The sequence below is a fragment of the Aotus nancymaae genome, unplaced genomic scaffold (genome assembly GCF_030222135.1).
Source record: "Aotus nancymaae isolate 86718 unplaced genomic scaffold, 86718_ANA_hifiasm-v0.15.2.pri h1tg000057l, whole genome shotgun sequence".
Taxonomy (NCBI): Eukaryota; Metazoa; Chordata; class Mammalia; order Primates; family Aotidae; genus Aotus; species Aotus nancymaae.
The window spans coordinates 54,765,681-55,008,213 of record NW_026988471.1 but is presented as its reverse complement, the minus strand read 5'-3'; the positions used below and the strand labels follow the sequence as shown (position 1 = coordinate 55,008,213).

Genomic DNA, 242,533 nt, shown 5'->3' with positions numbered 1-242,533 from the left:
AAAGAGCAGGAAAGAAATGGAGTATCTGAGAAGCGAACTTTACTCTGGGCCCTAACTATGTGGCCTGTGTTCCGCGGACTGGCAGCATCAGCTTCACTAAAGACCATGTTATAAATTTAGAATCTCCATCTCCACTGCCTGGAACTACTCAATGGAACCTGCCTTTGACAAGATCTCCAGATGATTTGCAATCACATCAGAGTTTAGCAAGCACTGACCTAAACCGGTGCCAAATAGAGACTTGGTGAACTAGAGAAAAATCTCTTAAAATTTAGGAAATTTCTTAGCTTGGGGGAAATTCTACTATGAACTTATCCAAACCTCAATCACATGCAAGGGTAATGGGACTGGGGACACAAACCCCTGTCTCATTCCTGAGCATCTCAGCTCCTCGAGGAGAGTACAAGCTCATCGGAGTGAGGAAGTGTTCATTACACTTCTCATTCTCACAGAGTGCAGCCTTGTGAACTGGAATTGGAAATTTGGTAAGCAGTGACAGGTCAAGTAAAGATACAACTGAAGAGTTGACTGAGATCTGCTTCTGCCGTTTTCTCCTAAACATTCTTTGCCCAGGACTTCAAAGATGATGTGTGAATACGAAGATCACAAAACTTTAGAAAATGGATCCGGTTTTCCCTTTGCTCCTGTTTAGGATGTTACTTTAATCTGCATTAAGTGCCCCACAGGGAAGGTTACATAACAGTGCAAGAAATTGTGAAACCAATTTGGATAGCAGCTGAAAGTAAAACAAAAACAAAACATTGGTTCTCTGGTTCATTGGTTTTCATCTTCTCCCTAGGGCGAGAAGAATTCTCTAGTGCCTCATAACATCACTGCTGCCCCTTCACCACCTGTTGTGGATGAACACCAATGACAGTTCTTATTGAGGGGCCATATGTCATGTACTGCAAACATGATCTCACAGTTAGCCTCTGTTGCCGGAATCTGTGTGATATCACAGTGCCCTGAGTTTGTGCAGTTTTCGTGTTTTTTTTTAAAGAAAATTGATGAACAAGATGGTCCATATGTGTTCACAGTTATTGGGGTGCCTCTGTTTATCCAGAGATGTGAGTGTGTATGTACATTTTTAATGTGTAGATTCTTGCCTTTATAGCAATTAGAAGAGAAAAGATCTTGGACAGGGAGAGTAAAACACATGGTGAAAATATATAATAACATGCCCATTTTCTCAGGAATCAAATAGATTCTGGTATACATTTTAATGTATCAATGAATCAAATGCTCCAGAGCATATGAATCTATTTTTTCCAAGAAGGGAGATGTTTAGAAAGAGGGCTCTCATGTTTTGATGACTCTGTCAGGCCTGTAGGTCAGGGTGGAAAGAACCCAGAAACCTGGGCAACCACTTAACTAGAGAAGAAATCCAACCTCTAAAGTCGCCACCTGGCCAGGGGGACATCCAAGTGTACCTCTGCAGCTCTGTTTTCACACCTTTAAAATGAGAATAACAAGTGTCAGTCATAACTCTTTGTATCAAAACAGTGAAAGGAACGTGTTTTGAAAAGTACCAGTTACCACACTGAAATGCAATGTGTGAGTATTTCTTTACAGAGGTCACTCATCCCTATCTTGCTATCTTTCTTCAACCAGCAAAGGTATTCCAAGGATTCATCACTAATTAACAGAGGAACAAAAGCCTTTAATTGCTTCCATCACTCTGAAGTTCCAAGAATCTCCCATATTTCATAAGTCATGCTAAGACCTAGAGCTTTAAACAACAGTCAAACCCTACGCTACATTGGAGTAAAGAGGGACATAATATTCTAAGGGTAGTAACTGGCCCCCTTCCCTATCCCTGTACCCCCAACTCCCCAATTACTGCTACAGGCTTAGGTAATCCATAGGGAACCTTTGGGTGAATTGGCAAAAGGTACCCCTTCCTCAGGTGGTGTCTCAAGTAGTGTATTAGTCTGAGTTCTCCTGAGAAACACAAGCAATAGGATACACATACACACACAAAGAGAGAAAGAGAGAGAAAGAGCAGGAGAGAGAGAGATTTATTATAAGTAATTGACTCATGCCGTTACAGAGGCTGAGAAGACCCAAAATTTGCGGTCAGCAAGCTGAAGACTCAGAAAGTCCAGGGTATGATTCTAGTCTGGATCTTAAGGTCTGAGAACCAGAAGAGTCAATGGTGGAAGTTCCAGTGCAAATACAAAAGCAGAAGGCCAATGTCCCAGCCTGAGGAAACCGAGACCACGAATTCTCCCTTCCTCTGCCTTTTTTGTTCTAGTCAGGTCTTCAATGGATTGGATGAGGCATACCCATTTTAAGAAGGACAATCTGCTTTATTCAACCTTCAGATGTTAATCTTATTGAGAAACACCCTCACAGGCACACCCAGAATAACTATCCAAGTATCTGGGCATACACTGTAGGATGTATGGAGAGCCACAGCTGTACTCCAGCCCCCACCTGCCTTGGCTAGATACCCTACACAAACACACACAGTGGCCCTGCCTACTATCTACTTGCAAACTGCTCTAAAATATGGCCTCCTGTCTTCTCTAGAATCAGGTACCCTAGACCCCTGTCTTTGTGGCTCATTCAACTCATTGTATCCTCCCTCAATCCCATCAGAGATTCTGGACTGATCATGGTTTTGGGCTCCATATACTACCTAAAGATACCACCACCAAGTGTTATTTCACTTTACAAATTGTTAGAATGCAGCTACCTTTTAATTTTTTACCTGTGGCTCCCCAGACAAACATCTGATTTAAGTGACTAACATAAGTAAGGGCTATAATACTGAACTTCTGTTCAGTGGAAGCAGTACAGATGTCCCTGGACCGGTGGGTCTGCGCAACACATTCAGTTTCCTCTGGGTGAGGAATGAGAGAACAAAATCAAAGAAGAAAAACATCAGGAAGAAGACAAAAGGAATCCATAATGCAAGGAATGATGTAAATGAACAGGGAGATAAACAGAAATAACAACTGAGAAAGCATTCAGTGAGCACTGCGTCCCAGAAATGACATTTGTGCAGAAGTATAACAAATAGAATGAATCACTGTTTCCCAGCCACAGACACAGTGCTCTCAAGTTCAACACATGTGCGACAATTAGGGGTGGAATGTGCAGTGCCTGGAGAAGAGTGGTGTAGGGCTGGCATCAGAAAACAAACAAAACCTACTCTTATTATTTCTCAACAAAAAGGAGAGGTAGAGGGGAGGCATATAAAACTTCCCATATAAGTTTCACATGTACGATGTACAAATGTTTCACAAAGTGAAGGGTTGGAATAAATGGCAGTTCCAAGTGGGTAAAAAAAGGTTCAGATGCTATTGGGTAAGAAATATAAACATTGCAACCAGGGAAATCTGAGGGAATAGAGTTCTTGCTATGGTAACAGGTTTAGAAACCAAACATGACTCTGATGTGGAAATGCAATTTTTCATGCTAGAAAAATAAGCATAAATTGCCTTGCCTTAAAATATACACTTTTAGTGCTCATCCTTGAGATCTGAAAACCTGAAAATGAATCACAGACCCAAGGAGGCAGAAGCTTTGAGACTGATGAGTGGTAGGTGATTTTTCACACACAGAGTATGGAATTCTGGCCTTTTTACTGCCAAATGGATAGGATAGCTGTCATAGGCAGATGTTTTTGCTGCTAAATCAACAGCTAGTCTTGCAGAAACTGAGCTTAACCATAGTAATTGGGAAACCCAATTTTAGACCAGCTTGTCCAGCAGAAATTGTGGATGAAGCTCCCAAATTCCCTTAGTATTTGAGGCTCCACTTAGAGAACCTGGACCTCAGTATCCAAATAAGGCATGTCATTACCCCTGTTATTCTCACCAGTCCAGTTTCCTTGGCATGGTAACATAAGCATAATCCCCCTTCATCAACATACTTGTATGTCCAATGTGCATCTGAAACTTAACCCATCCAAACCTGGGCTCCTAATAATATCCCAAATTTGTTCTCTCTGCTGTCTTGTCCATCTCAGCAAATAGCAACTACATTCTTCCAGTTGCACAGACCAAACACCATGAAGTCACCCTCTTTCTCTTATACCCCTCATCATGTCATCTGTAATTATATTGGCTCTACCTTCAAAATACTTCCAGAGTTTGATTGCTTCATACCCTTTCTACTGCTGTCACCCTGATGCAAGCCACCACAATCTTTTTCCTGGATGATATTGTAGCTTCCTAAATACACACCCTGCTTCTTTGCCACCCACCAGCCTATTCTCAGCATAGGTAAAATATAAATAAGATCATATCACTCCAATATGCAAAACTCGACAATGTCCTCCATCTCAAAATGAAAGCTAAAGTTTACATAATGACCTAAAAGGGTTTGCACTATTTCTTTTCCCACGCCTCTAGTACTTGCCTGACCTTATCTCTACTACTTTCTCCCTTGTTCGCTCTGCCTCAGACACATAGACTTTGTCCCTTTTCCTTTAATATCACAAGCTCAGTCCTTCCTCAGGTCTTACTGCTGGGACAGGACTTACTGCTTCCTCTGCTTAGAATACTTTTGCCCCAGGTATCTTACCTCATCACTTCCTTCAGCTTTTAAGGTCTCAACTTAAACATCTCCCTAAAGGCTTCTCCGGACATGTTACTTGAAATGTAATACCCTCGCTAGTACTTCCAAACCTTATCCCAATATAGATTGGCAGAGAGAGGGAGTGGGGTGGTTCCTCCCAATAGTCCCAGAGTGGAAGTCTATCTAAGGTTCTGCCAGATTATAGCTGCACAGTCTGGAACATGTGACCTCCTAGCCAGAGAAGGAGGGAAGAGATCTTGGAGGTGGCACACTAGCTCTTAAAAGCCTGGACATGAAAATGGCACATATCAGTTTCATGCTTATTTCATTGGCTTCAACTAGTCAGTTTCACTTAATTGCAAAAGAGCTACCAAGTATAGTATTCCAAGTGCTCAGGAAGGAAAAGGAGAAGCAAACATGGGTGAATTCTGTCCCATGAACAGCTGTTTCTTTTCAAATCCTTCACTTCTTGGGCAATTGGAATCTCTGTCATCCTATATTACTGCTCTAAAACATGATTGTCCAACCCATGGCCCATGGGCCACATGCAGCCCAAGATGGCTTTGAATGTGGCCCAAAACAATTTTATAAACTTCCTTAAAAGATTATGAGTTTTTTCACAATTTTTTTTAAAGATTATGAGTTTTTTCACAATTTTTTTTTTTTTTTTTTAGCTCAGCAGCTATCATTGGTGTATTTTATGTGTGGCCCAAGACAATTCTTCTCCCAGTGTGGCCCAGGGAAGACAAAAGATTGGACACCCTGCTCTAAGATTCTTAGAATGATTTCATTTATTCATTCAACAAGTATGATTTGAGTGCCTCTTTCTATGCACAGGATATTATACATGATGTTGAAGATACAAGATACAAAAGTTGGTGTTATATTTCTGGCTACAGAACCCCATGGCAGAGCGAGAGAGGTATGCTACAGTGTATGACACAAATACTGTCCCTTACCCAAAGTTAATGACCCAAAGTTAATGCACACTCCACACTGAAGGAATGTTCACAATAGATAGAATAGTCTTATTTCTCCCAGGAGTGTTGCTGTCCTCAGAGAGGTCTACCAATTAAGCTTCCCTAAAAGTACTTGCATCCCTCTCAAGCTTATAGATCCATTGTAGACATATGTAACCATATAACTAATCATTATATCCTTTATTCAAGAAATAACAACATACAAATGAGCATTAATCTTCCCAGAATGATGAATTGAGCACAAATATTTTCCTTCTTCTTTGGACTTCAGGCATACACCATGCAACTTTTTAATTAGAAGTAAAAATCTAAACATGCTCACAATGAGAATAGAGTTTAATTTTTTTAATATAGTGTTTAGTAGTAGAAAATTTAAGATAAAACAAGATTGGTGAATAATACAACATATGTAAGATAAAAACAAAAAAACACTATTCTTCAAGGAAGCATGCATATTCAAATATATGTGTTAAATATATTAGAATAGCTGCTTATGGGAAAAGAAGGGAAAAGGAGTGGGAATCGGAATGAAAGAAGGGAAAATAATAACATACAAGAGAATTCGTGTATAGACCATAGTGCTAATGTGGTATCTACAGAGGAATATTAATTTGCCAAATACACAATTTTACATTCTAAATTATTTTTGTTTTTTGAGGCAGCACTCCAAAAACATTTGTTGAATGGATTAATGAAAAGACATCTATTTAAAATTAGCCTTTAGGCCGGGTGTGGTGGCTTACGCCTGCAATTCCAACACTTTGGGAGGTCGAGGCAGGCAGATCATCTGAGGTCAGGAGTTCAAGACAAGACTGGCCAACATGGAGAAACCCCCATCTCTACTAAAAATATAAAAAAATTAGCCAGGCATGGTGGTGGGCACCTGTAATCCCAGGTACTTAGGAGACTGAGAAAGGAGAATCATTTGAACCTGGGAGGAGGTTGCAGTGAGCCAAGATCGCACCACTGCACTCCATCCTGGGTGACAGAGCAAGACTTCATCTCAAAAATAAAATAAAATAAAATTAGCCTTTAGACCAATAAGACCGGTTGACAAGACATCCTTCTATATACCATGTTCTGATCTAGGCCCAAAGTGAGGTCGATAAATAGTCAACAATAATATATAATTTTTTTAATCAAATTGACAAGCATAAAAAATTGTAACACTGTATTAACAAAGGTATGAAGAAAGAAGCACTTTCAAACGGATAGGAATATAAAATAGCACATCTTTCTGAACAGCAGTGTTTATTGATATTCACAAAAATATAGCCTTTAACCCAGGACTTCCACTTTTAGGAATTTACCATAAGAAAAATAATTTATGTACAATCACATATATCAAATGGTTTGGGCCAGTATTACTTGACATAACAGAAAATTGCAAGTAACATAAATGTTCAGCAATAAGGATTTGTTAAATAAATTATGGTGTATCTCTAGATAGAATTTTATTTCATTAATACATAATAATAAAATTAAATGTTTATGATATATTACTAAGCAAATATAGCATTCTAAAATATGCCATATAATCCTAGTTTTGATGACAGGAAAGATATACACTAAAATGTTAATAATAGTTATCTCTAAGTTAATATATTCAATGAATATAAGTGATTCTGGTCTATTGTTGGTATGTATTTAATTGGAAAAATACTATAATAAAAACCGTAATATTCCAGATTATAATTCCATCTATTATATTATGTTTCCAAGGCATGAAAAAATTATTTCCATGCTAAATTCTTTTTTTAATTTCTTTATTTTTTAGAGACAGGGTCTCACTCTGTCACCTAGGCTGGAGTGCAGCAGCACAATCATAGCTCACTGAACCTCAAACTCCTGGGCTCAAGCTATCTTCCCAGCTCAGCCTCCTGAGTAGCAAGCACTAAGGTGCATGCCACCATACCTGGCTAATTTATTTTTGTTTTTACTAGAAATGGAGTCTTGCTATGTTACCCAGGCTGGTCTTGAACTCCTGACCTCAAGTGATTCTCCCACATCAGCCTCCTAAAGCACTGGGATTACAGGCGTGAGCTGCCACACCAGCGCTCGTGCTAAATTCTTGAAATGATATGCTTCCTTATTTACAGAATTCCCAGGTGTTTTTCATGCGTGTATTTCAGCCATTACTCAGTCACACTTTACTGTGTCACTTTTAGCCACTGCATCACTCCTATGCTTAAAAAAAAGTAAACAGAAAGTCATTTTAAGATAGGAATATGATTTAAAAATATTCCCTATAATTGTCAAGACCTAAACCAAGAATTCACTGAACATCTACAAAGATTCTATTTGTTATTAAAATCAAGGAATTCCATTTTATCATCAGTATGGGTATTCCACAGTTCAGTCATATCAGAATAAAAGAGAAATGATGAGATATTATGAGCCATTTGGGCCAGGAATTATGTTAAAGCCCAGGCTGGCTTTTACTTTGATAATAAAAAAATAAATGTTATTTAATTTTTTCACTCTGAAATATAAAACCCTGGAGGTCTGATGAGATAAACAAGAGCTGGATAAGTTTGAAATGCAAGCACTGATATATATTCTATTTTTCTAGGGGTAATAGCTCTAGTACCTTGTCACTTTAATAAATAGATCTTCTTAGGGGGAAAATTTAAAAATCCAACAACAACAACAACAACAACAAAAAAAAAAAAACCTAGCCTGGCTCCAGGTTTAAATTTCACCAAGAGCAAATGTTATCTTAAGAAATCACATTTTTAAATTCCACTGTCATGGATGTAGCTATGAGAACAAATGTGAAATTTTCGTCTATTAAGCACATATCAATATAAAAATGAGGAATGTTGGTAGGTAAAAGAAAGATGGCATATTCTTCCATCAGTACGTATAAGACAAGAATTCCAAGGCCAAAAGTTTGCAGTTAACATCATTTAGAGGATAGTATTTTTTAATGTATCATTATTATTTTAAGGCGTCACTAAGATTTAGAAAAGTATACTTTTTTGTTGAATATACATCTAACACTCATTACTTTGAACCACTTGCTTCTTTGGTGTGTGTGTGTGTGTTTTTTTTTTTTTTTTTTGAGATAGGATCTGGCTCTGTCACCCAGGCGGGAGTGCAGTGGTGTGATCTGGACTTACTGTAACCTCTGCCTCCCAGACTCAAGCTATCCTCCCCACTCAGCCTCCCAAGCAGCTGAAATCACAGGCACACACCACCACACCCAGCTAATTTTTGTATCTTTTGTAGAGACAGGGTTTCACCATGTTGCCTAGGCTGGTCTCAAACTCCTGAGCTCAAGTGATCCACCCATCTCAGCCTCCCAAAGTGCTAGGATTATAGCCATGAGCCATAGCACCTGGCCTGATCTAATGGTTTGTTTGTTTGTTCATTTGTTTTAAGGAGCAGAGAGTTTAATAGGCAAGAAAAAAAATCTTTAAAGTTTCTTTTAAAATTAAAAGAGAGAAGGCAGAAGGAAGAGACTCCCCCATACAGATATGGGGTGGGGGCGAGGGGGGCTCCAAAGCCAAAAGAGGAGACCCCCAAGTGTGGTGGACACCAGCCAGGTATATATGCAGAGGCTGGAGGAGGTGATGTCTGATATGCATAGTGGTCAGGGGATTGGTTTGACTAGGTATGTCATTCACATAGCCTGCGAAAACACTTGCCCTCCCACCCTAGCCTTTTAATATGCAAATGCAGGGCACCATGATGTTCTACACATGTGGGGATATGTGGGGGCGGCCATAGTGCCAGGAACATGTGGGGAAAGGGCAAGAAGGCTGAGGGAATCACCATGTTTGGGTGGACCCAGTTTCTAATGGCTGACATTTCCATTTCAAAGGTTGCCAGCCTGGCTCTAAGAGCCTGGGCTTTATAAAAAACTTTTCTGGAGATGTTTTAAAAAATGGAAACTTCCCAAGGATCCCTTTTCTTCTCTATCTGCCTAAAACAATTTCTTAATTAAGTCCTACAACATTCCCTGCTGTGGAGATGCCACACTAACTGCTATTAGGGGGTTTGCGGTGAGGACTCTTTCTGGCTACTTCCTGCTGAAAAGGGGTGTCAAATGCAGAACAGCAGTTAGGGCTCTTCCTGGAGTCAGTCTAAGGGTCCTTGGAAGAATGGTATGTCCATGTGTGATTCAGTTTATAGCACCATTTGGAGTTTGGTTGCTCCTAGGCGAGAAGAAAGAATTTGAGTTATGGTATTGAGTAGACAGGGTCCAAATATCAGTACAAGACATATAAGCAAGAGAGGGCTTAAAAAGGGGGTTAACTAATTCCATAAAGAAGACTGGAATTCATTAAAGAGGGATTGTAGTCACCCAGGACTGAAGCCAGCATTTTCCCTGAGGCTGTTAACAATTTTGATTTGATTTTTCAGTACCAGTAGATTTTCCTCTACTTTATTGAGGTGTTAATCCAAAAGCAGCATATTTCATTTAAAACTGCATCACCAAACCCAATAAAAAGTCCTAGCAGACTCAGTGATAGCAAAACTTTCATGCTTCCTTTTTGTCAGTAACTATTATCCCTGCTAAAAGGTTATTAATTAAGCAAAATACGACAGCAATGGAAACTCTCTGTCCAACATTTCAGTTAGAAGGGGCTACCATGTGTAACCCTATTGCAAATGGTAGATTGAGGACAGTGGTTCCCACAAGTGTGGTATTGTAAGTAATTTCCATCTAAAATTTTACTTGCCAAGATATAGAATTCCCCTTTGGGGTCTATGAAGTTCCTTGGTTTTATTTTCCCAAACAAAGAAACCTCTGGGTTATAGGCACCTTACTCACTTTCATTAGCTGGCAGAATTTGCAAGATAATTGCCCAGAACTAGCATATTGATTCTCATTTTTATGTTACCCATCCTTTTTTGTTTTTCCCCAAGCTGCAGAAGATTACCACTTGATTCACAGGAATAAGCATGGTTAGTCTAAAGTGTAGGCAAAAAAGCTTAAAAACAATTAACGAGACTAGGATTTAATGACAAATGTATGATAAGCTTTGGAGCAAAATTTTTTTCTCCAGTCCTCATTTTTGGTAAAAACTAATTACGAATAAACTTTAATCTTATACTTGGCCTGAATATTTGCATGAGTGCAGCAAGAATGTTTATTTTTACATAGGCCTTTTGGATTGGCTTTGATGAAACTCTGTTCCACAAGGAATTTCAAATAAGACTTTTAAAGCCAATAAGATCTAATATTTAAAAATACATTATATAGATTACTTGATCTACCATGTACAACCTATAAGACCAGATGTCTTTAAATGCAGCTATTATTTTGAAAATTATCAATTTTGATGTCTTGCTTTTTTAAAGAATAACAATCCTATCTGGATCTATAATTTCTATGATATCCCCTTATTCAATCAGGAGACATGAAGCTATCCTTTATATCACATATTGCTATTAAATGAATGTTTAAGTCCCCCCAAATACATATATTGAAGCCCTAACCCCCAACATGGTTGTATTTGGAGATAGGGCCTCTAAGGAATTAAAGTTAAATGAGGCCATAGGGGCGGGATTTTGATCCAGTAGGATTAGTGACCTTATAAGAAAAGATACCAGAGAACTGACCAGCTCTCCACATGGACAAGTAAAAGAGGTCATGTAAACACACAGCAAGAAGGCAGCTGTCAACAAGCCAGGAAAAGAGCCCTCACCAAAAACCAAATCAACTAGAACCTTGATCTTGCACTTCTAGCCTCCAGACTTATGAAAAAACAAATTTTTGTTGTTTAAGCCATCTAGTTTATGGTATTTTGTTATTATGGTGGACTGGACTGCCAAACATAATTTATATATTTGTTTGGTACTTACTCTGTACCAAACAAAATTGATTAAGTTATTAATTGATTCAATTCTACTAAAAATAATCTTCTACTATCTAGACTTTGAATGTATTCTTCAAATCTGTGGCACTCATGCTATCATTCTACACTCCTAAGTAAATGGTAGACTTTACTAACTGATCATAGTGCTCTTTCCTACTGAGTCTAATAATTCTTATTGGCATTCCAATCAGCTACTAACAATTGATAGAGCTAGATATTTAAGTTAAAATCCATTTCCCATTCCTGTATTAGGCTAAAAAACTAATTGAGTGCTTGTATACTATCTTATTTCTTTTTTATACCCTGTAACACTTCACATGATAGAAACTCAGTAAATACTCACTGAATTTAACAAACTGAATTTCAAGTATAAACCTTGTTTAAAGAAAGTTCCCTACACAAGAACTTCGGGTATGAGTCAGCATAAACTTGTTTTGATTCTGCGCAGATACATAAGAGAGAAAGCATCGTATTTTTAACTTGGAATTTTCATCAAATATGAATAATAAGCAATAGTAATGATTTGAATAATAATTCATAGCAAAAATTCATAATTTATAATAAATGGTATATTATGCACCATTATGTATTAACTTCAAAGCTAGAAGATTCAAGGACATGAAGAAGTGGAAAGCCCAGCCTCTTGCCTTGAGGAACTCTCTTATCTAATTGAGATATTAGACTTTCACTCATAAAAATTCTACTCACAATACAAGCAGAGTGTGAAAAGTGTCACTGCCAAGTGAATGGTTTTGACAATAGGACCATAAGTGTTTGGAGGAAGGAGAAGATTTTTCCTTAAAATCAAAAGGAAATTCAATAGGTGAACCAATTCCTGCAGAGTTCAATTCTTTTTCCTCTGTTGTCTTTTCTTTCTTTCTTTTTTTTTTTTTTCTTTTTTTTTTTTTTTGAGACAGAGTCTTGCTCTGTCACCCAGACTGGAGTGCAGTCGTGCTATCTCGGCTCACTGCCACCTCCACTTCCTGAATTTAAGCAGTTCTCCTGCCTCAGCCTCCAGCGTAGCTGAGATTACAGGAGTGCACCACCATACCCAGCTACTTTTTGTATTTTTAGTAGAGATGGATGGGGTTTTGTCATGTTGGTCAGGCTGGTCTCAAACTCCTGGCCTCAAGTGATCCACCCACCTCAGCCTCCCAAAGTGCTAGGATTACAGGCATCAGCCACCTTTCCCGGCTACTTCCTCTATTTTCTAAACCAAGGTCCCCTATGGTTTCTGTTGATCTATAAAATTAGGTATGGGGACAACAATCATTGCATATGCACCAAAGAGCTGCATACTGTCTATGCTGACCTGCCCATTATATGCAAAGCAGTTGGAGGAGAATGATTTTCTAGATCCTTGAGAAGCCAGGGATGCAACTCCCCTTTGGTGACTCAGTATCTTGCAATCAAGGTCTTACCATTCTGATTTATAATGTTCTTGTCCACAATGACAACACTTAACAACAGAAAAAAACATGAGGCTCCAAAACTACCTTTGAGGCAAAAATTCTGAAAAGTAACAAATTGGTGGGTTTCCTACCCTGAGACAGGCACCTCTTAGGGCTACATCTGCCTTGCTCAGTTAAGTCAGGAGAGTAGAACTCAAACTTTTAACTAAGAAATAATTTGGCCTTGATGGACTAGTGGTAACGAATCATCATTACTATAAAAATTACCAAGAAAATAGCCTATAACCCATCACAGGGTAACCAATAAGCAAAGCAGCAGCACATCTCATTAATGGAGATATTTATTAGCATTTGATTACAGAGAGATTCTAAATCATTCTGGGTTTCTGTCAAAAAGTCTTTTCAAAGTGGAAACTAGATGAAGAAGTCAAAATCATCAGCTTTCCATGCATGAAGACTCAAACTACCCTTTAAGAACCTGGAACTCACACCAAGTGGCAGACGGGAGTTTTCAGGGTAGTTCACTAGAGTAGACACTAGGAATCATGTCTCTGATTACTTTTTCCTTAGCAGTCATCCAGTTTATTTATAGAATCAGATAAAAGAAAATAAATATTCTCAAACCATGCTGGATGCCATAAAGAGATAGCACCTATTTGCCTCTAAATTAAAACACATGCACACACATACACATACATGCAAAGTCTTGTTTTCAAGAAGCATGACCACATCCTCCCTCCCATCCCCTTTACCTTCAACCCCACTGCCCTAGGACATCTTGTTTCCAGGATAGAAGAAATCCAGAATCTGGCAGATGAAGCAATTTGTTTGTGTGAAAACCCATATATTTTTAAGAATGGGGATTAAAATGACTTCATTTTTGAGAAGAGCTGGGAATTTGTAGAGCTTTCCCTGCTTAAGAAAGAGTAACATTTGTATGACCAAGTTACTCACTGTATCCAAATATTAACAAACACCTGCAACAGCACTAAGGACAGAAATATTGCAAAAGGGGAGAAGAAGGGGCGAAGGCTAGCCCGCTTTTTCTTATTTTGGAGAAGGTAAATAGGCATGTGACTCTTTTTGGTCCCCTCTTTCCCCTGCCTCTGCCAGCCTACATGTGGGCACAGAGCCAGAGGCAAGACTGGTAAGAGCACATGTCCAGTCTCTCCATCGCCAGCTCTCCTTCCCATCACCTGCTCACTTGGAGAAATCATTGTGTGAGTGGTTTACCAGCACTTCTCAAAAGACAAATCCCTGGAGGAATCCCCAACAGGTGATGAGTTATTTGGCTGGAGTTCTAGAGATGAGAGAAAGAAAGAAAAGAGGAAAGAGGAAGAAAAATTAACATTGTTGAGCTCCTAGGAAATGCCAGATATGTTATATATTCTATTTAGTTCCAGCAATCAAATATGAGATATTGGATGCATCTGAGATCTATGTCTAAATTTTATACATGAAGTGTGTGATTCAGAAGGTGATAAAACCAGAACATGGCATATTTGGCATGTTTCCTCCTGGGATGATGATTCACTAATTCAAAACGTTATGCATGAATCATATGGTTTTTAAATGCATCTCTATGCATTTAAGCATTTGTTATTATTATATGCCCTTCATAATAATATGAAACAATGATCCTTGAAGGTGGCTTTCAGATTCTACATGTCAGTCCCTGCTTCAGGCCATTCTAGTGGTTGGGAATGAGAACTCAGCTAGCTGCAGGCTCCCTGGAGCTCCTCTGTGCCAGGCCCGGGATCTCCTGATTCCTTCCTCCACCTCCCTTTCGGATGGGTTCCCCTGGACTTGATTCCTCAAACTCCTGGCCCGTATGTCAGCATTCCTGCTGCTCTCCTTCGGATGGGATCCTTACCCACAGATCTTGTGGTAGGGGCAGTAATTCTCCCCAGATATTGTACTTCCTCTCCTACATTTAAACGCCTTAAAGTTAAAGGATCACCTTACTAGTTCTAGCCAGAAAAATGTGGCCATAAGTGGCTTGTATCACCTTTGCACTGAGGCAATGAAAAGCCTATACCAGATTCTCCAATCTTAGTTCTCCTATTGTGGAGTGTTAAGTGCACATGACCCAGCTGGTGCAAATACTAAAATGGTAGTGCCTTGGTTAGCATGGGTCCCTCAGGGACTGTGGAGCAGATTATCACCCATACCACACTGGATACTTTGTATAAGAAGTAAACTTACATTTTGTTATAACATTGATTTAGGGGCTGTGTTATTATAGCATAATCTAGCATATCCTAATTTATACAAAATTCAATCTCTGCATATAAATTACGACTGGGTTTTTGCCCTTGACCACCTCTCCAAGATCCTATACTGGCTCTCATTTTGCCTCTATGAGCCTAGCATGCTCTGCAGCAAGTACAGAACCTGAAGTTCTAGTCACCTCCCAGAGGTTAATCATCTGAATTTCTCTTTCCCTTTTCTCCCCTGAATGCTGTCTCAACCTCAAGGTTAATCTTGGAGATTAATGAAGTCAACAGAATAAAACTGGAAATTTTCAGCCTGACCAGGAGGAGTCACTGGAGCAAGGAAGGTGAAAGAAGAGAAAGAGTTGACATCCTGGAGATCAGGAGTAAGTGTGCTAGTTCTGAAGGGATTGGTCAGAAGTAGGGTCCAAGTCAGAGTCTTGGAGCCAAGGGCTTCAAGATGGAAAGATGAGGCAAAAGGAAAAGTAAGTCATGATCCTTGTCCTGACTGGAGATCCTGGCCAATTTCCTCTATCCCTGGTTGATATGCACCATTCACCTCTCTGGGGCCAGTAGGTAGGTATGCAGACATAACTCTGACTAGATTCAAGAGCCAGGTGTCTACCAACATGGAAGCACCAGCCAACTCTGCTGCTCTGAGAGGTCTGTTAAATCCTATCATGTTTATAAATATACGGAACAACTGGATTTAACCCATGTTCCCTAGCGTGGGGTTCTTCCTTTCTCCAAAAATCCAGCAACTCACACATCTCTCACCAATAGAAACCAACCCAACATGCTTGATAACTTGTTTTGTATTCTAAATGTTTACAATCTTATTCACTGTGTGGCAACTTCCCCAGGATAAGCACAGAGCTAATTGAGGAGCTTGTTGACTCTTTTCTCAAGCCAAACAAGATGTTCACCTTACCTTTAACATACAGCTTTGTGACCAGATTATCTGATTTGGCTATGAAAGCACTAATCACATCTTACACCCCAAATAACATACAAAATCAATCTGCAGTGGAAAAGTTAATTGAGATTATGAAATGTTAATGATCCTTTTTGATCTTTCCATTTAAAAATTCATTCTTCCTCATTTGCTCTATATTCAAAGCTGAACTATAGAAAATGTATCTCTGAATTTACAAGGCTATACCCAGTGATATTTACAAGATAAATCTTCACATCATGCACTGAATATTCAATGAGAAACAACACATTGCTGGGTAGCTCCTCTATTATTGATACCCTGCATAACTGGAGTGATTGCAAATCTTTGCATATAGATCAAATTAAGTCTGTGATTAAATGTAAGGTTGAAAATCCCTTCTATTTCAAGTCTCAAGAAGGAGAGGAGATATTGTCACCAAAGATCTTTCTAAAGTACAAACCAAGCCAAATGCTTTTATGATGAAAGAACACTAACTTCACCTATAGAGAGAGCTTCACATCACTAAAATCCACCTGACTATATTTAAGAACAGAGTCCATTGTTCACTTCCTTTACTCTGTGCACATATATTCTGTTCATCTCTAACAACATAATACAGCTTATTTCTGCTGATACTGGGGGAAGCAAGAGTTTATGAAAACGTATGCATTTAAAATCTAAAATTTTAAGACGTCTTTATATCCCAGGCCACCTTTTTTTATACAAAGAAGGTGCTACTGTTAGGACCTGTGGAGGAGGTGATTTCCATTTGATTTTATTGTGCTTTTCAGATGACATAAAAGTTGTAGTTGATGTCTTTGGTACATTGGATGGCCAATAGATGACTAAACAGACAAACCAAGCTGAAATGAATATGCTAACCAAAGAGGATGCCTCATCCCAGATTTAATAACTGTAGGTGATTCTACTCATAAGAAACTTCCTAGGATGCTGTTCCTAGAAGGAGAGGTATGAGAACCCCAGAACCAATGAAGGGAGCCGGTTTTATAAAGGATACATGAGTGCCCCATTGTCCAGGACCCTTGAACAGGCATTGCACTCCCTGGCTCACCTCTCTACTCCAGTGACTTCTGGCTGCCAATGCCTGTAACTCTGCCTACTGGCTTTCCTCTGCCAGTGAGGGCATACTTGACTGCCCCCAGTGCAAGCTGAAAGTGCTAGAGACTTAATGCTTTCAGGAGAAGCCCTCAGACAATGAGAGCTGGGGATCTGGTCACCAGATCATATCTTTTTTGCTTCTCAGATAGGGTAATACTGAGGCATGTTCTATACTCCCTACTAGAGTTCCCCAGGAGGGCTGAACTTCAGCTGCATAGTAGTAACTAATTTGACTCATTATTTTTTAATGGCTTCCTTCACTTTTCTATTTTACTTCTCAACTCCCATGCTGATGTTTCCTAGGATCAACTCCCAAATAAACTACTTACAGCTTAATCAGTTTAATTCTTGCCTAGGGGGTTATTTCTGGAGGAATTCAAACAAGGGCATATCTTTTGTGCTTTGGCGGGGTTCAGAAAGAAAACCCATCTGATTTCTATTGATGGATGCCTAGACAGAATAGAGGCAGTGATTCTGGGTCCATAAGATGGTGGAATCTGTTCTGACCCCCACTTTTAGTTGCTGCAGACATCTGGGGTGGTAACTGTGTGTGGAAAAAGATGAATAGTAAGACTTCTAGCCTCAGAGCCCAGGTATAAGCAGCATGGCCAAGATTAACCTAAGGGAGTCAGACCATACTCCCCAAGAGTTGCAGTAGGAAGAGCGGGATTCTATCACCTTCCCTTCACAGCAAGGGCCCAGCACTGCACTTCCATGAGCAACATCCTTTGGTGATGGGAAGCATCAGCTATTGTAGTCAGTTATCCCACTGATGCTTCAAGAGGTTCTAAAGGTTGGAGCAAATTCTTTTTTGGACTGTGGAAGCTCCTAGGGCTGTGCTATCCAATATAGTAGCCATGGCTAAACATGTACACGTGGCTATTTAAATCTAAATTAAATAAAATTAGAAGTCCATTTCCTAGGCATAACCACATTTTAAGTGCTCACTGGCCACATGTGCCTATGATCATGGCAGAAAGTCCTATTGGACAGGCCTCCCTGGAGTTATGGGGCAGTTCAGGAAGAGAGAGATTCTCAAGAAAGAAGGACATACTAAACTCCTGACAATAAAGGATAGGAGGTCCTAAGACAGTCATTTTAAAAATAAAAATATATGCCTGTATTTATACTGTAAGTTTGTAAACAGTTCATATTAAGGTTAGAATTACAAAATTAGTACAAGGGAGTGTAGAAATTATATAGGCCAATCTCCTGATCTGATGTTTTACAAGCTTACCTAAAAATAAAATGAACATCCTGTGATCATTGGGAGAAGTAGTGCATAAATTCTAAGGGAATTATAAAAACTCAGTTTTAGTGACAGATACAGAGGTTAATTTTAGCTGGAGCCAATAAAGGTGGGCTTCAGGAAGGAAGTAGCATCTTCAATAATCCTTGAAGTAGACGTAGTATTTCAAAAGGTAGAAAAGTGTAGGGAGGAGAGACACTGAGGGTGAAGACAGAGGTAAGAAAACAGAAGTCATGTTCAAGGAAAGTTTGTTAGTCCTGTCTCTGTAGTCAACAGTAAGGATGGGCCAATGGGCTGGGGCCATTTGAAGGAGAACCAAGAGAGTTAAATGGAGTCTCCTTCCCAGAACAAAGCCAGACCTAAAGACACTTTCTGGGGAGATCAGATCACTTTTCCCATTTATCCCCTGCCCCTTGGCTGTCTATTGGTAGGCCTACAAAAAGTGATTTCTCATCATGAGACTCCCCTCCTCAAGAATTCTGATTATCTATGCCCTCATGGACAGCTCCTGTCTAAAATTCTGTAGGTCTTGAGATTAACTCTGAGGAACTGCATGAAGGTGGTGCTTCTGTTCCTCCACTCATACAGAGCCAGCAGAACAGGCTGCTATTTCTACGGTGTGATTTCAGGAGAATACTCTGTTAGGATGCTCCATTGCCATTCCTACTTCACACCTTATAAAATGACAAATAAAAGAACCCCAACTCCAAACTGGCTTAAGAAAAAGGAAGATCGGTTGATGAGATTCTGGGGTAGATCCATAAAATCAATGAAATTGTTTGTCACCCAAGCCCTGAGCAGGACAGGGAGGGCAGCACTGAAGATTTTAGGGGAAATGGGACTTGCACATCCCCTGGGCACTCACTCTCAGCCCCACTTTCTTTTTTTTTAATATACATTTTTTATTGCATTTTAGGTTTTGGGGTACATGTGAAGAACATGCAAGATTGTTGCATAGGTACACACATGGCAGTATGATGTGCTGCCTTCCTCCCCTTCACCTATATCTGGCATTTCTCCCTATGTTATCTCTCCCCAACTCCCCACCCCCCATTGTCCCTCCCCTATTTCCCCCCGACAGACCCCAGTGTGTGATGCTCCCCTCCCTGTGTCCATGTGTTCTCATTGTTCAACACCCACCTATGAGTGAGAACATGCGGTGTTTGATTTTCTGTTCTTGTGTCAGTTTGCTGAGAATGATGGTTTCCAGGTTCATCCATGTCCCTACAAAGGACATGAACTTATTGTTTTTGATGGCTGCATAGTATTCCACAGCGTATATGTGCCACATTTTCCCTGTCCAGTCTATCATCGATGGGCATTTGGGTTGGTTCCAGGTCTTTGCTATTGTGAACAGTGCTGCAATGAACATTCGTGTGTATGTGTCCTTATAGTAGAATGATTTATAATCTTTTGGATATATACCCAGTAATGGGATTGCTGGGTCAAATGGAATTTCTATTTCTAGGTCCTTGAGGAATCACCACACTGTCTTCCACAATGGTTGAACTAATTTACACTCCCACCAACAGTGTAAAAGTGTTCCTATTTCTCCACATCCTCTTCAGCATCTGTTGTCTCCAAATTTTTTAATGATCACCATTCTAACTGGCATGAGATGGTATCTCAGTGTGGTTTTGATTTGCATTTCTCTAATGACCAGTGATGATGAGCATTTTTTCATATGCTTATTGGCCTCATGTATGTCTTCTTTTGTAAAGTGTCTGTTCACATCCTTCGCCCACTTTTGAATGCTCAGCCCCACTTTCATGCTGTTCTCCCTGGGGTATTCCTCATTCTATGTGGACATGGCACCACAACTGCAAACGGAGCTTAAAAACTCGCAGGGAATAGCTCATGGGCCATCTCTGGACCCCATCACTGTATCTAGGAAACTAGGAATGTGTAAAAGGATGACAGTCCTCATTTAGACCATATGACTAGGATTGGAGAGGGAACAGCAGTTTCCCCCAAAAGAAGGGGCAAGAAGGAAAAGACAGAACTTGGCTCAGAGACGACCAGTAGGGGAAATCACTGTGGTCGGCCGCCTGAATTGGAATACAGGGTACAGTGAACACCATGAACAGACTTTTGAGGAAAAGAGGGGCAAGAGATTTTCCAACAGATTCCCATGCTAGGTCTCACTGTGCCAGACTACCATTCCAACAGGCACAGGAAGCCTGATGATAGCCAAACCATGTCTTTCTCCTACTCAACTCCAGACACATAACCCCTAGGGTGCAGTGAAGACTACAGGACAATTGTCCCTAATTTATGAAACCTACCCATAAAATCCAAAGCACAGAACTCTTCTGCAAGAATCATGCTGCCATCCAAAGCAAAGCTAAGCTCCAATTCTCATCCTCTCCTATATTAGTTTCAGGATATTTTTCAGGCATTCTTTCCATCTTTCATTAAACTAGTAAATTTTTTAGAATATGAATAATTTTTAAAATGCAAAATGTTTCAGTGTGACGAATGGCATTATATTTTAAGACACACATGTGCTAAAACTAAGGGTGACCCAAAAATGAGAAACCCACCACAGGAGACAGTCTTCATCGCTGGAGACTGGCATTCAAATCACGTGTGGTATCTGGTGATGGTCGTTCACAGCAGAGAGCTGGAGGTGTTACTGACCTTTCTGTGGCATCTGCAAGGGTTTACCACATTTTCTCAAACACAAATGCATCTCTGCACAGAGAATGAAACTTTCAAAGTCTTTTGGAGAAAAGAGCCTTTCTCAGCTGAATCTGCAGCTTAAGAGGGTGCTCATTAAATGAGAAAGGAGCAGGTATCTTGGAGTCTTCTTTTGGGGAAGATCAAATAAATCACCCCTGGCCTTCAAATAGAGATAAGGGATCCCATGTGCAGATTTTTCACAGCCTGTATGGGCTTTGAATGTCATTGCCAACTGCCAGCCTTATGGATGTTTCTACACTGGCCAAATCCAATTGAAAATTTGGTATAAACTCTTCCCCAGATTTCAAATCTTGTCCTAATGTCTTCTTTCTCAGGCCTTGCATGTAGTCCCAATGCCTGGCAATTCTTCCCCCTAGATCTTTCTTGGCCTCACCTTTTATCACATGCACGTGCACTGGCATGTCTTTAATACCAAGATTGCGGACTAGCAAACTACAGCCTAAAAGCCAAATATGACCCACCACCTATTCTGGGTAAATAAAATTTTGCTGGAACACAACCATATTCATTCATTTCTGTATTGTCTATGGCTGCTTTCACACTACAACAGCAAAGTTGAGTGGTTGAGCCAGACTGCTGGACACTCAAAGCCAAAAATATGTGCTATCCGGCCTTTTACGGAAAATGTTTGCCAATACCTGTCTGAAACTGTGGCAACACATCTGCCCAGTCTGAAATTCTTTCTAGTTCTCCCTACTTTTTACAATATTCCCTACTCAAAACTCTATTCTGAATTACCAATGAAGTATTTCAGTCACACACAGCACACCCTGTTTAAAATGTGTAAAAAGCTCCTCACAGCACTTAGAATAAATTCCCAGTACTCTGGCTCTAGGTGATCAAATGGCTTCAACTTCTATCACTGCATCCCTCCTAAAGCACTATACTCCAGCCTCACTGGTCTTTCTCATTTCCTTCATGTATCAGACCCTTCCCCTTCCAGGGCCTTCCAACTACTGTTCTCTTTTCATGCAATGTTCTTCGCTACCCACCTTCATCTGGCCACCACCTCTCATCCTTCAGATCTCCATTTCAATGTCACCTTCTCAGAGATGAGTCTACCCTTTCTCAAGAAGATTGCTGTCACTCTATTCTTCCCTAGAATCCTGTTCTTTTTATTCATAGGAAGAAATTAAACCTTATTTGTTTGCTTCCTGGATTATTGTCTGTCTCATTGATCATAATCTTGATCAGAATCACTCCAGGAGGCCAAGGCTTGTGTGTCCCTTTTATCTGCCACTCCACATCCAGCCCTTATGAAACAGTAAGCACTCAAAAGATATTTTTGTGAATGAGTGATCTTCCATTCATTCCCAAATATTTATTCTTTGGCATGACAATCAGGCTGTCTCCTATTTTCCAGTCCTAATTGTATGCCTCATTGCAGGTAAACTGAGATAACAATCATTTTGCAAATATACACTGCACTTTTTTATTTCTGAACTTTCCTTGTCCCACCCCAATCCCACATCCTCTACCATTTTTGCTTAGGAAGATCTTTCCCTTCCAGGCTTAGTTCAAACAATTATACTAGGAAACTGTGTTTTAATGAAAATAGTTTGAATAGTGTAAAAAGATATATTTTATAAGGATGCTTCCTAAACAGTCTTCTTTATAATTTGATGCCCTCATGTCCAGTTATTCCAATAAGAGCAATTGTGTGTGAGCCAGGGTATGATGCATTTCAAGTCTGATTCTCCAATAGGATTAATTTAGGGATCCATTTTAAAGTATGGATGGATAGATTATCAGGGGTGTCCAATCTTTTGGATTCCCTGGGCCACACTGGAAGAATTGTCTTGGGCCACACATAAAATACAGTAACACTAACAATAACTGATGAGCTTTCAAAAAATCACAAAAAAAAACTCAAAATGTTTTAAGAAAGTTTATGAATTTGTGTTGGGCTGCATTCAAAGCCATCCTGGGCCACATGTGGCCCATGGACCACGGGTTGGATAAGCTTGGATTACATCATCTTCAGGTTGTCTTTTGCTAATATTGTTTTGCTCAACTCCAATTTTGAAAGTGGGTATGGGTATAAATGAGTATTAAAAGGTACTCATATTCTATGTTTCAGTTAAATGGAGCGAAACAGGATTGATAACTGTGTGTGAAATCTGAGGAGCCTGACTGATACTCATGCTTATAAGTAAGGCCACTCACTCACTTTCAGTGGTAAGAGAGTGTATCTTTATGTCAGTCATGATGAGATACTGTGCCCAGGATAAACCAACCTATCTACTGAGAGCATTTTTGGTTCATAATAATAAAACATTATTCACAGAAAAGAGAATGTTTCGGTGTCTACTGCCTTTTGCTTGAGGGTCTAGATCCAGTTTATAAAAAGTGAAAGCAACATATTCCAGAAAAAGCTAAAAAGAAGTGAAGCCACAACACATCTGTTGTGTGTGCCTGTCCCCTCCTTTGTTTTATACATAATGAATGTAGCTTCAGATTGTCCCCTCCTTTGTTTTATACATAATGAATGTAGCTTCAGATTTTAATTGCTTCTAAACTGCTTACTCAGAATGAATTTCCTGTTGGTTGGAACTCCTAGAATTTTTTTTATATTGCTGCTAATCCACATCTTTCTGTAACTTACTTATGCAGTTGTTATATTAGGACCCAAATATAGGAAGGAATATAAAGACACTAGTACGTACATACCCAAATTTTCTTCTCCCTCCTTGGCTTTATGTCAAGTGTAAGTTTTGTAGGTATAGGTTCCATGGCTTTATTCAAGCCATTTAGGACTCTGATTAAACCCAACAAGGGCCAAAGTAGCTTCAGTACACCTCTAACTGTTCCAGTTAACATTCATTATCACCCAGTACCCTGAACAAGCTGTTTGCCCTCACATCTTGTTTTTTGACATAAAAACATTAAACAAACAATTCTGGGCTCCTATTATGTACCAGGACACTTGTTAGGTACTAAGGATTCAACAGTTTAAAAGTGGAGAAAAGCCCATTTCTCACCTCATGAAGTCTATAGTAAGGCCACAAGGATACCTAATAAGAAGTAACATTTATTGAATTAGGCACTGTATGTATATTATGGTATTTAATCCTCAAAAACAGAAAGAAAAAGAAAAACCCTGAAGAAGTTACCATGGCTTATATAGATGGAAACTGAAGTGTAACTTAACCAAAGACACACCTCTAGGTAGTAGGGAGGTAGGATTCAAACCCAGATGGTCTGGCTCCAAAATCAATATACTTAATACTTCTATTTAAGACCACCATGCTTATCTGCATAGGTTGTGTATCTCTTAACTCAGAGAAGCACAGTTCAAATGGACTACAACTCGTACAGTCTCATATACCAGTCTGAAACCCGGAAACACCACTATATTTCCTTGACCTGTGATTTTTCTCTTCTTGTCCAAGTAAAAATAAAGCACAAAGATGGAAGGAGATGAAATGGAAAAATTCCTAGAACAACACAAACTTCTAAAATCGACTCAAAAAAAAAATAGAAAATCTGAGTAGACTTTTATAATAAACAAATAAGATAGACTTATTTTAAAACTGCCCACAAGGAAAAGTCCAAGCCCAGATGTCTTCACTGGTGAATTCTATGAAATATTTGAAGCATTAATACCAACTCTTCCAAAGAATAGAAGAGAACACTTTCCAAATTATTCTACAAGACCAAAAGCAGAAGCAATAAAAAAATAAACTAGACATCTTTTGTATTGCAGATGATACCATCAAGAAAGTAAATAGACAATACACAGAATGGGAGAAAATATTTACAGATTGTAATACAAAGATAAGTAACCCAATTCAAAAATGTACATAGAATTTGAATAGATATGATCCCAAAGAAGACATACAAATGGACAACAGGCTTACAAAAAGATGCTCAATATCATTATCAACCAGGAAAAAGCAAATGAAAACCACAAATAAAATATTACTTCATACCCACTAGGATGGTTATATCAAAAAGACAGACAATAACAAGTATTGGTGAAGATATGGGGTATTTGGAATCATCATACGCTGCTGTTTGGAGTATAAAATAGTATGATCACTTTGGAAAACAGTCTGGCAGTTTCTGAAAAGATTAAATATAAAATTACCCAGCAATCCTAGTCCTAGGTATATACTCATGAGAAATGAAAGCCTGTGTCCACACTCAAACATGTACACAAATGTTTATAGCAACATTATTCATAATAGCCTAAAAGTAAAAGCAACCCAAAGACCTATCAATGGATGAATAGATAGATAATAATATATCCAGATAGTGGAATATTATTTATTAATCAAAGAAATGGAGGACTGGGTGGATCAGCTCACACCTGTAATCTAAGCACTTTCAAAGGCCAAGGCAGGAGGCTTGCTTGAGGCCAGGAGTTTGAGACCAGCCTGGGCAATATTGCAAAACCCCATCTCTACCAGAAAAAAAGGGAAAAAAGCTAGATATGCTGTCCTAGATATTTGGAAAGATGAGATGGGAGGATCACTTGAGACCAGGAGTTCAAAGTTACAGTGAGCTATGATTGTGCCACTGCACTCAGCCTGGGTGACAGAGCTAGGCCCTGTCTCTTTAAAAGAAAAAAAGTTGGGAGGGGGGAAAAATAAATGGAATAGTAATCCTTAATACAACATTGATAAACCTTAAAAACTTCATGCTGAGTGAGAAAAGCCAGTCATAAAAGATCACATATTATACAACTGTATTATTCCATTTATATAAGATGCCCAGATTAGGCAAACCCACAGGGACAGAAAGTAGATTGGTGGTTGCCTAGGGCTGGAGAAAGTGGGGGAAAATGGGCAGTGATGGCAAATGAATCAGGTTTCTTTTGGGGTTGACAAAAATGTTCTAAAATTGTGATAATGATTGCACAACCACTTGAATATACTAAAAACAAACTGAGATTGTAAATGGGTGAGTGTATGATACATGAATTATACTTTAATAAAGTTCTTACCAAAAATGATGGAGGAAGGAGAGATCATTCTTTTCAAATATGGAATATTAATTAAACCACTCATTTATGTCTCTTGAAAATCTCAGTAAAATGGTGATAAAAAATTTTAAAAGGTACAATCCAACATGTACAAATAATAGAGAAGAAGAGACTACAGCAAAGGGAAGATGTCAACACAATTTTGGAAGCTGGAAAGAAGATGCGTAAGTAACACAGTGATCTAACAGACCTGGGGAAGCTGAAGTCTGTGGGGGATGACAAGAGGGAGGCCTAGTTGCACTGCAAAAAGCTCCAGAAAGTTTCCAAAATTAGGAGCATTAGTTACTTGTGAAGGCCAGAGTATGGGACAAAGCTGAAAATAGAAGTGTTGGTTGAAAGTTTACATGAGATGGAGTTAAATACCCCTTCTAGACCCATGGAGCTGGATTATATATTCCACCCTCACCCCACTGCCTCAACCAGGGACAGGTGGTTTTTTTGTTTTTTTCTGCAAAAACCGGGCCTCAGACTCTGGGCTGAGGACTTGGGCTCTGGACTCAGGGACCAAAGGCACAGATGAGGAAAAGGTAAGATGGTCAACTGAAAACAAGGAAATTGAATCAAATGTTATGTATTGAAAAGTAAAGTATTAGAAATCTCATCAAAAGTAAAACAAAATGACAAAAAGATAGGAAATAAGAGAGCAAAAAAATGAAGAAAATTGGAGGATAAAGACAAATGGTCAAACATCAGGATGGCAAGAGTTCCAGGGAAGGAGGGGGTGGTGTGGAAAATGAGATCAGAGAACATGCAGGGAAACTATTATAAAAGAAATCATGCAAGAAAATTTCTCAGAACTTAGAAGAATGTGTTTCTAAAATAGAAAGGACCTGCCAGATGTCCTGCAAAATGCCCATCATTGTGAAATTTCATAACACTCACTGGGCTTCTAGAAAACAGTTCCTTCAAGGTTCTGAGGGAAATTCTGTTGAACACAGAATTCTATACTTAGCAAAATCATTAGTCAAGTGTGAGGGTAGAATATAGACAAGAAACAGAAAGTCATGTAATCCAAGAAGCCAGGGATAAAACACAGAAGTGAACCACCAAATTTCGAGAATGATGGTGAGGGGAGCTTCTGGGTAACAGCCAGGCTTCAGGCCGAGAGAAAGGTCAGAACAGATTGGAAGCAAGGTAGGAGGATTCTGAAAGGTACATCTCAAAGTTGACAAGTGAGGGTGTGGCGTTGGGAAGTGCAAGAGATTACTTGACTTGAAGTGATGATCTTATAATGGGGTGTTTTCAGCCTTAAGGAGTTTATGGATGGGCTATTCAAATAAACAGAAACAGTTCATAGCTCTAGGAAAAGACAAAGAACACTATAGGAAAAGATGGGTAAATTCAAACGTATGTAATTATAATTGTTGGGTCCTTCCAAGGAAACTGGTAAATCATTTTCTTATTACTCACCCAAGTTTTAAACAAATTGGCAAATATATCAGAAAATATAGATGAAGGAAAAAATCTCACCCTTATTTCTCTCAGTGATAAAGGTTTCACTAGCTTCCACCATGTGAGGTTAGAGTAAGATGATGGCTATCTGTTAGGAAGTGGACCCTCACCAGAACTCCAAATCTGCCAGCATCTTGATCTTGGACTTCTCAACCTCTAGAACTGTGAGAAATAAATTTCTGTTGTCCATTAAACAGAAAAAGGCATACTTGACTGATGTAGTTTAGGCATGAGAGCCAAATGAGCCTTGAATCCCAGAATTAGGCAGATTCTTACTCCTCCCCCAATGCCCCCATCCCCCGCCCAAGCCAAGACAGGGCTGGACCTTCTCTGCCCAGATGGAGCAGCAAGGAACACTCTCCCATTGCTACTAAACAGCTTCCAGAGGGCAGAAGGAAAAAGGGCTGATAGAAATTCACTGAGCAGATTAAACCATTCTTCCTACTCTAGAGAGAAGCAAATGAATTAATGAGTAAAGGTGTAGAGAGATCATGGAAATGTTTAGCAGAAGAAATCCCACCCCATGGAAGAAAATATCAGGAGTTCCCTCCTGACATTAATGATGCAAATATGAAGTGTGATCTTACTATAAATTATAATACAATGTGAGATAGGGCAGAGAATGTAGGCATTTATGATAGTGGTAGCATAAGAGTTAAATCCTCATCTTCAGAGCAGAAATTAGATAGTTAAAATGGAAAATCAAGAAATGATAGTAACATATATTATTTGGCAATATATAACCAAGGAAATAGCTAAAAACAACTAGCTATAAGAGTTGAAAGTGGAAGCCATGAGAAGGAAGGAGTCTGAGGTGGGAAGATGCGAAGCAGGGACCTCCTGTCCATTTGATATTAAAACCTATTTGTAGTGCTGTTGGACTTTGAAAACTTTGGATTTGATCTCCAAACTAGATCTCATGTGAATTCAGTCATCTTATAAAATTGCCAATATTTGCCAGTTTGTGGCCTCAAAAATGGCAATTTCATATGGTTCATATAGTTCAGCCTAAAATTTTAACAAAGTTAATTTTTAAAAACCTTTGTAATGCAAGGAAAAGGAGCTCAGTCCTTGGGATACCTTCTCTGCTTCCTTTCTCACTAGTTTATGTGCCTCCCTGGGGCACCTTATCTTTACTAACAAGCCTGTACCTCTCTGATGTTTCCACAGCATTGCAATCATCAGTGACCTGTCTTCCCTCCACTGGTTGAGATTACGTTGAGGTGAAGCCCTGTTTATTGTCCCAGGGTGCCCACCACAGCAGCAGGCACAGAGTAGGCCGTCTGCATTTTTTGAATGAGTAAACAATGGCATAGTTACAAACCCTCATTGGGTGCTTGGCTTGATGGCTTCCTTTCCCAGGTGTTTATTATACAATAACATTTTAAGACTCAGAGTTATTACCCTATTATATTAGGATTTTTTTTAACATTCTCACTAAAATATGTCTTTAATGAGACTGCAAGATTTCTTAGCAGCACTATACTATTCTAACAAACCAAATATCTGAAGGGTTGGGTATCAAAACATACAGGATAGAATCATATCTTTAAAATGTTTACAACTAAAATTGAACAAGAGTATCCAAGACTAGCAGCATAAAAGATGGGCACCGTCAAAGAACCTCAGCTCACCAGTGGTAAGCACATGCTTCTGGCCCAAGTGGGATTTGTCTTTGTAGTCCAGGAGTTCCTTCTCAGCTACAAAAAAAAAAAAAAAAAAAGCCTGGCATGGTGGCTCATGCCTGTAATCTCAGCACTTTGGGAGGCCAAAGCTGACAGATCACAAGATCAAGAGATCAAGACTATCCTGGCCAACACGGTGAAACCCTGTTTCCACCAAAAATGCAAAAAATTAGCCAGGCATGCTGGCAGATACCTGTAGTCCCAGCTACTCAGGAGGCTGAGGCAGAAGAATTGCCTGAACCTGGGAGGTGGAGATTGCAGTGAGATTGCACCACTGCACTCCAGCCTTGGCATCAGAGTGAGACTCTGTCTCAAAAAACAATTGTTTTTTGAGTTATTGTGATTGTAGTTTTATTTGAAACTTTTTTTTTTTTTTGAGACAGAGTCCTGCTCTGTCATCCAGGCTGGGGTGCAGTGATGCAATCCTGGTTTACTGCAACCTTCACTTCCCGGGGTCAAGCGATTCTCCCACCTCAACCTCCTGAGCAGCTAGAACCACAGGCATGCACCACCACGCCCAGCCAATTTTTGAATTTTTAGTAAAGAGGGGGTTTCACCATGTTGCCCTGGCTGGTGTTGAACTGCTGGCCTCAAATGATCTGCCTGCCTCAGCCTCCCAAAGTGCTGGGATTACAGGCATGAACCACCGCACCTGGCCTTGTTTGAAAATTTTAAGTGACCGGGAAGTCTTCCTAAAATCATTTCTTTGGAGACTCCAAAATAAAAATATATCCTGTATTATTTTTCACAGTTAATGAGTTTGCTACCTTCCCCCTGCCCCACCCAATGTAATCAAGGGAAATAAGATGACAAACCTTTGTCTTTTGTGCCAGCAAACTTGATCACCTCACCTGGTAGGGCTACTGACTTCCTGAGGAGACTCGCAGACCCTTTCTAACTACAGGCAGAAAATAACTTTCAGAGGGCATGCTTCTAAAAGTCCTGTTGTCATGATTTTATCCAGCATCTACACCAAGCTCACTAACTTGCAGTGTGTAGAATCTGCTCTATTCTCTCACTCCCACTCTCTCACTCTCTCTTTTAAGAAAAGTTTCAAAAGAGAAACATATTTTCTCATTCCTGGATTTGCAGCCCCTTGCCATGGCTCACAGTGCAAGTTCTTTCACAAGCTGAGGTGTTCTGTATCTGCACCAGGAGGACTGAGCTCTCGTAGGAACTCTGGAGGCCCAGTAATTGAGCAGCTCGACTCTCAAGCTCCAGATCAGATTGGCCTGAGAATAAACTGTGTTCTGCCTTCCTTTCCCCTTATTACAGGGAATGTAATGTAAACAAATACTTTCACCTATCTATGTCTGAGGTTCCTGATATCTAAATAAGATAGTGCCTAAAACCGTAAAGTTACAGTATAAATTAAATGAGATAACATAGGTACAATATTGAATGCAGGAAGCATTCTAATGTGTAGCTGTTACTAACTGATATGGCTTTTTTTCAGTCTGAACTTCCATTTCCTTTTATCAACATTTGTTTTATGCTTTCAATTAGAAGATCATTCTTTGTTGCAAAAAATGAAGATGAACAGAAGTAGAGGAGTTCGTTTATGTTATTGGTCAGCATGCAAGAATCGCTCCAAGTAAGCAGGCCCGTTCCCCACCCCTCTTGTGGGGATTACTCCAAAAATAATTTTATGGGTTTTGTTGCCCTGAGTATTTCTTACAAGCTCATGGAAATGAGAGACTATATAATACTGTTCTCATAAGCCTTCCTCTTATCTCTGGCCAAGCACTCCTTCCTGTCTCTTTTCTAAGTATTCACTGGAACTCAGAGTTTATCAGAGAGAAACCTATGTAGCCACCCTGTTTACCTAAACACCCATTTAATTACTCCTTGTGTTAGGCTGTTCTTGCATTGCTATAAAGGAACACATGAGACTGGGTAATTTATAAAGAAAAGAGGTTGACTTTTTTGACTCACAATTCTGCAGACTGTACAGGAAGCATGGCAGATGCTTGGCTTCTGGGGAGGCCTCAGGGAGTTTACAATTATGGTAGAAGGCAAAGGAGGAGCTGACATACCACAGGGTGAGAGTAGAAGCAAGAGAGAGAGTGGAAGGTGTCACACACTTTTATTTATTTTATTATTTATTTATTGAGACCAAGTCTCACTCTGTCCCCCAGGCTCATGCTTTTAAACAGCTAGATCTCACGTGATTTCAGTCATCATCAAGGAGATGGCACTAAGCCATTCCTGAGGGATATACCCCCATGATTCAGACTCCTCCCACCAGGCCCCACCTCCAACATTGGGATTACATCTCAACCTGAGGTTTGGCAGGGACATAGATCCAAACCATATCACTGTTTATTGACTGTATTTGCAATTGTGGAGTCAGAGTACTGTGGTTTTGAGAGCTCCCCATCCTTCCTGCATGCTCTTCATTCTAAGTGCCTGCTTTGTTCTAAATGCTAGAACCCAGGTCTATGCCTCACCAGTCCCAGCTTTCCTCCCTGGATACTCCTGCTTTGGGATGCCATGGTCACTTCTCAAAATGTTCTTCCCACTCATCACCCTCTCTTGGTTAGAATTAGATCTAAAGCAGCAGTTCTGCTGGTTACTTTCTAAATAAGCAGGTAAATAGCAACTAATCAGAGAAAACCCTATTGGTATGAAGGTGTCTGTGGGGACTTATGGTACAAATGAATAAGCATCACTTCCCATGCAAAGAAGTAATGCTAATGATGAGGCTTTCTAACAGTCTGTCTAGCCAGCCAGTGTTGTGTTTGGCTCTGGATGACTTCTTGGTGACCCTTATAATATTTTGCCAAATGGTTACTTCATCTAAGTGAGGACCATCTTGGTGAGGAGAGAACATAAATGTTCGCATTACCTAACTGGAGAGAGTTGATGAATCCCTTCTCCTCTCTGAGCCCCTGTTTCTCATCTGTAACTTCAGGGTGTTGAACTGGGTGATCTCAAAGTTCTCAGCCATTTGAAAGTTTTAGGATTTTAAGTATGGACTGAGGGTTTCTTCTGATAGCTAGTGTCTGCCCTAGTGTGAAAACAAAGTAGGATATCAAAGAAGCATATTAGAGTTCAAATAAAAGTTTTCTAGTCTTAAGCAAAATGTCAACTTCCCATATTTTTTCATATTTTCTTTTATATCATATTCATCATGTTCTTTTTTGCAATGAGAATGTCAATCAATTCTGTTTTTTAATCTATTATCTATTTCCCCAGTAGATGGCACCCCATTACAACTTTCAATTACTTTCTGACTACAAACTCAGTGCAACCAGCCCAGAAAAATCAATGCAAACTAAAGAGAATGTGGGAGCATTTATTTATCGAAAACAGATAAATAAGCGGAAATTTATACTAGGCATGCACCTAAAAGATGCATAGATTTTTCTAAAATTTTTTCTAGTTTAAATTTTAGAAAAATCGATGCATCTTTTAGGTGCATGCCTAACATAAAGTTTGGAAAATTTAAATTTAAACTAGGTTCTAAAATAAGGTATAAGAAAGTAATTAGAATGTTTGTATACAAATACGTCAGATTACCATTTGTCACCCTGAGTGCTACCCTTCAAAATGACAAATGTTTGAGATTATGGATGATCAAGTTCATTCATTTACATTGCATTTTTAAAAACATTTAGGAAACCATTTTCTGGAAAAAAAACTCCCAGGATCAATTTTTGGCCTGTATGAGAAAACCTGTCTCAATGCCTCCTTTTTGACAATTCCTCCCCTATAGAATCCACTTCCTTGATAATCCTTACATTCAAGAAAGTTTTTCCCTTCTTGGAAAGGCTATTTCCAAATATTCTACACTCAGTGAAGTTTGGCCATCCATTTTTCAGTATTTTGGAAAGAACAGAACTCAGTGACTTATTACTATAGTTTCAGCCCACGTGCTCTATCTCTGCTGGCTTCCTTTGCCATGATGAGTAGAGCATGGCCCATGTTATAGGTTAATTCTGATACACTGGCAAGCAAAGAAGCCCATCACTGAGACGAGAAAGGACTCTAGCATTGGGAATTATGAGCCCTAACAAATTTGAATTTACCTTCTGAGAAAAGAAGGTGAGCAAGTATCTTGCCAATCTCTCATGAAGAACTAGCCCCTGCTTCAAGCCTGGTGGTGAGTTAGGAACGCCAGTCCTATCTATACAAGGTCCAGGATTGGTCTTTGCTGCCCTTAGCCCAGATGGAGAGTTCCTGGGACAGAAGTGCCTACTTGATATCCTTGGAGCAAGAAAGAATTGCCCTCTAATCATTACCTGAATGCATTCTTATTCCCCTACTGGAAGGAAAGTTCTGCCCTGAACTGTTCCTCAGGTGAATCCACCCTTGTTCTTTAAACATTACCAGCACTCCATCTTCAGTGCACTGAGGGAATGCACAAACATGCAACACCCAGCCCAAACAATAGTCCCCATCGCACATCTAGTTTACCTGTCCTTCACTGCTCTCATCTCCTCACAGGCTGAGTTCCATGACCTTTATACTCCCACCCCTGAAATCTACCTCAAGCCCTGCTTACTGTGGTGACCTTCCTTTCCCACTAATGCTAGATCCCATATGCTTCTGAGTTTGGGTACCCTGGCTTCTCCAAATAAGAGGTGGGCCTCCACAGTCCCTATCCCCACCTTTCTTAGCTCCCTGATCTCTGCTGGGAGAAAGCATCAACATCTGGCTCTGATCCTTTCACTTCTCACAGCTGAGAACTTGAAGGGTAGAGAATATCAGTGAGTTTGGGATTATACTCTAAAGCCACTGGGCTGAATTAACTCTGAAGATCAGTTGCATGATCTTGTAGATTTCTAGTTACATAAGCAATTTAATTTCCTAGTTGCCTAATCCAGTTTGAATTGGGAATTGGGTATTCAGTGACTTGCTTCTTCAACTCCCTCTGGTGGTAGAATCCTCACCCACGGGCCATCACACAAAGCTGGAGCTCTGAAGACCTGCTGGTTTATAGGCACAGCTTAGTGGCTTCCCAAGCATGAGAATGCATGTTTTAATTGTAGGGAAACTATGCCATCTGACTCCCAGATTGGGATTCCTTGGGGAAGTCGTCACTAAATCTGAATGACTTTGATTTTAACCTCTAATAGGTTTTCTCCACAGCCTGAAAATCCTCAATCATGAGAACTTGTGAAATATGATGACAGTGATAATTCAGTCAACAGCCTATACTTCCATAGCACTATTTTAAGTTTTTCTTTTTCCTAATATTTATTGAATATTTACTATGTGCTTGTCCCTGTTTTAAGTACCTTTCTTATATTACATTTTATAATACTTAAAACAACTCCACGAGTTGGTATCATTATTCCCATTCTTTAGAAGGAAAGATTGTCATATGGCATCTCATATTTTCCAAGCCAGAGAGAGAACAACAGATATTCATCTCTCAGATTCATCCACACAAGTTTGTGTATCAAATGAGCCTGTTGGGCCCAGAGAGAGGCATCAGGCTTACTTTAGTGGCCCAGGCAGGTTTTTTTGTTTTTTGTTTTTTTTCAGGAGATAAAGCACCCAAGAGGATTGTTAGACCTGTCAGAAAAATATAACCCAGATTCACTCAGAAATCTCAAATCTGAACATTTAGGAATTTAATTGGTAACATATGGGTAAAAGCCAGCCTCCAAACACACAAGATTACAGAAGAGAAAGGATCTAGAGATGCACGTGACATCTGAGATAGGCCAATTGTGATCTTGCAGTAAGGTGACCCACTGTCCGCATTTGCCTAGGATTGAGGGCTTTCCCAGGCTGTAGACTTTCGGTGCTAATGACAGGAAGGTATTCAGCCTTAGCCTTGACCCCACACCTAATCCACTCCCCAGTTATTTAGCTGGGCAATACTGGCCTCTCCTATGGGGAGTCGGGCCTGAGATTCAGGAGATCTAAAACTTGGTACTAACTGTTCAGCCTCATAAGCCTCAGTTTTTGCAGATTAAAATAGGAGTAATCCCTTCCCTTAACTGCCTCCTAGGATATTTGGACTCCTCAAAGCAATTTTGTAAGTCTCTGAGGAAGACTGTTGTGATCCTAAGAACCTCTTTCTACACAACATTGCCCTGGACTGTGTTTACCAATAGGCCCTACGGTTTCAAATTCAAAAACAAGGCCAGGCACAGTGGCTCACACCTGTAATCTTTGCACTTTGGGAGGCCAAGGCAGGTGGATCACTTGAGGTCAGGAGTTCGAGACCAGCCTGGCCAACATGATGAAACCCTACTCTACTAAAAATACAAAAAATTAGCTGGGAATGGTGGTAGGCATCTGTAATCCCAGCTACTCAGGAGGCTAAGGCAGGAGAATCGCTTGAACTCAAGAGGCAGAGGTTGCAGTAAGCTGAAACAGTGCCACTGCACTCCAACCTGGACAACAAGAGCAAAATTTCATCTAAAAAAAAAAGATAGGTGTGGTGGCTCACACCTGTAATCCCAGTACTTTGGGAGGCCAAGGTGGGCAGATCACCCGAGGTCAGAAATTCAAGACCAGCCTAGACAACACGTTGAAACTCTGTCTCTACTAAAAATACAAAAATTAGCTGGATGTGGTGGTGCACACCTGTAATCCCAGCTACTTGGGAGGCTGAGGTACGAGAATTGCTTGAACCTGGGAGATGGAGGTTGCAGTGAGCTGAAATCGCACCACTGCCCTCCAGCCTGGGTAACTGAGTGTAAGACTCCAGTGCAAAACAAAAACAAAAAAGCAGACAATGCTGACACAGACAAGCAAAGCAATTAGAAAGATTTAGGTAAATAGTTGGAGTTGTTTTAAAAAAGTACTGTTTAAAACTGCTTTCCAGACTTGAATTATATTCATAATTCTAGTCTAGACCCAACCAGTGGTACAGCATTAAGAAACCACCAAAAAAAAAAAAAAAAAAAACCATCATTGGGTATTTTTTTTAAATGATGATCACTGGTATTCCAAGAGACACAGGTAGTGGAGACATCACTGTGTAGGAAATTGCTAAAGAGGTCCGGGCAATTCCAGTTTTCTAGTTTCAGTAAAAACAATCCTTGTCTCTTGCTCAGCATTTTCCCCTGAAGCATCTGAGTCAGCCCTTTGGTTCCCTAGAGGTCTGGCTTTGTTCTGGTGCTCGCATTCTGAGGTTCAGAGATAGGCATCCCAATGGGAAGGGTCCATATTCAAGCGATAAGACAAGCTTTCTAATTAAACACTCTTTATATCCTCTGATGCCTCTTTCATTTCTTCTGCCTCCCAAATTTTATCTCTCTAGGATAAAATGCATTCAATCTTTTTAAATAAAGAATATCTGCTTAACCCTGCCAAAAAGAAACTTCTACTGCCCTATTTATTTTAATAGCCATGTGATCTACAATGAACACTGAACCGCAGAAATTAAACAGAGGAAATCTCTCCCCAGTCATGCTTTATCCATTAAACACGTGTGAATCTGTGATGATCTCGGCTTTCCTTGTGCACAGTGACTAATTGAGCTTCAGACAGTGGCTGTCAAAAGCTGAAAAAGGCATGATTTATGCTATGGATATTTTTAGTTTCTGACATCCCCAGCTTTAGAGGGAATAAAAGAAGTCGTTACTGTATTAGGATTGTGACAACAGGCAGTTTCTAACAATGGAATTACCCTCCTACAACTAGCCAGTCTATTAATTGAAAGCATCGAGTTTCTATCTTTGCTTTCACCTGCTGTTCCTGGGCAGATGATCCTGCAGATTTTCCATTTGCATTTATTTCAGCTGCAACATTTATTACATTCCCATTTATCCTTCCCTGAGATCTTATTGACGCTGCCACTGGGAACCATGGCAATAAGTGATAGCTTCAGTGAAGAACCAGCTGCCAGACCTGGCCCACTGTTCAGATGATGTATCCCCCAGTCTGGCCCCTCTCTGAGGCAGCAACTCAGATACATCCTGGTTACCCACAGAGGAATCGCATTTCCAGCCCATAACTTGATTACCATTGCTTTCACTTGAGACTGCAGAATGGCAGTAGGTGAATGAAAATTTCAGGCTGATGTGTGTGAATTGGGTTTATAATACTGCCCTCTTGAAAAACTAAACACAAAAGGAGAGAAGGGTGGAGTTGGGGAGGTAAGACAGACTTATAATTGTTTTAATAAATGCAGGGTGCACAAGTCAGAACTGAGTCTATGTCAACTTGTAAGCCTTAGAAATAGCAATAACATTTAAATGCTGAATTCTGGTGACTACACATGTGCTTGACTGCTTTATCACAGGAGTGATGTAATCAACTAACAAGGTCTGAGACCCTAGCATGGATCACAATGCAGAGACGTCTGCCTTTTTGTGACATTGGTTCCTCGAATCTTCTGCTTCCCCTGGAAATTGTCTCTGACGGATCCAGGAATATCATCACAGTGCTGGCATTTGCAGTTTCCTTTCAGCTCCACTGCTCTCCTGCAATCAGTCCTGCCTCAGGTAACACTGCCAGAGCAGCCTCTTGTCAGCTTACCCTCCTGCTCCTCTGATCCATCTCATGGGCCTGCCCTTTTCCACTCCCTGCCTGAGTTGGTGCTCACAGTCCAGAACACTGACTCGTGCAAGGTTTCCTGATAACACAGTTAGAAGGGCCTTCAGTGATGTGCATGGAAATGGAGGCAAAATGCTCCCAAAGATCTAGATGCCCAGGAGTGAGGAATTCAAAGGACAGGTATTCACATCTCAGGGCAACCATGGAAAATACAGTAGTTTTTATCTCACCTCCTCTCTCTTTCATGTTCTACCCTGCCTGTCTCTCACTGGGGGTCCAGTATCTTCCAACTGCCTACACAATTCTGCAGCCCCTCTCAATATTGCTTACTTCCCCATGAAGGGCCTCATTCTTTCCTCTTTCCCCAACAACCTGGCTCCAGACATCCACCAGCAAGAATCATGCATAGAGCAAACAGTGGCTGTCAGCTCTAAGAGATAGAAACTTAACTCAAATACAAAAGGAATTTAGATAGATGAGAAGTTGAAGGGGCAAACTAACTCCAGGAATAGCTGGAGTTAACAGTGGCTTAACAGTGTCTTCAGAAATCCCTCAATTTTTAAGTTGTGCCTTTCTGGTCTTGGCTTCATTTTAAGGTACAATCTCCCTATGTGATGGCAAAGAGAACCACCAGCAACTCTAGGTTTACCTAATCCTTACAGCTTGTGGTTCTAGTGAAACAAGAGCATCCATTTTCCCAATAATTCCAATAAAAATCTCAAGGCAAGCTCTGGTTGGCCTAACTTAATCATGTATCATCTCTGAAACATTTACTATAGGCAGGTGGACTGTGTATTCTAATTAGTTAGCCTTGGGTCATATATCTACCCTAAAACACATAGGATGTGATTCCTGCTGGAAATAGGGGTTCTATGACCAGAAGGAGGAAGATCGATGGGCATGCTGGACAAACACAACTACAGTTATGATAACAGTCCACTACATAGATTAAAATGCCTCTGCCCAGATTAATAGGTCTGAGAAATTTCTGGCATTAGTAACAAGAGAGTAGGAATCAAGAATCATTCTTATCACATTTCTTAAATGTGGCTATTGAACTTCCTCAAAATATAACTGTAAAAATCTCAGTGGACTGACACAGGAACAGAAAACCAAACATCACATGTTCTCACTCATAAGTGGGTGTTGAACAATGAGAATACATGGACACAGTGGGGGGAACATCACACACTGGTCTGTTGAGGGGTGGAGGTACTAGGGAAGGGATAGTAGGAGATGGGGGGATTTTGGAAGGATAACGTTAAGAGAAATACGTAATGTAGGTGACGGGATGGATGCAGCAAACCACCAAGGCACTTGTATACCTATGTAACAAACCTGCACGTTCTGCACGTGGACCCCAAAACCTAAAGTATAATTTAAAAAAGAAAAAAAAATGCTGCAACAATAAAAAAAGATTAAAAAAAATAATAATATGTGGAATATTCATATTAAAATTATCCCAGCTAAGGCATCATTCCATAGAGCAATGGTGTTCAAATTTGATTTTAAGCTCCAGGACTTTCTTCAAATAAATTATATGTAAAATTCCAATACACAGAATGGATAAAAGTGAGTGGTTCTATTGGCAGCGGAGGGCTGGAGGTTATGAAGAGCAGAGGGGCAGACACAAACATGGGAGCTCAGCCCTGTCTCACTTGATGGACCTTCGGGGACATCCCTGGAACTCCTGGGGCTCCTGAGAGAACAGTTTGGAAACAACAGATCTGACTTCTCTGCACACCAGGCTCTTGACTGTAAATGTTAGTTAAGTCTACCTAATTCAGTTTTCTTACCATAACCAAATGTGAGGGAGATCATCTAAAATAATAAGTCTATTAAGATACTATATTGAAATAACAGTAATCCCAGAAGAAAATTACTTACATCACAACCTGAAGTCAGATCAATATTTTGATTTATCCACATCGCCACTTCAAGCCATTGGCTATATGAATATTCAAATTTTAACTGTAATCGTAAATTTTCTATTCTAAACTTTACATTAGTTTTATGCTATGTATATCTTCCTCCCTTATGCTCTCTCTTCTCCTTCCACCACTAAGTAACCACTTGTAATATCCTGTTTTGTATCATTTCTACCATTCTATATCTTACTTTATGCTTGCATAAACATATATAGATATGTATACACATCTATAGGGGGCAGTGGTATGTTTCATTTATACATGTAAATTTATTATACAGTAGATAATCTTTCTACATATTACCTTTCTCACTGAAGAATTCTCTGTGGAAATCTCCTCTGCTGAACTACTAGAGAACTAATTTATTATTTAATATAGCTACATAATAGTCTATAGTATGGATATGCCAAAATGTATTCAGCCATCTCCTACCAATAGGTATTCAGATTAGTTCCATTTTTAAATTTTTTTGTTTTATTATTACAAACAATATAGCAACAAACATTTTTGTACATATATCTTTAGATACTGGTATCTTTATTCCCAGATATAAGATGGCTAGGTCAAAAGATATATGCATTTAAAATTTTGACATTACTGAATTTGTTTATTAAAAAGTCATAATTCACATTTTTCAAGCAATGATTAAAAGTGCCTTTTCTCCATATGCCTGTCGGCACTGGGTATTATCATTGTAAGTTTTTACATTTTACATAATTCTTTATGATGGGTACAGTTGGCTTTCCACTGTTGCTTTCATTGGCATTTCCTTCACTGCTAGTAAGGCTGAGCATTCTTTCACTGCCATGGCAATTTTTATTTCTGTTTTTTGGGGAACTGCCAATTCATAGCCTTTGCTCATTCTTCTACTGGGTTGTCTTTTTAAAGGCAATTTTGTTAGACCACTTCTATATTATAGATGCTTTTTTTTCTGTAGGGGTTCATTTGACTCAAAAACTTATTTAAACATTAAAAAGGATAGTTGAGAACAAACACAGTATACAATGAACTATATAGATTTTATATAGCTTATTAACTAAACTCTAATATAAGTACATTATTAATGTTATGGACTAAAGGTTTGTGTCCCTCCAAAATTCCTATGTGGAAACTTAATTCCCAATGTGATGGTGTTAGGGGGTGGGGCCTGGGTGGAGTCCTAATTAGGGAAAGGGAGTCAAGCTGGTGGGAGCAGGGGAAAGCAAAAAGAAAAAGCAGATAAGCTGTGAGTCTGCCTTTCTTCATGGTCCAGAACACATAGCCCTCCTGAGCAAATAACTCATAATCTTCCTGTGTCCAGCTATCATCAGAGCCTTCACTGATAGAAAAATGCAAGTTAGCTCACCACAACCTTGACTATATCAGTACTGCACAAAGCCCCCTTCAGCACAGAGCACAAGCACCATTCTATAAAATCCCAACAAGCCTTTGTCGCTTTGCCGTTAGCTCCTCTCTTGCTAACTTGCCTGTTGCTTCCTTGCAAAGTATTTTCATACTTTCTCTAATAAATTTGCCTTTCTTTATCTACAACTGTCTTGGTAAATTAATCTCACTGCCCTCATGATACCAGCCTAAGGTAGTCACTTCTCACCCATAATAGGGCCTTTGGAAAGTACTTACGTCATGAGGATGAGGCTCTCTTGAATGAGATTAGAGACCCCAGAGAACTCCCTCAAACTCCTGTGCCTTGTGAGGACACAGTGAGAAGATGGCTATCTGCAACCTGGAAGAGTCCTCACTACAACCTGACCATGTTGGCATCCTGATCCTGAACTCCCAGCCTTCAGAACTGTGAGAAATAAATTTCTGCTGTTTATAAGCCACCAGTCTCTAGTTATTTAACAGCCTTAACTGACTAAGGCGATCCATGAACTAAAAATAATATTTAGACAGCTCTGCCATGTGGTTTAGGAGTTAACTACCAACTCCTTGCAGGAAGGGTCCTGATAAATCCTTAGCAAGAAGCACCACTGGGTGGTGGGTAGGAGATTGTTCCAGCATCAGTCCCTGGAGAGCTGTGTTCATACAATTTCTCAGAGGTACTTTCATTTTGCTCTCAGGAATCACAGGAAATGTGTGAGAAAAAGCTCAGAGAAGGCCAGGCATGGTGGCTCACGCCTGTAATCCCAACACTTTGGGAGGATGAGGTGGGCAGATCACTTGAGGTCAGGAGTTAGAGACCAGCCTGGCCAACATAGTGAAACCCCATCTCTACTAAAAAATGCAAAAACTAGCTGGTTGTGGTGGTGGATGCCTGTAATCCCAGCTACTTAGGAGGCTGAGGCACGAGAATCGCTTGAACCTGGGAGGCAGGGGTTGCAGTGAGCCAAGAGAAAAAGAAGTCTTAAAGAAACTTCATGACCCAAGGTCCAGTGATCTGTAAGTTTATTCAGGTACAGGAAAAGAGAACATTTACCATACTTGTCTGTCACACATAAAATGGACACTCCAGCATGGCATTGATCTATCCATGGAAATGTTAAGATTTTTCAGTCAGTAGAGACATGCAACAGACTCTAACTCTGAAAGCTCAGAAACATTACTATACTTTTCCTATGATAAGGGAGCCAACAAATGTTCAGTACTTAAATTTGCCAGGTCTCAACCTAGATCTTTAACTTTCCTTCTTATTAATTCTCCTCACAGCCTTGTAAGTAGCAATTATCACGCCAACTCAGTTGAGAAACCGAGTCTCAGAAGGGTTACATAGCCTTCCCAAAGCCACACACCTGGGCATTTAAGTGATAAAGTTCAATTCTAACTGCTTATTCCTAAACCAGTGCTCTTACCTGTGCTCATTAGAAACTCCACAAATGGGATAGAGTATTAACTGAAAAGAAGCAGGACACAAAATTGCATATACCTAATATGATACTGCCTATTTTAAAATATAAATGCATGATTAAAAGATTAACAGGGAATATACAAAAGCATTAATAGATCATCTGGTTTGGTGAAATTATAATAGTTATGATAATAAAAGCTAAAATCTAAGTGCTTACTACATTCAAGCACTAAGGACATTACCTAAGTTCTCTCATTAAATCCTCAGAACAACCACTTAGGGTAGCTACAATTATTTGTCTCCATTTTACAGAAGAGGAAATAGTACATGACTTGTGCAAAGTCACACAGCTTATGAGTTCTGGGCTCAAAATCTCCAAAAATCTCCATGAACTAAAAATAATATTTAGACAGCCCTGCCATGAGGTTCAGTAGTTAACTACCAACATAACACTACACTCATAAAAATACACTATATAACAATACACTCTAATACTTTTCACAAATAAATGGACGTGTGTTTATTTTTTAATCAGACAAAAAATTAATGATTAAAATAAAATCAAACCTGGAACCAAATTTTCTTCTATGTGTGGTAATTCAGCAGGACATGGGAGCCTCTTGGGCTGGCACATTGTCTACTATAAAGGTTAATCTGGACTGTAAGGCTGTTGATCCTCTCCCTAGCCAAGTGCCTTCAAGGACACACTACCCTTGTATCCCCAGCAGTCATTGTCCCCAGCCAGCAGAAGCATCCTCTTTCATTTAATAGTAGTTCAGCTCATGCTTACCCTGGGTACACGTGCTGGGTGTTCTGCCTCTGAACCACGTCTGTAAGACAGGGACCCAACCACTGTGGATTTGACCTAACCTTCCTATTTTCCAAGACTCTGACTTTTTGTCTGCCTTTTTTCCATCCCCATCTTGCTACCAAGTCTCTGGTTTACCTAGAGGCAGAACCTACAATGCTCACTTTTAAGTAGCCTTCTAAGGATGGGCTGTCAAAGTGCACAAATCACAGCCACAGCTTAAAAATTAGCAGAAAACATTCCATCAATACCTAGTTTATTGAGAGTTTTTAGCATGAAGGGCTGTTGAATTTTATGGAAGGCCTTCTCTGCATCTATTGAGATAATCATGTGGTTTTTGTCTTTGGTTCCGTTTATGTGATGGATTACATTTATGGATTTGCATATGTTGAACCAGACTTGCATCCCCGGGATGAAGCCTACTTGGTCGTGATGGATAAGCTTCTTGATGTGCTGTTGCAATCTGTTTGCCAGTATTTTATTGAAGATTTTTGCGTTAATGTTCATCATGGATATTGGCCTGAAGTTTTCTTTTTTAGTTGAGTCTCTGCCTGGTTTTGGTATCAGGATTATGTTGGTCTCATAAAATGAGTTAGGGCAGAAACTGGACCCCTACCTGTCACCTTACACTAAAATTAACTCCAGATGGATCAAAGATTTAAACATAAAATGTAACACCATAAAAACACTAGACGAAAACGTAGGCAAAACCATCCAAGACATAGGCATAGGCAAGGACATCATGACTAAAACACCAAAAGCAATGTCAATAAAAGCCAGGATAGACAAATGGGATCTAATTAAACTCCAGAGCTTCTGTACAGCAAAAGAAACCATCATTAGAGTGAATCAGCAACCAACAGAATGGGAAAAAATTTTTGCAATCTACCCATCTGACAAAGAGCTAATATCCAGAATCTACAAAGAACTAAAACAGATATACAAGAAAAAAACAAACAACCCCATTCAAAAGTGGGCAAAGGATATGAACAGGCACTGTTCAAAAGAAGACATCTATGAGGCCAACAAACATGAAAAAATGCTCATCATCACTGGTCATTAGAGAAATGCAAATCAAAACCACACTGAGATATCATCTCACGCCAGTTAGAATGGCGATCATTAAAAAATCGGGAGACAACAGATGCTGGAGAGGATGTGGAGAAATAGGAATACTCTTACACAGTTGGTGGGTATGTAAATTAGTTCAACCATTGTGGAAGACAGTGTGGCGATTTCTCAAGGATCTAGAAATAGAAATTCCATTTGACCCAGCAATCCTACTGTTGGGTATATATCCAAAGAACTATAAATTGTTCTACTATAAAGATACATGCACACCTATGTTCATTGCAGCCCTGTGCACAATAGCAAAGACCTGGAACCAACCCAAATGTCCATGAATGATAGACTGGACAAAGAAAATGTGGTACATATACACCATGGAATACTACGCAGACATAAAAAATGATGAGTTCATGTTCTTTGTAGGCACTTGAATGAATCTGGAAACCATAATTCTCAGCAAACTGACCCAAGAACAGAAAGCCAAACACCATATGTTCTCACTCATAGGTGGATGTTGAACAACGAGAACACATGGACTCAGGGAGAGGAGCATCACTCACAGGGGACAGTTGGGGGGGTAGGGGAGAGACAGTGGGGGGTGGGGAGGGAGGGGAGGGTGGGGAGGGATAACATGGGGAGAAATGCCAGATATAGTATGCACCTAAAGTAAAATAAATAAATTTAAAAAAAATTAGCAGAAAACAAGGCAAAGTCGATCGGCTACTCAGGTCGTGCCTGCCTTCTGAACTCAGGACTATACCCTGACAAGAGGCCCCAGCACCTCCTGGCTCTGTCAAGCTCCCTGTAATGTGTCTGCTCCAATAGCAGGTGGAAGGTAAGTGATCCACAGTAACTGCCTCTTCCCTTGTTCCATCCTTGACAACAGCAATCCTCGGTGTCTTCAACTGAACACCAAGCTGATTGTGCTTCCCTGACACACTCAGTGCTGTCCCTTAAGCTAAGCAACCCTGAGAATAAAACCTCTGCATCCAAGGTGGAGTGGGGCTGACACCCACTCTGCCAGCCTGCTCAGTGGGCCCACAATTGTTCCCAGCCTGCAGCTTCCTTCTCATGGGAACTGGTCGGTCCCACTAGAGCCTGCATGCAGTCATCTGGGTGTCAGAGGTGGCCAGTTTGGAGAAGTCAACATAAATTCAAAACCTATTAATTCTCGTCTTTGGTGACTATGAACTCTCTCTGGCTTGTTTTGGAGAAGCAGAGTGTATAATCTTCAAACAGTTTTCCTTACAACAGTAGTGTCTGTTGAGATGCTAATATGTTACAAAGTAGGGAAAAGTGTCTGTTATTAAATGAGTTCGGAAAACTCTGCCTCCATGACTTTTATTGAAGATTCACTGTTCACATATGAATCTCCAAGGCCTATGAAATCCTGCAGTAAAGAAACCTGCTTACCTGGGCTTCATCTAGTGATACCCAAACTTCCTTGGTTATACAGCTCACCCCTTTCTCCCCTAGAACATCCACGGACCTCATGATAGACATGCTTGTTCCCAGAATCTAGCTGGGAAAATCTCAAAGAGCTGAGAGTGAGGAGGCCTGGGTGATGATCCAGGTATGCCTCTGGTCAGCTTCTCATCAGTCCCCCTTTTGAGTCTCAGTTTCTTCATCTGGAAAATGGGAGTTAGATTATGTTAATTTTCAAACTACTCCTGAAGGAACCCACAGTGTCCATAGATCTGCCTTAGGAGCTTTCTCAAGGGATAAAGGGGAAAAGAGGATCAGCTCGGAGCTCTCCAGACCCCTTCAGCCCCAACTGTCATTACAAAGTTCCTTGTAAGAGGTCCTTTAAAAATTTTCTTTTAGAAGGGAAGGAGGAGGGACAGGCATGGAAGAGGAAAAGAGGAATGTGTTCCCCTGAGACTTTTCCCAGCCCCTCACCTGACTCTTCCAGTTTGGACATCAATGTAACCACCCACCTACCCCTGCCTGTGACTCCTGCCAACCAAAGGCTGGATGTGACACTAAGACTCTAATACCACAACCAAATCACTAATTCTCAAAGTGAAGCATGTGGACCCCCCAGCTGCTTCTTAGAATGTTTAATCCTGGGCTCTATCTCAGACCTATGGAATCAGGACTGTGGGCCAGCAGGACCGGACAATCTGAATGTTAACAAAGACCCCAGGTGACTCTTAGGTACTCTGAAATTACTGCCCAGATTTTAGGAGCTGGGAAATTTCTATCACACCGGACAATCTGAATGTTAACAAAGACCCCAGGTGACTCTTAGGTACTCTGAAATTACTGCCCAGATTTTAGGAGCTGGGAAATTTCTATCACACCGGACAATCTGAATGTTAACAAAGACCCCAGGTGACTCTTAGGTACTCTGAAATTACTGCCCAGATTTTAGGAGCTGGGAAATTTCTATCACACTAGGCAATTGACTCCCTCCTATGGAAAGGTTTACTCCACTGTCAGAGTGTAGAATGCAGGGATATCCCCTACTACAGATGATATGTGGGTGCAAAGCAAATCTCACAAGCATGTCCAGGAAAACCATAGGTGAGGCCTGGAGACAAGGGGCCAAAACTGATTGTTAGAAAAGGGAAGTCTGCAGTGAACATAGGAAGCTAAAGTGCTGCAGCAAAGGGACCTGGAGCTCGAGAAGTGAAACGCAAACTATGGAGGGCCCCAATGCCAAAACTAGAGAAAGTCTGTGCAAACTTCGATGATACAGGTCAATGCTGAGCTGGGTGTTGTCTTGTCTTTTTATAACTTGCTCTGGCTGGGTATTTATGTGTCACTAGCTTATGTTTGCAGAAGCAGAACAAATCTATTAGATGTCAGGAAGGCAGCAGATGCAGGTAACCGGCAGTTTCTAGAATTAGAAAGAAAGAATTGTTTTCCTTCTTTACACCTATCCCAGAAAGGCAAATTACACCACTGGGCACTTGGAAAATACAAGTGGTTTTTTGGGATGACTACTCTGTCATCCCCAAGCCTCACCATAGAGTTTATGAGGTGGGCTGCCCCCAGATCACCCCACAGGGACACTGGGGCTTACAATCTGATTTTCAAGTCAGCACAGGGCTGCTAATTCCTCTCCTGTCTCTATGAGTGCTAAAACATCTCCTTCTTAGCACTCAAAACAGTGTAGCATCTTAAAAAGAAATCTTTTCTCTGTCCTTTTGAAAATTAAACAACGGCAGTCAGATGGAATCCAGTTAACAAAGAACAGTTTAAGAGCCTTTCTGGGTTCTTGATCTTCTGCCTGAGCTGAAGGAAAATCAAGATGAAATATCCAAGGAGAGTCTCTAAATCCTAGCTTCTAGTTTCTCTCCAAAAACCCTTAAGCAGCAGATTCTGTCTTCTCTACCTTAGTGATGTCAGTGGCCTGAGACTTCTGTCACTCCTTCTTCCTCTGTCACATAATGCACGTTACTAAGACAGTCGGGAGTGGCATCAGACATACCTGGTGTTGGATCCTGGCCCTGCAGCTCACTCAGCAGATTAGGTCACTTTCAAAATGAAGGGTTGGTAAGCATTGATAAGGCGTGATAAGCATCCTCATTTACATTGGAGTCAATCGTAAGTTACCCTGCATAAGATCGTTACCAGGATTCAATGAAGCAGTGACTACGCAGTACTTAGCCCTGGGCTTTGTGCACATCCATCTTTTTATTTCGTTTTTATTACATGCTGCAGTCCTCTAACAAGGCACTTCCAAATTCATTTAGCAGATAGAGTTCAAAACCCTCCTAGTTGGTCAGAATTTGCTGAACTGACTTGACAGACCAGGAGAAGACAAAGAACCTGTGCGAAGTGAAATGCAGGAACTCACATTTGCCCTATAAATTAAGGAGAGCGTGGATTTGAAAGGAGACTCAGTTTTTCCTTTTTTTTTTATTCTGCTGAAACGTGTAGCACAAAGTAAAAAAACAAAACAAAACAAAACAATTTTCCTCATTAACAGAAAAAAGTACATACAGAATTCCAGGACAGATACTAGAAGGAAATACAGAAAGGAAGCAGAAAGTTCTTAAAAAGGCACTCACCTGTACTTCCTTCCCAGGGATGGGCCGTTTTCTAACATCTTCAGGTCACAATCTCACTCCGTGTACTTCTCTTTGTCCTGACAATCTCCTTTGTCTGAAAACTTCTGGTTCTGAAAGTTTAATGTATCTCAGAATCACCTGGAGGGCCTGTTAAAACACAGGATTTCTGGGCCCCACCCGCAGTTTCTGATTCAGGAGTTCAGGAGAGGAGCCTGAAAATTTGCATTTTTCCTAAATTCCTGGTGCTCCTGGTGCTGCTGCTGCTGCTGGCCCAGGACCTCATTTTGAGAAGCAATGGTCTAACTCCACCCCTTATAAGTTACTTAACCTTTTTTTTGAGCTTCAGGCACCTCATATATAAACTGGAGTTAAGAACGCCTACCTCTTGGAATTCTTGTGAGGGTTAAATGGGTTACTCCTCATAAAGTGCTTAAAATGATCTCTTGCATTCATGAAGCCTTCAATAAATGTGGCCAATAAAAGCCATAATCCCAGAGAAGGGGCTGCAACAAGGATGCATGTTGCTGTGAAATCCTCCATGCTTGCTTATAGAACTCATAGGGCTCCTCATAGGACTCAGAAAGACAGAAACAATGCATGTAAATTGTTTAGGATACCTGACAATAAAAGGCTCCAAAAAAATTCTAGTTGTTTTTCTTAGTACAGCTTGGAAGGATGTGGTCACAAGCTCAAAGAGGTACTCTCGCTCTATATCCCATAACTCATAAGGGGCAAGACTGGGATTTGAACCTTCTAAGACATTTGACTGCAGAGCCCATCCTCTTTACCACCCCAAACATAGCAAATATATTTAATCTTCCAATCATCCCACCCAGTAACAGCTGCCTGAAGCACAGAATTCTGACACGTAAATATTCTGGCTCAAAGGGAAGGATTGTTGGAATTGATTGGAAATGTCTAGCTGCTACAGACAGGAGTGTCAAAACATAAAACAGATTTTGCTGCCCCTGCACTTTGCTATAGCACACAGATGGTGGTAAGGGTTTCCTAGTTTTACTGAAGATTATATGTAAATATACACAAATCAGGTGAATGCTCCCAGGAGTTGTTAATGATTTCAGATCTGTGGTCCAGCTTTCCTCCCCTGCTGTAATTTAATTTTGCATGGTATTTCAGTCTACACAAGTGAAGGCAAATAGTTATGTGACTAAGCCACCTCTGTAGGTGATCCAAAACCATTTCTCTTTGGTTTTAGAGTTCCAGCAGGACTATAACACTTTAAAACTGTCACTAGACTATCTGGCATGATTGATAGATATTCTAGCAAGTTTCTGGACAGTATAGATTTAAAAGGTAAGAGATATTCCATCTTCAAGTAAAATCTGAAAAAACAAAACTTCATCCATCTGGAGAGGACTCCCGATTGTGTGAAGGTATTTTCTAATTCCGTTAAGCCAATAGTTCTCAAACTTCAGTGCACAAGAAAATGGACATGAGGAAATGTATTATAAAAAGCAGATTACTAGGTCCCCACCTGATACATTCTAATCCAAAGAGTCATAGATGGAGCATGGTAATCTGCATTTTAAAAAGAAATCACCAGGGTTTAGGACTATATGTGGGAAGCCTTGCCTTAGGCAATGCTATGGAATAGCCATTCACCCTGCTTTTTCAATAGAAGGAAACCTCTTCTACCCAAAAGTTTGGCCCAACAATCCCATTACTGAGTATATGCCCAAAAGAATATAAATCATTCTGCCATCAAGACATATGCCCATGAATATTCATTGCAGCAATATTCACAATAGCAAAGACATGGACTCAACCTAAATGCCCATCAGTGACAGATTGGATAAAGAAAACGTGGCACATATATACCATGGAATACTATACAGCCATTAAAAAAAGAACAAAATCATGTTTTTTTGTGGGAACGTGAATGGAGCTGGAGACTATTATCCTAAGCAAACTAACACAGGAACAGAAAACTAAATGCCATATGTTCTCATTTAAAAGTGGGAGCTAAGTGATGAGAACTCACGGACACAGAGAGAACAACAGATGTGGGGGCCTACTTGAGGGTGGAGGGTAGGAGCGGGGAGAAGATTAAAAAAAATAACTCTATTGAGTACTAGTCTTGGTACTTGGGTGATGAAATAACCTGTAGAACAAACCCCCGCAACATGAGTTTACCTACGTAACAAACCTGCACATGTAACCCTGAACCTAAAACAAAAGATGAAAAATAAATTTCTCAGACAATGGTTGAGAAAACATAGGATGGCAAAAAACTACAATGAATGTTATAATGGTTATAGATAAATGTGTATTTTACTTTTCACAATAGTGTGTATACTGGTATTTGGGAAACCCATATTAGAAACTCCCTGTACAGAGATGGTGTTTAATCTGTCTATATATAAAGCTCAGTGCACAAATGGATTTGAAATCTTTTGCAGATGATTCTGAAACCTTTCCTCCACACCATCATTCACCTTAGAGGCAGAGGAAAAGGAAAGTCATATCCATCAAACACTTACTATGTGGGAGCAGTGGACCCATATTGACTGCTCTACATAGATATATTCACTTAAAACCAGGAATGCAATGCTTTTGAGCCAGGAGATGGAAATTCAACTCCAGAGGTAGGGCTGAGACATCAGACCAAATTGATGACTAGCTAAAACACAGATCAGGTGGAAGTAGCTTTCTGTAAGATAGGGCCAGCAGTGGGCCACGCCAGTTTACCATTGCCATGCCAACACCTGGGAGTTCCTGCCCCTTTCCATGGCATTGACCCAAGACCCTTTGCCTAGAAATTTATGCATAAACTGCCCTTTAATCAATATGTAATAAAAAGTAGGTACAAATATGACTGTCAAATGGCCCTGAGCTGCTACCCTTGGCCAACTAGGCAGGCCTGCTCTGCAGGAGCAGTCATGGAGCTATCACATCGCTACAGCTGTAACACTGCTGCTTCCATAAAGCTATTTTCTTCTACCTCTGGCTTGCCCTTGAATTTTTTTTCCTGGAAAAGGCCAAGAACTCTCATAGGCTAAGCCCATTTTGGGACTCACCTGCCCAGCATCATTTTCTTCCATCATCTATACCAACAGAGTACAAATTCAAATTTGATTAACAGATTCTCATTTTACTACAAATGGAATGTCTTATATTGTCATTCCAGTTTTTATGCTTTTGGTGGCTAAAATTCACATTTGTAAGTAACATTGAATCAGAAAACATGTTGAGTATCTCCTGTGAGCAAAGCATTTTGCTAAATACCACAAAGACCTCATCAGAATTAGTTTGGGTTTGAGTGCAGGGGATTCTTATCATTAAAAAGGTATTTGCTTGGACACTTTTTTTTGGTTTCTATTCTGTTTTCTAAATTTAAAACTTCTCAACTTTAGAAACAGAAACTGTTCTTCCTCAATAAAGAGTTACTGGGTTCTTTTGTTTTTTGTTTTATTTTGTTTTGTTTTTGAGACACAGTTTTACTCTGTTGCCCCGGCTGGAATACAGTGGCACAATCTCAGCTCACTGCAACCTCTACACCCCAGGTTCGAGTGATTCTCCTTCCTCAGCCTCCAAGTAGCTGGGATTAAAGGCACATGCCACCACATCTGGCTAATTTTTGTATTTTAGTAGAGACAGGGTTTTGCCATTTTGGCCAGGCTGCTCTTGAACTCCTGACCTCAAGTGATCCGCCTGCCTGGGCCTCCCAAATTGCTGAGATTACAGGTGTGAGCCACTTCGCCAAGCCAAGAGTTACTGAGTTCTAGGAGATATGAGTTAAATAAGATTAAAAACCCAATTGCTTTTTGTGTAAACTCACATCCAAATTACCTTGAGTTCCCTGAGAAACACCTGAGTAGATGATGGGAGATGCTGGTCTAGAATTCACCATTTTCATAGAAAATCTACAAAGCACATGTGGACAATAAAGAAAAAAATGTACGTACGGAAAAAACACCACAATTATCAATAAATGAAGAGTGTTTGTTCAGCAACATAGTCCTGCCTGGCATTGAAGAACTGGCTTGACTTTACCACGGATTTGATATTTTCATAAATAGCAACAATACGAACTTGGACTGACAAAAGCCCCAACTTACCAACACAAGGACCAAAGCATTCCGAAAGTGGCTTAACCGACTCAGTTCTGATAGTTTCTAGCTGGGTTATACTCAGCTTTAAAACCATCAGGCTCATAGATGATGTAGTTCATTAAGAAATGTTTGGAGGGGAATGAGAAAGGAGAAAATGGGAGCTGCTTCTTTGGGAGAATTTTTTTTCATGCTATTTAAGCACAAGGAGATTCAGCAGCTGCATTTAATTTGTAAGGACCTTTCACCTCGGTTGATCTCTGACCTGGCTGTTTTCAATCACACAGACACGGAAGCTCAAAGCTCCACCAGGAGATATTCCAAGAGGCAGTTTTCCTTTGTAGTGCGGTGAGAGGGAAAGAGGTTGAAAATAAAATCTCTTCAGCAAGACAAATTGCTCCTGTGCTTTAGCACAGTTAAAGGGTTAACAGAACTTCAGGTCCAGTTTCCTGCTCAGCTGTTCAATTGCTCCAGGCCAGGGAAATATTTGAAGGAGAGGGCTGTTACCAGGGGCCTCATTTTTCAAAGGCCTGTCAGAAAGCTAGTCCACTGAATGAGTTTATACAGGAACCAGGAATTGAGTGTGTTTCCCAAATTCGAATGACCTGGACCCTATTGACTTATCCCTCAGCAGGGATTATCTAGTTGTTGGCTACCATGGTCCTCCCATCTGTTAATAGATTGTTTCCCAAAATAAGCACACCATATACAAGGGATGTGTGGTGTGGAGAGTGTGTGTACATTATTTTAGAGCAGGGCTTCCCCAATTCGAGCATGAATCTGAATCACCCAGAGGGTTTGTTAAAACCATAGATTGCTAAATCCACTGTTAACATTCTGTTTTAGTAGATCTGAGTGGGGTCTGAGAATCTGCATTTCTAACAATTTCCAGGTGATGCTGAGCCTGCTAGTCTGAACACTACTTTGTGAGAACTACTGTCCTAAAATAAACTTTCTGCTGTCAGCTTTCTGCTTTAATAATTACACTCAAGCATGCACCAGCATAATAAATATTTTTATTTTATGTTCTAAAAATGCCAATATATTACTGTTATTAACATCTACTTTGAGTACCAATTGAACCCAGTGCTATCAACCCTCTGAGGCAGGCGTTATTGCCCAATTAAGGGCTAGTCCAGCCCAAATCTAACTCCTAAGCCCATGCCCTTAATTACTTTACTACATTCTTAACACATAATAAACAACCAATCAAAATTAACCAACCTACAAGTATTTTTTATCAATATCTCTATCCTAATAAAATATATACTTGTACTAACTCTCAGTGGAAGAGTATAACCTTTCTCCTTATGGTACTTAAAACCAAATATATATATATATATGGAATATGGCAAAATCAACTAACCAACAAATGTAGTCTGAGTCATCCCTGGATGCCTGAGGACCACGGGCCAGCTCCCTGACCCAGCGAACCTGAAACAATCAAAGAATAGTCTAAGGTCAGTGTGAGTGTCAAATATGAGTTCTGTAAGATATTTTGTATGGTATTGACAAAGAGGGATAGGTGGAAAAGATAACATGGCACCGAAACAATGATCTAGAGCATTGGTTCTCAAGCTTTAGTAACTCTCCAGAGTTACCTGGAGGCTTGTTGAAGCACACACAGCTGCCTCCCAGTTTCTGATTTAGCAGGTCTGGGGTGAAGCCCAGGAATGTGCATTTCTAACAATGTCTCTAGCAGTTTTAAAGCTGCTGGTCCAAGGACTAAGCTTTAAGAACCATTGTTTTGGCCAGGCATGGTGGCTCACGCTTGTAATCCCAGCACTTTGGGAGGCCAAGGCGGGCAGAGCACGAGGTCAGGAGTTTGAGACCATCCTGACCAACATGGTGAAACCCCATCTCTACTAAAAATACAAAAATTAGCTGGGCGTGCTGGTGCACACCTGTAATCGCAGCTACTCAGGAGGCTGAGGCAGGAGAATCGCTTGAACCTGGGAGGCAGAGTTTGCAGTGAGCCAAGATTGTGCCATTGCACTCCAGCCTGGCGACAGAGCAAGACTCCAATTAAAAAAAAAAAAATAGGAACCATTGTTTTAGAACAAGACTTCCTATATTAACTCAGCATCTCTGATCCATCTGTTATTCACTGATTCAACAAGCATTGCTTGAGTGCCTACAATATGGGAAGCATCTTTCTAGCTCTGAGAATAAAACAGTAACCCAACTAGACAAAATGTCTGCCCTCACAGAACTCACTATTTAGAAGGGGCAATAAGCCAAAAAATTTTAAATATATAATGTAACAACTGATCTAAAGAAAGGCAGAATAAAAGTGAGCAGATGTAAGCATGCTGTTTTAGATAGTGTGATTACCTCTCTGGGGAGCAGAGAAGTCCAAACAGGGTATGGAGCAAGCCAATGCAGATATCTAGGTGAAGAGAGTTATAAAGAGGAATTAGCAAATGCAATGGCCCTGGGGAGGAAAAGTGGTCATTGTGTTCCAGGAATAGCAAGAAGACTGGTAGAAGGAGAGTGTGCAAGAGGGAAAGTGCTGGGAGGTGAGATTGAGATTTAAGAGTAATCTGCATTTTTTTTTTTTTTGAGATGGAGTTTCGCTCTTGTTGCCCAGACTGTAGTGCAATGGTGCGATCTCGGCTCACTGCAACCTCTACCTCCTGGGTTCAAGTGATTCTCCTGTCTCATCCTCCCAAGTAGCTGGGATTACAGGCACCCACCACCATGTCGGGGCTAGTTTTCTGTATTTTTAGTAGACATGGGGTTTCACTATGTTGGCCAGGCTGGTCTCAAACTCCTGACATCAGGTCTCAAACTCCTGACATCAGGTCTCAAACTCCTGACATCCACTCACCTCAGCCTCCCAAAGTGCTGGGATTACAGGTATGAGCTACCACACATGACCATAATCTTCATTTTTAAAAAGCTCCCCAGGATATTCCAATTTAGAGTTCGGGCTGGGAATAACATCTCAATGCTCTTATTTCTGAAGCTCATTCAACTTTTCTCAATTCTTATCAACATTCTTTGAGTGTGTGATCTGCGAGTGGACACATCCCTAGAGCATACAACAAAGATTGCATCCTCATAGGGTAAGGTTTATTGGGCAAGCCCAAAGACTGGAGTTTTCATCGTTTTTATTCAAAGAAATTGTTTCTCTCTTAAACAAGAGACTGAGCCAAGCTTATATACTGAATGAAGTAATGAATGAGAAGGACTGAATCCTGTAAGGAAGGGGCAGCTCTTGGTGACAGATAAGATATGGAAGGCAGGCTGGGCACAGTGGCTCACCTCTGTAATCCCAGCACTTTGGGAGGCAGAGGTGGGCAGATCACCTGAGGTCAGGAGTTCAAGACCAGCCTGGCCAACCTGGCGAAACCTTGTCTCTACTAAAAATCAAAAAATTAGCTTGTCATGGTGGTGTGTTCCTATAGTCCCAGCTACTTGTAGGCTAAGGCAGGAGAATCACTTGAACCTGGGAGGTGGAAGTTGCAGTGAGCCAAGATCACACCACTTTACTCCAACCTGGGCAACAGGTGAGACTCCATCTAAAACAACAACAAGAAAAAGATATGGAAGGCAAAGAAGGAGGAATGGATATGCATGGCCATAAACAGGTTTTTAGAGAAGCAATGAAATATACATGGGCAACAATGAGTTGAGTTTCATATATGTCTATGTGAATCAAATTGAAGGGTGTGTGTGTGTGTGTGTGTGTGTGTGTGTGTGTTGGAGAGTGGGAGATGGCAACACATGGGAAAAAGGTCATGGTTGAAGGCAAACAGGAGGCAAATAAAGCCCCCAAATTAAATAAGTTCCCTGAAAAATTAGTGTGCAGAGTAGAGAATGGAAGATGAGGACTAAGCCCCAGTGGGGAGAAATGTTGAGGGGCCGAAAAAAGATATAGAATCAACAGCAAAGTACTAGAAAAATATAAGATCCTACCAGCCTATTACCCCTAATTACTGTTTCTAACAGAGTTTCAGCAAACACAAAATGGGCAAAGGTCAGTTCTCCTGTCTTTCAAACATATGGGTATGTAACAGCTGGCTTTATAAAAATAATCTCTTATTATGGGTAACACTTTATCCCATAAATAAGTCAGACTCAATTATTTTGTTTCAAAACAATATCTTAGCTTTTAACTAGCACAAGTGCCAATACTCAGAGTCACACAGTATGAATCACTATTTGCTCCTTCCTACACTTCTAATTTCCTGCTAAGGAGACAGTGCTGAATAGGATCATTAATCTGAAGTAGAAATACTGTGACCTGCTCTGCACTTTACTTACTAACACTGTGTGGCAGAGCTGCATCTGTGGGGGTTTTGCTTTCTATACTGCTCTGAGAAAGAGGTGGGGCCAGAGAAGATGCTGAACTCGTTTTAATATTTAAGCCCTTTTTAAGCCCAGATGCCATTTGGGCATCTTATACTGGGCTTTCAAATTCTTGCTATCATTTCACTGTTTGTACTGGAGCTGCTGTCAAGTGACAAGCTTTGCTCAGCCCCTGTCTGGAAGTCTAGAAGGCTCACCTTAGAAGGCTAAAATAATGTGCCCCCCTTGTTAGAAAAGGAAGATGTGTATTTTTCTAGCCTGATTGACATAACTTAATGGATGTTCACTGGTCATTCCATGGAGGGGAGAATCTGAATGGAGCAGGAGCACCTGCAAAGCGGTTAGTTCAATAAGTCTCCCTTTTACCATTGCGTGCTGACTTCAGAAGAAATACAATAAATGGCCATTGGAAAAACGTAACTGCAAAGCCATCACTTTATAGCTTTCAGGCATTTATTTCATGTACATTAATTACTTACTCTGTGGACTGGGAAAATAAACAGAAAACAGGTTTATTAATTTACCTCGTTTTGGACCTGATAAAAATTTTGATGGAATTGTTGGGGCTAAGGGAGTTCAGGATTATCTTCAGAGGTACACTAGCCTTGTTCTACCTTCCACCAATAGAGGGCCTCTCTTGGCCTTCCCTGCCCCACTCTCACCTCTGATTGATCACAGCCCTTACTGCTAATGGTGCTACTAGTAGAAACTGACTAGGAATAAAAGCGGGACCCACAAGGGTTGGATAAAATCCCCAGTTGGCAGGCCTGTTAGAGTCAGTCTGCAGGTGCAGCCCCAGGCTTCTGAGGATGTCATTCAAGGAAAACAGCTGCATTTCCTTAAGTTTATTCTGGAAGTCTCTCCCAGATTCAGAATGCAGAGCTGAAGGAACTGTAGGTCTGAGCTGAGGGTCATGTATTTGTCCTATCTGCTGGGCTCTGCTACATCATTCTGGAGCCCTCAGAAACCAGGAGGATTGGGCCCTCAGATTTTCTCTACAGCTTGTGCATGAAAATTCTTCTCTTTCTGACTGATCTCCTGTCTCTCCACACCCTCTTCTGTGGTACTGGGTGGTGTTGTCCTTAAAACAGCTCCACCTACAGATTTGCCCAGAACCTCCTGAGCTGGTCAGCATCCCACTGCCCCTTCCTCATGCCCCACATCCTCCTGAGTGACCTATAATTGACTATATGTAGCCAATCACTTTGGAGCATTGGGCTTTGGGGGTTTTGTTGCTGCTTTAGGGCTATGGAAAACTTGAGTAATTTTCAGCGGTCACAAACCCCAGGATCCCTAGTCAGTGTAATTGTAAGTCAATCACTTCTTTCTAACTCTGCTTCCACTTCCCTTTGGGCTGGCAAAATCATTATCATGGTTTCCTTCTCTCCTCAGTTGGCCATTTGTATAAGCCATTTACCTTGCTGCTCATGAATCTTCTCAACTGAATATTATTTGGGAGTGATTTTACTTATTTATTTAACTCAGAACTGCAGAATGCCTGTCATTGATTTTCCTGCCTTCAACAGCCTAGGGCTGCCTTCTGTTTTTCTAACTGTAAGCACATGGACAGATGATCCCCAGGAGAAACCTTTGTGTGGAACAGCCTGGAGGGTCCCCCAACATGCAGCCGTTAGCCCACCAGAAGCCTGGCTTAGAGACCCCCACGATCCAACAAGGCTAGAAAAAGCAGCACTCTCTCTTCTAAGGAAGCACCAGGGAAAGGCCAAGACACAGGGGAATTTGTGTTTATGGGGAAACATGAAGAACCCCGTCCAAAAAGGTCCAAGCCTGCCTCACTACACTAACAGGAAAAGAAAAGTGAAAATGCCCCTTGAGTCAGATACAGCAGTCCCATATATAGGATGGTTATTCATTCATTCATTCATTCATTTCACTTTTTGTAGAGATTAGGGTCTTGCTGTGTAGCCCAGGCTGGTCTTGAACTCCTGGCCGCAAGCAATCCTCCTGCTTCAGCCTCCCAAAATGCTGGGATTACAGGTATGAGCCACTGTACCCATCCAGCATGGTTATTTTTGATATTAAGTTTTGTTGAGCCAGAATCAAGGAGGCTACTAAATTGTCCGAGGACACTCCCTAATCTCTCACTTTCTACCTGTTCCATCAGTGATCCCAACACCCAGCCCAGCAGAGAGTGTTCGCATTTAGGCTTTTCATGTGGTGGAGTGGGGTTCCTGCCTCTGCTTAAATCCAGGCCACAGAGCTCAGAATCTTTATCCCTGGAATGCCCCTCTATCTCTGATACTTTAAAATTTCCCTAGTGACATGCATTTCCAATCTTCCAGGATTGCAGGCTTTCTTACCTGCAGACATGGATTAATTTGGAGCCAGGTTCACTGTCTATTCCTGAGCCTATGCACATACTTCTGAAGCCTCCTGCATTTTTAATTATGTAATTTAGCTGCTGTCAGCATGTCTGCAACCATTTCTTATCTTCCTTCCTTTAGCATTTTATAACATAGCAGCAATTCCCTAAAGAGGACATCAATATAATGGCATCATGTGGTGGAAGAATGTGGTCACAGAGTCGATGGGGCCTGGGTTCAAATCCCAAGGCAGCAACTTACTGGATGTATGGCCTTGGGCAAGATATTCAATCTCCCTAAATTCTAGTGTCTTCTACTTCAGGTCATAGTTGTGAGGATTAAATAAGATAATGAACAGAAATACTTATCCTGGATCTAGAAGAGCACTGTTCAATAGATATAGAATGTGAGCCACATATGTGATTTTAAATTTCTAATAGCTACACTTTTTTAAAAAAGAAAAGAAACCGATGACTTTAATTTTATTTATAGGTTTTATTTAGCCCAACCATACTGAAATATTATTTTAACATGTCACCAATATAAAAATATAAATGAGATATTTTAAATTCCTTTTGTTACACTAAATCTTTGAAATCATGTGTATTTGATACAGCACATCTCAATGCAGACTGGGCACATGCCAAGTGTCCAATAGCCTCATGTAGATAGTGGCTAAAATATGGGACAGTGAAGGCATAAAACATTCTAGTTATGAAGTAAAGGCAAGTTCCCTTCACTAAGATGCTGTCTTTCCATGCTTTGGAGTTTGGGCCTATTTGAAAATGAAACTCTGAAGTCAGATTTAGCCTCAGTGCTAAAAGGCTGCATTTGAAAGTTTCTACGATGTCCTCTTTCTGCAGGAAAGCAAACAATTTGGTGCCCAGCTATACTTCAATACAGAGTTCTAAGGATTTTCACCTATCCTGGTCTTAGACAAACAGACAGATGCTGCTACCATCCTGATTTCTAGGAATTCTATACCTCAGAGGTTCAGGGGCCCTTAGTAGTCTAACCTAATCTTTCATCAAATGCTTGAGCACTTTAATACTCAAGCTAATCCCTCAGCCTCTTCTTGAATGTTCCTAGGGATGGGCAGCTCATCATGCTCCTGGGAATGCCTGCTCCATTTCAGATGGCTTTGGTCATAGCAAAATTCTTCTTTAGATGAGATTCATCTTCTTCTCTCCATATTCTACCCATTGGTTCTAATACCAACCTCTGGGGAGATACAGAGCAAGTCAGAGCCATCGTCTGTGTGACAATCCCAGTGGTATTTGAAGTAGCCTCTCGAATACCCTCTAACTCCCTCTGTGTCTAGGATAAATAGCCCCAGTTACTTCCATGCTTGCTTATATGACAGTCATTGAGTAATTGCTCATGTCCTTTGCAAAGAGCAGCCCCAGAATTAAGCATGGGGTGTGCAGTATGGACCTTGAAGACAAACATTCCTAGTTAGAGATGGCTCTACCACCACTGCCACTTTCACCAGAGCCACACCACATCCTAAGCACTGGGTGGCAAGGAGGCTTTCAGCCCAGATGAGGCTCTGCACACAGCAGCCCAGCTCAGAAGACATCTTGGGGGCTCTGCTCCACCTGGATGCTGAGCCTCCTCCACCAACTAGCCGGGGCAGTCACCCTGGCATTTCTCCTTCCCTAGCTGATATGGTTTGGATCCGTATCCCTGTCCAAATCTCACATCAAATTGTAATCCCCAATGTTAGAGGTGGAGCCTGGTGAGAGGTGATTGGATCATGGGGGCAGATTTTCCCCTCATTACTGTGTCACAAGAGTGAGTTCTCATGATATCTGGTTATTTTTAAAGTGTGTAGCACCTCCCCTGCTTTCTCTCTCCTTCCTGCTCTGGCCATGTAAGACGTATGTGCTTCCCCTTCACTTTCTGCCATGATTGAAAGTTTCTTGAGGCCTCCCTGGAAGCCAAACAGATGCATCCATGCTTTCTGTATGGCCTGCAGAACCATGAGCCAATTAAACCTCTTTATTTTTTATAAATTACCCGCTATCAGATTTCTTTATAGCAAAGCAAGAATGGACTAATACACCAGCTTGGGGTCAAAAAGGACCCAGAGCTCCAGTACCACCTCTCCTCCCACATGCCACAGTCTGTGAGCCACTCCCAGCCTCTTCATGGCTTTGTACATAGAGGCAGGTACCTAGAGATGCTTTGGGTTGTCTTTCTCTGGGGAATTAGTGTTATTCCTTCTGTGCCCCTCTGACAGTGAGAAAGACATTGGCCAGCTTTCCCTGAATGTGATATGAAAACTCCTGGAGCCACAGATTTGTGTCCCTCTTTAGGGTCTCTAGATGTTTCTCTGCCACTGGTTAAATTCACATCAAACTCCCAGTAACACTTGGTTCAAAGGAGTAGGGTAGGCTATGCATGGTGATGTTGGGCAGGGCCAAACACAAGTCTCCAGAGATGTGCAAGGAAAGGAGCAGCTGCAAGGGAAGATTAAGCTCAGCTTTGCTCCCACAGATCAATAAATCAGTCAATCTTTATTGAACTCCTCTGCCCACACATGCTCATTAGCCAGCTAGGACCCAGGAGTGGCAGTCTGAGATGTGAGGGGGAGGGGAAGGCCTCTAGCCAAAATATTTCAACTCACAAAGGTCAGTTTTCCTGTAGGGTCATTAGATAATTCATGCTAAGGTGTTAATGACTTATCAGCTTTCATTCTTTCTAAAGGGACTCCAACCAGGGTTGAGCTCTGAGAACTGATTAGGGGGCCTGGGTAGAGACCACCTAACAGAATAAAGGATGGAGAAATAGATGCTAAATGCAATTTCCTCTATCTTGTCATTTTCTCTAGGGCTTGGGATGCTGAATATTAATTGGGGTGGGAACAGAAGGTAGGAGCTGGGGCTCTGGTGACAGCACTGCTTTCATTTCATTTCCTAGCTCTTCCCTCGCCAAATGGGATGTGCAGCTGGTCACTCAGCTTCTCAAGACTCTGTCCTCTCACTAGGAAAGCAGGAGTGTTCACCAGTTGACTTGGGAGGATAAAGCACTTCATACAGCTCTCAGTTTAAAGATAAAATGTGCTGGTTGCTGGTGCACAATGAATTCAGCACAGAGGCCAACAAGAGCTATGACCCTCCAAAAAGAAAATGGATGGTAGCTCTTCCTCAGGCCTTCACCCTTCCTGTCATCCAGGCCTCATTTTGTGTCCTTATATGACACCAGCATTTGTAAAGTTGTCCAAGCCCTTTTGATATTCATCCCTACTCGTTTCTATAACCTCTTAAATTACCTCCTAATTAATGAGTGTGACAAGTTTATTGTTCTGAAATCACTTCCCTGTCAAGGTGACTTTCCCAGCTATGAGATTTGGGATTTGGTCACCAAGCTGCATTTTTCTTTTGCTTTTGGTTTTTAATTATAGATTCACCACATGTCTTAGCTCCAGCTTTTCCCTCAGCAGAACATGAAGCGTGTCTTTATGCCACAGTCTTGCCTACTTCACATTACTCCTTCCCTCTCTTCTTTCCTTCTTCCCTTCTTTCCTTCCTTCCTTTCTTCCCTCCCTCTGTCCTTCCATCCCTCCCTCCCTCCTTCCTTTCTTCCTTCCTTCCTTTGGCAAATATTTACTGGGTTCCCTCTATGTACTGCTAATAAAGACAGAATTACAAAGACAGTCTCTGGACTCATAGTCATTACATACTAGTAGGCAAACATAGACAAGAAATAGGTAAGCAACCAAATGAATAAAATAATTCCAGTATAAAGTTAAATGTAAATAGATGTCATGAAGAAAACAAATAAGAGGCTGAGGTGAAGATTACTAGAGAGAAGGTCAGCCATATCAAGCAAGAGTCCTCTCAGGTGAGAAAGAGCTCAGAATGAGACACTGAGGCACTGAGAGACAACTGGGGTGACTACAGCCTAGTGAGCTGGTTAGGGAGGGGAAGCAAGGAGGCAGAGAGTGAAGAGGAGGCTGGGGCCACATCACACAGAGCTTTGTAGCCCATAATATGAAGTTTGAATCTTATTTTAAACTCTATTTTGCTGAGAAGCTGTTGAAAGGTTTTGATCGTGGCAGCAACATAATCTAATAGGTCTTTTGAGAGATGATCTTTGCATCAAGTGGATAATAGGTTGTGTGTCTGGGAAGGCAGATTGTAAATTCAGAGACTGTTGCTTTAATTTAAATGAGAGATGGTGGTGGCCTAAACCAGTGGAATGAAGTAGAGAGATTCCAGACACATTATTGACAGGACAGCTGATAAATGGGATATATGGAGTAGGATAAGGGAAAGAATTACCACCAATGACTCCTGGGCTTCTCTGTGGAGTAATTGGATCAACATGCAGAGGTGTCATTATTAAGATAGGAAAGACACAAAGCAGGCAGTAGCAGAGAACCAAGTGTCCTATTTTCAAACACATTAGTTTTGCGATGTCTGTGAGTTGTGAGGTGTCAAATAGATGTATGGATTTGTAGTTCTAGAACTCACAAACCTGATCAGAGATAAATTGGGAAGTCATAGCAAAAAAAAAATGATCTTTAATCCATGGGGATCAGTTTGATTACCTCCCTTCTGCCAAGCATTCCAGTTCCTCTCCTGTAGACATAATCCAGTGCCATGACATTTGTTGTATAGCCATGAAGTCTAGACTCATGGATTTCCAGGTCTGACCAGGCAGTCCCAGAAAGCAACTGCTTATCTAAGGACGACTGAGAGAAACAGTAGCCACTGCTATTTCCTGTGGAACCTCACCCTCTGATTCAGTTCTAAGAAACCTTGCTCATTGCCCTGTATTATTCTGGAAGTTGTTTTTCTCCCAAAACTCATTGCAAGTATTGTATGTACCATTTGACAAAATAGCCATCTCAGTATATATTCAAGCAAATATTTGTTCTGTTGTTTAAAGTGGAGGTAAATGCCCATTTTTATCTTAACTCTAGCACCATTTCCTTTTGTGTGGATGAATTCATTTTCTGTCACTCCTGGCTTTTTGAGACAAACATATTTTGGGTATTGCATGTGCCTGCAGCTAGGACATCAAGTGACAGTGTTGCAGGACAGGCGAGTCCCCAAAATGGGGCTTAGCCTGGGAGGGTTCTTGGCTTCACCCAGGAAGGAATTCAAGGATGAACTGATGGTGTTAGACTCTGTTATTGAACAGTACTGCTGCTAGTGGAACAGTGCTAACTCATAAGCAGTGCACACAGAGTCAGCAATGAAGGGGCTGTTGGCAACTGTATTTATACTCATGTAAACCCACTTTCAATTAGAAGCAAACTAAGGGGTGGGCCAATGCAAATTGAAGGGCAGTTTATTTAGAACTTTCTAAGAAAGGGGCAGTAACTTTCAGGTCCTTGCCATGGAAAGGAGTAATCACTTCTGGGTCTTTACCATGGCATTTGTAAATTGTCATAGCACTGGTGGGAGTGTCTTGTGCTAATGGGCAATGAGGGCAACTAGGGATCACTTTTGTCATCATCTGCTAGATTCCTGACAGTTTCTTCACTTTATTCTGTCTGGACCAAATCTTGTTTTGGTCAGCAGAGTTGTGACCAGAAAAAAACACTTGCGGGCCTCCTATCTCAAAAGGCAATATAAAGTGTGATAAACATAAGAAAAGACAAAAACAAAGAGATTAGGGCATTTTTTACCCTCAGAATACATCCCTAGAGGACCCAGATTTTCACAATGATTCTAGTGAGTGAAGGGCTCCAAAAATCATCAGCTACCAGAAAACAGAAAAGTTGCTTATGATATCCAGGTTTTTCAAACTTTTACATTTCTCCCATTTTAGAAACTAAACAAGAATTGGATTTTCCCCCTTCTTGTCTGTCGAGAATTGACTCTTAAACAAAATTTAATAAAATTTATATTTTATACTTTGTTAAATATTTCTAGAAAGTAGGAGACTTTGGCAAACGTACTTTGAACAAAAATCACTATACTATTAAACATTTGCATGGTGTTATAATGTTTTCCATATACAGTTACAAAAATTATTTGCTACCCTCAGTCTAAGGAGAATCAAATAAAACCAACAGCATATGCCATGCCAGCAACTTTTTCTGCTTTGAACTACTCTAGGGAACTTGAATTTGCATGCTAAAGTAAATGAAACAACTTGATTGTATTTGCTGAAACAGCCCATTACTGAGCATCATTTGAGAGGCCACAAAATTTAGCACATGTAATAGAAATGGATTACCTCCTTCTAACTGTGAGAGCATTGAGGAGAAACTATAAAAACATTGAGTATTAGGATAATTTGAGATCTCATAAATGAAACTGGTTAATTTTCTTACCAATTATCTTGCTATTACTTGAATATGGTTTAAATACCATATAAGTCTTAAGTCTTTGCATCTTCCTTATGAATATGTTGCTATTTGCCTTAGTCTGCATTTCTTTGCATTTTCTCAATCAGTTTCATTTTTTTATTTTTAGCTTCTGACATCGAAACTATTGTTAGATAGGCAAACTGCTTAATCTATGCAGAAAATTCCCAGTATGTGATGATTTAAATTTTAATTTAAAAGTTTCTCATATATTTGTATTCCAGTTAACATAGAAAGAAAATATGGGCTAAAGGGAGGTTTCTTAATCTTTATCTGTGCAGGTACATGGACTTAAACCTGCAAAAAGTAGAAACACGGACTTCACAGAAAGCACACAAAGCCTACAAGAAGCCCAGGAATTAAACTGAGTACGATCAGAAAACTTACAAGTCCTAGTAAAGAAACACTTGATGAAATGGTGTCAGCTTTCTGTGTAGATGCCAGTGTCCACCTCGATTATCTACAAATCCCTTTTGCTGTCCGTCTTGGCTTCTGTCAGAAATATCAGTTAGGAAATCATAATCAAAACATGCAGGTGTCTCAACATAATTCTGGCCTTTTTGTTTCAATTCAATTGGGAAGATTGTTTTTTCATAATTATTGAAGAAGGAAGCATACTGTATGGAGATTTTTTTTAGCTTTTTTTTAAAAACTTGAAGAAACTTTTCTTACAAGTCCTTCTTCACTTCTTGACACAAAACATCTTAACAAGAATGTGAATTCAATATTAAACCGAAGATAAAATGATGAAAAAGGAGTGTTATGAAAAGGAAAACCGAAGACTTTTGGAAACATATTAAAAATCAAAGCAGTATCATGGAAGAAACAGCAAATAAATTAGAAGAGCAAGGAACAGAATAAGCACCACTGATAATAAAATTACATAGAAAAAGAAGTTTCAGCTACTTAGGATACAGGCAGATTTAAGAAGATAAAGCAATGAAAAAAAGACAATTGATATGAAAGATACAAGAACACTTATATTCTTGAAATAGCCTAATAGATAATATATTCTAATATATTAATAGTTATATATTAATAGTTAATATATTCAAAAATATAATACAAAAAATGTAGCTGAATTAAAGGAAATGTTTTTAAATTATATATAGTGGAAAAGAACATGTACTATGAGAAAATTTAATACAGGATTCTCTGTACCAAGACAGATCCTAGTCAAGCTCCTGAATTTCAGGGATACAATTATTTCAGGCATTTGGACAGAAAAAGCAAATAACCCAAAAGGGGTTAAGATCAGGTTGCCCTAGACTTCTCCACAACATTAACCAATGCTATAAGACAATGGAACAATTGTTCTGAGGTGAAAATAGCATGACTCAATAATGTCATACCCAAGATGGCAATCAAGCATAAAAGCATTAGGCATTATGAACCAGGAAAGGACTGAAGGAACATACTAACATGAACTTGTCTGAAAAAAACAGATGATGAAAACTTGCCAAATCATTTTAATAAAAATTAGAACAGAGAAGGTATGTGACTTTTAAAAAACCAGCAATTCAATCCACTTAAATATTGCCTTCAGCATACAAAAATTATAATTACAGAACAAAATGCAATGTTATAAACCTAAACAATGTAAAAAGTAATAAAACTTGTAAAAGTTGGAGATGATGAGAGAGAAAATGTGAAGATGTGGAAAAAAGGCCATGACTTTTTTCTCTTTCATAGCAGGAAGTAAATTTAAAATGTTGAAAATTAAAATACAGTCCTTTAAAAGTCTTGATTGCAACACCAATATTTACCATGTTTTCTCAACTATAGAAAGCATTTTTACAAAATAATATTTCTTGATACTAGCAATATGAATTTGAAGTTTAATAATACCTTTAGCCTTGCTTCTGTAAGCTCAAGTAAAATCAAATTTAATACATTTTACTTTAAAATACATGAAATTATGATTTTATAAACATAATCATAAGCTATTTTTATTTTTAAAAAGACTGGAAGCAAATATACCAGTATATTAATAATGGTTCATTTTGAGTAATGGAAATAGAGATTATTGTAATTTCATCTTTATTCTTTTCTATAACTTTTTTAATTTATTAAAAAAAATCAAGAGTTAAAACTGGACCAGGTGTATCCGATAAGGAGTTTTTCTCAGACTTTCCTGATCTAGGTAGTTCTTTGTGAATTTTTGTATTGAGAAGCTAGGGAGTGGGAAGGCTCACATAGCTGTATATCTACTACATCATGCATATATTATAATAGTAGGTATGTTTGTATAAATGTTTTTACTGCTAGAAAAGGAAAGGTAGCCATTTCTACTTTTCGGGTTTTTGTCTATTCCTCCAACTCTCCCCTCTTCTGACCCTGGCTCTCTTCCATTTGTTGAGTGGAAGAATAGCACAGAGTCATGAAAAGGTCTATTTCCTACTCCCTCATGTAGGAGCCTCAGGTTAGTCACTTCTCTTTTCTAGGCTTTGCTGCCTCATCTATAACACATTGTCACCTGCCTGATGATAGGACTTCAGTAAATTACTCTGAGAGACCCTTGGATTTAGATTGGGGAACATGAAGGGAAATACACCTTGAACAACCACAGAGGTGTCCCCAGTGGGGCTACATTTCCAATCAGCCACAGCAGGAGGTTCCAAGAGAACTGTGGATAGAGAAGGGTGGTTGGCCCGTGGCTGGACCAAGATGCTCACCCTTGGTAGATAAAGGCCAACAGCACAAATACACTGATGATTTTTTTTCAATTCTTAAACATTCCTATTCTTTTTCACAGATTTAGGTGGGGAAGTTTGGAGGAAACAGTACATGGAGTAAGAGAGTACATTCTACAAGTTCATTCAAAGGCAAAAAAAAAAAAAGGATTTGGGCAGGGACAAGGGTGCAGAGCAGTGGTAGGACAGACAGTTCTTCAGGAAAGTATTTGCATAGCTTAGTACTTTACGCCTTTACTTTCTTGGCCCTCATAGCAATCCTTAAAGTTAAGGAAAAGAGATATAGATATGGATATGGTCTCCACTTTACAGATGGCAGTGGCTCAGCTCAGTCAGGGGTTCCTTCAGGGTCCTTAGGCTAATAAAGAGTGAGAGTGAGGATCCCAAGCCAGTCTGCTCACCCTAAAGGCAGCACTGTTTCTGATACCCCAGCCTTTCAAATTTAAAACCATCACAGCCCTAACTTTATTTGGCAAAAAAAAAAAATAAAAAAATAAAAAATAAAATAAAATGCAGAGAACCTGAAGAAACACAGTAAAACATTTTAAACAAATATTTGCAATTTCCCAGTCCTATGTCCCATACAGTGAAACCTCTGACTCCTGACTTGGGGCCTGCATGCTGTCCAAATGCCTCAGGGCTCTCCACAGGCAGCACAGAGGGCTCTACTAAAGCCCCTTACAGATGACACAAAATAGTGTGTGAGTTGGGGGAGTGTCTTACATCAACCTGCTCATGAGTCCTTCATTCCCAGTCTTTTCATGTTGATGTGTATACATCTTTATTGTCCTTGCAGCTTTGCGGGACTAACTGGACATTTCTTGAGCACTTACAGGTGCTGTGCCTAGTGTTTTGTCAGCATTATCTCATCTAACAGAATTATGATCCTAATATTTTAGATAATGGAGCTGAGGATAAGAAGGATTAAGGAACTTACTCCTAATCAGACACAACTTGTATGAGGGGAATCAGATTCAAGCCCTGCTCCAGTGGGTTCTTAACCCCTATACTAGCACCTACACATTTCTTCTGGTTATCATCACAACTAAAGAACAAACACCTGCTGAATGCCTGAATGGCGTCCTTGAGAATAGCTATGGAAAAGCTTTATGGCAAGGTGTCACTGTGGCTAAAAGTTTGAACTTAAGAAGCCTCAAGCTCAAATCACAGCTCTGATACCTAAAACCTATTAATATATTGGAGCCTCCACTTCCCTGGTGAAACAAGGGTAATAACACCGATATTATAGTTGTGATGACTAAATGAGAAAATATCCAAAACACACTTAGCTGGATGGCTGTGGTGCTGTAGAGACTTGGTAATGTTCATTATTGTTTATATTAAACCAAAATAAAAGCAACCACTCTTTTCTGTTCACCCCCATTAGCAACTTACCGAGACAAGAACTAATAAGAGTTTACACATTTTAAAACTATTGGCTGAAATAGTCATCACTTTTCAGAGCTCCCACCTTTCTCTAGCACATTTAAATGTCTACTCTAAAATGACACTGCAAAGGCTGCCCAGTAAGTCAAATGAGGAGGTGATATTTATGAAGCACCTAATATTTGTAAAGCACTTTGCAACACACAAACAAGTATAAATCTAAGATGTTTCCCTTATAGAGTTTTCAGGCCTTGTTATGTAATAATAGGATGTTCTGCAACAATAACAACAATACAAAAAGGCAATTCGATACAGGAGACCCTGCAAAGCAGTGTTTCATAGATCTCATTTAGTGGGGTACAAATGTCACTCTTAGCTTAAGGTAAGGTCTTGCAAGCCAGAAAATGTGCGAAGATTAAGAGAAAAAAAGGGATTTAAGCAAAGGACAAAGACTGTGAAGAATAAACCCAGGGTACCTGGTGGTGCAAAGGCAAGGAAGTGAGGGTGGGAGACGGAAAGGCAGATTATATGTAAGTGACTATAATGGAGCATGTATTGTGGTGGAACAGAATGAAAGTAGATAATGAGCTTCTTACACCCCTTCTGCTCTTTACTCACAGACCCAGCTAAAGAGCAGGAAAGAAAAACAGAGCTCTATCATAAAGGGAAATAATTAAAAATCACTTTCTTTGGGAAATCTCAGCAACACTGTGTCTTGAAAGAGACTTAGGGTGACAACTGCTCACCACCTTAAATCTGCTCTGAATTTAGAACTCGTTAAGGGAAGACAAGAGCCAAATAGTGAAAAGCACAGCATAAGCTCATAAGACTGGCTAGAAATCTATGACCAAATTTTGAAACTAATACCCCTTTCCCACAAATTAAAGTTATTGGCCAATTAGGGGCAAAACTGTACAACCACAGGCTCCCACCCTACTGCACCCCATTCCCCATCCAGGACAGGTCACTGCACGCTGCAGAGAAGGAGACCATTAACATAGCGTGCCCAGGTGGTTCTGAAAATAAGACAGAGGAAGGTCCTCAGCGCTCCTCTCCTCCTCCCAATCCCACCAGTCAGGTGTGGAGCCAGGAGAGAAGGACAGATGTTTCCCTCCCAGTATTGGCCCCTGCTGGGGAGTGAAAAGTATATTTTACAGGCCTGGTAGAAATCCAAGGAGGCAGAAAAATAAATCTCTGTCTCTCTGTGTGTGTCTCTCTCTGTCTCTATCTCAATAAAAGTTTTAGATTGCAATAAATAACAACTAAAAGAAATACTTTACCTTCAGTACTTTCCCTAGGTATTTATCATTGAGGTTTTGTTTGTATCAGTTAACTAGTATATTTTTTAAATGCCCTTCTGTGTTCTACGGGGTTGCATTTATTTCTGCTACTTTCCTTTGAGGCAAGGTCTCACTCTGTCACCCAGGCTGGAGTGCAGTGGTGCAATCACAGCTCACTGCAGCCTTGGCCTCCCAGGCTCAAGCAATCCTTGCACCTCAGCCTCCCAAGTAGCTGGGACCACAGGCACATGCTACTATGCCCAGCTTATTTATGCTATTTTGAATAAGCAACACAATTTCACTTTCTGGGAAAACCAAAGTAAGTACAATTGCAAGTGCCATTTTTTATGCCTTAGAGTTTGCAGGTTTTTTTTTTTTTTTTTTTTTGAGACGGAGTTTCGCTCTTGTTACCCAAGCTGGAGTGCAATGGCGCGATCTCGGCTCACCGCAACCTCTGCCTCCTGGGTTCAGGCAATTCTCCTGCCTCAGCCTCCTGAGTAGCTGGGATTACAGGCATGCACCACCGTGCCCAGCTAATTTTTTGTATTTTTAGTAGAGACGAGGTTTCACCATGTTGACCAGGATGGTCTCGATCTCTTGACTTCGTGATCTACCTGCCTCGGCCTCCCAAAGTGCTGGGATTACAGGCGTGAGCCACCGCGCCCGGCCCCTTTGCAGGTTTTAACATGTCGAAATTGGGGATAAAATATAATTTTTGGACTTTATAAAGATAGATTGGAAAAGAAATCATGATATATTTGAACACCAGTGGTACTTGAGGATTAGTGGTTAAATTTGAACCAAATTTAAATATCCCTCCCAAAGAGCAAAAGGAAATGAATTCTATCAGTGGGAACAAGCATATTGTTTTTTATTTGTTTACAAAATGTGACTAATGTCAAAAGCCTATACATTTATCTCTCTTCTTTTCCCTGTCTTCTCCTCCCTACCCAATGTGAAACTTCATTGTCTCAATTACCTCAGCTAAGCATTGATCTGATTCAAGCGAATATTATCAAGATGACTGGTAAACAGCCCCAAATAGCCCAATGTGCATTTACATTCCAACGATGCCCTTGTTCACTCAAGTGACACTGATGGATGGAATGTTGATCACTGGACCTAGCTAAGCTCTCTCCCGGTGTAGATCACAGTGATTCTCCCAGTCACAAATCTTCCAGAAGCAATAATTTCCTTTTAATATTCCAGTTGCTCAGGTCAGTGCCAGGTCAGCTAAAGGAAAGAGCATTGTGCCATTTCAGGCACAGGGACTTCAGTCTGAGACCCAGGTTGTCTACTCATTTGGGTTGGGGAACTTGGTCTGGCCCTCATGAGCTTCAAGCCTCTGAACACTGGGAAATTCAAACATTTCAGGTGCCTGAGGGACCAACCAATAAATGACATACCTTGGAAAGAGACCCTTACCTATTTGGCTTGGATTTATGAGTATCCTGAATTATCAATCTCAGTATTAATACTTCAACAACATGATAATATGACAGACCTGCCTGAGCTCAACACATACATACATACACACAGCAGATGACACTCAATTCCAGATTTGACAACTGTTCTTCAAATAGGACTTTTCTACTGCCCAGACCCAGTCTCTCTCTGATGTTATAGACTCTATCACCCTAAACTAAACCTCTCTAGTCACGATGCTCCACATCATCTCTCAAGCAGGGCATACATACATCATCTCCCCTAACTTCCACTAAAAGTTCTTTCATTCTCTCCTATATTTCCAGGTACCTTTTACACTGAAGTTTATCAAATTATTCCCCACATTATTTATTCCACAACCCACTCTCAGCTCCAAAGGAGAGGCCCACAGTTAGACAACTATTGTTTAAACAAAGTACAAGCTTTAACAAGATTACGGAGACATAATTGACCATCTAAGAAGATGGTCAATTTATCTTCCTGACCCCATCTTGAGCACAAGTGTCTGTCCAAGTTATTAGTGAACACCATTGGTGATATCTTGTAGACTTAAGGACATGGGAATCCTGAAAAAAAAAAAAAATAACTTTCCCTAGAAAGGGGACATCAGGGAGGCACATGTACTTGATCCTCAAAAGAAACCATCTGTATCTTAAAACAAAGCCCTAAGAAATAAAATAATGGAGAGAATGTCCTGGTACTAAAGTGCTGGCACACAAAACGAACTGACATTGCTTGTTATGTTGTTACAGACAGCCCCACTCCTCAATCTCTTTCTCCTTTTCAAATCTCTCTAGGCGTTTGTATTAAGCCATTCTTGTGTTGCTATAAAGAAATACCTGAGACTAACCAATTTATAAGGAAAAGATTTCATCGGTTCACGGTTCTGTGACTGTATAGGAAGCATGGTGCCAGCACCTGCTCAGCTTCTGCAGAGGCCTCAGGGAGTTTTTACTCATGGCAGGAGGTAAAGAGGAAGTAGGCATGTCACATGACAAAGGCATGAGCAAGAGAGAGACAGGGGAAGATGCCACACACTTAAACAGCCAGCTCTCACAAGAACAAACTCACTATTGCAAGGACAGCACCAAGGGGATAATGCTGAACCATTCATGAGAAATCTGGCCCCATGATCCAATCCCCTCCTACCAGATGTCACCTGCAATACCTGGGATCACAATTCAACATGAGATTTAGAGGGGACAACATCCAAACCATGTCAACTTTAAAACAATTGTTCTCAAGGATTCCCAGAACCATCAGCATCAGTGTCACCTGGGAACTTGTTAGAAATGCAGATTCCTGGATATCATCTCAGACCCATTGAATCAGAAACTTGAGGATAGGGCAGAGCAGTATGTATTTTAAGGAACCATCAGTGATTCTGATGCTCACTAAAGTTTGAGAACTTTAACTTAAATGCATCCCCCATTTTTTCCTTAAACGATACTTGACAACACTGGTTAACAGTGCTCTTTGTCCCAAACTAGGTACTGTCCACTCTTTAGGGAATCCTGGAATCCACAAGTGAGAAATACTACATAAAGGTTTATATTCAGGGCACAGCACTGAGTTTATGCTCTCAGCTTGGTGTTTTGATTTTTTTAAAATATAAAAGAATAGACTGCAATACCAAGACTCCCTTACATCATAGTTTTTAGAGGTAAAAACAAAAATGAAAACACCACAATTTAAATTAGGTAAGGCCTATTACAAATACATTATTTAAAAAATTAAATACCTGTTAATTTAATTTCTAGTTGGAGCCCAGGTGAATAAATGACCCTGGACCTTGATTTTTGCAACTCCATCACCATGACACAACTAATTTAAATTGCACACATTTTAAAAGCTCATTTATTCTTCCAAATATTATCCAAGAATGTAAGAATCTTATCAGTAAAGTATTTATTGTCATTTCCTTTCCTCTATTTTCCCTATCTTGTTTCTAACTGGCCTTATTTCTTAGTAAACTGTCTTATGCCCAAAACATACTTGTAAACATTGAAAGTTCTTTTTGGGGATGAGTTTATGTCCTTTGCAGGGACATGGATGACACCGAAAAACATCATTTTTGGCAAACTAATACAGAAACAGAAAACCAAACACCAAATGTTCTCACTTATAAGTGGGAGTTGAACAATAAGAACACAGGACCATAGGAAGGGGAACATCACACACCGGGGCCTGTCATGGGTGTGGGGAGCTCGGGGAGGGATGGCATTAGGAGAAATACCTAATGTAGATGACAGGTTGCTGGGTGCAGCAGACTACCATGGCACATGTATATCTATGTAACAAACCTGCACATTCTGCACATGTATCCCAGAACAAGAAGAAGAAGGAGAAGGAGGAGGAGGAGGAGGAGGAAGAAGAAGAAGAGGAAGAAGCACATGTATCCCAGAACAAGAAGAAGGAGAAGGAGGAGAAGAAGGAGGAGGAGGAGGAGGAGGAGGAAGAAGAAGAAGCAGAAGAAGAAGAGGAAAAAGGAAGAAGAAGAAGAAGAAGAAAAAGAAGAAGAAGAAGAAGAAGAAGAAGAAGAAGAAGAAGAAGAAGAAGAAGAAGAAGAAGAAGAAGAAGAAGAAGAAGAAGAAAGACGGAGAAGGAGAAGAAGGAGAAGGAGACGGAGAAAGTCCTTTTTTGTACTCAATTAGTGAGAAAAGGCCAGCTGGAAAAGATAATGAAAACAGAACTCAGAGAGAATGGAGGAAATTTATTTCAGGAAGGTGAGGAATGAAAGGACAAAATTCAAAGAAAGGAATTTTGGGTCCAGATGGAGCCCTTCAGCTTAGTGTACTGAATTAGTGTCATCAGTAAATTGAGTGGAACATGAACTTTGCTGCTTAAAAATCCACTCCAATGCAACTTTTTTCATCGTCCAGATAAGCACAAGCTGGTCGAGACTGCTGTGAGCTAAATATGTTTTCTTCCCTCCATTTCTCATTTTCTAGATGACTCCTATCATTTCCAATATATTTCTGAGAATTGCCTTGGTCATTTTCAGATAGAACATGCTGTTACACTGGGTCCCATCTATATCTTCTATGAATGCTTTGAAAGAAAAGAGAACCAAAAAGTAGAGTTTGGATTGATCTGGAGAAAGTGGACATGTAATTTTCACATTTTTGTCTGGGTGATGTCTGAGAAGACAACTTTTTTCTGACCCCTAAACAGGGACATTCTACCTTTACTGGATCTTATTTTCAAATAGCCAATTGTACATTAGGTAGCTAAAGATGGCAATCAATGAACTTTTATTCTCCTGGGAGAAAAAGTAGAATATTTGTAATAAAAACTGCCATTTTCAAACATCATTTACTACAAATAACATATCCTTAGAGTAAAAGATTCAGAAATGAACAATGCATCACAACTCTTCATTTCTTTTTTCTTCATTTCCCAATCTGCCAAATGAAAAGAACTTTATATTTTTGCCTCCTTATAGTCCTAAGATGACTTGATGTCTCCCTGGTTTATACCCCTCCTCCTTCCTCTCCTGCATAAATATTCAGAGGAGGTTCTGTTACCTTCAACTTACTTAGAAAGTTCATTTTTGGCCTCCAGGTCTGCAGTGATTCCAAGTATGTGTGTCTGATTAAGAGATAACCAGTTCAAAGCCACTAGAAGAGTACCCAGCGGAAATACAAAGACACACAAATGTCTTCATTTCCTCTGTTACTTAAAAGTAAACATTTTATAAAGACAAATGTTCTTTTGGATGACTTTGGCAAGCTACATGTTCAAGGAATGCATTTGTATACCGTGTGGTTACAGTTTAATCAATATTTCATTTCTATTTCATAGCAACCAAATGCTCACATTGGTGATTTGGTTGTTCTTTGGCATTTTATTAGCTAAACAAAATTAACTTGTTCCACAAATATTTATTAAGTGCCTACAACAGTACCTGTTACATAGTAAGTATTCTGAAACTATTTTTTGACATGCAAAATATTTCTGGAGAACTCACTATATGCAGACTCAGTACTATGTTCCCTGGATGAAATGATTCCTAAGTAGGGATGGGAGCCCTTACTCTGACTATGAAATCATTTGCATACCAAGAGCCTCCAGCCTCTTCCTTCCTCTAACCCTAACCATTTCCACCACTGCTAATGAGACAAGTGATCTGAAAGCTTGAACGATGTGCCCATAAATCTATCTCTAAGGCTCTACTCAACAGTATGTCCTCCCCTGGGCCCATTACAGGAAAATATACACCATCTGAAACCTGAACCATCCACTGTCATAGAGAAATAAATGAATCACAAGTAGCTGGCCCTCAGCAAAATCTGATGCTTGCTGGCTCAGCCTCTGCATAAGGCCAGTCACTTTTGCCATATTGGTTTGCTGAAGAGTAGAGTCATCAAAAGCTACTACCGAAATATCTCTTGTACTGCTAGGAAGCTTCAAAATTAAAATATTCCTAGTACTCCCCTCAAGAATCTTCTCACCTGGGAAGCTTCCTTGACACTCTCTTGCCCCTTTTCTTCACTAAGAACCCCTTTGTTCTTTGTACCTCCCCCGCATACTTTGAAAAACTGTCGGTAATACTACTTATTACATTCTGCTAAAATTACTAGTTTGCATGATTACCTAAGCTTCCTGACAGCAGTTACTCTGGCTTCTTCATCACTGAAGGCTTAGCATCTCACATAATAATAGCCTAGCACATGGAAAGTGGTGAAAAAATGGTTTTCAAGTAGAATTTCTTTGCCCTTAATGAGTCAATAAATAACATATCACTTAGCCAGAGCCAGTAAATTATCTAAGCATTGAAAAGTTTTATTCAACCTGCTGTCTACTCCCCAAACAGTCCCAAAATCCTTATCATAGTTCATCGTTACATGCAAAACCTAGAAAATTTTTTGCCCAATTTTTCTATAAAAATAAACCACATAATTTTAGAATAGGTATAATGTTGATGATCTTATACAAATCCCTTAATTTCACAGATAAGAAATCTGAAGTCCCAAGAAGGTAAGTCAAGATCATACAGCTAAAAAATGGCAGAAAAGATGATGAAATCCAAGCCTCCTTGCTCCTTTTCCCACACTTGGTTACTAGTCCATGATCCAGATTCAGTTTGTTGAAGTCCCATTTCTTCAGGGGCTGATGAAGGGACTTGGGGGAGGCAGTGGTCACTGAGCTAGATTCAGAAAGATCTACCAGCTGCTCTAGTTCTATTTCCTTTCCAGGGGCATTAACAGTGGACAAAAGCTGTCTTAGTACAAGGAGTAAGAAAGGGAAAATGTGATGGAAATTCAGCTAATGAGGTATAAGGAGGCCTTAGGACAGTTTCAGATTTGTAACCTGGATTCAAGATAGACTACTCTTGGGTCAGATCTTCTGTAGTGACTGAGCTTCAGAATGGAAATTTTGAATCTATCCTGGTCTGAATCTGTGTCCCTGAAAGGATCCAGTATACTCCCCTGCTACACACACAGACACACAGACATACATACACGCACACACACACACACACACACACACACACAGAGTGTATTAGAAACACAGAAGTATCTCTGGTGCTCTAGCACTCAGGATCTGGGACTCAGTGCTAGCGTAGTGCCACCCAGAACCCTAAGCTGTCAGTTGCATGACTGACACTGCTTAGGCATCTCCAGATCTCCTGCTCTGTGTCCCCAAAACAAAAAGCAATCATGTCCAAATGCTGTGAAGCTTTGTGGATTGTACCACTGCAAATGTCAAGGTAGACACTGCTTCAGAGCAGAGGAGAAATTGAGCAGCAAAAGCACTTAGGCAAGAGAAAAGAGAAATTAATTTCCTTACCAAACTTTCTCCCCTTAGATAGAATGAATATGATAGATTCTCACATAACTTAGAGTTACTGCTTCTCTGCAGGTACCAATCCGTGATTCTGGAGGTGCTCACAAATTAGTACTGTATTGACAACAGTTTCAGAAGTTGAATATTTCATAATGTTAAACAATTCATATTACTCTTAAATTTATCTTTCTGTACCTCTAGATGTAAAATATGTGGAGAATAAAAACGTTTTTTACATTAGTAACCAGATGAACTTCCAGTGTCAGAACTGTAAATAATTTTATATTTATAAAAATAGAATCTGAAAATAAATGGTGAATGTCAGTTTTATTTAGATATTTTTATGAGCATAACAATTACAATTTGTTTTTTGTCTCTTATTTTTAATAATGCTTTGATATTTTAAGAGAAATATAACTTTTAACACATATGGTATATAAGTAATTTTAATTTTTTCATATTTATATGTGCTCTATTTTTGACAAAATATAATCAAATTGTATAGTTTGCATACAAATACATTTTATTTTGAATCATTTAGCTCATCGATAAACAGCAATTAAATTATGAAAAATATAAAGTATAACAACATAATTAATGATTTTGCTAAAGAGAAAAAATATATCTTATGGAATAAATACATAATTGACTAATTATGCAGATTTTTTTATTACTCATCCAAACAATAATGGCTTATCAACAGAATGCCAAGGCATGCACAATAATAATTAAACTTATTCATCTTTAATGTTTTTCCAACTTTCCATTATATAAAAACCATAGTTTCACCCACATTATTTTTATTTCTTCATTAGGAATGTGTATCTGTCAAAGGGAGAAGTCAGAACATGTTTTATTGAACAGTTCGCTGGCTTGATTTAGAACCTGTATGTGTACAGACATATGGTTTGTAGGCCTCTGTTTGTCCTCTCATCCCAGCTGCTGAAATGCTAGGAGCGGCCAGTGTATGAGTCACCAAAAGTTAACATAAAGTGATTAAAGCCCAAAGTAAGCCAACAAGGAAAGTAGGAAAATAAGTCTCTTCGCTTCTTTTGAAGTCAAGACTCTGTTTAGTTTTGTTTGTTTGTTTGAATGCTCCCAGTCTCAGGTGGAAGCACACAAGCACATAGGCCATAGTGAGTCAGTGTCACCATCTACGACGTCAGGATCTGAGAAAGACCTGCTGAGCTTTGCCAAATGTTCCTAAAAGGACTCGTCTGTTTGGATGGATGTTGTTTGTATATGTGTTTAAGGGCTCCAGAAAGTACAAGGAATACAAAAACAACAATGATGCTTTTCATGTTTCAAGGCCCTGCCAGTGGCTTCCATGTCTCGATTGTTATGGGGACTTAAATGTGCTCTGCCCAGCAAATTCCCTGCCTGCATGTGACTGGATGGTCTAAAGAGTGTGACTCTGCAGTGTCTTGATAATGGTCACAGCAAGGTTGAGGTGAAACATGACTATTCCATTTTTGATTTTCATTCTAGAGACCCCAAAGAGAAATGCATTAATCTTTCATCTGTAGATTAATGCCTTATTTATTTATATTTTATGAATTTTTTACCATATCTTTTTGCTTCTTCAATCTCCTAAAACAACCTTAATTGTAGATTTTACCTTATTCCTCATAAATAAAAATTATTAAAACCTGATAAATGTTCTCTCCTTGATAAGTTTTACAATTATTTTAGACAGTTGGGGCTGCCTGTGTCTGTCTTCAAACCTTATCATCTTGTGTTATTAGAATAGAGTCTTGTATTATTAGAAATCCATTTACCTTAAGAAAACTTAGATAAACAACAACAAATGAAGAGAGTGACAGCATGAGCAAAAAGAGAACCCTATTTAAAGAGTGCAGGTGACTTCCTCAGATCCACCCCTAAACCACCCTCAACTCTGTCCCACTCAAAGAGCACATGCCTCAGTGAACTTGAGTTGGGACCCATGAATCTGCCATGTCCTGGGAACGAAATATGATTCCAGTATTTAAAGACATACCTTCTTCAGGCGTTACCCCTAAATATAAACCAGCCACATCTGAGACCCAAAGAGTCAGGATTCAGTCCCAAAGTTAGAGGAAAACAGCCAGTGCTGGGTGTTTGGAAGGCAGCATGTTGCTCTCCAAAATGCCATCTTCCTCTGCCATTTTCCAAACGTAATTTTGATTAGTTATGATTTTTACTGCCTACACCAACTTCAGAAGTAAACCTTTATATATGATATGAATTATAGTTTTACATTCAGCCCTATTCTCAGTGAGTATCAGGCTCATGTTTGAGTCATCTATTATATTCCTTGCAGCCCCCAATGCAGCACCTCATACAAGAGATGTTTGAGAAACTGTGAATACACAAATAAGTTTCCAAGGATTGAGAAACACCTCTCTCTGTTGGCTCCTGTAATTCATGTAACAAAGAAGTCACCAGATGGCTACTATCATATTGATACTAGCTGGTCTCTTCAAGTGTGATGCCCGGATCATCTGCTTCAGGATTAATCAGGATTAGTTAAAAGTATTAAAAGTAAATTCATGGGTCCCACCCTATGTCTCTTCATTCAGCACCTCTGGGAATGAGGCCTCAGAGCCAGGCCATCAGTGTATCTCTAAAGCTCCTGAGATGACCCTAACGTGCTTGCAGGGCTCAGAACCACTGGGTCAGACACTTCTTTCTCCCACTTTAGCCCATTTACAACCTGCAGTATCAGCTACATTCAGCAAACAATAGACACTAGGGAAGAAGGGGAGATGATCAAGGAAAGCAAAACAACACACAAATGTCAGGTCCGTGGGAAAGCTAAACCCTGGGCAAAGAGCGGCACAGCATGTGCTTTCAAAAGCAGTCAGCATCAACGTCAAAATAACTGGCTCTCACCAGGCCGGTAAGAGAATGACATTTGATGGAGGTGTCAGAAAGAGGCTCTTGGTTACCTCATGAGTATCACCTATTAGTAATTTAAATTGAATCCATCTTGCTATTCCTAAGACTGGCTTATGGTGCACCTCATTAAAATTAGAAGCAGAAATATTAATTCCTTGTTTTAGAAAAAAAAATGTTTGACTATTCCCTGGAAAAATATCTATTTTGAGTAAGTGACCGATATAAAACTATATATATATTATCTGTTATAGGCCTCCCAAAGCAGGAAACTACTACTGTCCTCATGTTAGACAGGGTAGAGCAGGATGGAAAAGGTTAAGCAGCCTCCTCAAGCCACATACCTAGTAAGTGCAAGATCCTAGGTCTTCCAAATCCATTTTTTTCCTCACTCAATTTAAGCTCATTAATACAATACTTCCCAGAAAAAAAGAAAAAAGAAAAGAAGATTAGATTATATGGAAAACTCTCATCCACCTGCATCTCTCTTATGATACTTACTACTTTCTGCATTGTATTTTACAATTACTTAGAGAGCCAGATCTCTCTAACTGTTCAACTTAAAGAGGGATGGTGTATGTCACCTTACTATTCCCCACAATGCCAAGCCCTGAAAAATGGCAGGCAGTGTATGAGTGTTTCTTGGGTAATTATAAGAAAGATATATCAAATTTTTCACATTGTAAAACTTTCATTTATTTATTTTCTTTATTTCTTCTTTTTAAAAAAAGGGATACATGTGCAGAACATGCAGGTTTGTTACATAGACATACGTGTGCCATGGTGGTTTGCTGCACCTATTGATCCATCCTCTAAGTTCCCTCCCTTCACCCCCCATCCCCTAACAGGCCCTGGTGTGTGTTGTTCCCCAGTCTGTGTCCATGTGTTGTCAATGTTCAACTCCCACTTATGAGTGAGATAATTCAATGTTTGGTTTTCTATTCTTGTGTTACTTTGCTGAGGATGATGGCTTCCAGCTTCATCCATGTCCCTGCAAAAGGCATGATCTCATTCTTTATGGCTGCATAGTATTCCATGGTGTATATGTACCACATTTTCTTCATCTATTCTGTCACTGACAGACATTTGGGTTGGTTCCATGTCTTCGCTATTGTAAATAGTGCTGCAGCAAGCATACATGTGCAGATGTCTTTAAAATAGAATTATTTGTAGTTCTTTAGGTATATGCCCAGTAATGGGATTGCTGGGTCAAATGGTATTTCTGGTTCTAGATCCTTGGGGAATTGCCACACTGTCTTCCACAATGGTTGAACTAATTTACATTCCCATCAACAGTGTAAAAGCATTCCTATTTCTCCACAGCCTTGCCACCATCCATTGTTCCCTGACTTTTTTTTTTTTGAGATGGAGTCTCACTCTGTCGCCCAGGCTAGAGTGCAGTGGCATGATCTGGGCTCACCACAACCTCCACATCCCAGGTTCAAGAAATTCTCTGCCTCAGCCTCCTGAGTAGCTGGGATTACAGGCACACACCACCACGCCCAGCTAATTTTTGTATTTTTAGCAGAGATGAGGTTTCACCATCTTGGCCAGGCTGGTCTTGAACTCCTGACCTCTTGATCCACCCACCTCAGTCTCCCAAAGTGCTGGGATTACAGGCATGAGTGTTTCCTGACTTTTTAATAATTGCTATTCTCACTGGTGTGAGATGGTAGCACATTGTGGTTTTGATTTGCATTTCTCTGATGATTGTGATGTTGAGCTTTTTTTCATATATTTGTTGGCCACATAAATGTCTTCTTTTGAGAAGTGTCTGTTCATATCCTTTGCCCAAATTTGATAAGGTTGTTTGCTTTTTTCTTGTACATGTGTTTAGGTAACTTGTACATTCTGGATATTAGACCTTTGACGGGTAGATTGCAAACATTTTCTCCCATTTTGTAGGTTGCCTGTTCACTCCGATGATAGTTTCTTTTGCTGTGCAGAGCTCTTTAGTTTAATTAGATCCCATTTGTCAATTTTGGCTTTTGTTGCAATTGTTTTGGGTATTTTTGTCATGAAGTCTTTTCCCTTGCCTATGTTCTGAATTGTATTGCCTAGGTTTTCTTCTAGGGTTTGGGATTCTACATTTAAGTCTTTAATCCATCTTGAGTTAACTTTTGTATAAGGTATAAGGAAGGGGTCCAGTTTCTGTTTTCTGCATATGGCTAGACAGTTTTCCCAGCACCATTTACTGAATAGGAGCTCCTTTCCCCCATTGCTTGCTTTTGTCAGGTTTGTCGAAGATCAGCTGGTTGTAGATGTGTGGTGTTATTTCTGAGGTCTCTATTCTGCTCCATTGAACTATATGTGCTGTTTTGGTTACTGTAACCTTGTAGTATAGTTTCAAGTCAAGTAGCGTGATGCCTCCAACTTTGTTCTTTTTGCTTAGGATTTTCTTGGCTGTACAGCGTCTTCTTTGATTCCATAGGAAATTTAAAATAGTTTTTTCTAATTCTTTGAAGAATGTCAATGGTAGTTTGATGGGAATAGTATTGAATCTATTAATTACTTTGGGCAGTATGGCCATTTTCATGATATTGATTCTTCCTATCCATAAGGGTAGAATGTTTTTCCATTTGTTTGTGTCCTCTCTTATTTCCTTGAGAATGGTTTGCAGTACTCCTTGAAGAGGTCCTTCACACCCCTTGTTAGCTGTATTCCTAGGTATTTTATTCACTTTGTAGCAATTGTGAATGGCAGTTTATTCATGATTGGGCTCTCTTCTTGCCAATTGTTGGTTTAAAGGAATGCCTGTGATTTTTGCACATTGATTTTGTATACTGAGACTTTGCTGAAGTTCCTTATCAGTTCAAGAAGTTTTAGAGCTGAGATCATGGGATTTTCTGTATATACAGTCATGTCATCTGCAAACAGAGACAACTTGACTTCACCTCTTCTTGTTTGAATATCCTTTATTTCTTTCTCTTACCTGATTGCCCTGGTCAGAACTTCCAATACTATATAGAACAAGAGTGGTGAGAGAGGGCATCCTTGTCTTGTGCCGGTTTTAAAAGGGAATGCTTCCAGTTTTTGCCCATTCCATATGATACTGGCTCTGAGTTTATCATAAATAACTCTTAGTATTTTGAGATATGTTCCATCAATACCTAGTTTATTGAGAGTTTTTAACATGAAGGGATGTTGAATTTTATCAAAGGCCTTTCTCCATCTATTGAGATAATCATGTGGTTTTTTGGTTCTGTTTATGTCATGGATTACATTTATAGATTTGCATATGCTGAACCAGCCTTGCATCCCAGGGATGAAACTGACTTGATTGTGGTGGATAAGTTTTTAACGTGCTGCTAGATTTGGTTCACCAGTATTTTATTGAGGATTTTTCATCAATTCATCAGGGATATTGGCCTGAAATTTTCTTTTTTTGTTGTGTCTCTTCCGGGTTTTGGTATCAGGATGATGCTGGCCTCATAAAACGAGTTAGGGAGGAGTCCCTCCTTTTCAGTTGTTTGGAATAGTTTCAGAAGGAATGGTACCAGCTCCTCTTTGCGTATTTCCAGTAGAATTCAGCTGTGAATCTGTCTAGTCCTAGGCTTTTTTTTGGTTCATAGGCTATTAATTACTGCCTCAATTTCAGAGCTTGTTATTGGTTTATTCAAGGATTCAGCTTCTCCTGAAGGGAGGAGGGTATATGTGTCCAGGAATTTATCCATTTCTTTTAGATTTTCTAGTTTATTTGCAAAGAGGTAATCCTGATAACAACTGGCATGCCTTTTTCTTTAAGAGCATCCCTCTCTGTTCCCCTTACAGTGCCTTTATAACCAAAATCATTACTAACCTTGTGGCCAGTCCTAATTTTAAACACAAATGGGAATTATATACCAGGAATCAACTATGGCTTAACAAATCAATGTTTCAATTCCAGACCAAAATGTTCTTTCTTTTAAAGTGAAGGGACAAATAGACCACAGATCTACCCTTAACAAAGAAAAAGGCTCTAAAAAGTTATTCTATTAAGAAACCTCCATACTAGAAAAAACAAACAACAACAACAAAATCCAGTCGGTATACACCTACCAAAATGATAAAAATGAAAAAGAATCAAGTGTTTGCAAAAATACAAAACACAGGGAACTCACGGAATGCTGATAGGAGTATAAATGTGTACAACTACTTTGGAAAAGTATCTATTAATACTAAAGTTGATCAAGCAATTTCAATCCTAGGTATATACCCAACAAAATGTGGACATATGTTCACCAAAAGACAAGTACAGAAATGCTTTTAGCAGTACTACTTGTAAGAGCCAAAGACTAAGAAAAAAGCCAAAAGTTCATCAATAGTGGAATGGATAAAGTGTGGCACACTTATAGAATGGAACCCTTATCCACAATGAGAATGAATAATTTGCAACTATACAGGCAAACATAGATGAATTTTACAAACATAATTTTGAGTAAAAGAAATTGGAAACAAAAAAGAATGTACTCTATTATTGCATGTATACAAAGTTCAAAACCATACAAAACTAATCTATGTTGTTAGAAATCAGGATTTTTGGCCGGGCATAGTAGCTCACACCTGCAGTCCCAACACTTTGAAAGGCCAAGGCAGGCGGATCACTTGAGGTCAGGAGTTTGAGACCAGTCTGACCAACATGGCTAAATCCCATCTCTACTAGCCAGGCATGGTGGTGGGCACCTGTAATCCCAGCTACTCAGGAAGCTGAGGTAGGAGGACTGCTTGAAGCCAGGAGACGGAGGTTGCAGTGAGCCAGGATCATGCCACTGCACTCTAGCCTGGGAAACAAAGTGAGGCTCCATCTCAAAAAAAAAAAAAATCAGGATCTTTTTTTTCATTGGGAAGACTGATGAGTATAGCTAGAAGGGGGAGTTGGAAATAATTAGTTTCCAGATTTGAATGCCAAGTACAGAATGTACTCTTTATAAAAATTCATTGAGCGCTTTATATTGAATTTAAATTAAAAGTTTACTCCAAAAAAAAGTGAGACTCTTGGCACCATTTAACAAGTAGTACACTGATTCAAACAAACTTCTAATGGGTGAAATGTGGGGGATTATTTCTCCACAAATGGGAGATTTTAAGAGCCATGTTTCACATCTGGTCAGAATTCAGGTGCTTGTGAGATGTTCCTTTGATTTGGAATGTTTATACATTCACATCTCACTTTCCTCTGGCTTTTTACCTATTAAAAAGAGTCTCTTGATGCTATCCACACTCAGTCCCCTTATTACTCTCACTCACCCATGCACCAAATGCTCCTCAGGGCAGGTACTATATCTCTTTGGTTTTTGTGATCTCTCCACCTACGTTGGGGTAAGCCCAAATTAAGTATTTCATAAATGTTAAGATTCTGAGATCTTTGAGGGCATGGACAACATCGCTATTCATAGAGAGACTTGGTCCTCTGTATCTGGCCAGCCACAAGAGAAGCCGATATCAGAAAGCCTCCTTTAGCCTCTGCTGCCATCATCCTCTAAAACCATCAGTGCCCACATTTCATAAGTAGTTCTTTCTGTTTCGTTCCAGAACCACGAAGCATTTTCAGAGTTCACAAATGGAAAAGTTCTTTTAAGAACAACATGAAGAACATTCCTAATCTAGTGGGTCTGGGAGTCCCCTTCCACCATTTTCATTTCCCTCCTGGCTGCTGCATGCAAACTTTGTTTTCTGACCACCCAAGCCATCATTTGGTCAACTATCTCTCCTTCTGGATTCTAACTTTAGAAAATGCTTCCCACATTGTCTCTTTTAGGAGATAATTTTGATATTTGATGTTAGAAGAAACAACTACCTCAACAAGTTTGAAACTCCTTCTAGAAATTACCCAGTAGCAACACACACTGCTTTTCCAGTAAAAACTCCTATTTGACAAAAGTGAAACTCCTTGGCCCCACCTGGTGGTTGCTGAATCCAGTAAATTTACCCGTTGCATTTAAGACCCTATTGGAAACTGTACTTTCTCCTTTGACATCTATGAGGTTATAGACATTGAATCTCCTTGGATGATGAAGTGGTGTCTCATTCCAAGTGCTTAAGATAATGAAACCTGTATGAAGACGGACGATGCAACATCAGCAATTTTTGCAGTGCTGTTTATTTCAGGTGGAGTTTTAATTCTAAGAAGGTTATGAGATCAAATACATGAAAAGGATATTCCAAATTTAAAACAGGACTTTCACACAATAAGCATAAATGTTTCCTCTCTAAGCTAAGATCTGGGACATAGTCTGTAAATTTTCCCCTTTTGATATCAATTTATGACTAGTAAACCAATAATTCTGGGGACTCTGATTGAACATATTGAACCTAACAAATATTTATACCTCCCTCTCTTAAACTCATTGAAATGGCAATAAAGATATGCAAAAGGATAGGACATGAATTGGTGAAATAATTAGGAAATTCAAATAGAACAGAGAAAAATAACTGTTCAGAGTACAAGAGAAGCCACACGAGAAGCTACAATAAAGATGGAATCTGTTACTCTATGAAGAGATCCCTGGCATTGGGGACCTGAAGGAGAGCAGACACCAATAATACATATGGCTAAAAGACCTATTGGCTGGCTTTTGGGTAGTGCATAATGAAGAAGGTTTATGTTTCTGACGTCAATGAGAAAAATTAAGAGAAACTGGAAATTCCAGGAAAAAGAAAGTGCTGTACAAAAATTCATGATGAAAATATGAAGCATTATTAAAGGAAATTTATAGAGTCTAAGAAAAGAAAAATCTTGACTTAGAACTTGAATATTTTACTTTAAGGAGATCTGATTTAAGAACATAAATTGTATCTTCTCTATAGTTGCACTCTGGTTCTGCAGTGAATAATATTGAACAGTTCATAATATTATAAATGATGCTTATTTATTTTTGCATCTCTGCATCAATATATAGACAAAACAATCAATACTTAATTAAAGTTTCCATTCAGAATCTAAATGTTTTAAACCTTGACAATATAAAAGCAGTGGTAGAAATGACAAATAGTAGGAGTTAGAGGTGGGAAGGAGAGATGGGAAAGTCTGTAGGAGTGATCAACTCCATATTATACACTGTGAAATGTCTGAACTTGACAAAACAAAAAATAAAGTCAAACATATTATTTAAAGTATAACCAATAGAAGAATGAAAAGAAAAAAATGGGAGCAGATACAGAGAAAAAGGAAGCAGAGTAGTCGCTATGAGCTGAAATAGTAATCTTTTATAGCAAAGAGTTAAAAGACAAACTTAAGTTGAAAAGACAATAGATATTAATGTGTATGAAATAGATACTTCTAGTTATAGTGATAACCCCTAGAAGAGCTAAAGACAGAAAACATCATGGGTGGTAGCCTCTTGAGAATAGGGCTATGGATAGTGGAACTAGACACACTTTTCATCTAGAACCCTTATTTTTTTTATTATACTTTAAGTTCTGGGGTACATGTACAGGTCACGCAGGATTGTTACATAGGTATACACACTATGTAATGTGCATCCATCCCCCCATCACCTATATTAAATATTTCTCCTAATGTTATCACTCCCCAATTTCCGACCCCCTGCTATCCCTCCCCTAGCTCCCCCCACCCCCCAACAGGCCCCAGTGTGTGATGTTCCCCTCCCTGTGTCCATGTGTTCTCATTGTTCAATACCCACTTATGAGTGAGAACATGTGGTGTTTGGTTTTCCGTTCTTGTGTCAGTTTGCTAAGAATAATGGTTTCCAGTTTCAACCATGTCTCTGGAAAGGACATGAACTCATCATTTTTTATGGCTGCATAGTATTCCATGGTGAATATGTGCCACATTTTATTTATCCAGTCTATCATGGATGGGCATTTGCGTTGGTTCCAAGTCTTTGCTATTGTGAACAGTGCTGCAGTAAACATATGTGTGCATGCATCTTTACAGTAGAATGATTTATAATCCTTTGGGTGTATATCCAGTAATGGGATTGCTGGGTCAAATGGTATTTCTAGTTCTAGAGCCTTGAGGAATTGCCACACTGTCTTCCACAATGGTTGAAATAATTTACACTCCCACCAACAGTGTAAAAGCATTCGTATTTCTCCACATCCTCTCCAGCATCTGTTGTCTCCTGATATTTTAATGACCATCATTCTAACCGGCATGAGATGGTATCTCAATGTGGTTTTGATTTGCATTTCTCTAATGACCAGTGATGATGACATTTTTTTATATGTTTGTTAGCCGCATAAATGTCTTCTTTTAAAAAGTGTCTGTTCATATCCTTCACCTACTTTTTAATGGGATTATTTGATTTTTTCTTGTAAATTTGTTTTAGTTCTTTGTAGATTCTGGATATTAGCCCTTTGTCAGATGCATAGATTGCAAAACTTTTTTTCCCATTCTGTTGGTTGCCAGTTCACTCTAATGATAGTTTCTTTTGCTGTGCAGAAGAGCTTAAGTTTAATCAGATCCCATTTGTCTATTTTGGCTTTTGTTGCCATTGCTTTTGGTATTTCAATCATGAAGTCCTTGCCATGCCTACATCCTGAATGGTATTGCCTAGGTTTTCTTCTAGGGTTTTTATGGTATTAGGTCTTACATTTAAATCTGTAATCCACCTGGAGTTAATTTTTGTATAAGGTGTAAGGAAGAGGCCCAGTTTCTGCTTTCTGCACATGGCTAGCCAGTTTTCCCAACACCATTTATTAAACAGGGAATTCTTTCTCCATTGCTTGCTTTTGTCAGGTTTGTCAAAGATCAGATGGTTGTAGATGTGTGGCATTACTTCCAAGGCCAGAACTTGCAATACTATGTTGAATAGGAATAGTGAGAGAGAGCAACCTTGTCTAATGCCAGATTTCAAAGGGAATGCTTCCAGTTTTTGCCCATTCAGTATGATATTGGCTGTGGGTTTGTCGTAAATAGCTTTTATTATTTTGAGATACGTTCCGTCAATACCTAGTTTATTGAGAATTTTTAGCATAAAGGGCTGTTGAATTTTGTTGAAGGCCTTCTCTGCATCTATTGAGATAATCATGGGATGTTTGTCTTTGGTTCTGTTTATGTGATGGATTACGTTTATAGATTTGCATATGTTGAACCAGTCTTGCATCCCCGGGATGAAGCCAACTTGATTATGATGGATAAGGTTTTTGATGTGCTGTTGGAATCAGTTTGCCAGTATTTTATTGAAGATTTTTGCATCAATGTTCATCATGAATATTGGCCTGAAATTTTCTTTTTTTGTTATGTCTCTGCCAGGTTTTGGTATCAGGATGATGTTGGTTTCATAAGATGAGTTAGGGAGGATTCCCTTTTTTTGTGTTGTTTGGAATGGTTTCAGAAGGAATGGGACCAGCTCCTCTTTGTATGTCTGGTAGAATTCGGCTGTGAACCCATCTGGTCCTGGACTTTTTTTGGTTGGTAAGTTATTAATTACTGCCTCAACTTTAGACTTGGTTATTGGTATATTCAGGGATTCAACTTCTTCCTGGTTTAGTCTTGGGAGGATGTAAGTGTCCAGGAATTTATCTATTTATTCTAGATTTACTAGTTTATGTGCATAGAGGTGTTTGTAGTAATCTCTGATGGTAGTTTGTATTTCTGTGGAATCGGTGGTGATATCCCCTTTATCATTTTTTATTTCATATATTCAATTATTTTCTCTTTTCTTTGTTATTAGTCTGGTGAGCAGTCTATCTATTTTGTTGATCTTTTCAAAAAACCATCTCTTGGATTTATTGATTTTTGAAGGGTTTTTTGTGTCTCTATCTCCTTCAGTTTTGCTCCGATCTTAGTTATTTCATGTCTTCTGCTAGCTTTTGAATGTGTTTGATCTTGCCCCTCTAGTCCTTCTAATTGTGATGATAGGGTGTTGATTTTAGATCTTTCCTCACTTCTCATCTGGGCATTTAGTGCTATAAATTTCCCTCTAGATACTGCTTTAAATGTGTCCCAGAGCCTCTGGTACATTGTGTCTTCGTTCTCATTGGTTCCGAAGAACATCTTTATTTCCGCCTTCATTTCATTGTTTATCCAGTTGACATTCAGGAGCCAGTTGTTCAGTTTCCATGTAGTTGTGTGATTTTGAGTTTCTTAATCCTGAGTTCTAATTTGATTGCACTGTGGTCTCAGAGATTGGTTGTTATTATTTCTGTTATTCTGCATTTGCTGAGGAGTGATTTACTTCCAATTATTTGGTCAATTTTAGAGTAAGTGCAATGTGGTGCTGAGAAGAATCTACCTCTGTCGATTTGGGGTGGAGGGCTCTGTAGATTTCTATTAAGTCCACTTGGTACAGATCTGAGTTTAAGTCCTGGATATCCTTGTTAATTTTCTGTCTTGTTGATCTGTCCAATATTGACAGTGGAGTGTTAAAGTCTCCCACTATTATTGTGTGGGAGTCTAAGTCTCTTTGTAGGTCATTAAGAACTTGCTTTATGTATCTGGGTGCTCCTGTATTGGGTGCATATATATTTAGGATCATTCACGCTTCTTGTTGCATTGATTCCCTTTACCGTTATGTAATGCCCTTCTTTGTTTCTTTTGATCTTTGTTTGTTGAAGTCTGTTTTATCAGAAACTAGGATTGCAACTCCTGCTTTTTTTTTTCTCTCCATTTGCTTGGTAAGTCTTCCTCCATTCCTTTATTTTTTCTTTGCACGTGAGATGGGTCTCCTGAATACAGCACACTGATGGGTCTTGACTCTTTATCCAATTTGCCAGTCTGTGTCTTCTGATTGGGGCATTTAGCCCACTTTCACTTAAAATTAATATTGTTATGTGTGAATTTGTTCCTGCCATTTTGATACTAACTGGTTGTTCTGCCCATTAGTTGATACAGTTTCTTCATTGTGTCATTGGTCTCTACCATTTGGTATGTTTTTGCAGTGGCTATTACTGGTTGTTCCTTTACATGTTTAGTGTTTCCTTCAGGAGCTCTTGTAAGGCAGGACTGGTGGTGATGAAATCTTTCAGCAATTGCTTATCCACACAGGATTTTGTTTCTGCTTCACTTATGAAGCTTAGTTTGGCTGGATATGAAATTCTGGGTTGAAAGTTGTTTTCTTTAAGGATGTTGAATATTGGCCCCAATCTCTTTTGGCTTGTAGGGTTTCTGCTGAGAGATCAGCTGTGAGTCTCATGGGCTTCCCTTTGTGGGTAACCCGACCTTTCTCTCTGGCTGCCCTTAGCATTTTTTTCTTCATTTCAACCCTGGTGAATCTGACAATTATGTGCCTTTGGGTTGCTCTTCTTGAGGAATATCTTTATGGTGTTCTCTGTATTTCCTGGATTTAAATGTTGGCCTTCCTTGCTAGGTTGGGAAAGTTCTCCTAGATAATATCCTGAAGAGTGTTTTCTAGCTTGGATTCATTCTCCCCATCACATTCAGGTACACCTATCAAATGTAGATTAGATCTTTTCACATAATCCCATATTTCTTGGAAGCTTTGTACATTTCTTTTCACTCTTTTTTCTCTTATCTTGTTTTATTTAATTGAGTTGATCTTCAATCTCTGATATCCTTTCTTCTGCTTGATTGATTTGGCTATTGAAACTTGTGTATGCTTCATGAAGTTCTCATGCTGTATTTTTCAGCTCCATCAATCATTTATGTTCTTCTCTAAGCTAGTTATTCTAGTTAGCATTTTGTCTATCCTTTTTTCAAGGTTCTTGGTTTCTTTGCACTGGGTTATAACATGTTCCTTTAGCTCAGAGAAATTTGTGATTACCCACCTTCTGAAGCCTGCTTCTGTTAATTCATCAAACTTATTCTCCATCCAGTTTTGTTCCCTTGCTAGTGAGGAGTTGTGATCTTGTGATCCCTTGGAGGAAGAGAGGCATTCTGGTTTTTGGTGATTTCAACTTTTTTGTGTTGGTTTCTTTTCATCTTCATGGATTTATCTACCTCTGGTCTTTGAAGTTGGTGACTTTCAGATGGGGTCTCTGAGTGGACATCCTTTCTATTGATGTTGAAGCTATTTTTTTTTTTTTTTAGTTTTCCTTCTAACAGTCAGGCACCTCTGCTGCAGGACTGCTGGATGTCCACTCCAGAGCCTGCTTGCCTGGGAATCACCTGCAGGGGCTAGAGAACAGCAAGGATTGCTGCCTATTCCTTCCTCTGGTAGCTTCATCCCAGAAGAGTACCCACCAGATGTCAGCCAGAGCTCTCCTTTATGAGGGTCTCTTTGGATATACAGGGGTCAAGGAGCCACTTGAGGAGGTAGTCTGTCTCTTATCAGGGCTCAAGTGCTGTGCTGGGAGCTTCATTTCTCCCTTCAGAGCTGCTGGGCAGGGACGTTTAAGTTTGTTGCAGTGAAACTCACAACTACCCCTTTTCCCAGGTGCTCTGTCCTGGGAAGGTGGAGCTTTATTTATAAAAGTCCCTGACCAGCTGTTGCCTTTTTTCAGAGATGCCCTGCCCAGCAAGGAGAGAGTCTAGTCACAGTCTGCCTGCAGAGGCATTGCTGAGCTGCCGCGGGCTCTGCCCAGCTGCTGTGTAAACTTCCTTGCGATTTTGTTTACCCAGGCAACGTTAGAATTGCCTTAGTAGTGGTGGACACCCCTCCCCATGTCAAGTTCAACCATCCCAGGTCGAGTTCAAACTGCTGTGCTGGCTGCCTAAATCTCAAGCCAGTGGGTTTCAGTTTGCTGCTGTTTGCAGGGGTGGGACCCATGGAGCCAGATAACTTGGCTCCCTGTCGTCAGCCCCCTTTTATTTCAGGGGAATGGGCAGTTCTGTCTCACAGGCATTCCAGCATGGACTAAAGTGGCCACCCAGTTTTGTGCTGGAAACCTGCAGCACTGGAGTTGTTGGCACCAGTGGGAATCTCCTGGTCTGTGAGCTGTAAAGACCATGAGAAAAGCGCCAAACCTGAGCCAGAGTGCCAGAGTGTCTGATAGAGTTCCCAATGGTTTCCCTTGGGTAGGAGGGGGTTCCGCCAGCCCCTTGCCCTTCTCAGGTGAGGCAGCAACCCACTCTGCCTTGGTTTGCCCTCCTTGGGCTATACCCACCGTCCAACCAATTCTATTGAGTTGAAGCTGGTACCTCGGTTGGGAATGCAGAGATCACTCACCTTCTGCATCACTCTCACTGGGAACTGCGCTCCGGAGCTATTCCCATTTGGTCATCTTGGTGGAAGTCTTTGGAACATTTATTTTTGATTGAAATTTTATTTCCATGAGCACACTCTACAGTGAGTAGCCCCCCATTAGAGCTCTTCATGTCTGACATAGATTGTCTTCTGAATTGGAGAAGCAAATATTTCTGAACTATTTCCAACTACCCGCTTATTTGTCCTGCAGGACTGACAGTTTTCTATGAATGCCATCTTCTCTTACAACCAAGCATCATAAATCTCTCAGTAGGTTTCTTTCATGAGGTGTGCTGGTCAAGTCCGAGAATGCCTCACTTTTAATTATCAGAAAAGAAAAAGCTGCCAGAACTGAAATCTTGACAATAGGAACTTCCAACTTTTAACTCCAGCAGAGGGTGTTAATTACACTTCTGGAGCACTCATAATCTAAGAAACTTCTAGATCCTAATGACAAGGATGGCAACAACATTATTAAATCCCATACACATCCCTTCTGCTTAATTTAAATAGCAAAGTCAAATGCTGAAGAACCAGGGGATAAAATATAATGCTATGCATTCCACTTCCAGAGATGTGAAGCTGCCATTTTTTCCTTCAATCTCTGTCTTGGTCCAGCCTCCAAGCATACCCCTAGCTTCCCTTGACCTTACTTGTTTGAACACACCCCCAGGATCACTTCACTTTGCTTGTTTTAACATGTTTTCACACCACGTCACTTTACTTCCTTTAGCACATGATATAATACTGAGAGAAGGATAAAATGAAAACTGCCACTGAAATGATCAAAACTGCTTAAAGGAAAAAATGTTGAAGTTTGCCTTAGTGAGAAAAAAAGAGCATAAATTTTGAAGTAATACATTCGCTAATGTATTTACTAGGGGTTTCAAACTAGGAAATTTAAGTACCTTGGTTAAGGTCGCACAGCTTGCAAATATTAGAGTTCAGCCCAGAGTTGTTTTCTTAACTAAATAATGATTAGGCATAAGGGAGATGATAATCCTCAAACCTACAAATCTACTACAAACTTAATGAATATTGCCTGGCCTGAAAATTGATGATGGCACAAACTTTTTTTACATATTGGCAAGTTTCTACTGAGGTTTATTCTAAGCCTTGATGGGGCACTTAAGTGCAGGAAAATAAAAATATGGATTTTTTTTCTTCATCTAAACCACAAAGAAGTTGGGACAAAAATCATTTCTTCTAATTACACCAGTCACTGAGAAGAGTAAATAGAAGAGAGTTTTATTTCTGAATAACTAGAATTATTTTAAAGGTAACCTATTTTGATTCCAATATTACAGAATTAGCATAAAGCATATATTCCCTAAAACACATCAAACTTTAATCCAATTGTCCTCTTTTTTATATAGTTAAATGTGAAATGTAAAATATATTCATAATGAATGAGTGCAGTGAAAAAAATTTAAAACAATGCCCTAAATCTACACTAGCCACTTCTATAACATAGTTACACTATTTTACCTCTAACGTTGGGATTTATATTGCTTGCTAGAATTAATCTGCAAATAGGTTACATCTTATCAGGCAATACCAGTTGGTATTAAGCTGATATTATAGCTCCACTAAGAGAGCTGGTTGTTTGGAGCACTATGTAAAGAAGGAATCTAATGTCCAAGTTTAGTGGTAAGGAAGACCCTAATCAATTCACAATATTTGCCATGGAAGCAAAAAGAGAAAATGACAGTATATGCTTATTATTCTTGTCAGGTGCTCAAGTCTAGCACATTTTAAAACTCTAAGTAGTTTTGTACTTTTTAAAATTAAAGCCATTTTATAAGTTGAAATTCTATAATATAAAAACTATCCTGAGACTCAAGAAATTACCAAAATTACCAAACTTGTCAGGATTATGCAAGCTGCCCCAGGAAGTAGATGAATGTATTCCAATATAAACACCAACGTGTCATTTGGAGTTGTGGAGGGACGAATCATAGGAATCAAATGACTGGATAACCTAAGTTCTCTAACTTAGCACCATCCTTCTCTAAATCCAGTCAATATCTCTAGGAATCATCATTACCCACAGACTAGAAATATTTTCTTAAACATTTTCTTTTTAAATAATTGAGTAAACAGGATAGACAGCTCAGTTACAAACCAATATGAAACGTAAGTATATAAAGTTAACATATAATCAAGGAGAAATCATGAATCAGTGGGAAAATAAAGGAGAATTCTGGGCCAACTAATTAGCTATTTACATTTTGTAAAAACGTGCAATTAGATTCTCATCTCACACGTATATCAAAATAATTTCTAAGTGGATTAGAATCCATGGATTCTGTTGTTAGAATATGTCTACTATACATTTAAATGTAAAAGATTATATCTTTTTTCAAACAAAAAAATAATATTTAATGCTCTCTGATGATAAATATTTAAGTTAAAATGCAATGAAAGTAATGACAAAGAAAAGGTCCGTGTTATGACTACCAAAAAATTTTAAACATATGTATATTTTTAAAACACCAAAGCAAAAATTGGAAGAAAAAAGCCAAAGGGGAAAAAAAACCATTTAAGTAAACTGCTCTAATAAGAAATGTTTTGATTACCAGGAGCAGGCATCTATTCAAATGACTTCCCTGTGAAAACCTTATGGAGAATCTGACTGAGACAAAATATAGGAAGTATAGCTAGATCTCATGAGAATAGGAAAATGATTAGGCTACTACTCTCTCCATCTCCATTCCTCTCTGGTCCATGTGGTCTCTTTTTTCTGGCCCTGCACACATCTCCTTTCTTTCTCCTGAGAAGAGAAAGAAAACCATGCCTGCTCCTCCTCTACAACTTTAGTTTGTATGTGGCTTTGACTGGCTTTAGTGCCAAACCTGGCTTCAGAACCCAGCACCATCTTATTGACCCAGTCCTTCAGAGCCTTAGTCCAAAGCTTCTGGAAAGACAATATAATAGGCCCAACTTGGGTTAGATATCTACATATGGTCTAGTTAGGTGTGACCACTGGGGCAGGAGGTATCCTGTGGACATAGAACTGGTAAGGCCTACCTGCTTCTCAGCAGGTCTGGGTACAAGGCATCTTCAGTGACATGGATGTAGAAGGAGCAGGCAGCAAAGACACTACACGTTTCATAGAATATAATGAAGTTCACATGGAGCTTCATAATAAGAAGTTAAGCAAGAAAAGCCTACTGTAAAGTCTTATGGTCAAAATTCTCTCTGATATGTGAAGGGAAAGAGACATGGATATGCCAGCTATACTAGACAAGAGTGACTTCTCGTTATTCTGATGTATTGCATTCATTTGCACTTTCCAAAGTTTTTACCACAAACGTGTATAACTCTGATAATCAGAAAAGAAATAAAGTAAGAGGCCAGAGGAAGACAAGCCAAAAGTATGAAAACTAAGGGCCAAATATACAATTCAGGTTGAGTTCGCAAGTCATTTTTTTGTGACATGTTACAACTTTCAATCCCATTACTCCCCTCTACACTTATGGCTACACTCCAGACTCAATTAATGATAGACACTTCCCTCGAGACCCCACCTACACTCACTCCACCATTCTTGTGGCCATGTTGACTGTATGTCCTTCCAGGCTTTGTTCAGTGGCTGCTCCTCATCCCTCATGGCACGAATAAAACAGTCAACTTTCCTCAATCACCGTTACCTCAACCCAACTCCTCCTCTGTGTCTCTCAACCCTGTCTTCCTTGGTTGTTTATGCCTCTGTCCTTCCAGACATAATTGAAGTTGATTTTAGGGAGATAGTCAGTCATATGAATGTTGCTTCGTAAAGCAGCTAGCACAGGACATCGGCAAAAGTAGGTTCTCAGTGAATGTTTTGCTGAATAAATGTTGAAAGTTCAAGGAATTATTTCTGTATTCCAGAGATTTCAAATTGTCCTCATAACAAAAAAGTGTTTAACCAAAAAAGAATAAGTTTGTGACTACTGAAAAACACATGGACTTCAGAGCCCAGCAAATCAGTTTTGAATCCCAGCTTCAACTCACTAGTTGGGTAAATTAAGCTTTTCTGAGCTCTGTTTCCTCATCTTTATTTTAATTTTATTTTTTGTCATTATTTTATTTTATTATTATTATACTTTAAGTTTTGCAATACGGGTGCAGAATGTGGAGGTTTGTTACATAGGTATATATATGACATGATGGTTTGCTGCACCCATCAACTCATCATCTACATTGGGTATCTCCTAATGCTATCCCTCCCCTATCTCCCTACCCCTCAACAGGTCCAGTGTGTGATGTTCCCCTCCCTGTGTTCATGTATTCTCATTTTTCACCCTTTACTTATGACTGAGAACATGCAGTGTTTGGTTTTCTGTTCTTGCATTAGTTTGCTGAAAATGATGCTTTCCAGTTTCATCCATGCCCCTGCAGAGGACATGAACTCATCCTTTTTTATGGTTGCATAGTATTCCATGGTAAATATGTACCATATTTTATTTATCCAGTTTATCATTGATGGGCATTTGGGTTGGTTCCAAGTCTTTGCTATTGTGAACAGTGCTACAGTAAATATATGTGTGCATGTGTCTTTATAGTAGAATGATTTATAATCCTTTGGGTGTATACCCAGTAATGGGATTGCTGGGTCAAATGGTATTTCTATTTCTAGATCCTTGAGGAATTGCCACCCTATCTTTTAAAATATGGAACTAATTTACACTCCCACCAACAGTGCAAAAGCATTCGTATTTCTCCACATCCTCTCCAGCATCTGTTGTTTCCCGACATTTTAATGATTGCTATTCTAACTGGCATGAGATGGTATCTCATTGTGGTTTTGATTTGCATTTTTCTAACGACCAGTGATGATGAGCTTCTTTACATATGTTTGTTAGCCACATATATGTCTTCCTTTCAGAACTGTCTGTTCATATCTTTCATCCACTTTTTGATGAGGTTGTTTTTTTCCTGTATATTTCTTTAAGTTCTTTGTAGATTCTGGATATTAGTCTTTTGTCAGATGGATAGATTGCAAAAATTTTCTCCCCATTCTATAGGTTGCCTGCTCACTCTGATGATAGTTTCTTTTGCTGGGCAGAAGCTCTTTAGTTTAATTATGCCCCATTTGTCAATTTTGGCTTTTGTTGGCATTGCTTTTGTTGTTTTAGTCACGAAGTCTTTGCCCATGCCTATGTCCTGAATGGTATTGCCTAGGTTTTCTTCTAGGGTTTTTGTGGTTTTAGGTCTTACATTTAAGTCTTTAATCCATCTGGAGTTAATTTTTTTATAAGGTGTGAGGAAGGTGTTCAGTTTTGGTTTTCTGCATATGGCAAGCCAGTTTTCCCAATACCATTTAAATAGGGAATCGTATTTAATAGGGATTCAAAATAATGGTTATAAAGATGCTCACAATGTAAAGACAGCAATAAAAGAGTAAGCTGAAAACTTCAAAAAGAAACAGAAAGTATAAATAATTACCAAGTGGAAATCATAGATCAGAAGAGTGCTATAACTGAACTGAAAATGTAAATAGAGGGGTTCAAGAGCAGACTAGATTAAGCAGAAGGATGAGTGAACTTGAAGACAGATCACTGAAAATGATCAAATCTGAGGAGCAAAAAGAAAAAAAAAAAAGAACAAACCAGAGCAAATATAGCTTAAGAAACTTATAAGACAGCATCAAGCAAAACAACTTATGCATTATTAGCATGCCAGAAGGAAAATAAATAGAGAAAAGGAAAGAAAACATATGCAAAAAAAAAAATAATGGCAGAAACTTTCCCAAGTTTGGGAAGGGAATTAGAAAGCCAGATGCAGAGAGCGCAAAGCACACCAAATCAGATAAACTAAAAAGAACCCACACCAGGACACAACACTGATATATTGCCAAAACTTAAAGACAAAGAGGGAGTGTTTAAAGCAGCAAAAGGAAAAGCAAATTGTCACATACAGGGGAGTCTCTATAAGACTACCAGCAGACTTCTCAGCAGAATTCGCAAGCCAGAAGGAAGTGGGGTGATATATTCAAAATCCTAAAAGAAAAAAACTGTCAACCAAAAATAGCTCAGCAATCCTGGGCATAGCAAAGAGGTGATAAGGACTTTCTCAAACAAAAGCTGAGAGAGCTTATCACTACTAGATCTGCATTACAAAAAAATGCTAAAGGAAGTTCTTCTAGCTGAAGGAAGGGGTGCTAATTTGTATCATAAAAACATATTAAATTATACAGCTCACTAATAGAAGTAAATACATTGTCAAATCCAAAACACCCTAATACTGTAATGGTAATGGGCAAATCAATTGTATGTCTAGTATAAGTGTCAAAAGGCAAAACTATTAAAAACAATGCAAGCTTCAATAATTTGCTGAGGGAAACATATTATAAAAAGATATGAAGTGTGACATCAAAAACATAAAACATGAGGAGAGGGAGTAAAAATGGAGAGTTTGTGTATATAATAAAAATTAGGCTGCTATCAGTCTAAATAAACAAGTTATACATATAAGATATATTATGTAAGCCTCAGGATAACTACAAAGCAAAATTCTGTGATAGATACACAAAAGAAAAAAAGAAAAATACCAAAGCATACCACTATAGAAAGTCATCAAATCACAAAGAAAGCAAGCAAAAGAGGAAGTGGGGAACAAATGATCTACCAAATAATTAGAAAAAATAATTAACAAAATTGCAGGAGCAAGTCTTTATTCATCAATAATAACCTTGAATGTAAATGTATTAAATTCCTCAGTTAAAAGAGCTAGAGTGACTAAATGAATTTTTAAGAAGACTCAACTATATGCTTCCTACAAGGATATTTGTCTCACTTTGTAAGAACACATAGACTGAAAGTAAAGGAATGGAAAAAGATATTCCATGCAAATGAAAACCAAAGGGAGCAGGAGTATCTATACTTATATCAGAGTAATAGACCTTAAGGCTAAAACTGTTAAATGAGACAAAGAAGGTCATTATATAATGATAAAGAGGTCAATTCAACAAAAGTATACAATAATTATAAATATATATGTGCCTAACACTGGAGTACCCAACTATATAAAGCAAATATAAATAGACCAAAGGGGAGAGAGAGACTGCAATATAACCATAATAGGGAACTCCAGCATTCCACTTTAAAAAACAGACAGATCATCTAGACAGAAAATCCACAAATAAATATCAGAGTTAAACTACACTCTAGAATAAATGGACTCAATGACATTTACAAAACATTTAATCCAACAGATGCAGAATACACATTCTTCTCATCAGCACATGGAACATTCTCCAGGATAGACCACATGATAGGCCACAGAGAAAGTTTCAATAAATTTTTAAAAATTAAATTCCTATCAAGTATTTTTTCTGACCACAATGGAATAAAACTAAAATTCAATAACAAGTTAATCTTTGGAAACTGTAAAAATATATGGAAATTAAACAACATGCTTTTGGAAAACAAATGAGTCAATGAAAAAATTAAGAAGGTACGAAATTCATTAAAACAAATTAAAAATGGAGACACAACATACCAAAACCTATGTAATACAGCAAAAGTAGTACCAAGAGAAAAGTTGATTACAATAAATACCTACATGTAAAAAGTAGAAAATTTTCAAATAACCTAATGATGCACCTTAAAGAACCAAAAAATCAAGACCAAATGAAACTCAAAATCAGAAGAAAAAATAATGAAGATCAGAACAGAAATAAATGAAATTAAGACTAAGAAAATATAAAAGATTAGCAAATAAAAATTTATTTTACTCAAATAAATAAAATTAGAGATGAAAAGGAGACATTACAACTGATACCACAGAAATAAAAAACATCATTAAAGACTACTATGAACAATTATATGCCAACAAATTGGAACACTTAGAAGAAATGAATAAATTCATGGACACATATAATCTACTAAGGTTGAACCATGAAGAAATAGAAAACCTAACAGGCCAATAATGAACGATGAGATTGAATCACTAATAAAAATTCTACCAAGAAAGAAAACCCCGGGACCAGATATCTTCACTGCCTGACTCTACAAACTTTTTACAGAAGAACTAAGGCCAATTTTTCTCAAACTATTCAAAAAAATTTAAGGGGGATGGAATTCTTCCAAACATGTTCTATGAAGCCAGTATTACCCTGATACCAAACTAGACAAGAACACAATGAAAAATAAAAACTGCAGGCCAATAACCCTGATAAACATAGATGCAAAAATACTTAACAAAATACCAGCAAACCAAATTCAATAGTGCATCAAAAAGATTATACACCAAGATCAAGTGGATTAATCCCAAGGATGCAAACATGGATCAACATATATGAAATCAATAAATATGATACATTACATCAACAAAAAGACAAAAGCCATATGATCATCTCAAAAGATGCAAAAAACCATTTGATAAAATTCAACATCCCTCCACAATAAAATCCCTCAAAAAGTTAGGTATAGAAGAAATATACCTTAAAACAATAAAGGCCATGTACGACAAAGCCACAGCTAACATCATAATGAACAGGGAAAAGTTAAAAGCCTTTCATCAAAGATCCAAAACAAGATAAAGATGTCTACTTTCACCATGTTTATTGAACATAGTATTGGAAGTCCTAGACAGAGCTATTAGGCAAGAGAAAGAAACAAAGGACATTCAAATTGAGAAGGAGGGAGTCAAACTGATCCCGTTCACAGATGACACGATCTTATATTTAGAAAACCTAAGGACTCCACCAAAAAAACCTACTAAAACTAAAAAATAGATTGCATGATACAAAATCAATATACAAAAGCCAGTCACATTTCTATGTGCCAATAGTGGACAATCTGAAAAATAAATTAGGAAAGAAATCTATTCCCAGGCAAGATGGCCAAATAGGAACAGCTCCGATCTGTAGCTCCCAGTGAGATAAACACAGAAGGCAGGTGATTTCTGCATTACCAACTGAGGTAACTGGTTCATCTCATTGGTACTGGTTAGACAGTGTGTGCAGCCCACAGAGGGCAAGCAGGAGCAGGGCAAAGGGGTTGGGGAGCTCCCTCCCCTAGCCAAGGGAGGCTGTTAGGGACCCTGCCATGAGGGACAGTGCTATCCTGTCCAGATACTATGCTTTTCCCACCATCTTCACAACCTGTAGACCATTCCCTCAAATGCCTACACCACCAAGGCCCTGGGTTTCAAGCATGAAACTAGGCAGCTATTTGGGCAGACACCAAGCTAGCTGCAGGAGTTTTTTTGTTCATACCAGGTGGTGCCTGGGATACCAGTGAGACAGAACAGTTCACTCCCCTGGAAAGGGGGCTGAAGCCAGGGAGCCAAGTGGTCTTGCTCAGTGGATCCCACCCCCTCAGAGCCCAGCAAGCTAAGATCCACTGGCTTGAAATTCTCCATGACAGCACAGCAGTCTGAAGTCGACCTGGGACACTTCAGCTTGGTTGGGGGAAGAGTGTCCGCCATTATTAAGGCTTGAATAGGTGCTTATTCCTTCACAGTGTAAAAAAGGCCTCCCAGAAGTTCAGACTGGGCATAGCCCACTGCAGTGCCTCCAAGCCGCTGTAGCCAGACTGCTGCTCTAAATTCCTCCTCTCTGGGCAGGGGATCTCTGAAAGAAAGGCAGCAGCCTCAGTCAGGTACTTATAAATAAAACTCCAATCTCCCTGGAAGGAACAGAGCAACTGGGGGCAGGGGTGGCTGTGGGCACAGCTTCAGAAGGCTTAAATGTTCCTGCCTGTTGGCTCTGAAGAAAGCAGCAGATCTCCCAGCACAGCACTCGAGCTCTGCTAAGGGACAGACTGCCATCTCAAGTGGGTCCCTGACCCCTGTGCCTCCTGACAGGATGACACCTCCCAACAGGACTTGACATTCACCTTGTACGAAAGAGCTCCATATGACATCTGGCAGTTGCCCCTCTGGGATGAAGCTTCCAGAGGTAGGAGCAGGCAGCAACCTTTGCTGTTCTGCAGCCTTTACTGGTGACACCCAGGCAAACAGGTTCTGGAGTGGACCCCCAGCAAACTCCAGGAGACGTGCAGAAGAGGGGCCTGACTGAAGGAAAACTAACAAACATAAAGCAATAGCATCAACATCAACAACAACAACAAAAGACCATGCAAAAACTCCATCCAAAGGTCACCAATAGCAAAAAACCAAAGACTGAAGATGAGGAAACATCAGCGCAAAAAAGCTGAAAACTAAAAACAACAAAAAAAAAAAAAAAAAAAAAAATCCCAGAATGCCTCTTCTCCTCCAAAGGATCACAACTTCTCACCAGCAAGGGTTAGAGAATGAGTCTGACGAATTGACAGAAGTAGGCTTCAGAAGGTGGGTAATAACAAACTCCTCCAAGCTAAAGGAGCATGTTCTACCCCAATGCAAGGAAGCTAAAAACCTTGATAAAAGGTTAGAGTAATTGCTAACTAGAATAACCAGTTTAGAGAAGAATATAAATGACCTGACGTGGCTGAAAAACACAACACAAGAACTTTATGAAGCAAACACAAGTATCAATAGCCAAATCAATCAAGCAGAAGAAAGGATATCAGAAACTGAAAAAAGTCAACTTAATGAAATAAAGCGTGAAGACAAGGTTAGAGAAAAAAGAATGAAAAGGAACAAACAAATCCTCCAAGAAAAGAAATATGGGACTATGTGAAAAGACCAAACCTACATTTGATTGGTATACCTGAAAGTGACAGGGAGAATGGAACCAAGTTGGAAAACACACTTCAGGATATTATTCAGCAGAACTTCCCCAACCTAGCAAAACAGGCCAATATTCAAACTCAGGAAATACAGAGAACACCACAAAGACACTCCTTGAGAAGAGCAACCCCAAGACACATAATCATCAGATTCACCAAGGTTGAAATGAAGGAAAAAATGTTAAGGGCAGCCAGAGAGAAAGGTTGGGTTACCTACAAAGGGAAACCCATCAGCCATATAGCAGATCTCTTGGCAGAAACTCTACAAGCCAGAAGAGAGTGGGGGCCAATATTCAGCATCCTTAAAGAAAAGAATTTTCAACCCAGAATTTCACATTCAGCAAAACTAAGACTCATAAGAGAAGGAGAAATAAAATCCTTTATGGACAAGCAAAATGCTGAATGATTTCATCACCACCAGTCCTGCCTTATAAGAACTCCTGAAGGAAGCACTAAACGTGGAAAATAACAACCAGAACCAGCCACTGCAAAAATATACAAAATTGTAAAGACCATCAAAGCTATGAAGAAACTGCATCAACTAACAGGCAAAATATCCAGCTAGCATCCTAATGACAGGATGAAGTTCACACATAACAATATTAACCTTAAAGGTAAATGGGCTAAATGCCCCAATTAAAAGGCACAGAGTGGCAAATTGGGTAAAGAGTCAAGACCCATCGGTGTGCCATATTCAGGAGATCCATCTCATGTGCAAAGACACACATAGGCTTAAAATAAAGGGATGAAGGAAGATTTACCAAGCAAATGGAAAGCAAAAAAAAAAAAAGCAGGGATTGCAATCCTAGTCTCTGACAAAACAGACTTTAAACAACTATCAAACAGCATTCCACACTACAGAGAAATCTTTCATGAAAGGAAGAGTCAACTGATGTGTCAAACTTATTGTGGTCTTATTTTAAGATATTGCTACAGCCACCCCAATCTTCAGCAGCTGCTACACTGATCAGTTAGCAGCCATCAATATCAAAGCCAGGCCCTCCACCGCAAAAAGATTATGACTCACTGAACGCACAGATGATCATTAGTATTTTTCAGTAATAAAGTATTTTTAAATTAAGGTGTGGTCATTGTTTTTTAAGATATAATGCTATTACACACTTAACAGACTACAGTATAGTCTAAACATAACTTTTATGTGCAATTGGAAACCAAAAATTTCATGTGGCTCAGTTTTTTCTAATGATCTGGATCCAACCCCACAATATTTATCAGGTATGCCTGTAAAGTGACTGGTGCACAGTAGGAGCTTAATAAATGGCAGCTATTATTCATATTGGGCCTATTAACTCAACTGATGAAATAGCTAGGGATGAATACGCTAATACAGAGTTATGTACTTATAGAAAATGTATGAACATTGAATGACTTCTAAATGACGATTTTTAAAAATTTCATCACCAAAAATAACCAGCATATTTATGGTTGTATGGAAAAACTGGCACCTCTACAACGTGCAGGGCTAAAAATTTATGTGGAATCCAAGAAACACTAAGATCTACAAGGGCTGTCTGACTACGTTTTAGCATTCAACACATCATTGCAGATTATCTTCTAAAGCTGAAAGGCCATTAATTCATTAAAACACATTATTTTAAACAAAACTCAGACCATCAAACTGCACTACTACTGTGCCATTCTGGTATGTGGGGTCAGATTTTTTTCCTTTTTTACCAGCCTTTTTTCTCTGTTGGTCCAAAATGACACATGACTATAAAGTAAGATAATAGGCTTCCTTATATGATGGCAAACTAGTTCCAGAGAGTTCCTAAGACATCTCACTCAATAGCAGCACAATGAAATGGAAGCAAAACTTCCAGGAATGATGACTCATGACTTAGTTGTGGGGGGTGGAGGTTCTGGTATGTTCATTTTTAAAGACCAATTTCAGCCCTTTATAGTCCCATTTACTAGAAATAGAGTCTCTCAGATGCCCCAGTGGATCTTTTGGAGGTAGGTGGGGCAGGGGATTGTAGTGAGCCCTCCTCTAAATTATTCTGGACAGTCCATCATGTAACAGATTGACCTTCATGTCTGCCTGCAAGTAGACATTTTGAGGGTTCACAGATACAGAGGAAAGTACTTTCAGATGTTAGGAATTAAAAATCCTAAAGACATGCATGTGAATAATACATACAGACAAATATATCTTGGTTTGAGGTTTTTTTCTCAGAGTCCCAGAAAAGAAATTACTTAGTAAGAAATCCTGGCTTATAATGTGGTCTTTTAGAATAATAATATCTGAATCTAATCCTCCTGGAGTCAAAATTGTGCTAAGCACTGTCTATATCTAACAATATCATAAGTTTCTAATCTGTTGTATATGACATTCTATTGCCAGGCCAACTCAGTATCTATCCATTAGAAACTGGGAAGAACCAGATTTTATTTTGCCCTTAAATGATTCTTTGCATCCAGTTCTTCCTCCTCAACAAAACTTTGCACTTTGTGGTTACAAGAAATATTTCCTCCCTAAAGCTCCACCAGGTAGCCTTCTGGTAGAAACTATTTTTTCATATGCCGCAGACCCTGGAGGGCAGGACATCCAAGTTACAACAGTTCAAGCCAAATGGCTTCTGGACCCATACAGATGTGACTTCTGTTGGCTCTTAAATAAAACATTAAATGTGTATCTATTGTTTGTGAGCTGTCCATGGTCCCTTTTCAGCTGACTGGGGTAAAAGGGTATGTCGATTAGTAGGCCAGCTGTTTGGTAATGTCACAGCCAGTTACTTGGTAACCTATAGGAGAGCATTCTCTGTAATGTCTTTGTTGCTAAGCAATTAATTCAGGTAAAATACCTTTCCCTGGTTCTTTTTGGTCCAGTTTTAGAACACAGAGTATTGGTTACATTGTCTTCTCCCACAGCCCATTCACACCTTTTTTTTTCTACCCAGGCCACGAAATGAGTTCTGATAAGTTGGACAATCCTGTTTACTGGGACTTATCAACTGCTAATGCAGGCCAGGAGTAAGCAAATGGCTGGGCTGCAGTATTTCTCGGGATGTGTTCTAAGGTAACCACTGTCATAATGTCCCTTCCAGATCTTAGTTTGGGAATTGGCCAATATATCTATCAGATGGGCACAAAGAAAAGCAAAAACAATGGTAGGAATGTGGTGAGAAGAAAGGTAAATGTATGCCTGGTGATGTGTGCCCACATCAGTTACCAACTTTACTACTCTTATTATTAGTTACATTTTGGAATACATACTTGCCCTCAATACTTAAGCATAAATGCTTTCTAAGTAAACCACTCTGTCACAGAGACCAAGAGCACTGGGTAAGAGGGGACTCTGGCAACAGAACCTCAGTTTAGTCCCCTCAGAATAGGTTTGAGCCGTCTTCCTTCTCTAAGGAGTTTGCAGCAGACAAGATAGACAACCAGCTTCTCAACTACGTTTCTTCCCACCTTAAAATTTTGAAGCCATTATGACCTGATGTTACAGGAGATCATATAAGGTAAGCCCTACTCACTATGTTGTTTCCCCTGGCTGTGTTTTAGTAGAAGAATTATAAGAAAGAGTGGTGTTTGGGTTCTCATAAAAACCTATTAATTCAACTGCGCATTCTTACCACTTTCTGTGGAAAAATCATGTTTCCTCAGAGCAGGGCACGGGTTCTATCTGGGACTCTCATGTGCTGGAGCCCTGCCACCATCACATCTTCCATGCATGAGCCTCACATTAGCTAAACCCACCAAATAGTTAGCAGGCAGACATTTTCTTCCCCAAAATAATATTCATCTTCAAAAGAGTTCACAAAGAAATTCCTTTCAATGGCAATCTCCACTAGAAAATTTTAAATATTTCTCTTTTTTAATAGTGAACCAAAGTATACTCACAGAATATGAAAATCATGGGATACAATGTACTTCAAGTCCAGCACAGAAGCTATGCTCTTGCTGAAGCTCTTGCTCAAGACTCTCAGCTGGCAAAAATGGCCTCGGCCAGGCAGCCACTGCCCCACCTCACTGGATGATTTAACAGCAACAGGGACTGAAAAAGAAATGCCTTTTGAGTGTCCACTGTGGGCAAGGCTCTGTTTATCAATTAACATCTTGTTACAGTGAATGAAAATAAAAAGTTAAAATGAAGAGCACTTTTGGTATTCATTACTTAAGGTTCTTATTTGATTTTTCTAGAGAAACAGACCTAGAGAACACTATTGTTACACAGCAGAAACCTGTACCATGTGTGTGACATGCACCTCTGCTTGCACAGAAGCTTGTATGCCTGTGTGTTTGCCCAGTGAGCCCACTGCATTTGGAGGGGGCATGGGCATTTAGCTCTGCAGCTTTCCCTTGGTCGAGCAAACCACTTGCAACAAGTAATGGTCAAGAAACATGTGTTCAAGTTGTTGAGTTAGGAAAGGATGAGGCAGAGAAAGGAAAAAAGGTCATGTCCAAAGCGTTGCCTATAGTTTTGGTCATTATCGTGTCTGTTACCTTTTTAATTCAAAGTGTTCAAAATCCTTTTTTTATTTTACAAAGTGTTAACAATGAGTGTATCTCTAAAAGAAATTGTTTCTCTTTTTGAAAATTTTTTATTGTTATACTTTAAGTTCTGAGATACATGTACAGAACAGGCAGGTTTGTTACATAGGTATACAGGTGCCATGGTGGTTTCCTGCATCCATCAACCCATCATCTACATTAGGTATTTCTAATCTCCCCTAGCTCCCCACCCTCCAAGGGGCTCCAATGTGTGATGTTCCCCTCCCTGTGTCCATATGTTCTCATTGTTCAACTACCACTTATGACTCAGAACATGGAAGTATTTGTTTTTCTGTTCTTGTGTTAGTTTGCTGAGAATGATAGTTTCCAGCTTCATCTATGTCCCTGCAAAGGACATGAGCTCATCCTTTTTTATGGCTGTATAGTATTCCATGGTGTATATGTGCCACATTTTTTAATGCAGTCTATTATTGATGGGCATTTGGGTTGGTTCCAAGTCTTTGCTATTGTGAATAGTGCCACAATAAACATACATGTGCATGTGTCCTTATAGTAGAATGATTTATAATCCTTTGGGGATATACCCAGTAATAAGATTGCTGGGTCAAAGGATTGAGAATCAAGGTCCTTGATGAACTCTTTTGCCATCTAGGTAGGTTGACAGGCAATCTTACTCTCCCCAATTCATGGATATGAGATGATTAAGAAAATAAGCAGTGGGCTGGAGCCCCAAACTATAACAAACAAACCAAACAATGAAATATTAATATCTACAAAATTCCATGCAGATTTCCTAAAGCCTTCTCCCACATCCTACTTCACAGTTTCCCTTGAAATGGCAGTTTAGATAAACCAGCACTTGCACGTAAAAAGAAGCTCTAAGAGCTTCAATAAAAGGGATTGATAAGGAGAAGAGAGATGAGTAGTATTCTGCGCATTGAGAAGCTAAACACCCAAAGGGCTGGGCACAGCTCTAGCTGGGCAGCCCCTCGCAGCTCAACTCCACAGAATCCTCTGTTGGGCAGACCTTATCATAAACGTGGATTAAGGACCAAGGGCCGCAGGGTAAACTGACAGACCAAAAAGACAACAAGAATCCTCCAGCACAGCTTTTGTGATTATAAAAAGAGAAATCATAGTCTGATTTCTGAGGCTAGTGACAGTTTAACTTAGTGGACTCTTTATGTAAGGAGTAAAGGCTTGGGGTTAAAAGAAATTTTTTAACTTCATAAAGTAGGTTAAAGAAGACATTACATTTCTCACTTGCAGTTTTTGCACATGGTAAATTTATTAGTTGACAGCTCTAGGTAGAATGCAAAAGAAAATACCCTGACACCTGTGTAACCTACTGAATTGTTTTTGTTCTTGAACTTCGCCCTTTGTTAGATTAATAATAAGTTGTGACACAGGCTCATAAACTTAAAGTGGATTTTACCATCTTTTCACATCTTATATTAGCAGTATCACCTTCTTACAATGATTTCCTCGTTATAACAATTTCCTCATATATTGGGACACTCCTTTGGACGGCATTACCTCATAAATAAGTCATTTTGATATTTCAAGAATAAAACCCCTTTGGATAGAGTCCAAGAGCTGCTATCACTTTAAAACAAATGACTCTTGGTGACAAATATTATATTAAGACTCTTGCGTGTTTTAACTTAGGTTCTGAAGACTTAAATGTCAGAATCCTAAACTAAGACACATTTGCTTTTTTGCTATTTCCCACCTCTGAGTATTACAAGACACAATATTTTGACGGTGTTTTACATTTATACTTCACACAAAGAAGGCGCAATTGCATATTTTATCACCACACAAAATAAACCTAGGTAAACATCCCTTTCTTCCTGTCTTGTATGCTGTCATTTGGTCATGAGGCATTATTTTTGCCTCTTTATTCCTGTTTTGTGAGTAAGTTGTGTTTTAATTAAACTTTTTTTTTTCCTGGAGTTAGCCGTGATCAATTAGATGCCTCCTTATCCTGCACAATTAGAGAGGATTGCCCTCTCTGTGTATCCTTCCTAATTCCTAAGCCCAGAGCCTCCACAACTAGAAACAATTCTTTTTTGTTAATTTTGAGACAGGAGATATTGGGAACATGCAGATAGTCAGTAAAAGGCCTCCCAAAAGTATGCTCTTTTTAGAACACACTTACCATCAGCATGGTACACATCTACCTGATTATTTCTTATCTAAACAAAACTCTGGTGAGGATTTTTTTTGTTTGCTTTGGTTTGGTTGGGTTTTTGCTTTTTCTGTCTCACAAAAACCAAGTGTTCTCCAGCAATGAGGCAACGGAAAAAATCAATACTTGCCATGTACCATGTAACCAATAGAATAAGGGGAATGATTTATGTATGGTTGGATGCAGCCTGAATCAGCTGGGGCCTCATACAGAGAGCAAGAAAAAGAGAGAGGAAGAGACACACAGAGAGAAAGAGAGAGAAAACAGGGGGAGATAGCAAGGAGCTCAACTGCAGTGATTATTTCTACAGAGTGGCCAGATTTTTTTTTCTGCAGCAATAATCCCCCTTTCCGGCACTACAGGACATAGGGAAAGCCTGCAATTTGTGGAATATCTGATGGCTCAGCTTTCCCCTCCTTTCCTCAGAGTCATGATGCCATGTTCATATTAAGGTACACTGAGAAGGGGAGAATGATGTATGGCCTGCAGTCCTTCAACCTTCCAGTCATCTCCACCCTAAGAAAGGCTAGTGATGAGTCGGCAGGCATTAGTTGACAGAGAGTCAAATTATCAATAGGATTAAAAAAAATAAATAAAGCGCTCCAGCAACGCTTCCTAAGAAGACCAGCGGGAAGGGCTTACAGAAAAGAACTACTCTATACCCCAGGAGTTTCTGCTGGAAATACAGTCTGGTTAACTGGAAATCCAGCGCGCTGCAGCATTTAAAGGTATTTCATCCTGAAGGTAACTTTTAGGGTAGCTGATATTCTTACTCAAAGCTTAGATAGGAACTGTAAGTTATGTGCTTGTGGTGGGGAGGTACAAATAGAAAGCTCCAAACCCAGCTACTTCAGAGCTGGATACCTGGTACTATTGTACATTGAATTCTAGTAGTTGTGACTTTAAACTGGGTTAATCATTTGCTTCAGGATGACATAATATGTATGGATATATTATGTATAACATAATAGTTTATAAAATTCCTACTCCCTGCTTCAACCCAGGATGAACTTTGCAGGACTTGATGAGAGGCAAATTTGACCATTTCTTTGGAATATCTTTGTTTTCTACGATGTATTTTAATTGATCTAAATTTGTTTTCATGAGTTACCTCCTTTATACATTGTACTTAAAAATGTAAAAAGGTTGACAGCATTTCATTTCCATCAGTCCGTTGAAGACTGAATTATATGCTTTTATGAGGAACACTGATACCATATAATTTTTTATGATGTTTTCACATCCTTTAACCCAGACACAGCATTAACATCACAGTTCGATATTCTGCTAAAATATCCTATATTCTATATATGATTCATTACACCACACGTAATACATGGAAAGATATTTTAAATACTGAGTATGTCAGAATAATGCCATGTCGTTAATGTTTGTTTAATTTGGAGCTGGTAGTGTTAACACTCATAAACTGTTAAAATAGTTTTTCCCCTTTCAGTTCAAAGTGTCTATTCAACCCAATATTATCATAAACTTTCTTGATAAAATGCCATGTAATTTTAAAAATGTATGTTTACCTTATATAAATTATATTAAACTCTGTTGACAAAATAACATGCTGGTTTAAAGTATGTAATGTTAACCCTATAAAAATTATCTTGAACTCTCCTAACCAAATTCCATATTGGTTTTTAAATGTGTACATTCAGAGTGTACTGGATGGCAATTATGAGTATTTTTCCACACATATATTTATCATCTAATTTTTGCTTTTATTTATGTCATAATTCTTTTTGTGATTCTAACATACTGTATTTAGCTCCTCATTTACACTGCAGAGTTTGTGGATTTATTTTGTAGTTAAGTTTGCACACATAGAATAAAATATTAAAAATAAAGTACAGCTAGCTAGAAAAATACAAAAAACTATTCTCAATAGTCCTTGTCTTTTAAGTTACTCATCACACTTTAATATCATTTTTATAGATGTCATTGAAGAGCAGTTAGGTTGAAGTTTTATTAGTTATAAATCAGTAAATACTCTCATGTCTGCACTTAAATATCTAGTCATTGAGAGATTTGATCTATCCTATTCCTTACAAAATTATTTTGGGAAGATTTCTATGTAAACTTCATAAATATATATAATTTTTTCCCTCTGAACAAAATTGAGAACAATAAAAATTTAGTCCGTAAGTAAACTGTACATAATGAAATATGTTTCCATAATTATAATACATAACTCATTATCTAAATCAATAGAAATTATGCATAATAGTTTTAAATGGGGGAGACTGGGTAGATATCTGCTGCCTCTCTCTACGTAAGGAAAGATTAGAACTGTTTTTTACATTTTGATCTTGGTCATCATTCTCCTTTTCATTCTTCTATTGACCCAAACAGGTAAAACAACGGAAACCCATTACCATCTCTACTTTTGGTTCCATTGCCTCAGCCAAGCCATCCAGGTGAGGGTTAATAAACAGAGAACACCGGGAGAGGGTACAAATAAAGTGAGAACTGTAAAGATGAAGCCCAATTCTGCAAATGCCTCAGCCAGAAAGAACACTCTTAACAGCCTACAAGCAGGTATGTGCTTATCAGCAAACTAAAGTAAATGGAAATTAAGAAGCATATTCACCACCAGCAAGGTGCTGCTGACCTATGAGGTAAGTACAACTAGGACCTTATTGTAGATGTATTTTTAGAGATATGTCGCTGCCACTTAAGAAAAACAGTTATCTATAGCGGAGAAAAAGCTGAAAAGCCTGCCAAAGGCCACAGAGAGTGTTCAATGAGTCTAGCCAAGTCTATTATATTATTTGAGATAGGCCTTCCAACCACAGGTACCTGGTGGATTAGCAAACAGAATTCTTGCCCTAACAATACCAGAATCACACCAAATGAGTGATAAACTAACTGCAGGGACCAGATGGGTAAATAAGAAGCCCAAGAGCTGGATTTCATTGTTAGTTAACAGAATTCCAACACATGTCCCTTCATTTAAAAAGTTTATTTCTACTAAATGTAAACTTCCCGAGTTCTAATGAAAGCTGACAATGCTCCCTAGTATAAGATTAATTTCCTGTCAACATCTGGAGTTAAAATTCATAGATTCATTAGTTCATGTTGGCATCTTACGCTGTGACAGAGAAACATATCTTCTCATTGTAAGCAAGGGTCTTCAGTGAACGCCTACCATGGTTTTATTCTCCTTCATCAGTGCTTAAAATTTCACTGATGAAATAACCATTAAAGAGAAAATCAATGTCTTAGCTTAACCACCTGCTTTGTTTTAGCACCACAAATTATTTTAAAAACTGATTAACATAAGTAACTCGCTATTTAGGACATATAACAAATAGTGTTTCATATTGCTATTCTGGCAAGCAAAAAACGGTTGACATACAGTTCTTTGCTCAATAATTAATTAATCCACTTAATACAAATAAATGAAAGAACTGATCAAAAAAATTCACATTTTTAAAGACTAACTTCATGTTTGTATAATGAATAAAAATGAAAACATTCTCATGTTAAACATAAAATATTCTTACTTTTAAATATGTCTGCTTCTACCTAAGAGATAATTGTAGGTTTCCATAAAAGAACTATTTCTCACTCTATGTCTTTTTTCTGCAATTAGTCTATGGCACCCACAGCATCATGGATTAGTCTAGTTTAATCTGAACATAATTGGATAGCAAGCTTCTATTTTCTAATCTAAACAAGCTCACGTTAAAAATACATAGAACTTGGATTCTATTTAACAGAAAGGCTAAATAAGGAGTACAAAATATGACAACACATTTCTGTATTGTTAAAATATCATTACCTGTATTTTGCAGACCTTGCCAAGGCATGAAAGCACAGGCAACAGTCTACTGAAAATATTAAAAAGATGTATGTCCAGACCCACACTTCAGCTGGGTCCCCTGATAGCATGAGGTTCTTTGGCCCTCATCCTGGATGTTTGCATTTGCATCTTTATAGATTATAAGGAGGTATAGATCCTTCCATCTCTCACAAAGCTCTCCAATTCTCGCCACTACTTAGAATGGTTTTACTATATGGGCTGCCTCATTTATGCAAGCAGAGTTTTCTCTCATAAGATCTAAATGAGAACACATCTTCCCTCCCTACCCCCAGGGAATAATCCAAAAGATGGGAGGTTCTTAATAGAACAATTAATTGTGATAAATTTCTGATTTTTGCTCCTTCGTCCAGGGCTATTTCCATGGCAACATCCTCTCATCCTATTGTTGGGTTGTTCTTCATTCACACAGCAGGTTAAGCCCAGGGCAGCCAGGGCAGGCTGATGGTCAGCTTTTATTTTCTCTGGCCCTTCAACAAAGGTTAGTTGAGGTCACCAGAAGCCAAAGGGTAATTACTTTTCCTCCTCAGGGTTAAAGGTACACAGATTGCTATTGGGACAACTGTATGGATGACCTTCAGCTTTTAATGTTCAATCTTCTTTTCTTTCATCAGAGAACGAATAAGTATAACAATCATGATGCAACTCTCATGACTAAAATTCCAAGTAGAAAGCCATTTTTTATTTTGTAAAATTACTATATATTAGTGTAATATACTCTTGAAATCAATTTGGAAAACCCAAGGCAAAAAAAAAGGTTTCCTATCACTTAAATTAAAAAAAAAAATCCATGGCAGAAAAGTGCAGCTGTTCCTTGGTTTTCCTGTTCAATTACTCTGATATTCATAATTTCCCAGGCTTTAATCATTTCCTGAGGGTGTTAAGGCTGAGAAGAAAATGGAAGTTTTCCTGGCTCTACTTGGGGCTCTATTTTTTTTCCCTTCAAACACCAGTTGTGGCCTTAGCCCCCTAAACTGACTAAGAGTACATTAGATTAAAATGAATTTCCTCTCTTTGCTTCTCTATTCTCAGAGAAAGCCAGCCTCTAAAATAATTGAAAGAGGTGAGTGGAATCTTTTGAGATCAAATGCTTAAAACACATTGCCCCACTCATTTGAAGAGCCACTTTCAGATTTCAGTTCTCCATTTCAATCTAGAATTTTAAAGGAGTAATTGTTATGGGTTCCAAAAATGGAGCCAGACATCAGCCAGAATGTATGTGTCATTGTTCTACCACCAGGCAAAATACTTTCAGCTCCCTGGACATGATGGTTTTCCTAATGGTTCATCTCAAAGAAAGATGCACAGAAGGGAGACTGAACACCTTCTGCGGGGAGGGGCGAGGGCCATCTGAAAGCACCACTTGACCCACTCTGCAGCCTGACCCAGAGGGGACCATCCCTCCGAGTCCTTTCATGTTTATCCAAGAAATTGCCTAGATGAGGGAAATGGGAGCCACACCCACCCTGAAAGAGGTGGAGACATTATTTCTGCCTACTTTCTCAGACTCACCTGTGTATGGCTGGAGATCAACCAGACACTGTATTTCCCTCCAGTCCCCTATCTTTCTCAACAGCCCTGACCCAGCTGTCTGTCCAGTGCCACTTTCACAGTCTTCATATGGAGTCATCCTGCCCAGGAGCTTACTGGGAACCCTCCAGATCCACAGCAAGGCTGCCCCTACAGATTGCTTCATCAGCTTCTCCCTCCACCTGGCTTGAACTCCATGCCCCCATCCTCACCCCTTTGGCCACCCTACAGGCCTTTGTCAAGTAGCCTGTAGCCTCTCGTGTGTGGCTTCCCCCTCCCTGAGCTTATGCCATCCCCTCTAAATGGCAATTTTCTCTTTTAATACCTGCCTCTTCGAAAGGTTGGTTTACAATCCAGTTGCTTCAGAAATTCCTCCATTTTTATTCTCTGCTATATCTAATAAATTAAATAGATACATGTAATAAATATACATGTACACTGAAGCTATAGAAAATGCATCTAAATATCTGAATCTTATTGAATAGCAACTTTAAAAAAAAAACCCAATGCCTTAAATTACTCCCATTTACAAATTCTGGGGCCTCTTACAACACTACTCTTCTACATATTTTACATACAAGAACAGCTTGTTATTCATCTCGGCAAGTTTTTTTTTTTTCACTTTATTTTTTTATTGTCCCTTCTACATCTCTACAAAGTCCTCCTCTGTGAGCAAAATATTTTGGCATTGTATCACAATCTCCCCAAATTGTCTCCTTTTTGCTCTCAACTGACCATCAATTAGTATCTGCTGAATTATTAATTCATGTTTTAAGAGCTAACAGAAAACAAGGTATGATCACACTCAGCTATATTTCATGTTAGAAGGGATTTCAGTACAATTATGGATGTGGACGGTAGGTGATGGAGATAATATTTGGAAAAGAATAAGAAACTGAAGGAGGCATATATGTCAGGGTCTGGCATGTGATCTGGTTGCATATTACCAGGTGAAGAGAGGAAGATCTAGCACTGCCCACAGCTGGTTGGCAGCAACGGCCCATGGTAAAAGAAATTGCCCTTTCCTCAATCACAGACCAAAGTCAAAGGGACCAGTTATGTCTCTGCTCAGGGTTCTCTGACCAGGGGCATTTGATGAAAGCAGGGCTGGCAGCTCTTAAAGTTGGCTCTAAGCTGGTTAGCTGGAGCTTCACAAAGTGTTAGGGAGAGTGATGGAGTCACACAAGGTAAACTTTAAGAAAGTTATTCTTTTCCTTTCTGCAAAGTCCACCCCCCTTTCCAATCTCCACCCCAACATCCCTACATGCTCCAGTTCCCCAGAGTCCCATCTCACAATGAGATTTTAATGTCAATAGGCCATATTTCCCCAGATCTGCTAAGAAAGATGCCTGGATGAAATATTTAGTCATAAGCAATGTATTTCAGGCATTTTGATGAGAGAGATATTTAGGAATAACTATTAATTTTAACTGGTACAAAAGTAATTGCTGTTTTTGCCATTAAGAGCAATGGCAAAAATCACCTTCCTGGATTTTTCCAGATCACCCGATGAGTTGCTCTTCGAGTAACCAACAAATTAAAAGCATAGTATCTGGGATATATTAAGTCAAAGCATCCAGCAGCACAACAGGTTGTATATTTTCACTCATTTCAAAGTGGACACAGACATTCTTCCCTCTGGGCAAGAGATTTGACCACTTGCCCTTGGCTGCATCCATTTTTTAAAGCTCCTTTATTTTCCCTTGAAATCCAGAGGCATTGAGTTCTGTGTCCATAGTAAGCTTCTCTCTTTCCTATTTTGTAGTAAAAGTGTTACTGGAAGGTTTAACATAGAGGTATTTTCACAATTGCTGTTTATTCTTCCATATATGCCAAAAATAGACATGACTTGTCATCCCTTCTGATCACTGTCTTCGCATGTAGAATGTAAGGCTGTCTCCTAAAGAGCCTGAGAACCTTCTTTATCAGTTGTTGGGTGGTTACAGAAAGTGACAGAGAAGTGGCATGGGCCAGAGCATCAGGCCCCAGTGCCAAATAAGCGATAAGGGTTCAGTTCCTGGCATCTCTGACCTAAAGCTTGGGCACTTCCAGGCTAACACAGAATGGGACTTGGGAAGAAAACTTGTAGCACAGTGCTGCTAAAATTTTTGCATACAGAAGAAATACAGATTTATTGACCTCACCACTAGAGATGCTGAATCAGTAGCTGGGAGCACAGGCACATGCCACCATGCCTGGCTAATTTAAAATTTTTTTTGTCAAGATGGGGCCCCACTACTTTGTTCAACCTGGTCTCAAACTCCCGGCCTCAAGTGATCCTCTTGCCTCAGCCTCCCGAAGTGCTAGGATTATAGGTGTGAACCATCTCACCCAGCCTTCAATTTTAAATAAAGATAATTCATCCAACCTCCAGGATTGGTATAAGGCACAAAAATAAAGATATATAATTTCTTAGCACTGCTACAGAAGATGATTACTACAAATAGTATTATTACTTGAAATATTGCTTTTCATCCAGCTGTGATCTGGAAACTTCTACATTTGTTCCAAGGTAGGATGTTTTGAAGGCTATGTGAGAGACGATGCCAGTGAAAGACCAGACGTTCTCTCCTCAGGGCCCACATGCAAGTCAAAGGATAGATTTTTTTTTTTAAACTTTAAGTTCTAGGGTACATGTGCAGAATATGCGGGTTTGTTACATAAGTATACATATGCCATGGTGGTTTGCTGCACCCATCAACGCATCATCTACATTAGGTATTTCTCCTAATGCCATCCCTCCCCTATACCCCCATCCACCGACAGGCCCCGGTGTATGATGGTCCCCTCCCTGTGTCCATGTGTTCTCATTGTTCAGCTCCCACTTATGATTAAAAACATGTGGTATTTGGTTTTCTGTTCTTCTGTTAGTTTGCTGAGAATGATGGTATCCAGCTTAGTCCATGTCCCTGCAAAGGACATGAACTCACCCAAAGGAAAGATTTTACAGAGGTCTCTCTGAGAGGCCCTTCCATACCTGAAAGATTTTGGCATACTTTTCTTCATTCAAACATTTTTACCAAAAGCAAATTATGCTGACTGAATCAACAGAAGACACTGAGAAGTAGAAAGATACTGACCTGGGAGTCAGGAAACACATTTTAATGTCCTGGCCCTGCCACTGCCTTGAGCAAGTCAGTTCATTTCATTAGATTTCTGTTTCCTCATTTGAAAAACAAGTCAGTCGAACTAGCTATCATGATGCATATGGTACTTATTAGGCACAAGTGCTGTTCTCAGGGCATTACACATATAAACTCAAGCTCACAACAATTCTATGAGCTAGAGAGCATTTTTCACACCTACTTCATAGATCAGGAGACAGAGGCACAGAGAGGTTAAAATAGTCATCTTCAAAATCATGTTAACTAGTAAGTAGCAGAGATGAAATTTGTATCTACTCAATCTATTCCAGCATCTACACTTTTAACAATGATGGTGGTTAAAAGCCTTTCACCAGGGGAGGAGATTTAGATGGTGCTAAAGTCCCTTTCAATGTTTACATTCTATGGATCTATGAGTATAAAATAACCCCTAGAGTCTCAGATTCTATATTTTAGACCAGTGGAGCAAAGAGATTATTAAAAACCCTGTAACTTATGACTCAAACTACTATCTCATATCAGTACAAAAAAAAATTTCCAAGTGCTTTCACAGATAAGAGCACCTTAGATTGTAACAGGATCTCATGTATGTAGGGAAGGTGATAGCACCATGCATAAGACCAGAAAAAGGAGGCCCAGAGAGCTCAGGACTTGATTATGTCATCCAGTAAAGCTGGAGATGAGTCTTACTCCTCTAGTAAGACCAGAGGTCTGCAGGCTAGTGTTCTGGGGCCCATTCAACCTGAGTCACACATTTTCCCTAGGACTTCCTCTTAGATTTGGCAGAAATGCAAACATTTTGAGATGTCACAGAGAAAGGAGCTCTCCTCTGTTTCCTCCTAGTCTAACCTCTCACATAGACACCAAGATGTGTGGTCGGATATCAAGGAAGTCAGCTCACACAACCCTTCAAAATTCAGATGCAAATATATGGGGCTTGCTGCAGAATGAGTTGCTCTGACCTTCAACTCCATTTCAGGCCTTCTGAAGAACCATCTAAACTTGCAGCCTCTGCCAGCTCTCCTCCTCTTTCCTTCACTCTTACAGGTGCCTCTGCCCTGCACTGGAATAAAAAAACCTGCTCTCTCAAACATCACCTGTAACTTCCAGTTCCAAGAACCAGCTGTTTGTTCCCTGGACACACCTGGTGCTTTCCCAGCCAAGCTTCTGCTCACATACCTCCCTCCTTCTGGAACAGGCTTTCCACCATCCAGCCTTCAAATCATATGCTTGTTTACAGCCTTATCTCACACATCACCTCTTCCAGGAAGCCTCTCTTACTCCTTTCAACCAGATGTACTCATGGTACCTTTCTTGTGCCTTTCTCATGGCATGCTCAAGTTCTACTTTTTCTTGCTGTTGCGCTTATACTTTCTTATCTCCCATCAGCTTCTTCATATCCAGACTACTTTTTACTCCTCAGCAGTGCCAAGCGCAGTGCTTAATACTAATAAATATCTCTTTGACCTTCAATTAATCTTCAATTAATCTTTCATTCTGTAGGATTCACTTTGTGAGAATATACAGCAAAGAAATGAGATCATTAGATTCTAGTATCCTTCCCAAATTTCACCAATTGTTTCAGGAGGTTGGGATGGCGGTGACTGTTTTAAATAAATTTCTGACTGACAAAGCTCATCTCAGAGGCGAGAACACCCTTTCTATAACAGCCATGTAGCCTGTCTCCAAAGAGGTTTCCAGGTGTGAACATGTCAGCCCAAGACTCTGTTAATTGGACCTTCAGCAGCTTAAGGTCCTCATTGCGCAGCTGCTGTTTTAATCCAGAAAGGGAGCGCTAGGGATGAGGAAGCACAGAAGATGGACTTAGGAAAATCCTCACTCTTCCAGAGCACTCCATTTTCACTTCTGCTGGCCCTCAGCAAGGGAGAGTGTGGGATCAAGCGACCAAGGAAAGGCTAACTGATGTGTTTCGTTCTTCTTTTTCCCTTTCTACTTTAACGTATTAGAGGAGTGTTATTTGGAATTTTGACATTTACAAAGATTTTAAGGTTAAATTATTCTGGTGGAAAATAAAAATGCCAATCTTTTTCTCTAAAGACAGCAAAACTGTTTAGCATAAAAATTCCCCCAGGATGTTCAAGTCTTTGGAGTTTCTCCTTACCAATAACTATTCATGAACACCACTCTGTGAAGTACCTCAAAACACTTCAAGGGATGTATGACAGTGTTTTCTAAATAGGCATATGGATCTGGAGAACTGGAGCTAGAAGACACCCTCTGAGAATGAGGGCTTTAGAGATTAGGTTTGGTGGAGAAGAGAACCTGGGTTGCCCAGGCCTCTCCCATTGCCTGCAACAAGGCAAACACGGGCACCTCTGGGACTTAGATGTGATCTGCCAGCACAAGGGTGTCCATTGTTCACTTGGCCAAATCAGGGGCTTTGGAATGGTTAAGAAAAAAGGCAAAGAGGCCCTCCTTCTTCATCACACAGCAGTGTTTCTCAACTTTTTAAAAATTATATCCCCCTACCTCGGGGTCTTTTTAACCTTTTTTCCAGTTGCTCCCCCTTGACATTGTAATGCCACAGATACATTGTTTATATATCAGTTTATGTGTTGTGACCCTTTGAAAGTCCACAAACCATTGTCATGCCTCAGATGTTTTTGCTCCTCAAACACTGATATTTGCACCACTTCCCCACTCAGAGGTGTGGGAGTGTAATATCCCTCAATGAAGAATGCATAGTTGCAGGCCCACCCAGTGGGTTGACAGGACACTTCCTGACCACCACCCAAGGTTTCTTTTCATTTTTTCTCTCACTCCCCTTCAGATTTGGTAGGAGCCTGCACCTTGTAGAGCACAGAGCTAGAAGACCCAGAGTGAGCAGGTGGCTGCTTAACGGAATGCTATGACAACATGAGGGAATCAGGGCAGAGAGACTGACAACAGTCTCAGAGAAATGATGTGTTTCATGCAGTGAAAAATTAGGTATCACAGTAGTAAGTGTTGAGTTAATAATTATTATAAGACATGGATATAATGGGTAAAATTTTCAGCAATAAACTTATCCAAAGAGTAGCATTAAAAGAGTTCAGAAATTAGATATTCCATTGCCCCTTTTACCAGCAAAAGGATATGAAATTGGATTTTTCCTTCAATCTAATTTGCTTTTCCAATATTATAATTAACTTGACAAATAGACCTCAATTTCTGCACCTTCTCTTTTGCCTGTACACTTGATAGGCACAACATAACGATTCTAGTGATTAGCTCACTTTAGGCTAAAAATAAAAGGACTAACAATACATTAACATTTCCATTATCAATCAGAAAATGGTAGGTCAGCTTCTTGAATGATATGTTGCTCAGCACATTAAATCCTTGAACTCAGCAAAAATATATAAATACTTTTACTCCTGAAGTTATGGTTTAAGAGAGTCATGTGGCAGGATAAATTGGAGATAAGGACAATCAATTTGGATTGGTCTAAATGGAAGAATAATGGATTGCTATTTTTTTTTCTTTACCTAGTAGAGAAACCGAGTGCCCATGCTATCAGTTTGGTATCAAAGAGGGGGCAATGAGTAATCAATCAAAAACAAATTTCTACTTGTTTTTGTGCTGGTACCATCTGCCATACACACATCACCTTGGGACAGGGCCAATGGACATCTACCAACTGATACCATTAAAACAGAGTGAAGATCAAATTATTCTCCTCTGACTTGGGCACCAGAGGACCTGGTTTTTCTGTTTAAAGCTAGTGCCAATGCTGTGTTCCATCACTGCAGATTCCACGGATTTATCATCAATCTCCTCCCACACATTCATTACTGCCAACATTTTGAAACTTCAATAGTGCCTCCAGGTAAATCTCCTCCATAACACTAGCTTAATAGTGTCTATAACAGGAGAAGGAATCTAAGAACTGCAGGCGAAATCCTATCATGCCCATTTGTCTCCATCTTGTCTCTGGCTCTCTTCCCTACAAAGGCAGTGCTGAGTAGCTGCAACAGAAACTGGCTTTTTGAACTGCCAATCTGAAAAATAATTACGGTCTGGCTCTTTACAGAAAAAGTTTTCTGGCTTTGTTTGGTAACATGGACTTTTTCAAAAAGAAAAAGAAAAAAAGAAAAATTAAAACCCTTTTCTTCTGTGGTTTTCAGAGTTTTCTTAGAATAAACAGTTTAACATTATTTTTAGAGCAAAATAATACATGTTTTTCTACTCTTAGGAATGAAATTTGGAAACATAAACTCAGAAATGTAGTAAAAGCATTATTGATAATTATTGGATTGTGTATTGGCCATCTATTTTTATCAAAAAGTAATATTAAATTTTCTCTTCGAACAATAACTATGGGTGTTCATTATAGATGAAGCTGGCATTTCTCCAAAGCACAGATGTTTTCTTCTTAAGCAAGGAAGCATATTTGAGAAATGGACATAAAATAAAATTTTCATACATGTATATAAATTTAACACTAATATCGCAAATGACCTCTTAAAGACTATTAAGGCAAAACATGTAATTAGTCCTATATGGTGCCTGAATGTGGTATTAGCTAAGGAGTACCAGAAATCAGAGAGCATGCATATAGCCATTAGTAATTGCTCTAACCCATACGATAGTATGTTTACATCTAAATTTTTAAAATATATCTGGCCAGGCACAGTGGCTTACACCTATAATCCCAGCACTTTGGGAGGCCAAGGTGGGTGGGTTGCTTGAGGTGAGGAGTTTGAGACCAGCCTGGCCAACATGGCAAAACCCCATCTCTACTAAAAACACAAAAATTAGCCATGCCATGGTGGCACATGCCTGTAATACCAACTACTCAGGAGGCTAAGGCATGAGAATTGCTTGAATCCAGGAGATAGAGAATGCAGTAAGCCACGATCATGCCACTGCACTCCAGGTTGGGCAACAGAGTGATACTCTGCCTCAAAACAAACTAAATTTTAAAAACATATCAACATATCCAATTTACTAATCTTTATGAAATATCTACTATCAAATACATTAATGATATTAAATATAAGTATGTAAGTATATAAAATTTCTACTATGTAATACTGAGAAATAAAGCTGTAAAAGGCATAGCCCTTGCTCTCAGAGAACTTAAAATCTAGTAGGGTTACTAAGATTTGCAAACAGACTCCTTAAATTCTGTTTTACGTACATTTTTAAATTTCAATATATTATTGAATATATAAAGGTAAGAAAACCTTCATGCTTGATTTAGGCAATTATTTGATTATTATAACTCAAACAGCACGAAAAAAGTTAACTGTATGCATTTCCCAAAAAACTTCTCTTCACTTCCCAGGTATCACAGTGACTGTAATTCTGCTGAATTTTAGAAAGTCATTCCTTTAGGTTAAACATTACCCCAATCTCCTTCCAATACCAATGGGTCATTATTTAGATTTTCCTTGGCATATTTAACTGCTGGTATTTTAAATATAAGAATCACTTAAATAAATTACTACAATAGATTGCTTTTATTTTTCTAGTAATTTTATTTAAGAGTTATCCCAAGAAGATTTAACATGTGGTCATATTATTTATCTTTTAGATGACTTTCCACTATGAGAAACAGTACCCCCGCCCCTGCCATGAAGGCATGAGGAATTTGATGTGAAGAATTATTGATTAGGGACTATTAAACAATGAAAGGGGGAAACTGCACAAGATAAACTTAAACCCCTCACAATCTATCAAGACAGGATATGTATAAGGAGTTAATGTTACCAAGAAAACTGAGAGTCAAAAACAGAGAGAAGGTGGTCTTCTCAGTTACAGCCACACTCCTAAAAATCAATCACAGTCAATAGTCACATCGAAGTGAGATGATGGTGATAAAGGGAAAGAGAAAAAAAGAGATATTTCCCATAAATTCTGAGTTATTGATGACTGACCATACAGAGGCTAATGCTCACAGTAAGAATGAGCACTTATAAACTTATGTGTCAAAGCCCTATTACATTCTAATGCAAAAATAACCCTTTGTTAACTGGAGATTTTTTGTCCTGATCACAGGGAGAACCATGTGCAATTATTTACTTTCTATTTTGTTTGTTGTATTTATGCATAGTTGACCTAATACATGTCATAAGTATCTTGCTGAGATTACTTTTCTTTTCTGTCTTTGTGTGTGTTTGTGTTTAGTTCTATGAAAATTGGTCACATGTAAAGATTCATGTAACTGCTATCACAATCAAGATACAGAACTGCTCCATCACTACAAATAATTACCTGTTTACCCCTTTATAGTCACACCATGTCCCTAATACCTGGCAACCACCAATATTGTCTCCATCTCTATAATTTTGTCATTTGGAGAGTGTTCTGTATTGGAATCAAGAAGTACATAAAATGGAATCACATATCATGTATTTTTTGAAATTTTTTCTATTTTTTAAAATATGTATATGTGGCTCATATACATACAATAATATACATATGTTTACTTGGTATATTCTTGCCTCAAATTTTATAAAAGTGTTTTAAGTTCAATTTAATTCAATCTCTGTAAGACATTAAAGACAGCCCTGGGGGTAAGTTTGCCAGAATCCAAACTGAAGGGTGAATCATTTCATGATGACAGCATAGGTCTGTGTGTTTAAAAGGGCTCAATAGCTCTTAGGGCTGAATTCTGTCTTCAAGCTCAAAAGTAGCTAATATTAGAGTATTTCGGAGCAAATCTCTGCAGCGTCAAACTCTGTCTTTGGGAGGTGTCACTGGAGAGAATGCACAACAGGAAGAAAGGCAGCTTTGCTCTCCAGCTGCCACATCCACCTTGCCTTCACTCTGGTTCTCTAGCAACAGAGAAACCCCAGGAGGGATTTTGCTAGACAAGATGAAGTTAGAGTTAATGGCTCCTATCCAGACCATAAATTAACCTGTATTTTTAAAAATCTGAAGGAAGAGGTGTTTCAGAGGACTAATGAACACGTATATCTAAAAATAACTTCTTGTTTAATTAACAGCACACTTCACAGTTACTCTAATTAAAAATGCTAGCCACACTGAGGATAATCATCCACATCTTTCACAGGCATCAAAAAAAGTTCAATGAAATTATTTGAACTTTATGGGGAAATAACATGTAGGCTGCTGTGGAGAAGGGTATCTGAGGGGGATATTAACTTCATTTAAGCAAGGAAGAAGCAGTAGACAGGAAGTCAAGCTGTGCAGAAGGTCAGAGTAAGAAAGGGAGGGACCAAAGACAGAACCAGAGTGGCAAAAAAAGCTGATCTCCAGTCCCAATAATTTCTACGGTTGATCTATGAAATGAGGAGCACCTCCCCCGACCCACCACAACAGAAAGTATCCATCTCTGCCTTTGGGAGGCTAAGTTCAGCCCTACCTAGAGGAAGAGTAGTCAGCTGTCTGAAATGGAAGGATTTCAGGACCTTACTGTAAATAGCAACAGCCAACACATACTGAATACTTATTTTGTGCCTGGAATTGCTAACACTTATTATTTTATGTATTACCATAAAGCATCTTACAGATGGTAAAACTAATGCTCATAAAAGTTAAGTTATGGCCGGCGCGATGGCTCACGCCTGTAATCCCAGCATTTTGGGAGGCTGAGGTGGGTGGATCACATGAGGCTAGGAGTTGGCGATCAGCCTGGCCAACATGCGGAAACCCAATCTCTACTAAAAATACAAAAATCAGCAAGGCGTGGTGGTGCATGTTTGTAATCTCAGCTATTCAGGAGGCTAAGGCATGAGATTAGCCTGAACCTGGGAGATGGAGGTTGCAGTGAGCCAAGATCGTGCCACTGCACTCCAGCCTGGGCGAGAGTGAGACCCTGGCTCAAAAAACAACAACAAAAAAAGTTAAGCTACCTGCCCAAGGCCCCAGAGCAAGTCAGCAGAGAAGCCAAAAACATAGACCTAGGCACTGAGACACTGCTGCCTCACTGAACAGGCAGAAAACCTACTTCACAGGACTGCTGTGACAGCTCAAGACAACCTAATGCCTGCTGAGTGCTCAGTATATATTCCCCACCAATCTCCCCAGTGGCCTGCATCAGACCTTATGAAATCTACCAGTGAAATTTTTTCTCTTTGGATAAGGCTTCGTGTCTCTAGGAGTACTCTGAAAAATAAACAAACCAACAAAAATACAGGTAGAGCATTTTAAATGCATATAATGTTCCTGAAAACTTCTATCACATTTGAAGGTAAAAAATGGAACAATAGGCTGATACATTCTAAGAGCAGTTCCATTCTGAGAAAGCTGAAATATTAGAAAACAGACCTCCTCTTATGGACTCGGCCTTTGATTTGTTTCCTGCATTTGACATATACTCTTTAAGTTTCTGGCTTAAATCCTAGTGAATCACTGAATGAGACTAACAAATTTTGCACTGAATGACATCAAACTTTATAACATTGAATCTCATGGACATTTCTCATCTCCATTCATTTTTATAACATTTTAAGTAGAAAAAGCAAAAAGCAGATACAGATTCAGACATCACCCAAACACTGACATAGGAAAAGATAGTAATACTCCCAAGTCTACACTGGGAAATAGTATTACTGTGCATCAGCTTAAAATGTTTGTTTATCTGCCTTAACCCAGCATGAAAAAGACAGTCAATGTATGCTAATGCTTAATAGATGGGGAATGTGAGAAAGTCACATTAAGCTACTCTACCAATTACTACCTTTTGGGATTTAAATTTGTTAGGTCACAAAAGTAAATTATTATAGGGTCCAGACAGAAATACAAATAATATGGCAGCCTGGTATAAGGTGTGATGGGTGAGGATTGTTGTGAACTGAAGCAGCACACGCCTGTCTGAATAGGACCGCTGCTACTCAGCTAGCGACTGCCATTAGGAAAGGTAGGGCCCAAAGACACACACCATTTCTTGGTTTTTATATAAAATTTCCTGAGTTTTAAAACGAAGTAATAATTTAAAAAAATAAAAATAAAACATTGTGCCAGTCACAGAAAATATTCCTGAGGTTGGATCCAACCTGCTGACCAGGAATCTATACCCTCTGGGTAAAAGGCAGTAAAGGGTAAATTTTGATCAGCTGAAAAGAAAGTAAGGGGTCCAGGGAGTGGGAGCCTGGATAGGCACAGTGGGCAGTGCCGGAGACACAAGCGTGAATGTGAGAATCTCCTCACTCAGTGTCTCCCAAAGAGGGACATAGGAGGTGAAAAGACAAAGGAAAGGGGCTTTGCTTTCTTCACATTGTGTAAATTGTTAGCAATAGCTGGGGATGTGGAAAGGAAAACACAGAGGGAAAAGGCCCGAGATGTGCTTGAGCATGTTCGATATTGTGAGGTACAAGTCAAACGAGTGTGAGTAAGCACTCATTTGCACTACCACTGGGTGGCAAGCTGACAGCAACCACAGTGGCAGATGCTTCTAGACACCATGTGCTGTGTGGTTTACAGGGATGATCACACATTTAATCCTGACAACAAAATCAAATAGTTATATTATCCCCACTTTTCACATAAAGAAACTGAGTGTTAGAGACATTAAGTACCTCATCCAAGGTCATAAAACTGGTAAGTGGCAGAGAAGGCATGTAATCATGGACTATCTGACTCCAGTGCTGAGTTCTTAACCAGTGTCCACTGTTGTGTCTCTGCTGGGCTTGATATGGGGCCACAAGTCTGAAAAACGAAGTCCTTCTGAAATGCCGTGAGTGCTGAACCTCCAGGAGCTTCAAACTCTAGACAGCTAAGGATGCCCATGTTCTCCTTTTGCTGACAACGGCCTTCTATGGGTGGCAGAGTGAGGTTGTAGTGAGAATGGTGAACCAACATTCATGTTCCATTAACCTCCACTGCATTTTCTGTGCTGCATGTTAGCCAAGTCACCAAAGCTCGCTCTGAAGCTCTCCAGGATTCAGTTTCTCAGCTGTACAATGAGGACAATACTGCTTCAGCTGCCAAAGAAAGGAGGCCCCAGGAGGATTTCTCAAAGCCCCTCCCAGCACTTTTGTTTAAAAAACAAAAAAAGGCTTTCTATACAATTCCTTCAGCATTTTTCTCTTATTCTTGAATGTCCCGGAGAGTTCACTGCAGTGTTCCCAATTCTCAGGTCATGATCAAGAGCCTTTAATCCAGTCTGTACACACCTCTAAACATGTGGGTTTTAGCTTTTCCCTCTTTTAATCAGAGGGATGGTAGAAAGATTTACAGAGAAAATAAAATCTCAAGGTCCATGCCCCTGACCTAAAGATGAAGGCTAATGATAAAAACACTTATGTAAAATTGGTTTTTAAAAGTTTCTTTTAAAATATTTTGCTAACACACTAACCAACAGCAAAATATTCACTTAACCATGCAATGTTTGATGTAAGGAAATGAGATTTTCAGAGAAAATCACTCTTAAACCTTCACAACTAAAGACTTCAATGTACTATGGTAAATATGTGGTGGTCCCATATGACAAATCCTAAGAAACCAATTGATATTATGGCTCATACTATACCTACATACCCAAATGGTTCTTTTTAACCAGAGTAACACATTATGACATGAGAAATTATTCCGAAACCTGGTAAAATAAGGATGTAGACTTCAGGGTGACAAAGAGAGAATAGTGACAAACCTAAGCAAACCCCAAAATAGGCGAATTTTGATAAATATATGTTGATGGCAATTAGGATGACTAACTCTATAGTTTCATTAATATTAATATATTGTGTTGTATTTTAGTTTGAGCTGAATACAATGTGTTGAAGGGAATTGCACAAGCCACTCTGAATGCCTCATGCCAGCCCCATACGTGAAATGACTCAGGCTCACCTACCCTGCTTTGCATTTGGGAGACTTCCATCCTACGGGCACCTTTCTTCTACACATGGTTGTAATGCACAGTTGTGCTGCTGAGTTTAGGAATGCATTACCCTGATTCTCACCCTTCAGAATTCTGAATCATTTGTTATATTTAACATCAGCAGTTTAGGGGAGCCAGATGTATTCAGCACTGATTTTTTTAAGTAGCTTGAAGGAGCAGACCCTCCCTTTGAGCCGCCATGCTCCTATGCCTGACAGATGCTGAGCTGTGGCTCTTCCTTCACAACAGCCCACACATGCATCTCCACCTGAAGAATGATCTGAAGGCAGAGCCAACTCACCTCCAAAACTGGACTTACCATTTTTCCAACCAAACCTACTTCCCATTCTTTATCTTAGTTATTGCCAGCCCTAGCCACCCACTAGCGCAACCTATAAATCTGAGAGTTATGTTCAGTATCCCCCATCTCCCTCAATCCTCACATCCACCTACTTGCCATGACCAGAAAGCCCCCACCTGCTAGCACATCAACAATGAACTGACCTAGACTCTGAGAACTTCAGAGCAGAAAGGGAGGAGCAAAGGGCCTATTGGTCACTCAGCCACATCTAAACAGCCCAACCCAGTGAAATAAGGTGCAAGGACAAGAAACTACAGGGGAGAACATATAATGGGAAGTATACCACTTTGACTGAAGGTACCTCTAGCCTCTCTGAGGGCCTTAACACTGTAAGAGCAGGTTGAGCATAAGCCTAATACCCATCCACCAGGGAGCCCAATTACGTGATGAGAATGTCTGTCAGCCAGAAAGGAAAAAAATCTATCCCACAATAGGACCAAACCACAACCTACAGACTCCCAAAATAGAAGAAAAAGAAATGCTGAGCTGTTCTAATGGCAAAAGGAGACATTAACAAAATGTAAAAATAGCAAGGAGAATAATAGTCATAACTTAACTCCTGCCCACAAACAGCATCTGAATCTATGTGATGATGCTTCCCACGACTCATCCTTACAAGTCAAAGTTGGAGCCAAATGGGCAAAAGGAAAAATAATGGCATTTGACAGGAAAGACGCTTGCAACACAATTAATTTTGCATAAAGAATGTATAATTTTCCAAGGATTTGACCTAAAGCATTAAGCCAGCGCATATATTGTTCTAATCAATTAGGTCTTCCTGCATCAGCACTTTTCCCTTGCAAATAACTGAAGCCATCATGCTCTCTAGTCAGGAGGAAAAAATTCATGCAGATTCAATTATTACCATTAGTGTTTATTATTTTTTTAGGGAAAAAAACAGAATAACTTTAAAATAGATTTGAAAGTCTCTGCAGTTGAAAAGGATGTTGTCAGAAAATTACACCCATTTGAAGGGAGAAATAGCTAGATGCTACTTAGTGTTTGTCTTGGGGCTTTTTATAATTTTGAGATTTTAAAAGGTGAATTTTCCTATATGAGAAATCCAAGTCAAAAGTGGAGTCTTCAATACTGTTCTACTATCTTAGATTTATCAAAATTACAGAAGTGTATACTGTACAGCTAGAATGAGCTTGGAAATAATATGTTCCATTCTTTTTAATCTCCCTATAGAAATGTAGCAACTTCTGTGATAGGATCTTTATAAACAATGATAATACTATTAACTGACTATTTGTTGAACACTTAATATGTGCCAGGCACTATGCAAAGCTCTTTATATACTTTATTTTATCCAATCATCACCAAATCCCATGATATTGTCACTATAACTAACCCAGTTGCATGGATGATAAGATTAAGGCTACCAGTTTATGAGCCTTCCATTGACTCTTTTGGTAGCTGTAAAAGCATAAGGGTGCTGAAATAAAGACCCTAGTACAAAATCTTTAGAGAATTGCCTTAGTCCTATACCCAAATGGAATAACAACTTTCAAGTTTCCATCTCTTCAGCCTGCAGAAAAATCCCTATTTTTAAAAAAGCTTGCATCCAAATATTTTCCTTAAAAAATTATAATTCAGCATCTTATTCAGCATTTAGGTTACTTTATTACTTATTAGACTTTCCAGAATGTAAAGATACAAATTTGACTAATGTTTTAAGGGTCTACTGTGTGATGTCAATTATGTTAGAAATTTTGTGAGTGATTTTATTTATTTTTCACAAGATGATCATGAAATGGTTATTATCTTTCATATTCTGCAGGCATAAATCCAGAACAAAGAGATAGACAGCTGATAAGCGTTGTGACTGGGATTTAGAGGCAGGTTGTCTAATTCCTAAAGGAGGTTAAGGGTCTAGGACTCCAGTTAATTGGCTTGCAACTGTGAAGAAAATATTCTGTGGCAAAAGTATATTGAAACAAAGAGCCAAAGGGTAGATAGTTTATTGAAGGTTTTTAACTATTTGTTTGATTCCTGGATCCAGATGACAACACATAAAATGTTGTCATGGTCTCACATTTCTTTTGAAAATTTCAACATGGACCACATGAGAAGTAAATCCCAATAACTGGAAACCCAGTGCTCTTGCCTTCTGCAACATGGAGTCATATGCTCCTTGTATTTCCATCCAAATCAGCACCAGGAGTCATAGGAAATGGGCCTCACAGTTAAAACAAAGAAAAAAGAGAAGTGGGAAATCACACGAATGAGAACACTCACAATTCTGTTGATTGTTTTTTAATCTGTAATTGTGTCCAACACTATTATCAGGGATTTATAATTCAACCAATGAAATCAATAATGCTGGATGACTTATATTTTTGACAATTTGTGGCAATTGAATTCAGCATTCTGCATTTCTAATAGCAGTACCAGCAAATACTCAGAAATATACTAGTGAATGTATTCACTAGTAACTTCTCCTTCTGAATCCTCTGAATTGATCTCCCAATTTCAAAACGTGTCCCTGAACCCTAAATAGTAGGTGAACCATGCAATGTAAATCAATAGATTTTTCACATGCAATAATTGTTTCTCTCTGGGAGATTCCCATTAGTTCCAGAAGGAAAAATATTTTGATTGACCTCAAGGAACACAGCAGATGTGGATAAGCTGTGTGTGCTGCTGACCTTATCAGAAGAAAACCAGGCCTTGAAAATCACAGGGGAACACCCTGGACATGTGCATACTGGCTGTGGGAAACCAAAAGGCTGGTCAAGTGTGTGTTCTCCTTCAAAACCAACCATACCAACACACGCAGACCATGGAAGGGAAAGGAGAAAAAAGGGTGTGTGAATTAACATTTCTTTATGTTTAAAACATTCTCAGGAAATAATAATATTAAGGGGGCAAAAAGTTATGTTGTAAGCATCTGGGAATTTTTGACCCATTAGTAAAAAAGATTTTCTACATAAAATTCTGGAGACCCAGTTGCTTACGCCCCTGGGTCTGGAGGAGAAGTTTACTCTATTACTTTCAAATGCCACATTTCCTGCTCTGTTTTGGGGTTATATGGTCAAATAAGATCACAAGAAGAGGGTGGAAAATCAGAAAAATTTATTTTTCATGGAGAGTTCCAACCCAAGGGAACAGGTTAAAATTACTTGAGAGAGAGAGAAGGAAGAAAGGGAGGAAGAATTTAGGGGACACTTGGAGAAGTCTTTACTTTGAAATAGGAAGAGTTCTTAGTTCCACTAAAATCACTTTCTAGCACCAATAAGGCCAGATCAGCTTGGGGTAGGAGCAATTCCTTGTCCCCTGCCATGAACTAGAAGAAGAAATAGAGTACATTGCTAGTGTAAAGGAATCTCAGGCCATCACTCCCTGACATTTCTGAGAAAGCAGCACATCCTTGGGCAAAGCACAGTGATGAGAGTTTGTGAGGCAAGTTTTCACAGTCTAAGGTTTAAATTATACGTATTATGCATCAAAACCAGTGCACCACTGGACAAATGGAACAGATGCAGGTAACTAAAGATAAACCTTGATTCATATGCCAGGAGAGGACTTAGAAGAAACCCAGGGATCCCACCTAAAAACCCACAGCGGCTGTGGCCTAGGGGGAAATTTTAAGCATCAATGCTCCTCTTATAAACTTCTCACAAATTGGTTAAAGGCCTAGAATAATTTTCATTTATTCATTTATTCAACTGGCATTTAAGGCAAGCCTCCTATGTGCTGAGTCAGTGTAGCTAAATCATTGTGTACAAAGTGGCAAGAGGATAGATGGGCTGGAGTGATAGACAGGAGCTGGAGTGGGGTGGAAGCCTGATGGCTGGAGAGCAAATTTGGTAGAAAGGAGAATTTTGTTGACCAGCATAGTGTTTATTACAACTTCGATCTTGAATGCCTCCAAACAAATCATGCACATTTTGCCAGCAAGCACAGGGCATACCATTCCAAATTGCCTTACACTGAGGCAGATTAACAAATTTATGTTATAGTGTTTATTACAACTTCGATCTTGAATGCCTCCAAACAAATCATGCACATTTTGCCAGCAAGCACAGGGCATACCATTCCAAATTGCCTTACACTGAGGCAGATTAACAAATTTATGTTATCTGGCTGGCCTCTGGCATCATAAGCATTTGTGTTTATGATCCCTGAGCTAGGTCAGGCCAAGTGAAATAGTACCACCTCTTACAGGTCTATTGCAAACACATGAGGATGTTTTGGGTCATCTGGTAACTGGCAGGTACTACTGAAAGTTGTGACCCAGAACCAAGGAAGCTCAACATCCTGCATTGTCTGGGGAAGCTTCTCCTAGGGAAGACTTGCCTGTCCCCCAAATGCTCGAAGCACCTCCTTTGTGAAACACTGGGCCAAGTAGTGTTGTGCTACAAAATTTGAACTTTAAATCTTCATATTTATTGACTGATTGATAATACTGGCTCTACTTGAATTATTAACATTTCTAAATGACGAACAAGAGAACACAGACTACAAAAAGAACTCAGAAGAGAATCTTGATTTGTAATTGATGCTGACAAAGAGACAACACGTGTTGCTACATTTTAAAAGAGAGCAATATTTTCTTCCCTGAAATAGTAGCAGTATCTGGCTTCAAAATAGTCTCTGTAAAAACAAGATGTTCCTTCCACTGCAATTTCATACAAGCACCTAATTAGAGAAACTGGAGGGAGAGCTAACCAAAACCACCTTAAAAGGGTTTAGCTTTTAAATGTGAGATTTCTGGCACTACCTTCCTTTATATGGTAGGAAATGCTATAGGGATATGAGGGGCTGCAAACGCCACACATCAAGAACCAGAACTATGTCATGGAAATATTTCTGGTTGGCCTTGCAGGACACAGACCACAGTGGGGTGCTTCAGCACCACCCATGTCGACACTCACTCTTTCTTTCTAAGTTCTCTATCCTGGTGTAATGTCCAGGAAAAGAAATTATAATGCTACTGGCAACTTCAAAGAGTGTGTAGAAAAGGACAGAGGACGTGTTTCCTGGGATTCAAAGGCAATTTGCTGGTACTTTATAGGTTTTCTGACTCCACAGAAATTAATGAGGAAAGGCTTGCTCCCCCAAGGATGATCCTGGGAAATTACTGCCCAGGAGTGCACCCCGGGTGAAATGCATAATGGCTGATGATAATTCTGTGGTCAAACCATTACTTTGGTGTTTAAGGAGATCAAATCATTGAGAAAATTAGCCAGAGATGAGTCTTCACATAACAATAATCATTAAAGAGCAGCAAGGGGGCATTCTTCCATTGCAAAAGAGGAAGTTTTCTGTTAGGTTTTCTGATGAAAGCATAAAATCATAATTGGTGTTTCTCCTGCCCCTGCTTTCCTTACTGTCAACCTTCTAGAAAACTGAGCCCACTCTTGATGTCACCATTCCCTTATTTCTATTCTCATCGGCCAGGCTTCTGCTGGTAAGACGAGTCTCCCACCACATTCACTAGGGAGCCATCCTGCAGCCTCTTCCATTCTCACTGTCCCTACTGCATTTTCTCAAATTCATTCATTCATTCAGTATTTATTAAGAAACTACTGCATGCACCATTACTCCAGACCTGAGTGGAAATGGCAGTGAGCAAGAGTTCTTGCTCTCCTGGACCTTAGAGGCTAACGGGACAGAGGGGACATAGACAGATAATAAGTGAAGGAAAAAATGAGTTGGATCATTTCAACTAGCAAAAAATGCTACAAAGAAAATCAAATAGGCATAGTGACTAGGAAGCAGGGTATGAAGGACAAAGGAGACTGTCTACCGGGGCCAGACCACCTGGGTTCATTTCCTTACTATGACACTAATTAGCTATAGGGAATTACATCACCTCCTTGTGCCTCAATTTCCTTGTCTATAAAAGAAAGGAAAATTGAAATAATAATAAAATGTACATGCCTCATAAGGTTGCTCTAAGGGTTAGATGAATTAATAAGTGCTTTCTATAGGTGTATAGAACAGTGTCTGGCATTAATTAAGAGCTTTTTCTGCATCTGTTGATATGATTATATGATCTTTAAGGACCTTTTCAGTCCTGCAATTTTATACCTCTATTGAACTACATTTTCACTAGAGGTGAGAAATGGATCTAGGCCAGTGGAGCTACAATATACTTTATATAAAGCCATATCCTTTCTTTTTTTATCCTATTAATGGATCTGCTAATTAGAAAGTAGTAACTGTCTCAGGCTACATTGCTATGTTAAAGCAAAAACAACAACCAAACCAGTCTCCTCTTAAGACTCAGATTCTACCAAAAAATAAATAAATAAATAAATAAATAAATAAATAAAATTCTTCTTCTGGCAAATATGAGATTCAACTGGGAGGCTTTTCACTCCTTCCTGCATGCAATTAACAGCAGAAACCTTGTCATAAACATTTTTGAAAGGTCAAAGACAGCAACAGTTTTGCTAAAGAGACAAATAGTCAAATAAAACACTATCCTGGTAATTCCCAGGCTTCAAAGAACAGCATAACTCTAATCAATAATGAGACACACAAAAGAGATTGTGGGATAAAGGGTGGGTCCATTCTGAAGTATTAGAAACTTGTGTAAGTCATTTTTACCCCCAGCCTAACGTGTTACATAGCAGATACTGGAGCTGTTAACAGCAAATTCATACGTACAATGTTAGAAAAATAAGATTCTGATTATGAAACAAAAGACCGTTTTCAGTTGAAGAAGTAAATAATAGGAAGAATAAGTAATTTCACAAAAGCCAAGGTAAGAATGTTTTGCCTCTGTAATAAGTCCATTATTGAGTTCAAATTTTGAATGTATTTTAATCATGTTTATTATTGCCTTTTGCCCTTATCCTAATGCAAACTACAAATGTTAAAAGAACACTTATTTCTAAATGTATATATCTTAAATGTGCCTTAGAAATAGCATATTTTATTTATATATTTGCTATCTATTACCATTTTCTTGAGAGTAAATTTAACTTTTCATACATTGAAGACATAGTTTTCCTTTCTAAAATTTTCATTGTACGTTTTAATTCTTTTAAATGCAGGCATTTCCGGCCCTTATGGCAGATTGTATATTCCTGGCAAAAGTATTTTATCACTTAAGTTGCATTACACATTGATTATCTATTACCTGCTCATATTAAGAAGGCTGTATCATCAGTTAATGTTTACTAAACAATCAATAAAATCTAAGTGAAGCAAGAATAAGTTCAAATAAGTGGGCTGAAATTCAGAGAAAATTGAGACCGTGTGCACTTTGGAAGAGCAGTCTTTGTGAGAACTCATTTCTGCTTAAAAGATCTAATTTATCTATTTTAATGCCATCAAAGTTAATAATGGATGACATGTCTTATAGCTTCAATGATGCAGCAACTTGTCAATAACACAGAGAATTTAGAAAGCAATTCTTCAATTCATGATTTTTAATTGGACTGTGGATGGTTAATTTTAAGTCATTAGACTCTCCAATAATAAAACCCTAGAAAGGGAGAGTTAATACAGAAGTGAGTAACTGTTTCCTGTCTGTTCAGTGAACAGCTGAGTTCCTGTTCCACCCCAATAACTAGTGGCACTTTTCAATTTAAGCACCTTTGCATGGGATGCGTATTAGGTGTGTGGAATGGGAAGGAGTAGAGAAAGAGAGTGGCCTGAGTGTAGTGTGTGTGTGTTAGTATGTGTGCACGCACGGGTGTACATACTTCCCAAATATCTTTCTCCCAGAGACCCAGAGTAAGTCCAATATACTCTAGGCAAATAGGAAAGAATACAGATTTCCCTTAAATCTTTTCCTGGGATGGGGGGTAAAGCGGTCAAAGGATTGCCCCACTTCTCAGTCTCACACTTACTGGTAGGGCTGCACTGCTGCTCATGTGTTTGTCTATTGATATTCCATTATCCATTGAATGTCCAAGCAGAAAGGGATCTTGGTGATTACCTGGTCCACATGACCCCCTTTTACAACTGGGGAACCAGAGGTTCAGAAATTACTTAGAGACCTGTCCATGGTCGCACAGTTAGAAACAGCATCAATCATTCTTCTAATTTCCACACCCAGCAATCACTCCACCACACTTCTCTGATCTCTCCTGCCTAAGAACACATCTTCTCATGCTCAGAATGGAGAAATTAATCAGTCTGCAAGTTAAAGATTCGTTTTAAACAAATTGGTTCATTATTATTTAATTGAGGAGGCTTTGGAGCAATAAAAGCCTTGCTTACCAAAATTGAATAAGCAGCTCATGAAACATTGAGCTCAAGAAATGCAAAATCTGTCACAAGTCAATATGTGCTGCCTTTCTGTTTGATAAATGCCACCCAATACTTCAGAAGTATCAGAAACTAATGGTGTCCCAGCATTCCATAAGCATACATTAATGGGATCAGGAGCATAAAATATAAACAATAATGTACATATTGATTGTTCTAGACACTTGAAGCCCAACAAACATTTGAAAGGTCAGTCATTTTACTTGCATCAAATTACAGATAAGTCATTTGCTTGAAGCTGGAAACTTGCCTCTCTATGTAAATTTATCTCATGACCTATAAACTTAATCGTGCCATACTTTTACTAGCTTCCTAGGTTGTCTGACGTGAAAAATGTACCAGAAGTGCTTAACCCCATAAAGTATATACAAATAAGCAATATACACATTGCTAGGAAGGATATAGTGTAAGAGAAATCCATCTATAAGCTGAATAAATACAGTGAAACAGGATTTTACTCTGACTGAACATGTTTCAAGGTTTCTATAAGCCAATTACTTCATGAGCTTATAAATGAATACGTACACTTTCAGAATGTTAAAAAAAATACAAGTTTATGAAATGCAATGTTATTGTTATTTTTACTTTTACCTAAAAAAAACTAAATTTGGGTTGACCAGTTTCCACTAGAGTTTATCTTTGGGCAATATTTTCTCCAGAGAAAGATTTGTTCCTTTTCAGAGCCCCTCCAAAATAGAATATAAAAGCTCATTTGAAGGTTGCCTGAATATCCAAGTGAGATGTTTCTTTACTGACATTCAACACCGAAGACACCTCTCCCCCAAGAGTTGAGCTTCTATCTATCAGTCTCTCTGATGCTCCAACATATGGACAAACGGGGTATCAGCGGACAGTTCACAATCCCACAGCCCCAGTTCCTTCCCCGAAGTGACAGTGTTCCTCTTTGGAGTCAGTATCCCACTACTGAGTTTAAAAAGGGTGAGAGGGACACTGAGGGGTTGAAAGAAAGGCTTGCAATTTATGTCCCCCTTATGAGAATAGCAATTTTACCTTTTCTCTGACAATGCCTCTAACCATCCCAAGTTTGGAGAGCTCCCCCATTCACTGCTAAGTAAGAATATCAGAGTAAGAACCAAGCTTGAAGAGAGGTCACCCACTAAATAGCCAAAGCAGGCAAGGTCCTTCATTAAGAGGGCTTACAAAACACTTAGTAGAATTTCCTCTGGCAGAAGGCATTCCTCTATGTGTAAGAGTATGAAAGTACATCTGTCTTTAGGTTGACAGCTTTAATCCTAAGCATTTGCAGCTGTCTCAGATGAGAGAAGATGACCAGATATATTTTTTCTGAACTTTGCATTACAAATTTTTTCCAAGATTCTAAAACAGCTAAAGATAGCCATTTTGAAAATCAGATTTCTTTACTTGTGAATCATACTGTTTTGGAAAACACTTTTTAAACTCTTGTTCCATTTATTTAATAATTGATAGCCATTGTAAAATCATATGCTTGCAATTTACATTAAAATATCATAATTGTAATAAGGAATACAACAGAATTAAAAACTACAAAGGGGCCGAGCACAGTGGCTCATGCCTGTAATCCCAATATTTTGGGAAGCCAAGGCAGGCGGATCGCAAGGTCAAGAGATCGAGACCATCCTGGCCAACACAGTGAAACCCTGTCTCTAATAAAAATATAAAAATTAGCTGGGCATGGTGGTACATCCCTGTATTCCCAGCTACCAGGAAGCTGAGGCAGGAGAACCACTTGAACCCAGGAGGCGGAGGTTGCAGTGAGCCGAGATCACACCACTACACTCCAGCCTGGTGACAGAGCAAGACTCTGTCTCAAACAAAAAAAAAAAAAGAAAAAAAAAATCCACAAAGGAAAATAATGACTTATTTGGTAGCCAAATGACCTGAAGTTAATGTTAAAAACATCATTTTATAGTTGTCTTAAAAAAATTATCTATAGAAGAGATTATTCTATATTATACTATACATAGAACCTTAAATGGACTAAAATAGTAAGTATCATTTTAGACAAAACCTAATTATTATACTTGGTCAAAAGAAGAAGATCATTTCAAAGACAAACAGCTTGGATTATTGTTTTTCTGCAATTTAAATTTTTAAGAGCTTCAAAACTGAGTGGCTGAAACATTTTTTATCACAATCAAAACTCAACTTAGTCAATAATATTAATATTTTGAATGAAGAAAACTCAGGACCAGAATAGTTGTTATGTCTTTCATAAATAAGTTTATTGTGATACCCAGATTGTGATTTTATTTTGTGCTAAAGCTATGAGGAAGAACGAGTGTTCGTGCTAAAGAAAGACAGAGATTTTTAACTGCAAACCTATCTTTTATAGACAGAGATTTTTAACTGCAAACCTATCTTTTTAGCATATTAAAAATGCACCTTTATTTTAGTGGTTTAGTCACATAAGATCTGCAGGCTAAATATTCCCTGAAAGGTAGTTCTCTGTATTTCAGAAGCCATTTTCTGACTTTTAAATTTTAAACTAAGACTTTGATGTCCCGTAAACAAGAGAAAAAAGAATCCTACTTCCCTTCTGCCTATAATAAGATAATACAAAAAAATGTTAAAAGCCATGTCTTTGTTATATTAAAAACTATTCAAGCATCCTAAAATGCAAGCTTGTGGTGATAATTAAGGGCAGAACCACTTGTCCTATCAAATTGAAGGAACTGCATGCAGCAATTCTACCAAGGATATCTTCAGAACAAAAATGAAAGGACATTTATCATATTCTCCCTTCAACTATTTCCTTGAAAGTTAGCCTTTCAAAGCTTAGGCCTAATGCACAAACTACTTTTCTTCTACTCCTAACTTAGGATTCTTTCTTTCCTCTGAAAATGTACCATCCACCTCTCTAGACAATAACTCCACAGGACCTAATGGTTGAGTTCCAAATCCCACTCATGGCATTTCAGTTTTAGAAAAATGAAACCAGGCTATCAATGTCACCTGAGTTTGAAAAGACTGTTCTCTGCCACAGTTCCTAAACTCAGAGGATTTCCTTTTGACATCGGGTTCGTGGAGATGTAAAAAGGAAATGAGAGTCCCTACTGGGATGGTGAACATCCTCACATTTGTGAGACCAACCACCACACTCCCAGCTTTTCTTGTTCCCTGACAAGGCTTGTCCCAGCCCTCTCCTGGGATGCCTTTGACAGCAATTGCAAACAACAGAAGCCAGCAGGAATATGTAAGAACAGGTGCTGGGGCCTCCTGGGGACGCCTGTGCTCAGAGAAAGGGCCTCCACAGAGCTGTGCCAAGATATCCCACTTCCAAGTTGCCCTCTTGCCCTTAGCCCTTGCAGGATTTTTGCTCCTTTTCATGCAGCAGATGTTTGAAAAGATTTGCAACAAAGTATTATGGCTTGTAAGGTGCTTCTGGCAAATTTTCTTGGTCAGCTTTTAAGCGACCTTGATTGGAATCTCTGATAATATAAAATAAGAATGGAAAAGGTCATTCTTGGGTTTGTGTTCAGATAAGGGAAATGATAATAAAAAGCCAGTGCTTTTCCATATTACTCTATTATTCCAGGTGGCTGCTTTCCACTTCCTCCCACATCTCAGGAAAAGAGACATTCCTAGGTTCAGAGGCTCTCTAGCATCAAAGAGGAAACAGATCACATAATACTTCCTTCACAAACAAGTCACAATATTCACATACTCCTGCATATTAGACACCACTTCAGGAGCATCTGGCTAACTACTATTAATTCCCATCCTTTATCCACTGATTAAAATTGCTCTGTGATTAAGGGTGCTCTATACCATGGGGACAGTTAACCGTGCAAATGAACAACCACTGATACTCAAGGTGGCTGCTTCTAAAAGCGTGGTCCATGGACCAGCAGCATCATCAGGATTACTTGGGAGCCTTTTAAAAATGCAAAATCTCGGCCCACCCCAAACCTATTGAAACAGAATTTAAGAAGATCCAGAATGTAATAAGATCAAGTCTAAGAAGCTCTATACTACAGCTTCTTAGAGGAACTCAGTGCTCAGGATTCAGAGAGTGAGATACTGCCCTCCATTGCAGAGATTTACACTGCTTCAAGAGCACTCCAGTGCATTCTCTAAACCTCAGACTCTCCAGGAAATATGGGCAAGAATCAATGAATCTATGTTATAGCTCATTATTAGTGGTGGTAGGACTCAAACTCAGAACTTCCAACTTCTAGACTTCTACACTTTATGCTACCTCAGCTAGTCCCTAAGGAATGGATGATTCCTTCACATCTTAATGTTGGAAAGTTTTTCCCGTTGGCATTATTATTATGGTGTAGTAAAAAGAGGGTTTCAAGTCTTGGTTCTGCCATTACTTACCCCATCACTTTGAAAACGATCACATCTTTTAAAAAACCAATTGGTTGTCCAACAAAACAAAAGACATTAGGCCAGACACTGTAACTTATGCCTATAACCCCAACACTTTGGGAGGCTGAGGTGGGAGAATTGCCTGAGGCCAGAAGTTTGAGACCAGCCTGGTCTACATAGTCAGACCCTGTCACTACAAAATAATAATTTTTAAAAGAACATTTATAAAACAAGGTTAATGAAATAAAAATAGAAAAGTGAGGCCATGATTTAGCAGTAAGTAGCAAATACCACAAAAATATACAAGTTCTAATTTGTAATCTAATTTCTGAAAACATAACCTGAAAAAACACACCCAAAGAAACACATCCTAAAATAGTCATTGGAGTATTATTTATAATAGAAAAACTGAAAGCAACCAACAAACTCTGTTATAAGGATATGGCTAATTAAATTATGGAACATTTACTCATTTAAAATGATATTCACCAAGAATTGGTAGCCACATTAAAAATTCTGGTAGGATGTCAAAAAGAAAAGCAGGATATAAAATTGTAGTACATTATTATTCCAACTGTTTAAACAAAGGTTCACATCTAGAAAAAAACCATTTGCAAAATGCATCATATTTTATCAAGATAAATAGAATAAGGTAATTGTTTTATAAATTTTCAGTAGTTGTTGTTTCTGTTGGCTCCTTACAAAAACAATATTTATAAACAGGTAATGAAAACAAATTAGTAACCATGAGACCTAATATAGTTACTATAAATTATCACTAAGTCTGACTTTGAACTCCATGTATGGTAATAACAAAAATGAACAATTATTGGGCACTTTCTCTGTGCTCAGGACTTGCACTAAAAGCTTCAACATTGCTCATTAAATCCTCTGAGGTCTCTAATATTATCACCCCTATTTTACAGATGAGGAGATGCGGCTTTAAAAAAAAAATCAGGGTTTGGATAAATCACGGAGTAGATTTGTCGGGTCTGTTTCTTCATCTCTGTAAGGAAGAGTTGAACTAACTGACCTTTAATATTTCCCTAACTCTGAGATTCTGAGATTCTGAAAACTAAAAGCATAACAATGGCAATCAAAAAAGTTTAACACAAGCATGAGGCAAAGGAAGGTTATGCAAGGACACTTCAGGCAGCCCTCCTTAGGTAAAACCTTAAGGAAGGCCAAGTTTGCCTCCCCTATCTTTGCCCCTTCTCCATCTGGAGGTGCCTCCCCTCCTGCTCTCCTTTGCTTCTCTTTGCTTTCAGAATAACTGTCAGCAAGATTAATTTAGATCCACGTGTTTCCTTTCCCTGGGGTATTTGCCTTTGAATCTTCTCTCAATGCAGTGAAAGTTGTGTCCTGCCCCCTTAAGAAAGGATTTCAGGCATAAGCACACTGGTGGAAGAAGTGTTTACCCATCAGGGACCCTGTCTGCCAGCAAAGGCAGCTTCCTTCCTCAGCTGCTCCTGGGCTGATGGGCAGATGAGGAAAACTAGGAGAAGGGGCAAAGCCCCAACTCAAATAGTACCTATTGAGACCTCTTTCAGATGCATTCATGCATATATACAGCTGAAGTTGTCTTGGGAAACTGATGGACAAAATTCAACCTTGTGATGCTAGAAACTATTATTTATGACTTAGTTAGTTTTCACATTGCAAATAAATCACCACCTGGTCACTTTAAATAGCAAAATCACCTTCTGGATGTTCAATTAATAAAAAATATTTCACATAAAGGATTTCAGGTGTTTATACACAATGTCTCTCAAATCCCTGCAAAACATGTACACGTGGAACATTCAGCAAAATGAAAAAGGGTACACACTTGTATACTACAATAATTGATTAATTTAATAATACTTCACAGTGTCTTCTTGACAATGTTATTAACCACTAAACAATAAATAATTACTTGCTACAGTATAGTATAGTATATCTAGTACATATATAGTATTAGTCTCATGATGCAATACTTTACAGCTATTTTCAACATTTGGGAAAATTGGGAAAAAGACTAGAAAAAATGAAACATTAGTCTTTTTAGTAGAATAACTGAAAATTAAAATGATGAATAATTCTGCTAAAAAGAATTAGCTCACCTTTTTTCAGTGTTTTAATTCTAACCTACTATTTTTTTAATCTGTGTTTATAGAAATGTTCTCTACGTTTTTTAAGAAACTGTGTGCTAAAAATGATATTCCAAACGAAGAATTTTTAAATTGATATCTAAATTGTTCATTAAATATATAAAAATTTTAAATGCAAGCAAATAAATTTGTACTTCAAAAAATGTAGCATTTTGGTAGTGCTTAGTGGAAAGCAATGCCTTTGTGAGCTCCTTTAAGTTTCAATTTATATACTGTCTTTTACACAAGTGCAGCATGAGCTATACCACAATTGATTTAATTGATTTTATTATTATTAGGCCTGTTAACATTTTAGAATTGATTATGCCAGAGAGAGACGGAAAGAGTGGTTGTATTGAATGAGAGTTATTTTATAAAGCACAAGTTTAACTGATCGAAATCTCTATTTTTTAGAAAGAAATGAATTTTTGTTCTTGCACATGTTTAATTAAACAACATTAAGAAAAAAAAAAATCCTTAGAGTTGAGAACTTTCCAACCCATTCATTTTAGCTACAGAATTGGCAAAAACATACAAGATGATGTGCAATTTCCTTATTTTGGAGTATTAGATGTTAGTATGGGGTTTCTCAACCCCATCACTTTTTCACACTTTTTCAATGTTGTTGGTAACAATTAAGAAAAGACATAGAATACTCAATTCTGTTCACTCAAATTTGGTAGATTCTGGGAGTGAGTTTCTTACCCCAACATTAGTGTTAGAATGCACACAAGTTTAACTGTAGTTAGCTACTTTCATTCAGGGCTCTTGTTAGCATCTTATAGTAAAGGCGTGGATGAAGAGGGGGGAAAATAAAGCTTTGACAGATGGTACTCAGCGTTTGACTCCTGCTGAGCTCAGCAGGACCGTGGTTTCCAAGGTTAGGGCTGTCAAAATGGCTCTGTCTATCAAGTGAATAACAAAGTGTAGACTGCCTGTCTGTTTCCTATACAAAACTTAGATTTCATATGCCATTATTGTCGGTCTTTCTGCTGATTTAATAACTTCTAAGGAGAAGAACTGGGGGTTCTGATGCAGCCTGACTATTTAAGAAACTACTTGGAAAGGGAATTCTCAAGGGCTGAAAGAGGTAGGCCGTGATCTGATCTCTTTCTCTTTGACTTCTCTCTAAGGCTTTAAGACTTAAAAGGGATTCAAAAGCCACCAAAGGTTCACTTTTGGCTAAAAGCTAAATGTGAAACTTTCAAAATGAACTCAATGCTGTCTTCCTCTCAAAAGGGTAAAATGTTTTTTATTAAGAATCCTTGGGGTGGTGGACAATTATTCAACTAGAAATATTGAGAATGAAAGTGGAACTGTTTCTATTATGAAATACATGGATGTACTCAGCTGTGTTTGTCAGGGCCTGTTTTTCACCTTTCATAGCTCTTAATATTAAAGACTCCCACCTTTTTCCACCTATTTCTAAAGCCTTCAGATGGTCAGATAAAGTACCTGATGCTGAAAACCAGGACAATTGAATCATGTCTCCAAAATGTGCCTTTTGTCATGCGCTGTTACAGCTACATTTCTTGGTAAGTCTGATGTTCTCCTTTATGCATATTTTGTGATTACAAGATTATTATTGACCTCTTGGAATTTTAATAAAAAGCCTGTGGATTTATAAACCCAGGCTTTCTATTAAGACAATGCTGAAATTAGGATTGGGGTGTTGCCTCTGAATAAATTAACAATTATATTTCAATATTTATATTAAATATTAATACACTTAAATTTAATACACTTAAAGCAAAACACCTGATTATTTCAAAAATGTGGCATTTAAAAATTTACAGACTTAGACTTTAATCCTGTCCCAATACTGACCATTTTAGTTGTTATTTTTGAGAAGCTGATAAAGGGAAATCTGTCTCTTTTCAATGCTGGCTTGAGCAAACATTTCACTAATGTAGTGATTATTCCCTACCAGCATATCTGAAAAGATTACATTCTCCCTACAATATAGTTGAAGAAATTTCTTCTGCAAACGTTCAGTTTATATAAATCCCATAATCATAAAGGGAGTTTTATTTGGAAGAATGACCATTTATTATGATTTTCAGTATAGTTCAGTATTTTGAACAGTAAATTTGTAAAAAACATTTTAAGCTTTAAAATATTTACGTTCTTTTAAAACTTATTTTATAAACCCTAACCCAGTATTTTTTTTCTGAGACACAGGGCCTACACTACATACATATTAGATATTCAGTAAATGTTATTGAATTGAAATTAAAAGGATATTGACTATTGAGTAAAAGATGAAAGGAATTCTTAAATTGAAATAAAAGGGAGACAACTTTTACATCAGATTATTCTAAGAAATTATCAAATACCAATTTAGTATAAATCCTTTTCCAGTTGTGCTTGGGTTTTATCCTGGAAATGTTTGATGCTTTTAATCATCTCTGTAGATAATAATGATAATTAAACAGAAATTTCAAAAAAAAATTCTAAACTAAAATGTAGTTTTCTTCTCCCTTTCTATCTCTCTCCCTTTAGCTTGCTTTATTCCATAGAGCAGTTTCTAAGCTTCTTTCTAACAGCCTATACTATCACTACACCAGTCCTGTCCCCAAAGGAGGTGTTGTTAATGGTAAACTTGCTGAATCAAATTGCTTTTCATGTGTTTGCATTTTTTGAAGAGTCTCTGAGGGGTTTCTTCATGTGTCTATGGGGAAAGTGTGCTTCTGTATTTTCATCCAAGTTCATAAACTGTTAAGGCTCTGGAAATTAAGTCCATCTCTGGCAGGAAATCAGCAATCTTGGAGGAAGGAAACAGAACTAAAACAGATATGATGTTTGAGCTCTATGACCACATACTTAGCCTCCAACAAAATCCTTTCTGATTCTAACCCACAGCACTGGCCCAGAGCTCTGGGACCAAGAGGTCAAAATATCCAGGGCTAACTAATATAACTAATACGTTCTATGTGCACTAAGTCCTTCAATCATTTTGTGGTTGTTGTTGTTGTTATTAAGAGTAGTAAAATACACATAACATAAAATTTATCATCTTAATCATTTTTAAACATACAATTTAGTAGTGTTAAGTACATTCACATTATTGGGCAACTAATCACCAGAATTGTTTTGATCTTAAGAAAACTCTATATTCATAAACAACACCTCCTCCATTCCCCTCTCTTCCAGGCCCTTGGCAAACACCATTCTACTTTCTGTCTTTACGAATTGAGTATTCTAGGTACCTTACATGTAAATGGAATCATTATACTATTTGTCTGTTTGTGCTGTCTTAATTTTACCTAGTATAATATTTTCAAAGTTCATCAATGTTGTAGCATGTGTCAGAATTTCCTTCTATTTTAAGGCTGAGTAATATTCTATTTTATGTATATGCACTGCATTCTGCTTATCCATTCATCTGTCACTTGACACTTGGATTGCTTCTACCTTTTGGCTGTCAATAAGGCTGCTATGCACATGGGTGTGCAACCTTCAGTCATTTCAGAGTGTGATTACTACATGCTGCAGAGTAAATTAAGACACACTGAGACACACTGGAGAAAACACTTGAGAAAAATAGGCAGAAAATTACAATAATAAAAATAATAGATAACACTTATTGAGAGCTTTCTCTGTGCCAGACACTGAGCCACAACACAATACTGATCTTAACTTTCTGAGAGATGCACTATTATTATCCTCATTTTGTAGAAGTGAAAACAAGCACAGAGAGGTTGGTTAACTAGTTCAAAGTCACTCACCAAGTAAGTCACTGGAATGCAAATCCGGGAAATTGGGCCAGAGTTTATTCATTTGGAGGAGGAAAGAAATTACAGAATCTGTATTCATGGAGTCACAGCCAAGTACCCTTAGGGAAGAACTCCTTGACCATGGCACAGAGCATGGCCTGAGCAAAAGAGCACTTGAATGAGAGGCAGAGAAAACAGCTCTGTCACCAGCTAGCTGCAGGACCCTGAACAAGACAACTGCCCTTCTGGGCTTAATATTTCATCTGTGAAAGGAGAGGCTGAATTGAGTGTTCTATGGTCTGTGATTTCCAGCAATCCCTCATTTCATGTGAAATGTATTATGGAATACTTTATGACTTGGTTATTTTACCCACTTGAAGATGACAAGGTAATTTTTAATTTTCAAGTATATGCTTAAGTCTACAGATTTTGATAATGACTAATTTTCTGATTCTCGTTTCACTATATTCAAATTATTCCTTGTATAAAAAATATCATTTGTACTTCTCTAATGAATCTAAAAAGAAAGAATACAATAACATGGTACCAACAAGAGCATGTGAGGTTAAATGTTTCTCCTTCAGAGGTCCCTGAGCTATGCCTACGTTAACAAAAGCAGAGAGTTGAAAACAGTGCTCATGCAACATATATTCAAATAATTAGGTTTATAATACAGCCCCCACCCCCATTTCACCCTGCCACTGAGAGAAACAAGAAGGGTGAGCTTGAATTAATCTATGTTTCCCTCTTCACGTAAAAATGCACAACTTCATTGTATCTCTATAAACACGGACTGTACATAAGTACCATTATTATCATAAATAATTTTACTAGCTCTTTTGGTTCTATGGTTATAAGTTTAGGTTATGATTTTTTGTGTTCACTTTCAGAGCATAACCCTAATTCTGGGTGTAGTGATTGAATTGGATCCAAGGAAACAAAGGAAAAATATCTTTAAAGAAATGCTTTAAAGATTTTTTTTAATTCTGAACTCCTGCAGAAGAGTATTTGAATGCCACTGATCTAATTTATAAGTAGGTGCACATTTGCAAACCCATGAAGAACACTTACCAGAAAGAGTCTTGCAAATCAGGCTCAAGAGAAGACTTGAGTTGCACTTCTGTTGGAATGTTGTACAAATCAAGTGGCAAATGCTTATTTGACCAAAGTCCAAGTGTTTCAAGTAGAGTTCAGTCAAGTGATTGATCAGGTCTGCATTTTTTCAGGGATGTCTGCAGATAAAGTTCAATATTAACTTAAGGGAATGTTTTCATTTTCTTGTAGCCAGCATTTATGGCAGGATAGACCATTTTATTTTAAACCAAATTATTACAATGGAAGCTTTCTCTATATTCCAATACATGAATTTGTTATTCTTCATATAGTAACTACATTCAACCTGCTGCCAAGATAAAGAATTCTGTGATACATACTTCACCTTCCATCTCTGCTTTCGAAAGATGTGAATTCTGCAAACCAGACAGAAGAGGGAGCTATCCATCTGGAAATTAACCAATCCTTTCAAAAACATGTCAAATAAATATAGAAGAAAATTCTAATATCAAATCTTATTTAGTCTTGTATTTTATAAAAATACTATAATTTTTCTGGTGCATTAAAAATGACAAAACTACCAGTAAAGGCAAAAACATTGAGTTAATTAATGAAGAGGCAAAATATACAAACCATTAAAAGGCCAATTAAAAATACTCACATTTTACTGTTTGATCTCACATTTTATAGCAAAATATAGAACCAGAACACACCTCCAAAAAGGGCAAAATAATACTTTACTGCTATACATATTACTAATATTACCTTCCTATAGATCCTGTTCTTAAAATGGAACGCTGACTTTAAAATTGATAACATCTGGAAATAATGGCAAAAAGGAAAAACTGTTGGGCTGCATTTGTCTTGAAAATGCTATGTAATAAGATTTACTTAATGTATTTGAAAAAAGAAAAATGTTTTGTTCCCCAATTTGTTGCAACATCTGAAAGTTCATGAGGTTATGACCCCTCTTTAAGAAAGCATCTCCCACCACCTGCAAATACCCCAGGAAAAGCAGTTGGAAACAATAAAACACGTGCTAGTTAACTGTTACCAGGGAAACGGTTCTGGTTCACCAATCAGAGCGCCTGTGCTTCCCAGTGGCTTTGTCCGAGGGAGACATGCGCCAGCTGTTAGTGAATAACCATTGTTATAGATCATCAGGAAATCACAGTCAGCAGGCAACCCAGCCCCACTGGAAGTTTATTTCTCATATTTGTTCATCACCAGGGCAATTCTCCACCTTTGAAACATCCCCTTATGCTGGGTTAACTAAATAACACCCTACACGGGTAGGGTCATTTAAAGGAGGCACATTGCAAAATGGTCTTTTTGCCAGCAAACAGATTTCTAACTTCGATTCCAACTGCATCACCCTCCTGCCCCCTTCACTTTCTAGTGGCAGTTTTAAGACTGATATCTGAAGTCTGTGCCCCTTTGAGTGCTGTTCCTCTTTCACTTGATTGGCACTCCAGGCACCAAGAGCTTCCACACCATACCCTCCAAAACCTGTCTGAGACCATTTGACAGTTCCCCATGCTGGAAAGACCAGTGTGATTTGCAAAAGGGGGCTCTGAAGAGACTGTTTGGGCTGTCATAAGGGGCTGAAAGGACAAAACCCTGGTTCCCTCCCTCACTAACACACACACACAATTCAACCAGAACAGCCCCACCTTATCAATTTTATTATTTTTATAAAATTATAAATTCATAGATTTTTTTGAGATAATATGGCATTACTTTTTAAAGTTTAAAAACCATCTCTCAACATATCCAATCATCTGACTCATTTTAAAAAGCAGAGACATCTAGAGTTTTAGTTTCAAGTACAGCATGTTAGGCGCTTAAGAAATCACCACTCTAACAAGTAAAAAGCAAAAAAAACTGAAAAATCAACAGCTTTTCTTAGATCTGTCAGAGAAGTGAGGTCATAGGACAAATCGCTGTCCCCAAAATTGGAGAGACAGACAGACAAATACAGAGAATCACAACTTGCTGGAGCAGAAGTCTATGAGCAGTTTGTTTCTCAGGAGCCAGTGCCAGGATTAGAAAACCAGAACTGCAGTTGCTAGAAGATCAGTGTGGACATGTCTGAGAGTTAAAAACTCAGGAGGACCCAGACATAGTGGATCCAGCACAAGTTACCTATAGAGAAGCAAAAATAAGAATTACACCTGACTTCCTCAGAACATGCAAGCAAGAAGAGAGTGGTGTAAAATATTTAAACTGTGGAGATAAAAACTACCAGCCTAGAACTCTGTATGATGTGAAATTATCCTTCAAAAGTATTTCTTCTTTGCTTTTTGAGAAATTGAGAGAATTTGTTGGCCAGTAGTCCTGTCTTGCAAGAAATTCTTAAAAGAAGTTCTTCAGAACAAAAGAAAATGGTATCAGTTAGAAACTCAGATCTACACAAAGAAAGGAGCAATGGAGAATGAATCAGTGAAAGTAAAATAAAACTTTTATTTTTCTTATTCTTAATTGACTTAACACGAAACAGTTTGTTCAAAATAACAGCAATGATATATTCAATTATGTACACTTATACTTTTTTGTATATGTGCACACACGTAAACATACATATATATGCTAATGTATGCTTATGTGTAAGTGAATGAATAATGGCAATGATACAAAAGACAGAGCAGAGGAGTTAGGAATATTTTGATATTATAATGTACTTGCACTGCTCATAAAGCAGTATATTGTTAATTGGACCTGAATTCATTATAAATGTCTATTGCAAACTCTGGGGCAACTACTAAATGTTTTTTTTTAGAAAGGAGAGAAAAAGAAATCATACAAAATGTTTAATTAAACTACAAAAGCAGAAAAAATATAGAGGACAAAATGGGAATGAAGAGCAAGAAGAACAAATAGAAAATAATAATAAATAAAGTACATATTAATCCAACTATAATAATCACTTTAACCTTCAATGGTCTATGCCAACTAACTGACAGAGATTCTCAGAGTAGATTAAAAAACGAGACCCAACTACAAGTTGTATAAAAGAAACCCACTTTAAATATAAAGACATGTAAAGATTAAGAGTATGAAGAAAAAAATACCATGTACTACTAATCAAAAGAAAGCAGTAAATCTGTTTTTAAAAAAGCAGGAGTAGCTATATCAATTTCAAAGAGAGCCAACTTCAGCGCTAGTTAGGAGGGATGAAAAAAGCTATTCCATAATGATGGAAGGGTCAATCCTCTAAAACAACATGACAGTTGTTAACATGTATGCACTCAACAGAGCACCAAAGTATGTGAAGCAAAAACTGACAGAAATGCAAGGAGAAATAGATAGATCCACTATTATAATTGGAGACTTTACCACTGTCAGAAATGGGCAGACCCAATAGACAGAAAATCAGTAAAGACATAGTTGAACTCAACAACACCATCAATCAATGGAATATAATTGACATTCATAGATTATTTCATCCAACAACAGATTACACATCTATCTCAAGCTCGCATGGAACATTCACCAGGATAGAATACTTTCTGGGCCATAATATACACCTTAAAATTTTTAAAAGGATGGAAATCATACAATGTATGCTGTTAGAACATAATGGAATTAAACAAAATATCAATAACAGAATGATAACTGGAAAAGCTCAAAAAACTTAGAGACTAACACACCTTTAAATAACATATGAGTCAAAGAATAAATCTCCAGTGAAATTAAAAATATACAGCTTATCAAAATTTGTGGAATGCAATGAAAGCAACATTTAGAGACAAGCTTGTAGCATTTAATGCTTGTATTATGAAAGAAAAAAAATCTAAAATAAATAACCTAAGCTTCCACTTTAGGGAACTAGGGGAAAAAGAACAAATTAAATCCAAGGAAAGCAGAAAAAAATAAAAATTAAAGCAGAAATCAATGAAATTGATAACAGGAAATCAATAGAAACATTCAACAAAACCAAATGCTGGTTCTCTGAAAAGATAATAAGATAAATCTCTAGCCAGAAAAAATAAGAAAAAAAGATAAAACTAATCTTAATGATAAGCACTAATATCACAAATGAAATAGAGGATATCTTAACAGATACCATGGGCATTAAAAGGATAATAAAGGAATATTATGAACAACTGTATACCCAAAGATTTGATAGTTTGGATGAAATGAACCAATTCCTTGACACAATTTGCCAAAAGTCACACAAAAAGAAATGAACAATGTGAAAGGTCTATATCTATTAGTGAAATTAGATCAGTAATTAAGAACCTTCCAACACAGAAAGCACAAGCTCCAGATAAGCATGCTCATGAATTCTACCAAACATTTAAAGAAGAAATTACACCAGTTCTCTACAATCTTTCTTAGAAAATAAAAACAGAGGGAATACTTCCTAACTCATCCCATGAGGCCAGCATTACCCTAATACCAAAATCTGACAAAGACATTATAAGAGAGACTACAGACCAATGCTTCTCATGAACAGAGATGCAGAAATCCTCTACAAAATATTAGCAAGTCCCTGTGCTGTTCTCCCACTCATTCCTTCAGTTTTATGCCTCCTACTCTGCATAATCCATCCTGATTTCTCAGATTAAAGATCATGTTAATGTTCAAAAAAAAAAAAACTAGCAAGTCAAATTCAACAATGTATAAAAATAGTTATACGCTATGACTAACTGTGATTTATCCCAGCTTTGCAAGGATGGTTCAACATTTGAAAATTAATTAATGAAATCTAGCATATCAAAAAAACTAAAGAAGAAGAATCACATGATCCTATCAATAGATGCAGAAAAGGTATTTGACAAATGCAACACCTATTTATGATTTTTAAAAAAACTTCCAGTAAACTAGGAATAGAAAGGAATCTCCTCAACTTATAAAGAATATCAACCAAAAAAACTACAGCAAACATCATATTTAATGGTGAGAAGCTCAAAGCTTTCCCACTAAGATCAGGAATAAGACAAGAATGTTTCTTCTCTCCGCTGATTTCTGACACCATACTGGCAGTTCCAGCTAATGCAATAAAACAAGAAAAGGAAATAGAAGATATACGGATTGGAAGAGAAGAAATAAAACTCTCTTTGTTCACAGATGACATGACCATATATATATAGAAAACCCAAAATAATCAATCAAAAAACTCCTGGAAAAAAGTCAATCACTTCCCTATATACCAGCAATGAACAGTGACATTTGTAATTAACAACACATTGCCATTTATATTAACACCCTAAAAATGAAATACTTAACTATAAATCTAACAAGATCTCTATAAAAAACTACAAAAGTCTGATCAAAGATATCAAGGAAGAACTAAATAGGTAGTTCATGTTCCTAAGAAAACTATATTGTCAATATGTCAGTTATTCTCAACTTGAACTATAGATTCAAAGAACTCCCAATCAAAATCCCAGAAAGCGATTTTGTGTATATTGATAAACCAATTCTAATGTTTATGTGCAGAGGTAAAAGATCCAGAATACCAACTCATTATTGAAGGAGAATAAAATTGAAGGACTGACACTATCTGACTTCAAGACTTACTATATTATTATGGTAATAGAGCCAGTGTAGCATTGATGAAAGAATAGATAAATAGATTAATGGAACATAATAGAGGGCCTAGACATAGACCCACACAAATATAGGTAACTGATCTTTGACAAAGGAGCAAAGGCAATATGATGGAGCAAAGAGTCTTTTCAAGAAATGGTGCTGGAACAACTGGACATCCACATGCAAAAAAATAATAATAATCTAGACACAAATCTTATATCCTCCACAAAAATTAACTCATGGTGGTTCATAGGCCTAAATATAAAATGCAAAGCTATAAAACTCCTAAAACATAACACAAGAAAAAGCTTAGATGACCTCCGGTACAGCATTGACCTTTTAGGTAAAACACCAAAGGCATAACTTATGAAAAAGGTAATTGATAAGCCTATGTCCTGAATGGTATTGCCTAGGTTTTCTTCTAGGGTTTTTATGGTGTTAGGTCTTATGTTTAAATCTTTAATCCATCTGGAGTTAATTTTTGTATAAGGCGTAAGAAAGGGGTCTGTATAGGCAAGGATGTCACCACTAAAACACCAAAAGCAATGGCAACAAAAGCCAAAATAGACAAATGGAATATAATTAAACTTCAGAACTTCTGCATAGCAAAAGAAACAATCATTAGAGTGAACCAGCAACCAACAAAATGGGAAAAAATTTTTGCAAGCTACCCATCTGACAAAGGGCTAATATCCAGAATCTACAAAGAACTAAAATAAATACACAAGAAAAAAACAACCCTATCAAAAAGTGGGTGAAAGATATGAACAGACACTTTTCAAAAGAAGACATTTATGTGGCCAACAAACATATGAAGAAATGCTCATCATCACTGGTCGTTAGAGAAATGCAAATCAAAACCACATTGAGATACCATCTCATGCCAGTTAGAATGGCGATCATTAAAAAAATTGGGAGACAACAGATGCTGGAGAGGATGTGAAGAAAAAGGAACACTTTTACACTGTTGGTGGGAAGGTAAATTAATTCAACCATTGTGGAAGACAATGTGGCAATTCCTCAAGGATCTAGAAACAGAAATACCATTTGGCCCAGCAATCCCATTACTGGGTATATACATAAAGGATTATAAATAGATCTATTATAAAGACACATGCACACGTACATTCATTGCAGCACTGTTTACAATAGCAAAGACTCGGAACCAACACAAATGCCCATCAATGATAGACTGGATAAAGAAAATGTGGCACATATATACCATGGAATACTATTCAGCCATAAAAAAAAGGATGAGTTCATGTCCTTTGGAGGGACATGGATGAATCTGGAAACCATCATTTTCAGCAAACTGACACAACAACAGAAAACCAAACGCTGCATGTTCTCACTCATAAGTGGGTGTTGAACAATGAGAACACATGGACACAGGGAGGGGAACATTACACACTGGAGTCTGTTGGGGGCTGGGGGACTAGGGGAGGAACAAGGCGTGGGGAGATTAGAAAGGGATAACATTAGGAGAAATGCCTAATGTAGGTGACAGGAGGATGGAGGCAACGAATCACCATGTTATGTGTATACCTATGTAACAATCCTGCATGACCTGCACATGTACCCCAGAACTTAAAGTAAAATAAAATAAAGGAAAAAAAAGAAATAATCGATAAGCTGGGCTTCATTAAAATTTAAAACTTGTGCTCTGTAAAAGATTATGTTAAGAGATTGAGCCGACACCATGGAATATTATGCAGCCATCAAAAACGATGAGTTCGCGTCCTTTGTAGGGACATGGATGAACCTGGAAACCATCATTCTCAGCAAACTGACACAAGAACACAAAATCAAACACCACATGTTCTCACTCATAGGTGGGTGTTGAACAATGAGAACACATGGACACAGGGAGGGGAGCACTACACACTGGGGTCTGTTGGGGGGAAATAGGGGAGGGACAGTGGGGGGTGGGGAGTTGGGGAGAGATAGCATGGGGAGAAATGCCAGATATAGGTGAAGGGGAGGAAGGCAGCAAATCACACTGCCACATATGCACCTATGCAACAATCTTGCATGTTCTTCACATGTACCCCAAAACCTAAAATGCAATAAAAAAAAAGAGATTGAGTAGATAAGCCACAGACTGGGAGAAAATATTTGCAAAAAAAGCCCACATCTGATAAAGAATTGTTATCCAAAATATACAAAGAACACTAAAAACTCAACAATAATAAAATGAATCCAATTTTAAAATGGGCAAAAGACCTGAATAGACAGCTCACCAAAGAAGATATAGTAAGTAGCATATGAAAGATTTTCCATATTGTATGTCATTAGGGAACTGAAAATTAAAATGAAGTACCACTAAACAGCTAAGAGAGTGGCTAAAATCCAGAACACTGACAACATCAAATGCTGGTGAGGATGTGGAACAACAGGAACTCTCAGTCATTGCTGAAGGGAATGTAAAATGGTACTGCCACTTTGGAAGACAGTTCATCAGTTTCTTTAAAAACTAAACATACTTTTACCATACAATCCAGCAATCACACTCCAAAGGAGTGTGTATTTCAACCCAAAGAAGTTGAAAACTTATGTCCTCACAAAAACCTGCACATGGATGTTTACAGCAGCTTTATTCATAATTGCCAAAACTTGGAAGAAACCAAAATGTCTTTCAGTAGGTGAATGGATAAATAAACTGTGATACATCCAGACAAAGGAATATTATTCAGTACTAAAAAGAAATGAGCTATCAAGCCATGAAAAGACATGGAGGAAATGTACATTATATATAATATGTATACGCATTATCAATATATGTGTATTACTTAATATGTATAATTATATTATATATAACATGTATAATACATATATATAATATGTATATTACATAATATATGTATATTGGTAATATGTATACATATTATATAGAATACGTGTATATTAAGAAGCCAATCTGAAAAGGCTAAATGCTGTACGATTCCAATAATATGACATTCAGAAGAAGGCAAAAACCATGGAGACAGTACAAACATCAGTGGGTGCCATGAATTAGATGGGAGGAAGAGATGAATAGGCAGAGGATTTTTAGGGCACTGAAGCCATTCCGCATGATACTACAGTGGTGGATACGTATCATTATACATTTATCAAAACATAGAGAACACCAAGAATGAACTTTAATGTAACCTTGGATTTGGGGGTGATAATGATGTGTGAATGCTGGTTCATCTGTTATAACAAATGTTATCACTGTGGTGGGGGATGTCGTTAGTAGGAGAGATTGTACATGGATGGGGATAGGATATATGGGAACTCTCTATACTTTCCACTCAATTTTGCTGTGAATCTAAAACTTCCCTAAAAAATAAAGTTTACTAATTTTTTTTTAAAGAGACTTCTCAAGTCCACATCTTGTAAGTTCAGGTTCAGGAGGTCTTGGCTGGGGCTTGGAAATCTGTTTTCTCCATAAATCCAAATGTTTCTGATGTATATCAGGTTGAGAATCACTGGGTAGATCCCAACCTCTGATCTTTTAAGACGTAATTGTACTGTTCAATTTTTTTCAGATCTTTACTGTCTGCTAGAAATAATCTTATAAATTCATCTGTACTAATGTTAATGGAAGATAATACTTAGATATTAAAAATTTACATTTAAAGGGGTCTTTTTCTACCTAAGTGCTTAAACTAAAAAGAACCCTATATTATAGGCTGGCTGCTTCTAAACAACCCAGTCATGGAGGCAACCAAAATAAAGATTTTGACTCAAAACTCTGTTCCATCCATGCCTTCCCGTGGAGCAAAGAAACAAGATATCAACAATTGGAGAAATGGCAACTATAATTCTATCATTCAATTTTCCTTCAAGAAAACAAGTGACACTGTTAGTCAGGCCCTGCAAGCACATATTAACAAAAATCATAATTTGAGAAAAGAAAATGAATGATGGCATAATAAGCCATCATGGTTCCTTCCATAATGAAGGTATATTAGTCTCATCCTTTGGCGCTTTAGATCAGCCGACTGAGGATCATAGAGTTCCTAAAACAAGCCCCTTCTTTCTATGCAACCCAGAATGATGTAGTTCTGTATTTTTAAAAGCAGCAAAAAGGATGGAAATGTTCTCCCTTGAAGCGCAGATGTTTCCTATCTTTCTAAGCTGCAATTATTTCAACACATTATTTTAGCTGCACTTACATCAGATCAGGGCCACCTGTTACATCCTCTGCACACTTATGAGAGATTTTATGTTAAGTTTCTATTTATGGTTTATTTAGGAAAGTCAGAATGCAATTGAGAGGATGCTTTTAAAGTCATCTTGAGGTCCAAGGATGTGTATATAGCAGATTAACAGATAATCAAGACACTGTGTTGTGTAGTATAAACATAACAACCCTAATTTGTGATTCATTATTACATAAATTTGGATGTAACTCAAGAATAAAAAACTCATCATCTGAAATTCAGCTACATGCCTGAAAAACATAATATAACATTGTTAGACTTTAAGGAAATTATTAATCTACTCCTAAACCAAGTATTACAAAAATGTTTTATTACAATGTACTTTATCATAGGACAAGTCTTTATTACCAAGATATAATTTACATATTTAAATATTATCTCACTTTTTCTAGTCTGAAATTAAATATGTCACTCTAATATCAATAAAGTATGTGAATATATATATATATCCTTTCTAATGGTAAACAAGCATTTGCAAAATCATCCTAAGTAATAACCAATCAGTAATAAATGTTAATTGAGCACCTACTATAGCCCAGGAACTATTCTATGTGCTGGGATATAGAAGAAAACAAAATATATAAAGTCCCTGTTCTAGGAAAATGTTGGAATAAATTTATAGTTGACATTGACAAAAATCCCAACACTGTAGTGTTAATAACATCACAGTATTCACAAGTTAGATTTTTGAGCTTTAAAGTAAATATTGCATATTTTGCATCATTCCAGCACTTTAGAGATTAGCAGCAGGTGATGGTATTATTATAAGACCATTATTAGGTAGAAGAAAGATGGGAGAATAAAAGTAAAAAGTACATCTCCTCATTCTACTCATCTAATCTTGTGATTACTTAGGCATAACTAAATTAAGAAAGACTGAGAAACTCAACTGCAAAGTCTAACGTTAGATACAAGTGCTTGAAACGCAAGGATATTTACCTAGACTGACCATAAGGCTTTTGGTGTGACTAAAACACTGGTAAAATAAGCACATATGAAACAAACAGCATAATTTGAGAAAAAAATGAATGATGCCATAAGAAGCCTAGTCTTTCTTCCATGACCAACGTACAATAGTCTCATCCACTGATTGTGGCTTGGGAAACCCCTTTTCACCTTTTCCTTCATTCTCTATGGAGATGTGTGGCAAAATTAGGGAGTATCCATTCTCATTTATGCACCTATCTGAATCCCAACAACAACTCCTGCTTCCCATCCAATTTTAACCTTGAATAAATATAGTTTTAAAATTTACCAAGACCAGAAAGATCACTGTAGAATGATGACAACTTTTTTCCATCTTAAATACAACTTCAAAGTGGCAGACTGGAAAATCTCTGCAGGCAAATGTGATGTCACTGAAGAAATCACACACTTACCCGCAGAGATTCTACAGTCTGACATCTTCAAGCATCGAACCATTTCATCAACCAAGCTTTCTTTTTTATGCAGTGCTTTGACCTGGAATAAATCTAGCATGACCAAAAAGCCAAGCTATAGTTCACTTAATGAACTTTGACTTCTTCTAAACCAAGGGAACTACATGCCTCATGATGGTTGAATCCCACTAAATTAAATTTGTAAAATAAGAAGGTTGTTTGTAACACGGCTTAAAGCATTTGTTGTCAAAGTTTGAGTCCCAGACTAGCATCAGTAGCATCACTTAGGAACCTGTTAGAAATGCAAATTCTTGCACCCCCGCTAGAGGCCTTCTGAATCAGAACTCAGAATGGGCCCTGCAATCAGTGTTTCAACAAGATTTCCAGGTAATTCCGATTCATGCTCAAGTTTGAGAACCACTGGCTTAAAGAAAACAAAAGGTTATAAATGGGACAGTAAAATAATCAGACAAAATAATATGTATTCATAAAAATATTATCTAGAACACATTTCTTTTCTAAAGAGGCGGTCTTAATCAGTATAAGCATTAATAATAATGGAAAGAAACATTTTCATTTAACTCTTACTTTGCCAATAGAACTGCTGAGATCTACTTATTTCCTTAGAAATAAGGAGTTAAGAAATCTTACTTAAGAGGAGAAAACGTTTTCATGTTTGGGAGGATTAAAAGGGTACTGACATCATTCAAGTCATGAGCCATAATTCTTATTAGATTTTATTGCTACATTCTTCTCACAGCTTTGGAAAGTTATTCCTAAGAGCATAAAATATGCACTTAGACTGCACACAGAGAAAGGAAAATGCTCTCACGGTGAAATTATTTTAGCCTGGCCCAATAATATTTGAAAGACTCAAGACTTGTTCTCTCTGAAACATATCCTGTCAAAATAAGAGATGTTTGTTTAAATTTACATTTTTCAACATCCTTTATAATTTGCCCTCTTAACAGTTAAATTTGTCTATAAGCAATACGATTTCTGTATCCTAAAAAAAAAAATTTTCCCTTCTCCTCTGATATTATAAAAATTTCATGACTAAAGGGTAAAAGAAAAAAGAAAAAATATTTAAAAATATTATTGAAACTGGTCTCTAATGACAATGAATAAAAGTCATAATTTGATTTTTACATATTCAGAATATAGTATCTGAAACATTGGTATGCCTGTTAATCAATAACTTCTGGTAGCATGTTAAAAATTCATCTTCGGTTTCATTCTTAGTAAATTCATTTGTATTATTTCTGGACCACACCAATTTCCCATGATGTGATGGAAAAAATTGTAACATTCAAAAATTGAATTAGATCACACACAAAATGTCAACTCACATAGATGATAATAACAAGGTTTGGCTTGTTCACTAAAAAGTGAGAGTCCAACTATGTCCAGAGTCTGTAAAGGCAGTGCTGGAGATCAGCAAGATGTTTTAGACACTTCACCACTTCAGGTGACCTGAAAGAAGTACATTTCCTTAGATGAGGATAAGACGACTCTCCAAATATTAGGTTTCTTGGCTTTCACTGGAATTAAATAAACTCAATATTGATGCAGTTGCTAATCAGAAGCTCCAACTGACAGTCTAAAATTCCTTTGATAGTAACAAAAGAAAATAATTATTAACCATATATACAATTTGATACACAAAATATTTCAAAACATGAGGTTTCATTAAAGGAAACTATAAGAACATTTCTAGGAATTCAGCATCCTCCCAGGCAGTAGGGGTTTTGTTACTATTTGAAAGCAACAACTAATAGTCACTCTTGCATGAAACACTCTATACACATTGTTTAGTTTTTTCACAAACCTAGTGAAGAAGGCATTATCGGCAGTCCTATTTAATGATCCTTTTTTGTCCTAACAAAGAAACTAAAGTTCAAAAAGACATAAATTGGAAGGAAATAAATTATCTAAATGTGCATAATTCTGCATCTCAGACAAAACAGCACAGGGGAACAAGCACGGAACTCTAAGTCAGAAAACTTAGGTTTTCTTTTGTTTTTGTTTTTTCAAAGTTTTATTTTGACAAAAAGTATAGACTTACAAAAATAATAATACAGACATTCTATGTACCTTCACTCAATTTCCCCCAGTGGAACATCTTACATAACTATAGCAAAATATCTAAGCCAGGATATTGACACTTGTACAACACAGAGATCTTATTCAGATTTCACCAGCTACAAGCATTCAAGTGTGTACGTGTGTATAGTTCTACACAACTTGCCACATGTAGATTTGTGTAACAACTGCTATGACCAAGACACACAATTATTTCATCACCGCAAATATCCCTGGTGTTATCCCTCTCTAGTTATACACCTATCTCTTTGCCCTCTTGATGCCCCACCCCTAACTCCTGGCAACCACTAATCTGTTCACTATCTCCATAATTTTGTCATTTTTAGAATGTTTATAAATTTAATCATATAGTATGTAAGCTTTTGAGATTGACTTTTTTCACTCAGCTTAATTCTTTTGACACCCATCTAAGCTGTTGCATGTATCAATAGTTTTTTCATTTGTGCTACTGGGTAGTATTACATGATATGAATGTAGCATAGTTTGTCTAACGATTCACCCATTGAAGGACACTTAGTTTGTGTCTGTGTTTTAGTATTACAAACAAAACTACTACAAACAATATAGTCGAGGATTTTGTGTGAGCATAAATTTCATTTTCCTGAGATAAATTTCAAGAGATGTGATTGCTGGGTCATATGATAAATGTATGTTTACTTTTTTAAGAAGTTGTTTACTTTTTGATGGTTATTACTTTATTTTTTTAATTATTTTAGATTCAGGGGTACATGTGTAGGTTTGTTATATGGATATATTGTGTAATGCTGAGGTTCTATTGACCCTATCACCTAAATAGTGAACATGGTGCCCAATAGGTAGTTTTTCAACTCTTGCCTCCCCACTCTTTTTGGGGTCCCCAGTGTCTACTGAGGAAATGCTGGTTTCAGTATCTGATTCTCCTACTTAAATTAAGCTTCTGTGAGTCTGATTTTTCTGATCTTTACAACAAGCAAAGTATTCTCTTTCCTGCCGTCTTCCCATGGCTGGTAAAATATTTGTCAATAATAAAGAACTGGAAAGATGTAGGACATTGTCATTATGTTCAGAGTGAACTGGGCGAGCTGTGAAGATGGCCTAGTCTCCTGCTGCTGTTTCTCACCGCCACAGTCTTCTCCCATCGCTGTGGAAACTGCAAGAGAGAGGATGCTGGTGGGAGGACTATTTTGCCTCCTCATCAGCCCCTCCTAAGGACACTGGCCTTGTATCTTTGTTCATTTTCCTTCCTGGGTGCAGCCATGCCTCTTCCCAATAGCCTTGGTAATACTAAAGACACAAACCTTAAGGAAAGCAAACAGCTTCTCTGGAAGGACTGTTAGAGTCCACATGGTCTTTACTCCTCTGATGTGGTAACAGGGTTTCCTCTCTTTTCTTTCCAAGGATGTCAGTCTTTTCAATAAATGTGTAACTAAAATACACCAGTGCCCAAGGGCCTATGCAGAAGCAAAGCTTGGCTACAATGTGCCACCTCTTAAGGACCTGAAATTCCTATCTGGATACAATCTTGACAGATATTTCAGAAGCTCCACCATTCACAGAAATTAAATCTTTGGATACAGAAAGGAAAATACTGACCACTTATTCCAGCTCTGTTGTGTATTGGACACTGACTGTGTACTGGGCATTTGATGTACATAGTCCCATTTAGTCCGCATAACAACTTTACATGAAGTCAGACTATTAATGGTCTCATTTTGCAGATGAAAAAAAGCTGAAACTCCTAGAGGCTTAATAAGGGCCTTGAACCAGGTCTATTTGACTCCAAAGCCCATAATTTTAACCACTAGCTGACTTCAAGGCCCAAACATTAAGTGGCCCCAGGACATATAGTTGGTTAGTGGTAAACCTGAAACTACAGTCCAGTTTACTTTGTACCACATGACACTTATCCCTAAAGAATTAACTTGAACAGTCTACATTCTAATAAAAGTGCCTGAAAGGGTTACTCAATTTTTCATATAAGCCAAAGCGTTGACTCAAAATCAAAGCTACTAAATTATAACCCACTGGCTAAAGTAGACACCAAGGAAGAAAGATTTATATAAATTCTACATCTATTTATACTTTAACCTCAATGGGTAAATGCTAAATTCTGTTGCTGAGAACACAAAAACAACATAAAATGCACATAGTCCTATGAAATAGATTCTTCATCTCTCCCTAATTGTTACTGCCAACTTAAAAATCAAGGCAGAACAAGTAATTAACATATTTTTAGCACAGCAGGGATCACTTGGGGAGTTCCTAAGACGGAGCTAGAGTTTGCATTCACAAACAAGTAAATATTACCATATTCATTATTCATCACCAAATTTACATATCATGTCAACTCTGTCTCCTGTAAAGATTCAACTAAAGACTCCGTTAAGGATATTATAGTCTGTAAAAGTTAGATAATCCTCCTATTGAGCAAATGGCTTTTATTTTCTTCTTATTACCCACCATGGAGAACCTTTTTCAGTTCACAAATGACTGTCCACCAAAGTACAAGTACTCACATAATGGAATCTAATCTAATAAAAGGTGTGGTTAAATGCTATACTGAGTTGTAATATTGACACCTTGAAGCAAAGGGAGTGGTTTTAACTCAGAATTTGTTTTCCTCTGTGATACTTCTGTTCATCATCTTGCCTCTTTTGAGACAGGGTCTTGCTGTTGACCAACCTGGAGTGCAGTGATTGATCATAGTTCACTGCAGCCTCAAACTCCTGAGCTCAAGCAATCCTCCTGTCTCCCAAGTAGCTGGGACTACAGGCATGTGCCACCACATCCAGCTAATTTGTTAAATTTTGTGTAGAGATAGGGTCTTGCTACATTGCCCAGTCTTGTCTACAACTCCTGGCCTCAAGTGATCCCCCCCATCTTGGCCTCCTGAAGTGCTAGGATTACAGGTGTGAGCGAGTTACACCCAGCTTTGCATCTTATTTTCTTTCCTTCTTTCTATCTCTGCAAAACCCAGAGCCTATATTTGGTTGTGGAGAAGGATAGAGGTGAAGGGCAAACAACTTCAGTTGGTGTATAAAACACACCACTAATACACAAAGAATGTTTTCTCTCCTGAGGCTCCAAGCAAGAACTGCAGAGAACTAAAAGCCATATATCTTTGCATAGATTTTTGCTTTAGAAGGCCGAAGAGCATCATGTATTATATTAAAAAAGGTAACTTATCACCATTGTCATTATCAATAAATATTTGCTAAGCACACAGTGTGCTTGGGACAGTGCCAAAAGATGTAATTTCTTGAAGGTTTTAAGCAGCAGAGTTCTTTTAAAACAAAAATAATGAAAAAACAGGGATTCCTCCTTGAACCTCAATTTTTCAGTACCCTGTTAGATTTGGAAGGTGTATAAAATTGCCCCTTATTTCAAGTTTTAATTATAATTTATGCATATTTCAACATATTACTTTTATAGAACTTTATGGATGTCAAGTGTTTTCTCCAACTCATTTTTTGAATAAGCCCCTTTTCTCATTTTATGCATAAAATATTGTAACTGGACACATTGTACTTTAAATGTCTATGTTAGACACAAATTTATTTAAGAAACTAAGCATGTAAAAACTCTGAGTAGTAAATATTTATAAACATGGTAATGTTCTCTTTCTTGACGTGGGTGGTAGTTACGAGGGTGTGTTTATTTTGTGATAATTCATCAAATTACACACTTATGATTTGAGCATTTTTCTCTAAGTATATTTACCTCAATGTAGTAACTTAAGAATAAGTATTTATGAAGAGTCCTGACGTTCCCTCCCCAAACACATGCAAGCCCACAATCGGAATAGTTCAGTATGTATTGTCCCTGCCCTACATACTTGCATTCTCCAATCTCCATCCTAAAAGACTGTTTTTAGGACCTCAGGCCTTTGGCATCAGATATTATCCCCTTAGCCTTTTCCCCCATGGCTTTCTTCCCTAAACTGAACCCCTGTCTTCTCTAATTGGTCCTGAACTTCCCTTACTATCTCCAAAGCAGTAGAGAAAATGTTTCATTCATCTTTTTCCTCACAGTACTATCTCTGTCTAGCCATCCTTGCTGTCATCCCATAAAGATCCAGGTGTCCTTCCACAGGTGCTTCCTAGGTGACTTTCTTAAGCTCCTCTTCAAAAGGAGCTCTATAAAATTAGAAAATGACGCTGCCTCCTGGTATCAGTCTCTTTCACTATCCTTTTCTCACTATATTGCTGGAACTCATATTTCTGAAAACAGAGTTCCATGTTGTTTTGTAACTCCATGGAAGCTTATTGCTATTGGTTATTCTCCCATTTTCAGTTTGATTTCTGTAAGATCCTTCCTGATAGGGTCATTGTCAAGATAAATGAAATAATCTATATAAAATGCTTAGTACAAGACTAAGCATGGTCATCCCTAATTAAATAGCAGCTTTTGGCATTGCTATTAGTACTGTATGGTTCCATGTCAGGCATTGTTAGGCATTTTACATAAATATTTTTATTTAACCTTCTAGCAAGCCTATGAGATAGATAGTGGGATTTTTTCCTCCTATTTTTAAGTGAGAAAACAGGTTATGTAGGGGTTATGCCTTTTTTCTGGGTCACTAGCCAGTTAAATTGACAATGGGGATGCATTTGCTTCTAGAATAAATACCTTCTTGTAGGATGTGAATCCTGCCAGACTGTGGCATGGCACTCAACTCCTCAATAAGAAGCCATTGAGTTCCAGTCAGGCACTGTGAGAATTACAGAAGAAATCTCAAACTTGGCCCCTGCTTCCAAGAAGCTGACAATGGGTAAGTCAACGCTTTGGCAATCTTGCCCAACATTCTGTCATGGAGACTTATGGGCTTATAGGCTGCAAGTATCGAAGCATCTTCTTCCATGCTATCATGTTTGCCACCTTTAGCATCACCTCCATCTTCCCAAACCAAGCATCCTCTTAGAAAACTCTGACAAACTTAGACCAACATTTCTTCTCTGTTGCAAGAATCTTCAGAGATTTGGATTCTAAACACCGTCTCCTAAATATTTCCAGGATAAACTTTTCTCCTTCTTTTACTGTGGATATACTCTACCAAAGAAGGTAGGTCCAAGCTGATTCAGCCATTACAACTTTAATCCTATGGAGCAGATCAGTGGCTCATGTCCCTGAAGTTTTTTATTATTATGTCTCTGGTCTCCAGAAAGAGCACCTCCAAAATTTTCCTTTTTTATGAAAGAGAAGGTGGCATAAGTTTAGTTTTAAGGGTTGCAACCCAATTACAAACAGGCAACCCCCAATGACTATTCTAATAGAAACTACTTTATTTAAGGGTTGCAACCCAATTACAAACAGGCAACCCCCAATGACTATTCTAATAGAAACTACTTTATTTCTCTCCAATTACTCATATCATTATCATTATCCAACCTACTAATAATGGCTTTCTCTGAGGAGATTATTTATCCACTTGGGTCACAGGGATGGGGAATGCACCATATCTCTTGGTGGAGCTGACTTCTTTTTTAAGGCTTTGCAGAAGCTTGAACTAGAGAAGGGTAAAGCCTTTAAAAGGGAACCATTCTTTGTATCAGTAACACTGATGTTCTGTTGTTAATTGTGACTACCTATTCAAGAATGTCTCCACCATTCAGAATGTGGAAAACATGCCAGTGAGACGCTCAGCTCAATGGCAGTTCCGGCTTTGGCTTTGGACCTGACACCCACTTATGCACACTATGACTCAAATTCCCTTCTCGTAATGCCTTATCTCTAGACACCATTCTCCATGAATCCCTTTCCCTATTCGTAATCACTTCTAATCCTCATGTTCCTCTGTCTGACCTTCTCTTCCCACAAAAATCCAGAAAGTATGCACTTAATAAACAAACAAATCCATTGACAAAGATAGATGTATTCAGGGCAGCTTTACCAAAATTCAAACTGGTATTTAACACAATTCCAGCCAAAATGCTCATTTGTAACTCCGGCCAACTATTTTATTGAAATCAATTTGAAGCCAAACATTTTCCAAATGCCTACAAGGCTACAAAAATAATAAATAATGTTTGGCTGTTTTTCAAACCTTGGAAGATACAGAGTCCCAGCCCCAGAAATAATAAGACAAGGTAAAAGGAAGCAGACTTCAAAAGGGTTACTGCTTGGATAGTGACTCTCAACCTGAAATCAAAGAGCAGAAGTTCATTTAGGGAATCTTTGGGTAGTCATCATAACTACTAGGAGATCAGGATACAGAAGAGAATAACATTGAGTGGATTCTTATGGGTGCTCTCATCCACCAGTATTTTTTCAGTTGATTTATATAGATTTCCTACCTTTGTTCTGAGTTAATTTCCAAAAAGTAGGATGCAAAAGATACTCAAATATAATAAAATTAATGTGACTTCAGCACCAGTATGAGTTTTAGTATCCAAGGACCTGAGATGTTTCAGAATTTAAGCCTGAAGTGTGAGGGAGGACATGTCTCAGATGATAGAGAGAAACAGGAAAAAAGAGAAAACTGAATGGCAAATACAGCTTGTATCAATTCTAGATACCACAGGGTTCTGAAGATTCAAAAACGTCATGCAAACTCAGAAGCCCTTCAACTTAGAGAGAGGGACACCTCTGGACCTAGACACTAATGCACCCTAGTACATGGATGATAAATCAGTAACTCAAGCAAGATACAGAAATGGATATGAAAAAATTCTAGGACGAAGGAAAATAACAAAAAAGACATAAGCATAAAAAATGATTAGGATTTGGATAACTTTTGTAAACTCTAGAGGTTGAAGATTTGTAAAACTAACAGTAAAAGTAATTGAGTTAACTGAAGGACATAGGAACAAAATTAAAGCAAAATAAAATTAGCATTTATGGAGAATCTATGTATCAGATTCTGTACTCGTTAGACATTTTCACAAATACCGCATTTATTTCTTAACAATCTCATGCACAAGTATTACCAACACAGAAACTGAGGCTACAAGAAATAAAACAATTTGCCTTAAAACCACACCTAATAAATAGTAGAACCAGCAGTTATATTCAGGTCCACCTCACTCCAAAGCTCATGTGTTTCCCAATGCCCCACACACCATTTCACAGCCAAGCTACCTGCAGGAAGGGTAGTCCTCCACATTTTCAGAAGATATCCAAATAATTACAGCTTTGAATAAATAACACTAGTCTTCAGGGAAATAGGAAGATTGCCACCATTTGAACGGACCCAATGACCAAACAGAAATTTGTTACTCTCAAATACAAATCTACAGAGAGTCTCCAATTGAACTAAGATCACAAACGCATACATTGCAGTGCACCCAAAAGATGCCTATAGAGACATCTTACCATGGACATGATAATATCCTCAGAATACTTGAACAGAACTTACAGTGTTAGAAACAGCTTACTCCTTGATACTTTGCTACTATATTTCAGTTTATCTGGCCTGTGGACTACCTATCCACATTAATATAGCTTTGTTGCCAAATCAACTTTGTCTCAGTTTCTTCCTTTTTCTTTTTTAAATGCCCATCACAGCAAACCAGCAAGCTAGGCAAGGCAGAAAAGTATGTCTTTGCTTCTGTTCAGAGCTTACCTCCCTATGCGGTTGTGGGCATGACAACTAAAGATTAATACAAAGCTGTCTCATCTTCCTCATCAACATATGATGTTTCCATTTATGAACTTAATGTTTTCTAGCAGACGGAAGAACTACATCTTTACTCATGTCACTTCTCTATAGTAACTTTTCAGTATTAAACTTTCTAGAGAGAAAGGAAAATTAAATCTAAGATTAAGAGAAAAGAAAAAACTGAACATCATTCATGTTGCTCTGAAAAGCCCTTGTTTTTTGATTAGGATAAAATCTGCTTATTTTTAATCCTGAGCAATTTGACTCCAGAAAATAAACTTGGAACAATATTTAAAAAGTTAAATTCCAATGATCAGAACTTCTTATTTACAAAAGTAGCCTTGTACTTAGGAGTTCATATGAAGCACAAGATTATATTCAATTGTTCTTTCTTGATTGTTTTGTAACTTTATATTTACCTGATTTTTAAAATGAAAAGCCACTTTTCTAACTCAGTAAATTATCACTCTCTTAATTGTGTCAAGTCTCAATTATTTAAGGACATGTTATGAGCTGAAATCCATAATTCTTTGCTTCAACAAACATTTGATTTAGTTCGACAAAATGTTATTGAGTACTTATTAAACATCAGATGCTAAGCTGAGAATAGTATAGTTGAGGATATAAAGATGAATAAGCATGGTGCCAACACTGAGAAGTCTGCAGTCAATGAAGGAGAAAGCATGTAAATGAGAAAACACCATTGTGTATTACAGGTGCCAAAAAAGGGAGACTGGAGAGAGAAGGCAGTGTGTGATAGTTTTCTTAGATTCAATGTGTGATTGTCACACAAGGGGTGTGTGTGTGTGTGTGTGTGTGTGTGAGAGAGAGAGAGAGAGAGAATGAAAGTGAGAGATAGGAGGGAGAGAGAAAGAAGAAATGATTCCAAATATAGGCAAATACAGCTCATTGGATTCTCAGAACTTGTCAGAGATGGAGTCTACAATGAATGTAGGGGAAGAAATGGCCAAGTATGAAATGAAGCTGAAGAGAAAAGCAGTGGAAAATGGCCAAGTATGAAATGAAGCTGAAGAGAAAAGCAGTGGAAAATGTCCACCAAAGTGCAAGTCCCAGCCACCAAACCCAGATCCATTGAATCAAAATCTGGAGGTAGGTCCTGGGGATCTACATTTGTAACAAGTTCCCCATGTGCTTCTTATGCTCACTCAAGTTGAGATGCCATCCACAGCAGATGGTGGGGAACCTCTGAAGGCATTTCCTCTTTCCTCCATTTTTAATCATTATTCCTACCATTGATTAGTCCCACCCAGTGGACTGAGGGGCTTAGATCATGGCTCAGTCTCACTTAGCCATGACAAAGTGACACAGGCAAGAGGGGAGGACATGAACACCCCCATCTATGACACATCTGCCCATTTGGTGAGTATATGGTCATTACTTTTTTAATGTAAATTGCTGGTTTTCTTGTCTCAGGACAAATTTTGAAGTGTTTGGCTTCGAATGTTTCCTCTATAAAGTTTGTTTAAAAAATTGTTTTTGAGTGATTAGTTTTACATACACCTGTACTCCTACTTGACTGTTTCTTACTGTATATGGATTAAATAGAATAAATCCTTTCTAAATGCAAAGATTATACTTTTATGACATTACATGCAATATAGCATATGCCAAAAACCTGGGAAAATGAGTTTCAATTCAGCAAGAGGAGTAGCTTAGTAATGTCTCATCAAGAAAAATGCAGAGGGGTACATCAGGGCTTCTGCTGGTGTACTCAGTGAATGAAGATGTGCTTCCACCTAAGGCAGCCATGTGCCTCTGCTCATATGCTTTCTCTTGCAGGTCTAACATGGATGGCTGTGAGTTGGCTTAATCTCAGCTGGCAACTGTGAGATGTTCATACAAGCCCTCACAGTGGTCTCTGGGATTATGCTAAACAGAGCAATTTCCTTGCCCTCACGAATCAAAAGACGTGCATGACAACCAAAACTAAAACATCAAATTTCTGTTTCATGACCAAGGTGGGGTAAAAAGTTTCAGTGGTTACTGTTTCATTTCTCAACCTCTTTTAATCTTACTAAAGTCTTTTTCTAAAGTGCTGTTGTACTGGAAAGGAAACTAGCCTTGGGAATTAATTTGCCTTTATTGGATTCACTTGCTACTTACTGCGCTCCTTCAGCACTACTTGTTTTTTTTTCTTAAATTGCAGCCAGGAGAGTTTGGGTGTTAGAAACTGAACCCAAAATGTTTTCTCTCTGAAAGCTCCTCCCACTCTCTTTGTGGGTGCTAATCCATCAAATTCCAAACAGTCTAAAAGAGGACAATCTCCTGCCAGGCCCTCCTCAAACTTCAACTCCCCAGATTATCACATTTAATCACCCTTCCTCATTCCTTCTGTAAATGTTTCACATTCATCTGCCCTAAATAATATTGAAATTTAGAATCAACTATGGCTCAGGCAGAGGTTGCCATGAGACTCTTGAGCTGTACCCAACTCGAATTCTCGGTGATCCCTGGAAACAGAAAATCCTTTACCGCAAAAAGAACAAATGCAATTCTTCAGGGTGAAAAATCACTTATCTTCCTCATCCACTCAGTAACACAAAACAAATCAGATGAACCAAATTTATAATTAAATGTGAGATTAACTTCAACAACAAAAAATTTTTAAATGCTATTTCCAAGGTCTTGACCGGCAAATATCTCCTTAGGTATCTTCAGGAAGAGAAGTCTGTATATCTCAGTTTGATTAAATTACATTTCTGTATCAAGGCAGATTAGTATGACTTATTAGATTTCCTTGCCAGAAATTGATGTTGAGCAGTAGGAGGTAAGTTTGAGAACTAGTTATTCACATACTAACAGCACTAATACTGAACCATAAGCCAGGAAATAACATACCTCTGGTAAGGAGAGCGCTTCATATTAATCTTCAGAACTCATTAAGAGCTCTTTTAAACTGCTGAAACTTTCTAAATGTTGTCTGTATCCTCCTGCTCGTTGAAATAACCATTTTCTCAAACATTAAAAAAATCCTCAATTCCAATTTTTGGTGACCATTTTTCAAAAAGGGAAGAAGATAGATGTAATTAAACAGAGTATGAAATATTTTTTAAATAGTTGAGTGCATATGATGCGTCAGGAACCGTGCTTGTTGACTTGCTTGTGCACACACTCAGTGCACTCTGGCAGACTCCAGATGTTCCCAGTGCTCTCTGCCCACAGAAGCACAGGGAGCTTTTGAAAATGTCAATAGCAAGGGCTGTGCCACAGATGAATTGAATCAGAATGCCTGGGATGGGGCCTGGGCATCACTGTTTAAGAGGTACCCAGGGGATTGTAATGTGCAGCCAAAGGTGAGAACCTTTGGCTCAAACAGGGAAGTATTTGAGCTCAACAGGGAAGCTGTGGCTGGAGTGCAGTGAGAAAAACTGGGAGGAGAGGATTGGAGGGTATAGCTGGGTAGACTATGGTAAGAATTTAGGGTTTCAATGAGAGGGACTCCAGAAGCAATTGGGGAGTTTTAGTTAGAGAAGTGGCATGACTTATTTACCAGTAACAATAATTCAATAGACTTTTCTTAGAATCTAACCATGTATAAACTTTAAAAAAAAATAGTGATTGTGGGCTGCAAATAACGTCCTTGTCATTTAACTTTAAGAACATAAGACCACAGGATAGACAGATTCCAACCAAGAGGAAAGCTAGTATGAAAGAACAAAAAGGAAACTAGCTCAGGAATCAGGAGCCCCAACTTCTTTAAGCAACAGCTTGAGTCACTGTTTCAAGGAAAAAAAAAAAAGAAAATCACTTATCCTTTCAACACATAGACACTGACTTCTCTTTTAAAGCTTAATAATTTAGTAATTAGCATCAAAATAAATGATGGATTTGGCATCTCTGTCTATGACACATTTAAAAGATCATTTGTTAGATTGGGTTTATGCCAGCCTTCAGTAAAAATAGAATACAACAGGATTCCCAGCCTTTCAGTAAAGAGGCTCTGTCTTGCTCATGACCCAAGACCTCGTTAGGGTTCCCGGGAACTAAGTCCTCAGCATTCCTAGCTCATCATCCCCTTCGCCAGCACCTACCACGTGGCACTTATTATCCCTTTTCCACCTATGCCCTGAAGACTATGAAAGTCAAGGTGGAAGCAGCCTCTCAATCAGCGCAAACAAGCAGAAGGTATTGCCAGTCTGCAGGACTAGACCTTAGATGTCTGCTGAATCTGTGATCCTGAGCTTTTGTTGAAAACCTGAATTCTATTTCTGCCTCGTAAAGAGGGCCCCAGGCTCAAAATGTTTGTATTCTGTGGAAATCCAGATTAGAATTTTCTGTGGCCCTCCCCCATGCTGTACCACTGAATGATGAACAGTTATTGAATGTCCAGAAAGTCACACCTTTGCCCTCCTTTGGCAACCTGCCCTCAGCCCAACCAAAATAATAGCAAAACAAAACCAACAAAAATGGCTTGTGTTTTTAATGATCATTGCAAGATTCACCATGAAACTCCAAAAGATTAGTCTCTATAACCTTCTTAACCAAGCCAGAGCGGTCTATCTATCATTAAGGTAGAGTGGGACAGAAAGACCTTTTCTGGTTACAGACTTAATTGTGTATCGACTGAGCCCCACAGAATCAGTAACCTTGCAAGGTACCCAATTTGGGCTTGTCACCTGGCATGGACATACCAGGAGGATCTCTCTGGAAAAACTCTAGAAATACCCTGGAAAGGGTGATCCTTTGCTTTTTAGTTCTATTATAGACACCTCAATTACTGGGAAATACTCTAGCCTATACAGTGCTCTAAAGATTGCTCAAAACTGTGACCTAGATTTTAGGATTCTGTTTTATAGTGGCCAATCTCAGTTGTATTGCTCACTATCACTTTGCATTGCCTATAGGCATGTTAGTTACATTTCCAAACTCAGGTAATGGTTAGTTGGTCAGAGAAAAGCAGAGTTTCTGTTCTGTGATTTCTCTACAGTGAAGGAAATAAAAACAGGAAGTTACAAATGTACTTCTTAAAGACCTATAATAATACAGTGACATTCAACAAGTGACCTTCTTGAACTATGGTGATCACTAGGATTTGAACATCTATACCTGTTCAATTCTGGCCTTTTTCCTTCTAGATCATCACATTCACTTACCAAGGTCCTGTTTAAGATCACCTGTTTCCAATAACCCAGATAGTCTGTGACTAGGGTAGGCCATTGGTTTTGAAGTTATGGTCCCTGGACAATATCACCAGAGTTAAAAACGCCAATTCTTGGGCCCCATCCCAGATTTACTAAATCAGAGACTCTAGGTATGGGTCTCAGCAATCTATATTTTACAAGCCTCTGGATTATTGCTCAACTTTGAGAACCACTGGCCTAGAGGACCTTTTCACCCATCTTGATGAATCTCTCCTTCTCCATCTGATTCTCTGCAGTAGTTTGTAATGGAAGATAACATTTTAATATCCAGTCATCCCAGCCAACCGTATCCCAGTCCTTGAGGCTTTTAAAACTTGCAGTCTTATGGTGGGCACTCCAGATAGCCAGAAGAAGCCTATAATTATGACAAGGCTCCTGCCCTTTTATTTTTAATTAATGACACTACCTGAGGAAGATCACATAGAGCATATTTGCAACAATCAAATCTTAAGAAAGCCTATTCTTCACCTACTTTTACTTTCTTATCACAGTTCATCCTAGCACACAAATGAGATAATACCAACTGGTTTCCTAACCACCACAAGAGTTGTTAGCCCAAGTCCCTAATCTGTCAAATCTTGTGGCAAAACCCAGCGAACTATATCTACAGAGAGACAATAGTAGCCATAGGGGAACATCATGATGAACTGGCTTCTGAGGTCCTCCTTCTGGGGTTCCTTCTCCAGCAAGGAGTCTTTAGGGTTTTTAAGACCACTCTGCTTACAAGTTCTTTGGCTTCATTGGAATATCCTTTAGAAAAGGCATACATATTTTAGGGAAATGTCTGGTAAACAGTTGAGATACTATATTTGATCATAGATAAGACTTCTAGAGAGAGAACCAATAAGCTAGAAATTATGCCCCTAAGATACTTCAATGTACTCCAAATTTTCACTATCTGTAAAATGAAAATATGATTAACCTTAACTCTCAAGCCTCTTTGGAATCCAGATAAATGAGACAGAAAGACACAAGTGGATTCTTCAGTGTTCATTCTATGATCTTCATCTCTCAGCTCTACCTCTATTCTACTTCTGAATCCCATATTCAATTATTTCCTACCCCTTACTTCCAAAATAGCCCATCTAAACCAGAAGTCCCATTGGACAGAATGATGGATTTGCCAAGTTATATTAGAGTCATTCATTCATTCTATATTTGGAGGCATTCTAGAGGATCAACTAGAATTTTCTAATGAGATAGTCTCCAAAAGATGACCTGCAAAATCATCAATAAGGTAGAAAACCAGTAACACTCTCAGAATTATAGGTTTGGCCACCACATTCTTCAAGGTGTTATATGCCTCCCATATGTACTAATTCTAATTCTAACTTTATCATTTCAGTGAACTAGAATTCTAATGTGGTTAAAATAATACAATAAACAAGAAAACTTTCGGAAGTAATGAATATGTTTATTACCTTGATTGTGATGCTAAAATCAGTGTATGCATATGTCCAAACTTACTAAATTATATATACATGAAGATTCTGTATACCAATTATACCTCAATAAAGCTGGCAGGGAGGAAAACATAATAAATTCATCTTGAAAATAAAATGCAGTTTATCCTAATCAATTAATCTAAAATTAAATGATTCATCAGAATTTTCTCATTCAAACCCAGTTTAGGGCTTTAATATTTTTTAAATTATCATTTAAAAACAGGAGTGAGTGGCTTAAGAAAAGCTATTTTTAGGCCAGGTGTAGTGGCTTGTGCCTGTAATCCCAGCACTTTGGGAGGCCAACGAGGGTAGATCACTTGAGGTCAGGAGTTCGAGACCAGCCTGGCTAACATAGGGAAACCCCATCTCTACTAAAAATACAAAAATTAGCTGGGCATGGTGGCCAGCTCTTGTAATCCCAGCTACTCGGAAAGTTGAGGCAGGAGACTCGCCTGAACCCGGGAGGCAGAACTTGCAATGAGCCGAGATTGTGCCATTGCACTCCAGCCTGGGCAACACAGCAAGACTCTGTCTCAAAAAAAAAAAAAAGAAAAGGAAAAAAAAAGCTGTTTTTAAAAAACTATTTACAAATGCTTAGCCACACTAGCACAATGGTTTGCCATGAAATAAATGTTTATGCTAAGTTAGTCTTAAACACATTATATTGTAATATATCTCTCTTGGTAAATTGGGAAAATTATTTGTTAGTATGACTGAATTGCTTTATTACGTGGCATTAAAAAGAGTTTTTTAATTGCAAATTTCATATGAAGGAATAAAAGAGAATAACGTTGCTGCATTTGGAAATAAATGATACTTAATACAATTATTACATAGTTTTGATGTCGCAGATACTGCATCAGGAACTGATTGGATAAGAATCAGTCACCATCAGTTCCTAATGCATTGCCTTCAGCATCTAAACAAGCATCAGTAAATACTTCAAGTTAGATTTCCTGTGATGTGTTCATGGTCATCCAATAAAATATGCAGTCTTAATTTCACCCTGAAGAGAAATGTTTCTACAAGGGAGGTGATCCCAAGATGCTAAAATACCTATCATTTACCACCATTCTTGGGGACTTATCACTGAAACCAGAAGTGTAAATCTAGTTGCATGTTTATGCCTTTGATACATTTGTATTTTCCTTGCTAAATATATTACTAAGTAAAACAACCTAAAAGATTTGGATCATTTTTACATTCTAGGAGAAAAATGAATAGATATTTTTGTTGGTTTATCTTTACTATTTTTTTAACTTAAGTGTTTATAGAGATTAAATAAGTATTGCTATTGGAATTAAGGAATTAAATTTCCCACTTATAACACTAAAGTAGATGTTAATATAAGAAAAAGTGTGGCAAAGTAATTATTATTAAAAATCCCATAGTAACTGGGCATGGTGGCTTACTCCTGTAATCCTAGGACTTTGGAAAGCCAAGGTAGGAGGATTGCTTGAGCCCAGAAGTTTGAGACCAGACCAGCCTGGGCAACATAGCAAGACCCCATCTCTAAAAACATAATAAAAACCAAGAATGGTGGTACACGCCTATAGTCCCAACTACTTGGGAGGCTGAGTTGGGAGGATTGCTTGAGCCCAGGAGTTAGAGGTGCTGGTGAGCTATGATTATGCCACTGTACTCCAGCCTGGCCAACAGAGTGAGAACCTGTCTCTAAAGAATAATAATAACGACATGTTAAATTCTACCTTCAATAAGTCTAAATTAACTTGTATTTCCAGAATTTTCAAGGAAGTCAAGTGGAAGTCAAGGTGGCTTGACTAGTAAGCTCATTACACTTCACTCACTAATTCATTCATCAAAAATTTATTGAAAACCTGTTATGTGCTAGGTACTATTCTAAGCACTTGAGATAAAACATTGAGCAAAACAAAATAGACACGGTGGCTCACGCCTGTAATCCCCGCACTTTTGGAAGGCCGAGACAAATGGATCACCTGAGGTCGGGATTTTTAGACCAGCCTGGCCAACATGGTGAAACCCCATCTCTACTAAAAATATAAAAATTAGTGGGTGTGGTGGTGCACACCTGTAATCCCAGCTATTTGGGACGCTGAGGCGTGAGAATTGCTTGAACACAGGAGGCAGAGGTTGCAGTGAGCTGAGATCATGCCACTACACTCCAACCTGGGCAACAGAATGCGACTCTGTCTCAAAAAACAAAACAAAACAAAAAACAGCAAAACCAATATCACTATCCTAAGGAACTTTACACACTAACAAAGGGAGTAAACAACTAAAAACCTAATTTATATTATTCTTCATAAAATCAAGAGTTACACTCCAGCCTGGGCAACAGAGTGAGACTCTGTCTCAAAAACAAACAAACAAACAAAGTCACTATCTTAAAGAAATTTACACACTAATAAAAGGAGTAAACAACTAAAAACTTAATTTATATTATTATTCAAGAAATCAGGAGTTTTCAGAGGAGCAAGAGTCTTGAAATAAATATGCTTTGACATAGATTGAACATTATTGGATACAAGTAATTATATAACTTTTGTGGATACTTACCATATAGTATTATTTGCCTATGTAGCAGGAGGGCTCTCTAAAAGAAAATGGTATTTATTCAGAAATAGAGCACTGCAATGGAAATACATGTGCCATTGTAAACTATGTGCGTGTTCAGGGAGGCAAAAAAAAAAGACAACGATTTGTAAAGGAAAATTGAGGAGGATTAGACAATTGTTTTAAGATAATTATCCTTGGCTACAAAGATCAAATAACAGTGGTGGCACTAATCCAAAGTTGGACAGGCACTTATTCAGCAAATGTCTTTAAAGAATTATTTTTTTGTGCAAGGTTCTGGTTTTTGCAAAGTCTTTCATGATTGTTTTCGTTATCAGGCTTTTATGAATGAGAACTTTCTCTTCATATTTTTTTCCCAGCTCTATTTGTCAGGGTATTTTTTAGCATGAGTTGCTCTATTTTTATTCTGACAACTTTTACATTTCTCCCTTTTTGATCAAAATCTTTCTCCAAAAACATCACTGATCAATTATCCTATATTTAGATTTTGATATCCCTCAGTGCCTGGCCTGGCTGGATCTGGCCCAGGTTGCTGGGCTGGTCTCATGTAGGAGGGTGTGAGTGGCAGCTGGGAATCAGTGTTAAAGCCCTTTAAAGCCCTTTAAAACCACAATTGAGCAACAAAGAAGGTTTGAAGGGATAGGCTCTCAGGCCAAGTCTACCTGGAGTCCATTATTAAGTTCAATTTTGTCTGTTCTGTAGTCTTTGGCTATCACTTCAAAGTGCTGAGACAGCATTATTCTGTTAGGAGTTCTATTTCTGAAAAAAAAATTAATGAGTAACAGGCATAATATTAAAGAAAGGGAAATTCAAAGTAAGATTAATAGTAATATGACAGTCCCAGTTTGCATGTAGCTTGAAGCCATGAAGTGTATGCTTATAGGCAACCAATTGAATAAATCAAATGACCATTATCCTGCCAAAAAAAAAAAAAAAGCTAGACATTAAGAGGGGTAAGCGTCTCATCATAATACGAAATCTTATTCTGACATCTTCAGAAAAGCTCTCTACAGTGTAAAAACTTCAACTTCTTGTACTGGTTTTCTGTTTAAATATCTCTGGTTGAGGAATTGGAGAGTATGGTGAACTTTTTCTGTGACCCTTACATCAGGCATGAGACTTGTTTCTTAAAATTCATCTAGTTTCAGCTTATGAAACTTTGGGAACAGAAATTCAGTTTTTAATAATTTCAAGGAAAAAAATTGAAATGGAGGGATCTGGAAAAATTCATGACCTAGTCTAGTCTATAGGTTGATAACAAGGACTTGAAATAATACACAGAGCTACAATCTAATAACAGGTGTATTATAACTTTTCTTTAGAAACATAACTTTTTCTTTCTAAATTGATCACTTGGGAATATCAGATTTAAAAACATCTTGAGGTTAGAAAGTCAAGTCAAAGCAGACTTTAGATTTTATCTATAGTCTTAAGGTTCCTGGGCCTGTTAGGAAGTGAAATTTTTAGTCTATTCACTTTAATGCTGAAAACCCTTGAAGCTAGACATTCTATGTGCATTTTCAAATATGATATTTCAGTCAAAGCCTTGGTAATGTAATAATGTTTCTGGCTTTAAAGAGAAGGTAGATTTTTATTGGTTTAATTTATTTGGAAATTTTCACCAGACATGTAATTTCTGTCTATTAACTCCACAGAATATAACTTTAAAATCTCAAATTACATAAAATTTTATTTATAAACATTATCTCTTTTACATTACCTAATTTATTTATTTTTCACAATTTTATGAAAATTACTTATAAAAATTGAGATATTATAAAAAGCTCTAGTCATCATTTCAAGTTATTTTCCTGTTAACCATTTTTAGCCTGTGAATATCAGGTGCCCACCTAAATAAGAATCTTAAAGTTAAATATATGGCTATTTTGCTGATAACTACAGCTGTTTATATTAAACCAACAATATTAAATTAGTCTTATCAAGGAATCACACAAACAAAGATGATTCTCTTTTAGGCTGGGTTTAGTCTTGTAAACTTTGTGTCAAACCTTGACACATTAAAACATCTAACACAGACAAATATAAAACTGTCTGACCGGTAGACCTTGGGGAAAACATATACTGACAATTTTGAAGATATTTTTATTTTTATTTTACCAATTATTTTAAAACTAGCTTATTTAAAGATTTGCTGCCAGGCGCATTGGCTCACGCCTGCAATCCCAGTACTTTGGGAGACCAAGGCGGATAGATGACTAGGTCTGGAGTTCAAGACCAGCCTGGTCAACATGGTGAAACCCCATCCCTACTAAAAATACAAAAATTAGCCAGGTGTGGTGGCGAGCACCTGTAGTCCCAGCTGCTCGGGAGGCTGAGGTGGAAGAATCACTTGAATCTGGGAGGCAGATGTTGCACTGAGCAGAGATCAGGCCACTGCACTCCAGCCTAGGTGACAGAGAGAGATTTCATAGAAAAAAAAAAATTGCTTAAGTCACATGAACGAAAAGGCATTTGGGTTAATTACCATATATTTTATACGAGTGCTCCATTTATCTAAGCCAATCTGAATAAAATTTCCTAAGGGATTTCTGGCTGACTATACTAGATTTTAAAATATAGACACAATATATAACATGATTAATACTCATATGCATAAACACACCTAAACACATATATACACAAAGATCTTATAGCTTCATTTTAGAATTTTAGTCACAAGACAGTAAAACATACAAAGTCACTGGTTTATAAAAGATAATTGGATCTATATTACATTCCTGACAAAATGGAACCATTTATGTAGCTAAAACTATTATTTCTCCTGATAGGTAATCTAATGAAGTCTATGGACCAAAATTTTGAGTAAAGCAGTTTCCGTAGTAGAGTGATTTATTTAAAAAAAAAAAAAAAAAAAAAAAAAAGCAAAACAAAACTCTTTTGATCCTTTTTTTAGTTTCAAATAAGTTTAGGGTTAAATTTTCAATGTTAACATTTAGCTAGAACTGGCTTAATTGTGTAAGAAAAATGGATCTCCAAGTGGCCTTCAGTTTTTAGTAACAAACTGCTCTTTCCATTTGCTCTTCTGGTTTGCTTGACTAGTTAATGTGGGTAGAGAAGCATTTTAGCAAGCGTTTTTTTTTTTTTTTTTTTGGCTTTTCTTTTTGGTCCCTGCAAGTCAGGCAAAGAAATATTTATGACAGACAGAGACACCTTATATTATTGTTCTCAGCTGGAGATTTTGACCTGTTTGATCTGAGAGCCTGAGTTTTATAAACATTTATGTAGTTATATTTTTTTAGACTATCAATCCTTCAATTAACTGTTCCATTGCCCTAAGCAATTGTTAGTCAGGCACACCTAATGTACATTAAAAGGGATTATCTTAGGTTTAGATTGTTGGTTACCATGAAGCTGTTGTAATTTGTAAAGTCATTAATTTGAAAGCCCTCTAAGATTTTTTGGGTTTGTTTTCTGTTTTTTATTTTTTGTTTTAGTGTTGTCTGGAATGCCACAAGCAGTAAGTGTTATCTCAGCACCTGTAGAAAAGTCAGCATATTCAAAATAGGCAGAAAAAAAAAATAGGGAGAGAGAAAAATTAGAAAGCTCTATATGTTAACTCTGTAGTTCAGAGGTTTCAGAGTGTTTGAACAATGACCATTTGGGCTCTGAATTTTCCCTGATGTAATTTGCCCATCAGTTTAGAAACGTGCACAAGTATAGGTCATTTAGAAATGTGCACAAGTATGGACCATAATATAGCTGGCTGGGGTCCCAGAAGACCTCATATACCATAATGTTTGAAGATCCCATTCTGTTTTCTTTTTTTTTTTTTCTTTCTGTTTCTTATTAATCTCTCATGAGCAAAAACATCCTATAAATCCTGTTACAGAATACCATGAGTTTGGACTGATGTTTTAGATGGTGGCAACTGTACTAATGGCTTTTAATTAGCCATCCAGCACACACCACTTAGGATGTTTATTTTTGCTCTTGGAAGATTTTTAGAAGCAAGCAAGGAAAAGGAGTGAAATAATTTACAGCTGCACATAACCAAGCTAAAATGAAAATAAGGTAAGAGTGTTCACAAAAATGTTAACTCAGGTATGCAGATGAAACAAAATATTAAATTAGACATACAGAAAGAACTGAAAGTAAATTCACCAGGTAAGATGCACCTTAAAGACAGAATGTAAATTCCATAGAAAAAAGATTACTCAAACCAAAAGGACACTTGTCTTTTATACCAGAAATGACTTGTCAGAAAAATATATATACATCTTATCATTGTAGGAGGGATGTAAGGTTTTTTATGTAAGGTGGTCTTGTAACCAAACCAAATCCCAAATAAAGTCAAGAGTTTCTACCCAAAAGAGGGAGGCTCAGCCTGAGAAAAGACTTACCAGGGCAGAAGTGAGCCATGGAAGCAGAAAGCTCAAACATCTCAAATGAGAACTGTATACCAGTCCCAGAAATCACCAGTTCCTTCTGATATCGATCCTTTCTCAGATCCTACTTCTGGATGCCATTTGTGTCAACTGAAATGACAATCAGAGAGAAGCTTTCTTAAAAATATGATATTTATTTGGGAATAAATAATAGCGTTGTAATAAATAATTGCATTGAAATGGGAATACATGTGCCATAGTAAACTATGTGCATATTCAGGAAAGTAAAGAAAAACAAAGATTTTTAAAGAAAAAAATGAGAAGGATTACCTAATTGTTTTGAGATAATTATCTTTCACTACAAGGATCAATAACAACGGTGACAGCAGTCCAAGGTTAGACAGGCAGTTGCTGAGCAGAAGTCCTAGCAGAAGCTTGTGCAAGTTGCAGTTTTTGCAGTCTTTTGATAGTTTTTGTTTTCTGGCACTTATGAATGAGAATCCTCTCTTCATGTTCTTTCCCAGCAGAATTTGGCAGAGAGGTTTTTTTTTTGGCACAAGCAACTCCATTTTGAGTCTGCAACTATCACACTATATACCGTACAGATGTTATACATATATTTTATGGACTTAGCTGAATATGATCCCTGAAGGGAGAAAAGGCTACTATGCAGGATCTCTGAATATGCTTCCCTACAGGTAATATGAAACATAAATTTTATGTTTATTAAATATAACTCAAATATAAACCATATGGCCCATTTCAGTGGAGTGTTGCATTAAAAAGAAACATAGGCCAATGACCATAAGTAATTCAAAAAATAGTTTCCACTTCTATTTATGTCTGACAAAGAGCATAAATGGAAAACAATTTCAAACCTTCAGCACTACTTCTAGGAATCTCTTTTGGTTCTTAACACCCCCACAGTTGCTCCTGAGCCCCTCAATGTCTGTTTTCTAACCCTTAAAAGCTCTGGCTCATTTGGCTTATCTCTATCTCTTTTCCTACTCCTTTCCTCCTACCTCTCCAGTTTCCTCTCTCCCTTACTCTCTTCTTTCTCTCTCTACCTTCCCCTACAGATTAGACCCTTAGTTTTTCATTCTATCAGTTCCTTCCATTCTTCCTTGCCTGCCATACCCAAATCTGTTTCATTCTCTAGACATTTTACATAGCTGGCTCTTACTTTATGTCTTTACACTTTTTCAGAAACACCTTCCCCTACTGCCCTATTTAAAATAGCCCCTCCAATCCATCACTTTCTAACCCCTTATTTGGCTTCATTTTTCTTCATAGTATCTATCACTGCTTGACATTTGGTTATACATTTATTTGTTCAGAGTTTTTTGTTGTCTGTCATTCCTACCAGAATGGAGGTATGTGAGAGCTGGGACTATATATTGTTCACTATGTTATCCCTAGCACCTAGACCATTTCCTGGCACATAGTGGGCTCCAAATTATTTGGATAATAAGTGGATTTATGAGAAATTAGTGGTTTGTGTCGGAAATCATCATTTTAATTCTCCTTTCTAGAGAAATAGTATATATCTGAATATGAAAGTTTAGAAACCCTCCTAAGAAGGTCTTCAGGGCTTTTCTCTCTTAGTCTCTTCCAAAGCAAAGTAGGGATTGGGTATTTAGTTTCATATCTTTAAATACTATCTGTATGTTAATGAATCACAAATTTATATCTCTTACTCTGACTATTCCTTCTGCTCCAGACCAATATATGCAATTCTTGGACTGGATTGATTGAGAAGGAAGGGGATCCTGAAAGTTAGAGCCATGTTAGAAGCCCAAGTTAGAAGACCCTGATAAAGCTGGGGACCTTGTGCCTCAAAGTTTTAATGAGTTTTCTTCCTCTCCACTCCTGTCTGAGGAGATTAACCCTGCAGTGCCTGAGGAAGTTATAATGACCTCCCCTGAGGCAGTTGCCATGCAAGACAGTGCCGAGTCTTCTCACCACCCAACCCCACCACTCCTCTTTGCTTCCAGACCTATAATTAGACTCAAGTTCCAGCAGACATCTAAAGGTGAGATATGAAGTGTGGCCCATGATAAGGCGTGCTGTACTTCAAAAGAACTACAGTACTTAAGTTTTCTAACTTACACAGACAGAAATCCAGGGAACGTGTGTAGAAAGGAATATTAAGAGTGTGGGATAATGGTGGAAGGAACATGAAATAAGATCAGATCAAATTTGTTGATATGGGCTCACTAACCAGAGATTCTGTATTTAATGTTTCAGCTTGAGGAATTAGAAAGGGCCATAATTTATTGGTTTATTGGTTGGTTGGTTGATTGGTTGGCTGAAACATGGATCAAAAGATAGTCCACCATTAGCAAATTTGAAATGCCCCATATCCCTCAGTTTAATGTAGAGGAAGGGGTTGAAAGGCTTAGGAAAATTGGAATGTTGAAGTGGATTTTTCATTTAAGACATACTAACTCATCCTAGAAGGGTCCAGAAAACATATCTTTCATCACAATTATAAGAAATAAATTTGTGAACGGAGCCCCAGCATCCTTGAAGAGCTCTGTGATTGCTCTTTTCTGTAGGCTAGACTTCACAATGGGAACTGCAGTTACTGAACTGGAAAACCTAAATGCAATGAGAATAATTAGATTCTGGGATGGGAGAGGGCAAGTGGCAGCATTCAACCACCAAAGGCATGGTAGGCACGATTACCAGAATGAACAGCTGAGTCGAAGCAGCAGTTAAAACAACCTGGTTCACATAGAACTATGGCATTGGCTATTTGATTATGGTGTTTATAGGCATGAAATAAATAAGACATCTACTGAGTTCCTACTTGATCTGTATAAGCAGAAAAGTTCTATGTCAAATAAGTAAAAGTCAAACCTGAATCATAAACAGAATCACAGCCACTCAATCAATTCCCAGACTTAAGCCAGTTTACGGACCCAGAACCCTTGAATGAAGGGGAAGCCAGGTACTCTTGAAGAAAGACCTTGATACACTGCCAAAAATTAATACTGTTATTATTTTTCTCAGCCTACCCCAAAGGGATCCATGGCCTTTTACCAAGGGAACTGTAAGTTAGGGAAAAGGAAATAATCAGACCTTTTGGGGATTACCAGACATAGATAGGCTCTGAACTGATATAAATTCCAGGAAATCTAAAAGTCACTGTACCTCACTAGTCAGAGTAGGGGCTTAAGAGAAATCCATTTAATTCAGGTCTATCTCACAGTGTGTCCAGTGGGTCCCCAAAGCCATCCTGTGGTTTTTTGTCTCCATTTTGGAATGCATAATTGGAATAGACATACTCAGCAACTGGCAGAATCCCCACATTGATTCCCTGACCTCTGGAATAAGGGAAAGTAGTAAGCCAAAAGCAATACCACATCCCTAGAGGGATTTCAGAGATTACCACAACCATTAAGGACTTGAAAGATGTGAGGCAGTGACTCCCATCACAACCCCATTCATTTTTCCTATTTGTCCTGTACAGAAGACAGAAGGATTTTGGAGAATAACAGGGGATAATCATAAACTTGACCACCAGGTATGACTCTAATTGCAGCTGTTGTACTGATATGGTTTCATTGCTTGAGCAAGGTAGCACATTCTGGTATTTATCAGACAGCTATTGATCTGTCAAACACTTTTTTTCTCAATTATTATTAGTAAAGACCCCCCAGAAGCAGTTTGCTTTCAGCTGGCAAGGATATCAATACACCTTTACCATTCTACCTCAAAGGTAGATATCACATTAGTTCATTACATTGATATCATTATTCTGATTGGACCTAGTGAGCAAGAAACAGCAACTACTCTACACTTATTGATAAGACATTTGCATGTAAGAGGGTAGAAAATAAATCTGGCAAAAATTCAGGGGCCTTCTACCTCAGTAAAATTTCTAGGGGTCCAGTGTTGTGGGGCATGTTGAGATAGCCCTTCCAAGGTGCATCTGACCTCACCTACAATCAAGAAAGAGGCATAATGCCTGTTGGGCCTCTTTGGATTTTGGAGGCAATGTATTTCTTATTGGAGGGTGTTATTCCCACTCATTTACTGAGTGTTTTTTTGTATGATATCCCTGAAGGACAGTGGTGAAGGGGAATCTGCCCAGTGAGCAGAACACCTGATTGTACACTTTGCTTAGCAAGAAACATGGCCAGATGTACAATTACATACAATGTGAATGGCTGTAGCCAATGATTTATCTGGATGCACAAGAGCTTAGAAGGAATATGATTGGTAACAAATTTGGGGAGAGGTATATGAATTGATCTCACTGAATTGGCAAAAATATGTAAAAATATTTGTGTCTCATATGAATGCTCACCAAAGGGTGACCTCAGCAGAGGAGGATTTTGATAATCAAGTGGATAAGATGACCCGTTCTACAGTTACCATTCAGCCTCTTTCCCCAACCACCCCTGTTATCACCCAATGGGCTCATGAACAAAGTGACCATGATGGCAGTATGGGGGTATGCATGGGCCCAGCAACATGGGTTTCCACTTCCCAAGGGCAAGCCAACCATGGCCACTCCTGAGTGCCTAATCTGCCAGCAGCAGAGACCAACATGGATTCCCCTATATGACACCATGCCCAGAGTAATCAGCCAGCTACCTGGTAGCATGTTGGTTACACTGGACTTCTTTCTTCATGGAATGGGCAGTGTTTGGTCCTTACTGCAGTTATCACTTACTCTTGATCTGGATTTTCCTCCTCTGCATGCATTGCTTCCATCAAAACTATCATCTTACAGAATGCCTTATCCACCATCATGGTATCCCACATAGTACTGGTTCTGATCAAAGAACTCTCTTCACAGCAAATGAAGTTAGTCACCACTGGTGCCTTTCAGATGAAGTATCAGGAAAAAAAGAAGGAAAGAAAACAGTTAATATCTAAACATGGTTCCATTCAGTTGGAAGCTGAGACTCCTTGGGGCTCCTAATACTACTAGCAGGCAAGGTGTATTGGGCAAGGCAGTTGACTTCAGTTACCAAGGGTAAATCAGGTTGCTGCAGCATAGTAGGGCAAGGCAGACTATGTATGGGAGCCAAGGGATTTCGTGGTACACAGCTCAGTAGTCCTATGCCCAAAAATACTGATCAGTGGGAAACTGTAGTAACCCAATATAGATAAGATCACTAAGAACTTGTATCTCATAGGCATAAAGTTTGATTAACCCCACCAGGTAAAAACTTCTGACCAGCCAAGGTTCTGGCAGAGGTCAAGGGGACATGGAATAGGTGGAACATAGAATTAATGTAATGATCATCAACATAGGACTTAGGACCAGCTACAGAAGCAAGGACTACAGCAGCCCCCAATTTAACAGCATTATGACATGTGATCCCTGGTAGAAGCTGTCCTCTCTTAGACACCAATACCTCCAAACCCACCCAGCCCAAGGTTTCAAGGAGAAGGAACAGTTCATTAATTGTTTATTATTATTTTTGGGTATTTATGATGATGATGATGATGATGATTAGGTATAATAGTGAGAGACGTAATTTCCACCTCCACCCCTCAAACATGAAAACTGCCTGTATTGCCTGATGGATAAACAGCCTCCTCCTCTATAATGTTCTTTCCTCAATCTTTGCATTGCTGGCTTGTTTCTGGACTCACCTCAAATGTGAACTCTTCAAAGTAGCTTTCCATGACCACCTGTCATCTAAAATAATGCAGTCTCCCCACCCCTATAATTGCTATCTTACTGCATATTTTATTTCCTTTCCAGTATTTCACAGGCTCTGAAATTATCTTTTTATTTCCATATCTATTTCTTTTCTTCCCCCACTCCACAAAGGCTGTGACTTTGTCTTATTTCTTCACTACCTAGAACAGTGCCTGGTACACAGAAGAAGCTCGCAAAATATTTCTGAATAACATAAGGATTTCTGGCATCCAAGAATATAAGGGAAGAGAAACCATGTACCAAAGTTCAAGTGTTAGCCCTTCATGTGTGATTCCTGCAGAGGGACAATCCTTTTGCTACAAGGAGAAACTCAAGAGGATAGGTATAGAACTGACAAATATTATAAAATATTCTGTAATTATCTGTACTTTCTATCTTAAAGTGACAGTGATGGTACAGGATTCAGAAGGAAAATATTTAAGCCTGCTGCTTTGACTTAATTATGAGAACAAAATGAAAATTTGGATTTTTGAGAGACAGAACACTACAGGTGGCCCATACTGGCTCTAGTATAGCCTCTTTTTAAGAGGCAAAATGCAATTTGGAATGTGTAGTTTGGGAGCACTGTGTTGGAAACACTGTGCAGAAATTTGTGAGGGCAGTGAGGACAACTGTGCTTTATTCTCTATATCATGCCATCACCCAGCAAGGCTCCCGGCATTAAGGATAAGAGGTGGAAGGATTTGAGGAACTTTATAAAATGCTTTAGCATCCACATCATAGAAGTGAAGCTGGGCGACACCAAGCAACTAATTTCCACAGTGGAAAATGCACCACCTGAGGTGCCTTTCATTTCCTGGGAGGCAAATGACAAATCACAATGTAACTTCTCACACGTTTGACCAGACAATCACAATCCTGCTGTGTTTATCTGGACCAGAGGCTCAGGATAGGCATGTCTGTTCCCCATTGCTGCCTCACTGAACCGGACTGAGGAGCAAGTTGGGAATGGAGACCATGGCCCATCTCATGTCAATTACAGAGAGCAAACCACCCACACAAGTACCCTAGTATATAAATAATAGGCCCTCTAAGAACCCACATGACATCCTAAGTGCTGGATGGTACATCTGAAAGCACTGAGAGAGCTGAAAATCAAACACAGCCAAGCAAGTCCCTGCTGAATACATATCTAAGGAGCTTTGCATGCATTGTTTATTCCAGCAACTTTATGGAATAAATTACGTACAACAAATTAGTTTCAGATGGTAGGATATGAAGAGCTGATGTGCTGTATAAAGGAAGGTGAACTCCCATTTTTGACCCAATCACTTCCCATCCCGGGCATCTCAGACAGAATCCAGATGCAATTCATTTCTGAAATGCAGTGGAGATCAGAAAGTTAATAAGTGATGAGGTTTAAAGATTTTAAAAAGAAATTTATGAGTGTTGTTAACTCATTATATTATCCTATGATTTCTGGTTGTTATATGTGAAACCATGGGTAAAACTGAACCCATCCTTCCTTCATTCCTTCATTATGCATAGCAAGCAAAAAATAAATGTCTTCCTGATACTTCTCACCTGCACAGAAATTCCATAATAGATTCAACTCAACACACGTTTAAAACCTCACTGCCTACCACACTGAGATGTCATTAAATTCCTAAAAGAGACATAATGTCTTTCCCTATTGCCCCTGAAATCATAAATTATTTTTGAAATAATTGACACTAAATGTGACTTATTTTGGTGTATAGTTCTATGAATCTTACTACATGTATAGATTCATGGAACCAACACTGCAATCAGCGTAAGAATTCTAGCACCCCAAAAATTGTCTGACATTACTATTTTACAGTCCCTCACCTACATTTAAGCACTAACAAACCACTAGTCTGTTCTCTGTCACTGTAGTTTTTCTTGTCAAGAATGTCACATAACTTTTGTCATGTAACTTTTCACTCAGCAAAATGCCCTTGAGATTCATCTGAGTTGCTGCATGTCTCAGTAATCTGTTCCTCTTTATTGCTAGGTAATACTTTGTTATATGAATATACCACAGTTTGTTTATCTATTGACCCACTGAAGGACACTTTAGTTATTTTCAGTTTTTAGCAATTACAAACAGAACTGCTATAAACATTTATATACGAGTTATGTTGTGAATGTAACATTTCATTCTCTTTGGTAAATACCTAGATGTGGGATTGCCGGGTCACCTGCTACACATATGACTATAAGAAATTGGCAAACTTTTTACAGAATGGCTATACATAATGTCTTTTTGATAAATAAAATTATAAAAACTATTAAAATGACCCCCGACAGCTTGCTTACTTGTGTTGAAGGGATTCCAATAGTTATTCACCATGATAAAATATTGTTCTTAAAATAATCAGAGGCATTTGACTTCATTTCTTTCTTTCTACTTTTAAAGCTTCAAAAAAGTCTTTAATATTTTAATGTGATTTTTAAAACAAAATTAGGTGCTTAACATTACAGAAGCATAAGGCCTTGAGGAATCTATTTATACATGAGGAGATTTTGGTAAGACAGAGAGAACCAGAAGAAAAATTTATCATAGCTAGTTTAAGCAATATAACCCAGTGTCAAATGCATCAAGTCCAATTTTCAATTCATAAATAAGCCACCCCCTCCCTTCCTCTGAAAACATCCACCCCAAGCTAATTACAGAAGAATAGGGAACATGAGCACCAGCCAGAAAAGAATCACAGTTGCCACTCTTTAGTTGCTACTTTAACGGGAAACACATGTGCAAGATACCACCCAGGCGACAACAGACCAAGGTGCTCTAACAAATGAAATGTCACGAAAATGAGCCACACAAATGGCTTACTCTCTTGAACCGGTTGAACACAGAAAAATGTTTAGTAATATTTTGTTCTTATATAAATATGGGCAGGTCCCAAGATGAGATGCTGAGACAGAAATTAATTTCTGTCTTAAGAAAGGCAATGACTTAAATTAGCCCTCACTTCTTATCTCATCTAAATGCCCCACAATCATTGACCATCAGATTTGGAAATTACTTAGCAAAGTTCACATAGGGAGAAATCCTATAAAGAAATTGGAAGAAAGGGCAAAGTGGTGATTGATTCTTATTAAATAACAACACTAACACTCATTAGCTACCGTCACTACAAGAGCCAGTTCTGTTCTGGGTGCTGTATGCACAGCATCTCATTATATCCATAATTTACAGGGTAGAATTTTCTTCACGGTATTAGTCAGCTAGAATTGCCATAACAAAATACTAAAAACTGAGTGGCTTAAACAACAGAAATTTATTTCTCACAGTTCTGGATGCCAGAAAGTATAAGCTGATTTGGTTCCTGGTGAGGATTCTCTTCCTGGCTTGCAAACGACCACTTTCTCACTGTGTCCTCACATGGTAGAGGGGTGGGGATGATACAGAGAGACAGAGGGTGAAAGGGAGAGCCAGAGAGTTCTCAGTTGTTTCTTCTTATAAGGGCACTAATCCCATCATGAGGGCCCCATCCTCATGACTTCATTTAACCCCAATTATCGCCCAAAGGCCTCATTTTCAAATACCACCACAATGGACTTTAAGGCTTCCATGAATTGATAGGGAGAGTCAGGGAGGAACAGTTCAGTCAATAGCATCCAATTTACAAATAAATGATGTTTCAAGAGAAGAAGGAGTTCATAACAGATCATTCAGTTGGAACTCAGCAGAGTTTAAACTTGAACCTAAGGTTATCAGACTCTAAGAGAATAATACCTACTATTTATCGACTGCCCACTAAGTGTCATGTGTATCTGTACAACATGTCTATTCTATATGGGAAACCAAGTTTTTCCCATAATTCTTCCCATTTATAGATATGAAAGCTCTGCCCCCAAATAGTTAACCAGCTATCCACAACCTACCATCTAAGCCTAACATACTGCATAAAATTTATCCTTGTGGTTATCAAAATGAGGCCCCCATCATTACCTGGGAACTTATTAGAAATGCGTATTTTGGAACCAAACAGCAAACCTAGTGAATCAGGAACTCTGTGGTGGTGTTCACAGTTTGTGCTAACATAACTTCTAGGTGAATCTGATCCATGATAAATTTTAAGAACCACTTGTTTATTCTATAAATTTATTAAAATAACGAATGCATTCAAAACTCAATAATAAGTGGTATATCCAGAATTCAAATACAGGTCTGTTTGGTTCTAAAGTCTGTGGCTTTCTGCTATACTATACTCTTCCATCCCAACTTTACGAAGGGAAGATCTGTGATTGCAGAGCCCCATTCTGAGTTCTGCTTTGCCGCTATAATGCCAGTCAGTTCTCCTACATACAAAAATATGATATCTCTGATAATTTATAATGCCGTTTAATACTGATCAAGAAACACCTTTGGTACGAACTAGAAACCAAGCCTTGTGAAATTTTTATTTGGGCCTGATAATTTTGTGTTCCATTTAGTATAAATAAGAAACAATCCAGTATATGGAAACAATAAGCATGGAACAAAGTTACTTCTTTTAAAAACAAAAAAAAGAATTTCATCCCTCTTTGACTTATTTTTTAAATTATGTTTAATCCATCTAATTGATCATTGCTTTACCTACATGTTGTCTCTGTATAATTATACCATTTTCCCCCTCTAAGGAAAAAGACCATATTATATCCCTTTATAAAATCTTGATAATTTACACAAAGGGATAAAAATCTGCTTATAATAGAAATGGAGATTTCCATTTCTAATTTTTGGAGTGGTAAATGAAGGTAACTGATTTCATGCCAAGTGCCTTTTAAAATCATTCACAAAATACAAGCACTTTGAAAAGGGTTATTTCCAATGCAAATATGGTCACCTGCTTGTGTGGTCAATACACCTCTAAAACATTTTATTAATATCTACAATATTAATGAACATGTACCAGTCACTGCACAAAGCCTTTTACACGTGGTAAAACTCATTTAATCATCACACACACACGTGAGGTAGCTTTTAGGATTATTGCCATTTCACAGATGAGGAAATTGAGAATCAGGGAGGGTAAGTACCTTGCCAGAGCTCCTTCATCCAGGAAGTACAGGACTCTAGAAATTAAGCTTATTAAAGAGCTCTTGCTGAACATTGATTCAGACACTGACACTTGGCTCTGGATGGATGGACTCAGCATTGCTCTGCATCTGGATTAGTTCCAAAGGTCCATCTGTGAGCCTGCCTGACCCCCGGGATGGGGCGGCGCAGCCTTTGCAGCCTTGGCACTCCATCTGGAGAGACTGAAAGGGAACAGCAAGGTGGTGACTCAGAGGCCTGACTGTCCCTCAATCTCCTGGGAGACAGAGAGCAGAGTGATAAAGGGACAGAGTGGAAACTGTAGTTCTCATTTCCCTGTTTGTTTTCCATTTGATTCTTAAAAACAGACCTATTAATCATTTAGTTCATGACTTTGGTAATTCCACTGACTCCTAACACATTTGAGTCAATGAAGCAAAAACTAGAAAGTTGTGTGTTCAAACTTCTCGGATGGAAGAAGAATTAAAATCCTTTTAAAATACTTCACTGAGCAGAAAGACTCATGTTTTTCTGCTTCAGAGTTGTAGATAGATGTGACTTAAGCCCTAACTGGGAAAACTTTGTGTGATTTGTAACAGCAGATATTCTTTTGAGTACACTTCTCATACTCTTTTATTCTACCTACCAAAAACAAAAGCTGTTTCCAGCAGAGCCTAATGAGGTGAAAAGGGCTTTCCAAGGAAACTGTTGTGTGTGCTTCTTGACTCTGTCCTGATCTGGGAAGTTCATCTAAACTGAAATATTCTGTGGAGCTGACAGGAAGTTTGTTCAATGACTTTTGCCTTTCACAGCCCTGCTCTCCTTATCTCTGCAGACAGCTTCCTACTTTCTTTTCTGGCTCCCTTCCTCCTTCCCTTCACACACACCTTCACACCTCCCATCCACTCTGATTCTATTCACTGATACTATAAAGAACACTGTTAGAAAGGGAGGCACAAGTTATGTAACATTTGAGGGGCTTTTAGTGTAGGAATTAAAGGCTAATATTTAGCCTGGCCAGACCTATCATTACATGCTATGTCCAGACTCTCCAAAATGGTGAGGGCCTATTTTGAGTCCCTCTTTCATATCTTCGTCAGCATTTGAGTTCAGTGAATATGCTGGGAGCTTCAGGTATAAAAAGATCCCATCCTTCCCCTCAAGGATCTGATGGGTGCCCAGCAGGGACAGTAGATTTATGAGTAGCAAAGCTCTCCCTAGTTAATCTGGCCCCAAATGTAGTGTGATGGGTCCCCTACCAGGTTACTTAAGGGTATATGTTCACTGCCTGAACCTTGAAGGCTAGGTTGTGATCCAAAGCCATCATGCCCAGCCAAGGAGCAGGTGTTTCTGAGAACCCAAACATACCAAGGAAAACAGTCCCATCACACATACACGGTAGGCAAAGAGCCAAAGAATTAGCTTAAATGAGAGATGGGAAGCGGAATGAATCTCTAGAGCTGTCCTGATACCACCCAGGAGTGCCTTGAGTCTTAATAAACTCATTTACTCACCAAGCTGGACTTTTCCAAGTCATTTTGGTCTCTTGATACATTCCCAGTTTCGGGGTGAGGAGGAAACATTACAATCCCAAGTTTTTCTCATAACACCAAGTGGGTTCATCTAGAAAGCAATTTCCTAGCAAGCAACAAATCTACCGCAGATCTCCCTGGCTCAAGGGTGGTAAGCCTTCTAGTAAAATGATTGGTTTGGAATCAGATCTACTTAAGTCTAAATCCCTGCTCTACCTTAAAAAAGTCACCGAATCTCATTGAGTCTCAGTTCTCTCTCCTGTAAAATGCAAATGACTTCTACCTCAAGAATCTACATGGGGATTAACTGAGGAAATGTTATACAAAGCACATGGCATAATTCCTGGCAAACAGGAGGTACTCAATAAAGGGTAGTTTCCTTTCTTCTTCCTTCTCTCTTCCCAGGCCTCACAAGAAGAGGAGTGTGGTCTCACGATGACATAAAAGAGACTCTAACAATATTAAACACTTCAGTAGCACCTACTGCATCCCAGGCACTATTGTAAGTGCTTTATATATTTCAGCTCATTTAAGTCTTCCCCAAAACCCAATGAGATAAGAGCTATTATCACCTCTACTTCATAAATGAGACAGTAAGTAACTTGCTGAAGTCACACAATTAGTATGTATGTGATGGGGCTATGATTTGATCCCAGTTTATCTAGCTCTTAACTATAACATTATTAGGAAATAGATAGTAAGAGAGGTGCTAACTGTATCTGGAACTCAAGTACACAAAACAAGCAGTCCTCAGACAATGGGCTCTGTTTGATTTGCACAGTGTTTTAAAAACCAAGTCTGTATTTCTGACTGCTCTCAAAAAAGTTGAAAGATCTGGCACTAGGCAGCTCATAATGGTGTGGCCACAAGCCATTGACTGGTGGCTGCTGTCTGGACTGAGGTCCCCAGTTCAGCAGTCTCTGGTGCTCACAACTGTGTTATAGAGGCTGCTTCACTTCTGACCTGCACACACATTTGAACTTGTAATCCAGAATTAAGCCACACTCTAAACATGGTCTAAGTCATAAAGACACAAGAGTTGTGTTCAATAATGTGTACCAATGGTTAAAATGTTTGAATGAAATGAAGGGAAAAAAATGAATGTAAGAAAGAGGTCTGCATGAAAAGCAATCAACAACCAAGTTCAAACACAACCACATAGAAAATGCCTGGACAAGCCTTTGAGCCCTATGTGCAGAAATTGTAAACCCCTGCTGTTCTCCACATCCCCACGCCTAAATAAAAACCTGAAAATGCAGGTTTCCTTATAGTCCATGGAGCAAAGACTCTTTTGCCTTCAATGTTAAATGCATTTCTCTTTGTTTGGCATAGCTAAAAGAGGGAGTTTAAGTTTTCATGTACTGCTTAACCCAAACAATAACATTTCAACTATTTCTCTCTCTCTTTTTTTTTTTTTTTTTTTTTTTTAGCTCTTTAGGCCTTAATGATTGACATGATTTTGGAGATCAGCTGGTATGTAGCAAAATGCTCCAAGAAACCTGGAAGATGAGGCAAGAGGAAAACATAGAACCTTTTCTGAATAAGGCTATGAGAGAAGAAGAATCACTTCAGTTTGTAAGTGTGAATTCTAGGGCTGAAAAACTTACCTAAGACCATACAGCCAGCAAATTACTGACCCAGCATATTCTGAACCCAGGTCTTTGTTCTTTCCAAGACTTCACAGTGTCTTCCTTAGAGTATATCTACATGAAAATCATGTTTAAAGAAGTGATCTGTGGTGTCACCATTTGTATCAAAATGATATCACAAACTTATTTAAAAGTCTTTATCTAAAAGTCTTCCTAACAGATATATCTTTGGCCAGAGGAGAGCTCTAATATCACACATTAATAACCCTACCTTTATAAAATGTAAATTGTTTTTTGTTTTACCATCTCCGTTTCATTAAACTGAGACCAGAAAGAGCCATCATCTTTTTACCAATTTGTAATCATTTTATTGTATTATGGACCTGCAGCAATGCTGATTATATTTACAAATCTCTGAGTGAAATTTTAAAACCATTTTCTTCTTCTAATCTCTCCAATCCTGCCTTCTTAGAAGCACACAAAGCATCTCAACCACTCCCAAATTCCCTGTTGGAATACCCTTAATGATTCTGACATATTTTGTTATTCCCCAAACACCGCCCTAAAGACGAATCACTGGACTCCAGGCTCTTCACATTGCCAAGTTGAATAGTGTTCAAATGTTCTATCTAACCAAACTCTAACTTACAACAAAGCCACATATAGTAGATGATGTGTAAGATATTCCGAAAATACCAAGGCAACAGGGAAAAAAACCTGTCATCAAGAGGTCCTCCCAGAACTTCTTGTAATCTAGAATAATCATTTTTATCAAGCTCCTGTAACTTAATCAAAGCACACATGTGTATAGGCATATAACTAATAATATAAATCAACTTTCATTTTAATAATGTATAGCTTATGTTTTCTCACATCTGAAACAATTAGCGTTGCCAAATTTAAGATTATTTCTCTATTTTAGACATCAGAACATGCCACAAGGACTTGAGGAATAAACAAACCCAAGAAAACAATCTTAGCCTGCTAAAGCAAAAATTTTAAATAAATTCATAAATCATTTAAAACACAATCTTACATATTAAATTAGTCATTGCATAGTATGTTATGAATGTAAAAGCAGAACACAGAAAAGGCATTTTCCAAAAACATAAAGGGCTTACTAGGATTTCCTTTTATGTTAAAAAATGGCCCATGGAAGAGCAGTTTTCAGAATGACCAGGGCATAATCGGACACATCTTTAATGGAAGCTGCACCAACGGGCACACTTCTCCTGAACTCAGAGTTTTGAATCCAGACTCAGCTCTTGCCAAAGTTCACTGGGAGTTTTGCTAAGTTTCAAGACAGTCCCACCTCAAAGCTCTTAGGAGACAAAGTTAAGGTAAGTTCCCCTTAATATTTTTAGAACCATATGAACATATAAGCAAACTGTGTAAGGCTACATAGAAATTATTGAATTTTAATTTTTTTAACTAAAAACACTTTAAAGACAAGGATTCTTCTCCTCCCTTATTTTGTTTTACCAGCACCAAGAATGATGCATAGCACATAGTTGATAATAAATTCAGTGCTTGTACAAATAAACTGAAAAATTCTCACAAGACCAGTAGGGGCAGTTCTACAGATCTCCCTGTAGCCCTGCAATTTTCAAAGGCTTCATCACGCAATTCCCCTCACGACTTTTTGTTTCACTAATCCTAAAGCCACACAGGCAGAAAGGAAAGAAATCCCAGAGACCAAAAAGCCATTTTTTCTGTCCATCCGGTCACATATTTCTAGAGTTTTAGAGCTAAAGTGATATTAGAAGTTGCCTTTGAACAGTCTCATTTCACATGTGAGAAAACTAAAGTCTAAGCCCTAGGGTTAAGTGACTGAGCCTTGATCACTCAGCTGACAAGCACCAAAGCACTTCCCGTTATTATTTCCTACATCTCCCCCTGCAGTGACCACACCCCCACCACCACCAGAGAGTATTTGTAGACTTGGGTATTTCCTTTAAAAGCCTCGAATGACTTTGCCTGGGGTGTGGTGGAAGGGACCACAATTTTATTATAATTTACCAATAGCCGGGAGTTTTGCACCACTAAAAAGTATGTATTGACTGATCTGCTCAATCTTTCTTTGGGGGGGAAGGTTTTTTTTTAAAGCCTATTTGAAAATGAAATATTTCATTGCTTTCAGATTATTGAATAAATAGCTCCAGGGGAAAAATGTATTATTGTTTCTTATGAGTATTAAGACAAAAAGGTAAAACTTTCAATTTGGCCACGAGAGGGCAGCTACAACATTTTCTCCTAGGTCTTTGCAGTTATGAACTATGACAAACTGGGCATTTGGGGGCTCAGCTTACCATGGACTCCCTATTAATATCTTTCAACTGAATCCCCCATAAGTCACAAAACATTCTCTCATGGTGTTTCCTGGGACATTTTTTGTTTTGTTTTTAAAGAAATTATTTTCCAACTTCTTTCCAGCTCTAGAGAGTCCTCTGCTTTAGAACTCTGTGCCAAAGTTACCGTCTATCTACAAAGATCTTTAGAGACCAGTAAATTGTTAGGCTAATTTGAAAACCCACAGAAAATGTTTTATTTTAATTAAGTTTGACCCCAGATAAAAATAAAAACAGTAATGATTATCTGATTCCACCACACTTAATAAAGCTTGTTCTAAGTTTTTCACAGGATTTGCCAAATATTTGCCTCATTTCAGCCTTCATTCGTCATTCTCATTTTCACGATATCCTAAAATCTTTCAAGTCATAATTTATTGTGGAATTTTATCACTGAGCTAAACGGTGGGAGGTCTGCAAACAAAAAAGCAGAGATTAGTAATAGGTACATTCCATATTCTTATAGTTGCACACAAAAAAATTCAAACTTATTTCATCTTTTAGGTACATACAGAATGGGGAGTTAATTTGAAAAGTGCTAGATTTTATATGTATGTATGTTCGTGTGTCTGTGTGCAGGTATGGCTGTGTGTTTATATTCATTAATAATTTTTTTGTTTTTTCACTAATAATTATAGGTCAGTAGTTTGGATATTTAATATTGATGTTTGTAGATTTTGAAGATGTACATAATGATGTGTTTCCTTCACATTTACCACGGAGCCTTTCCCCTAATCATCTTATTTAAAATTACAATCCCTCTCACACCCCCACCCCACATATCCTGTCCCTACTTCCTGTTTTATTTTTTCTCTTATCAACATTTGAAATACTTTATATGTTACTTGGTTTTTGTTAGTCTCCTTCACAAACACCCCCTCCCCAACTAGCATGACAAAGATTTTTTCTATTTTGTTTATTGCCGTGTTTTCAAATCTTACAACAGTGCCTGACACATCAGAGGAACTCAATAAAGCAGCAACATGGTAAAGTCACAAAAATTGAAGCATGTTTACTGGGAACTGGTATTTTAAAATCTCCGGCATTACTAATTTACTTCCTTACATTTAAGTAGACCTCCTAGAAAGAGATAATAGCCCACTAATCAGAATTGAAGCATATTTCCTAAAGCAAGTATCTGAAACAATATTTGGGCTCATGACTATGGCTGAGAGTATCCTCTTGAATCTTCAGACTCAGCAGGTCCTGTTTCCCAGAAGTCACTCAGATCTGGACTGAATTCTCAGTAAAGGTGGCCTCCAAGAGTTGTGACAGCATCACACTAGCAAAGCAGTGGGATTAAGGAAAGAGCAGTGACCTATCAATAAGGAGCCCATAGTTCTAGCTCTGCCGCTGCCACTAGCTAGCCAGGAGTAAAACTATCCACTTAAATTGTAATGTCCTCTAAAAACTAATGGATATAACACCCTGCCTATATCAAAGAATTTTGGAATCCAGTGAAATGTGAAAGTATTTTGGTAAGTATGGAGTATTTTTCAAGTAGAAGATGTTATTAAAATCAGTGTTCCCTGTGCTGTGCTATGTAGTGCCACCATTTGGTGTGGCCAATCAACAATTTAATGGTTTAATTAAATGACTCTGGCTGGGAGCAGTGGTTCATGCCTGTAATCCCAGCACTTTGGGAGGCCAAGGCGAACGAATCACTAGGTCAAGAGATCGAGACCATCCTGGTCAACATGGTGAAACCTCGTCTCTACTAAAAAAATACAAAAATTAGCTGGGCGTGGTGGTGCACGCCTGTAATCTCAGCTACTCGGGAGGCTGAGGCAGAAGAATTGCTTGAACCAGGGAGCCAGAGGTTGCAGTGAGCTGAGATCAGGCCACTGCACTCCAGCCTGGAGACAGAATGAGACTCCGTCTCAAAAATAAATAAATAAATAAATAAATAAAATAAAATAAAATAAACAATTCTAGACTGGATCCAGGTCTGTCAGTCAAGTGATGGTTTGTCAGGCCCTTCTTGGTACTCTAACCCCTAGGCCTTCTTCTTGCCGCTGTTGGGTTTATTTGACCCCAGAAGCTCTGCCCATCCTGCCTCTAGGATCAAGTCTAAGTAAAAACAAAAGACACTTAAGGGAGCTCTATCTCCATAACAAGGAATTCACGTCATGTTACAGTACTTAGTTAGACCAGCCCTGATCATGTAACCCAATGCTGGTAACTGGGCATCTTCTTTCTTCCTCTTTTGATAATCAGATCAAGAATTCGCCTCCTCTTGGAAGCTTTTTCACAATAAGTATTCAAGAAATATTTGCTAAATGAATGACAAAAAGCCTTTATGCCAGTGTCTCTCTTGGTTTAGAGCTCTGCCAGGTCCTTGTCAGTATCTCCTCTAATCCCTTACCTCTTCACTCCTGACAGCCTTCCCTGATGCTGTCTGACCACCAGCAGCCTACACTTGAGAGCATCAGAAGTACAAGGTATGTTTCTCTATTCCTATGGCTATGTTCAACCACCTTTAGGACTTCTCACTTCTTCCATTAGACTCTATAAAGCCAAGTGCTTATCTGATCCATGCTTGGTTGCCATACCCAGTGGATACCATCTTCTATTTGCCAACTGTCCTCTCTCAGGGTCTAAAACAGGTCTCTATCCTCAGGGCCAGACTCGCTTTGTTCCTGTTCCAGCTCATGGCTCATCTGTACCACAGGACCCTCACTGGGTTAACTGGAAGAATGCTGTTTAGTCATGCCTACCATGGCAGAAACTTGACAGCACACAAAACAGTGCAAGTAACGTTCAACTTCAAAAAATGTTCTATTCCAAAAATATGCTTGCAAATAGATTCTTTAGCACTTGGGAATGCATATCTCTACATCAACAACCCATATACTTCAATAGTCATTCCTTCAAAAACATTCACTGAGTATCTTCTTACTTTGCACTGTCCTTGGCACAGGAGAAGAGAAAGTGAGACAGTCTTGTTCCTCCAGAAGTTCACAGAAGAACAAAGGAGACCATGATAGAAATAATACGTATGCAAGGCAGCATGTGGAAAAAATAAAGGACTATCCACGGTACAGTGAGAACAAGAAAAAAGAGGTGAGCCCTCTGCCTGGGTGGATCAGGAAGGTTCCACAAAGAGACATTCCACTGAGGCCTAAAGAATGAGGAAGCATGCACCAGGCAGATGAGTGGAGAAGGGTGTTCCTGGTATGTGGTTGTCAGGTTGCCAGACCAACACCCAAGTGTCAATTTAACCCCAACTGCAGCTCCGCCAGTGCCGCAGGCTTATGTCAGAAACAGAAATGGAATAGGTTTTTGTAGGCCAGCTGGGAATACTTGTTTCTGTTGGGAGATTAGTTCTAAGACCCTCAATAAGATAGAGTTGGCCCTGGGCTTATGCCAACACACACGTACCCACTGCCATTATCACCACTCATCATTTGGGGGAAAGAAGAAAAGCAGTTCAGTGTCAGGAGGAACAATTCTTGCACTTTAACTTTCTTTCACTAGCTGATCTTGTGAATGCAAGATCCCGAGTAAGACTTGTTGGGGACTGCACATACAAGACAGGTCCGCACTCCAAGGAGCTCAACAACAGGCTATGTAGGCAAGACTCGTGCATATAAAATGACTGAAAGTCCAAGGCAGTAGCTGCCAAAATAATGATGCATTTTATAAGCACTATACTCCTAGCCATTGCTGCTTTCCAGAGAGAATAATTCAGTTCGGTTCAACAAGTGTTTTACATTAAATGCCCACTACAGGTCTGTTGATTATGTAATGCTGGCATTCTGAATTTCACAAGGCAGGATCCACCAAGTTCCATAAATGCCAATAAGTTTTCCTCCCAAAAGCAATAGGTTAAGTCAACTCTGGAAAGACTGTGGGGAGTTTAATTAATAGGAATTCTGGTTTACTCAATACGAGAAACACATCGAACTGAATAGGAATGAAAAAGAATTTCCCACCAGTTGGAGCTGTCTGAATTAAAATGCACTGCCTTGGGAGGTAATAAGCTTCCCGTCAGGCTAGATAATTACTTGGCAGTGATTTGGTAGGGGTGATGCAAGCATTCGATGACCAGTAGGCTCCCTTCCAGTCCTATGATTGTGTGAATTTCTGCAGCTCCTCCTTGATAACACAATAAACAAACCTGGAAACTCACACTGCAAGGTTGTCAACATTGAAGATTAGCTATGGGTTAGTCTTATTCAGGGTACCAGAGCCCATTCTGAATGGTGGTGAGAAAACAGAGAATGGGTCAATCTAACTTCTACCAAGAACCTGACCAAACTCCCAGGGTGCTAGTCAGTACCTGGGGAGAGCTTCAGAATGCAAAAACTCATTAGTGCTCAAAAAGGATCATAGTTATTAGACAAGGAGACTCCAAGATGAAAACCTAACTAAAGAACTAAAAAACAGCCCCTTGAAGAAGAGATACATAGGATTCTAGAGTATTTGAAAGGCTCATCTGATGCTGAGGACCCCTCAGGGGCTGTCATGAAGGTTAGGACATTCAGATTCTTGGAAAATTCCAAGCAAAGCTTTTGTCAGAGATGTGCCAAGAAGAGTATCTGCGAAAGTAAATAAGCAGGGGGTAGACAAGACAGTTAAACAGGCCTCCTGAGTAAAGTATACAGGCCTGGGATGGTGACTGCGCAAGAGGAGGAACAGCCTGAGGGTTCCTGGACAATCAAGAAACAGGTTGTTTAAAATCCTAGCACCACACAATACCTCAAAACAAATTGCAAAAACTGTCATTCACTGAGCGCTGGGTATCTTGCCTCTGAAACAAAGCCACTGTGTAAGAAAAACAGCCCATGTTTGGGTCCCTATTCAACCAATTCCGAGTTCTGTAACTGATACAGTTTTTAAACTCCCATGAGCTTCAAAAATCAGAGGACTGAATTGGAAAATTTTCACAAAGTCCCTTCCAACTGTAGGATCTATAATCCTACATAGGCATACAATCCTGAATAGGCATGAAAAAGAATGAATAAGACTTCTTGGGGACTGCACAAAAGAGAACATCTTATAGGAGAAGGAAACAGTCATCAGCAGGTCATTCCAAAACATGCTGGAAGAAACTAAATAAAGCAAAAATCTTGATTTCTGAATTTGTATCTATGACTTCTCATTTTTTTTTCCATCTGGGGACTAAATTGTGGTTTAAGTAGTTAAGCCAAATGAATAGAAGCGAAACCAATACACTACACACCAGCAGCATTCTTGTTTTTGCAGAGGAAGAAAACAAATATGTGCTATTTGATCATGTAAGAAAGATAAATCTACAAAGCTTCCACAGACAAAGCCCATTAAATCAATAGGGGTTCTGCCCAGTGCCCAGGGAAACCCATCAAGAGGATCCAAATTATTTCTTTTATTAAAAAAAAGCTATCAACTTAACATTACAAATCATTTGCTGTTCTCAAGAGAATTGCCTAGTATTGCAAAACTTGATAATTACTAATTCATGACTGATTTAGGAAAAACATCGGCTTAAGTAATCAGGCCAGAGTACTGCTGCTGACCACAAGGCTGGCAGGAAACCTAGTCTTTCTTTCATCATTTCTTTCATGAATGTTTAACATTTTACAAAATTTAGCTTTAAGCATATCACCAGTGGTTTGATTTTTGAAAAACCTGGGAATACAGAACATACCAGTTATGTCTTATCAAGCACCTATCTTTTCTCTAAGTTTTCTTCAAGTATCACTAACCAGAAGCTCAGTGAATTATGAGAAAGTGATTCAGAAATTAGACTTGACATGGACTGTTTGCTATGAAATAGTAGATCTCAGGCTCTTTGAAAGAACTCTACAAACACATAAATATCTTTTCTATAAACTGACAGTACATTCTGTATAAACTAGCAGGAAGAATTTAATTAATGTTCTGAGTCAATCCTACACACCACTGGCTACACATGCCTACATTAGGGCAATACACAAATCTCTATGTAAGCTTTGCTAAACAGTCACTTCATTTGGCCAGCAGATAACAAGCATATCAGAAAATGTTCTGTGAACATGCCCCTGGAAGATATTTTCTATAAGGATATGTGAATATTATATCTTCATAAAGAAAGCTATTCCCTCTCTGTTGGAATTGTTTTTCTGCTTAAAATTAAGAAATTAAGAATATGTTCTTATTCTAGAGAGGAATTACAGAGAAATGCTATCCTGCAGATTCAGAAACTACCTTTAAAACCATAACAATTTTTTTCAGATCTTTTCTTTTTTCTCTAAGATTCTACTTTGAAGTAAACATGCTTTTGTTCATAAAAGCCAGAATCTTGTCAACTTAGTTTCTACTAACAATCCTCTTTCTCTCTCTCGAGATATATATATATATATATATATATATATATATATATATATATATATATGTCTTACAAAAATATCTGAATTGTAGGTCTCTTCACTAAGAAGACCTCCATCATTAATGTTCCTGCAGGAAAACAGTCAAGTATTTAAAGAACAGAAAGTCTAAGTAAGCATTTAAGGGCCATGGTAACATAGGCACTCATAAATTGCTGAAGTGCAATTTGGTGTAGAACCCCATATAAGGAAATTGACAATATATATTAAGGTATAAAATGATTATACCCCAGATCCAAAAATTCCACCTTGAAGAATATATTATTTTTAGTAAAACTATAATAGGAAAAAGTTTGGTGTGCAAATAGATTTACTGCAGCATTATTTTTAATAGAAAAACAGAGAAACAGCATATATGTTGAACAGTACAAAAATGATTAAGGAAAAAAATATATAACCTCTCAACAGATTACTATGCAGGCATAAGAAATACCTACGAACAATGGTAATAATATAAAATGCTTATAATATTAAAAAACAGAAAATAAGCCAATATTATAGATACACATACATATACAAAAATGTTTGCTTATAACTATGCTTATAAAAATAAACAAAAAAATCCTTCATGTAAAAAAAGATGAAAGGAAATACTGAATGATTTTTTCTCCTCTTTCTTTTTCTGTATTTTCTAAATTTTCTTCAATAAGTTCTTTAAGGAAACACTTTGAATAAAACAAGAGGAATTCCAAACAGACATGGTTAGAATTGATGCTTAATATTCCTGACCAAAATTATATTAGGCCTGAGAGAGGTCAAATGTGAAAAAATCTTTGTGGCATTACCATTTATTGAATTAATTCATAATTAATCCATTCAATTAATAGTTATATAAATTATCTGAGGGAGAGAGGAAGAAATCATAGAAGTCATTGTTAACCCAAGAAAATCATTTAGTCCACATTACGCAGCAGCAGGAAGAATGAACCCTAGGGGGACTGAAATGTAATTTAAGAATTGAAATAATACAGCCGCAGAGAAGTCATAGGAAGAGAAACTTTGGACCAGGCAGAGAAGATCAGAAATATTAATGCTGCAGAGATGCACTGAGGTCAAGGAAAACAAAGAGAGACAAAAAGGTACAGGAGTTAACAAGTTAAAGACTACCTGGGAAACTAAAGATAGAAATCAAGTCCTGGAGGGTCAGTGGTGAGGAATTGGAGGCAGTGGGTGCAGAAGGAGATGAGAAGGGGCAGCAGATTAGACCCAGGGTCATTTGTTTTGTCCTTTACAGAATAGGGGAGACTGGCGTGAGTTTGGAAGCAAGATGGGGGGAGGGACAGAAGATTGGAGATGTGGAAACAGCCCAGAGCCATCCTACCCCAACCATCAGAGGCTGCTCATGTACCATATATGGCTGTGCCTGGCACAGAAGTGCACCTCAGCTGGCTCTAAACATCTTTGAGACTTTATCTCTAAATCATGCCTTACCACAAGTCATCTCTCCTAAACAAGCCATTCTTGTGCTACTCCCCACCTGCACTCTCATGGCCTTCCCTACCTCTGGTAATGTTCCTTCTCTGCCCCTTTCTCATGTCCTCATTTTCTGCTCCCCTTAACTGTCAGGTTCCAGGGCTCATCCACGGTCTTTGTACCAATCTTCTAGGGCTGCTACAACAAAATACCACAACCTAGGTGGCTTGAAACAACAGACATACTCTCTCACAATTCTGGAGGCTAGAAGTCTAAAATCAAGTTGTTGGCAGACCATGCTGTCTCAGAAGGCCATAAGAAGCTTCCTTCCTTGCCTCCTCCTACCTTTTTGGAGTTCTTGGAAATCCTTTGTGTTTCTTAGTTTATAAATGCATTACTCCAGTCTCTGCCTCTGCCTTCACATGACTTTCTCCATTGTGCATCTGTGTCTCTGTTTTCTCTTCTCATAAGGACACTAGGCATTGGTTTAGGGCCCACAGTAATCCAGTATGACCTGATTTTAACTTAACTAATTACATCTGCAGAGACTCAATTCCAAATAAGGTGACAGGATGTGAAGGCGATCTGACTGCAACATCTGTCACCCCATTGATGACCAGGGTTGATTTGGCTGATATGGCTGACTAGGTAGGTGTCTTCTTCCTCCCTCACCACTCCATGTGTGTACCTCCTGAAGCTGCACACTCAAATAAGAGGATGACCATCTGGATAGAGGAGGACAGGTTTTTGGTCAAGGATATACAAACAGCTGCACTCCCCTGCTAGAACCTCCAAACAAGCTCCGAAATAACATAAGAATCTTATGTTCTGGGTAGACATGAAATCTTGTGGTTGGGGGGGACACTGTTCAAATCAGTACAGTCCTCATCCAGCCCCAGAGAGTGGCCATTCCAGTGTGGTCTCATCTGTCCCCAGTCCATCTGTTCTCTGCTTGTTACTGTGAAATCTGTATCCTTGGCCTCAAGATCAATCCCACTCTTCAGAGCTGTGTTTCCCACTGCTCACTGGACATAGTTGATAAAGAAATCCATAGGCCCTTTAAACAAAACAGCCACTTCCAAAAGAGAGTCCAAATCCCATCGTGGTTCTTGTGTTTTCTATTTTAATTCATAACAAATCTATCTGGCCTCCCAAGTTAAGACACCTCGGCATTATCATCTGATAATGACACCACATCTGATCAGAAAATAGTCCCTGTGGATTCTATCTCACAAACCTCACTTAAATTTGACCTCTTCTTTCTACTTCTATTGCTAAGGCCTTAGTTTGTTCTCAGTCTTTCCTTAGACTATATAGGCAACACAAAGGTGCAATTCAGTAAAGTGTAGCACACCTATGTGCTAGGTGCTAGGTATACCAAGAGGAATTAAACACAATCTTGCCCTTGTGTAGCCCTCAGCTGCCCAGGCTGCAGTGCAGTGGCTCAATCTCAGCTCACTGCAACCTCCACCTTCTGGTTTCAAGTGATTCTGCTGCTCAGCCTTACAAGTAGCTGGGACTACAGGTGTGTGCCATCACACCAAGCTAATTTTTATATTTTTAGTAGAGACCATGTTGGCCAGGCTAGTCTCGAATGCCTGACCTCATGATCCGCCTGCCTCAGCGTCCCAAAGTGCTTGATTACAGGCATGAGCCACAGCACCTGGCTGCATTTTCTTGTTAGAAAACAAATCTTATAATGTCATGCTGTGGCTTTTCACTCTCTTTTCCTACAAGGTGATGCTCAAATCCTTCTATAGTCACGGAAGATGTTTCACAGTCTGCTTCGCCCTGTGCCACACCCTTCGCATCCAGCCTTTCTTCTCTGCCATGGTGGGCTTCTTGTTCTTTCCAGATTTGTTCCTAGGAGCAGTGTCTTCTTTTCCCTGAAGAGGCTTTTCTCCCTTCTGTGCCCTGGGAAGCTCCTATCTACCTTTAAAGTGCCACCCAAATGACCCATCCTTTCTTACCTCTTATCAGAATCCAACAGGGTCCCTTCACACTCCATGTCCCTACAAGACTTTGCTCAAATCCCTGTATAAACAAATTTGCCACATTGTTGAAATTTATCATTTTCACTGTCCAGGAAATCACTAGACCATCACTAGACCAGGAACTCACAGAGGACCAGTACCACACAGCACTCATGTATCTCAGTCTGAATGAATGGAATTATGAATGCACCCTGCTCTCTGTGTCTTAATCCTACCCAAGGTTCCAGGCCTGGCTCAGTCCGCAGCCCCTTCCCTGGACTTTCACAGCCACTTACTCCAGGCTATGAGTGTCTCCCTCTTCTGAAATGACCACAGCACTTACTCTCTGTATCACCGGCTTGGTACTTACAACATGGTACTTTGCACTATTGAATGTCTCAGTCTTCCCTTTTGACGAATTTCAAAGTTTCTTTTCCAAATACTTTGCACCATAGTAGGTGCTCTGTAAATATTTGCTAATTGGTTATTCAGTTGGGGGATGAGTGGTTGGAGTCCTAAAGAAAATGAGAAAGGGTGAGTTCCAGGACAAGTGGTAGTTTTGGCTATAGAACAGATAGGGTGTATTTTCTTTTATGAAACTAAAAGGAGGAGAAGAAAAATACAGGAAAGTTATAGAGAAGAATACAAAAGTCCTAATTAGGACAGCCTTGGTCTTATTTTTAAAATAAGCATGAAAAAATAATATTCTGAGTTAAGTATGCCACATAAATCTTAAATACAGCCAAATAAAAACAAATCAACATTTACCACCTACAGCTAGAGAAAGAAAAGACAAGATTACATGTAGTTTATATAAAATGGAACACATCAGGTACACACTTCATGTAAACTTGCCTCTACAAGCTTATTGGAAAGGAGGTGAGTAAAAGAACTGTAAAGGGTAGGCAATTCTGCCCTCTATTCCATTGAAGGAGCATTCACTCCCCATGTGCCCCTCATAGTCTAAGGAGCTCCTCATGCTGATAAAACCAAGCCCACTTCTTTAGTAATCTGTGTCTATAGCAAAGGAAACACTCTACAGCACTTGCTGAGAAAGAGAGTGTGTGTTAGTATCTAATGTAGCATATATTTGTGATGGTATATATTAAAATTTATGAGCAGTTTAATAGGCTTTCAAGGATATTGACTTTGCATAATTTTTATTTTGTATACAGACTTTAGTACCAAACCCCTAAGATGTGACTCCACTGTGTAAGTCAACTGGCCTCTACTGATATGTAACCCCCATTAGGAACTCTGATACTACTTGCTGTTTATACTGCTCATTTTAGCATTTAGTTGTATGTTTAATTGCTGGAAGTTCAGGCGTAAATATGATCACGTTATCTAGACTGTAAGTTCACATTATCCAGACTGCCAAGTTGGTGACCGTAACCACATCTTAAGCTTTTACACCCCACAGTGTCTTTGGCACAATGCCAAGGATCAAACAAAAGTTCTTAATTACTGAAAGGCTATTTTATCAATGTCATTTTCTCTGTAATCAAACTCTGAGTCTAAAAATATAAACATGATATATAAATATAAATAAAAATATAAACATGATATATAAATATAAAATAAGACAAGTCTAAACATGTCTTATATTCTTTGTTATGCTTTAGGGTCTATCTTAAAGGAAGAGGCCTTTGTTTAACCCCAAATTACTCCTTAAATATTAAGTAATTGGCTGTTATAATCAATTAGGAAGGCATGAAGAGGCTCAGTATAAAGGGTAATTTTAAAAGTTATTGTCATCAGCATTTTTCTAGAAAGATAATAAAAAAGTCACTTGGGAAACATGCCTGCCTTTATTGGTGGCCTGGGAAGGAACATCAAATCAAGCTAAGATCCACCCACTCTTAAGAGAAAATAAAAACAAGAAAGTAAAATCTCCATGGAATAATCAACCAAATACTGATACTTGAGAGGATGAATCACGATTTCTTCAGGTTTAAATAAATTATCATGTATCATCTCTAATTTAAAAATAACATTTTTAAAGTAAAATGAGCCTTTCATTGCTGATTCCTATCATACTATTTCCTTAAATCCTTTCATTTCGTTAATATAACTCAGTTTACAGTGCAGCAGGGATCAGATGAAGATTGAGCAATTACTGAATGTCATGAGATTATAAAGATAAGCTATTTGGATAATTTAAGCTAAAAAAATAACTCTCCTTTCTCTCCAGAGTGGGTTTGGGAACTTTGGTTATTCACTGAATTTGGCCAACCTACATTTTATATTACCAGAGAAGACATTCTAAATTGGGCTTCCAACATTAGAAAATTATTTCTGTTTTCAACATGTTCTATGATGAAGAGTTAAAAGTAAGTTTGCTGCCATTTTTACTTTATTGGTCAGCTAGCTCCTTTTAACTCTTCAGTCAAAATTTTGGGCATTAAAACAAATAAATTCACTGTTTTTTCATGCATAAATGATATGCAATAAGCCTCAGAGAACAGAGGTTACTCACTCTGGTTATGTTTTACTTTCTTGCAAACACGTACTCATGCTCAATTGAACTGCCTCCAAGTGATTTTTAAGTATTAAAGGTAAACATAGCCCTCGTTTTTCAGGGATATTTTGGGCAGCTGTTGTAAAACAAAATGCAAATCATTTTTCAAAACCTGATATTAAATTTAAAAAAGCACTAATCAAGAAATTACCGAAAGTTTAAGCTCACATAAAAACAAACTAAAATGAATGATGGGTAAACACCTTGCAACATTGAACAGGAAGAACATTTAGAACTCTTGACATCGGGTTCAAGTTTCCTGACTTGTTGGATAACCTCCCCTTTCCACATCTTTTCTAGATTCCATCAGTTCCTGTTTTACTCTCTATAATTAACTGTCATTTATCTAGAATGCAATCAACCAGAAAGTTAAAATAAACAGGTGGTATTTTCCTTTGCTCCCTTTTCAGTTAATTTGCAGGCATTTATTGAGTGCCTACTATGTTCCCAACACTATGTTGGACACTGAACAAATGAAAGATGTTGTAATTGTTGCTTAGAACTCTACAAATTCTCTTTAATGAGGAAAGAAGAAGAAGCAAACAAGCTTTCAGAAATGTAGTCCATAAAGCAACTTCTAATATATCTGTAAAAGCAATCCTGTTTCCATCCAACCTCTAACTGCCTTCTCCACCTATAACTACCAGGCTGAGCAATAATAGTCAAAGCTCTCTGACTGTAAGTGGAAAATACTATGAAATCCAGAAGTGCCAAAGAGGGTCAAGTCTCTTCCATATACTTTTAGTTTCAAATGCATTTCTATTTTTGACTTTTTTGATATAATCATATGTTCATTAATAAAACTAACCTATTCTCCTACATTATACATAATTGAGGATTGAGGTCTCTTCCTATTCAATGCAAGGCCCAGCATGGAGTTTCAAAGGGTCAACAAATAATTGCTGAATGATAGAGATTATGTCCATAATGCAAAACCCATGTTATTCTTACATGGATCTGTAGCAATGTAAGCTACAAGTTTCAATTGGAAGTTAAGTTTTACTTCTCAGTACAGTGAATTTCTAGTATGCGTGGAAATAATTCCAGGGTAAAGGGAAACTTGACCAAAAAAGCACAAGTTTAACCTATGAGGAAGAGCATAATAATATTCCATAGGGGTTACCCATGTGCCTCTGTCTCCATCTTCATAGCCTTCATACCTGGGAAAATTTAAAAGTCCGATTTTCCCATTCCAAATTAATATATATCTGTTTCTAATTCTGTAATAGACCATCAATAAATACGTCACAATGAATAAATTCAATATATACAAGATTCTGATTTTAGAAAAACAAAAAACATGGAGTCAGCAAAAAATCTTTTGCTTTCCAGAGTCTCCTATTTTAATGCTTCATTTTACAGTATCCTGGACATTTTTTAGAAAAAAGTATTTCTGTTGGAGACACTGGTGAATAAAACCAAGGAATTAAAAGTCCACCCTCTTTCAAAGAGTACAAAGGAAATCAATATACTTTTAAGAAACACAAAATCATTCATTTTCACAATTGGTTTTCCATATTACGCATCTAACAAGTATGCTTGTAACTACAACTGAAACACAACCTTTTTCATTACTAGTTACACTTTTAGCCATTATTATTTTATATTTCTATTTTTTTAACAAATTGCCTAGATGTTGGGATAACAAGTTAACTATCTGAGAAAAAAATAATAGATTTCTATTTTTCATGTCTCTCAAGATTAACTCCAAATGAACCAAATATTTAAACATTTAAAATATAAAATCATGAAACTACAGAAAGAAAATAGATGTGAACGTCTGGATAGTCTTGAATTGGAGCAGGACTTCCCAAGTTTAACACCGAAAACAAAATGTATTTAAAAAATTGATATATTTGACTACCTTAAAATTTTAAATTTCTAGATTTAAAATTCCAACAATATAGTGCATCCCAAGGAATTTTTCTGTATAGAATACCTAAAAAATTCTGAACAAAACGTTTTTTAAAACCTTTCAGAAGCATAGCTTAGATGGCAAGAAAATAAAGCAATTTTCAGTAGCAAAAATGACTTAAAAGCTAGAATCCAAAAAGGTAGCCAAGCACTAAACAGCACAGTTGCCTGGAGACATTTGTTGAAATTAGTGATTTCTAACAGTTTGGAGCTTTCTATTTTAATGAGGAATAGGAAACAGGACCAACCTAAAATGGAAATTAAGATCAAGACATTTCCACAAAGCTGAAATCATGAAAGAAGATATTCTCAATGAAAAAGGTAAACTAAACAAGCAAAACAAAACCATACCCCTGACTCACAAATCAAGGGCTCTGGATTCTGGTTTCTGAATAAAGAAAAAAAAGAAGAGAATTCCTAAGAACTCTTGGTCTCAGGGCAAACTTTCATTTTGATTTGGTAACAGAACTTCCATTATGTAGAGGGAAAAAAAAAGGTGACAGACTAAAATAGATTAAAGTAGCTCTTTATTTTTTCCCCCCAGTTGGCTTGCAGAAGCAAATTTAAATTCTCTCTATAGAAGGCAACTTTAACCCACGCCTCAGATTCCCCACAGATAGAGTTCCAATGATTACAAGCTCACAAATAAAAATCACAAAACAAATAAGGAAACAAGCCACTATGAACAAGAGTCAGCAGAATAATTATGCAATTCAATCAAACTCACAGAAATTGTTGATACTGGAATTATCAGGTATTATATTTAAAAATACATGAGTTTAATGTGTTTACAGAAAAAAATATTGCAAATGAAGAAACAAGGGACTATAAAAAATAGATAGTCTTGAAAAAGACAAAATGTTAAACTGGAAACTCTCTTAATATTAGAAACTTAATTGTTAAGCTAATCTTCAAGTTAGAGCTGAAGAGAGAACCCAGAAGTTAGAAGATAAATCTGGGTACCCATATGCAGCAACAAGAATCAAAGATTGACATATAAAAGAGAGGTCAAGAGACTTGGAGAACAGAGTCAGAAGAGAGAGACATATAGGACATATAGAGACATATAGGACAGTCAAAGATAACAAAACAAATGAAGAGATGCAAGAGAGTTGCTAGACTTGTGGAAAGGCATAAATCTTCAGATTCAGAATGATAACAATGCCAAGAAGGAAAAATGAAAATAAATCCGCACCTAGAGACATCATAAAATGCAGCATACCTGAGTTCAAGAGATCTTACAAGAAGCCAGAGAGAACAGAGAGATTATCTACAAATCAACAATTATTAATAAAAATGATTGCTGACATCTTAGAGTAACCATGAAAGCCAGAAGATTGTAGAATAATATCCTCAACATGCCAAATAACAATAACTCTCAATTTGGAATCATATACCCAACAAAAGTATCTTTCAAGGTAAGCATGATGAATACATTTTCAGACAACCAAAAATGGAGAGTTTACAACCCACATATCCTTTCTAAAGCAATTTCTAATGGAAACACTATAGAACAAAGAACTGAAATTCAGGAGAAAATACCAAGAGAAAATATACTAAATATGTGGATGAAGTCAATAAACATTAACTGCAATATAACAATGTCTAACTTGTGGGATTTTAGAAAGGTAGAACAAATATAAAATAAAACAATAGTAAAGGAGATGGTTATCAAAGTTAAAGTGTTCTAAGGTCCTGAAGACAGTGATGTCCTTTGAACATTTTTAAGCTAAATATGCATAATAAAATTTTTAAGATAACCACAAAATTAATAGAAACAGTAGGTACAACTAAAAACTAGAAGAGGAAAAAGTAGAAAGAAAAAATCAGCATAGTAAGAAACCAATCTGAAAAAAGAAAAAATAAGGTGAAGAGAAAATGAAAAGTAAGATGGTAGCGATTAATTCAAAAGCAACAATAATCACTATGAAATGAAAATGACTAAACACTCTCATTCAAAGAACATATCAGACATGAGGGATAAAAGACTACAAATTGAGTTCAGTGTATACTGCTCATGTGATGGGTGCACCATCTCACAAATCACCACTAAAAAATTTACTCTTGTAACCAAATACCACCTGTTCCCCAAAAAACCTATGGAAATAAATATGTTCTTTTTAAAAAAAGAACATACCAGACAAATACTAACCAAAAGACTTGAGTCATTACAATTAATAATAGAGACAATTGATTATTATGCAGAAAAAAATGAAATTGGATCAATACCTGTATTGGTTAACTATTGTTATAAAACAAACCACCTTGAACTCAGTGGTTTAAAGCAACAATGGTTTATCATCACAGAAAACTCTACAAGTAACCTGGTATTTAGTTGAAATCAACTGGGCTCAGCTTAGGCTGTGTGGCTGGTGTAGCTCACCTCTTGGGACTAGTGGACTAGCTTAGACATGTTCTCTGAGCAATGGAAGAAGCAGAAACACACAAGGCCTCTTCAGTCTCGGGCTCAGAAATGATGTCTTTCTGCTCATTCTTTTGGCCAAAAAAAGCTATATGACTAAAGCCAAGAGCTGGGTAAGTATCATCTAAATTTACAAGAGAAACTTGAAACCACATGCACAAAGGATATGGTTACAGGGAGGGGTGACAAATTGGGGATCAATACTACAACTACCACAGCATGTGAAACCATGTACAAAAATTGCAGATGTGTAACTGCAGTTAAATAATATGAAATAAATAAATGTGAAAGACAAAATTTTACATCTTTCAGGATTAACAGAAGAATATCTTTATATCCTTAGGGTGGAAAAAGACTTTAAACAAGAAATCAAAAGCACAACTCATGAAGTAAAACTAGATAAATTATGACATCAAAATATATCAAAGAAAATGGAAAAAAGAAGTCACAAACTGACAGATGGCATTTTCTTTGGGGGGCAGGCAGAGAGTGTGTGTGTGTGTGTGTGTGTGTGTGTGTGTGTGTGTGTGTGAAAGACAGAGAAAGAGTCTTGCTCTGTTGCCCAGTCTGGACTGCAGTAGAGTGATCACAGCTTACTGCAGCCTCAACCTCCAAGGCTCAAGTGATCCTCTGACTTCAGTCTCCCGAGTAGCAGAGACCACACCCAGCTAATTTTTAAATTTTTTGTAGAGTTGGGGTCTCCTTATGTTGCCCAGACTGATCTCAATCTCCTGGGGTCAAGTGATCCTCCTACTTGGGTCTCCCAAAGTGCTGGGATTACAGGTATGAATCACCATGCTTGGCCAGAAGGCATTTTCACACATAAAACTGACTTAGGATTAGTATCCAGAATTTATAAAGAATATCTTGGAATCAAAAAAGAAAAGAAAAGAAAAAACAACCCAATAACGAAGTGGTCCAAAGACATGAAAAGGCATTTCTCAGAGGTCCAGTAAATAGATGAAAAAGATGCTTACCTAATCAGTAATCAGAGAAATGCAAAGTAAAACCATGAGCTAGAATTTTACAGCCACCACTGATTTTAAAGTCTGAAAATAACAAATGTTAACAGTGACGTGAAACAACAAGAACTCTTAAGCACTGCTGGTGTGAGTATAAAATGATACATGCCCTTTGGAAAACAATTTGGCTCTTTTTAAAGAAGAAAATATGCGTATCTTATGAGCCAACAATTCTAATCCAGGAATACATCTTTTGCACATATGTACAAGAAAGTTTATTGTCACATTTTTGTAATAGAAAAAAACTGGAAACAACAGAATGAATAGTGATATGACCATATAGTATAATAACATGCATGCATAAAAGGATGCATCAACATGGATGATACTGAAAGGGTAATACATTTCCAAATAAAAGAAAGTCACAAGAGAATTTGTAAGATACGATTCTAGTTACATATAGTTCAAAAACAAATAAAATTAAATAATACATTGTTTAGGAATTATCTATATGTGGTTTCTAAAACTACAAAGAAAATAAGAACAAAATTCAAAACATCCATTATCTCTGGAGAGAAGGGTAAATGTGATACAATAGTTCATACAGTTCAAAGTTTTGAAAATGTACTACTCCTAAACGGGAATGTGAGTATAGGATTACTTGTTTTATTATTATTCAAAGAGTATATGTATGTTAAGTGTTTTGTGTAATTGATATATCTAATTTTAAGGTAAATATTAAAAGTTTAAGCTGTGTATAAAAATATTATAAACATTAAAAGACAAATGACAAACTAAAAAATTTTTGTATAATGTCTAATAAAGAGTTGTTACTTTTTAAATTCCACAAATAGATTGAATAGAAAGACAGGCTAAACACTGAAAAAATAATCCTTAAAAATTATAGATATACAAGTAAATATATGAAAAGCCATTCAACCTAGTAACTAATAAAATAGAAATCAGAGCAACCATGTATATGAGTGATCATGAGTATGAGTGATGAGTATGAGTGAAAATGGCTTTTGCCATTTTCAACTGTAAGAATATCTTAAAAAGAAGAGAGTGGAATGAACAATCACTCATACCTAGGAGGAGCGATTATCTATTGCTGTAATATTTTTGGAGAACAACTTGATGAGATAGCAAAAGCCTTAATATGTGCCTAATAACCTAGTAATTATGCTTCTAGAAATTCACTCTATGAAGATAATCAAATGTATAAAATTTATGTATAAGAACAATGATTAGAAAACTCTCAAACAATATAAAGTTGGAAACCTATCTTCAATAATTAGGGATTGGATTAATAAATTATGGCAATCTCTACATTACATTCCACAATCATTAAATGATAGTAATGATACCTAATTGTGGAGAGGAAAATGTATTGATAATAAGTTAATTAGGAAAGAAAACAATTGCAATATAATAAGCACAGTGTGATGCCATTATTTTTTGTTTGTTTGTTTTGTAGAGACAGGGCTCTTGCTACGTTGCCCAGGCTGGTCTTGAACTTTTGGCCTCAAGCAAACCTCCTGCTTCAGCCTCTGAAAGTGCTGAGATTACAAACATGAGCCACCATGCCTGGCCTCCACTTTAAAAAATATATATATTTATATTTATAAATAGAAAGATATTAAAGGATGTATTTCTGAATGTTAGCTCTTGTTACATCTTGGATGGTGAGATTTATGAAGACTTTAACTTATATCTTTTGGCATGTCATCTTCCACAATAATGATGTATAAACAATGATTTTTGTAATGTTAAATACAGTATTTCAGAAACTAATATTGTGTGTAAATAGCACCAGAAAATACAACTTTTTAAAACTTCACACTTGTCTTTATGGTAAATCTGGCACTTTTCAAAGGGAACACCTTGAGGCTCAAGAAGGACTGTGGAATTTCAGAATAACTACAGAACATAATGAAGGTTACCAGTGAAATGATTTTTAAATGCCCTAGCATCATATGACCGCAAATTTAATATAAAGGAGCCAAAAAGTCATAAATATTAAAATTCAGTATCAGGGAAACAGTTAGAAAATATGCATAAATTTAGTAAATCAAGAAAAAGTTATCTAGAGTTCAATGATGGCACATATTAAATATGAGCACCCTAAATATAGAATGAGGAAGTATTTTAACTTATAAATTGGTTATACATCATGCTTCCATTATGGGAGTTTGATACATCCCTTGACAAGACACTGTTAATAATGTAATCAGAAGAAAAACAGAAGGAACCTAAGAGGCTAGGGAGATTAGTAATAGGACCTATGGACTTTCACTACCAGTTTATTGTTTGGAATTAAGCCTAGATCAACAATGACTTAGAATTATAGCCTGCACTTCATTCCCAGCGGTTGCATGGTCCCCTGCTCAGAGAAAAAATATTTAATGCAAAGAGCTACCTACCAAGGTGGTACTTCTACCAGTACCCCACAGACACTGTAGAAATAAAAGGTCAATTCTGACTTTTACCTATTCTCTAAATAACTACACACATGTAAAAAGAGGAAATGAGGACGTGAAAAATTTGGTGTGGGTACCATCAATTCCAAGTAATACAATTTTTAAACTTTCACACAAGTTTTGGTAACTTTTCATGTAACCATTCAATGAAAATGAAACAGTTTTCATTCTGGTCAGTTCAAATCTTTTTTAGATGTCATTTCAAATTTGATACCCTAGCATAAAAAGTTTAAGCTTTCTATTGCATTTAAAGCATGGCATAAACTCCCCAATCATTAACTCCCAATAAGTATTCCCATTCACGTTTCATATTTTCATAGCAAACATTTTTCCAATTGAATTAAAAGTTTTTTTTAATCAGATAATGAACAATCACACTGCAGTTTGCTAACAAACATTCCTTAAAGTGAAGACCTGATTAGTTGAGTTCATTTGACTCATGCTGGTTTTTTTATTCAGAGACTGAATTTATGTGGTTGAGATCTGTTCTTTCCTACAGATATGACTTTGAATGGTGACTGAATAATGCAAAGTATAAGTATACACGGCTAGGATCCCAAAATCTGACAAATTGAGATTATTGCTTATAGAAATTTAAATTCCAGCTGAGAGCATCTCACAATTCCCAAGGGCCATCACAAACTGTTATTTATCCATGATTAACTATGGCGAAATTAGAAGGTAGGGGGCTGGGGCAGTGGGAGGTTATTAGAGGGATAAATATGTCAGCTATTTAGGGTAAATACAACACTCAGAAGCAGTTCTTTCAGCTATGAAATGCTATGGTAAATATCTAACAGAAGACTTTTTTATGGTTATTTACCAAATACAAAGACCTAAAAAAGTATCATAGAAAAAGTTTATAGAGTGCCCTCAAAAATTCACTGGCTTCAAATCAATATCCTACCAAACTTCTCAAGAAAATTTTATAATCAGAAAAGAAAAAGAAAAAAGACAAAGTCAACTAAAGCTATTTAAAAGAAAGATGTTACTAAAACTAAGTAAATTTTGCCTGATCCCAGATATTGACTTTTTATATTTTTCTAAAAATCAGAGCTCAAATTTGAAATGTAAAAATAAACTGTGGAGAGAGATCCAAGATGGCTGGTTAGGAGCAGCTCAGGACTCCAGGTCCGAGTGAAAGCGCAGAGGGTGAGTGGACGCCGTATTTCCAGACTGATTTTTACTGCCCACAGACCAGGAGATTCCCAGGCGGAGGAGCCCCATGGGTCGCCAGGGTGGCTGTTTTGACTGGCGTTGCTGTTTTGCCGGCGCCCCGGTGCAGCGATTCCCAATGCAGAGTAAACGAGACTGTGTCCCCTCTTAGCCAGCAAGGGGAGCTGAAACAGGGAGCCAGGTCAGGAGATTCCTGGGCAAAAAAGCGCCACGAATCTCAGAGCCACAGTTTCAGCCAGCGCAGTGGGTCGCTGCAAGGGAAATCACACAGATCCCGGCACCTATTCAACAGGCGACCAGGTCACCTGACAGAGAGCCGACCGTTCAACTAAAAAACAAAAGGCTCTGAGGCAGGAAGCCAGGTGATCAGGCCCGGCTGGTCCGACCCCCACAAAAACAAAAACAAAAACAAAAAAACAGCAATAGGAAACGCTCTGGGTTGAGACTTTCACAGCAAGCACAGCTGAACCCGGGACTGTCCAGCTCTGTGGGGGAGGGGTGTCTGCCATTACGGAGGCACTCTACCACTACAGAGACAGTCCGCCATTCCTGGGGCAGCCTGCAGTTGCCGAGGCAACCCGCCATTACAGAGAGAGTCCATCAGTACAGAGGCCGGCGACCGTTCCTGAGGCAGTTCTAACTACACCCATATAAACAGGACTGCAGGGAAGTTCACATGGCAGCTGGGTGGAGCCCACAGCAGCTCAGCGAAGCCTCTGCAGGCTGAGAGTGACTAGGCTGCCTCCTTGTGGGCAGGGCAGCCCTGAAGGAAAAAAAAAGGCAGCAGCACAGCGGAAACTCATAAAGCGCTAACTCCCTGGGACAGAACACCTGGGGAAAAAAAGGGGGTTTATGAGTCCTGCTGCTGCAGACTTAAATTTACCGGCCCAGCAGCTCTGAATGAAGAACGGGGCTCACAGCTCAGCACCTATATAATATAAAGGACAGACTGTTTCCTCAAGCAGCTCCCTATCCCCCGTATATCCAAAGAGTCACCTCATAAAGGAGAGCTCAGATTGACATTTGGCAGGTATCCTTCTGGGACAAAGCAGAAGAAGAAACTGGTATCAATCTTTACTGTTCAGCAGCTGCTGCAAGTGATCCCCAGGCAAGCAGGGCCTGGAGTGGACCTCAGCAGTCCTACAGCAGAGGGCCCAGACAGTTGAAAGGAAAACTAAGAAACAGAAATAACTTCATCAACAACAAACAGGACGTCCACTCAGAGACCCAATCAGAAAGTCAACAACTACAAAGCCTACAGGTGGATAAATCCACAAAGATGGGAAGAAACCAGTGCAAAAAGGATGAAAACACCCAAAACCAGAACACCTCTCCTCCTACAAGGGATCACAACTCCTCACCAGCAAGGGAACAAGACTGGATGGAGAATGAGTGTGATGAAATGACAGAATCAGCCTTCAGAAAGTGGGTAATAAGTAACTTCCATGAGCTAAAAGAACATGTTCTAACCCAATGCAAAGAAACTAAGAACCTTGAAAAAAGATTTGATGAAATGCTAACAAGAATGGATAACTTAGAGAGGAATATAAGTGAATTAATGGAGCTAAAAAACACAACACAAGAACTTCACGAAGCATGCACAAGTTTCAACAGCCAAATTGACTAAGCAGAAGAAAGGATATCAGAGGTTGAAGATCAACTCAATGAAATAAAACAAGAAGGCAAGATTAGAGAAAACAAGGTAAAAAGGAATGAACAAAGTCAACAAGAAATATGGGACTATGTGAAAAGACCTAATCTACATTTGATAGGTGTACGTGAATGTGATGAAGAGAATGAATCCAAGCTGGAAAATACTCTTCAGGATATTATCCAGGAAAACTTCCCCAACCTAGCAAGGCAGGCCAATATTCAAGTCCAGGAAATACAGAGAACACCACAAAGATATTCCTCTAGAAGAGCAACCCCAAGGCACATAATGAACAGATTCACCAGGGTCGAAATGAAGGAGAAAATCCTAAGGGCAGCCAGAGAGAAAGGTCGGGTTACCCACAAAGGAAGCCCATCAGACTCAGAGAAGATCTCTCAGCAGAAACCCTACAAGCCAGAAGAGAGAGAGGGCCAATATTCAACATTCTTAAAGAAAAGAACTTTCAACCCAGAATTTCATATCCAGCCAAACTAAGCTTCATAAGTGAAGGAAAAATAAAATCCTTTGTGAAGAAGCAAGTACTCAGAGATTTCATCACCACCAGACCTGCTTTACAAGAGCTCCTGAAAGAGGCACTACACATAGAAAAGAACAACCAGTACCAGCCACTCCAAAAACACACCAAATGATAAAGAGCATCAACACAATGAAGAATCTGCATCAACCAATGGGCAAAACAGCCGGCTAGCATCAAAATGGCAGGATGAAATACACACATAACAATATTAACCCTAAACGTAAATGGACTACATGCCCCAATCAAAAGACACAGACTGGCAAATTGGATAAAAAGCCAAAACCCATGAGTGTGCTGTATCCAGGAAACCCATCTCACATGCAAGGATACACAGAGGCTCAAAATAAAGGGATGGAGGAAGATATACCAACCAAATGGAGAGCAAAAAAAAAAGCAGGAGTTGCAATTCTCATCTCTAGTAAAATAGACTTTAAAGCAAGAAAGATCAAAAGAGACAAAAAAGGACATTACATAATGGTAAAAGGATCAATGCAACAAGAAGAGCTAACGATCCTAAATATATATGCACCTAATACAGGAGCACCCAGATACATAAGGCAAGTTCTTAATGACTTACAAAGAGACTTAGACTCCCACACAATAATAGTGGGAGATTTCAACACACCATTGTCAGTATTAGACAGATCAATGAGACAGAAAATTAACAAGGATATCCAGGACTTGAACTCAGACCTGGACCAAGCAAATATAATAGACATTTACAGAACTCTCCACCCCAAATCCACAGAATATACATCCTTCTCAGCACCACATCACACCTACTCTAAAACTGACCACATAATTGGAAGTAAATCACTCCTCAGCAAATGCAAAAGAATGGAAACCATAACAAACAGTCTCTCAGACCACAGTGCAATCAAGTTAGAACTCAGAATTCAGAAACCAACCCAGAACCACACAGCTTCATGGAAACTGAACAACTTTCTCTTGAATGTTGACTGGATAAATAATGAAATGAAGGCAGAAATAAAGATGTTCTTCGAAACCAACGAGAACAAAGACACCACATACCAGAATCTCTGAGACACATTTAAAGCAGTTTCTAGAGGAAAATATATAGCAATAAGTGCCCACATGAGAAGCAAGGAGAGATCTAAAATTGACACTCTATTGTCAAAATTGAAAGAGCTAGAGGAGCAAGATCAAAAAAAATCAAAACCTAGCAGAAGACAAGAAATAACTAAGATCAAAGAAGAATTGAAGGAGATAGAGACACAAAAAATCCTTCAAAAGATCAATAAATCCAAGAGCTGGTTTTTTGAAAAGATCGACAAAATAGACAGACCAATAGCCAGATTAATAAAAAAGAAAAGAGAGAATAACCAAATAGATGCAATAAAAAATGATAAAGGGGATATCACCACAGATGCCACAGAAATTCAAACCATCTTCAGAGATTATTACAAACAACTCTATGCACATAAACTAGGAAACCTGGAAGAAATGGATAAATTCCTGGACAGTTGCCTCCTCCCAAGCCTAAGCCAGGAAGAAGTTGAAACCCTGAATAGACCAATAACAAGGTCTGAAGTCAAGGCAGCAATTAAGAGCCTACCACCCAAAAAAAGCCCAGGTCCAGATGGGCTCACAGCCGAATTCTACCAGACATACAAAGAGGAACTGGTACCATTCCTTCTAAAACTATTCCAAATAATCCAAAAAGAGGGAATCCTTCCCAAATGATTTTATGAGACCAACATCATCCTGTTACCAAAACCCGGCAGAGACTCAACAAGAAAAGAAAACAGGCCAATATCCATGATGAACATAGACGCAAAAATCTTCAATAAAATACTGGCAAGCCGATTGCAACACCACATCAAAAAGCTTATCCACCATGATCATGTAGGATTCATCCCGGGGACGCAAGGCTGGTTCAACATATGCAAGTCTATAAATATAATTCACCACATAAACAGAACCAAAGACAAAAACCACATGATTATCTCAATTGATGCAGAGAAGGCCTTTGACAAAATTCAACAGCCCTTTATGCTAAAAACCCTCAATAAACTAGGTATTGACGGAACGTATCTCAAAATAATAAAAGCTATTTATGACAAACCAACAGCCAATATTATACTGAATGGGCAAAAACTAGAAGCATTCCCTTTGAAATCTGGCACTAGACAAGGATGCCCTCTCTCACCACTCCTTTTCAATATAGTACTGGAAGTTCTAGCCAGAGCAATCAGGCAAGAAAAAGAAATAAAGGGTATTCAATTAGGAAAGGAGGAAGTCAAATTGTCTCTATTTGCAGATGACATGATTGTATATCTAGAAGACCCCATCATCTCAGCCCAAAATCTCCTGAAACTGATAAGCAACTTCAGCAAAGTCTCAGGATACAAAATCACTGTGCAAAAATCACAAGCATTCCTATACACCAATAACAGACTTAAAGAGAGCCAAATCAAGAACGAACTGCCATTCACAATTGCTACAAAGAGAATAAAATACCTAGGAATACAACTAACAAGGAACGTAAAGGACCTCTTCAAGGAGAACTACAAACCACTGCTCAATGAAATAAGAGAGGACACAAACAGATGGAGAAACATTCCATGTTCATGGTTAGAAAGAATCAATATCGTGAAAATGGCCATACTGCCCAAAGTAATTTACAGATTCAATGCTATCCCCATCAAGCTACCAATGACCTTCTTCACAGAACTGGAAAAAACCACCTTAAACTTCATATGGAACCAAAAGAGAGCCCACATAGCCAAGTCAATTCTAAGCAAAAGGAACAAAGCGGGAGGCATCACACTACTGGACATCAAACTATACTACAAGTCTACAGTAATCAAAACAGCATGGTACTAGTACCAAAACAGAGATATAGACCAGTGGAACAGAACAGAGGCCTCGGAGGCAACACAACATATCTACAACCATCCGATCTTTGACAAATCTGATAAAAACAAGCAATGGGGAAAGGATTCCCTGTTTAATAAGTGGTGTTGGGAAAACTGCCTAGCCATATGCAGAAAGCAGAAACTGGAGCCCTTCCTGACACCTTACACTAAAATTAGCTCCAGATGGATTAAAGACTTAAACATAAGACCTAACACCATAAAAACCCTAGAAGAAAACCTAGGCAAAACCATTCAGGGCATAGGCATAGGCAAGGGCTTCATGGCCAAAACACCAAAAGTATTGGCAACAAAGGCCAAAATAGACAAATGGGACCTAATCAAATTCAATAGCTTCTGCACGGCAAAAGAAACAGTCATTAGAGTGAATCAGCAAGCAACAGAATGGGAAAAACTTTTTGCAGCCTACCCATCTGACAAAGGGCTGATATTCAGAATTTACAAAGAACTAAAAAAGATTTACAAGAAAAAAACAAACAAGCCCATTCAAAAGTGGGCGAAGGATATGAACAGATACTTTACAAAAGAAGACATACATGAGGCCAACAAACATATGACAAAATGCTCATTGTCACTGGTCATTAGAGAAATGCAAATCAAAACTACATTGAGATACCATCTCACGCCAGTTAGAACAGCGATCATTAAAAAATCTGGAGACAACAGATGCTGGAGAGGATGTGGAGAAATAGGAACACTTTTACACTGTTGGTGGGAGTGTAAATTAGTTCAACCATTGTGGAAGACAATGTGGCGATTCCTCAAGGACCTAGAAATAGAAATTCCATTTGACCCAGCAATCCCATTACTGAGTATATATCCAAAGGATTATAAATCGTTCTACTATAAGGACACATGCACACGAATGTTCATTGCAGCACAGTTTACAATAGCAAAGACCTGGAACCAACCCAAATGCCCATCGATGATAGACTGGACAGGGAAAATGTGGCACATATACACCATGGAATATTATGCAGCCATCAAAAACGATGAGTTTGCGTCCTTTGTAAGGACATGGATGAACCTGGAAACCATCATTCTCAGCAAACTGACACAAGAACACAAAATCAAACACCGCATGTTCTCACTCATAGACGGATGTTCAACAATGGGAACACACGAACACAGGGGGGGAGCACTATACACTGGGGTCTGTTGGCGGGGAGAGGGGGGACAGTGGAGGGTGGGGAGTTGGGGAGAGATAGCATGGGGAGAAATGTCACATATAGGTGAAGGGGAGGAAGGCAGCAAATCACACTGCCACGTATGCACCTATGCAACAATCTTGCATGTTTTTCACATGTACCCCAAAACCTAAAATGCAATTTAAAAAAATAAATAAATAAATAAAAATAAAGGAAGGAGAATTTGTGTTAAAAAAAGAAAAAAAAAAACTGTGCCTAGAGTATTTAGTGCTCTTTAAAAATAAAATATTGCTGGCAGAAGTTGGGAGGGGGGAGTTTAACAGTCTGGAAAAAGCCTATAACAAACAACTAAACCCTCTCCAGGCTATAGGAAGCATTCTGAAGACCAGGGACCAGCCTGAAAATACAATTACCACAGAAAGGTTCAAATAAACATACCCTTGGTTCTACAGAGTAACACAACTCCACTTGGGCAATATAAACGCTTTGATGGCTAGGTAAAAAATGGGATGAGCTGTTTTTCAGCTACTCATGGATGGCTTTAGAAGAAATGAGATTCCTACTCTGGTTATGACTACCACAAGCCCTCCTCACACTGAGTATTTTAGTGACAAAATCAATGTAAGACTGTTTGTATGACAACAGGTATCTGGGTGATATAAAAAACTACTCAAGGGAATTTTTATTGAACGTTTTGTGTTTCTTTTTTCCCATCACCATAGTTAATTTGGGCTCATTTCTTTTATTTTATTTTGTCTGCATCCTTCCTTTCTGAAAAAGTTCATTTCTTGGTAATCATTCAAATCTACTAACAAGATTCTGACTATGGACAACCAGTGGCTTTTGGGGTTGTCTGGTGCCCTCTTGGGTGGAAAAACAACAAAATGCCTCTGGTATAAAACAGTAATCTAAAATGTGCCAAGGTAGTAAGTTGTCATTTATATATGTCAATAACGCCACAGATAGACTCACTCTGAAAGAGAAGTATACCTGGAGTCCCTTTTCCTGTGTGGTCATGGATGTGCTCTGAGCTGGCCATGGCCTCTAATAGTTTCCTCTGACCAGAAGCACTTGACTTTAGGTCCATTCTCTGTGAAGTTAAGTTTCTTCAGGTATCAAACAGACAACCCTGACTATTTTAACAGTGTATATTGACCATTTGAAGAATAGTGTACATAGCAAAGTTAAACACATTCTTAACAGGCAGACTCAGAGTCTCAGTCTACAGGCCTCAGCTTCCTCGCCTATATAATGCAGCTAGTAGAAGGTCCCACCTCATAGCATTGCTGCGTTAACTGATGCCTACCAAACAGCGAGCCTCAAAAATTATGGGCTCTTTCCAGATAACAAACCTATGCAACAACAAAATAAATTAGTTGTAGGAATTTCTTCCTTTGTTGGTTTTCAAGAATATTGTCTACTAATTAGGACCTGTTGAAAACTTAAATACATTTCTACCTTCAGTAGTCTACATCTGTTTTCTTAATAAAGTTCAAAATAGAAGCATTAAATAATTGCATGAGATTCTCTAGCTAGGCATTGTATGTTAGAAATCAGGACAGGCTTAGAGTTTTGTGGTTTTGAAGCTTATACAATTTGTAGGCCCTCTTTAAGAAAAAGAATAAGAGATTAGAAATACAAAATTAGGTACAAGGCCTTAGAAATTAGAGATACAAAATTAGGTACATGCAAGTAAGGAGCCCTGAAGTTTCATTAACTTCATGGTAAATCTACCTCGACAGCAGTTTTAACATTAGAAGCATCATCTATTAGTTGCATTTTTTAATGCTTATAGCCTGAAAAAAGATAATTTGTATTGAAAGGTAATCAACTTAGTACCTGCAGCACAGGTAGGCTGCTTTGCATAATATTATGAAAGTGGAATTGTTGTTAATCAAATAATTTTACATGTATAAAAGAACCAAAGAAATCCTGTAGCTAGTATCTTTTATAATGTCAAAAAATTCTTCCATGAAATAACTGGTCTATTGTCAAAAATTAGATTTGTATGACTTATTTTGTTTATTGCTGTAACCATAGTCTACTTTAAAGTTCTCTCAATTAGTCACTATGAGACAGAACTTCATGGAAACTACTGAATAGAACTTCATGGAAACTACTGAATAGAACTTCATGGAAACTACTGAATATGTTCATAAGCACCATAATTCTTAAATAAAAGGCATTAGACTTGATGATAAAAAGACACCTGATTTTGGAGGAAACATTTTTATCACCTACTGTTTTTTTAATAATACTCTAGAAAAACAAAAGTGGTGCACATTAAGGGAGAGATTTACATCTTCTTCAGAAGCAGTCCATAAACTCAGACTCTGAGCTTATTTATTTCAAGTCAGCATCCTCCATTCTCATGCAGTTAGAAAAACAATTAAAATTAACAAATGACAAGAAACTAATACAAACTATTATATATGACGGTTAACCTATCATTTGTTATTATAGTCAACCTAATAGTTCCATACCTAATTCTGAGCATTTCATGACATACCAACCTTAAATGTTTCATAAATCAAACAACCTCTGGACTTGACAACAGTCACTATCTTTACTCCATCATTTTTTATTCACTCTTCAACCTGTTGCAGTCTGGTTTCCACTCCCAATCCTCCATATACACAAACTGTTCTCTTCAAGGTCAACAGTGACCACTGTTTCTAAATCTAGTCTACACTTTACAATGCAAAAAAAAAAAAAAAAAAAAAAACTCCTTGAAACCCACAAGAACACCCTTTAGTGGATCTTCAACTTCATCCTCCACCATTCCCCTTACCTTGCACCTATATTTAAACAAAACCCAATACAGCACCTATACAGAACCATGCAGGCCAGGTTGCGTAGTTTAGCAAACAAGGGCCTTCATGACCAACCCCTGTTTACTTCTCATACCTTAATTCCCGTTTCCCCTTCCTCAGTCTATCTACTCCATTTATGGTGAACTGCTTATGAATCTCATGAAGGGTCTCTGAGTCTTCATGAAGCCATTTCCTCCCTTGGCCTGGTTGATGGTTAATGTTGAGAGTCAACTTGATTGGACTGAAATATGCAAACTATTGTTCCTCGGTGTGTTGGTGAGGGTGTTGCCAAAGGAGATTGACATTTGAGTCAGTGCACTAGGAGAGGCAGGCCCATCCTCCATCAGCTGCCAGCACCATCTAATCAGCTGCCATCATGGCTAGGATAAAAGCAGGCAGAGGAACATGGAAGGACTAGACTGGCTAGGTCTTCTGGCCTCCATCTTTCTCCTGTGCTAGATGCTTTCTGCCCTCGAACATTGGACTCCATGTTCTTCAGCTTTTGGACTCTTGGACCCACACTAGTGGTTTGCCAGGGGCTCTCAGGCCTTCAGCCACAGACTGAAGGCTGCACTATCAGCTTCCATACTTTTGAAGTTTTGAGACTCGGACTGACTTCCTTGTTCCTCAGCTTGCAGAAGGTCTACTGTGGGATTTCACCTTGTGATCATGTGAGTCAATACTTCTTAATAAACTCCCTTTCATATACATCCATCCTATTAGTCCTGTCCCTCTAGAGAACTGTGACTAATTCACCTGGACAACTTGTCCCTTAGGACTTCTCTTAGATGTTCCTCCTTATGGGAAGCAAGCATTCCCTGGCCTCTCAACGTTGAGTTGATTGCCTCTTCCTTGCACTCTGTGTTTGCCCCCATCAAACTGAGAATAATTGCCTGCTCAGATGTTTGATAGCCCCTCCAGACTATAATATTATTAAGAACAAGGTGGTAAACCCAATGCTTAGTTCATTGTATGTGTTTACAAATATCTGTAGAATAACTAAAAGCCCAATAAAATTTTTAAAAACAATTGTAAGTATAAGTAAATAACACATATATTCACACACACAAATTATCCAGATGATTTTACATAGACATCTGACTAAGTTTTAATTTCTACTCATAAAGTTCAATTATGACAACCAAAATATATTTAACAATTTCAAATAAAATGCATTAGCAGTTAGCCAACACATAATCACCTAATTAACTCTGATCATCAAATTAAAAAGTGGTATCTCTGCATAGCAGAAAAACCAATAATTTAAACTACGTGACTGCCCATAAATAGTTTGACTATTAGGTTTTCTTTTTCACAGAATTTACTGACTTAATAAGCTACTTGAAGGTCATACAGTCATTGGCTTTATAATGATTTTATAATTTAAGAATAGTCTATTAATCAGTTTCAAATCTATGACTCAGAGCTTTCTCATAAACCTTATTTCCACAAACTGGAGACTAGTCAGACTTAATGCACTACTGCTTACAAATAATATTGGAAATACAAGTTCACTTTAATTTGCAAAGAACTTTTGCATATGAGTGTGTCTTAAACATTTTATGTATTTTAAAATATCATTGTCCAAATGAAATAGGAACTCAAAAGAATAAGACACATTTGGAAATGTGCACTTTAAAAAATCTAATTGGAAAGACTAAAACATATACAAATTAATGCTGCCACACTTCCAAGATCCATTAAGCCAGCAGTCTCTTCAGGTTTTTCAATATTCCAAAGAAAACGGTAGCAAATTGGAGTCACAAAAGGAAGACGATAAGCATTTGTTGAAGTTAATTAACAAGGGAAGGGGAGCTGTTTCCTTAACAATATCCTTGTGGTGTGCGTTCTGTGAGATTCTTCAACAAAACCACAGCTTCTTAGACAAACCTAACTAGTCACTCAATAATTCATCCAAAAAATTTTTGTTGAGAACCTATTTCATGGCAAGCATTGACACAGAAGTAGACAGACCAGAAACAGCCCTTGCATTCATGGAGTTTAGAGTTAGATGTAATGAATATCTGACAGCAGCTTATTACTACAAAAATCAATCAAACAATCTGTTGACTCTTAGCCCAATAATGTGCCTTTATCATTTTACTCTGTCATTATAAACAATTCCTCAGTCCTGGATAACTATCTTTCAAATGTATATTATGTGTTTTTTTTTTTTTTTTTTTTTTTTTTTTTTTTTTTGAGACACTGTCACTCTCTCACCCAGGCTGGAGTACAGTGGTGCAATCATAGCTCACTGCAGCCTTGACATCCATGGCTCAAGCGATCCTCCTGCCTCAGCCTCCCTAGCAGCTAGGACTACAGGTACACACCATCATGCTAGGCTAATTTTTTTTATTTTTTATAGAGATGGAATCTCACCATGTTACCCAAACTGGTCTGGAACTCTTGAGTTCAAGTAATCCTTCCACCTCAGCCTCCCAAAGTGCTGGGATTATAGGCGTGAGCCACTATGCCAAGCCTATGTGTCTTAAAGCCAGTATTTTAGACCCACTTCCAATTGGAAGAATAAACAGTCCTCAGTGTTTATGAGACTTCAACAGCTTCTCTCTCTTTCTCTTTCATTCTCAACTCTTTTTCTTACCTGGTTCTTCCTCTAGTCTACTGGCTAATAACACCACCATCCACCTGTTCTCCTGAGAAAGAAACCCAAGTCATCTGAACTTTCTTCCTGTCACTATCATCATGTCCTGAACAGCCTGCTTCCTTAACATACCCCAGCTCTGACATCCATTACCTGAAAATTTCAGATAGGTTTCCAACCGCCTCTAACCTCACAACTCCTCTCAAGAGTTCACCCACCACTCCCTCTATCAGCAATGTAATATTTATAACATTTAAGTATGAGTTATCAACACCTTTTCTAAACTCTTTAATGGTGCCTGTCAACCACAGACAAAATCCAAGCCATTCCTCAGGACCCATTAGTTCACCCTTTCCTGGATCTTCAACTTCATCTTCCACCATCCCCCTCTACCTTGCACCTATATTGAAACAAAACCCAAGAGTTAATAGTTCCCATAAGGATGTTACAATGCCTTTTTGCTTTTGCATATGCTGTTTCCTCTCTCTAAAACATCCAACCCTAGAGGGTTTGTGTGGCAAAAACCCTATCTTCCTGTGAAATCTATTTCTGAAAGTGTTTGAAAGAAGGCTAAGTGATAGAAACTCAGCATCAAGCCTCACTTGCTCTATTAACCTTTGACTCCTCAAATAGAATTAAGCATTGTCCATCTCCCCTTCCATATTAAGATGGGTCAGAGACTGGGCCTTCTTTGTATCCCTCACACTCAGCTAAGGGCCTGGAACAATGCAGATGCTCAAAAAGCCTTCAGGAGTGAAGGAAGTGATTAATATTATATGAGATAAGAAGCAAGAAAACGGGATTCTAGATGTGAGGGTGGGTATATGTCTATCTGCCCGTGTTTTAGGTAAATTCTATACAATAGAGGAGTGGTATTAGAGCCTTCAGCTCTGAAATACAATCATAAAACGAACACTGATGGCTTAGGAGTTCAAAGAATTAAAGATCTAGTGCCCCTGTAATGTTGCTGGGCCTTTGATAAATACGAGAACATGAGAATAAGAGGGGTCTGAAAAATGATCCTCAGGCTGAAATATAGGAGACAGAAAACCAGCTCCCTTTACATGACTATGAAATGTTTTATTTCACTTAAATGAACTCTTAACTTGTTCAACTCTAGTTTCAAGGTTATTTTTAGAGAAAGAAGTAGGAAAAAAGAAACAAAGGTAGCCTTATGTTCTGTGACCCAGTTGTTACTTATCCCATGTAGATGCAATGATGTTGGTTTAAGAAATCTGGCATTTAGGCCAGGCGCGGTGACTCACACCTGTAATCCCAGCACTTTGAGAGGCCAAGGCAGGAGGATCACAAGGTCAGGAGTTTGAGACCAGCCTGGCCAACACGGTGAAACCCCGTCTCTACTAAAAAACTACAAAAATTAACCAGGCATGGTGGCATATGCCTGTAATCCCAGTTACTCAGGAGGCTAAGGCAGGAGAATTGCTTGAATCTCGGAGGCAGAGGTTGCAGTGAGCCAAGATCTTGCCACTGCACTCCAGCCTGGGCAACAGTGCAAGACTCCATCTCAAAAAAACAAAAACAAAAACCAGAAATCCAGCATTCCTCAACAGCTAGTAGAAAAAATAATGAGGGGATAAAAGATGTTATTAAGGAAAGACACACAGAAAATGCTATGAAGAGAAGGAAGACAGTGATTAGGCACAGAAAATGAGAGCCAGCATATAGCAAGAACAGCAAAACTTTGCAAAGAAAATCCAAACAGAAGTCTAAAATTCACAAATATTCTAAAGTTCTTTACTCTGTGATAAAAACTCAAAATCCTTTCTATTTTTTATCACCAACTAATAGGTCACCTTGCAGATCAAGTATAATTTGACAGAGATAATAATACCATGCTTTTCATTATATTTCATACATATGAGTTTGGCAAACCAGTGGGGTGGGCCTGCTGCAAACTGATTTGCACCGAGAGACTTGGAAACCTCTTAAGGGAAAACTCACACTTGATTCAATAACAGACACAACTGTTGGGGAGGAGGAAAAAAAGGTAGCACCACGAACTGAGTGCAGTATCATCTCCCAGGTTTGCTCCCCTGGCCAAAGCATCACACTCTGGTTCTTAAGGAAAGGTGCTTATGAGCCTCTAGGTCCAAGAAGCTGTTTCTCCTATTAACTATGTAAATAGTGATGTCTAATGCAATGCCACTTTGGTGCCCTTGTGATATGATATATACACAGAATAAGTAGAGAGAGAGAGAGAGAGAGAGAGAGAAGGAGAAAGTCAAAGCAAACACATAGAAAGTCTGGAAAGAAATACAACAATGTTAACAGTGGTTAACAGTATTAAGCCATTTTTATTATGGATGATTTTAATTTACATCTTTATATTTTTGTATGTTTTATAAAATGTCTACATTGAGCGTGTGTTACTTTTATAATTGGGGAAAAAACAAATATTGCTAATGAGTCAATAGGAAGAAGAAAGCTACAGAATATTTAGAAACATAAGTTCATTTTTACATGTTGGCAAACCATGGAAAATAAACTTTTTTTTTTTTTTAAAGATGGGGTTTCACCATGATGGCCAGGCTGGTCTTGAACTCCTGACCTCAGGTGATCCACCCACCTCGGCCTCCCAAAGTGCTAGGATTACAGGTGTGAGCCACCGCGCCCAGCCCTGGAAAATAAACTTTTAATTGAGGTTGTCATTTTTAAGCCTACTGTTATACTTGCTTAATATACTTCAGAGAAAAAGAAGTGCTATTTTGTCTGAAATATAGCTTGTTCAAACATTATTTTTAATTTCTAGTTATTAGTTATTAATTAGCTCTAGCCCAGGATTTCTGGAAGTGTTTGAAAGAAGACTAAATGATTGAAATTTACCACATATGTACAGTACAAACTCATTTTCTTCACTGATTAGATAACTCCTTGGAGAGAAAAGAACCCCTTCATATAGCATAAATTTATATTCAACAAAGTCTTCACAATATACAGAGGAGAAAAAATTATTCATACAATTTTACAGAGCTATCTGGAATTTCAAGACTCAGACCAAGTTTTATTTATGAATCTGAGTGTGACCGATTGACCCATAAGCCATTTTCACAAGTGGTATGTAATACGGTCTCTCCTAGCTAAATATTTAATTAAAAAATGAGAAAAATGAGGACAAAGGTGACACCATGAAGTGTCTTTATGATTCATTTTCACAAACATCTGTGGAGTATCTATTAAGTGCCAGGTCATATGCTTTTGCTTAGCAATACAAAGATATGACTATCAATTTCAGCTCCCAGATAGATGAGGCATGGGCATTAGTATGGGCTTGCCCAAGGTCTGCAGAGCAGAGAATTGAGTGACAATAATATAAAAGGTCATCTCTAGAAGAGAAGGTAGAATTAAAGCCAGGCTGGCCAAGTAAATTGTCTGTCCAGAGCGGGTATAAGCTGAAAAGAGGACTCCTAGTGGGAAGCAATGAGACAGAAATCAAAACAGACAAGAGGATTCACAGTAGAGGGTCAGGTGCAGAAATTTCCCATGGTAAAGTGCATTCTGCATGAAGCTTTGTAGAGCATATATGCAATATGGGCTGCTAAGGAGGTAGACAAACATAGTCCCTGCCTTCAAAAAGATCACAGCTTAGCAGAAGAGAGATGACACTCATTTCATTCTGTGTGTTCACTCCACCCAACAGCTCTCTAAGGGCTGGAAACATGCCTCAGTCAAATGTGAGTTGGATGGATGGATGGCGATAATGAAGATTAATTATGTCAAATAAACAAAGGATGCTGTAAACAAAGAGACAGGGCAAGGAAGTGGAGAAGTGGAATGCTCCAAAACTGAGGAGTTACGACTTGTGGTACTACTCTTGGTTCTGACACTAACTAGTGTTAACTTGGACAAGTTGTCTAAGCTTTAAATTTCATGAGGGAGTTAGAGCAAGTGGCTGCTAAGATCTCCTTTTTCTTCTTTTTTCTTTTTACCATAAAATGAAATTTAGCTATTTTAAAATCAGATTGAAAAGTCCTTTCTGATCCCAGCATTTTTCCAAATGAATTGAACAAATTCAAGTGTTTTATAATTCTTTGCCCTTTTAAAAATTAACTATAATTGAAGCATCTGCTTGAACAGAGCTCTTTACAAAACATGCACACATACACTTAAATCCAAGCAATATCCTTGCAATATCTCTCTGTGGTTATAAAAACTTTTAACCTCTTACCTTGAATAGTTTCTACATTTTCCCTATTTAATCAACAATAAAAGTCAAATATGCCATTTCTTGTAAATTATCTGCTAGCAGCATATTATAAATTCCAAGCAGAAAAGTTTGTGTGTTTTTTTTTTGTCTTTCTGCATTCTACAGTGAGAGAGAAGTCAGAAGTTAATGCTAGTTTATCAAAATAATTTATGCTTTAAAGTTCCTTGAAGAGCAGAGAGAAAATAATAACAACCATTCCATTTCTAGGATTTGGTCTCAGCAGTTTCACTGGTATAGGATATGACATACCAAGAGAAAAAAAATCATAAATCAGTCTTACTAACACTATATATTTTTTAAATTCTAAATGTCAACAAACACAAAATATCTATGATTTTGTTTAAACCACTGTTCTCTAAAAATTAATTTAAATATTTTCAAAGATATTTTAAAATCTGTTTCATTATCTGTGATCAGATTCAAGATATAAGATTAAATATTCACAAAAAGACAGATGAAGATAATTTCTGTGCTCTTCATCCACGAAGTGAAGGAAAAAATAATTCAAGTAAGGTAAAACAAAGTTGGAAAGTAGAACAAAGAAAATCCTAAAAATCAACAAAATATTATTAAAAGGTTCCAAATTGGCAAAAGTGGAATGATGGTCCAGTTCTTTAAACTACATATTGAAATAAAATTACTAATTTTCAAGGGCGTTATTTCTAATTTCATGCTCCATAATGCAATCATCTTGAAACCCCATCAGCCAGCCTTGATTAGCCAAATGAAGGTTCCGGAATATCTAAATTTGAAAGGAGAGAAGGAGAAACTTACAGCTGAAAACAACAATTTTAAAAAAAAGCTTCACATCTGTGTTCGCATCTGAAGTTGCTCTGTAAGATCTGATAACTTGTTAGAAAGCAATCTTTTTTGCAAGGTAGTGGATTTACATCATACATTTTTATCTCTCCAAGGAAATTCTAATTACTGGTTCCAATCATTTCTGATTGATTTGCTTTTTATTCTTCCAGGGAATTCTCTGCTTTATGATGAAATCAAGCCTTCAATAAAATTCCAAAAATTTTAGAACAATTTACAAGCTCCAGATGACTGAAAGTTTTCTCATGTCCATTTGGCATTCAGAAAGAGAGTTTCACCAAATATATTCTGAAGAAGAATACATCTGGCACTCACTAAAACAAAGAACTCACCAGTGACATACTTGAGGCAAATTAACGTTGCATAAATGCAAATTTGCCAATGTTCTTTGAGGCCAAAGCTGCAATCCAACTTCCATGTATTTCAATGAGTCCTTTTTTTAATGTGTCACATGAGTGAATGTTTGGGGCATATTTTAGCAATCAATTTAATAAATACACATCTCTTACGTATAGATTTAAAATTGCTTATGTGTAATGTAGATTTTTTAAAGAAAAGACTTAACATCTGCTGAAGGCTCACTGAAGTTCATCCCTTCTCTTGGCCTGATGCAAACTCCCAATCATTGACAAAAAGACAACATACAAACACAGAATTTTAGCCCTAGAAAAAAAAATTAAACACCATCTCTTCCCAAGACTTGTTTCAATCATACAAAGTATATCAGAAATCCATATGTGTATTCACCATGGGAATATTTTCAAGGATATTAATGGTAAATTCTGCTATTCAAGAATATTGAATTTTTACGCATCAATAAGAAAGCAGTCCAAGGAAATAAATAATTTAATCAACATTATTCTTGCAAGAGTATATTACAGGGCTATCAGCAGTCAATGATCAATTTTTATCAATTCACTAAGAGTACTAGCATTTTTAAATGAACTCTTTCTCTAAGAAGGAGAGGGTTTTTTCTATCAATTCTGGTTCCAGCCTTGGCTTCTCCTTTGGCGGTTTCCTAGGAGAATATACTTTTACAAATCAAGTGGACCCAAATGGTCCACTGGTTTGGATGCAAGGCCAGAAACTGTGTGCTAGTTCTGTGACTCATATCTTGGTCTCTAGTATGCCAGGGATGCCCACTGTGGGTCCCTGTTGGACACAGTTATTCTACACCTGGTTTAAGCACTCTAAGACTCAGCCACACTGGTAATACATGTTTGAATCAGACACACTCAAAAGGATATAGAGAAATAGAGCATAGTGCTCAGTGTGTGATCATCAACATCTGTGAATCTCTTCTAAAATTATGAATTTTTGTCACCAAATACATCTTCAAATCTTTCCTTTTTTTAATTTTTATTTTATTTATTTATTTATTCAATCAGAGTCTCTCTCAGTCGCCCAGGCTGGAGTGCAGTGGTGCAATCTCGGCTCACTGCAACCTCCTGAGGAGCTGGGATTACAGGCATGCACCACCATGCCCAGCTAATTTTTGTATTTTTAGTAGAGACAGGGTTTTCCCATGTTGACCAGGCTGGTTTCAAACTCCTGGCCTTAAGTAAACTACCTGTCAGCCTCCCAAAATGCTGAGATTATAGGCATGAGCCACCGTGCCCAGCCGAAATCTTTAAAATCTCAGATTCCTCTAAGCTCAGAGAAATTTAGGAAGATGAATTTACTGCAATCTCCACTTGCATTCTGCTTAATCCATGTATCCAGTTTGAATCCATAAAGTTGGACTCCATTAAAGAAATCCTCCTCCCGGCATGGTGGCTCACGCCTGTAATCCCAGCACTCTGGGAGGCCGAGGTGGGTGAATCACGAGAGTGAAACTCTGTCTCTACTGAAAATACAAAAATTAGCCAGGCATGGTGGTGTGCGCCTATAGTCCCAGCTACTCAGGAGGCTGAGGCAGGAGAATCGCTTGAACCCCGGAGGCGGAGGTTGCGGTGAGCCAAGATGGCGCCACTGCACTCCAGCCTGGGTGACAGAGAGCCACTCCATCTTAAAAAAAAAAAAAAAAAAAAAGGCCGGGCGCGGTGGCTCAAGCCTGTAATCCCAGCACTTTGGGAGGCCGAGGCGGGTGGCTCACGAGGTCAAGATATCGAGACCATCCTGGTCAACATGGTGAAACCCCGTCTCTACTAAAAATACAAAAAATTAGCTGGGCATAGTGGCACGTGCCTGTAATACCAGCTACTCAGGAGGCTGAGGCAGGAGAATTGCCTGAACCCAGGAAGCGGAGGTTGCGGTGAGCCGAGATCGCGCCATTGCACTCCAGCCTGGGTAACAAGAGCGAAACTCCGTCTCAAAAAAAAAAAAAAAAAAAAATCAAAATTTAAAATGTTTGGTCTCAAGAGACAGCATTAACAAATTGGAAAGACAAGACAAAGACTGGAAAGAATATTCAAAAAATATAAATCTAAAGAGGACTTGCAGGAAGACTATTTTTAAAAACTCTTACAACTAGTAAGACAAAAAAAATAAAGAAATCAACAAAAATTTAAAAGAAAATATATTGACGGGCAATAAGCATACCAAAAGCAAAATTCAACATCACTAGACATCAGAGAAACGTAAAATAAAACCACAATGAAATAGCACTTACACACCCACCAGAATGGCTAACATTGTAAATTACTGATGGTACCAGGAATTAGCAAGGATTTCAGGCAAATTGAATCTAACATATTGCTAGTAAGAACATAAAATAACACACTCACTTTATAAAACAGTTTGGCACTTTCTTATGATGTTAAACATACCCCTACCATATGACTTAGCAATTTCACTCCTAAGCATTTATCTAAAAGAAAACATATGCCAACAAAGGCTTATATATGAATGTCCATCACAGCTTTTCATAAACAATCCAAGTATCTATCAAGATGTGAACAAACAAATCAGGGTATATACACACAATGGAATACTACTCAGCAATAGAAAGGAAAGTGCTTCTGATACACCTAATAACAAAGATGCATCTCAAACAACATGCTAAGTGAAGGAAGTCAGACCCAAAAGAGTACATGCTCTATGATTCCATTCATAGGAATTCCCACTGCAAAAAGGCTGCAGGGGAACAAGGTTGTAAACAGGGAGACCAATTAAGAGGATGTTGCAATAATACAGGCAGAAAATTGTGGTAGTTTAGACCAGAGTGGTCACAAAGGAGGCAATGAGAAATGGCTCAATTCTGGATATATTTTGAAGGTGAAGCCAACAGAATTTTCTGAAGGATGGAATGCAGGCTATCTGAGAAAAAGAGAAATCAAGGATGACTACGTGGTCCTGGATCTGAGCAAATGGAAAGATGAAATTGCTTTAACTGAGATGGTGAAGGTGGGTGGAGTAGGTTGGGGGATGAGAACAGCAATTGTGTTCAGTTAGAAACATCCATTAGATGTCCAAATGAAGATAGCAAGTTGGCAGTTGGATATATAAGAACAGTTCCAGGCTGGAGATACAAATTTGAGAGTTTTCACCCCATGTTTCTGGAAAAGTAGCTGAGGATAGGTAGAAAGAGCCTAAGAGAAACAGGAAAAACCATGTGCACAGATCTTCTTACTGTACAAAAAGCAAAAATCATTTTTTTGTCTGAAAAATCTGGAGGTCATTAATGACTTGAGGAAAACACTTACTAGAATTTTGATAGAAATATTCAATACAATTAGCAAAACCCTGTATACTCAAGTAAGATTTAGGGAGGGTTGTACACCCCCCTCTCATCTTGTCCAATTCTGTGTGGCCTGCTGCCAAACTGACAATGTCTAGGTAACCCACACTTGAAAACCCAGAGGTAAAGAGAGCAGCTTCCACCTGATAATCTCTCTCTCCCGTAAGCTCTGCCTCCTGCTCAAGGACAGAATCACAGTCTTTAAACCCTTCAGTTTGTAGGTTGTGTCATTCATGAAATTGTATTTGGCCATTTGCTTCCTAGAAGAGAGCAGCCTTGGAAGCAAGCTATTACTATGACGTTAGAGTTGGAGCCTTCAGAGATAACTGCAATTTGTGTGGTATGATTTGATAAAGCCAAAAAAAAAAAATTTCTCTCCAGATTCCTAAAATTCCACTGAGTATGAAA

At 38.3% G+C, this 242,533-nt stretch overlaps 3 long non-coding RNA genes across 3 annotated transcripts; 2 read left to right on the top strand and 1 right to left on the bottom strand.

Moving 5' to 3' along the window:
• Positions 1-48,187: 48,187 nt before the first annotated feature.
• LOC135269689 (uncharacterized) lies at positions 48,188-184,505 on the bottom strand. The gene is made up of 5 exons (XR_010337936.1): positions 184,416-184,505; positions 150,106-150,266; positions 108,222-108,375; positions 53,600-53,667; positions 48,188-48,273 (listed from the first exon to the last, which is right to left on the bottom strand). It is a non-coding gene; the product is annotated as an uncharacterized LOC135269689 (long non-coding RNA).
• LOC105734405 (uncharacterized) lies at positions 113,547-198,527 on the top strand. The gene is made up of 3 exons (XR_001111503.2): positions 113,547-113,651; positions 146,750-146,853; positions 198,039-198,527. It is a non-coding gene; the product is annotated as an uncharacterized LOC105734405 (long non-coding RNA).
• A 1,636-nt stretch (positions 198,528-200,163) lies between these two features.
• On the top strand, positions 200,164-205,635 carry LOC105734404 (uncharacterized). Its single transcript, XR_001111502.3, has 3 exons — positions 200,164-200,246; positions 202,928-202,986; positions 203,466-205,635. It is a non-coding gene; the product is annotated as an uncharacterized LOC105734404 (long non-coding RNA).
• The last annotated feature ends 36,898 nt before the right edge of the window (positions 205,636-242,533 follow it).